The 203,988-nt window shown below is 38.2% G+C and overlaps 8 protein-coding genes and 1 long non-coding RNA gene across 38 annotated transcripts; 4 read left to right on the top strand and 5 right to left on the bottom strand.

Moving 5' to 3' along the window:
- The first annotated feature begins 2,709 nt into the window (after positions 1–2,709).
- Positions 2,710–123,804, top strand: ank1a (ankyrin 1, erythrocytic a). Of its 24 annotated transcripts, XM_027016862.3 has the most exons (45): positions 2,710–3,111; positions 66,708–66,800; positions 87,004–87,105; positions 89,496–89,594; positions 89,811–89,909; positions 90,242–90,340; positions 90,610–90,795; positions 90,984–91,082; positions 91,171–91,269; positions 91,583–91,681; positions 92,196–92,393; positions 92,720–92,818; positions 93,210–93,308; positions 94,149–94,247; positions 94,694–94,891; positions 95,254–95,352; positions 95,802–95,900; positions 96,245–96,442; positions 96,637–96,735; positions 97,115–97,213; positions 97,323–97,421; positions 97,582–97,674; positions 98,380–98,452; positions 98,613–98,633; positions 100,979–101,075; positions 101,363–101,441; positions 101,733–101,848; positions 101,997–102,221; positions 102,325–102,479; positions 102,769–102,980; positions 104,603–104,807; positions 106,404–106,500; positions 106,626–106,854; positions 107,105–107,233; positions 107,411–107,530; positions 107,633–107,717; positions 107,862–107,936; positions 108,148–108,279; positions 108,631–108,786; positions 115,319–115,973; positions 116,340–116,676; positions 119,762–119,845; positions 120,714–120,857; positions 122,703–122,803; positions 123,591–123,804. In XM_027016862.3, the coding sequence occupies exons 1-44, from the start codon at positions 2,986–2,988 to the stop codon at positions 122,775–122,777; spliced, it is 6,081 nt and encodes a 2,026-aa protein (XP_026872663.2). In that variant the 5' UTR covers positions 2,710–2,985; the 3' UTR covers positions 122,778–122,803; positions 123,591–123,804. The 24 variants fall into 24 exon arrangements, 22 of the variants coding, with proteins under 22 accessions (XP_026872663.2, XP_081569998.1, XP_081569996.1 ...); XM_081713872.1 differs by lacking the exons at positions 2,710–3,111; positions 66,708–66,800 and adding an exon at positions 81,390–81,579 and having other exon boundaries at positions 100,979–101,009; positions 101,736–101,848; XM_081713870.1 differs by lacking the exons at positions 2,710–3,111; positions 66,708–66,800 and adding an exon at positions 81,390–81,579 and having other exon boundaries at positions 100,979–101,009.
- LOC145657629 (uncharacterized) lies at positions 71,235–81,187 on the bottom strand. 4 transcript variants are annotated; one of them, XR_014123505.1, is made up of 4 exons: positions 80,910–81,187; positions 74,118–74,233; positions 72,534–72,633; positions 71,235–72,320 (listed from the first exon to the last, which is right to left on the bottom strand). It is a non-coding gene; the product is annotated as an uncharacterized LOC145657629 (long non-coding RNA). The 4 variants fall into 4 exon arrangements; XR_014123508.1 differs by lacking the exon at positions 80,910–81,187 and having other exon boundaries at positions 71,235–72,054; positions 72,160–72,320; positions 74,118–78,717; XR_014123506.1 differs by lacking the exon at positions 80,910–81,187 and having other exon boundaries at positions 71,235–72,366; positions 74,118–78,717.
- A 10,330-nt stretch (positions 123,805–134,134) lies between the features above and the next one.
- Positions 134,135–136,808, bottom strand: spaw (southpaw). The gene is made up of 3 exons (XM_027016869.3): positions 136,349–136,808; positions 134,756–135,594; positions 134,135–134,637 (listed from the first exon to the last, which is right to left on the bottom strand). Exons 1-3 carry the CDS (start codon positions 136,629–136,631, stop codon positions 134,485–134,487), a joined length of 1,275 nt encoding a protein of 424 aa, XP_026872670.2. The 5' UTR covers positions 136,632–136,808; the 3' UTR covers positions 134,135–134,484.
- Positions 136,809–138,031: 1,223 nt separating this feature from the next.
- On the top strand, positions 138,032–142,265 carry sftpbb (surfactant protein Bb). Its single transcript, XM_027016894.3, has 10 exons — positions 138,032–138,186; positions 138,759–138,817; positions 139,721–139,795; positions 140,161–140,286; positions 140,366–140,506; positions 140,648–140,728; positions 140,892–141,075; positions 141,176–141,318; positions 141,442–141,522; positions 142,066–142,265. The coding sequence occupies exons 1-10, from the start codon at positions 138,132–138,134 to the stop codon at positions 142,090–142,092; spliced, it is 972 nt and encodes a 323-aa protein (XP_026872695.2). The 5' UTR covers positions 138,032–138,131; the 3' UTR covers positions 142,093–142,265.
- A 75-nt stretch (positions 142,266–142,340) lies between these two features.
- Positions 142,341–149,681, bottom strand: usp39 (ubiquitin specific peptidase 39). Its single transcript, XM_027016893.3, has 13 exons — positions 149,513–149,681; positions 148,298–148,379; positions 148,106–148,200; positions 147,510–147,646; positions 147,127–147,279; positions 145,249–145,474; positions 145,011–145,085; positions 144,738–144,805; positions 144,024–144,212; positions 143,430–143,572; positions 143,060–143,195; positions 142,851–142,937; positions 142,341–142,745 (listed from the first exon to the last, which is right to left on the bottom strand). The coding sequence occupies exons 1-13, from the start codon at positions 149,559–149,561 to the stop codon at positions 142,692–142,694; spliced, it is 1,494 nt and encodes a 497-aa protein (XP_026872694.1). The 5' UTR covers positions 149,562–149,681; the 3' UTR covers positions 142,341–142,691.
- Positions 149,682–149,910: 229 nt separating this feature from the next.
- On the top strand, positions 149,911–152,126 carry c1h2orf68 (chromosome 1 C2orf68 homolog). Its single transcript, XM_027016892.3, has 4 exons — positions 149,911–150,128; positions 150,528–150,643; positions 150,829–150,974; positions 151,129–152,126. Exons 1-4 carry the CDS (start codon positions 150,019–150,021, stop codon positions 151,249–151,251), a joined length of 495 nt encoding a protein of 164 aa, XP_026872693.2. The 5' UTR covers positions 149,911–150,018; the 3' UTR covers positions 151,252–152,126.
- A 4,530-nt stretch (positions 152,127–156,656) lies between these two features.
- mat2ab (methionine adenosyltransferase 2Ab) lies at positions 156,657–163,073 on the bottom strand. Of its 2 annotated transcripts, none has more exons than XM_027016891.3 (9): positions 162,883–163,073; positions 161,876–161,953; positions 161,662–161,784; positions 161,301–161,413; positions 160,221–160,364; positions 159,682–159,900; positions 158,695–158,877; positions 158,402–158,535; positions 156,657–157,490 (listed from the first exon to the last, which is right to left on the bottom strand). In XM_027016891.3, exons 1-9 carry the CDS (start codon positions 162,974–162,976, stop codon positions 157,388–157,390), a joined length of 1,191 nt encoding a protein of 396 aa, XP_026872692.2. In that variant the 5' UTR covers positions 162,977–163,073; the 3' UTR covers positions 156,657–157,387. The 2 variants fall into 2 exon arrangements, with proteins under 2 accessions (XP_026872692.2, XP_081569963.1); XM_081713837.1 differs by lacking the exon at positions 162,883–163,073 and adding an exon at positions 162,341–162,406.
- A 3,253-nt stretch (positions 163,074–166,326) lies between these two features.
- inpp5jb (inositol polyphosphate-5-phosphatase Jb) lies at positions 166,327–190,909 on the bottom strand. Of its 2 annotated transcripts, XM_027016902.3 has the most exons (14): positions 190,359–190,908; positions 190,089–190,189; positions 181,134–181,633; positions 180,104–180,211; positions 178,773–178,881; positions 175,022–175,138; positions 173,867–174,042; positions 173,112–173,223; positions 172,444–172,553; positions 171,512–171,713; positions 171,269–171,406; positions 171,086–171,169; positions 170,887–170,991; positions 166,327–170,640 (listed from the first exon to the last, which is right to left on the bottom strand). In XM_027016902.3, the coding sequence occupies exons 3-14, from the start codon at positions 181,625–181,627 to the stop codon at positions 170,320–170,322; spliced, it is 2,076 nt and encodes a 691-aa protein (XP_026872703.2). In that variant the 5' UTR covers positions 181,628–181,633; positions 190,089–190,189; positions 190,359–190,908; the 3' UTR covers positions 166,327–170,319. The 2 variants fall into 2 exon arrangements, with proteins under 2 accessions (XP_026872703.2, XP_081569952.1); XM_081713826.1 differs by lacking the exon at positions 190,089–190,189 and having other exon boundaries at positions 190,359–190,909.
- A 7,554-nt stretch (positions 190,910–198,463) lies between these two features.
- selenom (selenoprotein M) lies at positions 198,464–201,862 on the top strand. Of its 2 annotated transcripts, XM_081713820.1 has the most exons (6): positions 198,464–198,737; positions 199,620–199,655; positions 199,769–199,803; positions 200,289–200,367; positions 200,581–200,616; positions 201,317–201,862. In XM_081713820.1, the coding sequence occupies exons 1-6, from the start codon at positions 198,639–198,641 to the stop codon at positions 201,539–201,541; spliced, it is 510 nt and encodes a 169-aa protein (XP_081569946.1). In that variant the 5' UTR covers positions 198,464–198,638; the 3' UTR covers positions 201,542–201,862. The 2 variants fall into 2 exon arrangements, with proteins under 2 accessions (XP_081569946.1, XP_026872652.3); XM_027016851.3 differs by lacking the exon at positions 200,581–200,616 and having other exon boundaries at positions 198,467–198,737.
- Positions 201,863–203,988: the final 2,126 nt, after the last annotated feature.

The following is a 203,988-nucleotide window of genomic DNA, read 5'->3' as shown; positions in this document are numbered from 1 at the left end:
TCTGACTTCTTCCCTATTGTGGCCCCTCCCCTTACTCCTCCCCCTGCAGTGACTCCTCCCATCCCTTCCCCTGCTGTGGCACATCTCACATCCAACCAAGACACAGACTTCTTTACTGCTGTGGTTCCTTCCGCCTCAGAACAATGAGAAGGCTTTAGGCTGACTGGCCAGTTGAAATGGGTTTTGGACATACTCATTGAACCCAAAATAGGACTTCTAGGACTTCATGAACCCAGAACATTTTTCTATTTCTTACTTGTTTTTATTACTTATTCTGTTCTTTATTGTTTATATTTTATTGTTCCTGTTGTGGTGTCTGATGTCGACCAGAGGAGAATGGGCTCACCTGTGAGTCTTGGTTCCACTGAAGGTTTCTTCTTAGGGCATTTTTCCTTGTCACTCTCACCTTTGGCTTGCTCCTTGGTGGATTGGAATTGGGCATCTGTAAAATTGCTTTGTGACAATGGCTATATATAAATAAATCTGATTTTGTCTTTGAAATTTGACTTTAGTCTATTAAAGTAATCTGCTATCAACAAACTAACAAGCCTATAAATAAATTAATAAATAAAAACATAACAAAAATAATATGAATTGAACTGAACTGCAGTGATACTAAGAACTAAAGACTAGATTTACAACACTGTCTTTGTGTCTTGTAAACTCTTTGAACAACATCACAGGCATATTGTAAGAAATATCCCACAATAGATATCCCCAAATTTTTTTGTTTAATTTATAAACTGGACAATTCCATCATAGGAGATTTTTGCTCAACCATAACATGTTGCTTCAGACAATTGACATATGTAATATTAGGGTCAGGCTATAGTTGGTAAATGTTTTTTCCAACCTGTGAGTGAGGCACATTCGTACCACTAGAGGGCCCATGGACACATCAGTCTCCCCTGTTGGCTCAATAAACTCAACGTTTACCTATGCTGCTTTACACTGACAATGAATGTTGAAATGCCATGTTGAACCAAGAAATAAGAATTTAAAATGGATGTCTGCCATCATGACGTGGTTGGGTTATTTCACCATTCACGAAACTGGCCATTAGAATTTAGAATGCCCCTAGAAGAGAATAGCTCTGGAGTCTGGCACAGTCTGTTCACACAGTCTGTGTATTCAGGCACATATTCTGTTTTCTTCTCCCTTCTGAATATATTTTCACATATATTCTCTTTTGTTCTCCCTTCTGAACATAATCATTATGAAGTATATTGGTAACATTTCACAATTAATAGTAACGATCAGCATGTATTTCCTGTGTATAAATTATCTGAATGGACAGTGTCTGGTCTCTCATTAACATAAAAATATACATGAATTGATTTTTAGGCTTTAAAATTTTTAAAGCTGCAGTACAGTGATATGCCTTAATACGCAGACTGTGCAAACAGACTGTGCCAGACTCCAGAGCTATTCTCTTCTCAGAGCAATCTAAATTTTGTCATTTGAAGTTTCACTAATTTCTATATGAAATAATAAATAGATTTAGAAAAATAAGAATCATAGAGATTGATGTTAAAGAGTTTTCACCTGCCTCAGCAGCATTGCAGAGGAGAGTCTGAGATTGAGAAACAAGGAGAATCATTAAAGTAGCAATGTAGCAATGAGACACAAGAGGTGCAAGAGGTTTGCTTCATATTCACAACAACCACAGTCTGTGATGGAAAACAAATGATGTTGCCTCCTTATCTTGAAGACCCCTATGCAAAGAAAAGCAAGCAAGAGATAGCAAGGGAGAGAGAGAGAGAGAGAGAGAGAGAGAGAGAGAGAGAGAGAGAGAGAGAGAGAGAGAGAGAGAGAGAGAGATGGGGGAGCAAAGACCACCACTATCATTTTCCCCTCTCCAGTTTATTTCTTTATAGGGTGCAGTTCTTGTCTGGAGCACTAACACACAGACACACAATTCCCCTTTCCCTCACACACTACACTTCAACCCCCCAACAGAGACAGAGTAGTGGACCCATCACACATGGACCCATCACACATGCTGCATCAACAGACCCCATGGGTCCTAAACACTGCACCTCAATTACAGAAGAGCTGTATGTATTGGGTTGGGGACAGGCGCAACACAGTAGGATGAAAAGAAGCACGACTGTCAGGCGAGCATGTTTTGAACATTTCCACATACCTCCCTTTGCTCAGAAAACTGCTGGCTGCCTCCAGTAACAAGCACGCTTCAGAAAAATATGAACATACTGCCAGACTGACAATAATAATGAGGATCACTGCAATAAGAGTGCCTTAAAGATCACTGCAATAAGAAGCCTTAAAGGCTTCAGATTTTGATCTATAACTCTGTATCATCTATTTTGCGTTGATCTAGATCAGTGGGCAAGCATAGCTATAACAGCTGAAAGGGCTGAAGGATAGCAGCAAAGTAAGCTGGAGCACGTGAGAGGAAGCCTGCGTCGGCTGTCTAATGCCTTTACACCCGCTGTTGTTCCTATGCGCAATACAGAAAGAGACAGGCGGGAGAGAAAGAAGGAGAGAGGGAGAGAGAGGAAGGGAGGGAGGGAGGTAGAGAGGGAGAGAGAGGGAGGGAGGGGGGAGAGAGAGAGGGAAAGAGAGGGAGAGAGGGAGGGAGAGAGAGGGAAGAGTGCGCGGTGCTGCGGCAGCATTCCCGTTCACTAAACGGCTCGTGCGGGTCTGCCTGCCTGACAACCCCTGCAGCAAGAGCAAGAGAGAGCGCAGAAACGTGTGTGAGAGACCGAGAGTGCAAAAGAGAGAGCAAGCGACAGAGAGTCTGAGAGAAAGAGAGGAAGAGAGTGAGAGTGAGAAAGAGAGAGAGAAAGAACAGGAGGAGGGTGGGCAGGCTTATTCTGCTGCTGTGGGGCTGTGTAGAAGCGAAGCGGCGCACTCCGGTGGCGACACTCTCACCAGCATCAAGCCAGCAGCCCGAGCCCTGGACCCCCCCGAGCCTCCCCAGAGCAGCAGCAGCAGGCGGCACGGGCTCGCGGACGCAGCACCATGGCACAAGCCGCCAAGCACCTCCGCAAGAACAAGGACTTAGAGGCTCTCGCCGAGCAGGAGCGCAAAGAGAAGGAGGAGGAGAGGGTGAAGAAGAGGAGCCGCTCACGGGACAAGAAGCGCAAGGTAAGGGCCGGGCTGGTGAGCAGTGGGAAAAGAGAGCAAGAGAGCAGGGGAGAGTGGAGGACTAGGAGAACCCCCCCCTCCCCCCCGACCCCCATCTTTGAATCAAAGGTGTTGGGACAGTAACAGTACAATGCAGGAAACATACCTGCTGTAAGCGTATTCTTACTCTGCTACACACACACGCACACACACATGCACACACATGAACACACACGCACACACACGCGCACACACACGCGCACACACACAGCCACATATGAGGAGAAGCAGCCTGCAGCACTGTAAGGATGCACTGGACACACTCTGTCTTAGGAAGGTTTAGAAAATCATATGTGAGCCTAACAGCACACATTCATAACTAATAAGTCAGAGGGTATTTACAGTTTCTTCTCTGAAGGTCCAAAATCCCACATCAGCTCTAGGTGGGAATGAGATGACCATCAGATGGCTGATGCTCCTGCTCCAACAGAGTTGGTTTCTGTTTGCCGTTGTGCTGTGTTGAGGTGTGCTGGCAGTCCTTTGGTTGTTTAGCCTGTTAGAGCTGTGATCCCTTTTTCCTCTAGAGCACTGCAGAGTGTTATATTACAGCAGCTCTCTATGAGGGCAGCTCTGTGCGTGTGTCTGCGGTGGAATACACGTCGATATTCTCACTCTCTCTCTTGGTCTTTCTCTATTTTTCTGTTCCCCTTCTCTCGCTTCTGCTTTCTCTGTTGCACTTGTTTCCTGAAAATAAAGACAAAGATAAGTCATGTATTCTAAATATCATGTAAATAGACTTCAGTGATAGTCCATACATTCTACATACTATGCACATAGACTTCCATGTACTTGTGAGACAAAGAAAAGCCCAGATTTTGCTGCTGCTGAAAGTCTGAAAAGCTCAGTGGTGATTTTTGCATTCATACATGTATTTTAATTCATTAACTTTTCAGTGGTGTTCTAGTGTTGTTCTGTTTGAGTGATTATCTTTCTGGTCTACCTCTGATCAGTCTGGCCCTGCTATATGGACAGACTCTCTGTCTGACTGTCTAGCTAGTCATCTAAAGGTTTGTCAGTCTTTCTTTGTATCTTTTTGTGTGCCTTCTATCTATCTATCTATCTATCTATCTATCTATCTATCTATCTATCTATCTATCTATCTATCTATCTATCTATCTATCTATCTATCTATCTATCTATCTATCTATCTATCTATCTATCTATCTATCTATCTATCTAATCTTATCTAATGGGAAAAGCCTTTTAAAAAATGCTTGCTTTTAGCAACTAACAAAAATCTGGCATAACTGCCATGCTCAGATATGTACCATAGATCTGTCATTTGGACTTTTTACTCATATTTCAGGTTTTCTGTTGCTGTGTTCTTTGCATTTCTACATAAATGTTTTTTTGGACAAATTTCACTGTTTTACAGAATTGTGTTGCACATCTGCATTTGCGTGATTTCCAAATCATATTATGGCAATTGAATTCCATTTTCAGCATACCCAGATGAAGTTATCAGTGTGATTTATTTCCTTCTGTTTATGCTAAGCATAATGTTTATACATGTAAGGAAATGGCTAATCCCTCTAAAAAATGCAAAATAACATCAGATATTAGTTGTTACTGTGCTGTTTATTGCAGAGTGAAGAATGCAGTTCATTAATGATTTTTTAAAGTTCAGAACAAAATTATGAAGAAACATTATATGCATTATAATTTTACAGGCCTTTAAAGTTTCAGGCCGTAGTTTTGGGTGTGAGACTGAACACTTCTTCTCCAGGCCGGAAAGCCTACCTATTCACCCCCCTACTGACACTGTGAATGTGTGGATGGGTAGTGCAGACCATTTGTAGACACATGATGGCTCAATTTGTTTAAAATAAATAATTCAGTTTTTCCTTTTTCCATTTTGTTTGCTAACATCTACTAACTATGAAAGTACAGAATAGAATTAGAAAATGATGTTACCTGGTGGAATAGAAATGAACATTCCACATTCAGCAGTTGACCCAGTTCACCTCCACTCCTAGCCATTCATTCAGATTAAACTTTGAAATGTTCCTCAAAAAATAAAAAAAGAAGATAGAGATAGAGCAAGTTAGTCAATGGTCATGCTATCAAACTTTGCTTGAATGTATGTCATATTAACAATGACAATAATAAATAACGTAAGCTTTCTGAATAAGTGCACCCAAACGCAAACACACCATATAGGCACATCCTTTGGTTTTTGTGTTTTAAATGTTTAAAGCCTTTGGTTCTCAATGATGAAACTGTTTATTCTGTCATTTATAGGCTTTATAACAGATAGTACAATCACTTTGTCCATAGCTACTCTCTGTGTTAAGTGATGTGGCTAGACCCACAATCTCACTATTCTTATGAATTCATACCATATAACATATATGAGAAGCTACAAACAGTTCCAATCAGGGACATGGGCTGGCTTATCACACACAGCTTCTTCATTCAGATGAAATATGACAACATTGTTCTTGCTTGTTATAAATGAGAAATGGGTTGTTGAATTTTCGCCCCTAAATTGTTTTGTAGTAGAATGGCATCTGTTTGAATTGTGATTTACAGTAGGCATTTGTACAGAAACAAAGTTGGCCTCAGCATGAAGCTGAAACGAGCTTAGTGTTGTTTTTGGTCCCATTGCTAAGGTGCTGAGCCAGCATGGTTCTATTTCTCTCCTTCTGGCTCCTTATGTGATGTGTGACAGAGGGTACATTTAAGAGACACTTTTTATTTAAACATGCTAATGTGACATTACAACTATGATTTTAAATAAGACTGTGAGGAGTGTAAGCATTTGATCCAAATAATTTGATGTAAATCAATTTGAATCTACACCACTAGTTGAATATTTTCTATTTGTTTTTATGTTGTTGGGTTTTTCCAGGTGTGTCTAATGCAGATATGTGCTTTTGTTGGAGAGAAGCTAATCTGGGGGAGCACTGCACTAATTGTTGCTTGCAAGTAACAGATTCAACAGGTGTCTTTAGTGATTGCATTTGATTTACTTTGCTGTCTCTCTCTACATTCTAAGTGCACACAATTTCAACCTGTTGTCCAGTTTAACTGCTGTCTAATGCCTTTATACCCACTTTGGTTCCTCTGCGCAATACAGAAAGAGACAGACAGGAGAGAAAAACCTAAATGTTTGCATACATACACACTAGAATCCTTTAATAACCACCCTATGATTTCCAATTTAACTTAAACTACAAAGGTAAAAATTAAAATCACAACCTTGTAGTCTGAAACAATTCAAAGTAGAGACAGAAACACATTTGTTGTACAGTCTCATTTAGTCTCTTAAGGGCCAAGACCTAGCTAGGTTTGCTGAGGGGATGTGATTTTTTCACAGGCTGTCTGGAACAATACATTGAGCAGATTTCTGTTTGTATGGTGTCTAATCTGAAATGGCATATTATGACATGAGCTCATACTAGATAGTCAACTGCAATTAATGAAATAAAAAATCCTAACAGGGATCTAAACAGGTTGATCACCTTTACTAGCAAAAGGCCTCAACACAGTCCCCACCCTGTCCTCATGTACCTCAACACAGTCTCCACTTTGTTCATCTCAGGGATTGTCAAAAAATAGCCAACATTAGCCTTTCCTTCATGTTAGATGAATATAGTATATCTTCAATTTTGATTGGTCAGCAGTGGATGACACATGGTGTAGAGCGCTGCATGGAAAAGAAATTCTGTCCCCATCCCATCCATTGTCCACATCTATAACACAGTTCCCACCCTGTCCTCATGTGCCTCAACAAAGTCCCTACTCCATCCTCTTGTGCCTCAACACAGTCCCCACCCTGTCCCCATGTGCCTCAACAAAGTGCCCATCCCATACCCCGGTTAGCATGCATCATCCTCCCAACCCCATTTACTTGATCCCCACTCCATCCCCATGTGCAGGAACAGTCTCCACTACTGCCCAAATATGTGATTTTTCATTTGGGTTGATTTCATAATCATTCAAACTATAATAGTATGTTAACTCCTATAATTTAGTAGGACAAATATAATTCACAGTATTGCAAAAAAAAAAAGTAAATATTTCTCCTTACACTTTATTTCTCAGTTTGCCTGACTCGCTCTTGAGTAATTTTTAGTTTCAACAAAATGGATGATGCACCCATGCATCAAAATTAAGAACATACCAGGGTTCCAGTGTATGCAGCTAATGCTGGAACTGCATATATCTAATGATAGAATACAATACAATACAAGTGTTGCCAATTACTTTCAAAATAAAGCAGCTAAAGCTTACTCAATAAAGTGCTAAATGATGTTATGTGATAGTTAGTATATTTGTTACATGATCGTGTCATATTTGCATACTGCCTAGTGTCAATTGGCGTTAACCCTCCTCATCTGTTTGGTTCTCATCTACTCTCTGTGCTAACACATACTGTATTTTAATACATCTGAATTCCCAATCTGTTATAATTTACATATTTTCCATTTCTTCTGTCAGACAACAGGACAAGATTGAAACAGTGACTGAAATATGGCCCACTAACACTATATATTAAAAGCAGGTCACTTCCAAGCCATTTTGAAATTCTGCTCTGCATTAGAGAATACATCATTTAAAGACAAGTACTGTGCTGTGATTTTGCTTATATTTATATATATGTAAAATGATCACTCAAAGAGAAAGTTGATCACACCAGTGATGCCACAGCCATCCGTGGCCTGGAGCTTGAGAGAAAAAAAACTGGCTGTGCTCTCGGGGAGGGAGCAGTGGTATACTGTCTCTACTGTCAATAACAGTGACACTGACCAATCATCTAATCAGGTAGATCACCCTTTCTACCAAAAGCCCAGGCTGAAACTCTCAAACGTGTACTGACTGCATCAGTATGTAATATTAAGTAAATGATTGCATATGTATACCTGACATTGCTGACAGACATTTTTAGAAGACATTTCTCTGAGGGAGTTCAATTTAATCCTCTCTGCAAGAATCAATGAGGATTATTCTTCCTCATATTTTATTTCTAGGCTGCAGGGCCAAACTAGTGAAATAATGTTAATGTATGTACTTCCATTGTGGTTTTCACCTTGATGGTCATTTAAGGTTAGGTTGGTTATGAAACTACATGCCTCACTTTGCTGTATTTCTTCCTCTTTAAATTTAACAGCAGCCAACAGCTATTTTAAATTCTTCCTGAAAAGGTCAGTGAGACAATGTAAGGCAGCAGAAGGTGAAGTCCTGCCATTAGCTGTACTTTGGTGCATGTTCCCAGGATGCTGTTAATATGCTCAGTGAATCAGAGGTATGGGCTACAGCTAACTGCAGAGTTCGCATTAGCCCTTCCAGCATCTCTTTCTATTTTGACTCAGTCTAACTAAATAGAGCTTGAGCTATTTCCACTTTACTGGTGCAATGCTCTACCTCATCTTTTGACCGGGACAGGTCTGTGTTCGTCCCGGACAGGTCTGCGTTTGGCTCGGACAGGTCTGCGTTTGACCTGTACAAGACTGTGTTGCATCAGACAGGTCTGTGTTTGGCTGCTATTTTATTTTCTTGCAATTATCACTCTGTCACTCTGTGTGTGGTCCTGAGGGAGCCTATGTACATGTGACTCAGCAGAAAGCAGACCAATAAAACGCAGTCATATTTACACACAGGTTGGATGTAGGGCTTGCTTGAACTCTGTAATTTAGAACTCATTTAGTTGAGTGGGTATGTTGAGTGTGAGTGAGCATGTGTGAGGAAAGAAAGACAGAGAGAGAAGAACTTGAATGAGCAAGAAAAATGAGAATGCATGTGGTGTGAGTATATGTGTAGAGTACAGAGCAAACTTCAGATGTGATGAACCAATGGGTGCCAATTCTATCACTCAATAAAATAGCAACATTATTAACATTATTATTAGAAACTCAAACATGCACATAAACACATACAGACATTCATTAAGTACAATAGTTACTTATCCTCTCAAAAAGCTCTCAAAAAGCTCTCAGCCTATTATCTATCAATAAAATTAAACACTCAATTCATTGAAGGCTAAAAGCTGACATGTCAGGCAGAGTTCTTAGACCTTCTAAAAAAACAAAAACAAAAAACAAAAAAACAAAAACAAAGTGATCTGTCATACATATTGTACTTCATATTGTATTTTAGGAAAATCTTAGAAGCCTTAGATACTCTTAAAGTGTGTATTTTTACATTTTATTGCTTTTTAAATGTTCAGCTTTTTTGTTGTTACTATTCAGAAGACATCTGTAGAAACACAGTATGCTTCTCCAGAGCTATAAATAACAATGAAATACTCCCTAATCAGCCCACTACAGAGCTGCCTAAAGACCCATTTGGTAAATCTAGACAGCCAGAGTACAGCAAAACTAAGCTCAGAGTATGGCAAGGATAACACAGTCAATAAACATTTCAAAAACTAAGAAGACATAGGCTCTCTTTGCCATGTTCAGATTGGTAATCATTTTTAAATGTTCATCATCTCAGGGAGTTTTGGAAACTAGTTTTTCCTTCATGTTAGATGAATATAGTATATGCTCAATCTTGATTGGTCAGTGGTGGATGACGCATTGTGTAGAGTTGCATGGAAAAGAAATTCTGTCGCATCCCATCCATCATCGACATCTATAACACAGTTACCACCCTGTCCTCATGTGCCTCAACAAAGTCCCTACTCCATCGTCTTGTGCCTCAACACAGTCCCCACCAATCAGGGGCATTTGTGAGCTCGTGCATCAGAAAGGGTTGGATAGCACGATCCACCAAATTGGTTATGCAGGCTCCTGACATTGTAGTTCAAGTTCGGTTTATTCGTCACATACATAGTCATACACAGTATAACTCGCAGTGAAATGGTGGAGTCACAGCTCGAAAATATGTTTAGCTGGGTGGGGCTTGAAGGAAGCACGTGAAAGCCTTCGCTATCCCTGAATTGCAGTTGTAATGCAATAGGGCAGAATTACCTGAGAATTTAGAGGTGACAGATTTTTCTCTTGCTCTCTCACAGAGCATACAGCTTCCATCTTGGTAACAAACCACAAGAAGGTTGATTATTTTTAGTGTTATGTTGAGTGATAAGACAGTGATGACGGTTAAAACAATCAAATTAAATTGTTTAAAATAGAACACAGAAAGGGAAAACAATATATATTAGTGATTGGCCCTTTACATCACTGCCCGTGTGCAATGAATATAATGCTTCTCCATTCTGCCTCTCAGAGTTAGATGCTCACCGGCAATAAACTAACCCTTTGGCAAACTAAAATGTAATGCTCAGTGCCTGACATCAAAGTGCCAATTGTTTCCAGAAATGACTTTTGTCATTATTAGTTTCAAAATGTAATCGGTCACTTTCCTGTTGAATAAGTAATTAGATTATGTCCAATCTAGCTAATCGGACTTGCAGACTGATGGATTTAACGTACACGTTCCACATAAAGTCCACAGAGCCTAAGGCCTGTCTAATTCTGCCGTTCATTTATGCCGCAATAATGTAATGCACTTTCTGCGAACATACAGTGTCCGCTTGGCACGCAGGCTTCAGCAGACTTTGCTTATGAACTGAACACTAGTGTGATGACATAAACGAGAAATTAGTTTCATCATATCTTTCTTTCAATTTAATTAGCATATGTTACATACGACACACTCAAAAATATTCCTACAGTGACAACTAGGATGTTACTACCTTTTCAAAAAGTCCAAACCGGACACTATTCAGACTCACCATTGTGTCTTCCACCTGTAAATTGTATTTGACTTTGCCTGACGACTGTTGATTGGTCTAAAATTGACAGTGGGGGGGAAGATGTGAGGAGTGACAAACCTAATGACCAATATGACCCCCCACAATTCGGGGAACGTTGCAACAAAACAAACAAATAAAACCAGACAAATCTAAGTCAAAATGGACATTCGGACACAGAACCTAAAAACCGAACAGTCCAGGTGAAAATTGTCAGGTATCAAACCTACTTTCCGGTAGCATACTACAGTGGGAACGATAATAAATAATCTGTTAACAAGTCAGTGACGGTGTCTGCGTTTTTCCAGCATTGATTAATCTACAACAGCATCTGGTTTTGGGGAGTTCTGTGATAATTTCCCTTGGAAAATTCAAATACTGATGAATATTAAAATAAATAATTAAACAAAAATTAAAAGTTAACTCGACTACACCTTTCGGGATTTGTAAGAATGCTGCTGTGTAAAAATTGCTTTACGCAACTGGTTCCACTGGTTAACATATTGCTTGTGACATGGTGCGGCGCGGTTTCCGCATGTAGATTAAAATGGGTTAAACTTATGTGTTAAAATAAATTGCATATATCTAACCGGTCGTGGAGGTCAAGAGCCTGAGCGATTGGATCAGTGACTAAATCCATCTGCCATCACAATAACATAAAAGCAAGCAACAGTGTACATCATATATATATATATATATATATATATATATATATATATATATATATATATATATATATATATATATATATATATATATTATATACTATATATACTATTTATATACTATACTTGTGTGCATCCTATATATTTTTCCGTCGATATTAGCCATGGCAGATATTTACCATAGTCGTTAACGTCACGTCGATTAAGAAAATTTGGGTTAAACTATGTGTAAATCTGCACAAACATTTGCGAAGGCCGTAAAGATCGGTGTATCCCCATTCCCATTGTCACCAAATGACTATTTTTTTTAAATTTTGTCCACGTTCCTGCAGAATACTGCGGAAAACGTTGGTACTGGAGCTAACTCCATCCCGTGCGGCTCTCAGCATGATACATTGTCGTGGCGTTTAGGGCAAAAGGTGATGTTTTTTGGGGGTTTTTTAATCGCGCGGTTTAAAAAACGCAAAGCGCATTGCCCAAACTAGAGAACCGTGCTTCAGTCGTGGTTTGTATTGCTCCATATACAACAATAGTAGTTACCTTCAAGCACAACTGACTTCTCGTGGCGTATTATTAAAGAAGGGCTTTTGTATTCAGTTGTAAAATGAATACAAAGTGGATATCACTCAAAAATATTACCTCTTCCGCAAAGGATATGGTCTTCACCTGAGTGTTCTTTTGTCACATGCACAGCAAAGGAGAAGTCTGGGGTAAATTTTAGCATTATACACTTCTCTCCTTGAGTATTGGGACAGTACCTGACATGGGCAATTTTGAGGAGGGAATAGGTGTGGGAAACAGGCCAGGCATCCCAATAGACTAATTTTGTTTTGTTCTCTTGTCTCTTACTCTCCTTGAGTTCATACTTAAAAAACATCAGTTAAATTATATATATGACAGAGCGAAGGCGATGTATAGCTAATGCCAATGTATTTCCATAACACACCAGAGAAAAACATGACATGAATTATGCTTGCAGGTAGCATCTGTCCTTGGTTACAATAAATAAATAAATAAAATTTGCATGATGCAATTGTTCTCTATGCAGCTAACAGTGACAATTTGCTCACACAGACTGAAGTGTTTATGCTATTTGCAGTGTCTGGGGAGATCTGTGTGTACTTTAAAAATGCACCATTGCTCATTGATATCATATACAATAGATGTAGTACACTGTGGCCTAAAATGTCTCTGCTCTTACTACAGATTTGCATCGTTCTGTCTCTCCTTTCCTTGTAAACTTCACAACCTCCAATTAAATGAGCTGAAATGAGGAAAAGACATAAACAAACAAAATATGGTTTGGGATCCAATGCATGGAAAATGTGGATATATTGAGGGAAGCCTCCATTTTCTTCTCCATTTTAAAACACCCGAATACAAACAAGAAGAGCAGATAATTATCCTTTGTAGAATGAGTCAAGTCAAGTCAAATTTATTTATATTGCACTTTTTACAATAGTTGTTGTCACAAAGCAGCTTTAGAAAGGTCCAGTTGCTCAAATTGTCATAATTGTAAGTAGCTTTCGATAAAAGCATCAGCTAAATGCTGTAAATGTACCCAAGAACTGTAAAACGAGGCAACAGGTAATGAAATAGCCTAAATTATATGATTTTTATTACAGGATTCAAAATTTAACAATAAACTGTATAAATGAATTCCAATATTGGATTCCGTTAATAAAAAAGTTACATGTACATTTATGGCATTTAGCAGATGCTTTTATCCAGAACGACTTACAAAAGTGCTTTGTCATTTACTCATCGAATATATCCTAGTACAGTACAGTAGGTTAGAGCCCAACATACCAATTAACTACAATCCTGTAGAATACAGGGATCAATGCTGATACCTAGAAGTACAAAATGCATAAGATAAACAATGATAAGTGCAATAAACAGTAAGTGGTAGAGTTTGTTAACATAAACAATACCCTACACTAAGTACTAATTTGTTCAGTCAATATGGGAACAGGGTCAGTTGTCCTTTAAATATTTTGCAAATAGATGGGTCTTCAGTCTGCATTTGAAGACTGCAAGGGACTCTGCTGTCCAGACAGCAAGTGACAGTTCATTGCACCATCTTGGAACCAGGACAGAAAATAGTCTCGATGCTTGTCATTCATGAGACCTGAAGAAAGGTATTACAAGATGAGCCGTACTTGAGGTTCGAAGTACTCGAGGTATGGATCGGACTTTGACTAATGACCTCATGTATGAAGGGGCTGGTCCATTTTTTGGCTTTGTAGGCAGCAAGTAGCGAGTTGCAGTAGTCTAACTTTGAGATCACAAGTGACTGCACAAGCATCTGGGTAGATTCCTGTGTGAGAAGTTCAAGTTCAAGTTCAAAGAGGTTTTATTGTCATTTCAGCTATATACAAGTACACAACAAAAACGAGACAATGTTCCTCCAGGACCATGGTGCAACACAAAACAACAGTGCAACAGACAACATGCTACACAAGTGCAAACAGTCTAATATAGTGCAAAAATATAATTAAATAAACATTAAATAAACAATAATAAATACAGAACAGGACAAATACAAAATGTGTAGACAGTGCAATTATTTAGTGCAGTGCACAGTACTGGGAATATGTAAAGTGAGTTGTGCATAGGAGTCAGTGACATGCTACACTGAACATAGCAGTCACCGGTAGCAGCCAGAACAGTTCAGAGTACAGTGCTGGTTTAGTAGCAAGTAGGATAATGTGCAAGACTGCAACAGGAGTGCATAGTTTATTTGTGTGAGGTTTGACTTCAGCACTAGTCCGATGCAAAACAATGTGTGAGTGTGTGTATAGATATGTATGTATGTAGGTATGTGTGTGTGTGTGTGTGTGTGTGTGTGTGTGTGTGTGTGCGTGTGTGTGTGTGTGTGTGTGTGTGTGTGTGTGACTGTGTATAAGCATGTATAAAAGTGCCGATTTTGGAATCTGAATTGGAATTGGAGTTAGCCAGAGTTCAGGAGTCTAATGGTTTCTGGGAAGAAGCTGTTGCAAAGTCTGGAGGTGCGGGACTGGATGCTGTGGTACCTTCTTCCAGATGGCAAAAGGGTGAACAGTTCACGTGAGGGTGTGTGGGGTCTTTCACAATGTTGGTGGCTTTCTGGTTGCAGCGTGTTATGTAGATGTTCGTGATGGAGGGAAGAGAGACCTCAATTATCTTCTCAGCTGTTCTCACTATTCTCTGGAGGGTCTTGCGGTCAAAGACGGTGCAGTTCCCAAACCAGGTAATGATGCAGCTGCTCAGGATGTCTTTCTACAGTACCTCTGTAGAAGGTAGTGAGGATGGGTGATGGGAGATGGGCTTCCCTCAGCTTCCGAAGGAAGTAAAGACGTTGCTGGGCTCTCTTGGTGATGGAACTGGTGTTCAGGCTCCAGGTGAGGTTCTCCGCTATGTGAACACCAAGGAACTTAATGTTCTTGACGATCTCCACTGAGGAGCCGTTGATGGCAAGTGGGGAGTGATCTCGCCTTGCTCTCCTGAAGTCAACAACCATTTATTTTGTCTTGTCAACATTCAGATACAGGTTGTTGACCTTACACCAGCTCACCAGTTCTCACACCTCCTCTCTGTATGCTGACTCGTTGTCTTTGTTGATGAGACCCACCACGGTCGTGTCATCGGCGAACTTGATGATGTGATTCGAACTGTGCATCGCTGCAGTCATGAGTCAGCAGTGTGAACAGCAGAGGGCTGAGTACGCTGCCCTGGGGAGCACCAGTACTCAGTGTGGTGGTGTTGGAAGTGCTGCGCCCAATCCGGACTGACTGAGGTCTACCAGTCAAGAAATCCAGGATCCAATTGCAGAGGGAGGTGTTCAAGCCCAGTAAACTCAACTTTCCAATCAGATGCTGAGGAACAATGGTGTTGAATGCTGAACTGAAGTCTATGAACAGCATTCTTACATAGGTGCCCTTTTTATCCAGATGTGTGAGTGCCAGATGAAGTGTGGTAGAGATGGCATCATCTGTAGAGTGGTTGGAGCAGTACGCAAACTGCAGGGGGTCCAGAGAAGGGGGAAGCTGGGTCTTGATGTGTCTCATGACGAGTCTCTCGAAGCACTTCATGATGATGGATGTGAGTGCGATGGGACGGTAGTCGTTGAGACACGACACCATGGGCTTCTTAGGCACGGGGACAATGGTGGTGGTCTTTCAAGACCACCTTTCAAGACCTTGTTGGGACCACGGCGCAGCTCAGAGAGATATTGAAGATGTCTGTCAGGACAGCTGCAAGATGGTCAGCACATTCTCAGAATATTACAAAGGAGGAATCTGCAAGCTTCGGATAGTGATACCAGGGAGTTCTTGAAGGAAACTGTAAGGTCATGGTAAAGGTTGGGAGTACCTGGGTTGAACAGAAGTTCGGTTTATTGAGGTTGAGCTTCAAGTGGTGGACTGTCATCCATGACACAATGCCAGTCAAGCATGCTGAGGTATGTCTAAAGACCTGCGTGTCAGAGGTTGGAAAAGAAAGAAATAATTGAGTGTCATCAGCATAGCAGTGGTAGGAGAAAGATGGCAAAGTTGGCTAATTATTGCATGTTTAAAGAGGACATATGATAAATTCACCTTTTCATTGCCTGTGTACATACATCTGGAGTGCCTAATAACCCACAGACTGTGAAATAAGAACCCAGCGGGCTGCCTAGGTCAGAAAGCATGGTCATTCAACAAGTCGTTTAAATTTTCAGATTTCATTCTACATCTGTAAGGGACTCATTAGAATTACCCCCCCCCCCCCCCATCTGAATATCTCCACCCACAGCTGAAGAACTACCTTTGTGAAGGTGTGAGGTAACGTTAAGCCACAGACACACTAAATATCTTTCAATGTCCTCAAATCAATGTACTGTTCTCACAACTTCCTATCCTGTAATCTGGACTCTTGAAGTTGCTGTTGTTTGCACATTACATGACTTATCGGCGAGAGGGGATAACAATTCAAGATGTTTCACCATCTGTTGAACTATATATGAACTTGTAGCCAAGCATGTTAATGTTGTACAATTCATTCCCTTCATTTCATATCTTGCACTCTCATTGGTTGTAGCTCGATATTGCCAAAACATGGTCATTTTACCATAACGTGGTCAAAACAGTTTTCACACTACATGATTTGGACAGGTACAGATATTCAGCATGCTAAATATTTTTCATGACTCTGCGAGCAATCGATCATCAATTCACACATAGCACTTAGTGATTGAAAGCTGCTGTTTGTGCGATTATGTTCCTGTCTGCCATTTGCACATATAAATATAAGAACACAAGTTAATGAGTACAAATTTTATATATATATATATATATACTCATTAACTCATTAAGTGGATACTCTGCACTTTACTCAAACCCCACCTACCTCTTCTACTGTAACAATAGGATTGCAATGGGATTCCTACATTATAAATTGGGAATTGGAATAAGCGAGTGTGTGTGATGTAGGGTTGAGCAGGAATAGCCACACACATAGCTACTCCAATTTATAATAAACTTCTATGAAGTAAGCATGGCTTTAACCATCTGTGCTGTAGATTTAAGGAAAGAATAAAAACATAACAAAGGATCATGGCAGCATGGTTTTAGTCAAATGGAAGCTTTGAAGTTTGAAGCTCAGTAGAACAAAGCAGCAAAGGTGTATGTGAGTAAATTGATGGAGAAGATTGATAAACATTGTAATCTGAAGGTCAACAAGATGGTAGACCAATAAACATTTTGTGTAAGGAACCAAGAGCTAGATAAATCTATTAAGAACTACATTACTGACTTGAGTGTTGGCTAGTAACTGTAACTTTGAACAGATTAAGGCTTTGTTAATTAGGTATATGACTTTGCATGGAACGTGCAATACCATGTTACATGAGATTACTCAGCGAGGATAAACTAACCCTGGTGAAATGTGTGCAAGTGTACAGAGCAAGAGAACTGTTGAGAGAGAACAAGGGCGTTTTCAGACTTGTCTTGAATACCCGAGTCTACACCTGGGACCGACTCTGGGCTCCTATTAGGGAGGGACTTATTATAGCTGGTTTGCCTGCACACAGAATTCCATCCAAACTGCACGTTTGCAAAATGTTAGCCTTTAGATTCATCCATTTACTGCTTGTAATTGTTTACATTTTTATTTATAATACACTTGAGCACCAAACAGTATCCCTTACATTACACCATGTAGGAGCATATGCAAATAAGGATAAGGTTTTCAGCCATGCAGATCAGCAGAGACATGTGCTTTTTGAAGTTCTCTCAGTAACCCTGCTCCAATCTTATGGAAGTGTAGTTTTAGAAGACATATACTGATGCATAATACTGATAACATGGGAAACTTATACGCAAGTCTATATGAAATACATTGCAGTCCTTTACCTGCCATCAAGAAACTTGATAAGTCAAAGCAGTCATGTTACAAAATGAACCAATCGCGCAGCCCCACACACGGCACCAGGAGCAATTAGCTTCCACACCTTCTGCAGACTGCAACAGTGCTCACTAGAAGTGAAACCCAGACCACCAGAAGGCTCAGAGCTTTTGAGAGAAGAGTACTTACAATGACAGAGAAGGGTTACACCCAGATCAAGAAGGAATGTCTGGGTAGTCTTCAGGTTAGAAAAATTCCACTAGTACTCATGCAGGTGACAGGTGACCAGGGCAGAGTGACCAAAAACCTCTGGGTAACATTATAAGAAAACCTTTATTGATTGCACTGAAACATCCTCTGCAGAGGATGTTATTGAGGCTACAGAAGTATGAGGAGAATGTAACGTAGGTCTCAGGATGAGATATACTGAAGATATGGATAATCATTGCTTTAACCATCTATTCTGTTGATATTAGGAAAGAATAAGGACAGAACAAAACACTGGTGCCCAATTCCCATATAACATTTTGCATCTTTGCACAACTGTACAATGTCCATAAGTCTGCAATATACTGTGATTTACCTGTACAATGTTTACATAACTTTGTATTATGCTGTAAATAATAGATAATTATGTTTCCTCAGATTCTGCTCATAGGCACACATTCACATACTCAGCACTCTTGGCTCCAGTACATTAGCTACTTTATCGTATGCTCTTTATTTATTGTATACTTATTTTTTTAAATCTCCCCCTTAGTTTATTGTCTTAATTTTTTGAATATGCCTGCATAATCTGGGCACTTTTTAAGGTAAATTTGTAATTTGCATTTCATCAACAAGTTGCTTAGATATATCCAGTCAATAGGTAACTTGCTATTTCTAGCTCATGTTGATATCTCTATTACTGAAATGGAAATGATTGTCATTTGACAAGACATCTAGTCAATCTGTTAAAATCAGTTTTGTTTGAGAACTGAAGTATAACTTCTTTGCATTGCTGTATTTCAGATTACATATATCAGATCCTGCTTCTACTGTAGTATCCTGGGTAACACAACTGTCCTCACTCTAAATCAATCAGAGTAAAGCTCATCAAATTATTCATGATCACACCAAAAAAAGGGAAAACAGCTCGTTTTATTCTATAACCAAACCATAGGCTTGTAAATAGGCCTGATAAATTGCTCCTTGGACATTTTTCACATATTTGTATGCCCTTTGCAGTGTCAAAAAGTCAAAAAGTGATAGGTGGAGTTAATGGCCTCACTTTGTTTCTTCCTTTCAATTAATCGACGTGTTTATCTTCTGATGTTCCATAAAGGTTATCTTCTAATGTTCCATAAAGATTTGCCATTGGCCAAAAACACTTTTTGTCCAGGAAAGAATTGTGCTTTGGATGAAGAGCTGATATATTTCCTCTTAAGGATATGATGGGTTTCTGAAGAGAACCTGTTTGGTTCATTGATTGATCCATCAATAATGGGGTAAAAGCAGTAGTTGCGATAATCTTTAAAACTTTCCAGTTAGTGCTTTTGATCCATTTCACAGTTCACAACAAAGTCCTGCAGATGGCATGGTTTGGCTTCTCTCCTAACCTGCTGTGGCCTCTGCATCTAAATTTCAACCCCAGCAGATGAACAGTGGTCAGTGGTGCTCTCCCAGAGCTTGCCTCTACATTGCCTCCATGCAGCTGCACTATGTTTTTCATGAATGGAATCAATAAAAGAACAGTAACTAGCACAATTCCAGATACAAGTTCTAAAGCCTGGACTGCAGGTGATCAAACACAGTTTTGGGGAGGCTGAAAAACTCTCTAACATGATGATTTACACAACATATTTTCCATCTACTAGTCCTATGAACAATTTTGTTCAGCAGTCCTACTTGCATCCATCAGTAGAACTGTCTTTAGTCCCTTCAGTGCTTAGTGCTGACAGGCCCAGCTTTTGTGTCTGAAAGTCTTTTTAGTTCAACTACATGTTGGGAAAGCAAAAAAAAAAAAAAGAAAAGTTATTTCTGATTGTCAGTAAACAACTTATGGACAACTGATTCAGAAAAAACAAAAACAAAAACTGTGGAGCATTTGTAGCAAAGCAAAACATTCTGTCACTGGCTTAACATATTGCATACAGTGAACTAAGATTAGATTAAGTCTATGTGCATGGCAGTGAATATAACCATACACAGCTTGCATTATCTCATCCTTAAATTATGTTGTTATGCCAACCATTACTCTGAGCAATGCATGCATTTTTTTAAACTGCATTTTGCCGTGTCTGTCTGATAGTTTCATAGGATTCAAGGATTCAGCATCTAACTTGTCTGCTGGGGTGAGTTCTAAGAATTCTTCACATAAACGTAACATAAATCTTCTATCAGCGTTTTTGCTTATGCCTTTTCAACCACCATAACTTTACCTCTCCACTAAACATTCCCCTTAACATGTTAGCCATGACATAGTGACATGTGTATGTATATATATATATATATATATATATATATATATATATATATATATATATATATATATATATATATAAACACTATAAATTGTTAATGATTATTAATTCAGTCTCAACTCATGAAAGTCACCAGTTTGATAATGTGATTATTTCTTGTCTACCAAAATTTAGAATATCACTCTAAGAGTGTGTTTATTAGGAAAACAGAAATAGAACATGCATAAAAATCATGAATAAAGATTCTACTATTTAGCAAAGGTATTGTGTTTTATAGAATTGCTATAATATAACATGTAATAAACAACATAACCAAAATTAATTTAAACAAACTAGATCTGTGGTGGAGCCAAGTGGCTAATTAATAAGAAAAAGAAAACAATGGAAAATGAAAAGAAAAGAAGAACAGTTTAAACTGTGAAAGTGACCAACTGGACAGTCTACAACATATCTGAACATATCCATACATTTCTGGCTAATTACCTTTTGACATCATTGTAGGAAAATGGCAAGTTATTACTTTGTGGAGCTGTGTGAAAGAAACATATATCTGTAAAACATATCTCTGTGGAGATATAAGGTTGTCCTGGTAAATTTTTTAGTTTGATGAAATTTATGGTCACAGTTACTTGAAGTATAACCAGGCTCATAAGATGTTCCTGCATTCCAATCTGTGAATTTATGATACCTAAGAAGAGGGGGGAAGGTCAGAAAGCCAGACCAGCCTGATAAGCCATCAACTAGGCCATTTAATGCCATTGTTGCTAGGCATAATGGAGCCAGGGGGGTCCTGATTCCTGTCTGTGGGCCGGGAGTGAGAGAAAGCCCACTCTGAGCAGATCAAAGTTTCATCAGAGGAATAATTGGTAGTCTATCTTTGCTACACAAACATACTTTTAAAATGTATTATTTTTGCATGAATTTCATCTCAGGAAGATCCCTCTTCACTGTCCAGTAGTAGTCTGCCAACATATTGGGGATATACTTTCCTGCATGTCTATATTATACAAAATGCCATAGAAGTATACTGAAACTATGGGTGAGAGACAAATTCTGAATATACATTTGAGTTAATAATTTATTCATTTTTGCAGGAAGATTAGATTCATTTTTAAGATTTTATATATTTTATGAACTATTCAGGAGCTGCAACCCTAAGGAGGGGGTTCTGTTATTGAATGCTCGCCTCCCGCGAGTCACGGGGTGTGGCCCGCCCCCTGAAGTGGGAGGATATTTATTTGTGGCCACACCTGCACACACCTGCACCTTGTCTTGTCTGTGTATATAACCCCTTGTTATTGCATACAGCATGTTGGTCATTGCTGGTGTAGCGTGTTAATGTTAAGGTTAGTCTCATTATTGTTAAAAGTGCTCATGTTCATCTTCATCGTTCGTGTGAGCTGGTATGTTGTATGTAATAAATGTTCGTCCATGTCGAGAGAGTCTGTGCATCCTGCTCCACGCCTTTTGGCACTGGAGCCACCACGTTACAGAATGACCAACCTCCACAGGATGCCAGCTCCCTCTGCAATAAATGGACTTCCTAGCAGGAGGTGTGTAGGCACCCCCCACATTGCTGCCTGGATCTCAGGACATTGGGGAGAGGACCGCGACTGCTGTCCGTGTCCTCTTCGGAAGCAGAGGGGAACACCCCCAGGAATTTCTTGGGGGAGGCCGAGGGCTGTTGAGCCTGGTCCGAGGAGGACCGAGGGGCACCGCACTGACCAGAAAGAGGGCAGTTGGGTGGAGCAGTCGGGATCTCCGGAGGGCAGAGCTGAAGCCCGAGTCCCTTTCCTTCAGCGGACTCGCCAGTGAGACTAGAGGGGTCTGCCCAAAGCCTCGTAGGTAAACCTCCTCTGGGATGCTCCTAGAGCGGCAGGCAAAAGGAGGACTGTTGCGGAGGGTGGCATGTCTGGAACCAGAGTGGACGTGCACCCCCGCATGTCTGTTTAGGCCACGGACACGTCAAGGCACCTGCGCTGATGGCGGGCGCCATGTCACTGCGCCATATATGTTTGTGTGTGTGGCGCTATTGTTTGTTTGTCTATGCGCCTTTCGTATGTTCATAGGCATAACGTCATTGGGAGCATTCCAGACTACCCTGAGAGAGGCAGGGAAGCTACCTTTCTCACCATGAGGTCTCCCTTGCTAGCGGCACCTGGCCCGCCTAGTACTAGGTGGGCACCAGGCATGGCCGTGCTGTGTGTTTGTTTACATGTACACGGCGCCTGGAGGTTCGTGTTCATGGGACAGACGCATCGGGAGCCGCGCCTGTTGGGGGGGGGGGGGTTCTGTCATGGAACACTTGCTTCCCGTGAGTCACGGGGTTTGGCCCGCCATGTGAAGTGGGAGGATATTTGTTTATGGCCACACCTGCACACACCTGCACCTCGTCTTATCTGTATATATAAACTCTTGTTATTATGTGTAGTGTGTTGGTCATTGTTGTAGCGTATTAATGTTAAGGCTAGTCTCGTTATTGTTAAAAGTGTTCATGTTCATCTTCATCGTTCGTGTTATATGTGAGTGCTGGTATGTCGTATGTAATAAATATTTGTCTGTGCATCCTGCTCCATGCCCTTCGGCACTCGGGCCATCAAGTTACACCTGCTTCAACACAGAATGTAAATAAGTGCCTTTTTTGAGGACTATGGGGCAGCTAAACATCAGCAGTAGTTGAGGCGCCCCTTGGTGCCACCTTTGCAACCCCGATTCTAAAAAAGTTAGTGAGTGAAATGCTAAAAAAAGAAAGTGATGATTTGTACATTTTGTTTGATCTGTATTAAATTGAAAAGAGCACAAAACACTATATTTAATTTATCTTATGAACTTAATTGCTTTTTGTAAATGTACTCTGTGTACTTTGTGACATGTTCCAAAAAAGTTGGGAAAGGAGCATGTTTACCACTGTGTTACTATCACCTGTCCTTTTAACAATTCTGAATAATAATTTAGAGACTGGAGACACCAATTTGAAATCTTTATTAAAATGATTACAAAACCATGCTGTTGTAGCATGTTCGGAATGTGATTTTGTGTTATTGTGCCAAAATAAGCACGGATGTTGCTGAATAATATGTAATTTAGAAGACACCAAATGTATCTAAAATGTTCCTAAGGGTTAGCCTAACCTCGGGTCAACACTGGACACAACAACAGCAACAAAAACAATAAAGAACAAAAGAAGCAATTAGAACAAGTAAGCAATAGAAGTATATTATCGGTTCCTAGAAGTCCTAGTCTGGGTTTGATGATTACAAGTGTGTCCGAAAACCATCTGGCATCGGAACAACTAAGGGAGAGCTGCCCAGTGAGCCTAGAGCCTTCTCATTATTCTGGGAGAAGAGGGAACCATCATAGCAATGGAGAAGTGGGTGGCTTAGGATGGGTGGGTGGGTAATATTTCTAATATTTGCAATATCGCTGTGGTGGAAAAGGGCTGTCCTAGAAATCTTATTTGCATGAGTTTCAAATGAGAGCTCATGATCACACCAAGATCTTTAGCCATTAAACATGGTTTAACTGAGGGACCATTACACTTGGCTGCACAATAGGTGCATGTCTATTTTTCAGGATTAAATGAGAAAGTTTCTCAGCATGCAGAATCTGATGTCCTTCACACATTCTTCAATATTACTAAGATGATATTCTGGTTTGGAGGAGACATATAACTGAGTGTAGCAGTGGAAACTAGCACAGTGTTAATTTCATTCAGTGGTAGCATATATAAAGAAAAAAGAAGGGGCTCTAGAACACACCCTTGTGGGACACCAAATGTAATCTTGGTGTATGGTGAATAGTCACTGTTTATGTTCACAAACTGGTAATTATCAGCTAAGCAAGATCTAAAACATGGAATGGGTTCTTCCCTTAATCCCAACATTTTTGAGCCTATCTAGTTAAATGTTGTGACCTATAGTATCAAAGTCAACATCAGGACATTAACTATTTTAACCAGTACTGTCTCTGTACTATGATAAGGACTAAACCTTTCCTGGTTGCTCCTTTTTATACCCCAACATGACTGCATCACCCATTTTGAACAATTCACAATGTTTCTTGTTCTAAATTGACCATGTCCTAACTTTTTTTTGTGTGTATCTAACATCAGTTTCAGAATGAGTGTAACATTTACAAAAAAAATTTAATTAGGTAAAACAATATTTTTGTGCTGTTTCCTTTTAAACACAAGTCAAATGAAATTTACAAATGACTGCTTTCAGTTTTATTTGTATTTTACCTACTGTCCCATTATATTAGGAATTGTTCTATAATGGGAGCATAACAAGTCATCTTGCCAGAGACCCTCTCCTCTAATTTACAGAATACAGAGCAGACAAATAAACTATCAATTTATCTATAGTTTATGTCTGTCAATCACTGTAAAATCAAATACTACAATTTGTCATACCTGGATATGTGGGTCCAAATTAAATATGGAACAGTAATAATTAGTTCTACAATGAAATGTACATATTTATATGCAGGATTTGATCAGATTTTTGTTATTTGCTTTTGGTTTTAGTCAAGGAATAATTATCCACTTCCTATAAAATTAAACAAGTATTATATTATATTAAACAACAAGTATTATACCTTAAAATGTCCATTTATAAATAGTGGTTCTCAACTGTAGAACTGGAATACTGTTTTGGAGATTTTGGTGTTCTCCTTGCTTCCAAAGTACCTGGACCAAATAAACTGTCCCTTTCTGAGCTGATTGGGTGTTTCTGCAGGTAAATACAAAACTGGGTGTTTCTGCAGGTAAATACAAAACTATTAAACACAAGATGTACACCAGAACCAGGGTTGAAAATTTTTGATGTTTCAAATACACCAGTGCACATTTGCACAAGTTCATATAGCTCTTTGAAACATCATTTTATATTTCTGGAAATCAATTTTTTTAATTTGTTTTCCAGTGTGCAAGAGCTCATGTAGATATTTTTAAAAGACTGTTTTGCTTTGTAGTTACACTAGTAGTTTGTTACAGCATGGTTACCAAGAGGTTAATAAATTCTGTTTATATTATTACCAGATCAAATATTATCAGATCTAAGCATTTATGTTTATGTCCCAATATGTTCTTCTAGGAGTGGTACATGTCTTCGTACCTCTATTCACAGTAGTGCCTCCTGTAGACTATGCAGGGTGATAGATTTCAGGACTGTGGTTGGGCACCCATGTTCCACATACTACCAAACAAAGGTTCTCTTCTGTGACCATTTTCAAAAGGTTGTTTAAAGAACAACATACAATGACATAAAAACAAACGTGTATTTTGGATGTAATCATGAATTTGGAGGTATTCTGTGATCAAAGGTGTCTGATTCTGATGTTTAGTCAACTCACAGCATTTTCTTTGCAAACACATCCTTTTTTTTTTGTTAAAATTGTGTGCTTGTGTGAGTGAAAAACCGTAATATTAAGTCCCAAGAATGAAAAGGCAAAAAGGTTAACCATGGTACAAGCGTTCTTTTTTTTTTTTCATGGACAGCAGATCGTTAGCTATCTAACGTGGCTCAAATGGTCTGAGTTGCAGCAGTGAGACAAAATAGCATCATTATGGTTTATGTTGGTTTTCTCTATGCATTTTCAAGAAAAAATCAAGAGTTTTTGTTGTTTCTCTGAAACTATCCCTAAGAGAAATATAGCCAATGTTAGATAACTTGTTAACTTCTACAAACTAAGCTAAAATTACTTTATATGGAAGCTACAGTCATGATTGCCACCTCTTTTTTAATTCAAAATATAATATACCTAATAATCTAGAGGAGCTTCTTGATAAAGTTTGTGCTCGTGAAGTTCTTATAAAGATATCTAGGGCTCATTATCAGCCAGTAGCCTCTGTGAATCTTTTCCCAACAACTGACAAAAAGCAGCTTCAAAATGTGAAATATTAAAAACATGTATACAGTACATTGTATTGAAGGTAATCAAATATAGCATTTATCACAACTGTTCTGGTATTTAGTTTTAAAAAAATGTCAGGCTACTCAATGGAAACAATGCAGTGATGTTATTTTGCTATTGCAAAACAGTTAAATAGCTTCACTACTTGTAACTATGATATTGGCCAACTATGGGAGCAGGTTTCCTCTCATGTGATATGGTTATTTTAGATTTCTTCAAGTTAGGTTATTTGGACTTTAAATAATTTAATAAATAATAAAATGCTACATTAAATGCAGTTATTAAAATAACCTCAATCAAACATGAGATTCAACAAACTAGTCAACAAACAAACCATTCAGCAAACCATTCATATTTGGCTCCCTTCTATACATCAGTCTGGGACTCAGTAGAATTATACTTCCCCCAACCCTTGAGAACTACCTTGCAAAGATACAAGAAAACAACTTGTGTTTTTTAAATAAATATTGACACTCACCAAACACACCAGCTGTTTATTTTTCTAAATAGGTGTCTTCTGATACCCAAATGTATGCGCATGGGAACTGAAAGAAATCACTGTTTGTAAAGGGATGTAACTGGTCATTGGTCTATATGTTGGCCAACATTCTTTAGAAAACTGTAAACGCTACTAACACTCAATATTATGCTTATGCATACAGTTGTGGACAAAATAAATAACTTTAACATGGAACCTCACATTAAGGTTAGATAGAGCCTAGGAAATATGAAGCAGGGCTAACGTTTTGTGTATAATGGGATATTGGAGAATATTTCAAGAATAAAAACATTATATTGCATAATGGACAGTGATTGGCGAATGGTCTGAATCTCCTGGTCATGTAAAATAACCTTGGCTGTTCAATGACCATGCTCAGTAATCATTTTAACAAATGACTTTCATGAAATAGAAGCCCACTGTTGGTCCACCATTATTCTTAACATGTGGCAACAGGCAAACTTACCATTAACTGTATTTAGTACATTTATAAATGTTCATATTCATTCACTTCAAATCTTACCAACGTATTTAGCATTACTGAAGCATTGAAATCATGCCCAGGAAGATATTAAAAGCTCCATTAAGAAAGACAGACAGACAGACAGACACACACACACAGAGAGAGAGAGAGAGAGAGAGAGAGAGAGAGAGAGAGAGAGAGAGAGAGAGAGAGAGAGAGAGAGAGAGAGACATTGCCCTCTAGTGTTGTGTACTAGCAGTCCAAATATTTCTAAGTTTCTTTTTGTGTTTTCTAGTCACGTGCTGATTTTGGACAGTTTCTTCTAATGTAAGTAAATAGGAAAGAGTGCACCAATGCTGGTAGGATTAATACCATGTTTGTCCAAAATCTCACTGTGTCCTTTCTGCACCTACAGGCTTTGGCAAACGGAGACAAAGTTCAATGCCAGCCAGAATGATTTCTTAGCTCATGCCCTCCCACACTGTGTATGTCTGTCTCTCTATAGCATGCATGCACATACACACATACACACATACACACTCATGCACACGTGCACACACACACACTTTTCCCCACTGTACATGCAGCGTATGATGCAGTGTAATGGATTCCCTCTAGGCATATACAGCATTTCCTCAGCTTCTGCTGCTTCCATAGTGAAACTGATCTGCCCTCATTAAGCTAAGCCCTTAAACCAAAATATGATCAAATTCAACTACATCTGCCACAGCATATCTTATACCCTTTCACTTTAATATCTGTCATCTCCAGATCATTACTGAAATACATAGGTCCTAATACTCTTGCTACGCTTGCTTTCCTCCAGCCTTCACGCACCTACCCCTCCAAGGTAAATGAACCAGTTCCATCCCTGTGACTCTACTGTGTCCATTTATAGGAGTGGGAGCTGCTCAGGCTCCAGATGGTCCTGGTGATAGCTCAGCACCTCACACTGCTTTTGATCAACGCTAGGCACTCAGTTACGTCAGACACACTGCTGCCTCGCAGGGGGGAATCCTGCTGGAACAGGAGAGGAGCTGCAACTTGATGAATATCAGTTTCATTTTGTGTGTGTGTGTGTGTGTGTGTGTGTGTGTGTGTGTGTGTGTGTGTGTGTGTGTGTGTGTGTGTGTGTGTGCGCGTGCGTGCGTGTGTGTGTGTACCTCTGTCTTGGTTCTACAAAATTAATTCCATTGTATTATTTGTGAAGAAAATGACAACAAACTCATTTTTTACTGCAAAGGTTCATGAGCTCTCCATATACTATAGCAGGCTTTCAGGCAATTATGTGTCAGGGTCTGTAATTCATAGCAGGAGAGTTTGTGGAAGGGTTCAGGACTGTGCCCAGGTGCCCTTGTGCATTGGCAGATTGGTACAAGATTGTCAGCTGACCCACTCACACTGTGAGAGGCAACAGCTGTCCCAGCAAGAGCTGTCATTAGGCTTCTCTGTTCTTCACACACATACACATACTATTGTTAGAGAAGTGAACCTTTTGTAAATATCTGGATTTTTGCATTAATGGCTCCTAAAATGTTATTAGGTTTTAGTCTCATTACAAATACTGTTTCATTGTTTAAACAATCAAGGTGACTGTTGACAAAACTGTGTGAACCTTTGTATAAATATTTACATGTACCTTTATAGCATTTAACAAACAGGAGTGAATTTGTGGCATAAGGGTTCTCAAATACACACAAGGAAGTACATATAAGTTATATATATATATATATATATATATATATATATATATATATATATATATATATATATATATATGTGTGTGTGTGTGTGTGTGTGTGTGTGTGTGTGTGTGTGTGTGTGTGTGTGTAAGAAATAAGTATGTTAATCAGTTGTCTTGAAGAGTCAAGGGATTGTTCAAGTAAATATTTAGTAACTAGTGGAATATCTTTTGTAACCCTAGTCAAATGCTTTCAGTGGCTGAGGACTAGTCCTGCAAAAGAATTAGGTGGTATTTGGGCCCCCACGTCTGTTACATAAAACTCTTCAGCTCTTTTACAATTTTGAGGTGTCTTCTCTATAGCACCTGTTTTGGATCACACCACAGTAGTTATACGACTGAGGATGGGATTCCTGACTTTATGTGGAATGTCTGTTTGGGACATTCTGTTGTAGATCTATTAGTTTTTTTTTAATTTGTTTTGTATTATTGTTATATTGCTTGACCCAGCCTCTTTTGAGTTTTAGATCAGACATATGTCCTGACATTCTGCACTAGCTTTTCCTGACACTATTTGGAATTCAGTGGTCTCCCAGTGATTTCAAGCTGTCCAGGCCCTGAGGCAGCAAAGCAACTCCACATACTCTACTTTGCTTCGTACTTGGAATTGGGTTGGATGTTGCTATGCAGTATTTTCCATCATTTGTTTTTCTTTTCATCATGACCTTACATGCTAAACCCTGCTTAAATATCACTGTTGTTCGCTGTTTTCCTTATGAACATTAGGTACAAAAGGCTGCAGGAGGTGGTGTGAGTTTGTGTGTGTGTGTGTGGGGTGGGATAAACAGGGTTAAAGAACATTAAACTTAACCTTGAACTCTGAGTTGAACTCAACATACCCAGAGTTATTGGTACCAGAACAACCATTTCAAATGTCAGTGATCGAAGTCAATCAACTGAGTAGAAACAATTTAACTGAAGTGCATTCATGGTTAACTTTGATAAACATCATAAGCAATTGAATGATGATATGAGTGCACATGAGAAGGAACATGTGATTATAAGACATGAAGTGCAAATTTGTTGGAGCCTACAGTGGAGCCTACATCCCATAACCAATTATTTTTAGGCTACTGATGACTATTATTATTATTATTGTTGTTGTTGTTGTTGTTGTTGTTGTTTATTTCTTATTAACTATTACTGATGGAGAAAGCAAGTATATTGCGAAATAAAGCCTTGAATTGCAAAAAAATATTTTGTAATTGCCTGGAAATTAATGGTATGGAAATATTTAAATTTGCATACATTTACTACTGAAAGAGCAATAGGAATGTGGATCTATGCAGGCTATATGAAATACAAGATTCATGGTAAGATTTATTATCTTAAACTGGCCAAGCCACATATATTTTGGAGATACATTCAAAAAATGATATGGAATTATATCTTGTTGACTTTCAGGAAGAAAACATCTGAGTAAGAGTAATGGCTGTAACAGTGAATGGTAAGGCAGACGCATGTGCGGAGAGGAGCGAGATTTATTAGGGTCAAATCCAGATTCAGAGTCCTTAGGGTAGTCCAGGGTCAGAGAGCCAACATAGAGATTCTGAGAATACATGACAAACAAAAAACACACAAAGGCAAACAGGGGAAGCAGGCTATAACAGAGGCTAAGAAACGGGAAGACTAGGATAAATATACAGACTAGGAGGCATGGAGTACATGTTTATGTCATACAGATATGGGGTTGCAAAAACATCAAAACAAACATGCAAACAATGAATGGCAAACACACAGGCAATCAGACAGAGTTTAAATACATGAACTTAACAAGGCTAGAAAGAAGGAACAGGTGAAAGTAATGACGGGCGTGGAAAATCAAATGATGGGTGGACAAAACGAAACTAAGAAATGGAACCAAAATAATACATACGACAGGGAAACCCTGGAACATGAAAGTTAGGAGGGACAAACCGTGACAATGGCCTTTTCTTAATAGACCAATAAACAATGTCAAAAGGACATGGCCTATGTTATATTCATTGCCCTCTGTTAAAAAGAAAAAAATAGATTTAAAAAAACTAAAAAATGAATACAAATGCAAATAATTTGTAGTTAAACTGAGAACGAATCCACAATCCTGCAGTCCTATAGAAATGTAATGGTGAAGAATGTTGAAAAGATTGATTGGGCTGAAACAGTACATTAGTGAAATAAGTCATCAAAATGATTAAATGAAGTCTAATCACAATTTCATAATTTCATAATTTGAAATAATTACTCATTGTAATCAGTAAATTAAATCGTCTAGGCACAGTTTTAGGAGCGTTTGCATTCCAGATTCAGCCGAAGTTCTCACGTTTATCTGTACTTTTAGCTCAAAGTAAATCTGCTGGATAGCAGGTTAACTTCACAGTGTATGTTGCCATAGTAACTAACCTATACTTATTCTGAGACCAGTTTTTGGAATGTGTAAAACCTTACGTATCCATGAACTCCAAGATCTATGTTGCTGCTAAACCCACTTTCTTAAAATACCACCAGATCCTTAACTGTAAGTCAAGGGTCCTTTGACACTTGTTCAAGGTATAGCCTTGCACTGATCCTTGCAGGGTACCCATTTCTAGCAAGAATAATAATGGTGATGAATTTCTTTGCAGAATATCTGCCTGATTTTTGACTGATCTAATTTTGTTCTCTCAAGTCTCTACTGATTAGGCCACATTACCTTTAACAGACCATATTGCAAATGTTGCAATATAGTTCTTTTGTGAACAGCAGTTAACCCAGTTGTGCCATACAAGGTCAAAACTAATTAGATTTACAGTGCACATTCCAAATACCCTGGTGGAAGAAGTCAGTATGTTTTATAGCAAATGTCACAGTGGTAGCTCAGTGGTTAAGATACTTGACTAGTAGTTTGAAGATTGCCTGTTCAAGCCCCACTACTGCAAAATTGCCCCTGTTTGGTCCCTAAGCAAGGCCCTTAACCTTCAATTGTTCAAATTGTCATAATTATATGTTGATTTGGATAAAAGTGTCAGTTAAACATGCTTTCTTACTTAATTTAAAAATAAATATTTTCACACATAAATATTATTCACAATATAGAAGACATTCATGGGGTAATCTAGAAAATTCAGGATTTGCAAACTTTTTTCCACATAATATGCAGTAAACATTAAATGGAGTTCTTAAAATATCCTCTAAGTGATTTATACATGAGTTATGTGTTTTTATGTGCACACAACCAGCCAGGCAAGTAACATAGCTGCCTCAAAGTACTGATCAGCAACAAGGAAACAAGTGAATTTCACTGAATACGCAATTTGCTGAAGTCATAGGTGGTCGTGTGAACTCCCATACAGTATTACTTCAATAGTTATTTAAGTTGCAGTCTATTGCTGTCATTCCAAAAAGTGAGCTATCATTTTTTATGATATTGTATTAATTTTGCATTTTTTAATTTTGCTAATTCTAGCCTTAGAATTTTGCAGTAAGTACAGTTTAAAAATTAATCAATTTAGAAATTAATGAAGTTGAATATGTGCTGCCAGTCCACCTATCTGTTTTTTTTGTTTTCCAAAAGTATGTGAACAGTATGTGTGCATGTGAACAGGTTTGAACTTTCATATGCTTTATACTTTGCATTAAGAAAGATAGGGATTGGGGGGCAAATGTATTGATTTTGATTTTGTATAATTTGTGGTCCCTGATTTTCAAGCAAAACACACTCAGTCTTTTTGACCACCAATGGTTTTCCATACTGCAGACCACAATTTTCTCCACCAAAGTCTTACTTTTCATCTTACTTTTTAATCCACCATCCTCCTATTGCTACAGCCTCTCATTTATAAAGGTTAGGTGCAAACTGCATAAGATGACAGTCTGAAACCATTACATTTGGTTAAACTAGTACTGTCAGTGTAATATGCCATATAGATATATAACATATTATGCAAAGTAAATAAGACATCATGCCATTGTCAAATGTATATCTATTTTGTTTAGTAGTCTTTGGACACAGTAAGACATTAGGTGTTATGTCTGTTAGGTGACTGCTCAGCTATGCCCTTTGTCTGTCCCAGCCTGTGTTCCCTTGTAAACATGACAATTTAAATTGTAATTAAGTTGTGTTTACATATATATTAAATGTATTAAGTTATGTTTTTGAGTGCTTTTTCCGAATTTAAGTTGCACTTAAGTTTAATTAAATGTACAATTTTTAGTCACACTTTTATTACAAGAAGTATATTGTAAAGGTACTGGGTGTACTGATACATATTGTATACACTTCAGTGATACTTTAAGCTATACTTCAATTGAAATACACTTAAGTACATATTAAATGATATTTCAGTATCACTAAATGTACATGAATACAATTTAAATGTACTTTTATAAAATATATTTAAGTATGCATTAAACTGATATTTAAATTTATATGCTTTACTGTTCTAAACTGGAATAACATTGCAGTTAAGATCACCAATGCATGCATTGATAAAGCACAAATCCTACTACACTATTTTTAATTCTATTCTTGAGTGTACTGATACATTTGTTCAAGAAACTTGCTATTTAGTTTGAGATAGATTTAAGCTAAATTGCACTGAAATACAGAGATAGTTACATATGTATATTGCACTACCTAAAGAGCACCTAAACATATTAGGCTATAGTTTATATAGAAATAAGTCAAAAACATTCAATGTCCAAAAAACAAGTTTATTTGAATGAATTTGCAGATTTATTTAAACAAAGCAGTAACAGCTGTTGAAATATCATGGGAAGTAAGCAAAGGACTAAAAAAAAAAAAAGATTACAAAGAACTGTCAGTTGTTACATCTTCACTATTATCTCTTCTGTCGGTTTGCACAGTCTTTTATCCTCTTTGTCTGTTATCCACCTTGCTTGTCTGTCATACCCTCTGTGTGTCACTCACCCCTGTCTGTCTACTAATTCAGGCTTGCAGTTACTAACTAGGTCCATCTTTGTCTGTCAGTTGGTTTCTGTCAGTACCAGTCTTTTAGCAAGCTTGATCACTTTCTTGAGCTCTTTGAATAGCTTTCATTGTTGCACTTTCTTCTGAGAACTGATGAAGAGGTCCCAGGAAACTATGCTACAACAGTATCTGCAATTATTTTAAAAAGGAAAAAAAAGGACCTAATGTCAATTGCAGGAGTTCAATTTAATTACAGAAGAAACAGTAAATAAACCAAAGTCAATTCTTGTTGTTAACTAATACTGGATTGTGTGATGAAGCTATTGGTGTATGAATGTTAAATCAGATCATCTTCAGTCAACACAACTATTATTATTTATAATTAGTTTTCCATTTGTATTAATACATACAAATGAGGGCATTAAAGTTGATGGGGTCCGAGTGGTTCTTGCTTGTCTTTTTCCATATGAGGCTTGATATGGCCAGAGTGTCATGTCCAAAGAGCACAACTACCAAGTCTTGTGAAAAAATTGAAAAATGGGGGAAAAAAATTGTTTTGGAAAGACGATCAGATGATCTTTTAGGAATGATGGGCCTGCCAGCAAGGTTTACCTAATCACAGAATAACAAAATATTATAGGTCAAAACAAGGGCCAAATACATGTTAATACATATAAAAGCACACCATTGCTTATTGGCCTGTCCTGTAAGCCCAATTAGCTTTACCACACCTTGTAATTGTACTCCTCAGCCATAGGATAACTCTAGTTACTAATTGCCAATTAAATTTGAACTAGGACTGGGTATCAAAAGTCAATATTGACCAGTACAGCACTGTGTAAAAAGCATTCAAAGGGAATCACTGTCAGTTAAGAAGGGTTCAGTTATGCCATGCAGCCCCAGCTTTGCCAGTGATCTCTATAAGTTTTAAAGGACCCATAACATGGAAAAACAAAATTTTATTTCTTTTTAAAAATAAATTAGTTATAAATTAGTATGTTAATCCTTTAAACTTTGAACACTTTTTTTAAACAACACTAAATACTGTTTGGAAAATAAGAATATAAGGAAGCCCAAAGACAGCTGCATTTGACTATCAGGACTTGGGGAAAGTGTTCTATGACATTAATTGGCTATGTCTGCAAACATCCAATACAGGCACGTTTGCAACTGATAAAAAGGCAAAGGGGAACCATCACGTTTTCCCATTCTGTTGTTGTCTATTCAGGTGTATAACACAATATTTTTAATAAACCTGCCAAAACTAATCTCTCAGGCCTGGTCCAAACTAGCACAGGAAAACTGAAAAACACTGTTTTTAAGTTTTACAATAGCTAATAGTTTAACAAAGACAACTTGCTGTTTTTATATGTCATATTACTATTCTTCCACTGCTATTTTCTCTACAGTTTTATAGCTAGAACCACTAAACTTTCTAGAAACGGTGATTATTCACTTCTTCACACTTTTTCATTGCTCTATGTGACCACTTTTCCCATAAACCTTCATGACAATTTTTTGAAGATAAATCCACCAAACTTGCTGTCCACGATCCGGGGAGTGATAGAACTTACTCATTTACTTTTCACACCTCTATCACTGTTTTATCCCTTCTTTTTCATCTCTCAAATTTCATTCATTGACTTCAATTCATTTTCCACTGCCTTCTAGCTCCTATGATTGTTATTCTCTAATCCCTAAAATTACCATATATAGTAATTCTGCTCTAATATCACTAAACAATCTTTTATTTTCTCCACTCATGTTTTATTCCTTTTTCATCACTACATCCTCCCATAAGAACACAGCATTTATTTATTTTATCCCTTAATTTTCAACTAATAGCCATCAAACCTGGGGAATGGATTCAACTTCTGAACTCAAGCATCAAACTGCACTCATATAACTACCCATTCTGTCTTTTCATTCATCTATCCTCCCACAGGAACCCACTGATTTAATAAGGCCTTAAACTGTAAAGATAGAACAACTAAATCTGTTGTACTAATTGAACTACTGGGGCCTACTGGGAACTACTATACTGATGTTCACTCAACATGGGCATAATTTTTATGCTGTTACAACAGACTTTGGCAAAGTTTGTTCATAAATTTTACTTTCTAATTAATACATTAAAATAGATTCTTCTGTTGAAGTATGCTTCATTATGTGAAGAAATGCATTGAGTTGTACTTCCTAAGTTGTATTAAAAATACTTTAAAAGTCACATTTATAATGCACTTTTTAAATAATACATTTAAATTGACATCAAAATTAAATCTACTTTTGTATAAGTATGCTGTACTATGTAAAGAAATATTTAAGCATATTTCCTTATAGCATACTAAACTATAATTTAAGCTGTATTATTTTTAAAATATACTTTTAAAATAATACACTTTATTTGAAATGAAAGTATACGTTTGTCAAAGCATGTTTTAGTATATTTAGAAAAATTAAAATATTAAAAATATTAAAATGTACTCCCTTACAGCATACTAAACTTAGAATATATTTAAATGTAAAACTTGGAAAGTTCATACTTATATTGAAAATATCTAAGTATATATACTTATATACTTATATTCAAAGTATATTTTTTTGAAAATACAGAATTTTCAACTTTGTGAGGATTCAGAAAGAATCCGTCCATTGAAATATTCAAAGGACAGCTGAAAGAAGATGTCCGTTCAAATATTCAATGGACAGCTGAAAGAAGCTGTCTTTTCAAATATTAAAAATTTATGATTCTTCAGAATCATATACGCACTGCTGGAATTATAGTGGTTGCTTGGCAAGTATTTGCTGATGAAGCATCAAATCTGGTGCTGTCTGGAGTTGTGTCGGCTCATCTGTTTTGCAAGGACTCATTCATTCATTTCATGTATAAGGAAAAGACCTTCTATGTAAGAGAAATACATCAATGTGCAGATTTGTACCATTTCTTGGGTTTAATCTGCTTTTCTCATTAGAAGCTTTGTGCTCTGCACAAGTCACATTACATTTACAGCATGCAAATATTTACTACAGGCATAGTAGTTAGTCCATGTCAGCCAAGAGAAATCTATCATGGGCAGAGTAGGTTATGTTCACATTACAAGACTCAAATCTTATTTATTTATTTGCCATAATGTGGCACAAACCTGGGGTGGGATTCCTAAAATGTTCGTTCATAATTTTGTACTTTGTAATCTCGTAGAATTATGGCTCCCCAGAATGAAGCTCCTTGCCTCAACCCTGATGTGACGAGGCAGGCAAAGTCAGATGCCAGCGGATAAGAAGTTCGGGTTTTGTTAGAATCCAGTTCAGTAGTCGGTGAACAAATATGGGTCAGAGCCAGAAAGATGAAGCCAGGGGTAATCACAATCATGAAGATAAACAGTCCAGGTTGTAATCCAGAAGGCAAACAAAACAGGCAGACAAATCGGATGGGACAGGCAAAAAACAGTTGATAGAAATATAAAAACCAATTTCGATGCACAATAGGGTAAGCAGGACAATCCCACTCAGTACGCACAGTGAAAACTGGGGGCAATATTTCACAAAGATTTGATGTTTAAATATACTGGGAATAAAGGAACAGGTGAGTATAATAATGCGGTGATGATCTAGTAAACAGTCTGTGACTGGATGGGTTGTTATCCGGTTGATAAACAGAATGGGGGGATTTGTAGGGTGCTTGGGACATGGGCAGCATGACACCTGAGCATGGCTATGTGTACACAGGGTCTGATTTTATTCCAGTGTTTAAAGTATGTAACCCCTGATGTATATAATTTAATTCAAGTGAAACAAAGAAATGAACTTGATTGAAGTATAGGAAATTTGCTGATTTGTTGTACAGATTTTAAATAAAGTAAATGAAATGCTTAATTCACTGTAGTAGTAGTAGTAGTAGTAGTAGTAGTAGTAGTAGTAGTGTATTGCTGGTCTGACATGTTTTTTGATCTTGATGAAGGAAAAGGTTGTGTCTACTTACAGACTTTATATATGTTATGTAGGAATAGCAGATGTAGTTTTGTACATCTTTTTGTGATATCATGAGAAAATGTATGAAAAGTGGTGGTTCAGTTTTCGTCTGGCGTTGTCTTTCTGGTGTAGGGATGCACCTGCACTGGAAAAGCACCAGCAGAGTCAAGAAAGAATTACTTAAAATACGCTTTCACTTTTGGAGATTACTTTTGGGAAACTCTCAAAACTGCTTAAAGTTAAGTCATTTGTAACATATTTTTAGTAATGGTCTGTCAAAGATAGCTTGTCAAAGAAATCAGTGGTTTAAATTTATTTTGACTACTGTTTCAATTCATTTCTATGTGCCCAACACTCCATGTAGGACTCCTTCAAAAACATACACAGTTTAATGATGGAATTCAGCACAATTGGTGATACCCTGACAACAACAATTAAATTAATTCAATCTTTAGCTACCTCTTTAGCTCTAGCTACCTGACAAAAGCATTGGCACAGATGCATCTCATATTGTAGATTTGCATGACAAACACAGGCTATTTCATTGAATGGGACACAGGCAGAAAATTAAATTGACCCTCTGTGAAAATAAGGTCATGCATCATTCATCATACTTTTTTTTTTCTAGCTAGCTAGCTAGGAGGTGGATTTATGGTTACAAGCAATAACTATTGCAAGTTTTCCTTAAGCACTACATACTTCATTTCTGGCAAGATGGTAGAGGTTATTTTCCTTATGTTGTTAATAAAACACTGTTTATTTTACTTTTCTCACAGTGTAAAACTTCCATATCATTAGCACAACGTTATGGTGAAACAAGGGATATCACAGGGGAAGTCAGTGACAAATTTTGCAAGCTAAGTTTCACTGTGTAAGCTTTCATGTATTTCCAAAGCGGCTAAAAATCATTTTTAAAAATGGGTACAGTTTATTTGCATAAATTAGACTGTCCCAGCTAATGTACAGAAAAAAAATCCAATACCCATTTTCAGAGCACTGCTTAAAAATCTTTATTAAAAATATCAGTTCTAAAGCCTGACACTATTTGATTCATTTGGATTTTTCTTGTATTTTATTCATTAACTGCATACAACAAATCTTCAGTGTACTGCATAATGTTTGACAATGTTAGCCTAACAAGTTAATGATTCATATTAAATGTCGACGGGAAATTTTATATGACTGGGGAATGTCAAAAAATTGTGTAGCTAGCAGCCATTCTCAATTTACAACCAAGCTATTTCTAACTAGCTGGTATGATTTGTGATTGCTAAATATAACTTGCTTTCTCTAGTGCTATTCTATGGTGTTGAAAGGATTTCTTCTTAATGTGACACCTTTAGGTTTATCTTTACATGGTAGCTAACTTGTCAGAACTGGCGATTAGGTCCAAGATAGATAGAAGCAGAGACTATTTGCATATTCATATGCTCAATGAAGGGAGTTAAGTCTAAGCTAGTTTTAGGGCATTAGGAGATTTTTTCTTGGAAATAACTTCTAAATATGTAACTTGGATTAACAAAGATGGGTTTTTAGGGGATTAATCTATGAGTGACAGGAGAGGATTGTTATGGGCTAGTAATAATATATACAACTCTGTCATTACAGTGTCATGGCATTGGGATATATAAACATCTTGTAAACAACCATAACCTCTTAACCCATTTAAGACAACTAGTAATTACTTATTCTCTCTTTTATATAAAAACAATCCAGGTTTAGTCTTATGCATTATTTTTAAACATTCACACATGATAAAATATGATTGTGCAAAAGTGGGGTTTCTTGTTTTTTGTTTTACTAAGAATATGTAAGTTACAGTTTCAGGATGTAGCCCATCTCTGTCATTACAGGATAAAAACTGTCAGTGTCAAAAGCTTAAATATCTGTTACACATTGTTATGAGAGTACAGGAGATACTACAGTGTCACGCATGCACAAGCTGATTCTCTCCCTGACCAGCGGAGATAATTTTCTCCGGAGTTCTAGTTAATTCTCACACACCTGTCTGAGTCCTTTTATCCAGGGTGTTTAAACCTTGGCCTATCCTATGCAACTTTCAGAAGTGTTGTAAGCCCAGCACTGCATTTAGCAGCATATTTCCTAGCATTTTATCTGATTCAGAACCTCCTTTCAATTTTTCATTTATGCCTCTTGCCTTTTGGACTTTGGTTTCATTTGCTATTGGTCTTCCTGGCTTTCACCCTCATGTTGAGTTCTTGTTTATGTTTTATGTTTGCCTTGGATTTATGTATGTGTTGACTGACCTTTCTAGTTTTGACCTTGCCTGTCTATGATTATGATTGAAGCTGTGTCCAAATAAACCTGCATCTGATTTCTAAATCCATTCTGAGACTCCAGTATGCCACAGAGCATCTATTTGAATTATTCACTTTTGTTCGATTTTACTAGCAGCCTCACTTGGCAAATTTCATATCAGCATCGTGCCACCATGACATACCAGAAAAACTGAAGAAAACCTGAGCTGCAAAGTCAGTTGTGATAACATGCTACATCATCTCTCCCCACAAAGTGACACATGACACATCCTAATGTCACCATAAATCTGTGTAACTTGACAACTTTTTCAATATTATTAATTGACAAAAGCATCTTGTATGACAGTTAATGCTTGTTGGAATGTTGTGATGAAGGATTACATAGTGTCATGTAGCCTTCTAAACAGTGTCCTTCATTAAAATGTTACAGATAATTCTATATGCAGAGCTGTAGATGTGTCCATATATATGAGTGGAGTAAAAAAAAAAAGGCCAAATGGCATTGACATGGTAAAGATTACAAAGAACACAAATTTTGTTTTTTCGCATTCCACCCCCCCTCCCCACCCCAGCCAAAAAGCGAAACACACAAACATGTACACACCCAACCACACACCCAACCGCACACACACACACACACACACACACACACACACACACACACACACACACACATGTACACACACTATGCAGGCTTCTGTTCTGCAGCTTCTTCATGACTTAGCTTTCTGCTGAGTTGCTGAAATGTGATCTAATGCATCTTTGCCTTTTCTGGTCTTTTCACAGTCTCTCTTTTATTCTCTACTGTATGGTCCAGTGCTTTAAATAGAGCATCAGTACATGCACTGCTGCTTATTTTGTTCTCATTTTTACAACCCCTGCACAGTGTTTCAGTCTACATGCATATTGAATCTAAGCCAGAGTTTCCCTACTTTATTAAACCTTCCCTTCAAAGTGGGCAACTAGTCTTTCTGCATTGTCTTACATTGCCATCCTGACATCTGTTCCAGTTAATTGGAAGAGTAATGAACTGATAGGAAATGCATCTGCAAAGAAACATACAAAGGCATGCTTCAGGGAGTGGAAGAGAGACAGAGTTAAAAGAAGAGAGAAAATGAATATATTATAGAAACAATCTTGTCACAAGCTTTTATGTCCTAGGATATAAATACATATACCAAGTATACAAACATCCTTTTGTAGATTAACATTAAGATCTACTTTTACATTTTAGTGGTTATTTATACAGATTGGTATATGATCAGATCAGATAAATTAACCAATAAATATCCACTAAAAATAAATGGTGGAGACTGCTGGGACAGGCACACCCACCCACTGTTCTACCCCAACAGTGATCAAAAACTGATCTGCAGTAGTCCTATGCAGCAGCATTAATTATGCATGCACTTATGGATTTGTCTACTAATTCAGTTTGAAAGGAGAGAAGAAGGGAGGAAGAAAGAAAGGGAGCCACTGGTTGTGTGGTGGAGCAATGATCCTAAAACACGTGCAGAAATCTCTATTTTTGATTCAGTCATTTTTATTGGCCTGCAAGGAATGTTAATGCACAGTAAGCTGGCATTGAAAGGAAAAATATTTGCTAAACATTCGTTAACTAATCTTGTCTTAAGCTTTTTTAATACCTGTGCATTTTTAATAGAATGCAAAGGTTCTTTCTAACACAGTTTTATAACCACATATACAGTTACAATCTGTGTGTGATATGGCAGTAAATGCACACACAGTGCTTATATGAAGTATGGAGTTAAATTTGAAATTTTTTTTGAATATTACCCCATTAATAACTAAAATAATTTTAAGGAGCACTATTGTTCACATATATTTGCAAATGTTAATCATTAAAAAAATGTGCCTATAATGTCATCTATTTTCTCTCAGTAAGTCAAAAACTTCAGACTAAAAGATGTAACAAAACATAACTGTCTTCACACACATCCTATCACCACATCACTGCTGGGATAAGATACTTTAATCTGTAAAAATAGTTTAACTTGGGGTACCAAGACTACTGTATTTTAATTTATTTAGCCTGTGTTTATGTATAGTTGGAGAGGCTTGAGAATACACACATACATATGCATATATCTATGCTTAAAAATAGCACCAACACATATTATTGATATTTATCTCAGTGGATGTATCAATCTCATATATATCCAGTCATGTGTGTGCATGTGTGTGAAGCTAAGCATTGTGGTGCAAAAGGGCTTGCAGTGTTAGTTCAGCAAAGGGAGATGACTAACCTTTTTAAAAACCCAATTAACATGGTATCTACTAGGATTAATGCTTTAATGCTTACTTACACTTGTTATACATAGATGTATGTGACCTCTGATTTATTAAGTTGAACATCAGCCAAGCCTACCACTGGGAAAGTGAATAATGGTTAAAATGCTACCATTCTGACCTCTATCTTTTGTTTTTTATAATTTATTGTTTGTTTTTTTTTGTCATTTGAGGTTTGATTCAATGGGAATATTATAATGCAGACAGAACACATAACTAAAATAATATTACCAAGCTGAAGACAATCTCATTGTAAAATGACTGCTACTTTATACAGTGAGCAGAGAGAAATGAGAATTTGATTTCATGCTTACACCCCCCCCCCCCCCCTTTTAAACACAAGCAGTCTGCCCTTGTTATGTATCATTGGTGAGGAGCTGCATTTTACACTTTACTGTAAGATTGGAAAAAATCTGTCCCATAGTGTCACAATCTGCTCCGTTCAATCCAAAAGACTACAGCATCTTAAGGAAATATAGTTATAAATATAGTGATATAAATTCTTTTTGGATTACAAAATGTGAAGGCTGTGAATGCTACTTGGAAAGAAGTTTACATTTCTAACATAATATTTGCTTCTTGTTTGAGTTTTAATCAAGAACTTCAAAGTGGTGTATCAAACATGGGAAGTACCCACTGGATAATGTTATCCACTGATATTAAAACTATTTAAACTCTATTTCATTTCATATTTAAAAGGCAATCTTTGATAACTTGGTAGCTTCGATAGCTTCCAAGCAAAGAAATTGTTTCTCAATAATTATCATTATTTTAAAACAGTTTTAATAAGTTTTATAGGCATATACATTATCTATCGGAGTTTTTAAAAGGTTTATCAGAGAAAGAAGGGTACAGACAAATCTAAGACAAGCTGCATGATGAATTCCTGAACAGAGAGCAGCCCGTTCATCTTTCATGCTCCATTTGTGTTGAATGCAGTCTGTTCCAGCTATTTTTGAAAGCTCTCATTTGCCCCATAGCTACTTATTTCTATGATAATTTACCTATCCAGATTTGTCTGTGAACCAACTGAAATTTAACACATCCTACTTCCACTAGTGAATGCCCTTAGATTACCCATAGTCATGAAATAATTGCCAATCCTTCCTTCCCATGTAGAGCTATACCTGTAAAAACCAGATGCATGTAGAATTATGTAGGCCTACTTCTTATGATTCCTATGATTATTACCTGACATTTTAATATAAATTATGGCACAGATTGCCAAGACAGATGAATCTGGGCAGTGTGATGCCAAGGCAAAAATCATGTTGTGACATTTCAGTGTTTGATAAACCTATTCTCTTTTCCTGAAGTTTAATCATATGGCTAGTTAATAGATTCACATAAAAACACATACCTTGGGTAGGAATTGTACCACATTTTCTCAAGTGAATGAAGTCTGTTGACTTATCATTTGAATGATCTCTTAAGTAGGCATTTGTACAGTTGCTTAACAAATCATCTGCTTAGCATTCTCTGTTAACTGTTAAGATGGTGTAAAATAGGTCAGCCAGTTGTTCCAAAAGAGGCTGTTGCATCATATACATCGGCCCATGCACCATTTATCACCCTCCCAGATTTTTACTATTTTTGCTATAACACACTTTCTTAATATGAAACTGGCTACACCTACAATTCTGACCACTCAAGGGTGCTTTGCTCAAAATAACACTGCAGATTGGATGACTTCAGCAGCTTTCCAAATGAAGTGTTGTGCACATTTGTTTTGGCTTTGACCTATTAGTTTGACATCCATTGTTGATCAGAGGAGGATGGGCTCCCTTCCTAGCTGTAGTTCCTCTGAAGGGTACTTCCTCTAGCTCTTTGGGAGCTTTTCCTTGGTACTTTCCTTGTAAAACATCTTAGTGGCAATACCTGTTGTAAAAACTGCTATAAATATTTTTGGATTTTACAGTGTTAGCACTCATGACTCACTGGAAATCTTAAATAATTAGCTGAATAAGCCTTAGTGCCTAAAAAGACATGCTGACACTTAACTGACACCTAAATATTTAAAGCTTGTGCCCATGAATGAGAGGAGAAGAACATGGTAGCTCATTTTTGCTGTTTAGTTTATCATTTGTTCAAAGGGTCAGCTGAACTGATTGTGTAGTTCCTGGGTCTGTAGTTCTTACTTAAAGTGTCAAAACACATCATCTGCTGAATGCACTAAGCAGTGGAGTTTGACTTGGCCTCAAGTGATACTTTGGGGATATTATGAATAATATGTGATTTGTTGCTTTGAAATACTGATCTGGAGACAATGGGAATTCTTCTAAGGTTGTGGGAATAAAGCTTGCACAATTAAATGACTTACTGGCACATTTTGTTGAAGATGACAGGGGAAATGGAACTGGAAAAATTATATTAATATTACCTGAAAAGATGACAGAAATCTAACCTTTCAAAAAAGGAAATATACTCATTATTACCTTTTTTTCAATAAAACCCCTGAATAATTAATCCCCAATTCTTATCTTCTTTGTTAAATAACTGGGGTGTAAACAAACACCATTAAACTCCCTTAAAAGCTCCCAAACAACCTTAGTCATCTACACTGTTTGATACACCAAATGTTGTTTACCTTTATAAATCTGGATACAGCTATAAAAAATAACTTCACACTTGAAAATATAATCTACCTCCATTATATATAAATAAACTCTCAAACAAATGGACCAATAATAAATTTGCCTCAAATTATAAATGCACCCCCCCACACCACCTTATGATCCAATGATTACATTTTGAAGATTTGACTGGATTCTGGTTTCACAGAGTCTTATAAACTATAGCTCATCACCACCTCCATGTCAGCAAACTATTTGGAAAACTTTTCAGAAGAAAGCTCGTCATTGTCCAACCACAAATCGTGGTCAGATGAAGCAAAAATATAGCTTTTTATCAACATATTCCAGAATTAAGTAAAGTGATTTTTATTTATAGTTATTTTAAAGACAAAAGGTATCAGCCAAGTTGCTTTACAGTAAAATCCAATTATTTAAACTGTATAAAATATTTTTTAAAATGTGATAAAACATAAATGTAAAATAATTAAAACAATAAAAGACCACAAATACAACAGGCTCAGAACAAGAATCAATGACTATATCCTAAATGCAATGTCTAAAGACCTTAATATGACTTAAATGGCTAGGAACCATTATTTTATTTTATTTTTTTTTACTAATCAACTTTTAACATCATCATTGGAATGGTTAAAAGGTTAAAAGGGTTGTCTGCTTAAAGTATCCTTAGATAAGAGTCTAAAAATACCCTTAACCAAGACTTCCAGAACCAAGTGTCAGTTTTGAAACTTAGAATGAGAGCTACAGTACAATGTTACAAAATACTATATTATGCAAGAGCAATTACTAAACGAGACAAATATAAGTGCTAATATCTTCTTTGAAGTGCCTGATTAGGTTTAATTAAGGTGCTGTTCAAAAGAGATTCATTTTTAGTCTGTGTTTGAAGACAGTGAGGAGTTCATTTCAGCCAGTAGAAGTTCATTTCACCAAGTGCTAGAATGGAGAAGTTTGTCTTCTTGGATCTTGAAAGATGGGGGGTAAAGAAGCTTGAATGACTTGAAGCTTGAATGTCTCAGAGTACAAATCTGGTTTTGACCATTGCCGTCAATTAGGAGATAGTATGCCCATTTTTGGCCTTGTAGAAAAGTGTCAGAGCTTTAAACCTGAAATAAGCAACTACAGGAAGCCAGTGAAGTGAAGAATAGTAGAGTGACATGGGAAAATGTATGAGTGTTGACGACCAGCCGTTCCTCAGCATTCTGGATCAGTTGAAGGGGTCTAATGACACACATAGGAAGACCCACCAGAAGTGAGTTCCAGTAATCAAGCCTGAAGATGACAAGCATCTGGGTGGCTTCCCTGTAGAGAAAAGTGGTGAATTCTCTGAACGCTGAAGAGGAGAAACCTGCATGACCAAGTCAAGGTTGTGACCTTGAGAATGACTACTGGTCATCCAAAATTTGTTCATTTACAAGTCATCTTGCATTCTCAGGTGGAGTGATGAATTCAATTAATTCTCAAAAGGGATGACAAGATCTCTGCCACTTTCTCTGGAGATGTGTAGCAGCTCGGTCTTGCAGTGATTCAGTTTCAGGTGGTGAGTTGCCATCCATGATAAGATTTCAGTCAAACATACTGGCTAGAAACTTGTAGTTGGAAAGAGTAGTATTGGTTGGGTATCATCAGCAAAGCAATGGTAGGAGAATCCATGTGAGATTACATTGCCAAAGGAGTTCACCATGTTGAAAGCAGATAGGTCTAGAAAAATAAGGGCCAATGACAATTTGGCTGTTGTTGCTGCACTGACCTTCTGCATAAGTGCAAGCAAGGCAGTTCAGTACAGTGTGCTGGCTGAATAATGACAGACTGATTAGGGTTCTATATGGTTCTGGGTGAGGAAAATAGATAACTGATTATAGACAGCACTTTCAATCTTTGAGAGAAAGGAAGGTAGCGATACTGGTCAGTAGTTGTTGATGTCAGAGCTGTCTACTCTGGGTTTCTTCAGTATGGTCACCACCCTGGTGGTCTTGGAGGCAGATGACAAATGGATGATAGAGAGATGTTTATGATGGAAACAGGTCCTGGGACTGGAGCAATGTCACAGGTAGTTGGATTGCTGGATGTCAGAAGGTGTAGGACTTCATCTGTAGAGAAAAGAGAGAAACATGATAGAGGATTAAGAACAAGAGGATGTGGGCTTGTGGAAGAAATGGAGACATGAGAAAAACACTGATGGATCCTGTTAACATTCTCCTCAAAGAAGGCTTCAAAATCCTATGAGGTTAGAGAAGTGCATGGAGGGAGAGGACTGAGAAAAGAAGTAAAACTGGTGCTTATGTGGGTTAGATGATGATACTTCTAGTTTCTCTTAGCAGAATGCAGTCATTGCCACTGTACCTTCCAGTAAGAACTTTGAAAGGATAAACTAGCAAGAGTGATGATCAAAATCTAGTTGTGATTTTCTCCAACTTCTCTCTACCTTTCTTAATTGCCTCTGGCTGCTGAGCAGGATATCAGCCAGTGGTGGAGTGGGTGGGGAAGATCTGGATGACCTGGAGATGAGAGGACATAGAAGATTAATTGAAGAGGAGATTGACAAGAGCAAGGTATCTGTAGGAGATTCCAAGGAGAGAGAAGAAAATGAGTCCTGCTGCAGAAGCGAAATTATGATAGCTGAAGTAAGGGAGGAGGGAGGAATGGAGTGAAGGTTGCAACAGATGTGTAGGTGTGGGGTGGTGTGGTAAGGGAGGGAAGAAAGGGAGGGAAGAAAGTGTGAGAGTGAAGGATAAAAGGATAAAAAGGATAAAAAGTGGTGAAGGGGGTTTGCTGTAATATGCAGTGTTGGGACAAGCCTGCTGTAGATCAGAGTATTTCCTCCAGGAGTGTTGGAGGGGACAGATTGAGGTTGAGTGCAAAAGAGAGGAGTGGAAGAAGGCAAGATGATGGCATCTCGACTGATGGAAGGTTGTAGTAACCAAAGAGAATGAGAGGAGTCCCATCAACAGGGAAAAGAGACAAATGTTCGTCTTATCTAGGAAGTTGCCTAAAGGACAAGGAGGGCATTGTATGACAATGATATGAAACTTAGTAGGAAAGGATACATTGACTATATGGTATTCAAAAGAGGTTATGAAATTTGAGAAGTGAGTGGACTGAATTGTCAGTCTGAAAATTAACACCTTTTAAGCAAAGGAATATTCAGCTCAGAGCTAGACTAGATTTTTAGACTCTGGAGTAGTAATTGGGCAATGAATGCCAGAGATATACATATAACTTGGTGTCATGCCATGTAAGGCTTTAAAAACAAATAAGCAAATCTTAAAACCAATTCTTTATTTAATGGTAACCAGTGGAGAGAGGCCATTAAGGCTGAGGTGCTATCCATTTTATTGGTAACAGTCAGGAGCCCAGCACACACTTTCTGCACCAACTGCACACATGACAGTTTGTCTGACAAAATTGTCTGTTTAAAAGTATTTAGAAATAGTCTTTAGGAAAATAGTTCCAAGAGGTATCAAATTAAAGATAAACAAAGCGCATAAAATAGGATCTGAGATGAAGCCCTGTTTTTGAGGTGAGACAAACCGCTTTAAAGCAGTACCCCAGACACCAATACTATACTTCAGAAAACTATTTTTAAAGGATGTACTACAGTACCACAGAATTAAATCCATGAATGGAATTGATCGAGAATGTTGTCATTGCTCAAAATCAAAAACAGACAACCTGCTCTAAAATTCCGAAAAAAAAGGGAGTGCAGTAATTGATCTAAAATTTTTAAGAATTGTTAACGAACTAGCCAAGAGACTGTAAGGTTAAAACAGGATGAAACAGTGCCACTGGCTACGGAGTCAAAGAGCAATATATGGCTAAATCAGAGGGGTGGTTGAAAAATGTACAACTTTGTTTTTAATCTTAACAGTAAAAAAATTCAGGATCTTAGGACTGTTACAGTTTTTGGAAACTAAAAATTTATCTCTGGCAGATTTTACCAAGCGCTGATAGGTAGCCAGAGTGACCGTCAAGATGTAAAAGAATTCCAGCTTATCTTTTTTCCCCCATTTTTATGTATGTAAGTCATTTCTCTACATAGAAAACTAAGTGCTGGGAAAAATATCCCAAATTTATATATATATATATATATATATATATATATATATATATATATATATATATATATATATATATATATATATATAATTTAATATATATTATAAAATGTGATGTGAAAATATTGCCATGCAGAAACAATAGAGATAGTGGGGAACCAGAAGCAATACTCAAAGTGATCCAGATGGAATGAGCTGTACATCACAGAGCCTCTGAGATTTTTGGGACCATTTTGGAAGTGTACATCATAGAAGGATAAATAACTCAAAAAACATAATGATTTTAAAATTAATCTAAATCCCCAATCTACACAATGTGCCCTCTCTTAACTTTCAGATACCTCTGTTTGGACAGTGGCCAACCAGCAACTCCAATGGTCATGCATTACAATAAGTAAATAAGTTGCAAAAAGTGAAATATGGGTTGCCTAATGTTTTGAAATTAGTATTAGATAGAATGAAAATCATCTTATACTTATTCATATCTTGAGCAAATGTTTTTTTTTTTATTTCAAATCTGGCTGTATTCCAGATTACTTTGAGTTGGTGTATGATTAAATGAGTAACTTAACACAGGGATCGTATTTAAAATCTATTTATCGATCTTGTTCTGTCAAAATCTAAATAAATGTGTAGACAAATGTTGCAACAAATGAATTCTTCCTGGTAGTTTTGTGATAAAGAGATTGAAATGAATATGCTTCGTGTACTGCAGCCAGCACCATTTAAGCTACATTCACATCTTTGCCCATATGTCATCTTACCTCTGTCATCATCAAAACAGCAGTGGAGGAGAGTAGCAGCAATGACAGTAGCTGAGAAGTCAGCATCAGTCGGTTGCTGTGTAAACGGCAAAAGCTAGCTCTCTGGAGCTTTTTGCCTTCTTGACATGATCATGTACAGCCGATGGATTGTTTGCCATTCTCCAGAGCAAAAAGCAATGTGTACATGAGCTGCTAGCATGTTATTTTTGCATTTTTATACCATGAGTTGTCAACATAATTGTTGCAGTTGATGCAAGTAATGCTTGCGTGCCATTTCTTTGGACAGATACATTCACATTACAGATAGATACAAGACATGTACAATTATGAATGTGAACCAACAAGATAGGCAAATCTGATCTGATCAACAATTTTTAATCAAACATTGTGGTTTTTAATGTGAAAATGCCTTAGTGCTAGTGGTGTCACTGATGTAGCATAGGAAGCAATAAGAAGACTCTTCATCCATGAACACATTCACTTATGGTCATTATTGATTTCACTGCAAAAGTTAAATATAAATAAAGATAGAAGTTGTCTTCATTATATTATAATAGAAATATTTGCTTTTATTTGTTATGTGGTGTATACATTAATGGTGAATTTTAATATTATGTTGCATAGTTAGTAAATGCATGGTTGAGTACCAAAACTTGAATTAGTGCGAACTGAAAGAGGATAAGCCTGTCAAAATCTCTTTCTATATTATAGAGGAATAAAATTATTTTGGCAATATTTTGAAACAATCTGTAACCCACACATCCACATCCCAGACCAGTTCCTCGAACACTGAATGTTCACTGAATGAAAGCTGCTGGCCACTGACTTACAGTTCTGCAAATGCCATTGTGTAGCTGAAACAGCTGTGTCTGTATGTATATGAATGTATGTGTGTGTGTGTGTGTGTGTGTGTGTGTGTGTGTGTGTGTGTGTGTGTGTGTGTGTGTGTGTGTGTGCATTTTCACCATTGGCTGGGCTTTACACATTAATTGGTAACATTATCATCAACTTCTATCTTTCAGTTTCATGTGTGGGTCTGGTGGCAGATATCACAGCATTGATAATCTGTTCAAACCTCCTATGTGCATTAGTGCCTTATCATACAGTAGCATGCTTGCTTCACGTGTTTTCAGGGTGTACATATATGTGACAACATGGATGCACTCTGCAAACAGTTTCGCTGACTACAGCACACCAAAATAGCTGAAAGTAGCACAAACATGCTAGCAAGAGCATGAACATGTCCAGTGCTTGGATGTGGGGTGTGTGTGTGTGAGAGAGATATCAGGGGAATAGCCAAGGCTCTGGCCCAAACTCAAAAGAACAGAGCTGAAAGGCAGTTATGATCCGCTTGCATGAATAAAAGGTAAGGCCTTCACTGAAAAAAGAAAAGAAAGGGTGTAAATAGGCTAGGAAAATCTGCATATGTGACTCTTTGTATTTTTTGCCAATGTATTATTATGATAATAATGTAATGGTAAAAAATACTCTGGCAGAGTTTGGTTTCCCTAACAAAAGGGGGAGTTTAAGGAGTGGAGAAAGGGAAGAAGGAGCCGCTCTCTTTTTGTCTCTTCCCTCAAATCTTTTTGCCTCCAGTCTGTTTTCTGGACAACTACTTTTTAGCTAATTTTTAAAAATATTTAGCCACTTTATCAGTCAACAACAGGCACATGATTATTGGTAATGGATTTTAAAACGTACTCTTAGTGTACTTAAGAGTCTAATTTAGAGAATATCATGAATGAAACCATGAAAGAACACTGCATTACAGTATTTATAAATAATAATAATAATAATAATAATAATAGCTCTATAAAAGTGACACTCAGGTTATATAGCTTAACTGAATTTTCTAGTACTTGCAACAGAATTGTTCTTTCATTCTCTCCTTTTTCTCATTCTTTTCAGATCTTGTCAAATAAATTCATTCAAAGGTTTCTTACAGTGAGCATAGCACTAATCTCTATTAATAAACAGGCCTGCATATGTTTGTTGTCCGAAAAATTAAGAGAACTGTACAGAACCGTTTATTTGAACTAAGTAGCACCATTTCTCCTAACAATGCCCATCCTCTGATTCCTCCTGTCCCGTTCCAAAATACAAGAAGGGTGAACTTGGAGGATGGGTAGAATTGGAGCCCAATGGAATGGTATGTATATATCACATTAATGTGCAGGAGAGATATTAAATTTTGTTGTTGTGGAACTCTCCAACAGCATCTTTCTGTATTGTTTTTTATATAGCATAGCTTTCATATGGCATCAGACCTTTTTGTTTGTTGACATGTTTTTGTTTTACTACATTGATTTTGAAACTATTGTGCATTCTTTTTATTGAGTTCAAATGGCAGCCCTAGTTCAAGAGCTTGACGTATATTATTCATTTGAGCAGTACTGAAGAAGCCATCACACTGGCCATCACATTGGCATGGCTTCAGCCATTTATGTAAAGGCTGCACAAACCTTTACCCACACATTTAAAATAGTATTTAGTTCAACAACAGATTCTGTCATTTTTTAGCTCATTTATTTTTGGCTTCTCTATGCATGTCACAGGATATAAACCATTGCCTAGTTCCTGTTACAGTGTAACTGTACAATTTACAATAGTATAGTATACTAAGAATAAGTGAGTAACAATGCATTAATGGTGAGCACTTGCATACAAAGAGAACAAAACATCAAAGCAAAGAGTAAGTTCAGATTATCACAATATTACATATTGTTACTTGGTGTATTGTGTATTGTAACTAATGGAAACGTTACACTGTACCAGTGGCTATGTATTGTATAGTTACCTAAAGCACCTATTTTGTGTTGGACACATGGTTATCATTTTTATGAACTGTAATATTCAAAAGCTAGTTTAGATGCTGAAGCCAGCCTATGAAAATTTAAAATCCCTCCCAAATGTGATATGGTGGGAAAGTAAAAATAAGTCAGTTGCAACACAGGAGAAAGGAGTATCTGCAAGAAATGTAGCATGCTCATGTTTCCAAGTTGTGTTTTTTTCAATTACTGCACTGCTTAAACCCAATATTATCAAGACTGCAATGAAACAAAGTAGGGAATTGCACAAACTATATTGTTAATTTGGCCCACAGGCCAAACAGTCGAACAGCACACCATTAAAGCTATTGATTATACTCACAATGTTAATTATCTTATGGGAAGTAATCCATGGACCATGTCTCTTACTGCATCTTAGACAAATTTTTTTCTTTACTTTAAATAGTCTTGTTGTAAGGATCATCAGCTTCTAGCATGTCTCAATGTCCTACATCGAATTAGATATCCTTTTTAATGTTTTTTAGTATTTTGAAAGCACACCTGGAATGCATACATCTCAAAGTTATAATGCATTAAATATATACAGGCATTTAGGGGTGTGTGGGTGTAATCGTGTGGGTGTTGATGATTAGAAGGTTAGGGTTTGACTCTAAGTTCTTCTAGCCACCCAGCCACTTCCCTCATTCTTTTTATCTTCTCTCAGTTTCTCAGAGACTGTTTGGACTAGACCAACCAAATTTTTATGTATTAAACTTGCATCTGTACTCATACCACTCAAAGAAGAATTAATATCATTCACAATATTTATTTCAATGGAAGAAGTTAGATGTTGCAACTGATCCTAACCCAGGGACAGTTTTGGGATGAGTTGAAACACCTTTACATTACACAAATTACAAAGAATTTTGCTGAAATAAAATGTAAATAGTACATTTATCCTCCTATATCTCTCCCTCTCCCTCATTTTTTATATACATATTTCTTTTTGTTTTTACCTCTTTGGGACTTAACCAGTAGTGTTCTCTTAGAGGCTGTGAAAACACTTCTGATGGTCCAGTACCTTGCATGCGGGAATTATCTGATCCTTCGTCTGCAAGTTTCTTTATTAATGGGAATAAGGTGCTGTAACAGATGCTGAAGTGCTTGGCCATGCCTCAGACTGCCCTGCCTGATTATATCTGAGGCCTGTTCCAATATATTTGGTTGGGGTGGGGGCACCTCTGTTAGTAAACCTCTTCCTCACTCTTGGCACAGCCTACTGAAAACAAAAACAGTTTCTACTTTCAGATGATGTATTACCTGTGACACTTCTCTCCCCCACCCCCATCCACATTCCTGTGTGTATGTATAAGAAAATACAAATTTTATTTTGGAATGTTATTTTGGGAATTATTTTATCATTAGACTTTCATGGATTTATATTTGTCTGTTCTGTTCATCATAAGAGATACAATAGAAAACGTCTAGGTTGTGACTGGATTTTCAGCATTTCTGAAGTTGCATGTGTTTTCTGAAGCTGCACATGTCCAAAATGTAGCACATGTTATTTTGAATAGTTTTTCTGAATTTGTATAGCATTTGTGAATTTGTACAATTTGTCAAATATATTGCATGTATTGTCATTTTGATGAATATGCTTTGTGTACTTGCACTGCATTTTTTCATTTACAGTGTAATGAATCTTCTTGGCCACCATATAACACAGATGACAGAACATCATGTGCTATATATACACACTGACCCTGACATGTGCTTACCAAGTCACTAAGTAAGCTTTGATTAATTCATACAAAATCTGAGGACAGTTTGACAGCCTTCAAAACAAGTTTTTTTCAGTAAATGCAGTATTGGATGTTGAAAGTGTATTTTGTCTACCTTGTGGGGGAGGGTCTAACTGTGCATGTTCAGTATAAGTGTCATCATTCTAGCATGTTTCTGTTTGTATGAATAAGACTTGTTATAGTGGGCCCACACAACCATCCCCTATCTTCCTTTGCAGCATCAATAAGTTTCCATTTACATTTACGGCATTTAGCTCTTATCCAGAGCGACATACAAAAGTGCTTTGTCATTTACTCATAGACTATATCCTAGTACAGTACAGTAGGATAGAATCAAACATACCAATGAATTGTTTACCAATAAGTACAAATAAATACCAATAATTTGATCCTTCTACACAAATGTCAACAGAACCCAAGATCACTCCTTTTTGTTGATATTCCTTACTGTCTGTATGTCATTTACACGATAAAGGCAGAGAATGAGTTGGCATACAATAGAGGTTTATGGATGGAGAAATTTGACAAAGGTACTGGCTTGGTGCAGACCTTGTTTTGAATTAATGTGATTCTCACCTTCATTTTGAGTGTGGCTCAGAATGCACTTTATATTATTCTGGTAGTTTGAGTTTATAGAATATTCTCTGGTGCACCTAGAAAAGGAAACCTCATGTAAAATTATTATGCATCTGCACAACACATCTGTAAGACATTTTTCATTATCCTGCATGAATGTATTGTTTCATTATCCAGATATCCTCAGGTCACACTTCTATGCCTTGTTTCAACACTCTAAATGTAGTTAATCCATTTCTGTTCCTTAAGTTGCCTCTTCTCTCTCTCTGTTTCTCTGTTTCTCTGTTTCTCGCTCTCGCGCGCACTCTCTGTCTCTCACACTCATCTTAACTTGCCCACCTGTGGGCCATCTGAACCTCTTTGTTACTTGCTGATGCAGTAGTTTGCAAGGAGCTGGCAGTTACCACTAATGAATTATTCATTATTGCTAGATCTGCAGAGGCCCAGCTTTCCACAGTATTTCTTTTATTCTTCAATATCCCTCAGTGTATCTCTTAAAAACTTTCTATTTTGCTTTTCACCTTAAAAACAAAATAATCTCTGATACTGCTTAGCTTTCTGTCTGACTATCCTAGGATAGTGTTTGTCAAGCTATGTAAAAATTGTGTCGCAGTGTGCAAATTTTACTGTGAAGATGTAATTGTAAGGAAGCTTGTATCGATATTTCAGAGACTGCGCTATTGGCAGCTTGTTTCAAAAACTTGCTGGGGTCCAGTGAACCTTTAGGCACATGCTATGGCATATTTGATTCTGTTTGAAGCCAGTCAGAATTCCTGGTTTTATTCATTTCATGGGTGATCTTTTCAGGGGTGGGTATTCTGACTCTCTTTAGTGAGCTATAGAACAAGATTCAGTTCATAAGTAAGAGCTGTCTCTTCCAAACTTGCCAATGTTCAGTTACAGTGCATATGTGAATTAAATAAACATTTCAGAAATACAACAAGATTTAAAACTAAATCTAAAATCAGATATGGATATGAAGCTTCATTTGAGACTTCAAGAGCAGGCTTCAAGCAAGGGAGTTACCTGACCTATTTCAATTGTTTTATATTAAAAATATATAAATATCCATCATATAATTAAAAGAACCAGCTCAAAGAAGGACACATCACTTGTATAGATAGCCCTGATAACAACAGGCTGGACAGGTTAGCATGGAAGCTGAGGGAAAACCAATACCTACACACACACACACACACACACACACACACACACACACACACATTATTATTATTATTATTATTATTATTATTATTATTATAATACTGTGTGTGTGTGTGTATTGATTTTATATAAGATTATCTACATCTCTACATCTTTTATAAACGTACACATCAATTACTTACCTGCAATATATATGTTTGCATGTATGTATGTATGTATGTGTGTGTGTGTTTGTGTTTGTGTGTGTGTGGGTGTGGCTCAGCTCAGTCTGAGCTACTATGCAACAGATCACTGTGATAGCAGAATATACACAACACCAGTACTCAATGGTTAAATGGTTAAGGCAGCTGAAAGAAGAGCACAAGAGCACAACAATCTCCAAGAGCAGGAAAAAATCAGTAGTAAAACAACAGATGTTTAAGAGTAGGAAACGGTCAGTATTAAAACAGCACATGTTCAAGAGTAGGAAATGGTCAGTATTAAAAAAGCACATGTCCAAGAGTAGGAAATGGTCAGTATTAAAAAAGCATATGTCCAAGAGTAGGAAACTGTCAGTATTAAAACAGCAGATGTCCAAGAGCAGGAAATTGTCAGTAATAAAACAGCAGATGTCCAAGAGCAGGAACCAATCAGTATTAAAACAGCAGATGTCGAAGAAGTGGACAGCACCTTGGCCTGACTTGTTCCATGCCTACTGACTAACTAACAGTATTGCATGGCTGACTGGTAGAACAAATTAACCAGCTGGTACTTACCGGCTTCCATCCTGGCTAGGTAAAACAAATCAGGACAGCACTGGTTGTGAAAAACCCCAACAAGGCCCAAACAACAGTCAACTACAGACCAGTAATCTGCCTGTGGAGATCATAGAAGCTCCCAAGAATCACTATTCAACAAGCTGAAAGAGTCTTTTTGCAAATACAAGAGCACTGTTCAGAATGGGATTGGTAACAACACCAGAGGCTCAAAGCACCTTCTGCCAGACAGAGCTGTCCAGCATGATTCCAAAACAGGACAGACCAGTCTAATCATGACCTGGCTCAACTATAATAAAGTAGGGGTGCCCCAACTAAGTATTTCCAAAGGTAAGACTTGACAAATCATGGTGGGTTTTTTTGCTTGTTTGTTTAGTCTTTTTTCTTTGCTCATTCTCATTATGAAAATGGCTTGATTTTTCAATACCAGACAGAGAAGCTGAAATGCCCAGTTAAACATTATGCTGTGTTCTTGACTTTATTGATAAGAATTTCTTTTATAAAAGTAAGTGAACCATCATTTCTCATTATGTGAAAAGTCTTATTTATGGTGGAGTTTCCATGTTCTCTCTGTGTCTGGGTGGGTTTCCTCCAGCGTCTCTGGTTTCCTCCCATAGTCCAAGGTTAGGTTGATTGGATATTCTAAATTGTCCTGTATGAATGCTACCTGTGTGTAACTGTTTGCATGTATGTCCAGTGATGGTTGGTGCTCTGCCCTAGTCTTAACCTCTTCCCCTTCCTCTGCACCTAGTGCAGTTCCCCAGGGGCTGCGGTTTCGATGGAGATTACGTTGTGCACAAATTGGCTGTCACTTGTCATCTGTGTGTGAGTGTTTGCAAAAGCTGATATCTGTCTGTAAAGCATCCTTGTGTCTGAGAATGGTGCTATATAATTGTAAATAGTAATAGTAATAGTAATAATAATGAAGCAAATCCAGAATACACAGTATAAATGGAGACAAAACAAAACCAAGAGAAACAAAACTGAACTCAGTCTAAAACAAGGCAAAACACTGTGATGAATAAAACAATTAATGAATTACATTACAATACAAAACAAGATGTGTTTTCCTTCTGGCTCCCTCAATGTCTTCTGACTCCTAAAGACTTTCATGAAAGAAAATATACATAGTAAAATGGGAGTACCAGCAGGTATGGCACTCTTACAGTTATATGATGACACATCTGGGTCTAATGGATTTGTTTATGGAATTGATGAGTTTCTTTTGCTGTTTTTTTTTGGGTTTTTTTAGTGTGAAATAAAATTGAAATAAAATGAGGAATAAATTAAACTAATTTAGCCGATCAAGACGAGTAATTGTGGGAACCCAGTCGTATGTGCCAATCTCAAGGATCCTATGATTTGCTGAGCAAGGATGAACCCTTTCCCATTCTAAAATTTTTTTTTTCTCTTTCTCTTGATTTTCTATATATACAGTGCATATTCAACCTCAATAAATATAAAATCTTTATACATAAAAGGCATTGAGTGCATTCCATAGTATATTCTCCACATTTATTGCAAATGGTATGTTCACTCACACAAGTTATGGTTTAAAATATCACATTTTAATTTTTTTCTTTTGGTAAATGAAAAAGCAAAACTTACAATAAGCTGTATTTGGTCTATTTATGTATTGGACATTGGACCTAAATCAAAGCTGCATATAATAATCTCATAAAATAAGTGGGAATTGTCACGAGCAGTCACCCTCCTGGCGTCCCTGTCTGTTCTTGTGTCTTGTCTGGGTCCTCTCCCTGCTCCGCCTCTTGCCCGTTCTGCTTGCCGGTGTCTCGTCCTAGTCCTGTTTTTGCCTTAGGTGTTCTGGTCTTTGCACGCCCCGGTGTTGCGTGCTTTAGTGGGGGGGTTCTGTCATGAACGGTCACCCTGCTAGCGTCCCTGTTTCTGTGGTTTCCCTGTTGTGAGTTTTCCTTTACTTCCTAGTTGTTCCGTTCCTTGGTTTCATTTTCTCCACCCTCTCGTCTGTTTTCCACACCCATTATTACTTTCACCCCTGTCTGGTTTTGAGTTAATGCGTTCATACATTTAAACCCTGTCTGGTTCCCCGTGTCTCTGCTGTTTATTGAATGTCTGAATATCTGAAAGTCTGTATCTGAATGTATGTATGTACGTCTTTATTTTTTCTAACCTGTATGTTAATTCTTGCCTTCGTTTACTCAAGTCTCCGTTTGTTTCGTTCTAGCCACTGTTTGCGTTTAGTTGTTCGTGTACCCTAGCTCTTGGTCTTGTCATGTATCCTCGTACTCTTCGTGTTGGTAAATTGACCCTGGACTACCCTAACGACCATGACTTTGGATTTGCCCCTAATAAATCTCGCTCTTCTCCGCACATGCATCCATCTCATTACCGCTCATCGTTATAGAATGAACAGCCAGTCACTGCTTCAACTGTAGAGGACACTGCCCAGCCAGTCCCTGCCTCCGGCATAGAGGACGCTGCCCAGCCTGATCCAGTCCATGTTCCCAGTATGAGAGATGCCACCGCCCTTCCTGATCCAGTCCCCACTTCCGGCGTGGAAGACACCGCACGTTCTGTTCCAGCTTCTGATGTAGTGGATGCCACCTGTCCTGTTACCAGGTCTGTTCCTTTGGCTAAGCATCTAGACCTGTCAGACCTGCCCTTGAACACTGCAGCCATGGCTCCGGACCTCCCTGCAGTGCCACTGACCGTCGAAGCCGAGCTTGCGGACCTCCCGGGCCCGCCGTGGACTGATGTAGCAGCTCCTCTGGTCCTTCCTTGCCCGCTGCTTGCAAAAGCTACCGTTTGGGACCTGCCAACTGCGGCTGTTGCACTGCTGGACCCCCAGCCATACTCTGTTCCTGGAGTAGAGGATGCTGCTCGGCCAGTCCTTGTTTATGGTACAGAGATCGTTGCCCTGCCAGTTCCTGTTCCAGGAGTGGATGAAACCACTCTGCATGTCCTTGCACCTCATGCCAGGCCTGCCCCTGTGGTTGCTCTCCCTTCTGCCACTCCTCGCAGTCAGCCGCAACCCTAAAGGCCTCCCTGTTAACCACTCAGACCCATGTAGCTCCTATGTCTACACCTTGTGCAATTCCTGTAACTCCTCTGCCCCTTGAGGCTACTGCACTAGCTCCCATTACTGCCCCCATGTCTGCTTCTGTTTGCTCAGTTCCTGTTTTGCCAACTCCTGTTCCTGGTTTTGTCCATGCTCTTGTCCATACATCCATGCCTGTTTATGTTACCTTGTTGAAACTTGTTACCCTGGCTTGTGGCATTAGTGTTCCCTTGCCTGTCCCAGTACCTGTACCCATGCCTGTTTTTTATTTTGTGCCTGTCTCAATTGCGTTGAAAATGCTTTCCTTGGTCTCTGCTTCTGTTTCTGTCCCTGTTCCCACAGCTACACCTGATACTAATGTGTGTCCTACCTTCTCCTCTCTCCTCTCTTTGTGCCTGCCTCCTGTTCCAGCTATGTTGCTGGTCCTACTCCCTTACCCTGTCCTGCTTCTGTCCCTCGATCTGACCCTACTCCGGTGCCTGTCCATGGTTTAACCCCAAGTCCCATACACATGCCTGGTCTTGTCACATTCCCTGACCACAATCCTGCCCTGTGTCAGATGCCTGTCTGTAGTCCTGCCCCTGGACCTGTCCCTAATTCCTTGTTTACTCCATGTGTCCCCTCATCCGTTTCTGCTCTTCAACCAGGTTCTGTTTCTATGCCCGCATGTGTCCCTCAGGCTTCTATGTCTAGATCCGCTTCCTCAACGTCCTCTGGTTCTGTTTCTTGTCCTGTCTTGTCATCCCTAGCTCCTCCTTTTGGTCCTGTCTCTGTCTCTGCTTCATGTAATACTTTTGTTCCTGCTCTCTGTCCTGCCTGAACTCCTACCTCTGTTCTTATTCCTGGTATTGTGCTGGTTTTTGTTCTTGTCCCTATTTCCATTTTGTTTTCAGTTCCTGTGTCTGTTCCCACTTCTGCTCATGTTCTGGTTCTTGCTGTTCTGTCAGCTCCTGTTCCCCCAGTTTCTGTATCCGTTCCCTTGTCTGCTCCTGTTGAGTCTGCAGTTTCTGTCTGTTCTTGTGTCTTGTCTGGGTCCTCTCCCTGCTCCGCCTCTTGCCCGTCCTGCTTGCCGGTGTCTCGTCCTAGTCCTGTTTTTGCCTTAGGTGTTCTGGTCTTTGCACGCCCCGGTGTTGCGTGCTTTAGTCGGGGGGTTCTGTCATGAACGGTCACCCTCCTGGCATCCCTGCTTCAGTGGTTTCCCTGTTGTGAGTTTTCCTTTACTTCCTAGTTGTTCCGTTCCTTGGTTTCATTTTCTCCGCCCTCACGTCTGTTTTCCACACCCATTTTTACTTTCACCTGTGTCTGGTTTTGAGTTAATTCGTTCATACATTTTAAACCCTGTCTGGTTCCCTGCATCTCTGCTGTTCATTGAATGTCTGAATATCTGAAAGTCTGTATCTGAATGTATGTAAGTATTTTATTTGTTTTTTTACCTGTATGTTAATTCTTGCCTTCATTTACTCAAGCCTCCATGTGTTTCATTCTAGCCACTGTTTGTGTTTAGTTGTTCGTGTACCCTAGCTCTTGGTCTTGACATGTATCCTCGTACTCTTCGTGTTGGTAAATTGACCCTGGACTACCCTAATGACCTTGGACTTTGGATTTGACCCTAATAAAGCTCGCTTTTCTCTGCACGTGTCCACCTCCTTACTGCTCACCGTTACAAGAATCTTTTTTTTTTTTATGTGAAATTTGCTCACCAAATTTAGTGCAAATTTAGTATCCTAGCTCCTTCTTAGTCATTGCACATGGGAATGAACACTTACAATATAAAAAAATATAAAAGCTTTATTATCAGTTGTAAGATGTCAGTAAGATGTAAATATCCATGTGAAATCTATTTTATCCCCCTAGCTGTAGGTGTAATAAAATATGCCCAAAGGTGGCAACATGGAGAGCATGTACAGTATATATTTGCTGTAATTCTGGCTTTCCTCCAAAGACCCTGCCAATGCAAAAATGTTGCTGCACTGAGCCACCAAGGTTTACTCGGTTCTTAAGAGAGGAGTTCATTTGATTGGAATTTTCTGCATCACAGCTAACCGCACTGATTGATAATGCATTCATCCTAACCCAACTGCTGTTTACAGTTTACAGCTGTTTACAGCTTCTTGTGGCCAGGTTACTGTCTGCACCAATGGTCACAAAAATATCTGTAGGAGTATATCTGCCACAAATGCATAATAATGTGATTGTGCAACTGATTTTTTCTTTTGTTATTATTTGTTTTATTCAGTAATAGTATAAGTTTGCCTATAAACATTTCAACAACAAATGTTCAATTACGTTTATTTTATTGTAATATATTGTAAGATAAAAGGTAATTAGTTCTGTGCAGTCAGGGATGGCTATAAGTGGCTATACCATCTGAAACTTGTTCTCTCTGTGTGTGTGTGTGTGTGTGTGTGTGTGTGTGTGTGTGTGTGTGTGTGTGTGTGTGTGTGTGTGTGTGTGTGTACATAATAAAGAGTAACTGGACACAATATTGTACAAGCCATTTAATTACTGAACTGTGATTGAATTATGAAGTTTCTAATCGAGTAATCTTCCATAATGTCACAAACTAAATTGACCTGCTTGATTCTGGTCATGTAGTCAGATGACATGAATAGAAGAATCATGTTGTTATTAATGCCGATGCCTTGCGTCCTGTGCCCTGTGTCCTGCGTCCTTTCCTTCGTCCTGTGACTTCTGTCCTATGCCCTGCATCCTGTGCCCTGCCTCACCCCTTGCAACTACCCATGCTTTACGGTACAAAAGTGCAAACAAACAAATTGAGGACACAGCACTACTATTCTGTAATCAGAGGAAAGGACATAGTGGCACACTGCGAATTTCCTAAATTACCATGCGTAACAAAGAGGATAGTGTACGGTCTTCTAACTCTAATGCAAGTGACTGACAGTGCCACCTTGAGAATTTACTTTCTTTGCCCCCTTTAAGTATAAGAGGAAAAGGAGCTCTAACTGCTAGTGTAAGGGATATGCACATATTCAGCCAAGCACTACAGTACTAGTAAACATTGAAATTAATCATCTGCACAAAAAATTCAGTGGTCAGGTGAATGTTTGTTTACATTTTTACTTTAGTGTAACTGAGGAAATCTGTGCTAGATTCTGAGCCAATTTATGTAAATTTACGTAAAAGCCTGATGATCTTCATCCTAATTGAGTGTAACTTTAACTGGTAGTATAGAAAGATGTGTCCACAAGCAAAAGCAGTTGGTGATTCTGAATTTAGCAAGGACTGAATGTCATGAGATTGTCATGAGAATGTCATGAGAGAGCTTCTCTAGGCTCACAGTTAAAAGTGAATCAATCAAAGATGTGCTATATGTTATCATTAGATTATTATACTTGGCTACACAGATAACTTTCCAAGTTACTAAATATTAATAAATATGTTTATTCATGATTTATTAATTATTTATACATGTATTAAGTTATTTATTAAAATCAACAGATATTGTTAATATTTAATTTTTTATTAATAATTAATAATCATTTCCCCAGATACTATTGGACTATGTGTATTATAAAAAAATGTTCATATAATTTTTTACATTTTGAATAAACAGACCTCTGTTTTCCAAAGCATGCAAAATAGAGAGTCCTGGTTTCAGGCCAGGGTTATGCCTGAGCCAGGCTTTACAGGTCATGGTTATGCCTGAGCCAGGCTTTACAGGTCAGGGTTATGCCTGAGCCAGGCTTTGCAGGTCAGGGTTATGCAAGAGCATTACTGCCATTGTCCTTTGTGCAAGCAGGTGCTGCTGACTCTGTTTCTCTTTCCTTAAAGGCCTCATGAAATAATTTTGGAAAATGAGTCATTGTAGTCTAGACAAAGATTTTTAGCACTCTCTTCCGCTTAGCCCCAAATTCGAAAACAGTAAAAAGTCTACTTCACTCATTTTCAGCTTCCATGAAGATCATCTGATATATGAGATATATGAGGCATCTGATATCTATGGCAATTTTGCAAAATGGATATTTATTGTAGCAAGCAGACATGGGTTTCTAAGTTGGTCTTTATCACTAGCAATCTGACAACTAGCGAATGAATGAATGAATGGGAAAAATGGCTGATGTGGCAATACCGAACCACTAATATATGGCAGAGTCACTTTTTCCCACTTAGATTAGTTTAAGATTAATCTTTAGATGAATGCTGAAAAGTGATAGCTTTCTTACTATCTTAGGCTGTACAGTGCCCACGTGTCCTCTAAAGTAGCACTCTAAAACAATATTTACATAATTCTTTCTGGCTACTAAATGTCCTTGTTTGAAATTAAAAGTATAAAGCATTTCATGGACATGTATGCATGGCAAACACTAAAACTATGCAGTTAAATCAGCATGAAAAATAAGCCTTGTGTTGTTTTTCCATATAGACAAAATCAGTATTAGTTGAACAATATTTATAATATAACAAGTTATAATGTCAAATATAATGAATTATCTATTGGACAACTGTGGTGTTGAAGATGAGTCCTAAGTATAGGACTGCTGCAAATGTATAATCTCTTAATTGTCCCTTCGTCCAGCAGGCAGCATTGCAACACTACTGCCTGACCATTGCCAAAGTGGAGCAGCAACCCTCTCATGGGATGCTGGAGAAAAGAAAGGGAAGGGGAAAAATATGGTGCTTTCATGTTAACACTTTTGTTGGGGTTATCAGTATTAGAAAACCAGTGCTAAAGACTCCTTGACAAGACTGATGATTAAGTTGCCAAGAGTAATTAAAGGAAAGAGGTATTTTTCTAAGGTACAATTTTTCAGTCTATTCAAACTCTTACGTAGCGGATCCAGCCTTGCATATCGAACCCCTACTGTAGACTGGTTGCCCATTTTACTGTTCTTATACACATTTTACTCCCTCCCCCCAAAAAAGGCTTTATTTCCTTCATTGGATGAACACCTGCCTGTTGTCTGCACCCCACCCCCTGCTTCCCTCACCCGGAGTTTCTGTCTGGCTAATCTCTAATCCAGTTACATTCAAAATCTGACATGTTTTGCATATCATTCCCAACACCGCAGCAGGGTGCAAACTGCCCCAACCTACCCTGTCTCCTCTTACTTTGGATGTTTCTGTGCATCCAGGCATTTCTGTTACTGTGTGCAACGAAAAGAGCAGCTGTCCTGTTATCCTGTTTGACCATTGTTGTCTTTTTTCTTTGCACGTACAGGCTGCAGCATAATCAGAAAATCTGTCCCTCTGTAATGACATTAACAGTTGTGCCAGCAGTAGTTGAGTCATACTGAATGATACATTTAAACCACTTTTTGGCAAGGATCCTTGATGGCATTTGGGAGTTGTTCACGTGGGGATTCTTTTGGTACAGTACTTGCTTCCTGGAGTAAGCTAGAAAATTACCTTTTGTGAACAGCAATAAAATGAATAGATGAGAAGTTATTATTCTTTAATGGTAGGTCATAGCAGTGACCATGAAAAGCACAGTGTAACAAGGAGGCTGAGCAGAATGCGGGTACGAGCCACACAAAACTGAAACATTCGCTTATTTATACATACAACAAGGAATATGTAGCATGCAGGCTATTGGGGTTAAACACCAACAACAGTAACACGTAAACGATAGACTTTTATACACGCAGACTAAAGACACACAACGAGGAGCAGGTGTGAAACACAGGGAGGGCGTGGCCATACTGACGAACATATACACACACACACACACACACACACACACACACACGGGAGACGTTTGGGAGGATATTTTATGCTTTTCAGGGTATGTTTGACTAATTACAGTAAATAGTTGGGTTTGTTTGTGCTGAGTGTGTGTGTGTGTGTGTGTCTGTGTGTGTGTATACGTGTGTGAGGGTGCATGCATGTGCATGTGATTTTCAAGGAAGATTTTAATATTTGCATTTATGTGACTCAAAACCATTTTATTGGAGACATACATTATTAATACTGTGTGACATGATGCGTAAGCTACTGTCTGGCCCAGTCTTTATGAAACAATAGTCTGGGATTTGTATTGATCACATTAGTCTGAAGATCACATTAGTCTCAAGCAATGTGTTTATACCCTTACCGGTGGGTGGTGTATGATGTCAAAATCTTGTTGCTGTGACCCACCTAAAAACTAACCTTTCATCTCCATTGCAGCAAGAAGCGCAAGAAAGCTGATTGGAAATTTGATGGGATGAATTGTTCCTTTCCTCTGCTTTTCTTCTCTTTTCATTTCACTGTGAACCTGTTTTCCTTATTTAGGCTTCTCTGCCCTTTTTCTCTATTCTCTTCTTTCTGTTTCTTGGCATAACTGAAGACTAAAGAGTAGGTTCCACACTTTCTTCCTCTGTACAAATTGAATAAAGTCTCACAACTCAAAATTAATAGGAATTTTCAAGCATTTAAGGTTAGTGCTAGTGGGCGGGTTTAACTGTTGTGGTGTTTTTTTCAACTGGTTCATTTGAAACCTGTTAAATCGCCCATGCTCATTAAAATTCCTGCTAATTCTTTGTGAGATCGTCTTAATAAGCCAAAACGTTATTTGCAGTCATATATATTTAGTGTATGACACATTCAAAAGTATCATAAATTACTGGGAAGAAAATGCAGTAACCCAGCCTTTCTCACAGACTGGGTGGCTGAAGCAACTACAAAAACACTCCAGAAACTTCTGATCATTTCAAAAATAAAAGTATAGGAAGGAAGCCAGGAAGCTAATTTTTAATATTTCAGGCAGGCCCTCTGTCTCTTCTCCCTCTCATTTGTCCATCTAACCTGGTAAGGATTTAATGGCCGTCCTGTTTTTATGTCGTGTGTCCTTTCAGGCCCACGCTGTTCACCGCTGGCTAATCGAACAGGACAATAGTGTCAACTCTGAGCCGCCGGATGGCCAGGGAGTGTGGCACTTTGATGAAACAGTAAATATCTGCAACACGTATATTTTTTTTCCTTCTTCTTTATGTATTTCTCTCTCTCTCTCTCTCTCTCTCTCTCTCTCTCTCTCTCTCTCTCTATTTATATATATATATATATATATCTATCTATATTTGTGCCCATTATGTATCTGTCACTAGATACGCTTTTGTCGTTTACTAGAGTTTTGCTGTGGGTTTTTTATATTTCATCTTCACTTTTTCGTTGCTTCACGTACAGTTTCTGTACATAGTTGTAGTTTTTCCGTGTTGCTGTTGTGCTATCAGGCTGGCTTTTTTCCTAACTATGGATGTGGTTGTGGTTTCAAAGCAGATACTTTAATTTCTTGTCATTTTGTCAGTTTCACCTAGTTGTATTTTGTAACAAATTTCTGATTTTGTTGAGATTTCAGTTTTGGTTTTCGTGATATTCTTTTTTACTCCAGGTTTAAAAAAGTGCACTCACACAGCCTAAAAAGAGTCCACAGGCAAAATACTATAATTATCTTTAGCATAAATCAAACTTTCATTGAATACATGCCATAAATAATAAGAACAAAAGTTGTTAGTTATTAGATTAAGGGTTACTGTACACATTCACCTATTTTTCCTGTGGGTTCTTCATGTATCAAATGTGCTAATACATTGCAATGCATTGCTTGCATAATGTTTTGGGTGAGTACATTTGATTCTAAACACCAATGCATGCACTCACATGGATAGTGGTTTTTACACTATCTATATTATTTCATGTTGTGTTTTGTGCCTAGAGAAAGCTGAATCTTTAGTGGTGAGTGAGGTTCAGTTTCTTGTGTTGTGATGTTCTTTACCGGTGTTTCATTGTGTTTGTGATTTTTTTGTTTTGTTTTCATATCATATTTGAGTGTGTGTGTGTGTGTGTGTGTGTGTGTTTTGTCTGTCTTGTGTATTTTGGTGTTGATATTTAGTCTTCATTTTGTATTTGGATTTGTAGTGTTGTGTCTGTCAACAACTGTGGTAAGTGTAGAATTTACCTATGATGATGTGTATACAGTGTGGGATTTTTTAGCTAAAACTGCAGGTCATCTTTTGAACATGAGAGATTATGAGAAGCATACCCGGTTCATGAAGCCACAAATCCTGTCAGAATCTATTACAATGTTACAACAAAAACAAAAGAATTAAACACCACAATTTTTTTTTTCATGACCTAATGCATCTGGCTCCTTCACCTTTTGTTTCCATTGTAAGTGCTAATTGGAGATTGTCATAGGTTTTCTGGCAACTGATTCTCCTATCCAGGCATTTTGGTTGAAACAAACACTATCCTCAGTTAAAGACTGATATGTTAGTATTGTTGTATCTTGGAATTTAGAGTTTACACTTAAATTCTATTGTATATACATTACAAAATTTTAATCTTTTAAAGAGTTTTTGTGTGATGTGTGCACTCATTTTAACTGATAATTGGTGTCAGTCTGCAATAGGTTTATCTGCTCTTAAGGAACACTCTTGAAATGCCTTTAAATACAATAATTAATTTACTGACAAATTGTTTACTAAGCAATTTAAAAAATAAATAAATATATATATATATATATATATATATATATATATATATATATATATATATATATATATATATATATATTACTTAAGTTGCACAAATTTACTCTCAATTTTATTAAACTCTTAGGTAAAATTTTTGCATGACACTACTATAAACGCAAAGTGCAATTATGTAACTAATAACAGCATAATGTGCCAAGTAAAATGTGTAACAGTACATTTATATGAGGGAATTATTCTATACATATTGATTCTTTGTTTATACTATATAGGTACAAAATATTGATTTATTATGAGACACCTTTACTCAATATGTAGTAATAGTCAATAGTTCAGTGTTTAATGGTAATGTTGTAAATGTGGTGGTATAATCTAATCTTTTGGCATATTTAGCTGAAATGTAACGGAAAGAAACTGTTACTTGGATTCAATTCCCAGTGGATTCACTTGCCAGCATGATCAGCAATCTGCAAGAGTACAGTTGGTCATACCATTTGCAGGTAGGTAGAATAGCTGGGTTCCTCTTTCTTTCTAACATTACAGCAATGCGTAAACCAATGTGAACAACTTCTAGTCAGTGATGTGGCACTCAATTTCTTAGCAAAGCTAGTGATAAAAAATAAAAAAGCATTGGGACTGGACATAAACTTGTTCCTCTTGTTTTATTAGAGTAGATAATTTAGTAACATGATAAAATGTCATGGGTTGGTTGTTTGTTTAAGGCATAAGGGATCAGGTATCAAATGTTTCTTCCAGTTTCTAGAAATCCAGACATATGTAGTATACATAGGTCCAAAGAATCAATAAGATTAATCTGTGATTATTGTAGGATTAAAAATGACCTACCTGAGACCCACCAAACAATGTATTCACTCCATATAGTACATCTTATTAAGCATTTCACAGGCTGTGTTTACATCTTAGTGTGTATAGTAATAATAATTACTGAAACATCTAGAAAATACAGAGGAAACAAGGATGTTTGTGTATTTCATTTCTTGACAAGGTATTTTTCTAAGGACTTGTATCCCAGATGTTCGGCCCTGGATATGATCATAAACCATGAAGCTTACACTTTAAGTAAAGTTAATTTGATAATCACATCAAACCTCACACAGAATACATTGCAATAAATCACAAATCTAAACTTGTTAAACACTTTATATTGACTTGCCAAAGACAATTAGATAAACAAGCATTTTTTGTATGGAATTAAATTTTGCATTTTGGTCAGTAGTGGAATCATTACTACAAGTTTAATGGCCCTGATTTTAAAACCTAAAGGAATATGAAAATAATGGATTTTTAAGGGAGGATATAGGGAGGCGAGGAAGCTATAGGTTAGATGTGTGGAATCAGTATGAATTGCAGTTATGTGCATGGAGTGAGCAGTTGGGTTTTTATATCTTAACACTATAAGAAAATTAGCAAAATAAAAGAATAATGAATGAGAATAAAAACTATACCCAGTTTGATTCTAGAAGTGCCAGTGTGTATCATATTCAATGAGTTTCTATAGTAGGAAGCATGAAAGAGATAAAGCAGTTATATAGATGAGCTCCATCAATATGAAATGTAACTTGTTTTTGGCCTATACCTGTAACTGGTTTTAACTATAAACTTCAAAATATATTGGTTCTTATAGGCAAATGAAGAAGTGAAAGAAAGAAGGGTCAGACAAATACCAGCAGGTTAAGTGCATGTTTATGCATGGGGTTAGCAGATAAATCTTTATATCTTACAAACTTTAAATAGAAATAAAAGAACAGCAAGCCAACTGAATAATGAAAAATCCATGGCTCAAAGAAGAAAAAATCAGCCAAAACCAAAAAAGGTTGTTTTACGCATGATAGAGATATGACTTAATATTTTTGTTTTAAATTAAAATGGATTTAATGTAACTGTGGTGCCTCTAAAGGTTAAACCATTAAACTTAGTTAACACTAAGACTAAAAAATAATCTAACAAATGTGCAAGTAATAGAAGTCTTTGGACATTCCATCTGTTCTAAATACACTGTGACTGTATCTAGTTTTTAAGAAATTCCCCTCAGATTTCACGGAGTGGGGGAGGACACAGGATGCCTTTCTAGATAAGAAAAGATAAAATCTCTGTATATCTTAATGATGTAATGTTATAAGGTTACCATGTAGGATATCCTGAATCGTAATTTGGTCTCTTTCACTTCAGCTTAAAGTTTGAAGATGGAATTGTACCAGAACGGCGGAGGTTATCCACATGATATGGTACTTCCACTTTGAACAAAAAAAAATGTATGCTATTTTACAAAATCTTTTATTTTAAAAAATATACGTACATGAAGTATATGAAGATTTAAGCATGTATCAATAGAAATTATTTTAGTTTAACAGCAGTTTAGATCCAGTACAAAACATAAGAAGAAAACCTCTGACACCAAGCATATTTTGATTAACTACATGAGGTAAGTAAAACATGTAAATTATTTATTGTGTAAAATGCTTTGTCATTAGGATATATTTTTGCAATTAATTTTTCTAAGTAAATTTTGAGGTACCTTTGAAGTAAAATCTCAAAATATGTCATACAACTGTCTAAAGATTAGTTAAGAAATTTCACATTATATGAATTGGGAACTATGACTGAAACATATATTCTCATTGTGAAGTTTGGTAAGTTAGCACCAACAATTTAAAATTCTTTCTGATCTTAACTGGCAGCCAGTAAATGGAGACTAGCACTGGAATAAGATGCTCTGTGTCTAGTCCTGATTGGAATACAAGCTTCTTGTATTTGGAGATAAACCATAGCTCCTTGACTGAGGCAAGTAAATCACACTGCAGCAGTCCACATATAATAAGACAAAATCACGATTTAATTACAATAATTTAATTACAATATATACAGTAAAAATACATCAAATATCTCTTCGGACATTTAATCAAAAACATGTTCTGCGTAATTATAATTTAATTTGAAGATATTGTCCATATCATATTTTTATAAATAATAATGAACCCTTGAGGGAAACAAAATAAATGTATGTGGAAACATAACTATCACACCTGTTGGACATACCCTTTTAAGTCGATTAGTGTTAATATTGAATGTGGCTAAAACAGCCTCCACTCTTCTGGGAAGGATTTCCACAAGGTTTTGGAGTGTTTCTATGGGACTTTCAGTCATTCAGTCAAAAGAACATCTGTGGGGTCAGGCACTGATGTTGGATGAGAATAAATGTCTCACAATGATGTTCCAATTTATACGGAAGGTGTTCCTGGGGTTGAGGTCAGGGTTGTGTTCAAGCCACTGTAGCAGTCAGCAGGGTTATTTAGACAGAAAATCTGTAGGAATTTGCTTAACTCCTGATTCATTCTCTCACACTGGCCATTGGATTGTAAATGATAGCTAGAGGCCAAACTCACTCCAACATCACTTAAGGCAGGCCATACTTGAGATGTGAATTGTGGGCCTCCATCAGAGAAAATATCCCCTGGGATGCCAAAATCTCAGAATACATAATAAAATAGAGGGTTGGCCATTTGAAAAAGAGTGGGAAGACTAGGGAAATGTATGAATCTTGCACCACATGAAAAACAATCTGATACTGTGTAAACAGTGACGTGTGCAAGGGAGGTAGGGAGGTCAGTAAGAAAATCCACCACTATATGCATCAGGGTCATTTGGCTACCAGGAGAGGCATGAGTTTGCCAGCAGGAAGAGTCTTGGAGGTCTTACATTGTGAACATATGGAACAAGATGAAACACATGTGTATATTATTAGAGAGTAATTCCCACCTATAATAGTATGAGAGGAGTTGATGAGTGGGTGTCTCACCTGGTGGCCCGTAGTAAGGGACAAGTGTGCCCAGGTCATTAGTCAGTCCTGGCAGGATGCTGGTATTAAAAACTTACCCTCCTGGCAGTCAGCTGTTGTCTCCGCTTCAGTTAGCAACCACTCTCCTCATCAATGTCCCACCTAATAGATGCTACCTAATCCTGGGCAGGGAGAATAGTCTTGATTACTAGGGTTCTCCTCCTCCTCCTGGAAAATACATGACAGGACATCTACCTTTGTGTTACGGATCCTATTCGGTAAGTAATATTAAAGGTAAAATGTGAGAAAAAAAGAGACAAACGTGCCTGACAGGGATTAAGGCATTTCACATATTCATGCATTATTCGAGGTTTTTATGATTGATCTGTGATTACCTAAAAAGTGTGGTTAGCCCCCTCCAGCCAGTGTCTCCATTCCTCCAGGCCAGTTTTTCCGCCAAGAGTTCTCGCTCCTCTAATTACATTGTGAAGAGAACTTGAAGAGAACAAAGGCAATAGGATATATGTTTGAATTCTTCATTCATTGTGACACCACCACCTCAATGCCAACATCCACCTTGACTGCAAAGGGGACTGAGAGATCAGGGGGTTTGAGAATAGGTGCAGTGGTAAAGGTATTTTCAGCTTCAGGGGTGCAGGGGAGTTTAGTTGTAGCCCTCATTAGAAGGGCTTTTAAGGGAGCAGCAATACTGCTAAAGTTCCTAAAGAAACAACTATAGAAATTGGCGAAATAAATAAAACTTTGAAGTTTCTTGATGGAAATGGGGACTGGCTTTTTAAAGTAAAGCCTGTTTTTCAGCAGCCATAGTAACACCACTTTGACTAATCACATACCCAACAAAACAGGTGGGCTGGATGTGGAACTTACACTTTTCTCCTTTTAAAAATAGTTAATGGTCTACGAGTTGATTGAGCACAGATCGGACATGCTGTACATAAAATTTAAGGTCAGTGGAATTAATAAGAATATCATCACTATAGGCAATAACAAAATGCCAAGTAAACTCATGGAGAACATCATTGATAAATTTCTGGAACACAGATACAGGAGCACGAAGTACTAATATTGCCCTGTAGTGATGACAAAGGCTGTTTTCCACTCATCACTTTCCTTTATGCAGATCAGATTATAGGCACTTAATCTGATCTGCATAAGATATCTAGTTTAGTGACATACTGGTCATCCTTCAATTGTTCTAGAGCTACTGGAATGAGGGCTAAACAATAAGTATATATTTGTGAGCTGGTTTAGGCTACGATAGTTGATACATATACAGAGACTGCCAGCCTTTTTCACAAAAAAAGAAGCTAGAAGCAACAGGGGTAGTTGACATCTGAATAAATCCCTGTTTAAGAGTGTCATCTAAATAGGTCTCCAAAGCTCGCTCCTCCTCCTGTGTGAGTGGGTACATGTGAGCTGTAGGTAGTGGCCTCTTCTTACAGCTCAGTGGCACAGTCATATGGGAGATGAGGAGGAAGTTGAGTGGCCTTGTCCTGCGGTTTGGACAGTCCTGACCACTAGCTGGATTTTTTATAGCTGTAGAGCAGACATAAGGAGACTGGGACATGAAGAGACTGTAGTAAAGAATTTCCTAAAACTTTAAGGAGACCAGCATATGATTTATTGGGGGTCATGCCATTTGAGCTAGGGGCAACCCCAATATGATTGGAAATTCAGAAGATTCTGTTACAAAAAGTGAAATATGTTCTGAGTGAACGGCACTGCTTGTTAGTCTGATTTTGTATGGAGACTTATGGATCCAACTCCAACTGGAGCCCCATCAATAGCAGCCAAATTAAAAAAAATTGTAGAAGGTGTTCCTCAGGGACCTCCAGTTTTTAACCAGGTATGGTTCCACCCTGACTCGAAATATGAGGTTGGAGACGCAAACTGGATCTGGAGGCCTGTATTCATAGAGTAATTGCAAGTACCATGTCGAAGGTGAGGAAGAAACTCACCACAAGCCTTACTTTCATAAGGATGTACAAATACCAATTTGAATTAAGTCCTTGTATGTAGATGTCTGGATATTATTCCATACTGCTGTAGTCCAGTCAAGATCCTCATCTGTTAGCTGAAAGATAAAAAACGCAATTTTTGCATGCTATTGGTAAAATGTATTTATGAGCTGTCATATTAATCTGGCTTACTTTATGGAAAAGATGGGTAGATAAAGACAGGGGTAGCAGGTTGTAGTAGACAGGGTTATGAAGAGAAATCATGCCCATAGCTTGTAGCTGAGAGGAGAGCTTTCTGATACTATTCCCAAGCTCTGCCATCTGTGTTTGCTGTTCAACTTGCTGTTTGGCTAGCATGTCAAACCCCTCAAGTAACTGCTCGTGTTGTCCAAGTGATTGCCCCATGGTGGAGATGGCTTTAATTAAACCAATTAAAGATGGCTTTAATCGTATGCTTTAATCAAAGTCTGCATGGGAGGGAAAGATTGTATAATGACACAGACCTAGCTTGCAGATAAAAGTAGTGACAGTTTTATTGTCAGTAGTGCAATCTGGAATTGTAATCATGAAATGAGCAAGGGTAAAAGCCAGAACACACAGATTACCAAACCAGGGGGGCATCAAAAACAGAGAAAAGGACTGCCCAAGTATAAAAAAACAGTATATCAAAACAGGCAGACAAATCCAAGGCAGAGACAATAAGTGGAACAAAGCAGCATCAGAATAAACAAGCAATAGAAAGTAATGCTCCCTATGCACTAAGGAACAGTGGCAAAACAGTGAATGAAACAAATAGGCAGGTATAAATGAACAGTGGAAATATCAAACAGGTGTAGTCAATAGTCTGGTGCTGAGGAACATGTTAATGTGCAGTGACTGGATGAGAGTTCTACCAGTGTATGTTCAGAATTCTGGGAGTTGTAGTGAAGTTAGCGCTTACTAGGAATAGGGGCAAAGGGCTGCATGCATTCTCTTGGCATCTGCCAAACCCAGTTTTGTCCATAACAAGGTGAGATTCATTATTCCAGACTACAGTGATGGTGTCATTTGCACCACCAATGCTTGGCATTGTGCTTAGCAATCTTAGTATTTTATGCAACAATAAAGTCTTGGAAACTTAGCATGAAGCTCCAGACACAACATTTTTCTGCTAATGTTGCTTTCAGAAGTGGTTTAGAGCTCTGTACTGAGTGAAGTACCAGAGGAGAGGTGATTTTTAGGCACTATGTCTTTCAGCACTTGGTGACTCTTCTCTATGAGTTTGCATGGTCTACCTTTTCATGACATGGTGTTGACCTGGTGACCTGCTAACCTGGTGTTGATCCTAGATGCTTCCTTTTCACAATAATTGTGCTTACAGCTGACTAGGGAAGATCTAGTAGGGCTGCAATTTCACCAACTGACTTGTGGCATCCTATGAACGTATCAGTATCCTTTTGAAATTTGCAGAGCTCTTCAGTATGACCCATTCTACTGACAATGTTTGTCTATGGAGATCGCATGGCTATGTGCTTAATTTTATACACTCGTTATCAATACTGAAATATCTGAAATCAATAATTAGCATGTGGACCATATAGTCCAACTGAACATCAAGGATTGTACACATTCTCATAATGTATATACTAAGAGTTCATATTATTGCAGTTAATGAATTTGACTAATGGATTATAATGATTATGACAAATAAAATTAAAAATGCAATAATACATTTGCACTTCAAGTATTGATGAATTATAATCATAAATGTGTTTGCCAAACCACTGGATGGAGCAAATAGAGTTCAAATAGAATTATGAGGTCCTTCATATGAGAAGAATTATTTAATGTATATTGCTTAGGGTTAAGAATTTCACTGTTCTGGACAATACTGACTCTAATGTTTCTTATGCAATTTTGTTGTCTGAGACAGTAACCTCATAACAACATTTATAAGCCTACTCTGACTTCTGAGGACCTTCCCTCTCTTCTGTATCTTTTGAGTCTGTGCAGGTGGACAATACAAAAGCTATATAGGTGTCCAATGGAACTTCATTGGTTTACAAACAAAAGAATAATCTCTCAGCACTTTCTTTGTACATGGGAGATTTTTGTTTATCTTATCAAACTAATTTTAGTGTTTTTGAAACATCTGATGCATAGAGAACTGAAAAACTACTTGGACATAAGTCAAAGTCACATAGTTTTAAGAAATAAATGCAATAGTCAGTGGCCTTTTAGAGTACCTTTAACTTCTAACTACATTTTGGGGTTCATAGTTGTCAGCAGGATATCAGTGATCTTTAAAAAAATCACTATTAAAAGTAACCATCCTGACCCCTGTTTTTTACACCCTCTCTCTCTGGTGCAGGTGAGTCATCTGGGCATGTTCCTCTGCACAGTGAAAAATGAGAAACAGTCAAGGACAAATGCTATGCCTCACCAAGAATCTCTGTGAAAGCATACTGTCAGCTTCTTGACATGATTTAGCAGTATATGGTAAATATTCAATATGATCCATAATTACAGTGACATAGTATATCAAAAACACACTAAGCATTTTACAGTTGCATATCTGTTAAGCAGGTGTCTTAAAGCATAACAATTACTAATGGAAAATGTATGAGAACTCATTTAACAGCTAACTAAACCTTATTTATTGACAACCTCAAGAAAATGATATTTGTACCCTCTGATCAATCTTGTACATCAGTTAGGACATTTTTGTCCCATTCCTCTACATAAAACTGTTCCAGTTTATGTGTATTTTGGGATGTCTTGCTTGAATGGCCTGCTTCAGATTGCGCCACTGCATTTCAGTGCGATTGAGGTCAGAAATCTGAGTTGGCCATTCTAAAATATGTAATTTATTCTGAGCAACAATTGTTGATTTACTCCCAATTTGGAGCAGTCATGCTGCATATTCCAACTTCTTTTAATTTTTTGATATACCTATCTGGTACCATGTCGCACCTCTTCTGGCCTTTAAAACACAAGGCCATAGGTTCTACAAGGTGCTGAACATGTTGTAACTTTTGCAATTGCTGCACTGTTTTGTTGGCCTTTCCACCTCATCCTAAAGGTGCTTGATAGAGATAAAACTTTGATATTGTGTAGGTTAATGAAGTATGGGATGTCCCTGGAACCATTCAGTGAAAAGTATCATTATCATGCTGGAAGTGTCTATCAGGCTGGAAGGATCAATTGTAGCCATGTAGAAAAGATGTTCAGAAAACCATGGCATTCAGACATTCTGCAGTGGATGTCATTGATCCTAATGCTATCACAAAGCCACATAACGACTACAAACTGTTGACGCAAAACAGGATGACACCAAGTCTTCTGGTCTCTCTGTCAGCATCATTCAAAAGAAAACTGAATTCATCTGGCTAGGCATCTTTCTATTCCTCAATAGTACAGTTTTGATACTCTCCTGCTCACTTAGAGACATACTGTGTTGTTCTTCACTGATATTATCAGCACTTAATGTGGTCTTGGGCCATTGTAGTCCATTTGAGATAAATTCTGAAACAAGACATTCAGAAATGATTTTCCTATTTGAGGCCCACTAGCTGATTTCATACACATGATCACCAAGTCTTCTTTGCTTTTAATACTATTCTAGATAAACCCTGACATCAATTATGTGTGAAAAAACTCAGAATGACAGCCATTGTTTGTGAAGACTTAGATGAGATCCTCTGCCACCAAAGAACTCACCAGGAAGTATTCATTTACTCAGGAAGCAGTTTTCTTTTGTTTCTTCTGAAAGCCATTACTATGGCCAATCATGGCTGCAGTGCAATCTTAGGTTTGAACATTTAAGTATTGTATATCAACGTCAGCTTTCATTATCTGGCCATCAACAGAAGCAGTTCCTGATCATTGTTTCAACAACAAATGACACAAATCAATCTTGGATATATTGATTGTTTTTGTCTTTGTCCATATATCTGAAAGCAGACTGGCTAATGTCTTCTGAAGCAGTCTTTCATTTCATAAACATGTACAATGAAACTTCTAATGAGGTGTTTTGCCATCTACTGCATTTTGCATTTCAGGCCTCTAAAAAATTGCACACCTTGTATAGTGTGTGCTCGTCTGCATGAGCAATATACCATAATATATACAATATATTAAAACATTCTGAATGTATTTCCCATCATAATACTATTTCTTGGTTCGAATTTTGCTTCTCAGTTTTAACCTTACATTACAATGGTGCTGCTAGCTTGCTACCAACTTTCTATTTTAAATACATTCACAGGAACAATGCACAATCTCCCTCAAAATAGCAACTGTAGCCAATAAAGTCTGATTAACTAAGATAATAAGCATCAGATTAAACTGTGTGGTTAAGAATTTTGGACTTGTTAAATGAATTTGTTAATTTTTTATGTATATTTTAGCCTATTTTAGAACTATGCAAAACCAATTGTTTTTGACATTCAACAAACAACAACTATGTTTGAAGGTTGAGAATGGAAAGAAAACCCCTAACACAATATATCACCAGCAGCTTATGAAAAAGAGGAACTCCATGTTGGGTGATTTTTTTGCTAACCATATCCTAACCCTAATCTTAGTTCTGCATGCTGGATTTAAAATGAAGCCAGTGTCTCAGTGTGCCCCTCCCCCCCCAAGATAGGAAATATTTTTAAGGAGCAGGTTTTGCCCTTAGTGATATTCTGGGGCAAATTATACATAAATGGGCCACTTATTGTATTAAAAAACCTAACTGGCTAACATTTTAGCCAACATTTCTCTGTCCTTGCCTGTTGACAGGTCAATAACTCATTCATAAAAACGAACTTTAAAATTTCTGTTTAAAAAGTGTGACATGCAAATGCAGCCTAGACATTACTTTTGCTTTATGGTGGCAAATTGTCAAATATGGACATCCACTTTTGCCCACTGGTCCCAGTTATTTCCTCTGCTGTCACCAACCCCAATTTCAGAGTTCCAGTGCCAGTAAAGCAGCCCGTTGTGAGGCAGAAAAAATCAGAATTGATCGGGGCCATAGCTAGCATAGAGATCAACTAAGATATGTTACAAAGAAGCAAAAGAAGCAAAAACAATTTTGCCAGCCATGGAAGATCAAAGTATTTTTCTGAGAATTTTTTTCTGATCCAGAGTCTACTACCTCATTTATGAAACATGCCATGACTGTGTATGGCTAAGCTCACTTGTCCCTCTTGATGATGAGACTTGAGACAGCAGCAGTTTTCTGAAGTGTATTTGCTCAGATCCAAGAAAATACTCAAAATCTTCAGAATAATGACCCAAAAGCAATTATAGAAATGTTTTGGGCCAAAAAGTATAAAGTCAGCCATTTGACCTTTAACTTGTTGAAAACAAGCATGTTGACCTTTAACTTGCCAAAAACAAGATAAAGGTAAAAAATAAGTTAAAACAAAAAAGAAGTGAGAATGGCTGCCTTGCAGGCCCACCAGAGCATCACCAAGAAGGTGTTTGTAGATGGCAGACTTCAGGCAGGGGATCTGCAACTAAGTACTGAACCGAATTTTTTTTTAAGAATCGTATTATTTTCCAGTTACTCATGCATAAGAGGCTATGTATAAAAAGGGCTTCTATATGTGTCATCCAATGCACATGTAAATATGCTTTAACTTTATTTTAAATACGTCTTATAATCTGTCTGAATTTTAAATCAACCCCCCCCCCCCACACACACACACACGCTCACTATTTCTGTCTCTTTCTCTTTTTCTTTTTTTTAATCTCTCATTCTCTTTCTCTCCCTGTAATTTCAAAACTTATATTGTAAAGAAAAGATTTGTCAGACGTATTATATTCCTTTCATTCAAGGCATCCTAAAAGAGAAGGCACAATCATTTTTCAGATTATTTAAACATGTCAAAAAATTCTATATGATTTACATTGTTAGAGGAAAAGAGAGCATAAGCAAGAGAGTAATAGGCTGGTTTATTTGCATTGTTATTTGCATCAGACCTCACATGGATTACACCATGGTAGTGCTGGTACTGATACTGCACTACCAAGATAGGCCACAGGGGAGTGCTAGGTCATCTACAGCATTTGCCAATTACCTGATGTTATTTTTGATCCTCACTCAATTTAGAATTTTGAAGCCTTTGGGCTATATTTCTGACAGAAGAATGAAGATCTTGGAAAGCCATTATGTGACACTATTACTGGACTCATTCTCAGTCGTATTTCAAAAGAGTTCATCGTCTTATTATCCATGACTATATTCTTACACATTCATTCCCTATATCAATTTAAAGCATAGGAAATGTTTGTAAAATAAATGAAGAACAATAACACATTTGAGATGAAAGTGACTTAATCCATACTTTCCTAAACAATTCAGTGCTTAAATTTATGATTTGTGTTTGAGGTAGTTCCTGACTTCGCACTGGCGTTCTATTCTCAACAGTGGAAATGAATGGAATCACCATGGCGATTTCCATCTTTTCACCACTGGCTTCCTACTGCCTCTCTGTGACCTTCGTGACGGCTTATGAAAATTCCCCTACTGAAACTTCTGCCCTTTGATTCCTTCATGGATACAGTTTTAGCCTTCCCACACTCTCGTGGTGCTGAGCTGCAGTCCTCACCATCTCCCTTCTCCTGTTGTCTAAAACACATTTATTTAGGCACATGCCTTTGGCAGGGATGTGCTTTTCCCAGAGTTGGCCAGGAGAGAGAAAGCAAGGGGGCCTTTTCATCCGGGGAGTGACGGATCTTTTATTAAAAGAGGCTGGGCCCCCTTGTGCGTGCATACACACCCACACACACATACACACTTGCACACCCACACATACTCACGTCCACCCTCCCTATGCGCGTCTGGTCCATTGTCCCCCAGCTTCGTACAGCTGAAACGTTCCCCCCGACTCCCCCAGCACCCCCCTGCTGGGAGCTTTGTCACTGTAAGTCCCAGTGCAGACTGAAACCATACAGAACCCTGAAAATGCACACACACGCACACGCACACACGAAACACTTTCTCTTTTTCCCACAGGCTCCTTTTTCCATGGCAATCAGAGTATCTACTTTGCTTGTCAAAATGCATAGAGTGGGAGTGTGGCGATCTGCGAGACATTAAGGAACAGGCAACAGAAGCACACTGAAAAAAAAGAAGTAGGGGAACGAGAAGGGACGAACTCTCATTATCATGATTTTGGTGAAAAATGTGTCTGTGGTGATACAGACAGCATTCCACTAAAGATAAACCCTTTGGCCCCCTTACCCCACCCACCCACCCCCTTACAAGTGCTGCTTACTCAAGTGTGTGTGTTTATGTATCTGTGTGTGTGTGTGTGTGTGTGTGTGTTTGGGAGGGAAACCACAGCTCAGGACCCAGTCCCTTGTGCCCAAACAGTCAGTGTATAGTAGAATAGCAACGGAGCAAGAAAGAAATGAGAAGACAGAGTTGAGCGATTTGGTGAAGGGAGACAGGTGAACAGGCATGCCAACCAGGATCATCAGCTGGGGAGTGAGTTGAAGTTTTTCTTGCCATCTTTCATTCAAATTAGATATTTTATTTAGTTTATATGCAGTTTGATTATTCAATTTGCATGCTTCATAAACTAAGAACTAAAACTTATCACAGCTTACAGAGAACAGACATGCAAGAAAGAAGGAAGAAATACAAAACTAGTGATGTGTACAGGAACAGAAAAGTTGCTGAGAAACAAAAATATTGCATAGCGTATTGACAATACAAGATGAATGACATTTCTATCATGTATTTTCATATGATGTTAAGGAAACAAAAACATGAAAATGAACTTGTAAAAAGAAAGGAAATAAGTGTTTGAACTAAGTTGTTTGCGTCATAGGTGGTGTACTCTCTAACGGCCTTGTGAATTGTAAACACAATTTCACTTGTTAAAGTGTTTTGTACACTTCTGGGTTGCCATGGAAAAAAAGCTCTAGGTAGAAGCATCTCTTCAGTCTGGACTTTCAACTTCCCTGAGCACAAACCAATTTTAAGAGAAACAGAAAAATATTTTCACATTTTCAGTAATACAAATTAGAGTTCAGTAAAAAATAATTTAAATGGATGATTTTTATCCTGAGAAATATATAGAAATGTATCCATTATTTATCCAATATTTCAATGTTCTTGTCTGTTCAACATGAAAAAATCTTGAGGTTGTAAGAATATATGAACGGAATGATTATGGAGTAATTATGGAATACAAAAGACATCGAAGAATTATTGTTTTATTGTTTGCCATTTATCCCATGAAGAAACCTTTACGGTGCCATAATGACCCTGTAATTAAGATTATGTAAAAATATGTTAAAGAGTTATAAAAAGTCGTTTGTAAAGCAAATTGCATATCAATGCAATTTTTCTTTAAAAAAAACTTTAATTCCGTCACACCAACAGCTTGTTAGTTTTTTTAGAACCCACATTAATTATGGTCAGAGGATCAGGAAGACAAAGCCAAAAGCACAAAGACAGAGTGTGTCCAGAGGAACCTGGGATAAGGGCTCATTTTCACATAATAGCCCAGAACCAGGAAACTTCTAATTGCTAGTTAGTTGCCCCAACCATTAAGCACCCCCATCTCTCTACCCCCTTCCCACCTTCACATACACTGGTTTGCTGACTGTCATTGCAGTGTTTTAAAGACAGGTTTACAAGACTGTGTACAAGACTAAAGACTAACATCTAGACATTTTGTGATATCTTGTTGTGAGTAAAGCTTGTTCTTTGTTCCTGTCAGTTCACAGCACTTTATGGCCATATAACAAATGACAGTGTGGCTCTGAAGAGACGGAAATGACTGGGGGGAAACAGGTTAATACATCTAGGTCCGCAGGAATATATAAACAATACGTTTTCACTGTAGAGTAGAAAAATGAACTAATGCACTCCAAACCCCTGCAAGGGAAATAACATTTTTGAAGTGGCTTGTGGCAAAGTTGAAATGAGCCAGCTAAATTTGATCTAGGCTTATTCTTTATGTCAACTTGATAGCTGGCTGTTTAAATACAGCAGGCTGTAAGGGTAACCCTGTTTTTACACAGCTCCAAGTACTCTACTTTGCAAACTGCTGCAGTATGCTCTTTGACACTAGCTAATCATTAGTTGCATGTCAGCAATATGCTCAGGTCTATGGGGATGGGAGGACAGGGGTCAGAGAGTAAGGATCAATAGCCCGTCTTTGTGACATTATCTTTTATGGGGTGCCGATATTGGGTAATTTAGTAAAACCACTTATTCTGAAAGATGTGGTAGTAGCTTTGTGTCAGCTGGGTTTCTAAACTTTCTCTTTCTTTGTTTTGTTCTCTGTCCCTTTTCCTATTTACTCTGCTGCTGTATTCTGCTTACACATGTTCCCTGGTAGTTTCATATAGGCCAATTTTTATTTTATTTTTTTCTGTTCTACCTCTGTCTTTAACTTAAATGCAGCAGAAAATTCTCCCTGGTTTCAAAAGGGAATTCTCTCTGCCATATTTGCAGAGCACAATGCAAGAAGTCATGCTTGATTGCACTCATCTTAATATGAAATCAAAAGCATCTCTCTCTTTCTGTCTCTGTTTTTGTGTCTCTTTCACTCACTGTCTTTTTAACTCTTGCTCTTTTCTCGGCAAACACACCATACAAACAAGCGCAAGGACACACGCACTCATATGGTGCACACAAACACACTGCAGTGTGCCATCTCAGTGCTGATGTCATCCTGTCTGCCGCAGCACTGGTGCACTGAGAGGAGGCAGAGAGAGAGCACTAGAGAACACAGGGTGAACATGACAGAATAAGACAGATTTTTATGAAGTTATATGATTTGCAGAAGGGAATTATGGAAAGTAAGAAGGTTTAGATCAGAGGTGAACATGTAACAATTTTTTTGTCAGATTTGTATTTCCATTTCATGGTGAAATTAAGTCTTTAATTGCTACATGGTAGTAGAAAAGTAAACATACCACTGGCTGTAAGTGAGAATGACAGGTTTACTCTGCAGTGCAAGCATTTAAAGGCACTTGCTGTAGGTTTCCATAGATACAGTATTAGGTGTGGTCTATGACATGGTCTGCACTGCCTTATCTTGTACAGCACACATGCAGTGACATACACAAACACACCACCACATCTTTTACAAATATGGGGCTTTAAAGTCATGCCTCATCAATAAATTCTATGTAAGTACTAATATTTCATGTGTTTAAATTTAAACCTTAGAAAATATTCAGAAGAAGAGTATTTCACTTAATACTCACTTAATACACCCTCATTAAACCTTCATCAGTTCATTGAATCTGTTTGACTTTGCAATTATTACATAAACAATTCACTTTTTATACCTTTCGTTGGTAAGATTTAAATTGTGTAGTTTCATAATTGCAAGTCATGTAAAGTGCACTCATTTTCCTAATCCTAGACAGTTTGTGTCAAAATCATTCAAAATTTATGTGAAGGACAATGTAAAGGGAACACCAATGTCTACATACACAACCAGCCAAGCCATCTCCGTGGTACACGTTCATAGTGGTTTCTTTTGAATTTCATGGAGAAAAACCGATTCAACATATTCATGAGCTAATTCAATTTGTTTGTTAACTCATTCAGAATCTAAACCTTTGTAAACCATATTATCTTACGTAAGCCCACTATTGCAGGTAGTTAGTTTCGTGCTGTGTCAGAACTGTAAAAAGGCATGAAGAAAGTCAGTGATTGATAGTGAAAAAAGAGAAAGCGAGAGAGAGGGAAAGAGCACATAGGCTGGAATGGTAATGCGAGACATGGGGCCCCAATCGACTAGCAGTGAGGGGTCACTACGGCGTTACCATGCCAGCTCCTGTTTGGTGGTCATGCATGTGGATGTGTGCGAGTGCTCACATCCCTGCATCCATCAGCATTATCTGAACACTTCTGAATATCAGAACAGACTTCTCCCCATGACAGAGACAATCATATACTCACAATTACCACCAAAGTTTACACCTCTCTAAATCTATATTTATGCATAATTTTTTTACATTTTATTTCACTGTATACACAACAGCTTCTGAACAAAAATATATTTCTTATGGATGAGTTAATTCAGACTTCTTAAAGATAAAGAGTTAAAGTCTGTCAGAAAAAGATTGGTGACTGTTAGACCATGCAAATCCTTCTTCAGTATGAGCTCATAGAAAAGAGATGTGCAGATGTGAAACGTAGCTATAAATGCATTCTCACGTAAGTCTACATAACTTTCAATATTGCTGCAGTTGTATGTGACTTCTAAAACTGTCACACTTACTTGGGTCTACAGAAGTTTATTGGTTTGAAAAAATTAGAAGAGTTTGTTCTACTGTGTCAACTGCATTAGACTGTGTTATAGTGTCAAGTGAAGAGGGAGAGAGAGAATAACTACCTCCTGGCTGCGAGGTAATTATGGAGTAACAGTAGACAGTCTGCCTCACATCCACCACAGTACTGGAGCTCATTCTGAAGTACAGTGGCTGGATGTATAAGTCAATAATTACAGGCTACTTTTTACAACAGATGCCAGCAAACATACTAAACGTGATGTGGAGAATGCAAAGGCCTGTTGTAAATAACTCTAGTTATTAACTCTAGTTAATTCAAATTAAACAATGGGACTTTTTCTGTCAGTTAGAAGAATTTGCATACACATAACCCTGTAGAAAAGCCCACAGACTGACCAGTAAAGTGAAGTGCAGAGCACACAGAGGTTAGTCTAACAGCATTCAGCTCCTCGTATTCGCCTGTTTTCATGCATATATGAATGAGTGGTACAGACACCACCCACCCCTAAAATATGCACACACACACACACACACACACACACACACACACACACACACACACACACACACACACACACACACACACACAAACTGTCAGGGGTCCCAGATCTTCTCTTTGATCTATAGACTGTGTGGCTGCACTTGTGTTGATGGGACTTGCATGGCAAGTGTTCACTTCTTGAACACTCCCTGGTCCATAAGGCTGTCTGAGGGAACCTCTCCACAAGATTTGCTGTTTCAGGCTTCTGTAAAAATCTTATCTGAGTGCTGCCCTCACTCTGGCTTTACTCACAGCACCTCTTCTCTGTCTGCTATGCCACTCCACTGCCTGACTGCTAATGATCTCATTCTCATTCTTCTTATGCTCGCTTAAGGGAGAATGCAGTTGAGGTGAACCTGTAGAAAAGGATTTTGAAAATAAAATTTAAGTGAAAGATTGTATGTTCACTGGATCCAAGCAAGGCAGAGGAGCATGTAAGTTATTTGGGATCCTATTGCCAGAGGATGTGATGGACTAGTAGACATTATTCTTGTGTATCTTTTGATCATTTTTTTCATGCAGACTGATACAAGCAGGGGTTTCTAAACTTTTTGTGTTGAGGACTTCTTTATTTTCCTGACTCCAGGCTCCCACTGGTGTGACCTGGGCTTGCTTTTTATCATGGTAAACACAATTACCAAAAAAGTAAACAAAAATTTCCCAAGAAACCCAGGGAAACTGAAAACTATCAGACTATTGTAAGTAGTACCTAGACCATTCCGGTGTCCTATATTCCATTTACCTACTGTTATGTCTTTAATTTTTGTGAATCTCTGTATGGTGTCTTCACTATTGTCTTTCAGAAAAGCATCTAAAGTTGTTCTGAAAGCATCTTGTGTTGTGCTGGTACACTGCTCCTGTGTTTAACACTGCTGGTTGTGTCTGGATCTAATGAATGCTAATTGTTATGTATCAGGCCACCACATCTATCTGTCTATCACAGAATATGTCAAATGGCTGTAAAGTGTTCCTGCCATATAAATGGAACTTTTGTCTGTGTTTCATTTCTTAGGGGTGTTGTGTGATCCCTTTAATCCTAAATAAGTCAATCAAATAATCTGACTCCTGTTCTTGCCACCTCTTTGTATGTCTGTATTTCTGACTCAGACTGATGCTTCCACAAGTTTCCTACGTGCTGCCCGCTCAGGTAACCTTGACAAGGCTCTCGACCATATCAAGAATGGCATCGACATCAACACAGCAAATCAGGTGAGAGCTGTCACTATCCCTGTCCCCGTCTCTGACACCTCTGCTTCTCTCCCAAAGCCTGAACATTACACCAAAAAATGGCTGGACTCATAGCTGCCATTTTGACTTTGGTGAAATAATGTAATTGAAGTCCACTATCCAGTCTGCTGATCGAGTAAGTCTGCCTTCAAAAAAAAACCCTCACCTTGATTTCCAACCCTATGATCATGATAGTACTTCTACAGCCTTGCACCTTTCCCCTCCATTTCCTGCTGAATATTTCAGTGTGTTGCATCACTGGAAAAGCGCTGTTCCGGAATACTGAAATCCAACAAGGGAATTAAAGGCACTAGAGGTGCAGTGGAGTAAATCAATGCTGAGTCACGAGCATGTGAGTGGAGATGACCATTACTGCTGAAACATAAAGCAAGTCTGACATTCGAGCTGTGTTTTGCAAATGGGGGATCTAGTCAGGGCTTACTAGTCAGGGTCTGAGTCTTACTCAGCCTAGTCAAGCATCTGGCTTGACCAGTACAGTGATGAGCACATGCCTCCTTGAAGTCATGAGTTTAATTAATGGAGACAACCACCAAGCTGTGGTATTAGTGGGATACCTTTCACACAAGACTTGAGCAGCTGAACAGGGAGTTTCCTCTTTCACTGTGTCATCAAGAGACTCTTGACACTTATGCGTGATAACATGAAAACAGGGTGTGAGACCATGGAGAGAAAGTCTTATCATTGCTGCCCAGATACACACCAGAGAAAATAAGTGTGTGTTTGTGTGTGTGTGTGTGTGTGTGTGTGTGTGTGTGTGTGTGTGTGTGTGTGTGTGTGTGTGTGTGTTTGTGTGTGTGCTTGTGGCTCCTTTCTTTTCTTTCTTTCTGCCTTCTGCTTTGCTGTGTCTCATAAATCTCTGTGGTGGGTCAGCACAAATCTGGTGGGTTTATAAAGACAGTGGCAGTGGGGATAAAGATATGCTGTAAGTGGAGTATCTTGTGGGAATTCCACAGCCAGACCTACTGGCTCAAATGATGTGCATAACCAGAACTGCATAAGCTGCATGAGCTGCATGAGCTGCATAACCAGAACTACTAATTTCATTCCTGCATTCTAAAATAGGTATATCAAAAAGATACCATAATCAAAACCATAACTAACAATGGCTAACAATATATTGATATCAGTATTTACAGTTAGCATGATGTCATGCTACCTGGCAATGCTAATGCTTATATATTGTTAGACATTTTAGCATTAGCATTGTTTGTTTGAATAATTCCTTTAAGCTTATGTCTATGAGACTCATCAAGGAGTTATTGAAATGTACTTCACAAAAGGTGTGTACCCTGCACGCTGCTGCATTTACAGTAAGCCACATTAGTATTCATCTCACAGTATATAGCAGCACATATACTGTTAATGAATCAACACAGTATGATGAAAAACTGCCCATCAAAGGGAAACACATCCCAATATCATAGAACAACATCTGCAGAACAAATGAGAATAGAGTACTCTGCATTGTCTCAACATTGTCATAAAAAATGACAGGTCAGATATAGGATTATGATTTATCACATGCAAATCTGAAAGATCTGGAAAACAGGTATATTGAGGGTAATCACTCCTAAACACAGAGGAAATCAAGATGTTTGTAATTACTGCAGGATACCCCATCCTGCAGTTTCTTAAGGTATTCAGATAGTGTTATAGCCATTAACACGCCTTGCGTACTGTGATAATTTGTAACATCAAGAGACACCTTCTGGTGGTATGCCTCTACTACAGCTGCTGAATGTTGTGCAGTATATCTCCAGTATTTGACATGAACCCTAATGTTTGCGGAAAACGTGGCCATATTTTGCCATGTCTGCCATGAACGATTGTTACTGTTAACTGTTACTCATGCTTCTGCAGTCTGTTTCTTTCTCGTTCTTTTCTCTCTCTCTCTCTCTCTCTCTCTTTCTCTCTCTCTCTCTCTCTCTCGCTCTCTCTCCATCCACATTCATTTCTTTGATTGTTTTTTTTTTCTTTTCTTTTACTTCTGATGGGGTGAGTGGTCTCCGGACTCAGAGGGGGATAATATTAGTGATGTGAGAAAGGTCCAACCTCACATGTCCTGTGTCGCTGAAGGAAGGCTGTGTGAGGTCAGACCTATCCCACATGGCCTGTATTCTTCCCAGCGGAGAGACCACCGACCCCCTTCCATCCCAGTCATCATCACCCTCACTCTCGGATGCAGTGTTATTTTTTTTGTAATTTCATAGTCCGACATCAGGACCTTTTCATATTCATGGGCAGGAAGAGGATGCTTTTATTTTGAAGTGCCCATTGATTCTCTTGGGCAATGTTGCACTGTACCACCACCTCCAGTGTGAGGTCTATTCTGTTCTGTCTTCCCTTAACAGAATGGACTCAATGGGTTACATTTGGCCTCAAAAGAAGGTCATGTTAAAATGGTGCTGGAGCTACTGCACAATGGCATTGTACTTGAAACCACCACAAAGGTACAAACACTTTTGCTACTGTCAAGTGGAACTGCAGAATCAAACATATTAGTTTAAAATTAAATTAGTTTAAAATTAAAATATGTCCTAATATTTTTTCACTCCTTTGAGAAAATGGTCATTAATCCAGCAAGAGTGGTCCTTATGTGGTCCTTCCATCCCAACAGGTCCTGTCTCTTGTTGCTTATTGTCTATTTTGCTTTTATCCCTGTGCAGAAAGGGAACACGGCCCTCCACATTGCTGCATTAGCTGGACAGGAGCAAGTGGTCACAGAGTTGGTTAACTATGGAGCCAATGTCAATGCCCAGTCCCAGGTAAGGCTCGTAACTATACAAAGGACACCTAAAAAAAGAATCATATTCTAGTACCGTAAATAGCAAATTTGTAGTAATATCTGCTGAGTGTGCCATTACAATAGCGTCTATTTAAATGCAAGCATTGTGAGGGAAGTATTAGAAGGAATAGACTAATAATCTTTACTTTAATCTTTACATCTGGTGTGGCCCTGTGGTTGGATGTCATCCAACAGAAATAATTATGCTAATCTACTGTCTGCATCTAATGTCTGCTAATTTCTTTTTTCTTAATTTTTTTATGCATAGTGTGTTTGCATTTGCTCGTGTGTGTGTGTGCTTGCCTACAACAGAAGGGCTTCACTCCACTCTACATGGCAGCACAAGAGAATCATCTAGAGGTGGTGAAGTTTCTCCTGGAGAATGGAGCCAACCTGACCATTCCAACTGAGGTGAATGATCTTCTGCATTCTAAACAAATGCTGCTTATAAGCAAAGAGATGCTTATGTGTCTAATAACAGAAAGAGGTCATGTAAGATAGCATTGCTGGCTTTCATGCCATGTTAACATGCAATGTTAACATGGCATGAAAGCCAGCAATGCTATCTTACATGACCTATATATATATGATATAAAATGTAAATCATTATAGACAAATGTGCAACTGTGCAAATTTTTTTGTATTTGTTTACCTTTTCCCTTTTTATTTCTTTTTGTCAGGACGGCTTTACCCCTTTAGCTGTGGCTCTTCAGCAGGGTCATGAAAACGTTGTCGCCTTGCTCCTCAGCTATGGCACGAAGGGTAAGGTTCGCCTCCCTGCGCTGCACATAGCAGCACGCAACGATGACACTCGCACTGCTGCTGTGCTTCTGCAGAACGATCCCAACCCGGATGTACTCAGCAAGGTTTGTCTTTTTGGGGGGGGAGGAGGGGGTGGCTTGTTTTTGCTGAAGTAAACCACAGGCATGTTTCTAAGATCTAGCCATTATTTCATAGACATGCATCAATAGCCGTTCCCAGGTCAGATATTGTCTGCATGTATAAAATGAGACCATATGTGTTATATGACTACATTTCCCATGGCTCCTTGCAGACAGGCTTCACACCACTTCATATTGCAGCACACTATGAGAACCTAAATATTGCTCAGCTACTGCTGAACAGAGGCGCTAATGTCAACTTCACTCCCAAGGTATGTATCCTGAATGCATGTATAAGCCGCCCCATATATCATTCAGAAAGTTGACAAAATGATACTATCTAGAGTGTCTGTGTTTCAGAATGGGATTACACCCCTACATATTGCATCCAGGAGGGGTAACGTGATCATGGTCAGGCTTCTTCTGGATCGAGGAGCCACAATTGATGCTAAGACTAAAGTATTTCAAGAACCTTATTTTAGAATAAAGAACAGTATTGCTTTGTAGAATATTAACAGGTGTGGCCAGTTTGATAACAGATGATGTGCTTTTAAGCCCTCACTTGCATTGGAGACATTGCATAATGATATTACACCCTTTTGGGGTTTTTAGCTGGATTTATAGGGCAACTGTGTTGTGTATTCGACACAAGAGACCAATGCAACTAAGGAGCATATCTGCAAAATCAGTCATTCATTATTAACAGTCATTTGAGAAAAGTAAGTATTGATTTTCAGAGACTTTCTTTAATGTTTTTATCTGTTGCTTACAGGATGAGCTGACCCCACTTCACTGTGCTGCCAGAAATGGCCATGTTAGGATTATTGAGATCCTGCTAGACCAAGGAGCACCCATACAAGCTAAGACCAAAGTATGCTAGACAGTGGGCCATGGGCTCCCAGGCTTATGATTTGCTTATGATGTGCTTTTCTGAGATGTGTTCTTTGTTTGTGCACAATCAGAATTTTACATGTGGTTTTATTATTACATCCCGCACAATAACCATGTAGTAAAGTGGAAATAACTTTAAAAATCACAGCTCAAACAGCTAACACAGTGCAACCAGTGTATGCATCATTTAGATTTTTTGAAAGAGCAATATTTCAGGTCAGAGAGTACACAAGGTATATTAAAAGAACCTGCATTGAGTAAACTAGTAAAGGAGGCCAAAGGTTGACACATCACAGTAGAACTCATTTAGCAGGAGTAGATGAGAGGGAGCAGAAATACTACAGTAAACGTTGTCAGGAAGCATGAGTTACCAAGGTAGCTACTATGTGGAGCATTTATTTGACAAATTAACATGAAACTAGATAGTTAAAAACAAAAAACAGCAAAGCCTGCCTTTATGGATGTTTGACTCTGTATTTTTAACCCTCCCCCAGAACGGTCTTTCTCCAATTCACATGGCAGCTCAGGGGGACCACATGGACTGTGTGCGACAGCTCTTGCAGTATAATGCTGAGATCGATGACATCACACTCGACCACCTGACACCACTACATGTGGCGGCACACTGTGGGCACCACCGAATGGCCAAAGTGCTGCTGGACAAAGGAGCCAAGCCCAACACCCGTGCACTGGTCAGTTCAGAGCCAACACCCTGTCACTGGTCAGTTGACATACACTTCCTCACAATGCAAGGCTATAGTTTATGTAAATGTAGGTTTTTTTAAGTCATGCTACATACAATCCCATGCATTGGTGAGATCAAGCCCAACACCCTCACACTGGTCAGTTCTAGCCCAACACCCATGCACTGATCATTTCTAGCTCAACACCCGTGCACCGGTCGTTCACATACACTTCCTCACAATGTAAGGCTATAGTTTATGTAAATGTAGGTTTTTTTAAAGTCATGCTGCATATGGTTTGGTTCCTCATACCTGTGCTCTTGTGATATGTTTAGAATGGCTTTACGCCTCTCCATATAGCCTGTAAGAAGAATCATATTCGTGTGATGGACCTCCTCCTAAAGCATTCAGCATCCTTGGAAGCTGTGACAGAGGTATGAAACAAAACACTGTTCGAATACACCAGTTTTCTCCTATATCAATATCTCCTATATTGAATGTGAAGTGTAATATCTGTAATATATCATTTGCATGAATTGAAATTAATGTACAAATATGAAATTATGGCATTGGCATTACCAATATTCCAAATATACGTTAGCGCCACTTTTAGGCCCCATGACGGTGTTGGTTCATCTCTAGATGTTAATGTTGGTCTTGCATTTACACATCATTTCTCCATCTTTATCAGGAAGCACAGGAGGTGTGATAAAACCTTACTGAACTTTGAGTTTGTCCTGTTTAAGCAGCACAGTGCAAGACCTGAACACTATAGTCAAACATGCCATTAAGTGTCTGTGTGTATGTCTGCGTGAACCACAACAGTCAGGCCTCACTCCGCTCCATGTTGCCTCCTTCATGGGCCATCTGAATGTAGTGAAGATCCTTCTACAGAAGGGAGCTTCTCCACATGCTTCCAATGTGGTGAGTCACACACAGTGTGATTAATATGACCATGCTACACTTTCAACATTCAGAGGAGTCTTTCATCACACAAGCTACCTGCAGTAGTCAGCTACACTGACAGTCTCCTAGGAGAACCTTGGGGGGGTTAAGTCACTTGAATTAGAACACAACAACAGTAGCTACCAGCTGGAGCTAAGCCCAAGTCCTCTGCCTGCTTTTTAAAGCACACTCCTGATAAAATAAGCCTGTTTGCATTGGTCTTTCTGCATAGGTATTTCTTTCTGAAGACACCATACAAACTTCCACAGATAATTTGTATTTATTGCTAATAACTTTATTACTCTCATTTTTAGAGTAAGGTACAGAGCTGCATCAAAGTTTGAAGGAAACTCATATTAATTATATGGTACCTGAGAAAATTGAAAACTACATTTGTTGTCCTAATGCACCAGCCAAATGTCCCAAGCCCAGAGATGCACCCCTGCAGGGTTGTGCATGAAATAAGGATTTGGGTAACTGCAAAACCTGCCAGTTTTGAGTATAGCATTAAGTGCCAAATACAAAAATAGTCAAGAGAGCCAGGTGGCATTAGAAGGAACAGAGATGGCCTGAGGACATTTCTGAATCCACTCTTCTGTATTTTGTGACTCTGCTGTGGTACAACTGAGACTGCTGGTAAAGTGGACGCCAGCTGCAGTCTTGGGCAGTCTGATAACTGGCTATGAACCCATAGCTATTTCACACTTTTTTCACTTGGAAAGGCTTTACTGAAGACTGTGACGTTTGTGGTTTTATACATGGCTATTCATTTTAAGCACAATTGCATGCTCACTAGGTACTTTGCATTTGTGTTTGTAGAAAGTGGAAACACCTTTGCATATGGCATCTCGAGCAGGTCACTGTGAAGTGGCAGAGTTTCTGCTACAAAACGCAGCTCCAGTAGATGCCAAAGCAAAGGTATAAATATCCCTCAATCACATAAATCTCCCTCTATCTATCTATCTATCTATCTATCTATCTATCTATCTATCTATCTATCTATCTATCTATCTATCTATCTATATATATATATATATATATATATATATATATATATATATATATATATATATATATATATTTTACTACTGGACACTTCAGTTACTCACCTGTAATCGTCATCGGATATAAATGTTCTATACATATATGCATTAAGACATTTCATGATATTGAGTCCAGGGAGAAACAGATTTTAAAAATTATTAAAGGATGAAAATTAGGGAAGTTAAGATGGAACCAAAGTACCTTGCTTTATGGCAAGGCCAAGTTACATGCTATAAATACATGAAGATTTATGTGGGTCCACCTAATAAAGAAAGACCTGCCCTCAGTGTGTCCCACTGTGTACCCACTGCCTCTTTTAGGATGACCAGACACCGCTGCACTGCGCCGCTCGCATGGGCCACAAAGAGCTTGTGAAGCTGCTCCTGGAACGCAAGGCGAACCCAAACTCCACCACCACAGCCGGACACACACCACTGCACATCGTTGCCCGAGAGGGGCACACACAGACTGCTTGCATCTTGCTAGACATGAATGCCCAACAAACCAAGATGACCAAGGTAGCATTCCAACAACCTGCTATTCCTCACTCTAGGGAACAACATTAGTTGCCTGTTGTTAGTTTTTTTCCTGTTAAGTTTCCTGTAAAATGAAATATGTTACTGTTCCTTGTACTGTTTGAATGTTACTTCTACTTTGAGAATGAAAAATCCACTCAAGGAGGATAGGTTCCCTCTTGAGTCTTGGACCTCCCAAAGTTTCTTCCACAGTTTCACCCAGGGAGTTTTTTCTTACCACTGTCACAACTGGCTTGCTCATTAGGGATGTGGATCCATTCCTTTGTAAAGTTGCTCTGTGAGGGCTTGTGTTGTAAAAGCACTATATAGATACATTTAAATTGAATTGAATGGTATAATTGCAGAAAGGCTTCACTCCCCTCCACGTGGCAGCGAAATATGGGAAGGTGGATGTAGCAGAGTTGCTTCTCGAAAGAGGAGCCAACCCTAATGCTGGAGGCAAGGTACATTTGCATGGACATCCCCTTGAGCTGTAAAGAGATACCTAAAGAAATGTTACTTGGCAAGTCGTTCTAGACAATAATATATGTACTTTTAAGTACAGGCAATTGTCTCTGGGTTCTGTATGCATCACAAACTGAAATATTGAAATCTTTCATCTTATTTATATAAACCTCTTACACTCAAAGTTCCAAATTAGATTGTCCATGGTCCAAACAGACCTTGGCTGAGAAGAGAGTGGTGGATCACTGGCAAATAGACCCAACAGACCAAGCAAGCACAACTGACTTATTTTGAACAACTGACTTGTTTTGCACTTATGAGTAGTGTTATGGTCTTTACTAATCAGACACGTGATGGTGTTTCATTAAAAAATTTGGTACAAAATCTGTATTGTCCCTGACAGAGGTTTTTGTTAAACTTTTTTTGCCTTATTGGTTTTCTCTCACAGAACGGCCTAACACCACTTCATGTAGCTGTACATCACAACAACCTGGACGTGGTCAACTTACTTGTTAGCAAGGGCAGCTCACCGCACAGTGCTGCAAGAGTGAGCAGCTCTCTGTAATGCCTTAAATAACACAGAAAACCAACTGTTAATGTTCTTTTGTTTTACAGTGGCATGGTGTGTCAATAGCAGATGAATTGATGAAACTGAAATTGAAGTTAAATGGAGCAAACGGTCATATTCATTTGTAGATTATTAAAAATCTGGTGGTCTGGTGGAGTACATGACATTAACATATATATTTTAAGTGTCTCTTAGAGAACAGGAATCATAAGAGAAATATATAGATATCACCTTTCTGTTAGGTTGCTTCAAAACGTATTAATTATTTGATCAATTTGGACTGACAGAGCCAACTTACAATAACCCTTGATGGTTCTTCCTAGAATGGCTACACTCCCCTCCACATTGCCTCCAAGCAGAACCAGATAGAGGTGGCCACTAGTCTTCTGCAGTACAGTGCCTCCCCCAATGCTGAGTCATTGCAGGGGGTCACTCCCTTGCACTTAGCTTCCCAGGAGGGTCTAGCTGACATGGTCTCCTTGCTCATCTCCAAGCAGGCCAATGTCAACTTGGGCAACAAGGCAAGTGAACTTTCCTCTGATCTTTTTGTTTTGTTTTGTTTTTCAGAAAAAAATAGCCCTCATGGTGTATCAAGCATTGAAAAATTACAATTCAGGTTTTTTTTTTTTTTGAAGGGCTATTATTGAACTATTGCAGTGCTGTCTGTTTGGAGAACATTAATTACCCTGGCAGCATTTTTCTGTTCTCTCCTCAGAGTGGGCTGACCCCCCTTCACCTGGTCGCTCAGGAGGGCCACGTGGGCATTGCTGACATTCTGGTGAAGCAGGGGGCATCTGTGTATGCTGCTACACGGGTAAGGCTCCCACCAGCTGGTACACAGATCCGGATTTTGTTATGGCCACATACTACTGCATTTTCTAAAGGTTATTCAAGAGTGTCGAATCTATACAGGCTGCAACACAGCGATTTTTCCTACAGCAGATGTCTGGCCACAAGGTGTATTATTTTGTATATTTTTAAAAACATTTTTGTTTTTTATTAGTAAATTAGTAAATTACTAAAACCAGTCTCAGGTGGATTTATTATTGAAATGTCAGACCATTCTTATAAGTATTATTAAAATAGTTAATAAAAGAATGATGAAAAGGCCTAAGAAAGATCTTCAGAAAAATGAATTTAAGATATCCATGCCTCTGTTTTTCAATAAAAAATGTTATCTTGTCTGTTGTTAGATGGGCTATACTCCACTTCACGTGGCTTGTCATTATGGCAACATTAAAATGGTCAAGTTCCTCTTGCAGCAACAAGCCAATGTCAACAGCAAGACACGGGTAAACAGATGAGATGGGTTTGGCCTGTTGTCTGCAGTCAGTTTACAGCTCTTTTGATCATTCATGTTTCTGCTTCCACAACCCTTATTAGTGTTCTTTTATGTTTTAGGTTGGATATACTCCCCTCCACCAGGCTGCCCAACAGGGCCACACTGATATTGTGACGTTGCTTCTCAAACATGGTGCACAACCCAATGAAATTACTACTGTAAGAGAATAGGTTTTTTATTTAGTTTCTATATGTTTAATATAGTTTCTATATTTCTTATTCTACTATTTCCTACTTCCTATATTCTATATATGATTATTCAGTAATTCATATTGTGGCATTCATAGTCACTAATGACCAATATTTCATTCGCCAACAGAATGGCACGTCTGCTCTGGCCATAGCAAAGCGGCTGGGATATATCTCTGTAATTGATGTTCTCAAATTGGTTACTGAAGAAACAGTTACCATGGTGAGAAAATCTAAAGAAGTTCTATTTGCACTGATGTTTCTCTGTGACGAAAACTGTCATGCCCTGAAGGAGAGGATAGTGTGATCGACTGTCACTCTGGAGAGGAAATGTGTGTTCTGGGTGCTATCCCAGAGAGCTGGGTCTTGTGGTCAGAGCTCAAGTTTATCACTTGGAAGAGCGAGGTTTGAGGGCTGGGTGTTGTCACTGCCCTTTGCAATACTTTGTCTGTCAGAGAATGGAACACTAAACCATTCTAAGGATTAGGACACAACTCTACTACAGGTCTACAACACAATCCCTAATATCTAAATCTTTAAATATTATTAGGTATGTTTTTGATATTATAGGATTATTATAAGTTAATTGCAATTAAAATTGTAATGTTAAAATGAAAATGGAAATGAGGTATATCAGGTGATTTCCTGATGAAATGTTCAGAAAACGCTTCATGTTTGAGCTGTTACTATTTGTTGCCATGAGGTTGGCTATTTGAGGAAACCAACATTTACAGACCATTCTAAATTTTTTAATAATTGTTAAAGAAAATTGTCTGTAATTTCTTGAAAATCATTTTTGACATTTATAGTGTCAACTGTCAAAAATGTGATTGTGTCAAAAATCTTGAATGAAATTGTACGTTTTGACAGGATAAAAAACACCTATTGTTTAATCCTGTGTATTTCACTTCAAATATCTGTTTCTTAGACCACAACTGAAAAACATCGAATGAGTTTCCCTGAGACAGTGGACGAGATCTTGGATGTATCTGAAGATGAAGGTAAGCACTAGTTTTTAGTTTTCTTAACTAGTTATTATACACTGTCTTTAAATTCCCTGTAAATACAATACCCAGTGTTCTTTGTAAAAGAAAAAACAAGAATGGTAAATTCAACAGCCTTCAGAAAAGAATTTAAATTGTGCTCCCTTTGTTTTCATAGGAGTTGCACAGCTAACGCTAGGTATGAATATTTATCATCTCTGTGTTCTCTACAACATTTATTGCACATAACAGTCATAACAGACTTACTAACATTTTTACTCTTGTGAAAGTGATGATGGGTGTACCATAGCATGTATTCATCAACAATCATTCCATCTAGCCCTTAGCACTAACCCACCAGGTCCCCTCCTTCAGTTTTGCTGAAGTTATCTTGTAAACAAAAGCTTCAAAAACAAAAACTTTAATTTGTACATTTATGAAAGGCTCACCAGATTTAAAAAAACAAAACAAAAAAAAAAACAACAACAAAAACATGTTCTTCTTTTTCTGTTATTGTTGGGGATCAAGTTCAGTATAGGATTTTGCTTCCAAAAGTTGTTGACTTTCTTGAAGATGATTCAGTTATACTGAACTTTGAATAAAGGCCATTTTTTAAAAATACACTTTTCCAAATCCTGACAATTATGCTAGTCTGAAAAGGTGTGTACAGTTCATTTTGTCAATGCAGTAAATCATAAATTTGTCCTCAGTTAAAAACGGCTGATCAATGGTTCATTTCAGTTCTGAGCTCACATTAATAATTTTGTACTGAACATTTCTAAGAAATCTTTAATTTAATTTGAAACATATAAGGTAAACTGAAACATACATTCCTTTGTTCTTCAAGCCAGTGAACAGGCGATAAGATTTATGGTGCAAGCACAGTGATCTATGTAGCACAGTTCAGTTAACTGAACGTTTGTCAGCACTGATCTAAATTTAGAGGATGACTTCCACTAATGTCCTGAAGACATACCCATTATTAAAGGATCCAGGCATTTCCAGTCACAAATGTACATAGAATATAGGGTCAACACATTTACCTCACAACTCTTAGAGAAAATGCTTAAAGGAACGAAAGTTTTTTAATGGATTTATTTCATACCATCATCTGTGAATTCTATTTAACTAGCTTGGGGTGAACCCAGGTTAATGGGTTTGCAGCCTTCTGCAAACAAAATTTAAAACATGCTGCACATTGGAACACTCTTGAAATAATGAGGGACAATTATATGTATGCATATTGAGTTATGGATTTATATTTTTGAACTTTAAATGGTTTTAAATTGTGACTTTAAAAAGAGTTTATGTGCAGATGATTGTATGTATATGTGACTGAACCAATGGGCTGGCCTCTACTACAGTGTGAAGTCTGGTTCTTTTAAAGGTTATTTAAAAGATGTGGCTCTTAATAGCTGGCTTGTTTTTTTTTCTTTATATATAGCTTATTATGTGAATCAATGAATCAATGTTTTTCTTTGAAGCTTAGAAATCATTATTATTATTATTATTATTATTACTTAAAAAGCCTTAATACTACTACTACTAATAATAATAATAATAATAATAATAATAATAACTTTTTGTATAACACTTTCTTAAAAACTTTTCTTTAAAAAAGTGCTTTACAGAAAATAGGAATAATAAAGCTTAATAAATAAGCTTTATTTGCCAAAATTAAAAATAAATTTTATTTGAGAAAATGAAAAATTAAAAAGAGACATTAAGGGAATAAATAATTTATATACTATATGTGCCAGTGCACATGTGTCCTGGACATGCAAGTATGGACTCTGAGGGTTTTCCCAGTTAGCTACATTCTCTGGCATATACAGGGTGCTGCTGTTTGTTTGTTTGTTTTTTTCTGTTTTAGATTCTGTACAGGGAATAAAGTGCTTTACTATTATTATTACTATTTAGAAAATTGAAAAAAAAATGAAAAAAAGTTGTGATCTTTGTGCAACAATGAAAGAATGAATTGCATTAATCAGGTCCTGCAATAGTACCAAGCATTGTATCAGCACAAAACATTTCATTTATAACATATTAATTTATAAAGAATAGGCCTCATTTATGAAACGTCAGCAGAACATAACTTTATGGAAAGTTAACTTTAGGTAGCCAGTTTTGAGTTTAAATAAGCCATATCAAAGGGCCACTGCTATAAATCAGGTTGTGGATACCATTTATTATTTTACCAGAATCTTTCAACCTGGATGTTTTTTAAGAATTGTTAAGCCACTGCAGGTGATCGTGATTTTTAGAAGCACTGCTTTTACAAGCAAATTTATGTATCTATTTAGGACATGTTCATGAATGAGGCCAGATGCGTTTGTGGTCTGTATGTGGCAGTCCCTCATCTCACTAACATCTTTTTCCACCTTTAGCTCGATTTCCACCTTTATTGCACCATTCCCGCTCACTCTTCCTATCCGAGCTGTAGCATCTCCTAATCCTGTTTATCTTGTCATCTCTGCCTTGTCTGCCTGTGATCCACTGACCGCTTGTGTTCCTTCTCTTTTTTACTCCTCCTTCTTACGCTAGGCGAGGAGCTGCTGGGAACAGAGGGTGCCAGGTACTTGAAGATGGACGACTTGAAGGACCATGATGAGGAATTCCTCTCCCCCAAGCCAGTGATAGAGTATGAGAGAGGGCTGCAGTAATGTTGAAAATTATTCAAATGTAATGTGGGGAGAGAAAAAGCAGAGGATAAGCAGCAAACAGCAGAAGAACAATTATAATACAGATGTTTGAATTGCATAGTGAGTTTTGTGAATAAAGTCCATATGGTTCTAATTTACAATGGACAATGAAAACAGGCCTTGAATGCAAATCACACTGGAGAGGCAAGTGGCAAAATAGTAGGCATCCCATTTTAAACAGTCTGACATGGCTTTACTTATTATTATTTCATACTTCTGTCAACAGAACCTACTCACCAGCTATTCCAAGGATCCCTTGTGTGTCTCCTGAAACAGTCATACTAAAAGAGCATGACATTGAGCAGGTATATATAAGTCATCTTGAGAAACAGAAATCCTTCCTAAGTTCACTTTGCTTACACAGCTGATGAAGGACCTCTGTTCGAAACACTTTGTTTCTCTGGAAACCTTCACTGAAAGTTTTTATTACCTTTATTACCTCTATGTCTACAGTACACTGCAGATACTACTATACTAAATATAAATGTGTGTGTGTGTGTGTGTGTGTGTGTGTGTGTGTGTGTGTGTGTGTGTGTGTGTGTGTGTCTGTTATTCTATATTTATATGTTTTGTCTTTCTGTCCTTCACTCACACAGCAGCATACCCCTCTCCCCTTGCCCAAAGAATATGATGAAGATTCATTAATCCCAAGCAGTCCAGCCACAGAAACCTCAGACAATGTCAGTCCAGTAGCCAGCCCCATCCACACTGGGTATGTGCAGACTACAGTTATTCAGTGCTGTAGTTATTTCCTGAACCAGATTAAGGACCTTCAGTACAACTGCAAAGTCCATAGCTGCTAATGGTTTGATATTTCTTCTTCACAATAATCAGCCAGTCATTTCCTTCTGGTTTTGCAGCTTCTTGGTGAGTTTTATGGTGGATGCACGAGGTGGCTCAATGAGAGGGAGCCGACACAATGGTCTGCGTGTCATCATACCACCACGAACATGTGCGGCCCCAACACGCATAACCTGCCGCCTGGTCAAGCCTCAAAAACTCTCCACGCCACCCCCTCTGGTGGAGGGCGAGGGGCTCGCTAGCCGGATCATCTCCCTGGGTCCAGCTGGCATGCAGTTCTTAGGGTGAGTAAAGAATCCTGATGAACCCTCCAGAAAAGTCTTGCAGAAAGCTGTGTCAACGCTTTAAGTTATGACTCACAGCTTTTGTTCATCGGTTCCTCAACAGACCAGTAATCGTAGAGATCCCACATTTTGCGGCTCTTGGCCGGGGAGACAGAGAGCTGGTGGTCCTGAGGAGTGAAAATGGTTCAGTCTGGAAGGAGCATCGAAATCGCTATGGTGATGAGGTGTTGGAGACCATCCTCAATGGCATGGATGAAGGTGTGTGCTAGGTTTTTTTTGCATCATTTACACATCATCTTATTTTACATGACCTAATATCACAGTTGCTTATGGTCACTTAGGTAAACAAGGTTAGTTTCAATGAGGAACTTGCTGTTGACTACTTTATCAATGGCCTTTCTATCAGGTCTCGAAGAATATTAAATGAATTGGGAGGACCACAAGAGAGCTACTAACTTTGTTACTAATGGCATTAACCAAGTAATTATTTTGACTTAATTTGATTATTTGATTATTTTGACTTCACTGCTTTTGTTTTTTCCTTTAGACTTAGAAACTCAGGAAGAGCTTGGTAAGAAGCGCATCAGACGCATCATCTCCACTGACTTCCCCCTCTACTTCGCTGTGGTCTCCCGCATTCAGCAGGAGAGTGAACTGGTTGGCCCAGAGGGGGGTCACCTGGCCAGCAAAGTCCTGACTATGGTCCAAGCCAGTTTTCCAGAGACAGCTGTCACCAAGCGGGTTCGTCTCGGACTGCAGGTGAGCTGGGAGGATGAGCAGGAGGAAGAGGGAGGACGATTGTTAGCTTAACATAGTATTTTACAAATTTTTATTTTATTCCTATTTGGTCTTGTCTGTGTTGTCATTTCTTTTCTACAAATAAAATGCAGAGCTGAGCAAATATTTCATTAACCTTGATCTTGTGAAACGGAAGGAATGCTATCGTCTCATCAGACTGGTTTTTTTTACAGTTGATATTGATATGTAAGGTGTGCTGAGTACATTACAGAACTTGTACTGTTAGGAAGAAAGGACATCGGTTGAGTTGAACAAGAAGGACAAAATTACGTAAGACATGAGGTACAACAAGCAGATGAAATCAGGTGTATAATGAAAACATTAGTTCACTATGGCTGTAAAACTAAGGGTTTACATGTCTCTGAGTCATCTAAACAACACCCTGTGCAGTTGCTAAGGATCTATAAAGTGCCTCTCCCAAACCTTGCAAATGATTTCATCATTCCTGCTGTGCTGGCGTGGTAGATATTTACATATTATCTGTAATGTAGTGGGTCATGGTGTAAATCATTTTCTGAATGTCAAATTGCTTGTATAAGTTTTGTGGAAAAGAGGGAAGAGTATGTGCAAGAAGACTGAACCAGGAAGTCATGACTGTATGATGAACATTAGGAATGTGCCTTTATCATAACTATCAGTAAGCTTTTGAAATTATAGTTGCTTCAAAAATATGTTACTAATATTTAAATATAATGACACTTCAAAAACATAAAATTCATGAAAGTTATAAAAGCTAACAAAAGTTTAATCATTTCTTCCAATACTTTTTAATATTTTGACATAATCATACTGGGTTTGAATGCATTTTGTTGCCATACTAATGTAACCAGAAGCTCATACCAAAGTTTTTACTACCAGTAAAACAGTATAACAGTATTTAACCATGCACTATCGTTTTTCTTCCATATATATATATATATATATATATATATATATATATATAAAGAACTAATATTTACAAAAGCCAGCAGTAAAACATACTTTAAAACCAGATATGACTTTGATTTCAATACTTGCACCTACAAAATCTTCAAAATCACTCAAAGACATAACACTATGATATTTGCTGTTCCGTTTTTTGAATAAGGTTTAATATAATAGAAAACATTTTGTAATTTTTTTTTTTTTTTACATTAATAAATATTTCTGCCTGACCAATTGTGTGTTGCTTGGTATTCTGTTACTGTGTCAACTGTCATTGTTGCTGAGACATTAATGTACTGATATATTCTCTCTGTCTTTTTCCTTCTGCTTCACCCCATATATATATATATATATATATATATATATATATATATATATATATATATATATATATATATATATATATATGATCTGTCCTCTCTTCATTTGCTCTTCATATACATTTGTCATTTATATAATCATATTGTGTTCAAATTCTGAAATTGTATATCATTGCATCCCTTTAATTTCTAATCTAATTCCTTATTACTTCTTTTAATTGTGTACATTTTCTCTTTGTCCTTTCTCTGTCTTGCTTCTTTTTCCCATTTGCATTCCATTTTATGTCCCCCAATATATATGTTCTTTTTTTTTTATTTGTTCCACCCCTGGTGCACTAGGCCCAGCCTGTCCCTGACGAGCTGGTGGCCAAGTTGCTGGGGAATCAGGCAACGTTCAGTCCTGTGGTGACTGTGGAACCGAGGCGCCGTAAGTTCCACCGGCCCATTGGCCTGCGCATCCCGCTGCCCCCATCCTGGAAGGAGAGCCCACGAGACGCCGGCGAGGGCGACACCACCAGCCTCCGTCTGCTGTGCAGTGTCATCGGTACAACTACACTGTTGTATTGTGGACTCTGGGTACAACCACACTGTTGTAGGGGGGTCCCTGGGTAGAACCACACTGTTGTAGGGGGGTCCCTGGGTACAACCACACTGTTGTAGGGGGGTCCCTGGGTAGAACCACACTGTTGTAGGGGGGTCCCTGGGTAGAACCACACTGTTATAGGGGGTCCCTGGGTAGAACCACACTGTTATAGGGGGGTCCCTGGGTAGAACCACACTGTTATAGGGGGGTCCCTGGGTGGAACCACACTGTTTTAGGAGGGTTCCTGGGTAGAACCACACTGTTGTAGGTGGGTCCCTGGGTAGAACCATACTGTTGTAGGGGGTCCCTGAGTAGAACCACACTGTTGTAGTGGGGTCCCTGGGTGCTGAAAACAGAAGCTCATGTTATATTTTACTTGCAAGGATTTACCTTTTATAATAATGATTCTTTAATATCTTTAAAACTATATAATATTTATGTTGCACTTTGAGATTTTTGACTCAAAATTAGGTCTTTACATAGAATAATTAAATATTTAAGTATTTAATTAATTAAATATTTTAATAAGTATTAAGTATAAATATTATTAATTAGCATGTATAAGTATTTAAAACACTTATAGAGCTTGCATCCCAGATCATAAAGTTAAATAAGTAAAACAACAACTGAGCAAAGGGGTCACGATATAGTGGGATATAGTCCTTCAAGACATCAGGAATATATATCAGGGTTAGTCCATTAAGGACTTGAAACATAAAAAGTAAGACTTCAGAATCAATGTGGGCCTTAACTTTGTAGCCAGAGCAAATTCAATAACACTGGGTTAATATGCTCTTTCTTACTAGGGCTTTCCAATACTAGTACTGATTCTGCATAGCTGAAGCTTAAAGATGGTCTGGCAACCATTCTTATGTGACACTGAAATAATCATTGTGAAGAGTTACACCAAGATCCTTAACTGTAGTTTTTGCTTTAAAGAATAATCATCACCAAAACTTAGATATATCTGTGAAATGACATGCAACTGAAAGCCATCATTACATGAGCACTAGTCTGCTTAATTAAATGCTTGATTTACACTCCATGCTTTCATTTACAACAACAAACACTGTTTAAATTAGAACAGTCTTGTACTGGTAAAGTCTATAATCCATTATGTGTCATACAGAGTTTGTGTAAGCCATCCTCAAACTCTTCATCACTGGTCAGTTTGCATAAGCCATCCTGTAGCTTTTCATCAGAAGTCACTGCTGAGGATTGCTATTAGCAGTATGTTGGACCACTCACAGCTCAGCAGTTACACAGACATGGCAACAGGCACAATTAACTACAATCTGTAACTGTGCAGAGCCAACTATTAGATACACCTGAGGTACAAGATAGCTGTTCCTAGTAAAGTGGCCAGTGACCAAAGATGATAATCTACCAGCACAATCCAGTTACCCAGTAAAATCCAGTTATCCAGTAATCATTATTACTTTCTACTGTGGAAGTTACTATAGATTACTAGAGTTACTAGAGATTATTATTATTATAAAAACCATCTGAAATTTTTAAGACTAGTTGAGTTAACTTCAGGCCCTCTGTATTTTTTAGGTGGTACTGCCCCCGCCCAGTGGGAGGATATAACTGGGACTACCAAACTTATATATGCCAATGACTGTGCCAACTTCACCACCAATGTATCTGCACGGTAAGACAACAAAATTCCTGAAAAGACAATGAACCTTGTAGCATGTCTTTGGAAATCACTGTTGATGATTTTAAGAAGATTTTATTCTCTTTTTTTATCCCGTGGTTTTCTTTTTTTCTCCACAGTTTCTGGCTAGCAGACTGTCCTCGAACTGCAGAAGCTGTTTCCTTCGCCAACCTGCTATACCGTGAGCTGTCCGCGGTGCCCTACATGGCCAAGTTTGTGGTGTTCGCCAAGATGAACGAGGCACGGGAGGGTCGACTTCGCTGCTACTGTATGACCGATGACAAGATGGACAAGACCCTGGAGCAGCATGAGAACTTCACTGAAGTGGCCCGCAGCAGAGATATTGAGGTCAGACAGGAAAAAGGGAGCCTTAATTAAGAAATGGAGAGAATACGACAGATGGTAACCCTTTAGTTTAAAGACCCTACTAAAAGTATTGAATCATTTATATAACACTATAAACATGCATTTATAAAGGCTCCTTAAAGAATTGAATCATCTATATGACTTTATAAACATGACCAATCATTCACTGCCATTATAAATGTGACTGAGCTGTAGTTATTTGTACTTTCTGGTCATGTGTGGCCACTCTCAGGTATTGGAGGGCATGCCATTACACTTGGAGTGCTCCGGGAACTTGGTTCCAATGCGCAAAGCTACCCAGCAGCCCCGCTGTTTCAGCTTCCAGGCTTTCAGAGACAACAGACTTCCTGTCTCAGTAAAGGTACATGCATCCCATTTTGTTTCCATTCACTTACCAAGTTACTTCAACAATGTGCCCTAATCTCTTTATCCTTCATTTCAAGCAGGTACCTTTGACCAATAGGGACTGATATGGCTTTGGCATATGTTTCTCAGGTTATTTTCTTGGCCTTTGCTACATCTCTTTCTACTCTTTCAGGTAAGAGATAGCAGTAAAGACCCATCTGGTTTCTTGTCCTTCTTACGCAAGTCTACCAAGTATGAGGACAGCCAGCAAGTACTCTGCAACCTCAATATTACCATGCCACCATGCATAAAGGTAATAAAAAAGGTTTTATATATCCTACAATTTCTTAATCAAATAATGAGATACATATGCACATATCTTAATTTGAATAGTCCCTTTATTTACCATTATCAGATAATAGGGGGTGATGACAGAAGAAAGACATTAACCCCTTTGGCCCTTAGAGAGAGGTACAGTGCTCTCAATGAACCAGCTATGGGTAAGAACAATCCTGCATATAGCTCTCATGCATGCTTCATGTCCATACCTCATTCTACATTTGCTTGATCCTGCTTTTAAGAAGATTTGAGCTCTAGGATCAGACTACAGAGGGTCTGAGCCAATGATGGTCTGATTTCTGCAGCATCAATGAGCGCCATGGAAAGGACGGAGTTAAAGATGGCTGTAATAGCTGAACAGCTGGGACTGAGTTGGGCTGGTGAGTGAGTGAGCATGTGTGTGCGTGTGAGAGTGTGTGTGTGATTGCTCATCAAGGTATGTCTTGCCAAGACATATCTGGAGGCCCATTACTTCTTTGTACATTAATCACAAAATTGTATAGAAATTGCTTTACTTCAAATGTTTTTTTGTTATCACAACATTTTGTGTAAGTTTGTAAGTTTTATAAAGTGTCTGTAAATCTTCTGTAGAACTGGCTCGAGAACTTCAGTTCAATGTTGATGAAATTAATAAGATCCGTGTGGAGAATCCCAATTCCCTTCTGGAGCAGAGCTCAGCATTGCTTCATGTGTGGGCAACCCGAGAAGGAAAGAAGGCAAAGAGTAAGTGTTCTATCCACTGTGAATAAATGACTTAAGACCCACTATCCAAACAACCTGGCACTGTAAAGATGATTGTAAATGTTACAGAAGAAACATTTTCTGCATTTTCATTTTCAGTTCCTATATTACCATGAAAAACTCATCAGTTGATATGTAATTTATTTAATACAAATGCAGCAAAAATGTTTAATATTTGATAAGATTTTGATTTTACTTAATAATCATTTAAAAACTGTTAAAGAAGTATTAAAAAGCATTATATTCTAATATTCTGGTTTTAACATAGGTGTCTTAAGGTCCTCAGTCCCTACTGTCTTGCTATGCTCTGTTTTTTACGTTCCACTGCTGTAGTGGAGAGCCTGTTTGTGGCTCTGAAGAGCATTGATCGAATGGACATTGTGAACATGCTTGAGGGACAACAGGCAGGTCAACAGGGGAACCGGGAACACGAAACATCTAGACGCCGCCACAATGACCGAGACCACCTTTCTACTGGCATGATGAATGGTAAGAGATGCTTCAGACCATTGTTCCTCTGTGACCCCCCTTCCCTGTCCTAAGATACCCTTCCTCCCTGTCCCATGTGAGCCCCCACCCCAACCCTGAACGCCAGACTTCCCCTCTCCTCTAGCTAACAGCCACTCCCGTGTTATTTGTTCCAACTGCTCATGTCCGAGAACTTGGCTGAGAATTCCACCTAATTGATTCAACTGTCACCAGGACCAGAACTGAGGAGATCCCTACAGTCTGCTGCCATCTTTTATCTGAGTAATATTAATCAGCATTTCTGTAGATAACATGATGTATGTAAGACTTTATGTTCAGGTTGATTTGTCACATAAACAAAAGTATGAAAGCTGCTCAAAGGTGCTCCACTCCCAATAATTACATGAGGTGGGTTTTATTAACATAGTAATAATGCTAATATTTTTGTTTATATTAAAATTAAGTAAAAGTTATCTCTTGCTACCAACATAATAGTTACAGTAATAAAAAGATCATCGTGATTTGTAAATGACTGGCACATGTTTGGATGAATGAATTGTGAAACGTGTAGAGACCATTGCATTGAATTACCTGCCCCTTGTTAGTGGATTTAGGGGCCACTGGTAAGCCGATACCAGATGAAACATGTTTGCAAGCTGGCGTGTTAAGTTGCAAAGGCTCAGGGAAAGAAAGGGGACAAACCGATGTGGTGCACTAAAGGTTAGAAAAAAATAGCTTGTGTTTAACCAAGGATGATACAGGCAGTCAGAGCAGCTGAAGGAGAATGATTGAAATATGGGCTGCATGCTTGGTGTGTGTGAGGACTCTGGCAGTTTAATTTTGAGTAAGTTGAAGTTTTTGCCAGATACACCAATATACCTTTTTTATACCAATAAAAAAGGAAATGCAGTAATATAAATGTTAAAGACCACATCAGGACTTCAGCATCTTTCAGTTTGTTAGACAAATCTATGTTATGGTTCATCTGTACAATTACAGACTGTATTTCCACCCCCACCCCCCCACCCCCCCCACCCCCCCACCCCCCCAAAAAACAGAAAAAAAAAAACAGTCAACTATAATCTTATGGTCAGAAAATGGCAATGTAGAAGGGCTAGAGAATGGTTAGACAACAATAAAATATGCCTTCTAATGACTGTAATGAACAAAGGGGAGGAGAAGGAAAAAGATAACCCAGATCTCAGATCTGAGCTGAGCTGAGGTGTTAAAAAAAGTAATTTAAGGTAATGTTGAAACAGGGAGGTGTAACATCCATTCATCGTCATGTAAAACCAGTGAATCATTACTTAAATATCTGTTTCATACTCAAACTTCAACATCACACTGTAATAGCAGTCACAAAGCAAATGATTTTTGAAACAGTGGAGAGAGAGGTTGCAAGTGCAGAGAAGCTTGATTAGCGCTTTTCCCGACGCAATCAAGAATACAGGCAGATAGGGTTATTAACAGGGACATATCCATAATTACAAACATGGAAGCAAGCAAAAAGCCGAAGTCAAAATAACAAAACCACCAAAGCGTTTCACCTTAAGAAACTCAAAAACTAGGGAAAAGGTTCAGAAACTAGTGTAACATCAGCAAGACTTCACCAAACAAGTGAAAATATAGCAGGGCATTCAACTGAAAGAGCTCAGTTGCAGGTGATAAGAGATGCGAGCATAGACAGACAGTAAGGACCAATCAGAAAATGAGGAACCAGTGTAACGTCTTCTAGGGGGGAAATTTCTACAGAGAACTGATACTTTGAGTGAAGAAAAAAGTTTAAAGTTACTTTTAGTTTTCTGAAGATTGGTTTTAGTTCTTCTAATGATTTCTGTGGACCAAACAAATTAAATATTAGTTTAAGTGAACTCATCTGGCCATTTCATAAATAACTTGGTAGAAAATACAAAAACAAGGTAAAAACAAACAAACAATGGAAAGCATTTGAACTCCGTGTTACCTATTATGGAAAATTAGCTTTTAACCTTTACACATTTATATTAGTAGTATATATTACAGTATTAATATTAGTACACATCTTACACATAGCAAAAAAAAATCCTACACACCAGTTTTCCAAATCATAAAATGAACCAATGGTACAGAAACAGCATAGCAGCTCCAAGCAGCATAAGACAGTTTTATGGGACTTTACTCCCTCAGTCAAACTGAATTTACCCTATCAGAGTAAATTACATTATTTTCAGATGGGCACATGTACCCAAAAACATACTTATTTCCTAATAGGACATGTAGAGTGGCCCCTGCTGGAAGCACATGAAAGATTCGCACAATAAATAACAAGTTTGCTCTAAGATCCAGATAGACAAGAATCTAAGGGCAGTTAATGGTGTACTGTCCATCTAGGCAGAGTGCCATCGTCTTCCATTTAACCTCTCTCTTTGTGTTCTCTGGACATGTCATCTGCAGCCCAGCCTTTTCCTCCTCCTCCACACCTCTACGACCTTTGACCTCATACAGACATCATGTTGACCTCTGGCCCTCATCTCTTTTATCTTTAGACCTGTTGAACCTGCATTTTTACCACTTCTTTTTTCCCTCCCACAAAAATACATCACCTTTCTTACCAGTCTTCTCTGTGATCAAAATTCCCTCCTCACTAGCTGTGTACACAGCGCCCCCTGCAGGAGGGAGGTGTTTCTGACTTACCATGTTTCCTTCTGTCTCTGTCTCCTGTTCCGCTCTTTCTGTCTTCTTTCTCCTGTCATCTCTCCTCTCCCTATTCTGTCTCTTTCTCATACAACCCCCTTATCTTCCTGTCTTCCTCCCCTGATGCCTGTCTGCATGCACTCGAGGCCCAATGATGTTATGACTTCCTTTTACCATAGAATGTGCATGGAGTATCAGAGACACTCAACTTTTTAGTATCATTTTGCTTGAAGGGCTTAAATATGGTGACATATTTGCTGCATTCATACAATATCTTGATCATGTTACTTTTGAAATGCTTGTGAGAACAGTGTACCTTTTTTTTAATGGTCCAACGTCCTAGCAGCATTGCTATGTCTAGACTATGGAGACAAAGCAACAGACATATGGGTGACTGTTTGGCAAAATCCACATCGAAATGCCCTTCAAATAAACTGCAGTTTTGCATGCTGTATGTGTTGCATGTGGGGCTGAATTGTGCTTGCCCAGCATGGCATATAGTGTAATAATGTAAAGTCTTACCATAGCTGCAGTTACTCTATTAGGATGACAAAGGTGTTGTTTTGGCCACTGTACTATCACCCCAAGGTACATGTTGTAAAAGTCCTTTGCTTCATGTCAGACCTTTACCTGTGATTAGTGCTCCACAAGTTACAATGTCTATGTGTCTTTATAAGCATTTTGATTTAATTTTAGTTTTGATTTTTTTCATAACTACTGCATTACCAAATAGTTTTTGTGGTACTAAGTGTCTGTTCTATATGTGTGTATATATCTGTGCTCTGCATCAATCATTGTTTGTCTGTGACCCTCTTTAACAGTTTTCCATGTAACTTTGGAATAATTTTTGGTTCTTTGTGTGTCTGTGTCTTCCTATGTTTGTGTCTATTTGCATGGCTATATTTCATGTTTATAAATGTGGCAAGTAGTGTGAAATATAGACATAGAGGCTGATACAAACATAGGAACGTACACACACAAAGTACTAAAACTTCACGTGTTGTGTTTATGTATATATATATATATATATATATGTGTGTGTGTGTGTGTGTGTGAATAGACATTCATATGTACCTATGTTTTTGTTGTTACACACATGGAAACATTTATAATCAAATAAATGGTGCAACAAACCTCAACCTAACCACAAATCTACACTCAGAATATAGTCTGAACTTTAAGCCAGAGATAATAAAACACAAATGTGTAACCTCCGCCCCTTTATAATAAATACTTTTTACGAGTTTTTAAAAATGTGACTAGCTGGTGTCACTAGAATGCCCTGCACACAGTATATTCCTAGCTAGTGGCAAATGTGTGTTATACCCCTGGCTAGTTTTTTTAGTACACAGCGACACACAACACACCCTGATACCTCCATATACAAAAGGCTTTCCCAGAACGCATAAACATGTTAGACATGCATGCACACAGTGACTAAATTACTGCATTCACTAACTCATGAACACCCTTTAAACATGCTTGACCCTTACCTACCCTTACTCTCACAGCCTGATTTTCTTTCTTGTTTCCTTTAATGGCACTTGGCCCTTCAATTGTTATTAACAACATTTCTGGGTGAATTATTGTTTCAATTGCATAGAAAGAACTGGAAGCATGTTGCTCTTTTAAAATTCTTTATATTGATATCTTTATATTGAAGTAGGTCAATAGCACAAATATCATAAAAAATATTTAACAATTTTATATATAATGTTAAATACCTTTAAATAATTTCTATCATTGCAAACAAGGGATTTACTTAAGAGAAAATGAATTATGTACTATTTTGGCTAAAAAATAAACTAAACAGTAGATTTTAAAAATGTTTAATGTTAAAGTATTCCTAGGAATACAATATAAATCTGATGTAATTTGCACCACATTATGTAAAAAATTACATTTAACTATACAACACGTGTTGTCACAAAACAGCTTTACAAATGTTTGGATCCAGATCCCTAATGAGTAAGCCAGTGGTGACAGTGGCAGGGAAAAACTCCCTGTGTGGAATTAAGGAAGAAATCTCGAGAGGTCCAAGAGGAAGGGAATCCATTCTCTCTGAGTGTCCAATCTTAACACTCCATGCTATACTTCTATACCACATTATATATAGTTACATTACAGACATCCTACCATGAATTTAGAAATCTTTTATCATTCCTGAAATTCTAATTCAAGGTTAAACATTATTAAGAGTTTTTTAATATTTCAACAAATTACTTTTTTAATGAATCAGTGTATTACATTGACATACTATGGTTTTCAGTCTATGATATAACAGTGCTATCATATCATGTAGTAGTTCCTTGAAAAGGAAGGAGGCCAAGCATGTCAGTTGAGTCCATCTTCTATTGGCTGGAGTGCTCTTGCATTTTCAAAAAAAAACATTTACTGAGCTTGTGCTAAGTGCTCTTACAATAGACCATAATGCAGAATTATAACAACTGTGCTTGGACATGAAGCTATGTGAGGCAGTGTATACTTCAGTTGAACTCACATTCCAGGGCCATGTGGCAGATGGAGCCTTTTAGTGTGTATTGGACAGCCTTATCAGGGCAATAAAACAGGTCAGGGATATGGACTGGTTGAAAAGGACCATTGCTTTTTGTCAGGATAACAATTTCATGATAACAGCTTCACACAATACACAAACTGCCCACTTCTGCACTTGTCTACCTGATTCAAGAAAAGCATCACCAATCTTTCATTATATTGCATGTGCTGACTAACCAGTTTTAACAGGTGGGGATTAGGAGTATTTTGGAGCTTTGTATCCTGAAAACATTAGCGTAATAGAAGTGTTGTATCGGCCAGACAACAGCCTGCATTTGTTATTATAAAACAAATAAACTGTAGATAAAGGCCAGTGCTATGCTGTGCAGCTATATTCTCCCACAACCACATTCTCGTTTGCTAATTTGATCAAATAAAAAAAACATTAATATGAGATTCTCATTTTTATGTGTACAGTCATGTTCATTTACACAAATAATAAAATGCACATATAAATATGTTAACATTTTATTATGTTAACATTTTATTGTGTATTGTTTTCATTATTATAAATTGTAGATGTATATGTAAATGTAAATTGTGATATTTTACAAAAACCAGTGTCATATCCAAGTATGCATACATGCAAATAACAGGAACAGAGAGCAGTTTGCCTATCCTCCATCTAAAAGGAATGTGTTAGTAAATAATATCATGAATTTAATGTTAAATGCCAACAGTTTTTTTCTGAAGAAGTGGATGTGTTTTTCTTTTAGTTATGTTGGACCTTTGTTGGATTTTGGGATGCTGCATGGTTTTCTCACTAAACTGGTGACTTCTTTGGGTTATCCATGGGAGTTGGAGCAGCTTTGCTTTCAGCAGAAAGAGTGAAGTAGCCTACAAATGCAGGAAAGCTTGTATGCATGCTCTTTCCAAATGACAGCATGAGAGCATATGCATGTGTGCGTGTGAGTGGGCGGTGAGTCCCAAACACACAAGGCCTGTAGGGTTGTCTTTGCTTCCTGATTGGTAACAGATGAGAGTTATCCTTCTTTCCCTTTCTCTGGTGGCAGTGTGTTCCTCTATCAGTAAGTGCCAGTATTGGGGGCAGCATTGATGATTGTGTATTAGGTTGAGTACTTGCTGCTGCCCCACTGCCTGCACTCCTGCTGCTGACTGCTCTGGCTTGCAAGAACCTCCCCCATCTTTTCCTTCTCTCCTGCGACCCCAGGTCATCCTTGCCTTTCCTTCCCCCACCCCACCCCACCCCCCAACGCTTACCCTGGTCTGGAGCACATCCCTCCCAGGGTGGTAAGGATGGGGCGGGGCGGGGTGGCGCCGCAGGGGGGCCTGTGTCAGTGTGCCTCTCTCTGTGTCACTCCAGGTTATGGGCTGGTGGCACAGGAGCAGCTGCTCTCGCCCACCTCCCTGCAGCACAGCCCCCCCTCGCCGCTGGGCCAAGAGCCCTACTGGCAGGAAGTGTCAAGCATGGAGTGTGCGCCCATCGCCACTACAGAGGAAGACACACTCATGGAGATGTCTGAGGTGCAGGTGTGGCCCTCAGGCAAGAGCCCCTCGCTGGTGGCAGTGGAGGACTCCTCCCTAGAGTGCAGCAACACTGAAGACTCTGAAGGGCAGTTCTACGGGAGCCTAGGGAGGCCAGGAAGCCTAACCCCAGGTGGAACACAGGTGACCAGGGAGCTGAGTGGCTCCGTTGAGCTGCTAGAGGACCAATCCATTGGGGCTGATTCAGAGAACAGCGCCGCCACCCCTGACATGAGCAAAGGGGTCAACATCAATGGCCTAGACAGAGGTCAAGGGTCGGAGATGGACAAGAAAGGAGAGGCCACTGCTGACACAGGCAGTGGCCCCAAAGGAGCCGATGGGGGGCTGGGAGGAGGCAATGAAGGAGGAGATAGAGGAGGAGATGGTGCAGGCTTAGAGGAAGGCTTGTCTCTTGTTGCAGGGCAGCAGAGGATTTACTCTCGAATGAGTGAGTCATCAGGATTTAGCCGTGTGGCTGATCACAATGGCGAAAGGTGAGTTTGTTTTTCTGAGGATTTATTGTTTTTGTTTTTTTCTTTTTTGTTTATTTTGTTTCGAAAGTTCACTTTAGAGAGTCAGAGTCAGAAGATAAGCAGCAATTCATGGCTTGTGTTAATAAATGAGGTTACATCATTTTGGGCTACTATCCCCCTTCTGGACACATTGAATTTTGAAATATGTCAATTTTGAGTAAATATAGCAAAAGTAACAATTCTATACTGCAAACATTTCTCATAGCACAATTGCTTTTCACAAAAGAGGTTTTTTTTTGGAGGGGGGGGGGGGTTTGTTTAAAATTAGATTATCCAAAAGATTCTGCAAAAACTCTTCTACTACTAATTTCTTCTTTCTTCCCTCAGGTTGAGTGGTGGTTCTTTCCTGTCCTACCTCCAGGACCAGTCTGGCCCTGGTTGGCATGCTCCAGATCCCACACAGAACTGGATAGGATCTCCACAGTCGCCCAGTCCCAGACAGGCCATGGAGTCCATGATGTCTTCAGTGAGGGCAGCAGTGGATGGAGATTTGTGCCGGTCCCATCTGTCCCAGGAACCCTTGCTCCAGCCAGTGCGAGACATGGGACACTCTGAATTCCTGCGGGGGCATTTCCGAGGAACGCAGCCTTTCGAGAAAGGACTGGGCTTCCCCCACAGAGTGCCTGAACTTCCAGGATGGGAAGACATGCATCTCAGACGACAAGTAAGTGCCAGCAGAGTTGGTTTGGAAGAGATCAATACTAGGGCTCACTCAGTATATTTTTGTTCAGGCCTTCATTTTTAGACTGTGACACATCCATTTCATGATGCAGTTCATCAGTAGACAGGTGATTGATTGCCTTTACTTTGTGGGAGATGGGTTTGTGCTACATTACTAGAGGTCCAGAAATAGATTTTTTTCAATACACCATGAAGTACCAGAACTTTTGGAACCCTTTGTCTATAAAACTGAAGCTGCACTGTTTGGCCACTGGTCCAATACCAACCTTCTTTTGTTTTTGGTACCTACTCAAGACTGGCACCAACAGCACCTAATTGTACTCCATTGTCAAGCTAGCAGCAGTGCTGATTGGTTTAGTATACTATGTCACACAGCCTGCAGTAACATATAATCGCATATAAAAATGAACTTTTATTAGGTAAACGTTTTTTGTTTATATATAATGCAATAGAAGTGTTATTTAAAACAGAATTGATTATTAGCACATTTAAAAGCTAACTGATATCAAGGCCTACAGTGTTTAACCTTGGTATGCAACATTAGATGATTAGTTTAACTAGTTTAACTGTTGTGATTACTGGCATCACTATGACTATTCTAGCTGTTGTAAAATGAACTACTACTAGAGCCCAAATTTCCACTGGGTTCTTTTTAGGCCAGTTCTTGATTTTAAATGTGTTATGGAAAAATATTCAAAGTACATCATTCAGAAAATAACAAAGGACACTGTTCTGTTGTTCATTTATTTTGAACCACTGGCATTAGTCTTTTTTCATTACTCAGAACTGGCTAATACTAAAGACTTTGTGCAAACTTACTGAGACCAATTAATATTAGTTGTTGTGAATAGGAAGACTGAAAGGCTCAAGGCAGGCTGAAATGAAATTACATTACTCTTTTACTAAAGAGTTGATATCCGAAGACATTTATCTTCTTTTGTAAAGGTGTACAGTAAGTCAGACATGCATGAATGTAGTTCATCACCACACACACGCACACACACACACACACACACACACACACACACACACACACACACACACACACACACACACACACACACAAACTAACACACTCAGAGCCCAAGAAGGACACAGCTAGTAGGTGCCAGATATAGCTCCTGGCCCACTCCCTCTCACACTAACACTCACTATGGCTGCTGCTGCTCTTTTTGCAATTGGGGGAGGGATTCTGTAGGTTATATTTGGTGAGAATGTATGAACATTAAGGTCAATGCTTACAATGGTCTGTTTAGCTAGCTGAGAATGGTCAGTTCTCTTACTATCCCATGTGATACTTGAAGCCAAAGAGTGTACTGAACAGGGTGATAAATAACTTGCATGGCAAAAAATAAACTGAATTGGATTGTTTCTCATTAGTACAGTCCTCGGATAAAACAGAGATCGGAAACAGAGGTTTAATATTCACATTTATTTCTGCTTGGATGTCTTCCAATGGTTTCACAGAGGTGTCCAGCCAAAGGTATTTAAAGCATGCAGATCACATGTGCAATAGGAGACAGGGTGTTTTTGGAAGCAGCCATAGAAAGAGTGGAGAGGGAGGAGTGAGAGAGAGAGAGGACACTGAAACCAATGTGTTTGGTGACATTTGGTCAGCCCCTTCCCACATCCAGCTGACTGGTGTCAGAAAAAAAGGGAGGACCTTTATGTGACCGGGAGGGAGAGAGAGAATGGGTTCGGACCACAGTCTATTCCTGCTCTTCTGATGAGGTCTGGCATGAGGAAACAGAAAGCTTGACTAACCAGCGCAGTGTCTCTGAGCAGCCTGAGAAGCTGCACTAAACCAGTGCAACTTAAGGAACTGCATGTGTGCATGAACACGTGAAGGCAGACAGGGAGTCCTGCCGAGACACCATGTGGGCTCTGCTCACAGAGCTGCTCTTCAGCTTCGTGGTGCTGGCCTTCCTGGTGATCAGCTGCCAGAACGTGCTGCACATTGCAAGTGGCTCTGTGCGCTCCGTGCTGACGTACATCCATGCTCAGCTGGACCGAGAGCTGGGGGAGGACGAGAGCGTGGCAGATGAGGAGGAAAATGTTACCACGCGTGTGGTGCGGCGCAGGGTTATTCTGAAGGTACCGTTTTTGGAGCGTCGGGAGGGGGAGAGAGACGAGAACTGGCAAGGGAGAGAATAGCACAAGCACCTGGGTTCTTTAAAGGAATAGTTCATCTCAAAACGTTAACTTGCTAATGCAGTTCTCATCAGCAGTGCTGGGACTTATGATTAGGGCTCATTGTTAAAGTTTGTATGTAGGTCAAAAGTAACTGTAAAGGTACCTCTGTATTCAAAAGGTGTGACTCCATTTCTATGGTATGTTTCTCTGAGTTAGTGGCTGCACACGTCCATTTCTTTTTGCCGCACCATTTTCTCTGTGCTTCACTTGCAATGGCTGGCAGTTGGTGCTCATATATAGTAGTGAAGCCACTGATGATTTTAGGAGTCTATTTTAAAAACATTTAAATTCCAAACTCCTCACTACTTGCTGAGTCCTGTCATTTCTTTTCTTCTCAGCCATTTATGGCTATAGTATCTATACATAGTCACAATTCTTTTTCAAAATATTCTTTTATTAACTTTCCTAGAGCTGTTGCATCCAGATTTTTACAGTTTTGTAATTGGCCATTCATTTGGGCAGTGTTGAGCCATGTGATGTGTTTTTCTGCATGTGAAATATTTTCAGAGGACTCGGAATGATAATCCGGACCATTATTCAGAAAGTTATATTGTAATTATCAGGTAACCACTCTCACATGGACCAGCAGGTAAAATGAGATTTGCAGGTACAAATATGTGAGAGATAAATATTTTTGAACATTGTGGAGTCTGCATTGTTTTGATATGAAGTGTTTGTAGTATTTGACAGTTATATTGTGTTTATCCTGGGGAAGATCATAACCCTTCTGTTCAGGCAAGTGTAGCTCTCGCTACATACACTCCTTGAACTCAAATATCAGTATAGTTTATTTTCTCTGTTCTGACATGCTTCCAAAAGCCTATTCATTCCTTCAGGCTCTTCACACTGCCATTATACTCTCATATATTACGTAGGGTGATGAGGCCGAGGACCTTCCTGGAGAGCAAGTGAGAGAGGAGCAGTTTACAGATGAGCATGGCAACATCGTCACCAAGAAGGTCAGCTTTCCCATGCTTTCTACTGCTTGTCTGCCTGCAGCAAAGTCACCCCATTACCTAATGGAATGACTACTCTTGGACTCAGGAAAAATGATTATTACAGCAATAATCATTTTGTTCACAGGCACCCTATTTGTTTGTTGCTAATGGGGTGACATGGCATCCAAAAGCAAAGTAGATGTGCATCAGATGTCAGATACCTCACCATAAAAAGCAAAACATCTTGCATTAAATGCAGTAGTGGCCTTGCAACATATTGACTGGTTGCTGGGACTATCTGTCATGTGTCTATTGTTTTGCTGCATTCACCTCTTGCTCTTTGCAACTACTTGTTCAGGCAAATATTGCAAGGATTGCAAAGACAGTCGTAAGGCTATGCTATGCAGCAGAGTTGTCAATCTCCAGTTAATTATTTTTGACAGCCCTATAGTTTCTACTTCCATTTACCTACACCACATAATCTTCAGCTATCTCAGGAAAGCAAGCGAGAGACAGTGGAGAATGAGAAAGAGATGAAGAAGACTTTGGGCCTGATTTAAATGATGTATGGAAGCTGGTAAAAGATTATGTGAAGGCAGGTCCCTTGTTAGAGACCCCACATCCTCTTGCCTACCCTTCCACCAGCTCTCACATTAGTCTGTTTTGGTCTCATTTCTTTCTTCACCCCATTTCTTCTCTTTGCTTACATGAAACTTCTCACTCGACATTTTGGCAAACACAGTTTGGTGCTCTGCGAAATTAAGCTTCACCTTTGCCTCATTATTTTGTTTCGCCTCTTATCCTGCTCATTTGTTTCCTTAATCATCCATTCCTTTTATTTGCTCCCTCCATGTCCACTCTGTCTCCGTCTGCGCATTTGGCAGTATAGATTGTGCGGAAAGTGGTTCGAAGAGGGAAGGGAGAGGAGGGGGGTCAGGAGCTCATTATAGAGGGACTGCCCCATGAAGTGGATGTGCTGGACTTGGATGCCGAACAGTTCATGAGCTACGCCGTCTTGGGCCGAGAGAATAAGGTGGGCCTCTGAGCACGCCTGGATCTGAGCTGGCCAGTGTGGACTGTGCTTGGTTGATTTGTGCTACAAGTTGGGTAGTGTTTTCAGTACATATATTGGATGTGTTTAAAAGTAGTGCATTGAATCTAGACTTTTTTTGTTTTGTTTTCATTTGAAAGAAGATTTACGAATACTTATTCCAAGAGTCAGCAATGGAATTTATAGCAATGGAATGTCCAAACATGGACTGGCAATGGGTTCCTTTTCATGCTGTTTGTAATATGTCCACTGACCAGGTGTGCCATGATATATATCATCTACCAAGATATTTATTAACGTAAGATGCAAACTAAAGTGTGTAGTGCAAATTATAATTAAAGGCTGATCTGGCATATATTCGTAACATTAAAAATTTTGGTATTTCCATGTTGTTTCTTTGGTGGTAAAAGCATGTTAATGATCAACAACCCTGACTTTTTCACCTTTACTCAGGTATTAATTATATATATATATATATATATATATATATATATATATATATATATATATATACATATACACACACACACACACACGCACACACACACACACACACACACACACACACACACACACACCAACATCGTACATAATTCTTATACTATGAAATTGTGCTTATGAAGGAAATAGGAACAAGTGACAGAAAACAAAACATTGAGCCTTAGGACACAAGAAAAAAATGAATCATACATATCAACATACTTATTAACAGCTAAAGCATAACAATCATTTATTAACTGCTCCAAACAGTAAAAATGAAGCTCTTTTAAGGGTTTCTACCTCTCAGGTCCCTAACAAAGCATTGAAGTAGTTTTGTCTTTGAGTTTTCTCTTCCCAACCTCCTGTAGTGCATCATGGTTATTTTTTTCTCCAGCATGCACTTGGTTTTCTTTTTTATCACCTCATTTTCATTATGTCCCAAAAGGAGGAACCAATCACAGCCAGGGAGCTTAGCAAGAATTTTACAACAATAGGAGCTAATTGATCAACATATAGAACTCATAGAATGTAATATTGTAATATATGTAGTAATCAGTAATTCAGTATATCAAAGTGAAGCAAATGTTTATTATACTCAGAACTGTCACCATTTAAAAACAGTGCCTTAGAGGCTTCTATGGCTTCTGCTTTTCTGCTATATTGTGAGTCCCTGGCAAATTATAGATATTGAAGTGGTTTTAATAACATGTCTAAGTCTGACATTTCTGGTTCCTCTTTGTGGGTGTTTATTTGGTCTTTTTTCTCTTATTTGGTCCCTTTTTAAAACCCTTGATAAAGGTTGTGTCCTTGGTTGTGATGTTTCCCTGTATGCATTCTACTCCATTAAAATTCTGTTTGCTCTAAATGTTGAATGTGGTTGTCCTTCTGCGTGCAGTACCGCTAATTTATCTGTAGACATTTCTGATGTTACTCCTCTTTGGTCTCTTTCTGATTTATTTTTCATTTCTTCTTCCTCCTCTGCCTATATCTGGACTGAAATTATCCACCTTTCTTTTATGTCTCTCCATCTCTCTCTCTCTCTCTCTCTCTCTCTCTCTCTCTCTCTCTCTCTCTCTTCTGTGCCACCGCCACCATGACTATTTGATAATACCCCCATCTTTATTGTCTGATTATATCACTTTTTGCTGAGTCTCACTTTCATTTTCCTGACACCTCTCTCTCTCTCCCTCTTCCCACATCTCATCCTTCATCCCCTCTCTGCCCTGTGTTCATCTTCGACCCCTCCCCCACCCCCGGTTGTCTCATTTGATGTTCCTGTGCTCTCCTCCTCTGCTAAATCCCCTCCCAACACTACCGTTGCCCTCTCCACACTCTTCACCACTGTAGTCAGAGGTTGTAGATGTGAAGAAGGCTGGGGCTCAGATAGTGAAATGTGCCACCCTTCGGAGAGTAAAGCAGTGAGCAGAGAGCTCGAGGCAACCCTCCAGGTACTGGCCATAGTCACACTTCACACTCATATAAAACCTCCAACCTTACATGTGAAAGAGCCATTCCAACAGGCTGGGCACATATGCTTTTGATGGTATTTGTGTTGTGCTATCAAATGTTTGCTCTATACAAACAAGTTGGCAGAGTATTATGTACTGAATATTAATATCTCTATAAAGGTTAGTGAGGATCGCTTGATAGCTGGACAAATCTTCATCTGGTCAAAGGTCAAATAAGATTCTTTCCAATGCACATTATATATTCTTGTCATTCTTAACAATGACAAATAGAAATGACCACTTTTGAAATTACATGTAGTCTTTCTTTTGAACGTTATTGGTAGTGCTATTTATACATTAGATATAATCTGAATTCAAACCTGATGAAATACTATCTACCTCCATGGCCAAATCTTGACACAAGTCTCAGTAGTCTGATAAGTACGGGGATTGATTAATACAACACATTCTCATTAAGGCCCACAGTAGGATGTGTAAAGATCTTTTTGGAAGTACATTTTTCAAATGTGCATTTTCCTATAGCTCATTTTCCTACAATGTTAAAAATTGGTGGTAGATTTGATGCTGGAAATGCATAATTCAGGATTTGAAAGAAGATAATCTTTTTCCTTCAATACTGTACATATCATTTTGTGTAGACTATTGTTTTGGCGGTTGTTTTTAAGAAGCACTTAACATTTTTTGGTCATTGCTTTAAATGAAACGAGTCTTGAACATTGTTGACTGTCATGCCTCATCTGCATGTTGTGTTATCTCTTTACTGCAGGATTCGTCTCTTATACCCAAAACTTCTCTCATAGACATATGATGGCAGCAAGCACCGAATAAATGGAAACCTGAGAGCAGAAATCAACCTGTGGACACCAGTACCAAAAGATGGCTTTTATGACTTCATTCTTTTTCAAACAAACCTAAAATCAGAACTAGGCTAGAGGCATGATTTCATATAAAATGAAAACCAAAAATATATATATATATATATATATATATATATATATATATATATATATATATATATATATATATATATGTGTGTGTGTGTGTGTGTGTGTGTGTATATATATATATGTGTATATATATATATATATATATATATATATATATATATATATATATATATATATATATATATATATATATATAAAAAAAGCAAGCATCCGAAAAGTGCTTCCTGTAATCTCTGTATCAGCATGTGAGACTGCTGTCGCATGGCCTGCCTTTACTTACACCACAGACAGCAAAAGATTATGGGATTATAGGATTCCTGAGGTGTGAAAAGAGATGAGAGTAACCCAAACAGAAATATGGGGGCTAAAAACCAAGGTCATAGCTCAGCATATTGTATTGCAGAAAGACCATGGTTCAAAAATGATATGCAAAAACTAGCACACACATAGACAAATCAAATAACAGTTTTCCCTCCAACTCCTACAAATTTGAGTCTTCCAAAATTCATCTTAGTTAATTCTAATGTTAACACTGAACTTCTGAATGCTATCTTACTTGGAAATTTCTAGCACTGGTATTGTACATAATGCACTCAAATACTACATTAATGTGTGTTATGTCTGTGTCTGTGTGATTTACGTTACAGTTTTTAAAAAAAGAAGAAAAAAACGAAACCTATGCGACAACGATGCTGCTGATATCCCGATACCGTCTCTATCCATGTTCTTGTTTGGTTCAATGCAATAGACAGTGTGTATATTGTCAGTATTAATATAGGTTATCTGAGACAGATTTGGGAATGAGGTTCTTTCTGCCTGTATGTTTTTAAATATCCATGTAATGTCCATGAGGTTTTATGTTGGTGTTCTTGCTGTTTCTTTGTTTTCTCACTTTGTGTTTGATTTTTCCATTGCTGTCTCTCCACCAAATGGCTTTGCCTGCAATAGATATTTATTTTTTGGTGGAGATTTGCTTTCTATAACTGACTTCTTAAATTGCCTTTTTAGTAAATCCATTTATGAGGAAATAATTAATTGTGAATGGAATTGGGTGTGTGAAAAAAGGACATCCACTCACCCACCTGCCCTTAGTTGAGTGAACTGACACATGCACACACATACACACACAACGCACAAATGCACCTACACAATCTCCAGCTGCCTGACCTCCATGCTCCAGTGCAAATGTAGCAACTAAGTCTTCCATTTCAAAGATATCAGTAGCTCAGGTTTAGTTTTGTTATAAAACATGCAGTGTCCTCTAAGAGTCCAGGTAACATGATTGGAGATCATCACCAGAAGGCTGTGATTAGGTCTTTCTTTTAACTTACATGTTTCATATTTTCATATTTTATATGACGGATAGACGCAAACAACATGAGATACCCAATCACCTCACAATGATTGGAAATTAATAAGATGTCACAAAAAGGAATATTTTTTGGCTCACAGGAGAGAGTGACTGGAAGTTTTCCAATACTGCATGAAGCAAATATTATGATGCAATAGCCACTATAGGCACATCTGCTTTAGTATAAAATGAGCCAGTCTGGAATATTTCACTTATCAATTACATGTCTGCATTTTCTGTATTCTGTGTTTCTTTGGTTGTGGGTTTTTTTGGGTTTTTTTTGGGTGGGGGGGGGTGTTTTCACAGAATGTTTGGGGCACCAACAGGTGACTAGTAAAAATAAATTAAATAATATAAGTGAGAATAAAGACATTCATTTACTCCCAGTTAAGCTTTTAAATCAGTATGTATCCACAAAGCAAAACATTGAATATGATGTCATAATCTGATTGTCAGTACTTATTTCTCTACCTTTGAAAATAGTGTTTTAACTTTATTTTCATTTAGTCTGTATCACTAGCAAAGCTACAAAGTCTGTGGTATCCTATAACAGAAACTCAGACTTACCAGCCATTCCTGAGGAAAATGAGTATATAAGTAGATGTATGAAATGCTACATAATACTGGTGATACTCTTTGTGCAATTTGTTTTTTCTCTTTTGAGCATAGCAGACACTTACCTACTAAGCACTGTGATTAGACTGTAGCACTGTCCCAGAAATGCCATTTCCAAGTTCCCTCCTCAGACACAAACTCACACACTTTCTCTCTCTCTCTCTCTCACACACACACACACACACACATACACACACACACACACGCACACACACACGCACACACACAATCTCTCTCTTACACAAAAAAAACCATTCCCAAGTTCCCTCCCCAAACACACAAATACAAACATATTCACACAGACATTCTGTACAATTTGACACTACTCCTTTCCTAATGCATCTTTGGGTCTAGACTATGTTATGACCTCAGTTGTTTAAAACAGATGCTAGACCAAAATTTGAGGATAGCTTTTACTTTTCCACCCATCCAGACCTCCTAACTCTCCCCATAATTAAATAGTTATCCTCACTGTATAGTTAATGTGTCATTGTGGATGTGTGCCATTTTCTTAAATCTGTTTCCTTACCTCATCTTGTGAACACCATTTTGTCCAGTTCTGCAGGAGAGGCAGAAGACTTTAGCTACAACATGACTGCCTCAAATGTATAAATTCACATTTGCATCTGTAAAATATCGAGATGGAAGTTGAGTTTAACAAAATTGCAGGGGGTTACTGCTGTAAGTCATGTCTGACCCGTTTTCAAGACCGCTAATATATGATAAACCACTGGTTCCTAACCCAGTCTACACGAACTCTCAGGCAGTAAACAGTTCAGCGTTACTGCAACGACCAGTACACCAAAGGCAGGTGTCTGAGTAAGCTGAGAGCTGGATCAGAACAAATGAACCTGTTGGGATGAGTCAGACAGCAGCCCCTGATTTAGCATTAAATGAGCCAGTGCACGTTGTTTCACTCATTGAGGTTCATTGTTTTCAAGGTTATTTAAGGAAGTGGCTTCTTTAAAGTTACTTCACTAAATATCCATTCAGGACTAATTATTACCATTTTTTACTTGTAATTATGTCTCTTTATACTGCAGCTAGCTAACTGTCTATTACCACAGACAGACATGTCAGCATTTCACCGTGTTCTCCATGCAGTTTGCGCCTTGCAATTTAGAACAGTTGAAGCAGACAGAGATTAAATTGCAGTGAGCCCAGAATATCCCCTTAATCATGCATCAATATTAAACTCATAAAGTGCTCATATGTCAAAATGCAGTGGTTGCCAAAAAAGAATGTTTTAACCTTTTTTCAATTCCAAATAATTACATAATTCCAAATAATTTATCATAATCTCATCTTCATATGCCATAAAATCCCACTGTTTAGATTTTATGTATGAGTTGTTATAGAAAAATGTGTTATTAGAAACATATCAGGGTGGAACACTCAGACTAGAGCAGTCCTCTGAGAATTATGCAAATACCTAGACTTGTATGGTACCTGGAAATGTAGCATCACCTGGAAATAGACATGATGTCAGAACAAATCGACTGTCCATTGCCTACAGCACTGTACCTTACGCCTTAGTTGTATGTAACAAATTGGACTCCTTAGTAGCATATATGGCATATTTTGTTTAGTTATGAGTATATATTTTGATTGAGAGAGTGCAAATATAAACTTTGCTGAGAGTAACACATGAATCCTATATTTGTGTAAAAATCTCTCAAATAGTTAAGGAAACTGAAATGACAATAAATGGCATTTCAATAGCATAGTTAAATTTGTTGAAATATGATCAGTATAGCAAAGTGGACAATAGAAGTGTAAAGAATAGAGTTATACAGGAACAAAATAAAGAACATCATAACAAATCATAACACATCTTACGTACACCAAAGTTGCCTGGTGAACATAATAAAAGACTCAAATGTATGAAATTCTACCCATTATCAGTTACAAAGTTGACAGTTGAATGGTGAATAACTTAATTCATACATATCTACTGTACAGATTCATGTGTGCTGTTCTGGGGTTATATTATAACTGTATAAAGTACAGTTTATTTTCTTTATTTTACATTAGAATGGCAAACTTAGATAATGCAAGAAATGTATAACACTGAGTTTATCAGTTTTTAAACACAAATGTAACAACAAATATTCAGAGCAGCTTATTCTTTATCATCTCATTTATTTAAAGTGGCTGTTTTAAAACATACACATTTTCTGGATCCAAAGTTTGACTCCATGTTTTCTAAAATACATAATTCCACTGACATCCTTTAACATTACACTATAAAGAGAACATTAGCATAATCTTCATAACATCATTCAAAACCGACATTTTTAACTTCTGTCAATTTAATACTTGTTATTTTCCAGAGTATTGCCATGTTCACTATACATTCTCAATATTTTTGCAGTCACATGGCAGTTTTTTTCCAGGTCTCAGAAAAAAAAGGGTATAAACCAGCAATGTACAAAGTATGTGTCATTTTATAAAATGTTCACACACATATGCCATGTTATTTTCTTTCTTCCTGTATCATCCACCAGGTCTCTAATGTACAACATAACATGTCATTTTGAATGTAAAACTGATAGTAGGCAAAACTATTTTGAAAAGGACTATGTGTTATCAGGCATCAGAAGCAAATCCAAATGCTGTTTACTCAGTAACGAACTCTTTTATGTTCATACACTCTCCTTTATTTTGGTTATGTTTGCTTTAACAGAAACGGATATGTTTTTGCTAATTAATTCCTGGGTGGCCAATTAAAGACAGTTACTTGGACTAGAGTGAAACATGACAACATAGAATTTTAGTATAACCCTACAAAAGCTTTCAACAAGTTCCTTCCCCCTTCAGTTTAAGAAATAGGCTCAAATCATGCAGGGGCCCACCATGACCAGTAAGTTGGGTCAGCCCATTCCAGTATGGAGAGAAAGAGGGATTCCAGTCAAACCACACAGTTGGTTGAAGTCACTGCAGTGATTAAAACCAATTAAAAGCAAAAATGTAAAAACTCTTGCAAAAACTATACTTCAAACTTCTAGAGAATGAACTGAAATCAGTACCACAATAGTATATTATTCATAAAATGGAATGCAAATTGCACACATGCACAGAAAAATGTTTTTAATATATGCAGAGAAATATATAAAATATGTATCAGTATATATTTAATTAGAATGCTTTGCAATTGCTAATGGGGATTTATTACCTTATATTGGGGATTACAGTTCTGTTATGGATGAACCTATAGCATCTTAGCACCTGAGACTTTTAGGGTATGCCTGCAACCTGTAAAATTTATTTTCATTTTATTTTTTATTGCAATGGAGAGGGGAAAATGATGAAAAGATACCTAAAGACAGGTCTGTGGATTAGACATCTGACCTGAGAGATATGTATAGATGAATAACCCTGTACACCAGCTGAAAAAATATTTACAACATTAATAAAGAAATTAATACTCACAAATGACTTTGCATTGTCATTTCTGTTTCAGTGCAATATCTGTTCTTTATTCAAAACAATTTCAGACAAAAGAAAATAGAATGACAAACTAATTCTTTTCCCATCTAAAACGTTGACACTACTACTTAAAGCACTTTGTTTCCAATAGACAGTTCTTATAATTTCAATGACTATTTAAAGTGATAACTTGATGTCTTGTACATTTTACTCTAACTACACTAGTTACTGCCTCACACACAATCTCTTCATTACTCAAAGTAGCTCCTGTTTGTCACCTACTGTAAAAGCCAAACCTCAGACCACCCAGCTCCAATATGAGCCTCCTTCTACAATGTGATAATCCACACACCTCCAGATACCATCCAACCTTCAAATGCTACTAACACCCCGCACTGAACACCCAACACACTCCCTCGAACACACACACCTACCCACCAACAAATTAACAAATGTCCCTCCTCTTTGGTTATGAATGTCTGTTCATTTTTGCAGCTTCTGCACTGAGGCCTGCAAACTTTAGACAGGCAATGAAAGCAACAATTTTTTAATGTTTTTTTTTTTACTTTGTGGATGACTTCCAAAATCCTTAATGTTTTAAATACAGTCTCTTGAACACTGGAAGCTTTCTTCATTATGCCCTTTCCTTACCAGGGTTGCATTAGTTTATTCACTGTTGGTCTGGACCAGGATTTCGGCAAAGCTACTCTGTGACAAGCTATTGTAAAAGGTGTGTAGAAATAAAACACTGAACTGCAGAATTGATTAATGGTTTCTGGGTAGTGTGAGCACCCAACATGAGCTCAGTCTTATTTTGATGTGTTTCTTTGTTTAATTTTTACTCTGCTTTGTCAATTACCACATAAGTTGTGACGTTCGCCCTATTTTCCCCAGGACTCCTTCACATACATGGTTTTTGGTAGTAGTAGTAGTAGTAGTAGTAGTAGTAGCAGCAGTTGTTGTTGTGGTGGTGGTGGTGGTGGTGGTGGTGGTGGTGGTGGTGATGGTTGCTGTTGTTTTATTGTAGGGTTTGAGGGGGGTTGCTTTGTAATGAGAGAGGTCAGTTAGTTTTCTCCCTCAGTTTCATGACCTACAGTCTGTTCACAAACTATTCATTTAGAAAGTTTTCATTCTGCTCACTCTGTTTCTGTCAGTTTTTACTTCCTCTCAGAATACTGGTGGACTGGAGCTCACAGACTGCTAAACAGATATCAGGCTGTGGTTGACTGAGTTAAAAAGTCCAAACAACACTTGTCAACTCATCTTGCTTGATAGATATATGGCCTAAGTCTAATATAGCCTGGCTCTGCATTGTGTTGCTTCCTGTCTTCTCATGTATGGTACATTTCCTGTCCATAGCTTTGTACACCATAATGTCTACTCACATATATACAACAAAACCAACAGGGTGAACTTGATACACTGGCAAAAAACAGTTAAATCCTCATCTGTAACTGTAAATGAACAACTCTGTGAAAGAACAACTGCAAGCTTTACTCTGCATTTTGACCATTGCTTTTGGCTGAAGCTTTTAATATAATTTCACTGAAGAGTCTTTGCACTGGGCCTGTCTGATGGTCAACTCACTATAAACAAATCTCTTAATATGGGTGGTGCAAATGTTTGGGTAGACTCATATTTTTAAAACCTCAATCTGATAGTTATTATATTTTCTTACTGCTGTTGTTCAGAATGTACAATAATAAAGAATTGTGTGTTACACAACTGTACACACAACATGAAAAATGTGGGAACTGATACTGCAATATTTTAAAACTTGTATTAAGTTAGAATAACTTAAGCAAAATAATGTTTATTACAACTTTAATTAATCTGAATACTCTCATCTACAAACTGTGAAACAATGATTTCTGCATTGGTTTGCCATAGTGTCTAATCTGAAACAGGTTTTTTCCATGGATACGTGTTAAACCTGCAGTTAATGCAGTTCATGCAGAATTGCTTCAGTCCTTTATATGTGCCCCACTGTGGAACAGGGTGTGGAGAGGGCAGGAACCCTTCTCCCCAAGTGTCACCCTTTGAAATGGTTTCAAATGAAACTGTCTGCATATTGTCCCTGGTGTATTGTTTCACAGAGCCCTTTCACTCTTATCAGCATCCTCACTAGGACTGTATAGTTTAAGAAAATATCATCAGTGTAGAAAGAAGTACTTTGCTTGTTGCTATGTGAGCATTAATTAACCTCATCAGCACCAAATTGGGATAGCCTACCTGTGTTTGATTCAAAGACTGGACAAACAAGGAAAACAAAGAGTTGCATCATGTGAATTAGACACCTGACACATAATACTGAATCAAGTTGTAGGTCTAGTATTGATCATGTATATAAGGGAGCTGACATACAATCTGACATCATATATTTTATAACAATGATTTCCAGTGGCATGGTGAAAATAGTGAAAATAAACAATTGTAGTCTACCACCTACCACCTATGGTTATTTGTCTGGTAACACACAATAATGATGATTATCCGTGCAGTTGGACCAAACTTTCGGCCACTTTATGAGACATCATTTTCCAAGCTTTCCTATCTTTAACAGTTTCTTTCAGTTCTTTCATTTGCATATTCATGTCAGCCTTGATTGTATCTAGCCAACATGTTCTTTGGCATCCTCTTCTTCTGGACCCACTGACAACACCGAGCATTAATGATGTTTCAGAGAGCCGCTGCTTGGTGATTTTGCCCTCTAATGATGTTCTTGGATTAATATGCTCTAGAACCATCCCGTTTGTAACCATATGCATCTACGAGATGCACAGCATTCACCTCCAACACCATAGCTCAAAAGCATCAATTTACCTTCTATCTGCCTGTTTCAGGGTCCAGCTTTCACATGCATACATGGAAATCAGAAATATGATTGCATTGACCATGCGTTTTTTTGTTGCAATGGTAATATCTTTACTCATCCATATCTTTGCCATCCCTTGCATTGCACTGTGGCCAAGTGCGATTCTTCATTTGATTTCTGGCCCTGATTCGCCACTGCAGTTGATCTTGGATCCTAGGAAGATGAAGTCTTGAACTGATTCAATTTCTTCATTGTCAATTTTTATTTTAACTCTACCATTGCCTGTTGTCATCATTACTTTTGTTTTCTTGATATTCAGGTACAGTCCCATGTGTTCACTTTCTTCTTTGACAAGTTGGATCAAATATTTTATGTCTTTTACGCTTTCTGCAAGCAAAGTTGTATCATCAGCATATCGAAGATTATTGATATTTCTCCCACCAATTTTCACTCCAACTGATGATTCATCCAAATTGCATCTCCTTATAATATTTTTGGCATACAGATTGAACAGGACTGGCGATAGAATGCAGCCTTGTCGCACTCCTTTCTTGATCTCAAACCAGTCAGTGTTACTAAAAGCTGTTCTGACTGTAGCTTCTTGTCTTGTATAGAGCAACTGAATTAATTTTACCAAATGTCCTAGGACGCCCATTTGCTTCAGACATTTCCACAGCTTGACGTGTTCAACACAGTCAAAAGCTTTACTGTAGTCAATAAAACACATGTACACATCCTTTTGATATTCACAGGTCTTCTCCATAATCCAGCACAGGTTTGCAATTTGATCTCTAGTTCTGCGTCCCTTACAAAATCCAGCTTGGACATCTGGGAGCTCCCTTTCAATTAATGTAGCCATGCGCTTCTGAATAATCTTCAGTAGAATTTTACTTGCATGTGATATAAGTGTGATGATCCGATATTTGCCACATTCTTGCGTATCACCTTTTTTGTGTAATGGGACAAAGGCTGATCTTTTCCAATCTTTGGGCCATGATTTAGTCTTCCACATCTGTTGGCAGAGTGTTGTTAACACTTGGGTTGGCACTGGCTTGAGTAATTCAGCTGGTATGTTATCAGTGCCTGGTGCCTTCATGTTTGATAGTTGTTTCAGAGCGCAGGTTACTTCTTCCTCCAAAATATCTGGCTCTTGCTTGATTCTGTCACTCTGAACAGCTTCTTGATTTGCTTGATTGCCTGCATACAATTCTGTTGTATATTCTTGCCACCTTTGCTTTATTTCATCTTCATTCTACAGTACTTTGCCATTCAAATCTTTGATGGTCACTGCTTTGCGAGGTGCACAGGCTGCTTGTGCCTGTTTAATATGTGCAAAGAGCTCCCAAGTGTGACCTTGCTTGTTTGCCCCTTCAATTTAGCGTACCAAGTATTCTAGTAGTGCTCTTTATCACGCCTCACTTCTCTTTGAAATTCCGCATTCAGCAATCTGAATTCAATGCTCTTTCCTGTGGATTTGGCTGCATGTCTTTTGCTGGCAATTTCAATCTTCACCTCTGAGAGCCATTGCAGTCTTTTTGCTGTTTTTTTCCGTGGAATAGTTTGCTTTGCAGTGTCTGTTATAATTGAGTTCTTCTTCCTAAAATTCATCTGGATCTTTCGCAATTGTGTCTATTTTTTAATAGACACAATTTTTCTATTTTTTATTTCAACTGCATATTGAACTGGGATGTTATTTGTGTCAAAATGTCGCATTTCAGGAGACTTTTTGATGGTGTTAAATCGTAGTTTGATTCGTGCAACAAGCAGCTGATAGTCAGAACCACAATCCGCAAAACCGCAAAACCACAAATCGTTTTGACAAGCGTTTTGACTGCTTGCATTGAGCTCTTCCATCGTTGTTGACACAGGAAGTGGCCAATCTGGTTGTGGTGTTGTCCATTTAGAGCTGTCTTGCTGCATGTATAATGGCAATGACCTACCATAACTTAACAGATGAGTTTCTAAGCTTTTTATTGTGACTTTTCATGAGAAATCATCTGCCAAGTTTCAAATATCAGTTAACAATTTTATCAAATGCTTAGGCAAATATATAGTGTATTTGAAAGCAATAAATGCATTGATCACAAAAATTAATTGTTTATTGCATTTTTACACTTCATAAAAATATATAAGGTTTTAAAAACTGTGTAATATAAAAACAACATACAAAAGCCTTTTACAATTTTACATTATATGAAAATATACACATTTTAGTGATTACATGTCCAAAAGTACAGTTTATCATCATATTTAATATAATCTACATATAAATATTAAATATTTCCGTTTTGTCAATAGACTTGTAGAAGCTCATCTTGGATACACTGAAACCTTTCTCTTATTTATCAGCAGCTCGACACATTCAGTCAACACAAAATCATGTCAATTTGAAATGTTCAATTATGCAGGCACTTAAAAAGTCTGCAAAGTTACTAAAGATACTAAATTAAGTTACTACATAATTTTCCAGTGGAATCGTGGTCCTAGCGTTCAATGGCGTACTTCAGTGACAGCCACATTCTTCTACAATCATGTCCTCGTGGTGACGAAGAACCATTTCGTCGCCCTCGTAGTACAGCATAGATAGAGAACTGAGACGAGTGGGCACGCAGGATGGACAGGTAACGCGCTCCGGATGATAGAGCTTGAGCAGACTCTGTCGCGCACAAAAAAAAGACGGAAAACACAATTAAAATTTTGCAAATACATTTATAGTAGGTTGCCCTTTGTCATTACAAAAAAAGCCACAGGTCTGCAACATTATTCTGTCTTACCTGCATATAGGCGTGGTTTGTGGGCTTGAAAGATTCGTCCAACGGAACTGGACATTCTCCTTCGCAACGGAATGCATTATACCGCTTTGGGTGCACAATCCACTCATTCCATCCTATTTGGTCAAAATCTACCCACATGTCAACGCGCCTGCACAGCGGACTGGACATGGGTTCTGTTGGTGATCCAGTTGTAACATTTTCTCCTGCCACCTCCCGAACGTGTACCCTCTCTATGCGGTTTCTCTTGTGTCTGCGACCTTGGCTGGGTCGCTCTAGGATGACATATTTGGAGTGCTCTACTGTCTGGATTAAAGTGGAGGTGCGTTTGTGGCTTCGGGGCAAATTGTTTTTCAAAAACACAACAATCATCACTCGGTTTAGTGTGGGATAATGGATCGTACGCTGCCAGCTACTGCGGTGCCGTACTGGAAACGTTTTCACGATGTCTCCTCCACTCCCCTCTTCCACATCACTTCCCAAGTCTTTGTTTCTTTCGAATGTTAGCTCATTTGCAACTGTCAGGTCCATTTGACTTGGTGCTTTACCTTCTTGGTACAGCCAATATTTGAGCAAAGCTGTTACGTTGAAAACCTTCCAGGAGGACGTTGTTGCAGCTGGCACAGACGTTATGCTGCCGAGAAAGAGCCGTTCCTTATGACAAAGCATCGTGTCTCGCTCGCAGCCCGATTTACGTGCCTGGTAGATGTCCACGATGACGCGCTTCGATGCAGAAAATGCAGGCAGACGGAATCGAAGTTCAGACAGCTGAATTTCTTCGTTGCCGGAAAGAGAGGACATGTCGAAAGTAACACTCCACCTCTCACCAACCTGATGGCATTCTGGCAAGGAAAAATGTTCAGCCTTTAGATACAATCAGCCCATTAAATGAAGCAATGTTGTTATGGAAGAAACCAAGACAGTACAATAAACAAACTGAATGGTCTGTAGGTTCTAAGGAGCACCATTATGGGAGAGGCGGTGGTGACGGCGTGTGGGGGTTGAGTGGGGAGTGTCACCCGGATAGGAATGTGTATTGAACCTCCCATTGTAACAGACGTCTGATGGACTAATACACTGAGCTGTACACATAAAACAGAGAAACTCTTTAAAGTCGAATAAGCATCGACACTACTGCGTTGTAAAAGTGGAGGATCAGACAGAAGCCGATAACACGTGAGAGTTCGATAATGATGCCTGATGTGAGGATAGTGGCCAGAAGTTCCTCCTGTCACAAACTCCCTGTATGCATTGTGAAGAATTAGTGAATGGATATTATTTTTTGTTTGTTTGTACTATCGAACACAAGTAATTATTTCTAATAAGTAAATGTATGCGAACGGGGCAGCATACGAATTAATGGAAAAGTATTAAATTGACATGAACCCTTGTGATTATTGGTCATTTTTGATATAGGCTAATCGAATCATACTTTCAAAAGCTATTTTGCTCACAGAACCGAACTGCGTAACACACAATGAAGACTACACGGTAGGATTTTAGGAAAGAGAAAAATCAAATAAATGATAAGACGATAAGCCATAAAATAAATACACTAGTTCATAGATTGCCTTATACAGTAAATGACATGCTTACCTTTTGCGACCAAACTCAGTACGGAGTCAGACTGTTGCAAAGATGGGCTGGTACCACTGACCATACTTGTAGTCGTCTTCCATGCATCGGCAGACTTGTAGTCTCGATATAGCTGCATCATGTAGAATGAATACCTGTTAGGATGGAGCACAGGAATATTGTACCCTCTGTCTACCTTGGGAAGCTCCGTGTGACGCCTTGTGCTGTTCGGGCCGTGGACTTTGAGTCCTATGGAGCCGAGACTTAGACCAAGAACCCAAGCGATGACGAAGGCGAGTGACATCGTATAAGATTTGTATTTAATTTTTGTGCGACACGAAAAGTTTCTGCTGTCTATGAAGACGCGGAACGGGTTCTTCTCAGTACGTCTCCTTACTGTGTGTAGTCCGGGCCTTGCACTGAGCTTTTAAAGTATCCATCTGGCCTTTGATGACCCCTGTCATCCTGCAGCCGCTGAAGAATCCCTCTGATCCTTGAGGCAGATCTGAGAAGGAACAAGACTAAAGCTGTCAAGTTCACTGTCTCTCGAAACTGCTCAGGCTTTTATATGCGCAAGGCGCGAAGCTCCTAATACTATTGTATGACACAGAGCTCCTTTGATAACAAGGCCACCCCAAAACACATCAACGCAATTAAGGCAAGAGTTAAATAGTCAGAGGCAATCACATACATATTTTGCTGCATAATTAAGAAGATTATTTTTTCGACATTTAGCTAACAGCCTCCAACTGGTGCGAATTTCAGACCGATTCAAAAGATTCAAAAATGTTTCTTGAATCCCTCGTAACATAACATCTCGGATAAATGTTGAGTGCTTACCATACCCCTGGATTGAATGGGATAACGCAAAACATAATTTAGTCTAACCAAAAGTTTAATTTAAAAACGATCTCCATACCCAAGGGAAATTTAGAAGTGGCTGAGTTTAGAAATAGCTGCAGCAGCTTTTGAAATAACACCATATAGGCAAATTAGTATAAATGTACATAGAACTGCAGTAGCCTACAGAAACCTTTACATTCAACAAGCCTAAAATCATTCATTTATGATTACACTAACTGACATTGTAATCATGATGTTAGTTCCCATTACTATGCTGATGATACATTATGTTTAATGAACATATAGTCTGGTCTAAAGAACCGCCTAGTGTGTTTGTCACAGAGGGCAATAAACGCGAGATGTCATTTTACTTAGCGTTATAGAAAGTAAAAAATAGCATATAAAACTATACTACAGTAAAGTATACTATAGAAAAGTAAAGTGTTTAGATGAAGAAACAGAACATGAAGGGGCGGTCAGTGGTTGGACAAGCGCTGAGAGAATGAGTCTAGAATAAAATATTGTTCTACAGTAAAACGTTGTTGTTGGTGTTGTTGTTTTATTTAAATTTGTGTGGAGTGCGCCGGTGCTGTGCAGAATTCGATAAAATTGCGGATGCAATGAGCGCAGAACTGAGCGCTCGTGAATTCAGCAGAATTCGTCAAAACGATCCATAAGCGTAAGCACAGCTTGCTGACCACATTCTGTATAAAATAGGCTTCAGCATTCATAAGACTATAACAGTTCCTGGAAAGTAGCCATACATTACAGTGTAGACTAAAAATGTTAGCGTTTTCCGTGCTGGTTCTTCGATTACGATTAGAAGCAAAAGACTACCTCGTTCCGCTTCCGTCACTGATGCGTCTCGTGTGGGTGTGCCTCGCTCGCTGGGACTGTACAACAGCCATATCATTCATTCCTTGTTCGTGTAAAAGTCCTCCTGAACGCATTAACTGACACGATGTCTGTGGCGCCTGTGTTTTGTGTGCTCGTCTTGGCGTGTGCCTTGTCATCAGGTAGTATGAGAGCTAATGTCGGTTTTCAGCTTTTCCATTGTTTTGACGCGCGCAGTCATTGATAAGGTCAAACAACGACATCGTCTTAAACGGACACGTACCGACAATAGTCTGTTAGAAAGAATAACTAGCCTGCTTATGATGAATAACTTTGCTACAATTGATAGCACCCGATTTTCTTTTTGTCAGTTGTATCTAATCTCAGTGGTTCGGCAGTTTTAAATAGGCTAGTCCATCGTTTGAGGTTGTCATGTTATCACGTTTGACTGATTCCCGGTAGGCTTCCGTCAATAGTGCGTTATATTCTATTTTATTTGAGCAACATATATATTTATTTAAATTAATTAATTTAGGAGTTTATTAAAATTATTATTTCGTTTAGGCTCATTCAAGTCATTTGCTTAATTATAATCAAAATAGATACAAATTCTACTAATTTTGGGAATCAATTTGATCATAGTCCACAATTGTTGACTGTATTTGATCTGAAAACATACGTTTTCGAATTTATTTATTTTTATTTTACCTTATTTAATTCCTTCATTACTTTAACTGACTTTTTAATCCAACAGGGCAGACAAGAATCACAGGGCGATACTCCCCACCGCTGAAAACGTCCGACCTGTCACTGGTAACTGAGATAATTATTATTATTTAAAATGTCTTTCACATTGTTTCCCTTTATGGCGAACTGTTTGACTTTCTTCATTTATATGATAAGAGACGTAGCCTAGTAACATAACAGTGAAACGATCGGGAAGTCCTAATATAATCCTTATTTATGTGTGCTACATCACAGAGTGGTATGCAGTTTTATATAATGCCAACGCATAAGGCCAAAATAAAATAATTATATTTAGCTGTCTCCACAAAGTATTAAGTGAATAAAATTGGAGATGCTAAAATGTTTTGTCTTGAATAAACAATAATACTTAGTTTTTATACTGGAATACACCTTAATTTAGCATTGCTTTGCAGAGCAATTCAACAATATATAAAAAGATATTAATTAATTTTTTTTCTTTTTAGAGGCCTTCTCAAAGGAAGGAGTAATGGAAAGGTTTCATTTCTTCTTTTATATAAAAAGGCCTAATAATGAACATGCTTTAAACAGTGTGAAGGTGAACCTTAGTTTTTAATAATAATAACAATAATAATAATAATAATAATAATATGTGTGAGAAAGAATGTTCATAGAGAACATTAACATTGTGGGTGCTACAAAGTTGTTTTACTTCAACATTATTTGTTGAACATGAAAAAGGGTTGTGAAAGTTTGTGGTATGACCTGATCCTCGTTTTCAAACCACTCCATTGTCACGTGCCACAGAATACACAGTTCTAGTTGTAGATAACATTGTGAAACCTATGAAAAACTATCATAGACTTGCATGGTATGTTACTTGACACCTGTTCTATGTCACTTCTTCAGTATTTGCAATATTTGACAAAATACAGTACAGTAGTTTTATCCAAGGTTTATTAGCGGAGATATTTGGGGACCCACTAATAATGAATGTTTGTCACTGTCTAGGATAAAAACATGTGCAATGACTGCATCAGGATCACAGAACTTCTTTTGATCATGCTGTCCCATCAGGACACACAGGTGAGTATGAATGTGTGTGTAATAACTAATGCTGGTATCCTATGGGTTAAAAACAAAAGCAAGTTCAACAGAACAGTTACACAGGGCAAATAAAACAGAAAGAAAACCTCAAAAACAATTCTTATTTAATCAAAAATACAAAAACCTCTTTTGACTCCTACAGATTATCCCATGAGGAAATCACATTGCTGCTGTTCAGTTGTCTAAAGCTATAGAAATAACTATTTTTTTGCAGAACATTAACTGTGCCATGGGTGGACAGTGAGTTTTAAGTTTGCAAATTGTGGAATGAAATTTTGTGACGATTTTGTGCTAGAAGAATGTTCTTGAACTGTGATATGGCCTCACAGACCATTCATTTACAGAAGCTGATTGAAGAGTCTCTCAAAGAGATTTGCAGAGGTTTCTCAGTTGCAAAAGTTTATGTCGAATGCATGGAGACAGTTCGGAAGTACCTGCCATCGGTCATCAAAGGTTTCCTTTCCTTTGATGTAAGTCCTTCTTCAAACATGTACATACCAATTTCTGCATTGTAACTATAAAATAAATAAAGTCTGTATTGGGTCATAGTCATACAGAGAGGGAGAGATATGCATCGCACTGCAGATGTGTGCTGTCCACCCAGAAAACAATGCTCCAGAGGTGCTTACCGTTGGCCTGGAGGCAGCTGGCGTGATACAAGCACAGTCTTCAACAGGAGCCAGTCAGGCGGTATGGTACTAACTTTTTGTAGAACGATGTCTAATTGCACTTCCTCTTTATCGTATTCTTCATTTTAGAAACCCCCTTGAATTGAGCTACTTTGACCATGCCGTTCATGTGTAATTTTTCTATTCCATTCTGCCAACACAGGTACAGATCACGCCCCAGTGTACATTCTGTCTTTTTATCATCAAAAAACTGGAAGACATGTTGCCAAAGGAAAGAACTGAAGTAAGACAGACACACAATACTTGGAAACAGCTTTCCATTTTTGACATAATTAGTGCACATACAACTCTACTGAAAGAATGAGAAAACACAAAATGAAAACATGTAGCCAATGACATTAAGTATGACCTAACACTTAAAACCCATTAACGGAACTCAATCATAGGAGTCCGTGGTGAAGCTACTGGAGAAAATCTGTGACCACTTGCCTCAGCACTACAAAGAGCAGTGCAACAACTTCCTGGAAAAATACGGCAAGCAGCTCATTGATTTACTCCTCAGCACTGCCACACCCCATGCAATATGCATGTTGCTGCACTTGTGTTTCGTCCAGGAGACACCTGCTATAGGTAATTAGAGAAAATATCTTGAAATATGTATTCATGTTTTCAAAATAAAATTTGGTTCTACATGCATTACAAGTATATTTCCCCCTGTCTCTCACTGCAGTTCCCTCCCTGCCATCAGATTGCCAGTCATGTAAAACCTTGGTAGTCCTCACCCAGGTGCATCTGGGACAAAATGCCACGGATTCACAGACGTCCTCTATGCTCCAGAAGATATGCCAGTCCCACACCAATGCCCTTCCAGGGGTAACAATCTTAACACTGTTGCTGTATCTAATTTAACATGAACAGCAACAGATATGCTGTAACATATTGGTATTTCTATAAGTGGTATTTTCAGATCAATTTTCTCTGTTCCTTCCTTTCTAGTGCAAGCTGTTTATTCAGCGTCATGACGTGGCACTGGTGCGGATTTTGAGCAAAGACAAAGATGCTCTAAATGCATGCCAGGTAACAAAAAAAATTAAATATGTTATTTCGCCCCAAGACTGCTGAAGCTCTGAGCTAAATATATTGCAATATATTCTGATTAAGTAGCATCCCAATAGTGGCATTGTATTTGAATTTTCCATTCAGGGGGTACCCTATTAAACCAACCATCTTGGTATTAGGACAGTAAGATTAGAAGATGAAAGATGAATATGGTCAATAAAAACAAATTGTTTATGCTAAGCACAATGAGAAGTTTATGTGAAGACTTTTAAAGCCCTGTGTTTAAGTAAAACTATGCATTAGTGAAAGTTTAAGCAAAAATGCATTTGCACCTTTGCAAGGAACAAGGAACCTAAATGTACATTTATTAGCAAATGGTCACATTTATATTCACATACAAAAGCTGGGTCAAAAGATGACAATCTGAATGTCTCAATTTGCATACAACTATGGATGTTTAAACTGAGAACTTTGATTAGGCTGCTATTACATTTCAGTTTCTTGCAGTTGAAAGTGTCTGTGAAGCATTTTGCCTTACTCCTGTTTTGTCTACTTTATTAGGAGATCTTCTGTTTGGGACATGAATAGCATGGCATACCTTCAAGTAAACAAACCCTCATTTTTGTTCTCTGGGAAAAGGAATGAATGAATGTTTCTGATTGTTGTGGGGGGGGACACCAATCATATCTAAAAATGTTATGCTTTTTTTTAATGCATAAAGAAGCAGGACTTTTTTTTAATAAACCCTGATTACACAGTGATTTTGTGTGTTATACAGAGAGAGCTACCATTCTTTTCTTTCAAATTTTAAACAAAATGAGCCAATGGAAACAAATGTAGATAAAACCTAAAAGATAGCTTGCAATAAGAAGCATCAGTGGTTGACCTAGATGTACCGCCAAGCAGCTGATTAACCATTTTGTTTCAATTACAGCATCACACCTGTAGCAGAAATACAGTGACACATCACATATATTCCTATATTATTTAATAAGAAATTGGCATTTATGCAGAAATACAAATTCAGTGTAGGTTTTGGGACAAACTGGCGTGACAGAGTTAACATTTACAGGTCATCTGAAGTTAAAACAAACAAAAGCATAAGTGGCCTCTGGTGCAGATGAAGTGAGTGAGGTCAACTTGAGTTTCTGCTCATAGTCTGGACATCTGCTGAACCTCAGCACCCATCATGCCCCTGTGTGGCTGTCTCCATCTCCTTCAGCTTCCTGTCTCTTCCATATCTGAAATACAATAAAAGTCAACAGTGAATTAGGGAATAAACAAAACTTCAAATATGAACTGCCCTTTCCTATTTTCTGACATTTCAGATCTCTTCAGTGACTAACCTGTATGTAAGCTTCTGACAGTGTGATCATTTGTGGCAGGATATCGGTCACCTGCAGGTCCTGAAGTTCGTACCACTTTCCTGTGCCCTGTAAAACATTCAAAGTCACCTAACAAAATCAGCAAGGCATCTACATTCTCACCAGGGATCTAGATTCTCATGGCTTGGCATGGCTCACATTTAATCAAAATGTGTGGTAAACCCACTCACGTGATGCAGGACATGAATTCTGTATGCACCCTCTGATGGCTTTCCATCATGCACCACATTGGCCACCAAGTCATAGGTGGTGTTCTTCTCAGTGCTCTGGGCCTCTTCTGTGAGGTACTCACGCAGGTCAACATTCCTGGAAAAGGTTACCCGGGGGGGGGGAATCAATAGTGGAATGAGAAAATCTTACATGTACATTAAGATCAAAGAAAGAAAGAAATGGCTCAAAGAAGATCAAGTGAAAACACACACTTCTAATCTTACTTTTTAATAAACTAAATAAAATCAGGACCTGTCCTATAAAGGAGTGATTGACCTAAAATCATATGTCTGCCTGAAACCACATCTGTGCATGTTTACTTGAACTCACGTTATAGGGAAGTTGACAATAGTAGGGTTCTTTTCTACGAAGAAGTTATTCTTAGTGAACCTCTTGATGCAGAAGATAAGGTACGGAGGAAGTTTGGTCAACTGGAATCGTTTGAGGAAGTTTTCTTTATAGGTTTTGTACTCCTGCAGCAGAAAGTGAGAAAACAAAGTTCCTAATGAGCAGTTACAGAGCAGATGGAACACTCAAAATGAATAATAAGTAGCATTTTCATACTTTACTTTCAACTGCATTTCAACCTTGGTACAACACATAAAATGTTTACTGCTGTTGCATGAACACAACAGAGAAAACAGCAGAGCATTGTTCACACTGTGATACACCTCCACTCTACCGTTAAGTAAAAGTAAAACCAGTGTCAGAACCATTTTATTTAAAAGAACGATATGATAAATATTTAAAATAACCAAGCACATTATGGTGCGTTTTTACAGTACACATTATACACAGGTGTCCTACATTACAGTCTACCTGAGAATATGAGCAAATGTAAAGAAATAAAATGTAAAAAAAAAAAAACTGAACACACATGAATTGACAGCCTACAACAGTTCCTTGTAATATAAAAGTTGATACCTTCTCTGTGATGCCATTGAACTTTGCCAGAATGTTGAAGAGAGGGACCTGAGGAATTATCAGCTGTTCCTTCTCATCCTTGTAGAGGGGTGCAGTAGGGAGGTCGAGCGTGAGGTACAGGAAGGTGGACTCCAGCATCTGCTCCTGGTACTCCTCTGTCTGCAGCAGGGCCTCTTTCTCTTCTGCAGGCTGTGGAGGCCAGACCGTAGCAGCTTCTATTAGACTCGATGTGGTTAAGTGGGGCCCCAGTAAAATGTCAACAATACCAATACCAACAATTTCAGATTTCTCAGCTAAATCAGCCTCAGCCAGTGATGTTAACATGACTGACTAGGCAAATTTCAGCATTTGAAAAAGTAGTTTAAATTGAATGAATGTGAATGTTGCATTTTGTCGCAAAAACTGCTATTAGGGGGAGACAGTTGATGACCAACATTAAGAACCCTTCAGTGTGTAAATTACTGGAACAGTGTTACAATTGTCCGAGTGTAGCAAAAAAAAAAAAGAAAAAAAAAAAAGAATATATTCTGAGTTTACTCATTACCGGAGTACATGATATATTGTTGCCATTTGACTAAAGGATGGCCTGGAAGTTGCAGCTATTCTTAAGGCTGGTCAAATGGAGAATAGGGGCTAAATATGCCTTTTTCTGCATGTAAATGATATCATTAAAATGATTACCACTTTATATCTGAAACCACTTGTGTCACTTACCAAGTCTGGGTGGGGAAGTTTTTTTGAGAAGATACGCATTGTCCCTTGGAATGCTTTTGTCACAATAGCTGTAAAAGAAAATTTTAACAAACATATTTAATGAACCATAAACTACATATTAAACTCCTGATTTAATATTGTATGAATATGCTTTTCCATCAGTAAATAAAACAAGCCATGAAAAGTCAGAATACTGAGAAATATTATGCACAGAGTGCCAACAAACTTGTATAAAAAGGTACAACATGTATATAGTGAAAAAGTAAAACTTGCATGTTTTCTTCTTAGTCCCACCCAGGGCTCCATGCAGTGCGTTTAGAAACCAAGAAAGAAAGTCCACAGCATCTCCTACAGGCCAAAACAAACATGACATTTAGCTCTTTGTTCCTGTATCTCCACATAACATACATACATGTACCAGTGCCAGTATGAAGCACTGGATTCTTTGCTACACAATGACTGAATCCCTCTGCCTGTCTCAAGCTTACACGGCCAGGCCGCTCTACGCTACCTTGCTTGGTGATCTGGAAGGTCTTCTTGCTGCACAGCACCACGGCCTGCAGCATCTCGTGTGGCGAGACGTGGGCTTTGAAGTTGCGCGGGTTCCAAAGCTTGCGCATGAGCTCACCGAAGCGCTGCACCAGAAGGAACATGATGTCGCCTGGTGGCCGTCGGATGCTACGGTAATTCTCCTCCTCCAGGAAATAGTTGCGAAGTGGTGGCACATTGGACAGAGCCTTCAGAGTAACAATGTGCAAAAAAGTTTTGTGCAAAATTTTATCGGTATTTCTTTCAATGCTGTTTGGACTACTTGTAAAGTTTGTTTTGGCGCTCCTAATAAATCCCATCAGATCGGTAATGCACATTATACAATAAGACAGTTTTCACAATAGATTCATTACAAAAACAGTGCTAAAGTGAAAAGACTTTTCGTCTTGCCATGTACCATCTTCCATCACTGCAGCACTGTTACACCCTGCTGTTCCCCATGACCATAGCTTTATATACGACTATAAGAACACACTTAAATTCAAAGCCTAGAGAACATAGCTATGACATTGTGCGGCAGTAGGGGAGGGGTCAAGGGTCACCTGCTAGCTGGAGAGCGAGTCATGATAAATGCTAGTTTGCATACGAGTTTCACACTTGTTTCATTTTGATTCAAAGAAAGCCCTGTGTTCTTCACTCTTGCCATGTTCCCCCTACCCAACACAACCACTGCGGTCATATGGGATTAATAATTAACAACCCAGGACACAATTAAGCACATCGTGAACTGGAGATTAGAGGTGTTTTAAATACAGGTTCTTTAACAATTTAATACTCCCAGCACAGGTTTTAATAACTTGGTTGATGGCATGATGAGATTTTGCCAGAGAATCCATTTTGGAGCATAATTAATAAAACTTAAAATGCTTTTTAAAACAAGAATCCTAGTTGCATAACAGTGCTAACTAATGAAAATGTTCATATTTTGCTTACATTTCTGCTAACAAAGTTCAGTCACTTTAGGAATAATGCTTATTCTTTTAAACACAGAATTTGGCCTAAAATTCTAAAGCCTAAACTGCTTTCCTTTTACTATGAAACAATATAATCACTGCCCAGTCAGTACTTGAATTTTCTGCTGATGTCACAGCAATTTCTTTTGATCATAGTTTGGCTAAACTGAGTTTACATGCTTACAGGCATCACTATAGTAGTTGCTCTGAGGATAAAAGGTTTTCTTTGACTGTCCAGGGCTCTGTAATCAGCAAAAGATTTGACATCTATGAACTAATCAGAACACAATCGTGCTGTCCCACTATTTTGCAATTGCACACAGCACACAGAAAGGTAAGCTCAGTGCTAAGCAGTCTTCTCTTTGGAGGAATGGCTTTTGGATAAAGAAGAAGGATGTAGGAGGGAAGAGAGGGGGTGAACTGCCCAGTCATGCCAAGTCTGGCAGAAGGTAGCAAAAAATTCAAAATCCATCACAATGGCCTTAATAATGGCATGTCTATCATTACTGTTTTGGGAAACAATGGAATTATTTTAAAATTCTAATTTTGCACCAGCGCTAAATCATGACTAAAATGTTCATTAGTTGATGCAGAATTAGCAACGTTTCTCCTGGACAAACATGTAAATGCGATCTTAGAGATGTGGCTTTGTGTTCATGGGAATGGAATAGAAGGTGGATTCAAAGAGTAGAAATAAAATGATAGAGTGTTGTATTCACCTACTTAACTGCTAGAGGTAGTGTTTTTGAATCGTAAATAATGCACCTTTAAATGGACTCAAATTACCAAAAAAAACTGTTAACTGATTTTGCAATGTTCAAACCAAAAGATTGAATGCATTCCGTTGTTTATAATCTGAATACATGCTATATTTTGAAGAGTCATACCTGTAGAACTACATTGGCATAATCGTTGGCTTTGATATTATTGAGACCCACAATTCCTGGTAAGTAAGTGGTGCCGTCGTAAGCCCTGTACAGCTTTCCATGCTTATCCAAAGCGGAGATGTGCTGTTTAGTGAACGTTGGCTTCAGCACATACTGCAGACAGAAATAGTTCATTAACACTACCTGAAATAGGTAAAACTTCAAAAAAAAATTATAGTAGCTTCTATAAATAAGGAAACTGACAAAAAGCATACCAACAGTATGTGTTTCTACACTTCCACAACTGAATGATTAAAAAACATTAGTTATTTAAATAATTAACATATTATGCAGCCCATCATTTTGACCAACCATCCCACCTTATATACAATGAAGTTACTTACTGTGATGTCCTCAAGTGATGAATCAATGATTTCATAGTTGTCTGGTAAACAGTAGAATTTGAGTGTGTGAAGATTTAGGAAGACATGATGCGCGAACTGAACACTATGGGTGTACGCATGGGACTTTAGGCCTCTCCCTGAAACACATCGACCCACAAAATATAATTAATCAGAGTACATGAGCATACATTTAGGGAGAACCCCAACATTAGCCTGGTTTGGCAACACTCAACCTCAAGTCGTTTCTTTGCTTAGTGGTCTGTGTTGGACCTCGTTCTGTGGTTTAAGTCTGGCAGCACTGTTGTTCAGCCATTAATGTCTAAGGGTGTTTCTAATGGGCACTAAAGTAAAGCACTAAATGTGGTTTGTGTTGAACCTTGGTAATCATTACTGGTGCTTCCTGTAAACATCAGCTGAACCCTCTGTTTTGATATATACTGCCTTGTCAAGAGTTAAATAAAGACAAATGCTTCCTATGATGGCAGTTCCGAACTGAATAGATTAAGACAAAGTTTATTTCAAATTACTGGAACAATATCAGATTCATCACTGTATTTTAAACTGCTTGCATTATATGCATACCTTGAAGTGCTTACCTTGAAAATACTTCCCACAGATGAGACAGGCATAGACATTAATATGGGAAAGAGATATTGAGCACAGTTTCTCAAAGTCAAAGTCCAAAACACTCCTAAATAAAAAAAAAAAAGAAAACAACTGCTGACAAACTCAGTTTCATCATAAGGTTTGAGGCAAATTGTGTAATTCAGGTGAGCTTCCACACCAACCTGTTGATTGTGTCAAGATATGGACAGTGCCGGCTTCTCCTGTCCTTGGTGTCCTGAGAACGTGCCACTTTTCCTGGCACCTCTGGAATTGAGATATTTTGACATTAATAAGATCAAGCCACATAGCAAAAAATAAATGTAGAAATTCTAAATGTAGACAGTGTTATCAGTGATAGTATCAACAGTGTTGTCAAATGTGGTCCTGTAGCTCTCCCGGTCAAGTGAAGTGCTGACACCAAGGATTAATTCCCTGGGCTCAATTCCCAGGGACTACACATGCTGTCTACTGATAAATATATGCATGTTGCTCTGGGTAGGGGCATCTGCCAAATGCTGAAATTGTTAATATTTCATGCTTGTGTAAATATTAATTGAAAATTAAGGCAAATATACCCACCATTTTGTGGTCAGAAATACACTGAAACCTTTAAAGGAAAGTTAAAGTGGCAAGCCACTGCATACATCAGTTTCTCTGTAAGTGAAATGTATCTACAACACCTTTTTCCTTAAATAAATAGATGGACAATGCTATGGGTTCTCATCTCTGTTCAGGGCAAGAGGATCTGTCGTCTGGAGCAAACAACCAAGGCCTACCATGTTATTCTTCCAACACATTTTATATTCAGGTGGCTTTATATTCAGTTTTGCTCTGATTATCCAGTTTAGAGTCGCAAGAAATAGCAAAGTTACAACGAATGGAGTTTTACATATGTAAGCTAATGGACGTAGCTAATGGTATTGAAAACAAGAGACAGTTAAGTTAGCTAACCTAGATAAGCATAGCTAGCTAGATAAATAAACATGAAAGCAATTGTGATAGAAGCTACATTTGTTAGCTAGCCAGCTATCTTATGCTAACTAGCTCTAGAGCTAAACCTCAAGCGTGTGAAGAAATGTCCAAACTGTCTTAAATTAGATGTAGCTACGGTAGCTAGCTATCTGTGTTCTTTTCCTGCTGGTCGTAATGTAGTTAGCCAGCTAGCAACAGGAAATCATTTGCCCAGCGTTATTTGGCAGCTTAAAATGGATCACAAGCAAAACTATTCGTACTTATCCGGCTAATGTCAGCTAACACTAGGTTAATTAGCTAGCTAGCTACACACTGAAAAGTGCATGCAGGTTTGTATGCTAGCTAGTTAGCTTCGCTAAGCACATTTAAATCGTTCGATAGCTACCTGTAAGTAACTCATAAAAAATATCTCACAACGTAATTACCTTCCTCGTCATCGTCATCGAGAAACCGCTCTCGTTTTAAATTTGCCATATTGTTTTCCAAACTATTAGATGTGGAAGAAGACTTAAAGTAAGAGCTAAAGACCAACAGTTAACAATATTCTGTTCGAATGCTCCAAGAATTCCCGGCTAGCTACATTTTCCAGGCCAATAAGTCGATGGCCGATGGCAAACAAACCCGACTTATTAATGAGTAGTATTTATTTATAAATAAATATTTATTTTTAATCTTTTTCTGTTTATTGTTCTGCCATATTTGTTTATACTATTTAATTACTTCAAATGTAATTATAAAAAATATCACATTTAATGTCAGATAAAAACGTTATGTGGGTGTTTTTTTGCTCTATAAACTCCGAGTGTATTTTTTTCCTGACCAACCAATTAGAGACAGGCAGCTGATGTAGCAGTTGCTATCGTCACTGAGGGGGTTTTGTATGTTGAAAATTGTTTTACTTGCCTAGTTATTTTGTTTATACCTATGAACTATGGAAGTTTTGCAGAATGCAGAGGGTGAAACTCTTAAATATAAGCCGGGAGGTCGTTTGGATATGAATCACGGTTTCTTACACCACATCCGGAGAAATCAGATTGCCAGGTAGGTTAGCTAGCGTTTAGCTAACTTAACAGACTGGCTAAGCGAGCTCATCAGGCTGCGTGTTTACTAACGTATGATAGCTATTTAGCTAGCTAGCGAGTGAGCTAAACTATCCCTGTTAATTTAAATTTGGATATTAACATAATTATTATTAACTACTAACAACTGTATGCGGAATCAATACTAGTGCGAGTATAAGTAGGAGTGAGTAAAAGTGGTTATTGCTAGTCATTTGAAACACTAAAAATCAATTGTTACTATATGTTAATAATAACTTCACTTCTAGGCCTACTTGTCCAGTTCGTGTGCTGGTTGTCTGTTTTTCTAACTTTGTCCATGTCGTGTCGTTAACGTTTGTGTTTCTCGCACCTTATAATCAAATCACTGATATTTGCAAAGGGATGATTATGACAAGGAAGTAAAACAAGCAAAGGAGCAACAAAAGCGCAGACACACAGTCACCCCCCGCCGCCCACGAAGACCCGACCGAGAGGTGTACCACCTTCGCCACCGAAGTAGTAGTTCTTGCATTACATTTTTAGTGAGCAGTGTATGTAATTGTAAACCCGATTTGTTTCTGTAAAACTGATGGGATTAACATTTATTATAACTGTTTTCATCCAGAGGATGTGAAACAATACAGTTCTTTCCCCACAATTTCTGATATGTTAGTAATATCTCTGTGGATGCTTGAGTGCAGACGGCTCAGAGACCGGACCTGGAGTAGAAGCGGAGGAATGGAACGAGAGCGGGTCCAGCACAGAGCAGGAGAGCACAGGCAGTGAGCTCTTCTGGCTCGACTACCAAGCCGACAATGGCGTAGTAACGTCATTCATCGTGTACAAGGTGTGTAACGCTTATACGTTAGTGATTGGTGTAGTTGCCTTTATTGATAAATCTGTTAAACACATCTTTATCTTTTTAGCTTTTTTATATGATTTTTATCCACTGACTAATTTGACAAATTTTTATTTGTGTTTCATTTGCTTATTTCTCTTAGGAAGATGAGCCAGAGAGTGTGGTGGAACGGGTGGAGGAAAAAAATGTTCTAGATGCAGCCATGAGGGCAGCACTGTTGGCACGAATCGAACAGGAAATGGATAAACGGCGTGACAAACGCTGAGTTTGAAAGAGAACCCATGATAAATGGGAATAAAGACTGCAGCGAGGTCTGGGAAGGCTCTTGCTCACCACACTACACTGGACTGGGACCGGTGGTGTGTTTGGGTCTCAGCTCACTCCACTGGACTGGGACAAGTGGTGTGTTTGGGTCTCAGCACCCTGAGAATGCTGAGACAACATGACCTTATGGATTCTGTAGTAAGGATTACACAAGAGGATAGGGTGCTTCTTCCTGTGATGTGGGAAATAATATACCTTAAAGTGAGATGAGAGGTTTCCTCTGTGAGTGTGGTTATAGATTAAGGGATGCAAGTGCTCTGATATGAAATATCTTTAAAATTAATGAGTTCAAATGTCATCCAACTGGTTCTAGCCTATTTTAACATAGTGACCATCATGACTACAATATTTGAAAACATATCCACTCCTTTTCACACACTACAACTACAGTTTTCATTTAAACATAGTTAGCACAATATTGGGTATCACATTTTAGAAACCCATTGACAATATTTTTCAATCATACCAGTTAGGAGGATAAGTGTGCCAAATGATAGCTGTGATTTCTCACATTGATTCTCCATAAGAAACGATAGAGGGCTGCAATGCTGTTCATTCCGACTTGGTTTGGATGACATTTGTCTTACTGTCAAACAGGTTGTAGCCTTAAAATGATTTATTTATAAATTTGAAGGCATCTGTTTTGTGCGTATAGTAGGCTTTTTATGGAAGTTGTCACTGGTGATGTTGATTGAATTTAACTGTACTGCTTATATAGCATTATAGATTTCCTCTTTCATCGGGACTTCTTTTGGTTGTACAAAGAAATATTTTTGTAAGCGTTTTCTGTGTAAAAATAAAAGAAAGCATGCTAAAGCGGTTTATGGTGTTTTGATTCCATGCATGATTCTCACACCCCAGTGTTGGTGGGAGCTAGTTCCTTTGTTCTCAGCTTCTTCACCACCCCCTTCACAACATGATATCCAGTGCCATATATTTACAAACTGCTATCCACACTTCACAGAGAAGCCCGTTTGGCTCACTGGAAAGAACTGCTCACTTCAGTTTTTGACCTGTCACCTATTCTCAGCCAATGTGCGCATCACTCTATAGAGACCACTCACTATATGTTTGAGATGCTTAAGGCTTATGTCTTGAACAACTCGACTGAGTTGCTCAATTGAGACACTTGGAGGAGCTGAGTTGTCTGTGTAAAGGAAACCTAAATCTTTATTGTAGACGTATTGATCTTTGCATACAGGAATAGCTTTACTGTGCACTGACCAACGATAGCTCCTGCTTAGTAGCTGTGTTCCCTTAAGCAGTACCGAGGATGTTCTCCAGGGGGTGATATTGTCTAAAATTTACTAAGGTTTTGTAACGCGTTTGTTAAGCTGGCACAGAATGTACTTTCCAGCGGTTCAAGGTGTGCTGTAATGAGTTTCCATTTCCACAGATCGGAAGATATCTGTCTAAGGCTAGAATATCCAACTAAGAACTTTCTCTAAAGACTCTTTTCACCTTATGCTGGGAACAAAAGATATGTGGTCCTTTCTTTTGGCTCTATGCAGTTAGTTTATATGAAAAACATATAGTTAATAGACTAAACCTGCTAAATTTGTTGAATTTTCATGGAGAAAAATAAAGCAAAGTTTCTGGTTGCTAAACATTGGGTTTGGTGGGAAACATGGAAGAAGTTACATTTAAGCTATGAGACACACCAAAAGACAAATAATTATGACAGACTTTAGTTGCTCTTTATTAGAGCACTGCATGATTGTTATTATGAACTTGCCCATCCCCTGATGCCTGCTTTTGTGCTCTCCTGCTTATGTGGTCCTCCCTGTGGGGGCAAATGAAGGTTCACATATCTACATTCCATTACATCTTTGCTTCACCTACCAAGCCTCTGAGCATGTTGATTGGTTAGCAAAAGATTTTGGTCTGATATCCTTCAAAACACACCTTGGCATGTGAGTTCCCACTGTTGTCCTTGAAGTTTTATCTCAGTCTTTCCTACTGCGTATATATGTGCATAAGCATACTGGTGAAGTGGCTGGGGACAGTGAACATGAGGGTCTCCTTAGCCCCATCTCTGATATTGTTGGTTAAACTTTGATAATTCACTTTCTTAATGGAGCACTTTGATGCACTTAAACCATAATGGTAATGGAAGCTTATCTGAAAATTTTAACATCAGTCAAGAAAACATAATTCAGTCTCCCCCTTCTAGTCATATCTTTCTCAGAGAGTGAGAGAGAAATTCATTCAAAATTGTAATGAAGTACACAAAGTTTCCAGAGAAAAGAAACTACAGGAGGTTTTGGACAGAGGTCCTTCTTCAGCTGTGCACACAAATTTTTTGAAGCACTTTGCTTGTACAGTTGATGAAGGACCTCTGTCTGAAATGTTTTGTTTCTTTGGAAACTATGTACTTCATTACAATTTTGAATATCTCTGCATTCCTTACTACAGTACACTGCAGTTACTCGCCTGGAATCATCTTTGTGTGTGCGTAATATATATATATATAAGTTGTCTGCAATCTGAACCTTAGAGGTAGGTACACCACTTAGATTCGCCATCCATATTTGTACTACCATTCCAAATGGACTGCCATAGAGTATACCATTACTTCCCTATCCTATCCCAAAGCGCTGCCAAGGGTCAGGTACTGGTGCTGGAAATACGTGGTCATCAAAAAAAAAAAAAAAAAAAAAAATTCACTGTAAATTTTGATTTTATGCCATGAGGGCATATCACTGATAACTAAGGAATTATGGAATTACTAAAAAGACCTCCAATAGGAATATTGTGAAAAATGACTCATTGTTCAGTAAACTTTGTAGTAATCCCAATAATCCACATGCAATTCATAGCAATCATGACACTGAAATTTAGTATTCCCAAATCTTTTCTCAAGCTCCTCAGTAAAAACCAGCTTTTTGTTTTTTGTTTAATAAGGGATCGATGTCATGGTAGATCATAAAAAAAATTAAAAATTTGATCGATAATAGTTGGAATTTTGCATTCATGTGACTTTTGTTTTGTCTGAGGTCCATTAGAAGGTCATGTGCCTGTGAATTTGAATGGTTAGTCTACTTGATTAGAGAAATCTTGGAACATGGCACACAGTCCATTCTTTCCCTCTGCTATGTCTTCTTTCGGATACTTGAAGGGATATGGTGTAAATGACATCCAAAATGGGACTTGACTAACAACATCTTTGAAAAAAGTAAGAGCATCAGGATACAGAAATGTTCACTTCTAGCACAGTGCAATAAAAAAGTAAAACACAAACGTGTGAATGAACCAGAAATACACACTAGATGTTCTAATTTACTATATTGCTGTATTATGTTTCATCTGTCAGTGTGCCTTTGTACATTTGTATTTAATTTAATCAAAAATGCAACAAAAAAGTAAATACAGCTATAAATCCAGTTCCTGTTAGCCACAAGTTACTATTTGGCTCAGAACAGTGTAGAACATTCTTGTAGCCACCCATATGATGCAACATTCAGCAGGGTGAGAACACACCAAATGGTGCTGACTGTCAAGGTCAGCAGGTCTGGCATCTCCCAGTACTCTAAAGGGTTTTGGGAGTCATAACATTAACCAAGTATTTTGGTCTCTTGAATCCTAGTTGTTTCAGTAGATATTGGAAATAAAAACATACTAAACCCATTTTCGTATAATAGAGCTCAGACCACTCTGGCATTGCTTTTTATTTAAGCAGCAGCTGTTTCTGCAGTTCAGTGTCAAAAATATTTCATATTGAATTTATGGTGTGATACTGAGGAGTGTTATGTAACTTATCATGTATTACAACTTACTACTGTACCCATAGCTGTATAGTGCAAGTTAAAAATACAAGCAACTGATACAGATACAGAGGGAGGGTCCCCATAGATTGCCATGAGAGGACATTTAGATTTATATTTCTGCCTCTACTCAGATGTTACTTGAGCTCTAGGTTATTTATATCATAACATTGGTACAGTGTCAGTGAATATTTTTACGACTGAAAAGCAGAACCCAAATATGAACCCCCAAAAGATTGTCTGTTTGTGCATATTGCATATGTTGTTATATTAAACTGAGGTAGAACTGAGGTAGTCTGCATGGCTCTTTAGTAAGCCGAATCAGTAGTGGAAAAATTGGTTGGAAAGAACTCACCTTCATAGAATGTTCAGGTCCCCAAGATTTACCACACTAGAGAATTTATTTCCAACATACCTGGTTCAAACATTTAAATGTTATGATGGTCTTGATTAACGAGATGAAGTGTGTTAGATTGAAGATAAACTCTGCTGGATGGTTGATCACTAATACCAGAGTTGGGCACCCTTGAGCCACTGGAAGCTCTCCAAGGGGATGGTTGGAGATTAGTTCATCAGATAATCATAAAGCCCTTTATGAGTGGTATCTGGTGTTATGTTTTAGAAAAACTTGAAACTGAGGACATAAGTTGATAACTTCTGCTTCAGTGAATCTGAATACCCATAGTGTGTAGTGCTATTTACTTCTTACAAGTTACAAGTCTTTTCTCAGTGCTTCAAATCGTAATCTTTTTGTTTACGCTAAAGTATATTTGTGCAGAAATGAACTCATTTATAATTTCATGTTCACATGGTCAAAGGAAGTGGACTTCATTGCTGTTTCAAATACCTCTACATTTCAAGCTTTATCAGTTCATTACAGTATTGTAAAAATGATCCTAACAAATGTGTTGATAAATATGTTGATAATAAATTCTCTCTACATCTTGAGAAAACTGAGACTATTCCTTTTTATTCACAAATAACGTTAGGTAAATCATAATGGCTAATGGTAAAAGTAGGCAAAGACGTTGTTACTACAAAAACCAAGTATAAATCACCTTGGATGTGAATTAGATGGTTCTTTATCAGTTGAAGCCCTTGTTAAAATAAATCAAATAACATTTATAACAATATCCAGAAAGGTTTTTTTTTTTTGGATGTGTTAACTTTGCAATTGCTAGCAAGAACCTGGGTTCAGTCTTGCTTTGATTGCGGTTGACTCATGGTGTACTGGATTAAGCTGTTTATGCTTTGCATGTTTTTATGTGAATGAGGACCACAATGGAAATAATGTTCAGGGTTTGTGTTTTAATCCATGATTTGAAGTGCATACAATGGCTCTTGTGCATTACATGTGTATTTTTAATCATCAAATAAATTCATTAATTGATTGATAAATTGTATTCTAACTTGAGTACATGAGTTGTTTGCTAAACTGATACCACTTTACTCCTACCAATATCTTCCTTGTAAAGTACCTGACTTATGTTTTCAACCATGAAACAGGTTGATTTTAAAAAGGTCAGCTAGTACCGTCTTTAAATAGAATTGTTTTGTTTAATAAGGATACACACTGACAATATTTGGAGGAATTAATATTTTATTGTTAAAATTTAGATCAGAGTAAAAAATGTATGCTCTTAGGAATGAGAGAGAGAGCAAGAGAGCGAGAGAGCATGTAAACAAGTCTGGTTTCTCTGTACAACACCAGCCAAAGTTTGCAATCTCTCAGAGTAAGAAAAAAGTGAATGTGAGGAAGAGAATGAACAAGTTAAAAGATGGCACTACATACCTCTTACAGCAGCCAGTAGCCTCCTTGTGGTTGGAACCCAAAGTTTTTCTGTAGTACACTTTGGAACCACCGAAGACCACAAAGTAAAATGTTTTCCTAAGTAGCTGCCCAACAGAATATAGCCTACCTAAGTGTATATGACGCATATTTGATAATCTTGGAACCCTCTAAAGTGTAAGAAGGGAATCTCAGTTTCCTATTTGGTTCAGTCAGTGGTTATGTGTTTAGTGCATTTGTGCATTTCAAGAAATCTTAAATCTGAACCCATGAAGGATAACATTTACAAAAGAGATCATGTTCATGAATCAAATTATAGTCTTCATCTGAAAGCCTTTTGTGCCAATTTGAAAACAGTATTTGCTTTTAGAGGTTAAACTAATCCTTGTACAAATCAGTTGCATGGAGAAATTTGGGGAGAAGCAGGATTATCTACTCCAGGATTAACTACTTCGCCCTTCAAGCCATGCAGCCTTTTCTATAGGCTGTGTCAGCCGGCATGAGGGAGAAAGCTCGACACCGGTTTAGTACTGCAGCTTTTTGGGAATCTCCCAAGAGAAGGAGTCGCGGCCAAAGTGGCCATAGACGGCCGTCCTCTGATAAACAGGCTTCTTCAGCTGCAGCTCCCTGGAACACACAGGCCCACAGATTTAACTGCTGCCGGAGGCAAAAACGATGCACATGATAATCAGCGTACAGACTACAGACAGCACAGATGGCAGCCAGGACGCAGACCAGCTATTTATCCATCCACAAAAGAGGCCAAGCAGCATCTTAAAGTAGAGAGCAAATTAATAGCACTACTAGCAACAATCAGACATTATTCTAATGCTAAATTGAGCTACAGTGGTGTATGCCAATCAGTTTTGTAGTATAAAACCAAACATCTTACCAAACAAGACAATGCTAATGAATGTCAGAGGTAAATACTAATAGGTGCCATTTGTACATACCCCATAGCCTACCAAACAAGAAAGGGTCAAAGGGTTAAGCCTTCTTAAAGGGTTACTACTAATCTAAATGAACGACTTATTTTAGTAAAGTATAAAGTAAAAAATCTAAAATGTGATCAATTTCTCTACAAATGTTCAGGTGAACCGATTACGATTCAGATAAGAATCTAGTACTATTTAGACAGCATGAGCAAAGATATCTTACATTAAATCAAAAGTTCACACTGGAAATACACTAGTGTAAACTATGGGTTTTTAGGTTCCAGAACAGTGCCAAAGCACCAAGTTATTTCTGCAGCAGCACTAGCAATATTACTGAGCAAAGACATTTAGGTAATGAATGAATGAATGAGAAAGAGAGAGTCTGAATACAGAATATCTCCCATTTGACTTTCAATGCACTATTTGGGTTTTAAAAGCCATTTATTCACACCCTTTATGGTGCACTATATAAGGAGCAAGGAACCATTTGACATGCAGCTAGAGCGGAAACAAATTGCAGGAAGTTGAGGAGTGGCAGTATTAGGTAGGCTAGCGCTGCAACACACTGTCCACTTTTTTTGTTGTTTGTTTTGTTTTTTTTACCTCACAATGACTCCGGGGCGAAGGTCAAAGTTCTTCTTGACAATGTCTAGCAGTTCCTTCTCACTCTTCTGCGACGTGCCATAGTGGAAAATGGAGATGGACAGTGGATGAGCCACCCCAATGGCATACGACACCTGTAAAAAGTTACCAGCAATTTCCTTTATGCCAGCAAGCACAGCCAATATGGACTCCCATCTACACCCCTGTAATCATTAGACACAATAATTAAACAACTGCTGAATCCTTCAGAGTATGATAATTACTGTGTGCTAACCTTACAACTCATGTTTTACCTGCACGAGGACACGTCTGCAGAGCTTGGCTTTCACCAGAGACTTGGCCACCCAGCGTGCCGCATAGGCAGCGGATCTGTCCACTTTGGTATAGTCCTTCCCTGAGAAGGCACCCCCGCCGTGGGCACCCCAGCCCCCGTACGTGTCCACAATAATCTTACGCCCCGTGAGGCCTGCGTCACCCTGCAGGCCAAGCAGGAAGAAATATCGGATTATTAGTCTTTGAATTATGTCTTTCATAGATTTTTTTTTCCCCAAAAAGGTTAAAAAGCTAGTAAAGGCTTTTAATATTTTCTTTTAAGACAAAATCAAATGTATTTATAGAGTGCTTTTCACAACAGCTGTAGTCACAAAGCAGCTTCACACAAGTCTGAGTCCAAGCCCCCAGTGAGCAAGCCAAAGGCGGCAGTGCCAAGAAAGAAACCTTGAGAAGAACCAAGACTCAAAAGGGGAACCCATCCTCCTCTGGTTTACAGTAGACGCCACAAGAGGAACAAAAATAAGCAATAAGAACAATTTTATTGTATTTGGGTATTAAATAAAAAAAGGTAACAGCTAGTTGTAATGAACCCTGGAACAATGAGCTGCAATTTTTTTCTCTAGGTTGCCAAGTTAAGACCCATCATGTTGTCAAGTGAACCGATTCCAATGGAAATCTTGTAAAATTCTCGTCATACCGGCACTACTGAACTCAGAGTTACAGAGATTACATAACTAACACGAATGCTAGTATATTTGGATGACAGCCATATCCTGTTTTAAAGAACAAACATGACCGCTGATAATGACTTGATCCCAGATGACAAAACTGGATTAATGTAATCTAGAAAAACTTTGGGGCAAACACATTTTGAAATGCATCAGTCACAGTAATATGATGAATTAGGCTTGTCTGAAATATTTTGGTCACATGCAAACTTTCTACAGTGGCAGGACACATTTTCTTTCAAGATGCAATAAACCAGACAAATATATCCTTCATGGTACCTGAGGTCCTCCGATGACGAAACGGCCACTGGGCTGGAGATGGTAGATGGTGTCATCGTCCAGGTAGACGCAGGGCACCACAGCCTTGACCACCTTCTCCTTAAGCGCATCGCGCATCTCGTCCAGGCAAACGTCCTCATCATGCTGCACGGAGATCACTATGGTGTGGACGCGCACCGGTAACATGGCCCCACGATCCTGTCTGTACTGAACTGTCACCTGAGCAGATCGACATCGGCAAAGGATCAGTGACCCCTACATGGAGGCAGCTCGAAAAGCATGTTCCCACTCATACACAGCCCAGTGCCAGTCACTTCTCCCCTCACACAATTCCCTGAAGGCCTTTCAGCGACTAGACCGTGATTAGCCTTGTCAAAAAACGACAAGTGGACAAAAAGTCACCTGTTCTTCATATTTTTACATTTGGTGCTCATTAACATAACTGATCCTTGGGACCAAAGACACAAAGCAGTACGAAGCAGTTCCTTGGACAGTTTAGAAGGATTCAGCAGCAAGAGCATGAGCCACGTCTAACTCACCTGGGTTTTAGAGTCTGGACGAAGCCATGGCAGATCGCCATTGCGAAGCAGTTCGGCCATCTTAGCGTTGAGCTTGTGGGCAAGGATGACGGTGAGGGGCATGCACTCTTCAGTTTCATCGGTCGCATAGCCAAACATCAAACCCTGAAAAGGAAAAGCACACAGTACAAGAGGGCATGTGAGGCTGGAGCAGTCTAACGACCAGGGGTTTCCAGTCCAGTCCTTGGGGACACCCCCCACTCCCCCCTTTTTTGTTGTGTTCCATTTCCTAACCCACCTGTGCCAGGTAATCAGCATTCTATATCTCTTGGCTACCTGGCAGAGGTGCGTATGGAGCTGGAACAGAATAAAAAATAAAAGACTGATCACACTAAATAACACATCTAATCTCAAAGGCAATTTTCTGAACATTGCAGGAACAGCCATAGTGCCAACAGCACTATGTATAGTATAGGCTCCATAAATCTGACACAGAACATAAATGCCTGTAAATGGTCTTTTTTATATCCAAACTTCCACAGATTTTTACCGCAATTACAAAACACCTGAGGAAGGGAAAATGGGGCAGAAGAAAAAAAATGAGGAAAGTGGTATTATAGTAAAAGACCAATATATTTCAAAATGATTGAAAGTGTTTAATTGGATTTTAAAATCTGGCTAGTTTTTGTTAGTATAGTAAATTTTCTGTTGGTATGGAAGTAAGAAAGAGGCACTGAATTAAAGTGAGGTATTTTAACAAGACTGCCAATGTCTCATTGAAATGTTGTTTTGTTTATGGCCTATGTTCTGTTCAGGTGTTAACAGATCCATCCATTGTACTATAATGAGAAAGTTTTTGCATTTCCAATTCAATATTTTTCCTTTTTTTGCTGTGGTTAATGTGGTTTCTTGTGGTCAGTAAATTTGTTATATATTGATACCTGTAAAAGTTCTATATTTGTAACATCAAACTAACTCTTAAATTTCTAGGATTACATCAAAATGTGCTTTTCTACCATGTTATGGCATTTCACAAAAAAATCAGGTGTCTCAGGAAGCTCTGTAATCATCCATATCTCTGCTTCAGGAGCAATGACTGACTTGGTCCCCTGCACCGATGTCCTCCTCATTGCGGTCCAGGTGCACGCCTTGGGCAATGTCTGGAGACTGCTGCTCTAAAGCCACTAACACATTGCAGGTCTTGTAATCAAAGCCTAAGAAACCATTGGAAATAGACAACGAACCATTAGTTTAAGCATGAATGTACATGGGAGTTGGATGTACAAAAGCACTACACAGGCTACAATTAGGAGAAGAGGAAAGGTCAGCTATAACTCACATTCACATTTGTATGTTGCTGTTGTGGGACAGAGTATGGGATGGTAGCATAGCAGCATAAATGTGAGCTCCAAAATACCTGCTGTAAGCCTAGTAGTGCAGTAAAGCAAACTAACATACTAACCTTTTGTGGAGTCATCATAGCCAATGTGCTTGATAGTGTCACGGACAATCTTCTGGTAGTCCACTACGGCTCGAGAGGTCACTTCTCCTGCCAACAGGATCATTCCAGTCTTGGCTACCGTTTCTGGACAGACCAAAATGCGTATTGAAGACATTTAAGAGTTAACTGCTCATTTTTAAAAAAATTTAAACAAAACAGGAATGAATTTAGTTACCACAAGCCACTTTAGCATCTGGGTCTTGCTTAAGATGGGCATCAAGTACAGCATCACTTATTTGGTCGCATATCTTGTCTGTTAAATACACAACAAAATGATTGTATTCGGGATAAGTAAAAAATGCACACAAACTAGATAATGCACCATAATTAATACAATTTTGAAAATGATTTTAAAAATTATAAAAGGCCAAGGGCACTGTTTAATCACAACTATGTATGGAAACAAACAGCAAGCTGGATGTTATTTGTTTGTTTAATGAGGCGGGGGCTGGAATCCAGAAAAGCATAAATAAATCTGCATTAGTAAATGCATGTTGGGGTTTCAGATCAGAATTTGACCACTTTGAGATTAATCATTTTACTCAGTGGTTACTTATATATTTGTATTTTATTGTAACTATAACGTTAGCATACAGTTTGCATATGCTCTGGGTCAATGCGATATAGACAGCCACTATACCTCGAACATACACAAAGATGTTTTATTCACTTTTCCCTTCATCTCGGCAACTAGACCATAGTCTGCAGTGTGGGAGAAAATTGGCAACATCAATTGTACACTGCGGAACACAATGTAACTTATATGAATATACGTTTTATCATATAATTCGAGGCTAATAATTCGAAATACAAACGTCTCCAGGTTAACAGTTTTAAGGGTAGCCCTTTTGAGACTGAACGCGGACTAAGCGTGCTAGCTAGCTAACTTAGGTTAACTAACCTAGATATGCTTGCTAGATACGTTACCTATGACTTTAAATGCGGTGCTTTTCTGAGATCCTAATACCGCTGGCAGAGATGCGACGTTAATCTAATGCGAAGTAACACATTATAAGCACGTTGATATAACAATGCATTACAACGCCTTGAAAGCTAAATAGTACTGTATTTGTAACAATTGCCACCTGCTCTAAGAGAAAAACGTGGTTCTACACGCCCCTTAAACAAACAGGCTTGCTCCTCTTACAAATTAAATCCGAAAGACCGATCACGACGGTTTACCTGGGTGTCCTTCCCCGACAGATTCTGAGGTGAATAAGAAACAGTCTTCGTCAATAAGAGCGTTGTGGAAACCGTTCATCTCTCCGTTAATCATTTTTAGATTTTCTGCACTACAAACTGCTGTCTTTTAAAAGGCTCCGACTCTGGTCCGGGACTCGGATGGATCTATGCCTGGTTTACAGGACTCTGGCACTATTTATCCCCTGCCTTCCAACGTCACAAGCTGATGAAACCGCATAGCAGGTTTACGTGTTTTTTTATCGTATATTAAGCCAAAATTGGCTTGTTCTTATACACTTTTCTGATGCAAAATATTTCATATTCATTGCTTTACATTAATAGCCTACTAGCCTGTTAGATTACTACTACAAGTGACCTATAATAGCTAGCAAAGGGACTATGTAAGAGTCTATGTAAGAGATTTTCATAATTCTTTTGGTTAAGTTACAAAGTGTCTCTGTGAATCAGCTCACTGTTGAGAATGCATGTGGGTCTTTTATGAAATCCAGACCCCATTTGTGTAAGTATAGCCACAAAGGTTTCTTCCACTTAAGTCCTTATCTCAAAAGTGATTTGGCTTGCAGCTTTACATCTGGCTCTCCCTTCAACATAGCCCTAATAACAATGGTAGCAGAGTCACGAAAATTATATGCCTTTTCCAACTTATTATGCCTCAGTTAACTCTGATAAAGCATCAGCAAATGGACCGAGAGAATATGAAGGTCATGGCAAGAAAATAAAGTCAAATATAATCTCAGTGATCTGTATGTACACAGACCATGAACCACATGATAACTGCCATTCATTTGTCTTTGTCTTCCTCCGGGATTGTTACCTGTGTTAGCATAGGGAAGATTGTGATTCCCCTCTGGTACTTGCTTTGCTGCAGAATGGAAGGAGGTGGAGATGCTCGTATTAACACCAGAACTCTGCTTTTGTCACTGTTTATAGAGTCAAAAATCCTTAGATACTGGTTGATGATAGAGTAAGGAGGTTATTCAATACAACTGTCTTGGCTGATGCAAGCAAAATGAATGTAACACTGCATTAAATTTTTGTCAGGAAAAAGTATGAAAACTAGGAATCAGACTGCCTGCAAAGTGTGAAACATAAATGTACATATGTGCTCGCATGCACACACACACACACACACACACACACACACACACACACACACACACACACACACACACACAGGCACATACGCAATGGAAAACCAGTGTCAGGGTGAGACAGCAGTCTGTAACACAATACTACTAATCTCACACCTCTCAACCTCTCAGTCAAATGTTGCATCAGAACTGTGACTGAACTTATGTCCACAAACATAGGAAAAAACACCACAAGGTGATAATGTGAGGCATAATAGCAGATGTTAGTTGTATTAATATCCTCCAACAACCTTTATTACACAATTACAGCATTACATAATACAATCATTGTGAGATATACTGTAATGTTCTTATGTTGTACCAAGAATAAATTTTTTCCCCCCTTTAATTTTTAAATCTGTTTTGACATTTGTCTCATATTTGGTAATGTTCAGTTCTCATTTATTATTTATTTTAGTAAACTTTCTTTTTTCAGTGAATTGTTCCAGCTATTTTGAGGTTTTGTTTGCTTTTTGTGTTTTATTTATCTTTTTTTTACATTCCTACTATTTTCAGGGTTTTCAGTGATTGCTTTTTCAGTGTCTTATATTATCTAATTGTTTGACATGAGAGTCTTTCTCTTTTTTGTTATTTTATTTTGGACCTTTATTATCTGTGAAGCATGGAGCTGAGAACTATTATTAAAGTACTATGTAAATAAAGATTTATTTTTAAAAATTCAACTGGTTTTGCAGTTGGTCATTTGATGTCAGTACTAACTTTAAAGATGTCAGTTTTTCCAACTTACAGAATTTGAGGTTATTGAACATGCCAAATGACCAAATGGCATCTGTGTAAACTGTGAATATGGAAAGAGGGGTTTGGGCCACTGGCACCCCTAGCCCTGCCCATCAACCCACTCCCCACAAAACAAGGAAAGGTCATATGAGGTGATCATTACATAATCAAACACACAGAAACTAAGTTCTGATTCAATGGTTCTGTCTGGGAGGCTCCACCCTGGCCCCTCCTGTATTCTCTAGCTACCCATGTTCCTAGTTATGTTACTCTGCCCTAGTTAGCCTGTCTTTTTGATTATGAATATGGATTTGGGCCATATGTATGAATGATATCATAAAACAAGTTTTACTGAGAATTCAAGGGTAATCCAAGGGCAAAAATCATTCTCCGCAAATGCAGCCAAATTTTGGTTTAAAAACACCCCACTCTTATGAGTCCCAAGTGCTACATATCCCTGTTTTTTGTGGTTTAAGACACCCGATTCTGGTCAACAGGTTTCATACCCAAAGTGGAAAATGAATGAAATTATATGTTTCACAGAGGTCCTCCCACCCAGGCTTGAAGTGAGAGGCTCTGGTATAGAGCCCAAAAGTTCTTTATCTGTTGTGTCCCTCTAGTGGGTACTAGTGGTGGTGTGTCATGCCACACCAGTTGCTGAAGATTATAGCATGGTTTGAGGAAGCTTTGAGAATATCTTGAGATGGGAATTTATATAACTTGTATATAATTTGTATAATTTATATGTAACTTATATAAATGATATGCTATCTATATAACATATATATATATATATATATATATATATATATATATATATATATATATATATATTATATGTAACTTATATAAATGATATGTAATTATATAATTTATATATATTATATGTAACTTATATAAATAACATGTAATCTATATAACATGATTTATATCTTATATGTAACTTATATAAATGATATGTAATCTATATAACATATGATTTATATATCTTATATGTAACATAAATGACATGTAATCTATATAATTTATATATGATTTATATATATTAAATGTAGCATATAAATAACATGTAATCTATATAATTTATATATAATTTACATCTTATATGTAACTTATATAAATGACATGTAATCTATATAATTTATATGATTTACATATCTTATATGTAACTTATATAAATGATATGTAATCTATATAATTTATATGATTTATATATCTTAAATGTAACTTATATAAATGACATGTAATCTATATAATTTATATATAATTTACATATTTTATATGTAATTTATATAAATGATATGTAATCGATATAACATATATGATTTACATATCTTATATGTAATTTATATAAATGACATGTAATGTCTAGAAGCTTTTGCTTCCCCTCATATAAATTAGTGGTGCTCATATATGATGTGAAATTACATTGCATCTAAACCTTCAGTGGAAGTCAAGATAATTAGATTTGTGGCCAGAGACTATTTGAGTTAAAAGCTGCCTGTGCTTTCACACAATTTGTTAATATTTAGGAAAAATTCACAGACCAAAAGGGTACTATTCCACGTGGATTTATTTTCTATTGGACATTGGTGTTTGGACAACAGTGGCCAGATGGTTTCCTTCACAAGACAACCTTCACAAGTTTATCAAGTGAATATGTTGACCAATAAATTACAAAAAGTTATATAGCTCAAGGAAAAATTAAAATAAAGTAAATCCTAAAAAATAAATTACAGCAAGATGATTCAAGCTGTGAGTAAGACATAAAGAAATACATTAATTCAAAAATTTAAATATTTAATTGAGAAAATTTACAAATTGGGTGGTTAACTTTTTCAATTAAAAGCATCCTCTTTAGCAGCCTTCTTGACCAGCAGAATGACAATTTACATACATTATATATATTTAAATGAAAAAATAAATTAATGCAGATAATATACATACAATATATTATATTTCTGGCAGTGATTGTCATCTGTAATCTATTCCATAAACATATAATGTCTCATTCATGTCAACAATATCATTCCTTACACTCTATGTTCCTTGCAAATATGCTCTTTCACATTTAACTTTATATAAAGCAAAACAACAGCCCTCACCCAATGCTCTATAACCATAGAAAGAACCAGTCTGATGAATAGACATGGTCTTGGGTTACCAGAAAGTACCAGTACATTGACTGGTAACTCAAATTCTAAATAAAACAGGTCCAGTTCTTAAACAATTAAAACAGAAGAACAGTTAAAGTTGTCAAGAGGTGCCCTTGATAGCAAGAAATGCAGAACTGAGGGAAATATTTCAAATTACTTTACACTTTGTTTGTCCTTGATAGTAACAAGAAAAAAGCTTTCTATTATTCTATACATCCTATGGATACATTTAAATGGACTATACAATCAGATTTTTTTTCTAATTCCAATATTCTGGCATTTTCAGTCTTGAATATTTTGTGTTAGATTATATATTGTCTAAACACAGACATCTGACCAAATGAAATATCATTCAATAATTATAGTATACATAAATATATAATATTTTACTGAAGTGTGGTTGAAAGATGCTCAATTTCCAATTTCCCAATTTCCTTAATTTAGAAATATTATAGCAGCTTTGTTCAAGAAACAAACAAAAGCGTAACAAGGAAAATGGATTGTACCTGTGTACCCTTTAGTGTAACAGAGTCCTGTGCCATAAGAGTTGCAATTTATTGCAGACATCCTGAGTGGTCTTTAATCAACGTATTGCAACATCCTATCTAAAATGAATGTGGAAACTAAGTTTGTTAAAATAATTGGTAGTTGAAAATGTACTGTTGGTCTCAGAGAGAGAATTGTGCTACAATTAGTGGTGTTTTCAAAAAGTTACAAAATGTCTGTAAATTGCAGTTAAATCCTAGCAAATTTGTCATAGAGTTCTCCAAACTGTTTAACAAAGTTTTTCACTGGTCTATTTCAAGATATGTTAAAATGACTTTAATTACACTGCATTACCATAAAAATTATATAAACATTGAAAAGGCAATAAATAATACCACATAAAGAGCACCTTATTTCTATTAATATTAATTTGATTTGTCCTTAATTAAAGAGTCGAAAGTCATTTGCTATTTCATCGTTTCTATTTCTGTCGCTGCAATATTAAAAGGAGCCTGATAGCACAATATCCCCAAATCATGCCATACAGTTAAGCATTCAAATACATACACACTCTCTCATACATTCCTACCATCACAGTATAAAGAGACAGCACACTGTCAAAAAGCTAAGTACCCATGGCACAAAACATCCAAAACTGGGCCGAGATTCACTAGCTACTACTCTGACTCCAGTACTACTGGAGACAGTACTGTGAACACGAAGAGAAGAGAAGAGAAGAGAAGAGAAGAGACGAGACGAGAAGAGAAAAAAGTTTATCACAGAGATCAAATCCTAGAAAACTCTAAACAACACAGAATACCCTAGGATTCCTGCCACAGTTAGTGTGGTGATACAGTACAGTATGATACAGACTAAGGCTCAAAGCTAACAAAGCATGAAAACTGATGAAACGTGCTTGCAAACCTTTGAATTTAAATTAATTTAGAGGTGTGAGAGACTTAGTCTCTCTATCCGTGTAACTCTATCCATATCAAGCTACAGATAAAAAAGATAAAGCCAAACTTCCCATCCTCCTCTTGAACTCATTGTTCTCTTGTGAACTAACAAATCACGAGCATCAAACTCCAGCACTTTATTAAGGTGCCTTAACACCCCATTTTCCCTTATGTGTTAAACCTAGGATTTTTGCTTTAAAAACTATTTTCAGGTTTTCTATTTGCTAAAATTCTTGTACAATTAACACCCAGCTGGGATTCTACCCAGTTGCTTCATGCAGTTAAGTCCTGTTACATTTCTAGTTGTCCTGTATGGTGGCCCAGAAAGATAAATCACAAAAGCAAAATAAAAAGTAGAATACTGAAATAAGCCAGAACAACATGACAAAAATAAAGCATTTTAAAAATAACAAAAAGTGGCATCACATTAGCATTAAGCCACAACACAGAATCATTAACCAAAACAAAAACCATTTTCAAAAACATTGCATTTGAGGTTGTTCACAATGGAAGTGCTACCAGCTGCTAGTAAAAGTTACCTCAAAGAAAGTTATTACGTGAAATGGTAATGAACACAATGTCTCATGTCATTGTCAATAATACATGAATGTAAATGCTTTATGACCCACAGTGTTAACTATATTTATATGGCCCACACCTGGTATTAACTATATTTATATGACCTGCACTTTGTATTAACAATGGCTCTTTGAGTAGTTTGTGGCAAAGGGGTATACAAATTATCAGCAAATGCTTTGTTGACTTACTTGATTCCCTGCAGATAGCTTTAACCCCTAGAGGCCATGAGTATGTCTGGTTGGAGTAACCTCAAAAGCAGAGTTTTGAAAATATTTTGGTTAATGTGTTGTGGCTAATGTGAAGTCACTGACATGTTTCCCTGCTGTGTTAACACAAATGCAGCATTCTTTACATGCTTCTTTTTGTAAAGTTTTTCTCATTAAAGGCTGTAATGTTCTCAAATTTCATTTGCATTGCAATTTTGACTCTGCAGGTCACCTTATGAGAGGGTCATGAATTAGTAAGGGACTTCAGGCATAGTTTTTTAGAGAACACACTGTAATAAGAACACTGTAACACAGCAGTAATGTTGTAAGGAAATAATTAGCTGATTAAAATGTCCTATCAAGCTAATGCCACAAAATTAAGGTGAAAGACCTATAGCAAAATAAATCTGAGCATATGACAAAAATCAATAAATACTATAATTAATTAAGTTCTTTCAGTAGAACAGTTTAAGGCTATGCTTTCCCATATTAGTATAAAACATACAAGACAATACCAGAGCAATGCCTTAGAGAAGTCTTGTCATAATTTTGCAACAGGAACTTGTGGATGTATCTTGGCACCAAATCCTGATCTTATTTGTACAGTAGTCAGCAAAGCCAGTTTGGCTGTCCTAGAATTTTAAACCTGGCAGATTCTCATTTCTCAGTGTCTGGGAACACACTGGCACAGATCAACTCAATGTAACAAAAGAGCAGAAACTGAAATAAACCGAAGAGTAAGAGTGGAATTCTCATGTGTTGGTGTGCCTCTCACTTTACTACTTTTTGTCTATTGCATTTTTAAGTTCCATCTTTCAAAGACAGGAAAAGGAGGAATTAAAAAATGTGCATATGATGTGGCATCAGGGTACTGCTAAACAGACAAAAACTCTGCTTCCTAAGACAAAAAAGCCAGTCTCCCAATTCCTGTGGAGGGAGCTACTCACTAGATGCTTATCTTTGCACTGCAATATGTAAGACAATGTCTCCACACAATGAACAACTTCACATTACAGTAAAAGTACACAGACATCACAAAACCTCATGAGAATCCCACCAGCCCACCTAGGTAGTGGAGCACACTACCTATAGAGTACACCCTAGGAGGCGTATAAATCCAGTACCAGGTCTTCATATGCATACACAATCCCACAGAGACAGGATTTCAGGGCTCCCGAGGCTTACCGGCGGTCTTCACTGAGTCTGAGCCATCGTCTTGGGTACCTAGTGTGTTGCTCGCTTTGGCTGTGCTGCCAACCTTTGTGCAAGGGAAGGAATGTGGTGAGGTGTGTCTGGATTGGAGCTTGCGGGAGCTGGGCCCCTCTCCCTCTGTGGGTGTGGGGCTCCGACTACTGCTGCTGCTGCCCAGCTTGCCTTGCACATGGCTGGAGTTGTGCCAGTCGACCTGTTTCACCTCGTCCTCCGAGGTAAAGTCTGAGCTGTCGGATGGACTGAGGCTGGCCATGCTAGTGGAGGGCAGTGAGATCTGATGGAGAAATGAAACAAAGAATAAACATACCACTGTACCATGGCAGACCTGCAAGAAGATGCATCAAAAGAAGCTGTCCCAGGAGATCAAGATGTGAGCTTCACAGCACAAAAATATTCAATAGAATATTGAATAGTAAAATTACTCTAATTACTTAATTTTGGCTTACAAAGTGGCATTACTCTTTATTACTTATGTAACAGGAAGATGGATGGCTGTCTCACTTTGTGTGATAACAGTTACCTGGAACGGCTCTGTAATACCCACAATAGAGCTCATATTGTTGCTATAATAGCACAGCATAAAGTCCCCAGACTCTTTTGGCAATTCTTCCTCTGCAAATGTAGCCTGTGGAGATGAATAAAGAATGAAATTCCTATTTATTTGCATTAAAAGGTAAAGCATAAATGAGTATGGTATGAGTGTCTTTGGCAGGTCATACTTGATGTTCTTGTCTTAGGTAATCAGATTCTTCTTGTTTAGCCCAGGTATAACCCACATAATCCTTATGATGTTTAAATCCAACCTGGAAAAACACTTTACTCAGGAGACAGCTTGGCAATTTTCCTACAGTTCAATACTTCTAATAATCTACAGTTACTAAAACCTAAAGTTTCTCGTGTACCTTGTAAAGTCCGATCCAATCCCAGGAACTTCTGGAGTAGTTGGGGGCTACCTTGAATTTGGCAACAGCATCGGCCACTTCTCTCCATTCATCCTCTACGGTGATTGTTACCAGAGGGATGTCCACCTTATATGGGAACTGCAGAAGACCATCGCATGTTAAAGATGACCGTGCCACCCAGCTCTGACATAAAGAGCCAGCATCCCCAGCAGGGCTGCAGACTCCAGCCATTGCTGTACTCACTTGCAGGGTGAAGATGGAGGACACAGGCTTGTGGTCACTGATCATGTACTCCATGTAGCTGCGGTAGAAGTGCTGCACCACCCGAGTGCCACTGGTCAGGCCCGACCCCGAGCTGTGCTTGGACATGTGGCTGGCCGCTGGTGCCATCAGCCTCAACCGCCAGAGAATACGGTCAGTCCAGGCTGGTTTACGCTTTTTCCCACTAGGAAATTTTTATAAGCTTTGTTAGTTTGCAAGCACTGAAGAAAGGTCAGCAGGCTCTACTGTAACTCCTAAGTCTCAACTGAAAGTGACTAATGTAGCTTTGAGGTTTCATCCACATTGCCTTTGGGATGATCACTTCTAGGTAAGGAGGCGATAAATGTCTCTATTCATTTAGCTGGTTCTTCATTTGCTTTTCACTTTGTTTACCTATCCCAGCTAGATAAAACTGAAATGATCATTAACGCACAATGAAGAATCCATATAAATACATAAAAATACATAAACTATGCAAAACAGAATTGCATAATTTTATTTTGTCAAGAAAATCAGAAAAAAAATTCTAGGGATAGCTGGGAAAATACAGACATCATAGTTTAAGTACTATCTTTAAAAGGTCTATATTCTTATAAAATATTTATTAGGATGTGTGTCATTCTGCATTCATTGTTGGCTAGTGCAGGACTAGGAGATAAATGCAGATGAACTTTAATGCTGCATGCGTTAATTAATGACAGAGGATTTTGCTGTGTTTTTCTAATTCATTCTAATTCAGGCAATATTCAACTTGAGAAGTGAATTCAATGAATTATGTATGAAAATCCACACAAATAGGTATGGATATATTTGGAATACAAACTGAACTTAACTGCATCTCAGAGAATCTTCGAAAAGCAACTCATCTCAACACAATTTGTTAAACTTTCCATAACAATTTGTTAAGTCTTCACCTGGTATCATATGTATTTGTTCCCACATCAAACTTGTAGGTAGGAGGGAATTTGAGCGGTCCTTCCTGGAAGCCTTCCAGAACGGTCTCACTGTCTTTGGCCATATTCAGCTGTAAGAGACATAAAACTGAAACTACCCACATGCACAATAATCTACAATGATGGACAGAAGCAGAATAGATGTTTCAGATTTATACTAGAACACTAGGTTCACACTGGGCATTAGTCTTCCTTTTGTGCTATTCTGAAACCAGTTTGCTGTTTCTCTTTTATTGATTCACATAATAATTTAATAGGGAAGTCTGACTGTACCCAGATCCAACCAAGCAGAGTGACAAACGGGCTATTTGTTGTCCGTATGGCCCAGTTTCAATCCTGCCTATTCCGCCTGTTCGCAACAATTCCGCACATTGAATAACAGGAAAATAAAGCGCTAGGCATCATAGGGTGAAATAAGATGCTGTTAAAATGTTTAAAAATGACTTTATCCAACTTGCTATAACTGTCAAACTGCATGCCTAATTACCAATGCTAGAACTCAAGGGTATTTAAACATTGTTTTACAGTGTTAATTAACCACCATGGTATTTAGCAGTAAGACACTAATGAACGCAATGAATGATACAAATATTTTTTAAAAAACGCTTTGAATTCTAATGGAATCTTACTTGGTCTTTTTCCCATAGCAGGGACAGTCTGTTACCATCAATAGCTGCCTTGACCACCTGGATGTCCAGGTCTTCAATACGGAAGTTTAGATCCCCAAACCAGAAAACAACACTGCAAATAACAACATTTGAAAACTCTCTGAAATTTCTGGAAGGGAAATCATGACACTGTGCAAGGTATTTAGGACTGGAGTTAAGAATCCATGATCTAGAACCCTGGTCTAGACCCCTGACCTAGAATCCAGATCTGGAACCCTGGCCTAGACCATTTATCTAGTCTCCTGATCTAAAGCCCTAGCCTACACCACTGATTTAGACCCCTGATCTAGACCACTGACTTAGAATCCTGGCCTGGACCATTGACCTAAATCTGTGATGTAGATCACTGACATAGAATCCTGATCTAGAACCCTGGCCAAGACCACTGACATGGAATACTGATCTAGAACAATGGACTATACCATTGACCTAGACCCCTGATACAGAACTCTGACCAAGAAGCCAGATCTTGACCACTGACCTAGAACCCTGTCTTAGATCACTGACTTAGATCCCTAATCTAGACCACTGACCTAGAACTGTGAACTAGGGTAAAAATTAGTAAAAGGGCAAACTGTGGTTTTGGAGATTTGGCTTCATATGAGACATCTACAAGGAAATCAGATCATTCAGCTGATAGATAAGGATCATTTTTGGTGTGTGCATGTGAGTGTGTGTGTGTGTGTGTATGTATATATATGATATGTGTAACTCACTCATGATCCAGAACTCCCATGGCAGCTTGACCTTCAAACTGCTGCTGCTGCAGAATGCTTTCAAAATCCTCCATGCGTTGGTCTGAGTTCTCCATGTGTGCCGGCAGGTGGCAGTTCAAGAAGCAGACTGAGTGGCCAAACACACTCATACGAGCACTCACACCACCCTTATTACCCTGCAAGAGAAGGGCAGGGGAAGGACACTGAAATGAAAGATCGGCAGCAGAAACAAGAGAAAGAAAATTATATCTAGGACTACAAATGCCATTGTGTATGAATTGTAGCTGTGCGCCTTGTGTGTGTGTGTTAATCATGATCTAATTCAAATGGTTTACCAATAGCTAAACTAATTTCAGCTCAACATTTGTCATTTATTTTTAGATGTAATTTAATGGCATAATTTAATGGCATAAGTCTATAAAGGTCATTTACATTTTCAGGGAAGTAAACCTTGTTGGAAAGGTAGATCATTAAAGCAAGCTGTTAAGCACATGGTGAATATTTCATATGTTCCCCGCATGAGTCTAGAATAAAGGAAACCATTGAGATGTACCGGAAAAATACTGGCTCACAAACAGGTGCACACATGGATCACATCCAGGCTGTGCCTTGGTCCATTACTGGCAAGTGCTTGCCATTCAGGGAAGAACATCACAGAAAATATCGCCAGTAAACAGGTCATATAAGTTTTATTGGTCAGATAAGGTTGGAGACTGTTTATTTTTTACTTTAGTTTTTGTTATTAATAAATATATAAATACTACACTGCCAGAAACCTCTTTGGGACATGCAAAGCAAAAGCCCCAGAAATGAATGAGCAGCTTGTCTATGTGTTTGTATGAGTCTATAAGTGTTCATATAAGTCTATAAGTGTTTATATAGGTATATAAGTATTTATATAAGTCCAGCTGAACACAAATGAAATCTGCAGCAATTCAGTACTTGATGAGGTGACTCAAAGTTTTTAATGTAAGACAGATGATCTTTCATAATAAAATCAAAAATGGTTTGAGAGCATAGTGTAATACGCGCCTTAACACAAGTTTTGATGAACTGATATTAGTTCAGGTTGGCTAAAGAAAGCAAATGTTAGGGACTTTTAATTTATTTCTCTTTTGGCGTGCTTAAAAGACCAGGTATGAAGGTATGACTTACCCAGATTCCACCGAGCCCTGTGCGAGTGTTCTCTGTCTGCACGCCCCTGATAAATGGCAGATGGTAGTACTTAGCAAAAACAAGCAGCAACACCCCCTGCATTCGCTGCGATGTTACCTGTGCCCAGACAAGGCAGAAAAATAAGATCACATAAAGATTTTCATTCACTGATTAAATTAAATCAGTTCCTACATACACTCATAACACTTGGTTTCGTGTCATTCATAGGTATCTGCCATCTCACAGTCTCTTCCCTTAGTCTCCATGTTACATACATACCTTCTGAAGTTTGTTGCTGGTTTGTCCTTGTGAGAGGCTATTTAACTGAAACCTTAAACAGTAAATTGCTATAACATATTTTGTAGCACATCTACAGTGCTGCCACCTCAGCTAAAGATTACGCAATATATGAGTGTGCTTTCTGGAATTCTTAAAGTTATTACATTCCATAGAGCTTTGACAAAAACGTCCAGCAAGTAATTATTTAGAAAGTGAGATTTATGAATGTAAAAGCATAATGGGAATACTCAGAAAGTATGTTCAAATATGGAAAGGTACTGTAACTTGTAACCTAAGTGGATAAATGTATAATGAATCGTCACGGGACGCTTCCCCCCACAAGTCACATGGTACGGCCTGCGGCATGCAGGGGGTTTTACCTCATTTGTCACCACGCCCTTTGTAATTGTACGCACCTGCATGGGGTTTAATGTCTTATGTCTTTTGTCTATTTAAATCTCCGATAGTGTGTGTACTGGGTTGGTCACTGTTAGTCTGTGGTTGAATGTTAAAACCTGTGTGTAGTCCTTGTTAAAACATTATTGTAGTCTGTGTTTAGTTAAATGTATACGTTATGTCTGTCGTTAATGTTGTGTGTGAGTGCCACCGTTATTCATATGTAATATCAATAAATGTATTGATTTATCGAGGGAGTCTGTGCATCCTGCTCCATGCCCTTCAGTACTCGGGCCAGCAGATTCAATACAGAATGGCCAACCACCACAGGACGCCAGCTCCCTCGGCTGAAGACAGACCTTCTAGCGGGAGGTGAGTGAGCACTCCCCGTACTGCTGCCTCCTGGATTCCAGGAGAGTGGGGAGAGGGCCACAACTGGTGTTCGGGTCCACTCCGGACGTGGAGGGGAACACCCCCAGGAATTTCTTGGGGGAGGGCTAGGGCTATCGAGCTTTGGCCAAGGAGGACTGAGGGGCACCACCACGACCAAAAAGAGGGCGGTTGGGTGGAGTCAGTGGGATCTCTGGAGTCCCTTCCCATCAGTGGACTCACCAGCGAGACTGGAGGGGTCTGCCCAAAGCCTCGGAGGCAAACTGCCTCTGGGACGCTCCTAGAGCGGGAGGCATTGAGGAGGACCGTTCACAGGAGGAGCACGACCAGAACCGGGGTGGACGTGCACCCCCGCGTGTCCGTTGAGGCCAAGGACACATTAAACAGCACCTGCGCTGATTGCAGGTGCTGCAGCACTGTGAAATGTTTGCGCTTCTTTGTTTTTGAGCAGGGAAAACGATGACTGACCCGAGAGAGGCAGACACTCTGCCGCTCTCCCTGTCTGGTCAGGGTCTCCCAGGGGGGAGGTTCCTAGCCCGCCTTGTGCTGAGTGGGCACCGGGCATGACTGTACTCTGTCTTTGTGTGTGTAGCAGCCCGGAGTTCGCTATCCCAGAAATGGAAGCATCGGGATCCTTGCCCCCAGGGAGGGGTCCTCGTCGGAGAATGTCTCCCCCCCCCCGCATGTCTCGAGGAGCTTACCGGACTTCCCTGAGGGAAGTAGAGATCCTGCCTCACCCCCTCCTGTTGAGAGGTCTCCCGGGCCGTCGGTTCCTGGCCCACCTTGTGTTGGGTGGGCACTGGGCATTGCCGTGGCATGTGTGTATGTGTTTGCACATGGCAGCTCGGGGTTCGCAGTCCTGGGAAGGACACGTCGTGAGCCGTGCCCCTTGGGAGGGGGTTCTGTCACAGGACGCTCCCCCCCACAAGTCACGTGGTACAGCCTGCCGCGTGCAGGGGGTTTTACCTTATTTGTCACCACACCCTTTGTAATTGTACGCACCTGCATGGGGTTTAATGTCTTTTGTCTTTTGTCTATTTAAATCTCTGATAGTGTGTGTACTGTGTTGGTCATTGTGAGTCTGCGGTTGTATGTTAATACCTGTGTGTAGTCCTTGTTAAAATATTATTGTAGATGTGTTTAGTTAAATGTATACGTTATGTCTGTTGCTAATGTGTGTGAGTGTCACCGCTATTCGTATGTGATGTCAATAAATGTCTCACTCTATCGAGGGATTCTGTGCGTCCTGCTCCACGCCATTCGGCACTCGGGCCAGCAGATTCGTTACATGAATTAACTATCTTCAATTAAATATCTGTCTGAGCTGCTTACCGCTGTCCAGAGCAAGGCTTCTTTAGATTTTACTTTATCATCATAAAATATTTAAATATTGACAACAGGAAATTTACAGTACAAAACAAAATCTGTTACAATAAGAATAACAATTTAAATTGTCAAACCATAACTGTAACTTTAATTTCACTTTTTTAAGTAAATTGAATGTTTATGCAAAAAGTAAATTGAAAAAAATAAATTGAATGTTTATGCAAATTTTGCTTATATCTCTGCACTATTCATGAACACAAAGCTGCATTTTCAGTCTGAGTCTCTCTCTCTCTCTCTCTCTCTCTCTCTCTCTCTCTCTCTCTCTCTCATATATTAAATGTCAAAAATAGAGAATAATCCACAGTAAGTCAATGAGTAAAATTAGTCAATGCCCCTCACATTTGGATTTTCTCTAGAGGCTCAGTTGCCTGCAAACTGTACTGCATCTACACTACATCCAGTAGCCTTACAAATAGGCCGAGGGGCTCTAAAAGGCAACTCTCATGCACCACACCACACTTGGCACCACAAATGGCAGTGATGGTATACACATAGAGAAAATGTTAGGAAGGAGAGAGAATTAATGAGTGTGCACTATCTTGCTGAATAACCTTGGCTCTCATTATGCAGTTTCCTTAAAGATAAGAAGTGTCGTGAGTTGTGCAAAGGGAAAGTGTTTGCCCCATCATTGGGATATTCTGAGGCTGATCCCTGATGATGCCTGACAGAGCAAATATGGCTGTTCTCTCAGGTAGGAAGGGTTGTAATACTCAATTTCTCTTGTCAAGTAGAAGTTAGACTGTCCAATCACAGGCATCTGTGAGCTCATGCATCGTAGGCGGTGGATAGTGATGCCCTCTACACATGTCCCCTAACCCTCTGACAATGCATGAGCTGCAGATAGAGGTGATTAGCTGCATGTGTCTTGGAGGAAGCATGTGACAGCCCACTCCCTCCCGGGTTGGCAGCTGTCATGTGACAAGGGAGATTACCTGAGGGGTGCGGATTTGCTATGTCTAAACTACCACCAATTCATGTTAGAAAAGTGAGGCTAGCTGCTTGGGTAATGTGTGTGTATCACAATGTTGGTTGGGAGAAACGATGTGGAAGACAGTTCCACATCTATGTCCTGTAGCTATGTCCTGTTTTCACACTGCTAACCTGCCTCAGGAAAACAGGAACCTGCTTTTGCTTGCTTTGATCTAACTGTGTGTTGATTATCTCTATGTGGACGTGAATTACACAAACTGTCCTCATAAAGAGCAATAGCAGTCACAAATATACACTATGGTATAGTCAACCACTCTAATTCAGTAATGGACTGCACATTTTTGTTGGGTGTGTGCTGAGACCTACTCACCAGCACGTATCCAAAGCGGCTAAGTGTGTCCATGCTAACCTCGCTCCACTGGTCAGTGAAAAGGACATCTTTCAGACGCTTATTGATCATAGAGTTCACTTCCTGTAACCTGACAGGAGAGGCCAGAGAGAGAGAGGGATAGAGTAAGAGTGAAAGTTAATGAAACAGACGAGTTAACTAACAGTGAGAGCCTTATGATAAATGAAAAGGTGTTTCACACCCCATGATACAAAACATTTCACTATGGCATAGTTAGACCATAGTGACTTTTACTTAGGTCTTGGTTTCTTACACAAATGTGTTATCTAATGTAAAAGCTTTATCAGAAAGATGTAACGACAAGCATACAGATACATTATTACAAACTAAGGGTGTTACTAGACCCAGTTTAATGTGGCACCTGCCCCAGTAAAATGTGTCTATATCCTACCATAATGCTTTATATTTTAACCTGGACTGTTGAGCAGAAATACAAAGACACAAACACCAGCATCATGCAAATTACAGGAACTATGTTTCCCATAATCACCCAGCACCTTTCCAACTCTTATGCAGCTTTTATGCCTAACAACATATAATCATTTAACATACAAAAAACAGTTTAAACCACTAAAACAAAGAGAGTAGCTACTTAAGTCAGGCTTATTGGTTATGTTTGCAAAAGGGGGCACTGCTAACTAGATAACACAAGCTTGTAAAATGAGAACTATAACCAGTAAACTGCTCATTTTACAAGCCTTTTTGCTAGCATGAACTGATGATACAAAAACACAATCACATAATTCACATGAAGTTTATCCCAAAAAGGAATTATTTCACAAGTGTCAATAATATTATAATAAAATGTAAAATATTACACAAAATTTTACTTTTCTCATGACAGAAGTGGGAGCACTGAAAATGAACAGGGAACTGAAGTGAGAAGAGAAGAAGAACAGAGATAAAGAGTGAAAGCAGATGCAGAAAATGTAAAGGAGAGAAAGAGAAAGGAGCAACAGAAAAGGTAGAGGGAATATGGGCCTTAAGATAAAAGCACACACACAATTCTGCCCCATGACTGACTGGCAAACAAAGGGGTTGGACAGCACCCTTTTAATTCTGCTTATGCCCCAGTGCAACAGGTAGTCTAGAAATGCCAGATACAGATACAACAAATCACATTTGGTACATGTATGAGCAGCAGAAGAGATTGTTTCATTTTTGTTCATTGTGTTTTGTGAGTTCTATTTTTATTCATTTTTTAAGTTTTTATTTGACTTGTTTATCACATTCTTACCAGATGTCTGCCCAAAATGAACAAGCCCAGTGCAGCAGGGAGAACACTACCTTACCCTATAATGTACATGTCTGTGTTTCCATCGCCTACATTTAGTCCCAACAAGGAAGTGATGTCATCTGGAGGCACAGCTGACCCCACGTTCCATGTGATTATGTGCACTCTGTGAGCAAACAAAACACCACTGAAAACCAAACTCTCCAGATACAAACTGTTCAAATGAGCAATGAGATGGGAGAGGATCAATGTTATACTTTCTAGCTAATAGTGTGTGTGTGTGTGTGTGTGTGTGTGTGTGTGTGTGTGTGTGTCTTATTATCCCTTCAGTGAATCCTGTAGAAATGACTAAGCTTCTCTTGATAGTCTGTAGTTTTGTTCCTTTATTTTTCTACTGTATATTCTCAGTCTAATACCACAAGCATTAATCAATGCATCTTTGCATCCTGAAAGGCTCATGTGGAGAGCAGGAAAGGAAAGCAGTGAAAGATACAAATGAGAGAGGCAGAGAGATAGGCAATAAATATCTCTTATTAGCTGTAGTCTTAATAGCTCCTCTGAGATGTGTCTTCGTTCACAGAAGGCAGCTGTTCTACAGCTAAGATTGGGAAGTTAATGGATGTTCAAAAAAGGAAACATGTTAAAAGAAACATACTGTACACAATACACATTTGTGCTGTAAGCAGAGCAACTGGACATGTTTAATAATTATAAGAAAACTTAGTACTTATAGAAATGGGTTCTAAAATTATTCACCAATTAGTTTAAGTACATAGTGTCTTTTTCAATCATGTCTAAGCAGGAATGAAGGGCACCAAACTAGATCTCTTCTAGTTTTCTTCATGGCTCCATGGTTCAATTCCCAAACAAAGTAGAAGCACCTCAGCTCAAAACAAAACATTAATGGTGTTTCTCAGTTAAAAAGACTTGATCCTTTAGATCCCAGCCATATGCCTCTACCATGTGCAGTAATGTTTTTAACTCTTTTAAGAGGACTTTATAACTGACTAGTTTCAACAACACACAATGTTAAAACTGTTATTAGGTAGCACTAAGGTACTTTATATTAGAGTTCTGTTTGACATTACCTGAAATCTTCCCCAACCCGAGGCTCAGTATCAGCTGTTCCAGCTACTGAGAGTGCCCTCAGAGGGTGAGGGCTGGGCTCTGCAGGATGAGGTCTGTATGACAGAGCCTGTGGTAGTGAGGCTGCTCTCACCGAGATGTGGCTTCTCAGCCTAGACACATGTCCAGACGCTACCTGGGGGTAATCAGCGTAGGACTGGGCCACTGCACCCGAGGGGTGAATGGGTTGGCTCAGAGATTCCGAAGGAGAGCTGGGCTTCTCCTGCCTTGGTGTAGGAGATGCCAGGTGCTTGTTCTCTGATACATCGATGGATCGTTCCAACCGAAGGGTCCTCTGTGGCCTCCTCGATCGGGCTGAAGATGGTCCTGGCGAAATGGGGGCAGGGTCGGGCACAGAGCTCTCTGGACCAGGGACAGCAGTAGGGTTCTCTGTAGGCACTGTTAGTGCCACTGACAATGAGGGAACATCAGGATTCATCTGGCTTTCCTGCTGCATTTTTATCTGCAATAAAGTAACACATCCATGCAATAAAGCCTAATGTTAGCCCAGTATATCTAATGTGCCCAAATGTAAATTTAATGTCTGCACTGCAGTAATGAAACATCAGTGTTTTATGTTTATATGTCAAGTGTTTTATACACTATGAAGCTTGAATCTTACAAAATGCTCATCACGACGTTTAGCACAGCTGTTTACAATGAGTCATCAAAACAATGACTATTCCCCTCAAGGTGATGAATGTCTAAATCTTTAGGAAGTACTTCCATTTCTCGTGCCTTATCTTTAATTGACTCTCCACACCACTGGAGTTATATTTCCTTAAAGACTCTTAGAAAAAGACAGAACAACTGCAAGCCTCTTTACTGCTGTTTAACTGAGCCTCGTGCTTGTCCACTGCTCTGAGTGTACCAGCTGTTTGCTACACTACATTTAGCTGACTGTATTTAGAGACGACACAGTGTCTCTCTCAGCTCTCCGAATAGGCAAAATATGATAAGCAAATGTGCAAATATGCAAATAAATCAGGCAAATTAAATAAAGGCAAATGTGCATGTGTCAGTGTGTCATATTGCCAATTTTATTATTAAGGTTAGATACAGTAAAGTAATAAAGGTGTGGTTTACTTAAGCAGTTGGCATAGGTTAAACTGTCAGCTTATGTAAGTGTGAAAACAACCAGTAGCATGGTTCATCTTAGTTTATTTTCTTACTCTGAAGCTGTTTAAAACTGCCCCAGACATCCAACTGAAGTAAAAATTGAGAGGAAAATGAACCATGGGAAAATTAACCATTTAAAAAGGAAGAAAAGATTCGTGATTTGATCTTTATTCTTAGCTTCACAGAAGTGTTAAGCTCTGTTCTCCTTCCTTTCAGTTGGTCATTAGTCACCATAATTGGACCACTGGCATTGTTCAAAATGGGTGAGGAGTGTTCCCACAGCCTATCAGACTGGATAAGCCATATTTAGTTCTGTGGTGTGCACAGGAGATAGGACTATGCACTAGCACTATGCACTAGCAACAGCTGAAACACAGACATTTGTATGGTTCTTTGTTTTTAATTTAGCCTTTGGTGGGTGTGCTCCTTCACCCAAAGAATCTAGAAGGGCCCAGAACAATGCCATATACAATATGATGCTTACAGACTGAGTGGCGGAGTCAAGAGTGTGGTACCTGTATGGAACTAGCTTATAAAGTCTAATGGATGTCTGTATCTTAAGGAAGACACACTGTGATAGTTAAAGGTTTTATATGAACCCTTTACAGTTATTTCTTTCCTTGGCTACATTAGAGGTAGTGGTAGCTCGCTGGTTAAGACACTTGACTAGTAATTAGAAGGTTGGCAGTTCAAGCCACACCACCAGGTTGCTGCTGTTGGATCTCTGAGCAGGACCCTTAACCCTTATTTGCTTGAGTTGTATTCAGACATAATTGTAAGTTGCTTTGGATAAAAATGTCAGATAAAAGCTGGAATATAACACAAAGATTTGTAATAAAGAGCAATAAAATTTTGAAAGCTTCAAGCTTTCTACATTACATCCAGCTAATAAAATGGATCACTTTTATCATGAACATGTAAGACTTCTGTCAACTAACCATTACAAACTTTGACTTAGGACTTTCCAGGACTGTTTTCTCATTATATATTATAGAAGAACCCTATTATCTTGCTAATTGATCCACATAATTATCTATGTTTATGTTAATTATGTATGATTATATAAGCATAAACATTTAAATTCATTGTAAGCATAATTTTCTCATTATGGGATGTGCAGAAAACATTTAAAAATTAGTGAATTGAATTTAAGTTAATTGAAGTTAATTTTACCCATGATATGAAGTTAATTTTATCCATAATATCTTTGCCCATATAAATTATACGTCAATAGTTCAGGCACAAATAAATACAGTTGGGCCGACCTTAATTCAGTAAGAAAGTTAAACTGAGGTATAGCCAAATGCACAGACAAGTTTCTCCCACCGACATGTATTAGCATAACATAAGAATGATAGCTGACACTACCACAACAAACCAAATATGTAACCATAGACGACACAGCTACATAAACGGTGCTGACTGTCCATTCGCAGTTATCTTAATTTAACATCAGTCATATGCAATATGATTAAATATCATATTATCAAAAACTTATAGACAAAGAATAATATTTCACATTTTCTTTCAAAAGTATCAATCAGTTTAGAGAAAGAAAGAATGAAAGGAATTAAAATGTAAATAAAATGAATGAAAGAATCTCTCATTTGCTATTCATAACCCAAGCCCCATCTGATAAAACCATCCAGTTGCTAAGTAATAGCTATTGCTAGGAAGAAACATCTACAGAAATATTACATGTGACTATGTTTAATACTTTGTGAGCAACTGTCTTCACATTTGTTTTACATCACAGAAAATCAGTCTGATAATAAAACACCCCCTGTACTAATTCTGCAAACAAGACAAGCCAGCTGTCTAGAGAGATAACGGTAGCAGCAAATTACCCTAAACAATGCCAACTCCAAGCTTGTTGTCTATGTAAGGCTAAATTTAGCTTGTATTATTGTGTGGCAGCCACACACACCTGAAGTTGGATTCAGAATGTGACTAACAGCTTAAGTTGTCCAGCTGACACGACACAATTCAGAATACCGTGTACAATGTACAGCAGAAAATCTGACATAACAGCACAAAAGCACCAAAAGTAAAATTCATTGTACATTGCAATATACATATTTAGAAAAAACTGACTTACCAAATACCATTTTATCAGTGTTAAGCAACAATAGCGCTTTGTAAATTCTTGTCATACATTTTAGTTCTTTAAAGTCCAAGCTTATCAATTAGTTATGAGATTCACATAAGACTAATAAAGTATTATACAGCCACTAAATGGAAACAATTATTAAAGATGTGCAGCTGAAGTGAGGAATGAGAGCCAGGACCCCTGCAGAACATCCACAAACTGGGAGGGTCTCTTGAGTATTCTGTTTAATTCATTTCACAAACCTCTTGCCTGTTGTTTAAATATTTGGTAATCCCCTGCTGTGTTGACAAAAGCCCATTTGATCTTGATTTCACACCATTTTCTAATCTGTGTTAATAAATGCTCTCACATCCAGTAGAGTGCTAACTACTTACACAAGACTTCACCAACTAAGGATGTAGCTACTGTTTTAGATTGATCTGTGGTAATGACAGCAACAAGCAAAACACTCCTCCTTGAACACCACTATACAGAAGGTCAGGTCCAAAGGAGTGTCCAAGTCATTCTTCCAGAATGAATGCTCAGGTTTCCAGTGGCTTCCACTTTGACACGGCCTTTGTCTCTGAAACAGGTATGTATCCTTCATCATTTTTCTATTGACTGGCTGAGCAGTACAGTCACTTACAGCTATTTGGGAGAGCAATGATGTGGATATCCAGTCCTTAAAATGTTTCAAACATTTCATGAGATGTGTTTTTAACCATAGGGAGGATAAGAACAAACAACTCAACTACTGTCCAATGAGTACTGTTGGCCAACTGAACTGCAGTATGCAGTTTTATGTAAAAACTGTGTCCCTTGTCCCCATGTCTGACAGGTCTCACATGCAATTAGTCCTACTTAAAGATAAGCATCTTTTGGCAATCAGTATTTACTTTTCTTTTATGGGTTTTCAAGAGATCAATTTAACTCTGTCCTATTACATGGATTAACTCCAGAAGGAGTTTGCATAGAGGATTCTGCCTAAACTGTGATGACTTTTGCCACTCTTATAGACAGGGGCTTTATTCCAAGGAAATAGAAAATGTCCACCTACTAAACATTGGTTAAAAGACGCATCGCATTATATGACATAAGAAAAAATCCACTACTCCATAGGGGGTTGTGGTCTTAAATTCCATACTACCTGGCAGCCTGTTTTGACAAACATTGAAAAGATGGACTGTGTTTATATCTCACTGTAACATATGTTTACTGTTTGGGTTTTCTCTATACATATGCATGTACAGATTGTGTGTGTATGTGTGTGTGTGTGTGTGTGTGTGTGTGTGTGTGTGTGTGTGTGTGTGTGTGTTACTGAACAATATAGTGATACACAATGCTCTCTCTCTCTCTCTCTCTCTCTCTCTCTGTCTCTGTCTCTGTCTCTTACTTTTTTTTCTAAAAAACTATAAAAAGATAAAAAGACTTTTCTCCCACAAACAATAAATACTTTATTCACTATAGCCCACATATTGTCAACTCCTGCCATTACCTAAGATTCCTTCGGCCTTGCACTCTACTGGACTTACTAAGGCACATCAGGATCTGCAGTAAATGGCCTCAATACATGCCATGAAAAGCCATCTCTGACAGGCTGTCAAGCAACTGAATTAACAAGCAGACCTGCTGCCTCAAGGCTTCCAAATACCAGTCTGGACAAAGTGTGACTGTCTGCCAAAGTTCCTTCATCTTCCCTCCAGAAAGCCTCGTTATAGTAGATCTTTGAAGATCAACCTTATTAGCCATGTGTCTTATAAATTTCTGTCGCCATCTCATTATCATATTTGACCTAGTTTACATATCTCCCTCCAGGACTACACCACCACTGCCACCTCCCCCAATGGATGGCCGCTCCTTTGTGCTGCATTTTGAGCACTTTCTGCTGGATATAAAGGCCATATATACTACTTATCCACTATTCAGTGATGGATTTAGGAGGTGATGCAGTATGTACTCAGCCTAACAGTCTATATCATCTAATGACATCAAGAGCCTGGATCCTGGACTGGAGGCCCCAATAACACTTCACATACCACATATCAGCGTTTATAACACAACAGGATTGGGTCATCAGTCTTAGTACTCAGTACAGTAGGCACAGCATGCCTCACATCATAGTGCCAACTTCTGATTGCTCGGAAAGAGTCATATTAGTAACTGTACTCAAGTGCTTTGACACTGTTACACTTCATTATTCAAGAAACTCTGCATCACAAACACACTGGTGCACACACACACACACGCATACATACATACACGGAAAGCACACTCTGCTTCAAAAAGACACAGTCGTTTTATCACTCCAAAACACAACAAAAGACTATAGGTTTTTTCTCCCAGGCTGTAGGGTCTTATACTTCTTTCATTCTTACATTTTCTGAGTTTTTAAATTGTTCCAAGTTATGCTGCCTTGTGGTGTCTCTCTGAAAGGCCCATGCACTGGCTGGCTGTGATGTTACATTACTTAACTCACGATGTCTAATTGTCAGGAGCACAGCTGGAAACATCTATTAACTGCACGTTTCTTGAAAGCACAGAGGTGATAACACAAAAGAGGACAAAATACCAGGAGACTAAGAGGGACAAAAATACACTCAGACTGGGCTATGATGCCAGCCACAAGACAGCTCTGTTTTAGAGCTAAACAGTAAAATGCCTTTGTTAAATGCACACAAAAATATTTTTGAGGTTTTATCGATTCAACCCAATCATACATTCTGAAAATTGTATTTTGTTTTAAGGTTTTTATTAAAAATAAATTAAATTAGACTTCACAGTTTTTTCTTCACTTTTATTGCTGACACAAGTTAGCTCATACCATGCATTTGTCAGTCCCTCACCACCCCTCACAGCTGCTCACTTTCAGACTACAGCATCTTTACTGACTAGATATTATTTGAACATTTTCAAAAATATTTTTATCATGCTAGCTTGCAGGGGATGGGCTATAGTCTCAATATTTAAGGCTAGGCTAAAAACCTATCTGTACAGTCAGGCATTTTATTAACTACGCCCCATCTTGTAGATCTGGGGATCCATGGGCATTGACTCAAAGTAAACTGGGATGTTATGATGCTGTCATTTTACCTCTTTTTTGGCACTCAAGTTTGCTGACTGAGAGCAGCAGAGGGCTGATGTTCCAGGGTGCCCTCATGCCTGTGTTTCTTTCTGGCTCTATTCTTTTAGCTGTGTTGCCATAGCTAGATCTGCCAGAGTCCATCTTTTATAGTTCCCTAATTTACACACCCTCATACTTGGACATGCCTAATAATCTAGTCTCTCTTTCTGCTGAGGTACACCTTTCCCTGATGTCATGATGTTACTGAGCCTCTACCCATCTCAGCTGCCATGGCTACTCCCCCTGATGTCCCTTCCTGTAGCCCACCACACCTCCACCCTAGCCAACTACTTCTGTGCTGCCATTAATGGACATTCTCTTGTGGGATGGGTCTCGGACACGTACATCTCAGGACACTAGGACCTCTAGAAAGTTGGACTAGACATTAGACATTAAAGCTGCTTTGTTTTTTACAACATCTGTTGTAAAAAGTGCTACATAAGTGCTATATAAGCACTTTTTATAGCTATATAAGCTATAAAAAGTGCTTTTTTGTTTGATTTGATTTGATTAGTACACCAAAGTGTTTCTAATGAAGAAATGTGTGTAATAAATTGCATGAAGAGAATTCACATTTCCAAAACCATAAAGGTAAACAGTATGGTATCTTAGAAACAACATCTAACATAGCTACAGTAATACATAAAAAAACGTGTCACTGGTGTCAAGCACAGTTAACCCAATTAGTTATGCCGCTATTATGAAATTACTGGTTATTATTTTATCAGTAATTAACAAACAGTTTTTTCCATTATTACCACTTTTTATCAATGAAACAAATAGACATTAGTAGACCTACCTACACTAAAACTGTAGCCGAAATAAATAATATCTACATTTAAATGTTGGCTGAGAGATCTATTGCAGAGAGATCTATTATTTGATGCTAGAAAAAATCCACTACTCCATAGGTGGTTGTGGTCTTAAGTTCCATACTACCTGGCTAGAGTCAGCCACCTGTCTAATGTTTTCACCACATTACCTCCCCATCATCACATTCTTGTGAATGAGGAAAACATTTGCTTATATTTGTATTCATGTATTTAGTACTAACAATAGACATTGATAAACAGACCTGAATGGCATAGTGTACTAGACATAAGGAAAAGTTCAGTTTCATTTAACAGGACAACAAGGATAAAAGGACACGAGGATATGAAGGCACATACCAATTTCAAAATGTGGATTAAATCTCCTTGGCCCTTGAACACAGAGCTACACAGCGAATAAAAACTAATTATGTCCTCAATTGTGCATTCCTCATGTAGTTGAACAGAAATGCTAAGATTACAAAATTAGACAAGCTTGCAAAGATAGTACAGATTACTGAGAATTAGGTGAGGTAAAATCATGTAGTATATTCATGAATATCTCTAGTCCCGTAGTATATCCACGAATATTTCTAGTCCCGTAGTATATGCATGAATATCTCTAGTCCCATAGTGTATGCATACATATCTCTAGTGCATGCATGAATATCTCTAAGCCTCACTGGTTGCTATTCACACACAAGAGCAATATACAATTATGCACAAACCTCTGGAGATCAGTAATGTATATAAAAGCATATAAGTAAAATATATTTCTAGAACACAAATATAATGCATAATGCATATCAGTACGTTGACAAAATGTGATGTTATATCAAAGGTGTATAATTATGTTGGTCTGCTTTATATTTTAAACATCATCTCAAGCAATACCCTATTTGGTATTATTGCTGAATAATATTGCACACTAAAGCCATACAAGTTGCATGCCAAACACACACACAGAGAGAGAGAGAGAGAGAGAGAGAGAGAGAGAGAGAGAGAGAGAGAGAGAGAGAGAGAGAGAGAGAGATGCAAGATGACCTTCAGGTGTTTTCGTTGTACCTTATTTTTAGAGCAAATCTAGGACACTAGGACACTTTTGGTGGCTTGGACAGAAGCTGATTGATTGTCTCTTTAATGGTTTCCAATAATAGGAAGAAATACTTTCTAGGAATTGAATGCCTACATTTTGTTGGCTAGTGGCCTTGGATACCCCTAAGAAACAAGAAGCAGTTATGTAAATGTTTAACGGCCTTGCTCAAGTTCTGCAAAAAGTGTTTCACAGAAGCAGTGAAACAGTTCTGCTTCACAGAAGCCGTTTCCTTCTTATCACAGTAATAGCTGTAGCACTGCAAAGTGTGACACACCAAGCTGTAGTCTAACTGTGGCAATATAACAATACGTCTAACTTAATACAAAACACAGTACCACAGAATATCTGGTTCCCAGTAACAAGAGCTTCAGTTCACACTAATTCCTCTGGCTGTAATGCACATGTATGATATTTAAAATGGCACGTGCACTGAAAAATAAGAGTAGTTATCATTTAGCATGCATAACCTTAATACACCTTTGGCTACAGGTGTACGGTTTAGTAAACAAATAAACATCATTAAATTAAAATGTATACCTAATTACATATTTTGTATTATATCGTGAAAACGTAATTTGTAGACTGGCACTGTGCAATTTAGCATTCATTTTGGTAACTTCTACTGTTGTCATTCTTGAGCAATAGCTTAGTTGAATGGCAATGATAATCGAACCTATTTCTTACCGATTTCCGCGGTCAAGGCGTAATGACAACAACCGATGCTCTGTTGAGTACAAAATAGATCCTCGTAGCTGGAAACCTTTGGAATCTGATAAGGGATATTCCTAAAAATAACGTTAAAAGTGGTTGTTCATCCAGTTACAACAGTATCTGTCAAACGTGAACGCTGAGAATAGAGCAGTAAATGTTCTATAATTCAATTAGACCCGACGTTTTTTTTTTCAACCAGCGTCTTGTTTTTCTATTTTACATAAACGACATGGGTCCTCGTACCTGTGAGCAAGCAAAAATCCAATGTGTCGCTCGGTAGTCAAGCGACAAATGCATTAAAACGCATTGTCATTCGATACTGAGCCACAAGCCTTCGCACCATATAACAACTGTTAGCGCGGCACCACTCTAACGCCACGGTGCATTGGAATCATGACCGTCCTTCAAGACCCTCGGGTTGGGACATACCAGCTTCTGAATAGGCACGGGTGCTTCCGCAGTACTTATGTCAATAAAGCAGCAAGCACTGTTTCTCGACGAAGCTCTGGCTTTCGTCACAAATGTTAAGTCAGACTTAACACTGACTTGTCACATGTCTACAAATCCCACCGTTGGGCGTACTATACCCATCTTTGCTTGTATCTTGCTAATCAAGCAGGACATTACAAGAAATGCAGCAAAATAGCCAGGGCGTCTTTACCGAGTACCCCCTTAAAGACTTCGCTATTCTAATAGTTATCTTGTGGCATGCATAACCTTAATATACATTTTCTGGAGTTACTTCTGTTCACACATTAAATAACAAGAGTTTGTTTTGGAAATTAGGAATATTCAAAACTACAAAAGAAAAACAAATGTCCACAATCTCTTTTACAACAAATTACTGTGCTTCCGGGATGTCCATAAAACTGCGCTGTACATAAAAATGCATTAAGCACATTTATTAAGATGTTTTACCTTTGTTAACCACTAGGTTGTCTATTTACAGACCCAGGTTAAAAGACCCAGATCAAGTGTAAGCCTAGACTAAAAGGGTTTCTAGTGGTAATTTAACATTGGCATTGCAGTTTAGTTCATGCTCTATACAATATACATACACTATAAAGTATACAATACTATAAAGAATTCTACGTGTAGCAGTGGCTGTGGTTTAAGTGTATGTACAATTCAGAGGCAGAAGATACATCATTGTATAAGGACAGTTTTAATGTATTTTCTTCCTCTAAATTGTACATACACTTAAACCACAGCCATTGCTATATATAGTGATGTGATATATTTACACAAAGCATTCAGCTAATGTGTGTTCTGTGGGGGGAAAACTGGTTATTCATGAAAATCTGGATGTGGACATGTTTCTACATTTAACATTCTGGTTTGTTGTTATGTAGGATAAGAATACCACTGGTCAGAGTGGTTACTTGAGGCAACATTTCACTCTTGGATGCACATCTTACTGAAATCTCTGGTCTCCAGCTGCACTTCCAGAGATATGGCAATATGTAGTGCATATGTAGTGCAAGTCTTAAAGATAAGATTGTATGGACCACAAAAATAAATGTAGTTTCACTGTGAAGGTCAGCTATAGTGAATTGAAGGTCTGAAAGTTCAGTGATCTGAGTAGTAATTATTTGCATTTACTCAGTTAAATGTACTTATGTACTTGTGAGAATGTGCACTTACAATTGATAATACTTTGGACTAACCCTTGGATATTTGCAGTGAAAGGAAAATACTTTTAACTTGGGTATATAAGGTCAGTCACATCGAGACGGTGATTTATTTTTCATGTTTAGTCTTATAGTATTAAATTAATTTTCTGCTGTGTTCTTTCAAACCCAATAGTCTGATAGTTTTCAAAAATAGAAATTAAAAACCCCTTTCAAATTAGACACTGATTTTACCGACACTCTATGAACTATGAATAATTATTCTAAAAGCAATTATCTATTTAAGTAGTTTAAGTAAGATACATTTTAAGGTTTTATCACTCTCAGAGGGCTATACTTATTCTTCTGGGTCATTATTTGGTTGAAGTAAAAATACACTACATAGATAAAAATATTAGGACAACTACATACACATTATATCTACATGAGCTTTTATGACATCCAACTCTAAATCCATAGGCATTAAAATGGAGTTGAGTGCTTTGCACCACTTAAGTTATTAAGTCTTAAGTCAGCAGAGCGTTGGTAACTTTTTTTTTTACCCATTATGTGCCTTAGCATTCAATGGCCCCACTCTGTAACTTCATGGCTGAGTTGCTATGGTACCTTAACACTTCCACTTTTCAATAATACCACTCATGGTTGATTGTGGAACGTCTAGGAGGGAAGAAATTTCACAAACCGACTTGTTTCATTGCTGGCATTCTATTACAGTACCACACTTGAGCTCTTCAAAAATGATTGTAAAAGTAAACTGCATGACTAGATGCTTGATTTTATATCACTGTGGCAATGGGACTGAATGCAACACCTGAATTCAATTATTAAGAGTTGTGTCCCAGTACCTTTGTCCATATACTGTACCTTCACTTGTTCTTGGTTTTAGACCTTTTAGAGTATCATCAGCGAAGCTGTGGAAACTACCACAGTGTTTACATATAATAAGGTAGCATATATAAAGAAAAAAGGAAAGGCCCTAGAACAGATCCTTGTGGGACACCATAGCTAACATTGTTGCATGCTGAGAAGTCTCCATTTATGTTAACAAACTAGTAGCGACCGGCTAGATCACTTAAACCAGGAAAGGGTTATTCCTCTAATCCCAACAACATTTTCGAGTCTATCTAGTAAAATGCTGTGATCTGTTGTGTCAAATGCTGCACTCAGATCAAGCAATATAAGCAAAGAGACATAACCCTGGTCAGAAGCCAACAATCATTGCTGTTTCCATACTTTGATGAGGCCCAAACCCTGACTGAAAGACTTCATGTGTTCGGTTCTGATTCAGGTATGAGCTTAACTGCTGAGCTACAGCTTTTTCTAGGATCTTGGAAATAAATGGAAGGTTTGAGATTGGCCTTTAGTTTGACAGCTGACATGGGTTGAGGTTAGATTTCTTGATAAGTGGTCTGATTACTGCTAATTTTAATTATTTTTTAGTGAAGGTTCAATTACTTCAGGTAGGATTTCCTTAAGAAAGTGTGTGCAGTGAATCTATTAAGCAAGTGGGGGACTTTGAGCATGAGATACTCTGAATGCTATATATAATGTGCTTAATTTTCTCACTGAAGAAATTCATGATCTCATTACTACTATGTTGTAATCTGAGCAGTGGTGTCAGTTTTATTCCTAGTTAGATGTGCAATTGTATTAAATAGAAATCTAGGATTATTTTTGTTATTTTCTATTATGGTTGAGAGATAAACTGTTCAAGCAGTAATAAGCGCTTTTCTGTACTTGTGAAGGCTCTCCTTCCATGCAAGCTGGAAGACTACAAGTTTAGTGTGGTTCCATTTATGTTCTTTTTTAGAGTGTTTTGTTTTAAATTATGAATGTGGTCATTATATCAAGGTACTAATTTTTTGTCCCTAATCTTTTTATTCTTAATTGGAGCAACATCATTGAGTGTGCAACAGAATACTGATTCTAAGCTTTCAGTTATATAATCAAGTTCTGTGGGGTTTGAGGGTATCCTAGTCACAAATGATAAGTCTGGGAGATTCACAGTAAATCTAGATGCAGTGGCTGACTTGATTGTGCATCTGTTGTGGTAGCAAAGTGTGTTTACTATATTGTGGCTCATATGTAGTTCAAAGCAACTGGCCCTCACATGGATCTTGCCATCTCCTTTGAGAACTCATTCCTCTCTCCATCCCAGAATGCAAGAAACCTTGGTGTAATTTTGGACGACTAGCTGTTGTTCTCAGATCATGTCACAAACCTAATCATGCAGATTTCTCCTTTTCAACATTTGGAGAACTCACCCTTTCCTATCAAGGGAGGCCACCCAGGTGCTTGTTTAGTCTCTTGTCATATCCAGACTTGACTGCAACTCAAATCTGGTGGGTCTTCCTGTGCATGCCATCAAACACTTGCAGTTGATGCAGAATACTGCTGTACAGCTGGTCTTCAAGACTCCTCAATTTACCCATTACACATCACCATTCACTTCACTGGTTTTCTATAGTCACTTGTATAAACTCATGCTTGCTTACAAAGCCAGTTAACAGACCTGCTCCCTTCAGCTTGATGGCAATGGTCAAAACCCAGCTATACCTTTATGTTGAGCCCTTCAAACTTCAAATGCAGCTCAGCTTCACTCACCATCCTTCAAGATCTATGAAAAATAAGCATCAAGCCTATTCTCCATATTAGCAGCAGATGGTGGAACAAACATCCACTGGTTGTTCAAACATTCCTTTGCTGTCTTAGAACATTGAGTGAGACTCATCTCTTTGGAAAGCACTGTAATTAAATCTAATCTGACACATGTGAAGATTTTAGATTTGCACTTGACCTGTGGTGTTTAGTAATTGCTCTTGAATTGTGTTGTATTCGATTGTATCTCTCATTCTAGGTTTCAGCACTGATATTTGGGTCTGGGCATTTTTGGATTTTAAACTGTTTGTGCTAGCTAAGGATACTTTTAGACAACTAAATTACTTCTAAGTCTCTCTGCATAAGAAAGACTGCAAAATAACAAATAAAAATACAAAAGTAAATTAATCCTATTGACCTCATTTTTTCACTACAACTATCTACAACTATGCTACAACTATCAAAATTGGTATACATAGTAAGGCTGATCTAATATAACAATTTCTTTTTCTCCACTTATTCTATATTCTTCACTTTTTCATCCTTTCATCCTCCCATAAGAACCCACTCATAATTTCTAATTTTTTTTCGGGATTTGAGTCTTGCTGTGCACCTCATCACTGGCTCTGCTCTGCCTTAAGTGAAAAGGTTTTTGCTTTTACAATGCAAACTTGCTTCTAAAGCACAAAATGTATGCGCTTCTTGGACTGTGGAGCAGAGTTTAGATTATGACTTGGTAAAATCTACTATTTTGAAAGCTTATGAATTGGTGCTGCAAGGCTATCGACAGAAGTTTAGAAACACACACAAAAAAACCCAGCCAAACCTACGTGGAATTTGCCAGAGTGAAGTTTGGGTTGAGAAATGGTGTACAGGGAGTGTTGTGACTATTTCAAACATCTTAAAGAGCTGATTATTTTAGAAGAGTTTAAACAATGTCTTCCAGGGATAATGGTGGCTTATTTAGATGAGAAAACATAGAAAATTTGTCTCCTGTAGCTATATTGGCACATGAATTTGTTTTAACACATAAAACCATCTTCTACTGAACTCCGCATTGTGAGACCGCAGGTCGTTCAATGACTAGTAAATCAATTGGCAAGGCCACTGTTAATTCAGAGCTGCTGCCACCGGATGAGACCACTGTTTTGGACACCCATGAGTGTTTTTATTCTCATGGTAAGGGGCACCTTATTGCCATGTGTCCTGTTTTTAAATGCAAAATGCTTGTAAGAGCGTATCTCTGAAAAAAGTAAATGCGTATTGCAAGGTGACTATAGGCCCTGGGAATTGTGAAGTACCTACTGCTGATGTTGAGCCTGTTTTTAAGCTTTTTTGTGTTCTCAGGAACCATTGCTCTGACAGAAGATGAGCAGAGAAAATCCATAACTATCCTGCAGGATACTGGGGCAGCTCAATCGTTTGTTTTGGACAGTACACTATCGTTTTTGGACTCATCATATTGCAGAAGTGATGTACTAGTGCAAAGAATCGAACTTGGGGTACATAGATTTCCTCTAACTGTGTACAAATGAGACCTCTGGTTTATTTAAAGTTGCAGATAGTTCTGAATTACCTGTTAAGTGGGTTTCATTTATCCTTGTTAATGATATTGCTGGTGGTTTCAACCTGAGGTTGTGGATGAACCAATGGAAAATATGGCCATGCCTGATCAGAATTTAGAGCATGTATTCCCTGCATGTGTCATGATTCATGCCCAGGCATGTAAGTTTGAGGTGAGCTTGGCAGATTGTGGTTCCTAAGCCCTATAGAACATGTCATGTCTTTGGCTCATGATCATCCTTTATCGGGACACCTAGGTATATGAAAAACCACTGGGTGTTTGTTGAAACATTTCTTTTGGCCTGCTATGAAGGTTATTGTCAATCTTGCCATACATATCAACTTAGTGGAAAACCAAATCAAGTCATCCCTCCTGCTTCCTTGTGTCCCATTCTAGTAATGGGTGAACCTTTTGAGGGATTGTTAATTGATTGTGTAGGACCCTTACCAAAGACTAGTTTTGGAAATTATTTGCTAATTATGTGTACAGCTACCAGATTCCCAGAAGCAATCCCGCTGCATTCAGTAAAGAGATAAAGTGTTAGTTCTTTTGCCTATGTCTGGTTCAACACTTCAGACACATTTTTCTGGTCCATATGTACTTCAACAAAAACAGCCACCTACAAACTACATTGTGAGTACCTCTGATCGAAGACATACATTCCGTGTTTGTCGCATTATGTTAAATCCTTATGTCAATCCCAACGCTGAGTTGAGGGTTACTGTAGCTATTGTAGCTCATTCTTCACCCTCTCCAATGTCAGATTACACTGAATGGAAGATTTTGTTGATAGAGTGGGTTTTGTAAAGTTTTTCAGCACTTCTTGCTCCAGATTTTATGAGGCCTTTTAAACTTGAAGTGGATGCTAGTGGTACTGGCGCGGATGCGGTACTCCTACAGGAGGAATCACCTGGTATCGACAACCCTGTCTGTTACTTTTTTTAAAGTAGTTTTAAAACATCTATTTGTACCATTGAGAGAGAATCCCGTGCTCTCCTTATTGCTCTGCAACACTGACATTTGTCTTGACGGTAGTTCAGATGCAATCACTATTTATACTGATCATAATCCTTTGGTGTTTTTGAACTGGATGCTTAACTCTAACCAATGACTTATACTCAGGTCAATGATCATTCAGGGATTTCTTCTCAAGATAGTTCATAAAACGGGTTTAGAGAATGTGATTGATGACAGCTTGTCACTGTGTATCTCTAGATCTGCATGAAAGCATACACTGGGTTTCACTTCTGTTGTCCTACTGTGTTCTATTTATAATTGTGATCCCTGTGTTAGAGTACATGTTCTAGTCTGTGTTTATATATATAGTTATTGATTGTAAGGAGTGGTGCCTGTTTCTTTGGGACTGGGGTTAATGTCTGTTTATTGTCAGGGAGTTAGTTTAAGATTGTAATCTAACTCATAGATTAAATAATTAAATCAGTAGGCTACTGCTGTTATGTGGAGACCAGTACAGAACACTTGGATAATAATAATAATAATAATAATAATAATAATAATAATAATAATAATAATAATGTGGCATCTGCCACTGGCCCCAAGAGGGAGAGAGCCAGGGAGGACACAGCAAGGTTTTCCAAGATACTCTGCATCTCCCTGCAGACTGTAAAGTAGTTGGAAATGTAAAGTATTTCAATTGACAGTGTTGTGTTGTGATTATTTAGTTGGATTTTCAGTTGGCTTTAGTTTCCTTTATTTTGGGAAAAAGTATTTTTCTGTTGCCTATGGTTGTCATTAAATACCTTTTGAACATTTCACAAGTAAAATGGCATCTCGTTAATAATAATAATAATAATAATAATAATAATAATAATAATAATAATAATAATAATAATAATAGGCTTCTGTAAAATGTTAAACATATAAAGACAGCAAAAATTAAACAAAATGTTTTAAGTATTTTTGCATTATCAACCTGGACTTCAACAAGTTATTTTATTTAGAATATTTAAAATTGGCCTACTTTTCAAAAACAGGCCAGAACAGTTGTAATTGTTTAAATAAATATGTTAGTATGTGAATAAGATACTCAGTTAAAGAACAGAAAAGAAAATGTTAAAAAGCCTGTTTCATAGACAGGTATGCCACCAGGGATTTGGGCCTCATAAAAAGACATCACATATTCCTCTACCACCTAATAATCTAATAGTTTTTAATGCTCCTGTCGCTCACAGGTCCATAGAACCATCTTAACTCTCCCCGTGCAGCACCCATGTTTGTATAGTAGAAAAATTGCTCCTTTTTGCACTCTGAACTCCGAAACCACCACTGACCTAATCTGCCGCATTCTGTCTACCTCTAGAGGCCAAACGTTTGTATGAACCGGTTACATCACTTTAGCGGAGAGATACTGCATAGATTTTCCAGTTACTTCAAATCCAATAATTCGTAAGAGGACATAAGAGGTTTTTTAAATCAGAAAATGCAATAAGCATATTAGGTGGCTTGAATTAAGCATCACTGCAAGACCCGAGATAAACTGCGCAGTCTCGAGCACGGCCAATGTGCTTTCAGCTCTGAAATCACGTTCGGTAATAGTTCCTCCTTCTTCTAGAAAAAAAAGACATAGAGCAACGCTTTACGTGGCAGAGTCCGGACGTGACATATTTATTTGAGGAATTTTACCAGTCTTCCTATATTTAAAGTGGTTAGTTCAATAATTGCGAGGTGCGGTGATCAGACGTGTCGGGCGTCTCCGACCCATCAAGCGTCATGTGGTCGGTTTTACTGACTGCGCTGCTTCCCTCTGTGGTCATGGCATATACAGTGGATTTGAAAAAGCTAGAGGGTCTTGCAAAGGCAAAAGTTGAGGTACGTAAATTTGCGATTAGTACAACTGCTCTACAACTGTACTACAGTTGTTCCGCAAGCTTTAGATTTTTTAAAATCTGCATCCAATTGTGTAAACTAGGCCACTGTTCTCAACATTATCCTGATAGATAACGTTTTCGATTATTGTAGTAAATTTGACATTCATTTGAAACAGTCAATTAAATAAAACTGAGATTATAAAAGCTTTGAATCAAAGTGATGAAACCGCTCTTACGAATAAAATAGAATATTAGTCGACAACATATAACATATAACAAACTGTATCACACCTGCAGACGCTGAATCTGCCTGTAACGTTGTCACTATGCCAACAGAAACTGAATTAGCCTGTGTGCGACATTGTTTTATTGGAAAAAGATAAACTGTAGACAAATAAGAATGTGCAATTAGATATGGGCCTAACAAACAGCCACCAAGGACTTTGTGAGTTTTCTGGGGCTTTGTCCTAAAGTTTGTTTTCAGGTAACCCCCTAAGGGATGTAACTGCCCTAAATAAATGGCACTCAGTTCGAGGATATTAAACATTTCACAACAACAGGCCAAATATGATATCCTTTATCAGTTTAGTCCTAATTCTCCCCACTCAGGGTACAGGACTGTACAGTGAAACATACTGCTGCTCTTTTTTTTTGCCATACATTATTTTAAAAGTAATGAGAGTGGTATCACAAAAACATTATTGTTTGCCACAAATACTGAAAACCATTTATTCTGATATTATTATTATTATTATTATTATTATTATTATTATTAATAATAATAATAATAATAATAATAATAATAATAGTAGTGGTAGTAATAGAGTTTTTTGTTTGTTTGTTTGTTTTTAATACTTATTTGCCATATTGTCTTTCTTCCTAGACATGTGGAGGATGACAGCTGAACAGGCTGAGGGAAGTAAGCTGTCATTATTTCAGTGTAACACTTATTCCTTATACTCTTTGAATCACACTGACTCAGTTTCTTTTTTGTTGTAATTCCTTTTTCTCTGCTTTTCTCCATGATCTTAGGTCAAGGCCTTTGTGACCCAGGACATCCCTCTGTAGTATCCTTCATCCTGCTTTACAACATCAATTAATTTGCTAAATCACATTGTAATTGCCTCTAAAATGGTGCACTTCTATGAATATAATCTCATAGAAAATGCTGTTATTATGTAATTTAACAAACACTTTCAAACAACATAGCAAGGCTCACGATAAGCTCATAGAAACAGGTGGCTGTCCACATCTTCATTGCTTTCGGAGCCTATCATAACACATGATACGTTCGCTACCATTAAGAGTTCTGAGCTCTTTCCTGTTCACACTCCACTCCAGCTTTGGATTTCAGTTCAGTTCATTCCCATGGTGGTTGTACTGCAGCATTTTATTTGGCCTCTGATACTTTTATAAAAAAATATATATATGTATGTAGTATTATGTAAGTCCTGTGACAATTTCAGGATGTAGTGTAGCTTCCTGAAAGCAGTTTCACAAAGCTTTTACTTTGTCTCCATTCTTTTTATTTTCTTGACTTTCCCCATTTCAGTCATAACTTGGTAATGAAGCACATTCCTGGCGCAGACCCTGAGCTTGTCCTCCTTAACCACTACTATGAGGAGTTGGATGTAAGTCTCATGTTTTACTCTTAATACTGAGCTGAGTATAAGGCTGCAATAAAACAGCAGCACCTTCAAAAGAGACTTCCTGTTGTGACTTGTAAAATTGTTAATTAGTAGGTAAACAAAACAGAAAGATATGAGTAGTTTTGTTTTCTTCTATATTTGATACATATTGAATATATCTGGGAAGGAAAACCTATGTTGTGTAATGGTTTTCAGTTTCAGGGACCCTGGGGACCAGAGGTTGGGATGGCAGTATGTTCGTACAATTTTTCATCCATTTTGTTCTAGCAAATCCAATTGGCAAGATTTACTGCATTCTTTGACAGCAAGCATTTCTCAAGCCTATGTGGACTCATAACACGTGTGTGCTATAACAGGAAAAGACAAATTTGTAGAGTTTGAAGGGCCATGAGGACTGGAGTGTCACGGCATGGTCAAAGAATGCAGAGGCCAAGACTCAGGCCCACATTTTTCCATCATGCCCAAGATTTGAAATTTTCCTAATCCCATGGAGCCTTCATCCAGGAGATTTTAAGGACTTGAAACTGCTCAGGTTTATTAGCCTTATACATCACCCAATGTAACCCCTGCCTTTGATGATGCAATGCAATGAAAAATCTGGTATTAAATCAGTCTTTATCATTTTGATATGCGCTTAAGGATGCCCAGCAGAAACGTGTCCAGCAGAGAACACACTATCAAGCCTGAAAATCTCTATACATTCTGTGTACAGTCCACAACCAATTTGGAAATTGGTCCAGCGTGACTAGCTCTTGAACAGTTGTTTTTTTTTGTGTGTTTTTTTTACGGGCACCACCTGCTGGACAAAACTTCAACTGAGCAACTTTGAACCTATGGTGTATTGCACTACCAGTCATGAGCTTGAGAATTCCTTTCAGTAGCACTCTGAAATTTTGTTGTCTTCATCACAGCTGTTCTCTTTTCTTTATAGCGGATCCCGCTGGCAGACATGACCCGTACAGAGATCAACAAACTCCTGGCTGAACTGGGCTTTTATAAAAAAGCACAACTTGACGACAAAGTACCAGAGGAGTTCCGCTTCTCACCAGCCAAGGACAGCCCCTTCCGAGAGCCTCCTACTACCCAACTACCCACAAAGACTGATTTTAGTGAGGAACCGCAATCTAAAATAGACCCATCACATAAAGATTTATAACACACATGAAAGATTGGTTCGGAATAGGTCTGTGATGTGCCCTCACAATATCTGCATTTGTAGAGGTTTTACAGTCTTGTGCATGCATCTGTTGAGTCTGTGATCTTACATGGACACATTTGTGGTATTGGTAAAGGAGTTGTTGGTTACCCTGATTTTACCCATTTAGGAACTGAATGATGCCCCAAACCAAAAAATCATTTGATTGGTTGGGGGTTGATGATGCATGTGCCTGAGGTCTTAAGTCAGGGTCACCATAGAGTGCTCAAGGGAAAGCATAATGATGCCACTGAGAAAAATAAAAAAAAATTTTTTATTTGATTTAAACACTGAAGTGTTTTGAAGCTGGACTTGTGTAGCAAACTACATAAAACAAATCAGAAGAATTTATTTCTATAATAGTAACTAACACCAAAATTGTAATATCATCAATGGAAATAATGAAGCATTCTTGGGCTTTGAAAAACTTCTAAAGAAAGAAAACTGCCAGCCAACCTTAGACAAATATAATCCAGGTCAGAAAAAGACAAATGGCAGCCAAGTAAATTGGGGCCAGTGTAAGTGGCATGAAGTTTAAAAGGAAAGACAGAAGAAACTTTACAGAGGAAGTATTGCTCTGTAATACTTTGGGTCCCAACACTGATCGATCTGTTCACTAAGGTGAACAAACCCATCTTGGGGAGGACTAGGATCACACTGCCAGAAGATGTGTGTGTGTGTGTGCAGGGCTGCAAAATCTGAAGAGCGAAGCTAAACAGGAGGCAGCAAGACCATGCAAGGCTTTAAAAGTCAAGAAGTTGTTTATAAAATGTAAGAACACAGGAAACCACTGTAACTGACAAAAAGAAGGTGGTAGTGTGTGCTGATTATATCTCCATATATTTTTCCACAGCAGTGGTAATTCAGAGTATTTAATTAAGGGAAAGGATATCAAATATTTAATGAGGGCCAAACACTGATCCTTGAGAGATGTACTGACAGAGAGCATTAACTAAAAGGTACTCTGGTTCTGCTTTAGAGAATGTGGACCGAAAGTACTCCCAGAAACAAATACTTACATTTCTCAAAGAATTTTAATAGTCATTCATATTAATTGCAGCGTAAAGAAAATTTGAGTGAGAAATATTCTTCTGTGCAACAATGTAAACACAAAATTAGGGGTGCTCTTGGTAGTCAACTTATATATATATATATAATGTGTAAAAAAAAAAAAAAAAAAAGGCCACACAAACTATTTTTTTTTTTTTGCATTTAAACATACAAGTCATGTAACCACTCCACTTTGTAGTAACAGTGCCAATAGTGCAAAGTCCAGCCCACAACGGTTTGGATCTCAGCTCTACAATGAGATCTTCGTCACAGGGAAGGAATGATGGCAAAAGCATGCCAACCCTTTTCTTACACCAGCCTAAACCAAGATGCCACCATTTTTACATGGGAACTCATGAGAACTCCATTTGACATTTTTCTTTTTGATTTGGGCTACCTTTGTATGCACTTGAGCAAAATGAACACAAGTCAGTACATGGATAAATATACAAGCAAGTTTAAAAAGGACTGGAGGAAATAACTATGATGACATACTTAGTATTACACAAAACGTTTGAGTGCAGAGTACTAGGTCATTTGCTCCCATGGTGCCAATAACAGAAAAGCAGTTCATTACCATACGAGTTATATGAAGTTGCTGTTGCTTTGAGCTTTGCCCTCAACATCCATTCTTTTTTTAAATAAAATAATTTGCAAATCAAATCAAGCCAAAATGATAGGTACAAACTAGCCCAAGAACCAAAAAAAAAATAAATATATATATATATATATATATAAATATATATATACATATATATATATATATATATATATATATATATATATATATATATATATATATATATATATAAACAACTTTAGTGATAAAGTATATATAATCTCATCTTAAATTAAAAAGGTTAATTGTTGAATAATACTGGACCCAGGCTACATACCTGAAATTAAACATTTTATCACTCAGCAGGCAAGTATTACTTCAGAATATTTTAAAATATGCAAAAAAAAGAGAGAAACCCTATAAGCAGGGAGATAAATTATCTGACTGAGGAGCCATTTGTCATTTTTTAAAATTCTTTTCCTAAAAACATAGTAAGTGAAGAAAGTAAAAACTGAATGAAACCTCACACCACAAAGTGAACCATAAGATAGGGAACGCATGTTGTGCCATGTATACATGTGACAGTGAGACTGAGCCTGCATTGCATAACCCCTTTGCTTAAACACTTCCTCTCCTACTAAGATGAGTGAGTGGGCTATTCAAATCTATTAACATTTTATAATATGGGCTGAGAAGCTCCTTAAAATCAATTGTAAGATAAATAACAGAACTGAGCACCAGTTAAAAATTAATTTAGACAAATATGGTGAATTCATGTAATAAATATTTATGCAGTTAT

Source organism: Electrophorus electricus, chromosome 1, assembly GCF_041902795.1.
Source record: "Electrophorus electricus isolate QZ-2024a chromosome 1, ASM4190279v1, whole genome shotgun sequence".
Classification (NCBI taxonomy): Eukaryota; Metazoa; Chordata; class Actinopteri; order Gymnotiformes; family Gymnotidae; genus Electrophorus; species Electrophorus electricus.
Note: the sequence above shows the minus strand (reverse complement) of the source record. Positions and strands in the feature narration are given on the sequence as shown.

Excerpts from the sequence above, each read along its gene's own strand:
- spaw (XM_027016869.3), bottom strand. The coding sequence starts at position 136,631 with ATGTCACTCGCCTTCGTCATCGCTTGGGTTCTTGGTCTAAGTCTCGGC. Across the intron at positions 135,595-136,348 it reads ACTGAGTTTGGTCGCAAAAG|AATGCCATCAGGTTGGTGAG; the intron begins GTAAGCATGTCA and ends TTTCCTTGCCAG. Across the intron at positions 134,638-134,755 it reads CAAACCACGCCTATATGCAG|AGTCTGCTCAAGCTCTATCA; the intron begins GTAAGACAGAAT and ends TGTGCGCGACAG.
- usp39 (XM_027016893.3), bottom strand. The coding sequence starts at position 149,561 with ATGGCAAATTTAAAACGAGAGCGGTTTCTCGATGACGATGACGAGGAA. Across the intron at positions 148,380-149,512 it reads CGATGACGATGACGAGGAAG|AGGTGCCAGGAAAAGTGGCA; the intron begins GTAATTACGTTG and ends TCTCAATTCCAG. Across the intron at positions 147,647-148,105 it reads CTGTGGGAAGTATTTTCAAG|GGAGAGGCCTAAAGTCCCAT; the intron begins GTAAGCACTTCA and ends GATGTGTTTCAG.
- inpp5jb (XM_081713826.1), bottom strand. The coding sequence starts at position 190,412 with ATGCATTTGTCGCTTGACTACCGAGCGACACATTGGATTTTTGCTTGC. Across the intron at positions 174,043-175,021 it reads CAGGGCTCGGTGGAATCTGG|GGTAATAAGGGTGGTGTGAG; the intron begins GTAAGTCATACC and ends CTTCTCTTGCAG. Across the intron at positions 171,407-171,511 it reads CCTCCATCTTCACCCTGCAA|TTCCCATATAAGGTGGACAT; the intron begins GTGAGTACAGCA and ends GGTCTTCTGCAG.
- sftpbb (XM_027016894.3), top strand. The coding sequence starts at position 138,132 with ATGTCTGTGGCGCCTGTGTTTTGTGTGCTCGTCTTGGCGTGTGCCTTG. Across the intron at positions 138,187-138,758 it reads GGCGTGTGCCTTGTCATCAG|GGCAGACAAGAATCACAGGG; the intron begins GTAGTATGAGAG and ends TTAATCCAACAG. Across the intron at positions 141,319-141,441 it reads ACACCAATGCCCTTCCAGGG|TGCAAGCTGTTTATTCAGCG; the intron begins GTAACAATCTTA and ends CTTCCTTTCTAG.
- mat2ab (XM_027016891.3), bottom strand. The coding sequence starts at position 162,976 with ATGATTAACGGAGAGATGAACGGTTTCCACAACGCTCTTATTGACGAA. Across the intron at positions 161,414-161,661 it reads CTATGATGACTCCACAAAAG|GCTTTGATTACAAGACCTGC; the intron begins GTTAGTATGTTA and ends ATGGTTTCTTAG. Across the intron at positions 158,536-158,694 it reads GCAGACGTGTCCTCGTGCAG|GTGTCGTATGCCATTGGGGT; the intron begins GTAAAACATGAG and ends AACTTTTTACAG.
- c1h2orf68 (XM_027016892.3), top strand. The coding sequence starts at position 150,019 with ATGGAAGTTTTGCAGAATGCAGAGGGTGAAACTCTTAAATATAAGCCG. Across the intron at positions 150,644-150,828 it reads GTACCACCTTCGCCACCGAA|ACGGCTCAGAGACCGGACCT; the intron begins GTAGTAGTTCTT and ends GCTTGAGTGCAG. Across the intron at positions 150,975-151,128 it reads CGTCATTCATCGTGTACAAG|GAAGATGAGCCAGAGAGTGT; the intron begins GTGTGTAACGCT and ends TATTTCTCTTAG.
- ank1a (XM_027016862.3), top strand. The coding sequence starts at position 2,986 with ATGGCACAAGCCGCCAAGCACCTCCGCAAGAACAAGGACTTAGAGGCT. Across the intron at positions 90,341-90,609 it reads ACCTGACCATTCCAACTGAG|GACGGCTTTACCCCTTTAGC; the intron begins GTGAATGATCTT and ends TCTTTTTGTCAG. Across the intron at positions 94,892-95,253 it reads AACAAACCAAGATGACCAAG|AAAGGCTTCACTCCCCTCCA; the intron begins GTAGCATTCCAA and ends GTATAATTGCAG.